At 37.5% G+C, this 288,358-nt stretch overlaps 1 protein-coding gene across 1 annotated transcript; it reads left to right on the top strand.

Moving 5' to 3' along the window:
- The first annotated feature begins 16,065 nt into the window (after positions 1–16,065).
- LOC131077287 (inner membrane protein PPF-1, chloroplastic) lies at positions 16,066–238,171 on the top strand. The gene is made up of 11 exons (XM_058014751.2): positions 16,066–16,614; positions 54,548–54,658; positions 133,933–134,007; positions 150,211–150,271; positions 167,902–167,975; positions 168,138–168,242; positions 198,826–198,933; positions 199,109–199,212; positions 226,972–227,139; positions 227,284–227,440; positions 237,785–238,171. The coding sequence occupies exons 1-11, from the start codon at positions 16,252–16,254 to the stop codon at positions 237,881–237,883; spliced, it is 1,425 nt and encodes a 474-aa protein (XP_057870734.2). The 5' UTR covers positions 16,066–16,251; the 3' UTR covers positions 237,884–238,171.
- The last annotated feature ends 50,187 nt before the right edge of the window (positions 238,172–288,358 follow it).

Genomic DNA, 288,358 nt, shown 5'->3' on the forward strand with positions numbered 1-288,358 from the left:
AGAAATCAAACACACTTCTTCAGTAGCTAACCTTCTTCTAGTCATCACACCTTTATTTTTATCAGCAATAATCTGATTTTCTGAGTGATTCAATCTTACATAACTCAAGGTCTTCTAATTGTTCTGATTTTCAGGTTCCTGCTCATCTTCACCTACAGTAGCAACATCTGGATTAACAGTCTCTACCAGATCATTCTGCTTTGGCTCTTCAGTCTTAATAAGGTTTAAAACAATACGTTGACGATCATTATATCTACATGCTCTGATCTCTTTCCCAAGGTTCTCATCCACCTTCACATTTGTACTTTCTTCTATCTTTCTCAGTCTCTTATTGTAGCACCGGTAGGATTTTCTCTTTGTTGAATATCCTAAGAAAATTCCTTCATCACTTCTAGCATCAAACTTTCCTATGTCCTCATCTCTCTTGATATAACATTTGCTACCAAATACTTTGAAATATCTCATAGTAGGAACACAATCAAACCATAACTCATAAGGAGTCTTAGTGGTATCACCTTTAATACGAACTCTATTGAATGTGTAAACAACAGTGCTAATATCTTCTCTCCAGTAGATCTTCAGAACATTCCCTTCAATCAACATAGTCCTTGCAACATCCAAGACAATTTGTTCTTCCTTTCAACAACTCCATTCTGCTGAGGGGTTCTAGGAGTAGATAGTTGCCTTCTATTCCCATGCTTGTCAAAAAATGAATTAAATTCACCAGAACAAAATTCTCCACCTCTGTCAGATCTCAAACATTTCACCTTCAATCCAGACTCGGTCTCAACCTTTGCTTTGAATATTTTGAATTTTTCCAATGCTTCTGATTTCTCCTTCAAAAAGACAACCCACATTATCCTAGAATAATCATCAATTAGCAACATAAATTATATGTCACCCTGCACACTTCTAACATTTGTAAGTCCACACAGATCTATATGCACAAGGTCTAGCAATCCATCAAATATATATTGTTTTCTCTTGAAATAAATTCTTGTTTGCTTACCCAACTGACGTTCTTTACATACTAGATTAGCAAGCTTAACAATCTTAGGCATATCTCTAACAACTTGTGTATAACTGATCTTAATCATTGAATCAAAATTTGCATGACACGTTCTCCTATGCCACAACCAAATTTCATCAATCTAAGCAATCAAACAACTTTTCTCACCAGCATTCAAGTGAAAAATGTTACCTTCAGTCTTAGTTCCAGATGCAATTTCTATACTAGAGGCATTTGAGATTTTGCATTTTCCATTTTTGAATTGTAGATCATAACATTTATCAACCATCTGTCCTACACTCAAAAGATTATGCTTCAAACCTTCAACATACAAGACATCATCAGTGTTATGCTTACCATCAAAGGATATAGAACCTCTCCCACAGATCACACAGGCTTTGTCATCTCCAAATCTTACTATTCCACCATCATACCTTTTTATGCTCACAAATTTGCTTTTATCACCAACCATATGATGCGAACAACCGCTATCAATCACCCATTCATCTCTTTCTTCAACTTTAGTAGCTAAAGCTTTCTCCTCAACAGTACAGCTAGTGGAATCAAAAGGTATCGGTCCATCTTCCTTAATGGCAAGAAATACAACTTCATCTCCTTTTGATTCTTCATCTGTAACACCTTCATCAACAACATAATAACAACTCTTTTGATCTTCCTATACTTCCGGTTATACTTGTAAGGCTTATCATACTTCTTATGCTTCTCATATCTATCATTCTCATCATGCTTATCAAAGTTATCATGCCTGTCAGATTTAGCCATTCTCTTTGGGTATCTAGAAGTAAAATGTCCTATCTTATTACAAGAGAAACATTTCAGAGGCAATTTTCCATCATACTTACCAACTCCTTTAGGCAATTTCCAGGCAATCAATGCTTCAAGCTCATCCAACTCTCTTTATTTCTCTTCCATCTCTCTTCTCTATTTTTCATATTTGGATATTCTTCACTCATCAGGATCATACTTCTGCTTTTCGGATATAGATGTTGATGCTCTAAATGTTGTCTCAGACTTTCCATGTGATTATCCAAACTTGCTCAACTCAAAAGCAACAATCTTTCTAACCAGCATATCTCTTGTCACTATAGTCACACTTTTGATCTCATCAATAACAACTACCTTAGGTTTGTAAGGAGGCAATGATCTCAACACCTTAGCAACAATTTCATCTTCTTCAAGGGTTCCACCAGCACATCCAATACCTAGGACAAGGTCATTCACCTTAGCCATGAACTAGTGTATGTTCTCATCTTCCCCCATCTTCAGCATCTCATGCTTTCCTTTCAAACTCTGCAACTTAGCAACTTTCACCTGTTTGTCTCCTTCATGTAGGGTCTCAATATTCTCCCAGATCTCATGTGCGGCCTGAAGTCCCAAAACATTTGTCATTTTTGAATCAGTCAAGGCACTAAGCAATGCTTTCTTCTCTCTGATGTTACTTTCAACATCCTTGATTTCAACAGCAGTAACCGGTCCATTATGAGGAACAAAATAGACATCCTTTGTAACCTTTCAATGATGTTCTCCAAGACATCTCAAGTGCACCTCCATCTGGTTCTTCCATATAGCATAGTTACTTCCATCAAATCTCGAACTATCCTTCTTAAAGATAGTTGTCATCTCGGATCTCCTCAAGTGGTTAAGCTTCTTCTGGAGGATCTAGCTCTGATACCAATTGTTGGCAACAATAATGAAGGAAGACTAAGAGGGGGTTTGAATCAGTCTTCACCGGATCTACAAACTTAATCACAAATATAGGTCTGATAAACTGCAGCAATAACAAAGATAATCAAATTGAAAGCACAACACACAACACCAATATTTTTGACGTGGAAAATCTGGTTAAGGGAAAAACCATGGTTGGAACCCACCCACAGTAAGATGATACTCTGTAGTACTATGTGAAAATATTATCATGGGGAATGCACATGCATTTAGGTACATTGCCTAGAGTTCACTGCTCAAAAGATAATGAATCAGAAGGCTACAACCCTCAAGGAAGTCTCATTGACTTACAACAAGATTCAGACTACAATATAGAAGAAATGAACTGCAATAATAGCATCTCCAAATGCCTAATGACAGTTCTAGTTAAGCACAAGTCTGCTCTGCTACACCAATCTCTGCTCAATCGCAATGTCGAAGGATGAATCCCTTGCTCGCACATACACTACTCTTTGATAATGCAGACACAACCTTGATCACTATATTACATGAATATATCACCTATATATGCAATTCATCAACCTTGACAACAAGGTTGGCTAAACCCTCAACTAACAATTATAAAATTACATCACATGATACAAAGATCGACCACCAGACCAATATAATGATTTACATGACATAACATGGACCTAATCGAAATTCCCAAATGCTTAACTCCACTGGAAATCGAGCCAAGATCAACAACAACATGCCACACCACCAGAAATACCGCATAACACGAAAAATCATCATTGGTTCATGAAAACCACCATTAACTTGCACAACAATCAATGCAGATCATAAAAAATAGGAAACGATTAGGAAACACCAGCAAGCACATTAGAATCATCAGTAACGGCTACACCAACACCACTTATCAAATCTTCATCGATCAACATCTAAAACTCAAGAATACAACCAATCAACAACTGTCACAAAGAAAGATAACTTGCGGAGCACAAAAAAATGATTCATCTAAAATGAAGATACACAAGACCATACCAAACAATATCCCAAAAACTCAGCTCAAGATCTGATCATAACATAATATACCAGAGGAAATACCAAACTCTGCAAAGCACCAACACAACAAAACAAAACTCCAAAACCGGATCATAAGAACTTCCCAATCTACAATCACCAAAGCAAATCACAAGAATATGTTGACATCAATGACAACAACATATCCTAGCAGCAACAATGCCCAACAAACTCCCCAATATCCAACATTCTCCTCCCCACTAGCTCGCACTTGATTTTCAAAAAGTTTCATTAGAAAAGATTTGGACATTAACAACAAGTGCTTGTGTCTCCAAGACTAGGGTGTATATAGCTATGGTTTAGGTGTTTTGACATAAAGTTTGACCAAAAGTTGATTTGGAGGCTCTTGAAACTAGTTTGACCCCTATTCTATACTCGAACACTACTAAGACTAGGACACCTATCCACAACTTGTCTAGCCATTTTAAGCTCAGATTTCAAACATAGATTCCTCTCTGCATCTCATTTATAGTTCTATACATCTTAGTTGATTCTCAAATTTGCATTTGCTTGTTTATGTTGGTTATTGACAAATTAATATCTTTAGACCTTATTCTTGCATTTTAAATCTTTAACAATGTCCAATCAATCACAATAAAAATCATTATCAAAAGAGAACAAGGAGTCATTATGTCCAACTCTCCCAAGAGTTTGAAGTTGGGCCTATCGATTGTTCTCTAATGCAATTGATGGTATTGGGTTTGATTCCTATTTTGCATGTTTAGACTAGCAAAATCCATTCAACTAAATTGCATCAAGAAACTATAGATCAATTTTGTAAGTCCTTCAATGCTAGATGCTAAAGGAAATAACTCAATAAGTCAAACAAAGGATCCAAGAAGGTTTGATAGAAGAAATCAAAAGGACAAAGAGTAGTGAAATCCATGGTGGCTCAGACTGCATTAGATGCATAGAAGGAGAAGAATTTATAGATCATTCATAACAGATGTTCAAGTCACATGACTAGAGACAAGAGTAAGTTCATGCACTTCAAGAAGTTTGACTGGGGAGCAAAGACTCTTGGTAATAACTCAGTTGCCAATATTATCAACAAGGGTAATTTAAGTCTTAATGGTGGAGAGACAATAAAATTTGATGTTATGTATGAAAAAGATCTAAAACATAAAACCTAAGTGTAAGTTAGATGTGTGATAATCTCATAATCTCTTATTCAATGCCAAGGATTGTGAAATTAGGAAGACTGATACCAAAGAGGTCATTGTAGAATGAAGTAGGATAGTCAGTGATGTGTATCATCTTAATGAGGTCAATGGGCATAATTAGTTTTCCATACAAAGGGAAGAGAGCTAGATCTGGCACAAAAGGACATATCAATTTTGGTGATCTTGTGAGGATTAGCTCAAAAGGAATGGTAAGAGGCATGCCTAAGATCAAGAATCCTACATCTCCGAGTTGTAAATCATGTCATGAAGGGAAGAAAACAAAGACCACATTTCCTACCAAAGATTATTCAACCAGAAAGAGATTCTATTTGATTCATACATATCTATGAGGACTTATGAGGACAGGAAGCATTCAAGATGACATGTATTTTATGATGCTTATTGATGATTATTCTAGAATGACGTGGATTACTTTTTTGAAAGAGAAATCAAAATCTTTTGAGAAATGCAAAGCATTTAAGGCAGTGGTTAGAAATAAAACCCAAAAGAACAATCAAGGTATTAAGGTTAGATAGAGGTGGAGAGTTCACTTCTAACATATATGAAGAATTATGTGAGAAGAATTGGATCCCAAGACAATATTATGCTCCTAGGACTCCTAAAAAAATAGAGTTGTTGAGAGAAAGAATCAGATTGTTCAAGTGATGACTAGAATTAGATTGTTCAAGATATGAATAGAACAATGTTAAATCAAGCAAATTTTCCATGTATGTATTGGAGAGAAGTGTTTGAAAAAATAGTATATATTTTGAATATAGCTCATAGTAGACCAAGGACTACTAAGACACCATCTGAGCTATGGAAAGGAAGACTGACTTCTCTTAGTCATCACAAAATATTTGGAAGCAAGTGTTCCATCAAGAAGGATGAAGAAAATTTGGGTAAGTTTGATTTCATATTTTAAGAAGGTATTTTTCTTTGTTATTCTATGATAAGCAAGGCTTATAAATGTTATAAGAAAATATTGAAAAGGATTATAGAAAGTGTCAATGTAAATATTGATGAGACAATACAGTCATCTGAGGTTCCAGATAAAGATGACAATGATGATTTAGTTTGTAGTGTAGATGAAACTACAAAGAATGAGTTAGAGAACACAATTGCTAAGAATAAGACAAATTATGTTGAGAATAATCATTTTGAAGATCAAATCTAAAGAAGAATTGAGAAAGAAAATAAACAAGTACATTTTGCTTTACTGTAAAAAATTGAACCAAGTTCTTATACAGAGGCAAGAAAAGAAAAATGATGGTTAGAAACTATGGAGGAAGAGTTATCTCAAATTGTAAAAAATGAAACTTGGAAGTTGCTTCCAAGACCTAAAGACAAAAATGTTATTGGTATGAAATGGGTCTTTAGAAATATGTTGAATAAAGAAGGAAAAGTGATCTAGAATAAGGTTATACTTGTGTGTAAAGGATATGCTCAAGCTGAAGGAGTTGATTTTGAGGAGACATTTGCTCTCATTGCAAGGTTAGAGACAATCAAAATGTTTCTAGCATTATCTAGATTGAATAATTTCAAGGTGTATTGAATGGATGTCAAATTTTCATTTCTAAATGTAGAGTTGGAAGAAGACATATACATTGAACAATTGAAAGGGTTTAAATGTTCATGCAAGTTGAATTTTGTGTGTAAGCTAGAAAAGGATCTTTATGGACTCAAGTATCCCCTAGAGCATGGCATTCCAACTTGGATAAATATTTGCAACAACAAGGTTTCAAGAGAGGTAGCACATAGACAACAATTTGTACATAAAATCAAAAGGTGATCAATCGTTGTTGTTTATGTTGATGACATTATTTTTGGAGGCAACAGTGATGCAATGTGTAAAGAGTTCTGGTATGCAATATGAAAAGAGTTTGAAATGTCAATGATTGGTGAATTGTTATTCTTTATTGGTTTACAATTTTCTCAATTAGAAAATGGTATATTCATTTTTTAGACCAAGTACATAAACGAGATATTAAGTAAGTTTAAGATGGAAGATGCAAATTGGTACATACACCTATGGTTACTGGGTGTAAATTAAGCAAGGATGATGAATCTACTCTTGCAAATCAAACCTTGTATAGGCCGATGATTGGTAGCTTGTTGTATGCAACTGCATCTAAACTAGATATCATTCAGGCAATTGATATGGTTGCTAGGTTCTAGGTAATGCCTAAGGAAACTCATGTCAAGGGAGTGAAGAGGATATTTAGATATCTAAAGGAAACAATGGAGTTTGGTTTGTGGTATCCCAAGAGTGAGAATTTCAATATGACTGCATATACAAATGTAGATTGGGTCGAAAGTGTAGATAACCAAAAGAGTACAACTAGTGGAGTTTTCTTTATAAACGATACTTTTGTGTCTTGGTTGAGAAAAAAGAAAGACTTGGTGTTCCTATCTACAACATACATAGTACATTGCAGTTCAATTTCTTGTTGCACTCAAGTTTTATAAATGAAGCAAAATTTGAAGGAGATGGGAATATAGATTGATGAACCCATTTCCATTCTTTGTGATGATACAAGTGCAATAAATATTTCAAAGAATTAGGTAATGCATTCAAGGACAAAACATATTGCAATTAAGTATCATTTTCAAAGAGAGAAGTTGAAAACAAAGAGGTGAAGTTGGATTGTATTGAGACAAAGCAACAAATTGTAAACATTTTCATAAAACCTTTTCCAAATCAGAATTTTGAGTATCTTTGGCAGAAATTGGGAGTTGTTGCTCCTTCCTCTTGAATCAAGATGAAATACTGGCTGAGGGGGAGTGTTGACTCCCTACCGCAAGCAAACTTGGTGGTCTTGTAGAGTGTTTCAAAGCATAGTTTGGGTAGAAACAAAAAGAGGACATGAGTTGATGGAGTGTTGAGGTCAAGATGAAAGGGGAGCGTATCTAGAATTCTGTATCTCTCAAATGAGCTAGAACCATAACGGTGAGAAAAGAACCTAAAATGCTTCAAATGCTCAAAAGTTTCAGTTGTATTGCATAGGGGGAGTTTTAGATGGGTTTGGTTTGTGTTGATGTGATAACAACATGTTGTTGTTTGCCATCAATGACAAAGGGGGAGGTTGTTGAACATATGTTGTCATTGATGTTAAAGGTGTGTCAAAAGGATGACATATGAATCAACAAAATTAAATGCAATTATATGTGATGTCAAAGGAGCTCACTATAGGGTCAAATAAGCATGTAATTTTATAGCCATAACTATCATAATTCCTGTCATGAATATGGTTGAGTATTGAGTTCTAGAAGGACTATGACAATCTATAATTAAAATGACAAGCTATGTTGGTGAATTAAACTATAGTATGCTTGTAATATCATCTTGCATCTATTCTAGTTGTTGAAGGTGATTTGAAAGCATTTGTGGTATGTTACTGAGGTTTGTTCCTCATACATCATGTGATTACATTGACAACTTATTTTGTTCCTCATTTTAGCGCACTTGAGAGTTATGACCCACATTTTGGAAGGAGAGTATGTCTGCACATGTTGTGTAAGATTCCAGAGTTTTCAGAGTTAAGATTTTGCGAGAATATAGTTAGAAGTGACATAATGGCCACTATGCTTGTTGATCGATTGTGTTGCTATTTTGGATTGATGTGCTAGAGGATTGCAACGTGGGCTCACTAAAGATAGTGTATGGATGACCATTGGGACCAGATAAGGCTACATTGGATAATGCAGATTGTATCCTTTCTTCTAAAGTAATGTGTAGACTTTGTTGTCATCGATTTCAACGGGAATGAATTCATGAGACAACCCTATGAAACTTGTCTGTTTCGTATCTCACATACTCCAAGATTGGCCAACTTACCTCGTAAGTCATGTCATTTTTGCATCTTAGTTATGCGCCTTTTCTTTTTCTAGAGTTAGCTTTTATTTTATCTTTTTCCAAGTGCAGGTCGGGTTTTAAAACCCAAACTGCATGTTTGAGTCCTTTGTCTTGCACATCGGGTTTTAAAACCTGATGTGCAAGTTCCTTTCTTTTATCTGGCAGATCGGGTTTTATAACCTGACCTGCTCATTGGTCAAAGATGCATGTCGGACTTTAAAGTCCGACGTGTGACGTGCGATGTGTAGATTGCATTTTTGTTAGTGCAGATCAGAGTAAACTCTGATTTGCATGTTATAGGCAATTGCAGGTCGGGTTTAAAACCCCGACATGTAGTTTGTCTTGCTTTGTTTAAAGCAGGTTAGAGTTTAAACTCTGACCTACGGGTCATTTTTCCTACAAGTTGGTTTTTAAAACCCGACCTACACGATGCACTTAGTGCATTTAATGCACTTCTAATTAGCTTTTACACTCTTTTTTGGCATTTTTATTTGTCATTTTATTGGTAGTTAATCTTTCTGGAGTTCTGCGAGTGCGTTTTGGGTGGAAGAAGCTCGATTTCACCTAATTTGCTCGTGATCTTTGGGTTCTTGGTGATTTTAGGTATTTATTTGCCTTTGCATTTTTTTTTGTTTCTTTGTCATAGAATAGGGTTAGGTTATGGCGTCTTGTTCTTTTTGTTTTTCCCCCTAGTCACCATTTTTGGTTTTGTTTTACCCTAGCAACATGTCAAGTTCTTAAAACTTGACATACTATTTCCCTCACACAGTCACCTTTAGGTTTTTCAAATCCCACTGTGCGATTTGAAACATGCCCAGGGTTGCACATCGGGGTTTCAAACTCTGACATGCATATTTGTCTTCCCCTACAAGCAGGTCAGGTTTTAAATATCGACCTACGAGTGTTTGTTTCACCACGGTGTTGGTTGGACTTTAAAACTTGACCTGCCTTGTTTCTCTGGCACAATCGTTTGATGCCCTTTGGCGTAGGTCGGGTTTTAAACTCCGACCTACAGGTCTTGTCCTACCCAAATAGCATGTCGGGGTTTAAACCCCAACATGCGAAGCATAATTTATCCAACCTACATGTTGGAATTTAAACCCTGACATGCATGTGTCTTTGCACTCCTTGACACATCGGGTTTTAAAACCTGATGTGTCAGTTTGCTTTGTTCCAAGTGCAGGTCGGGTTTTAAAATTCGATCTGCAGTTTTTGTCCCTTCTTTGACACATTGGGTTTTAAAACCCGACATGTCAACCCCCTTGTGATAGATTGCATATCGGGCTTTAAAACCTGATATGCTAGTTTTGACATTCCAAGTGCAGTTTAGGTTTTAAAACTCGACATGTTGTTTCTTCTAAGTCAGTTTTTGTCTTCCAAATATGGTTCTGATCTGTAAGGACATGATTTTTATGATGCTGACTCTTCATGCACTATTCTCTGGTGTTGAAATGCATTCTGTTGGCAAATGTCTGAGCCCTCTCCCAGTAAATCAACAGGGAAGAAGATGAAGTACAAGTACAATAAGTACTTGAATATGTTCCCGGAGAGCTCCGTCAAGTCTAATGTGGAGCAAATCCGAGACACTGAAATAGGACATTGCCAATATGAAGGGATTTATGAAATGGGTTGAGAAGGCTCCCTTAAGGATGATTCATCTCATAGCAAGTGAGCTACACAAATATGTGTCCTTTCCAGTGGCAGTGCATGATCCCAATGTTGTACTAGCAGTAGCAGAACACTTTGACCCTAACACAAGACAAGTCAAAGATGCAAACGAAAATGTGGTCATCCGTCTAGACAGTGAGTACTTCAATAGTGTTCTCAAGGGTTCCTACACAGAGGAAGTTGTGGACATTACTCCTACTAGTGCAAAAAAGTATTATGAGGAGAATGAGGACAAGTGTAAGAAAACAATCAACAGTGTCTTCTTTTAAAATGCTCGAAACTCTACAACATCTCGATGGCCAAAGTTCTTTCATTGAAGTGATTTCAATGAGGAATATAATGACATGGTCACCTTGTTGTCATAAATAAAGGGGCTTCCATATTCTCATTATTTTCAGACATGGATGTGGTGGTACATGAACATCATTAGAAAAGGGAATGATAGGATAGACTGGGGTGAGAAAATCAATGATGCAATTTGTGAACAACTAAAGGAAGTTAGAACTACCTTGAAATTCTACATGACTTCCTACCTAGTGTATGTAGTTGCCTCCATGAGGCAATTTCCAAGACTGTCTACAAAGGGTGACAGAAGGCAAACCCTAGTATGGGACTATTACTGTTAGCTGACTATCGTTAATTGGAGAAGTCATTTCAGAAGGGTCTGATGCTTTCTATGCTATATGGAAGTTCTTATTTGATAAGGTTTTGCAGAAAAAGAGTCTTTCAGACACAACATATAATAAAGTTTGTGAGTATGGATGTGTTTTCTTGCAATTTCCTACATTCACTTACATCCGTGTAGGTTGCTTCACTAGTGAACCCTTTATGCTTCCAAGGTATCCATCTGACAAGATCATTGTAATGGAGCTATGCTGCCAATTGGTATATGTACATGAGAGACAATCTTCTTCACATAAGACTGGTCTCAAGTCTTCTCAGTCCATTGGCAGATATTCAATGTCAACTACCCCCAAAGCCAAGAATATGGAAGAAGAAAAGCAATGGGTTACAATGAAAAAGATTCAAAGCCCACAATAACTTTGATTTCTGTGGAATGAAGAATAAAATCCATATGAATTATGTACATGTGCACCGACCAGAAGATGTCTGGGCAGATTCTAGGGATGATGAGGATGTGAGGAGACTCAATTTTAGTCGTCTCACACTCGAGCAGATTGAAAATATAAATTTGGCCAAGATTCTAGATACATGGGAAGACACTACTAATGATATTATGGATCCCATCTACTACAATAACAATATTTCTAATACCCCCCTTCCTCCTATTCAGTGGTCGTAGAAAGAAAACAAGTCTATTTCTGCGAGATTTGCCCCCATCATGGTGAATACCAATGCACGGTTGTTGAAGAAAAGTATAATAATGAAGCAAATCCTTGCAAGTTCTGGTGATGAGGAGGGCGATGAAGGTCCTATGGGCAAGAATTCAGAAATGAGAACCTAGAATAAATAGGACTCACAGGAGCCACCACCAATTTCATCTCCCAAGCCTAAAGGGAAAGGGCCAAAGTAAAGATTTACTGTTAAAGGGCCAAAGACATGAGAATCTTCTCAAGCTGCACAAGAAGCTGTTTATAAGGAACCAACATCAAAAGAACCAGAAAAAAGGTCAGGAGGAGGGAGAAATACCAAAAGAAGAAGAAATGCAAGATGCAGGGGAATCAATTCCACTGTTAGTTTCTAACACTTCCGCAACAACACAGGTTCCTGCTTCAACTCAGGTAACCATTCATTCTATTGAGTCTAACTTAGATGAGGAAGATGAAGAACATGATGATGAAGGATTAGACATTGTCGTGTCACAAGGAGAAGATGATCAAGAGTTTGTGACATTATCAAGCTTTCCTAGTTTTGATGATGTACCCGCGTCTATGATTGAATCTTCAATCTTAGACTTCACAGAAGCAATGGCGCAAATTTATCAAGAACAACAAACAGTGACACTTCCTTCAACTGTTGTTACTATAGAAGCTTCGCCATTTGTTTCAACTGCTGTTGTTACTGAGATCCTGCCTCTTGTTACCACCACTATTGTTACTACTGCTCTTGCACAAACATCTCAGGTTGCCGAGATTGCATCAACTAGTCAAGGTATCTTGCAAGTACCCGTGTCTACTCAAGTAGAAACCACAACTCCACCACCACGATCAGATCTTCCCTCGTGGTTGGATATTGTGGCTCCAAAGAGGAAAAAGCAAGCAATTTCTCCTGATGAATTTGACTTTGGACAGTTGGCTCTTGCTAAATCAAAGGTCGCCAAGAAGCCCAAGACTGTGTCTAGGATATTAGTGTACCCTGTTAGTAAAAGGAAATATGCTGAGGTCCTAGTACCTCCTTCAGATAAAAACAAGGATCAAGTTGAACCTTCAGACTAGATATAGTACAAACTTTGGAGTTAGGTACATAAACACACGAGAGTGTTAAACAAGACTCTCAATCTGCATTGAATTCACTCATGCGCAAACTGGATGAAGAGAGGGCTAAAAAATAGAGTGGAAACAAAAATGCGACAATCGACTGGTGCACTTCTTAAAGTAACTTAGTCATCACAGGAAGTGGAGTCCATAGTTTTTTCTGTAGATGGAGCAACGCTCAATAAAGCAGAGGAAGTAGGCATCAAGGGCGGGGTGGTAGAGGAATGGATTGATCACTTGAAATCAGAAGGGTCACATCTCCTTAATTCTGTGGTCAAGCTCTTGCTGGATTTTGAAAGTGCACAAGTTCAGGTGCAGGATGTACAATCATTATTATCCCAGGAGATAGAAGAGTTTGAAAACGATCTGGCACTATGGGATAAAATGACAGAATACAGGGTAGACATCCTTGTTGAAAATAATGTGGTACCGACTCAAGGTGAGTATATTCAAACTCGAGCAATGCTAGCACACAAGAATGAATTGACAAAGGTACTAGTGAAGGATTTAGATCAAGACAGGAAAGCATGTGCTGATGGAGTTGTTGATATTTCATCAAGGATAACTGAGTTGCCTTGCCAGTTATATGATAAGGATCAAAAGGTTTTACCCAGTGATACTATTGAAAAGGAATTTTTTGCTATGATAAGCTAGTTAGTCAATGATGAATTTTCTTTGTCATCATTCAACAAGTTAATTGAAATCCAAGTTAACTTGGATGATTTTGCATCCATATTGAAGAAAGCTAAAAGAGAATATGTGAACGTCGGAGATTCAATTTCCCGCATTCACGCCATCTCCAGTTCAACAACAATGCAAGATAAATGCAAGATGCAAGCTACGCTGGCTAGATTCAAAGAATTCCAAAAGACCAACGAGGGGGAGAATGAAGAATAAAGTGTCATTGACACTAAGTAGAATTCATGTAATTGCATCTTTTCTTACAACAAATTTTCTTGCAGTTGCATTTTTATTTTATGCAGTAGTTGTAGTCAAGTGAGACTCTGTAGTTGAATTAGTCAACTGTGCTCACATTTTTCTCAACTCCTTTCCTATAAAAGGAGGAAGCTCCTTTGTAAATATTTATCTTTTATATGCTTAGCAAAACTCTACCGAATTGTTGCCTCAAGTGAGACTTTGAGCTCTTTTGTTGTGAGAATTAATCAAGCAAATAAAGAAGACAATTCTCTTTGTTTCCAAACTTTGAGTTGGGCAAGAAATTGTGTATATGAGTGAATGTTCTTTCATTCATTGTTTATATATATGTTCTTTAATTCCTTGATGGTATTGGTGTTTGGCTTATGTTATTAGAGGAGCATTATAATTGTGATTATAGACTTTGAGCTATCTTTCATATTTGGAAAATCTTATTGTGTTACGGTGATTAAGCGAGAGGCTTTGTACTATTGTTGACTACTTTTGGTTAATGGAAGTTTCACCTATATCTTGAAGACTTTGAGCTGCAAGTTATAATAGTTATTAGATTGGAAATTGGATCGTACTCACAAAAGACTTTGTGCTTATAGTGATTTAGGGATATATTTTAATCATTGTGAGCAAGTGTAGTTAGTTTGTAAGAAGTTTTATCAAGTGAAGGGATATATGTTAATTCTGAAAAAGGAGAATTATACACCTTGATCTTACCCCCCCCCCGAATTTACTTTCAAGTTGTTGAAATACCAATATTCTACTAGGGACAAATATATTTTGTCATTGGTATGCTGGTGACAAAATATTCACCCAACAGACTTTTGGACTTGGCCTATTACACATTTGGTGAAGGTTTATGTTTATGGCTGACTTGCAAATGTATTAATCTTTTATTAGGCCAACATGTGAACGTAATAATCATTGTAACTCATATATATTGGTGTTTTGGATTATTCCTTGTGTGTGTGTGTGCGGTGTGCGTGTGCCCATTAGTGTAATATTTGATGTGTGTGCATTGAATGATTGATGTGTAGTACAAGGGTGATGCTATTTGAGTTGCATCCCAATCATTGTAAGGTTTCATTAGAAGATCATATATACTAAGAGAGAGTGTTTTGAAGGTTGTTTAGATCGGAAGCAACTTGCGTATTTAGTTTGAAGGTCCACAATTCCTAACTTTCGCATTTTGGTGGGATTGGTGTCTCACTTGCTGAGTTGGTGCTCAGATCTTGGAGTAGGGGATTGGCGTCTCCTATAGGTTGGTGCCTACTTCATATTGTAAGTGATCTTTTATTTTTGTGAGGCTGGATTTGGGCAATAGATCCAAGCAACTATTCTCACCATGTTTTTTCCCTATTAAGTTTTCACGTATATCTAGTGTTCTTATGTGTTGATGTGTGAATGTGTTTACTATTTGCTTAGTTGCTCTAATGATAAAATAAGTTTAAGTAATTATTGTAACGATTTGGATGTGAGTTTGGTCATGCTACTCGAAGAAGTTATTAATGGTTATTAATGTTGAATGAGTTTGAAATTGGCATATACTAATTCACCCCAGCATCCCTTATAGCCAAAGAAGAATGTGAAATGAGAACATGCTTATTTTGCAACAAGTGGGTTGGGGAGACAAAGTGACACTTTATTGTAGAACGTGTAGACTAAAATAACATATGCATCAACTACAAAGACAACCTAATTGTATTATTTGAGGAAGCAAAGTTAGACAAGTCAGCAAGATTTTTGATCAAGATCCACACTAATAATCTAACATCAAAATAAGATTGAAAATATATTAGAGCTGCAACTCCCACCCCATAAATTGCTTGATCACATAAAAATTATTAAAATTATTTATATTATTTTATTTCGACTCATTTGTTGATTCTATGCTTGGTCATACTTCCTATTTTTTAATGAGGTATTACTAAAGTGATTGTCAAATCTCTCAATGATGTCATTGAATATTTTTAATTATAAAATATATATTATATAAAAACAACTTTAAACATGTGAAAAAAAATTGTGCGTTGTATTACTGTGGTACGAAAGGACCTGTGTTTAAACAAAGTCCAATAAAAAGAAAAATACATTAAATATCACTGAGATTAAGACATAAGAACTCCATAATCACATTTACAGTCCAGTGATTATCTCGTGGAAAGATTTGATTGAACAAGGTTAAATAAATCTTAAAATGCATTTGTGGTTGTGTACGAGCAACAATCAAAGAGAAGAACGGGGCCACGATTGAAATAGACGATTTTAAAAAACAAAAAACTGATTGAAAGTTTTAGCGGCACTAGCCGCTTCAACAAACAATAAATGGATAATTTCCATAGTTTCGATTGAACGGTCCAAGTAACACCTCCCTTCACCCTCTGCAAATTGGCCGAGACTTCAATATTATTAGCAATAATAATAATGGCAACTGGAAGCATTTCACCTTGTTTGTCACTGCTGCACCAGAAAGCCTTCTTTCCCTCTTCCTTCAGAATAAAAGGAATTCCCCATAGAAATAACAATTATAGCAGCAGAATCAGTCCTCTGTTAAAATCTGGCCGGGTGAAGGTGAAGGTGAGGTTCAGCTTGGAGCAGATGGCGGACCCCGGCCAGCTGGACGCTTACATGGATAGCATTCAAGGGGTTGTGAGTAAGGCGGAGGGGCTTCTTTATACCCTGGCTGATGCTGCCGTAGTAACCACGGACACAGCTGGCACTGCCACTGCTCAGAAGGGTGGAGGCTGGTTCGGTTTTGTTGCTGATGGATTAGAAGGCTTCTTGAAGGTAATCCTTTCTTTCTCAAATTTGCCTTTTCTTACTTTTAACGTTTATTGTAAGTTTGAACTTGTGAATTCTTGAACAACATTAAATTATCCAATTTTATTCTATATTGACTCGTGCTCGAGAATTTGTAGAACATATCTTCAATTTCCAACCTCCACAACTACAATCGCTATAAGTATCCCCTGCCTCTCTCTAGAACATATCTTCAATTTCCAACCTCTACAACTACAACCGATAAGTATCTCCTGCCCCCCCTTTTTCTCTCTACCTACTTATCTATCCATATGCATATATATATGTATAAATCTGTGTATGAATGTGCGTATTGTATCTATGCATGTATGTATGGGGTAACTGAATGTTTATGTATATGTGCATTTATATACCTGTCTGTATATATGTCTGTGTACATACATGGCTAAATATGGATAACAAGTTATAAATGTAGAAGAGCTTGCTTTTAATCCATTCTGATATACAGAGAAATTGTTTTTGACTTCCTGTTTTGTAAACTGTGGTAGGGATTCCACAGAAGAGTCATCAACTTACGAATTTCTTTTTGCAAGCCTGCAAAACACCCTTCAAACACTATTTGTCCGCTTCCATTGGTTAAACTAATAGCGTAAGGTGTTAATTTATGTTTAAATATCTCACATATAAGCATAGAAAAACATGACAATGCAAGTATAAGCACACACAGACTGTAGACATAGAGATTCACGCGGAGAAACCCCCAAATGGGGAGAAAACTCGAGTCTCCAGATGAGTGAGCTTATGCTCCACATGCCACTATCTCACAGTCGATTTCAAGTACTACAATACCTCTTTGGCAACAACAGAGCTCTACAATGGACTACCACCAGCTCCATCACCAGCAACTATCTCTGCACCATCACAACCTTGCTCTTCTGTATGTGACAGTCATGAAAACAACAACATTAGAGCTTATTATGAGAGCGAACCATTTCCATATTGTTGATAATAAATATATGCTTTTTCTTAGTTCTATAGCCTTCCCAACTGCAAAATGGAAGATCAAATATCAAATCTCTTCGTATTCCAGAATCCATACCCTCCTTCCACAGTGACAAATTTGCCACTTCTGCTAGGAGGTGATTTCAAAATTGAAGCAGTTCAATGATAAAAAATGCCATCTGCACAAACCAGCAATTCTGCTTACTTTGGTTTTCCGGATAGTTTGAAGCATAGTTTAACTACTCGCCAAGGACTCGCCAAGACTTGCGAGACTGTGACGAGTTGTGGGCCGAGTCGACTTGCCACGGATTCGCGAGCCAAGTCCGGGAGAGTCCATCGCCAAGACTCTCGAGTTTTTGCTCGGGACTTGTGCGAGTCTGCTATTGGGACTTGCGAGTCTGATATCAGGATGCTCGGCATTTGTTGGAAACACCCAGTCACACTTAAAACATATATTTTTTTTTTTGATAGGTAATGGGCTGAAGCCGATAAGGTGTACATACCCTACCCCCTTTGTGGGATTTGAACTTGTGACCTCTATTTCAAGAGGACAAGTTCTTTACCACTAGGCCAACTCAGGTTGTACAAAAACATGATTTTTTTTTCACTTTCCCTCATTCAGTCATTTGTTATTGCTCAAAACAGGTCTGTAGGGTTTGAAGAAGGTGAGGAAACAAGATCAAAGTGGCAAAAGAGATCTAGGTAAAGGATTTTTTTTTTTTTTTTTCATTTCCATCAATTGAAAATAAAAAAAATCTTGAAAAATAGGGGGATATGGTGGAATTTTTTTTTTTTCCATTTCCCTTCCTAACTTATTTCCTTGTATTTTTATCTTGTTTTTGAATAGTATTTTTTACAAACTAGGGTTTTATTTTTGTTTTTTTGTAAAACTACGGTTTTCTTTTTTGCTGTGTCCTTGCCGAGTCCTTTCCTGAGTTTTTGCCGAGTCCGAGTCCGAGTCCATTTTTTGGGCTGCCAAGTCCGCAACGAGTCTGAGTTTTCCAACTATGGCTTGAAGACCTGCACTTCTATTTCATATATGTAATGTCCCTCCTTTGAAATAGAATTTAATAATAAATAACAATAATAAAATTAAAATATTAAAAATTAAAATATAATATAAAGATTATAATTAATTAAAATTTAATTAAGTTAATTAATGGTTAAAAGACATGGAAGGAAAAGTTGTGACTCCTTCAACAATAAGATATAAAAGGGAGAAGAGAACCTCATTTGGGAGGGGGATAACTTGGAAATCAGAAGTGCAGATCTGATTTAAATAAGAAGTGCAGGTCTGATTGTGAAAGGTTGTGTCCCTTTCAAAGGGCAGAAATAATGAAGAGTTGCACACTTTCAAAGAGTGTTAATGGTGAAAGGGTGTGTCCCTTGCCAAAGGGCATACATGATGAAGAGGTATGACCTCTCCCTCACATTGAGAGATATAAAGAAAAAGGAATCAAAGCATCCAGTTACATCACCATGGATCAGATCAGATCAGAACTGTTATTAAGTTACAGGCAGTAACATCCTTGTTCTTGGTGGTATGCATGGGATGTTTTTAATAAGTATGCTTAATTTATGAAGCCCAATAATCTTCTTATGCAGAATTGATAGTAATATTAATATGGACTGCAATATGTATGACAGTCATATGCAATTTCACATATATATTCATAATACATAAGAAATATTTATACTTATAGTCTAAATCATGTTATTACTGTCCGTATTTAAGAAGATGGGAATGAGATGTTCCAAAGAGGGGCAGTCTAAATCCAAGCAATAGGTTAAATCCCAAGATAGGGTGGGGATCAGCGACCCATAAGCCTTGAGGGTATAGACCCAAGATAGGTAAGGGCTTGGATCTGTAAACTTTGAGGGAACCTATTGTAGTTGGTCTCTAAGCGCTCTGGTAACATACGTAAATCCTTCTTTCTTAAAACTGAAGTAGTAGCAAGGTCTGATAGCTATATTAAGAACTATGAATGATGAAATTAATCATCTAATGAGGAAAATAGATAAGCACTTGATAATAACTAATTGAAGAATATCAATCAATTTTAATATATTGAAATAGATCAGGTAGGGGACATTACAAAGGAATCCAGAGAGAGATTCATAGGGAATCTCTTAGAGACAATAGATATATATATATTGTAGAGGTTAACCATATGCATATGTTAGAGATAGAGAAGCTTGAGCAGGGGTGGGATCTCTGCCAAGCTTTGAGAACATTAATGATTTCACTCATTAATAGAGATCCCAAATAGAGACCTTAGGAGGATGACATCCTGGGTTGCTCCTAACTGAGAAATATTTCTCAATTGAGGGTTGGGTCAATCCAGGTAAGGTCCAACTGAGTATTGTATCCTTTTTTATAGATAACAATAAATTAGTTAACATTATTTGTTAAATATGTAGAATAACGTACAACATTCTTTCTTATATAATTGTACAAATAAATATATATGTTTAATTATCTTCATATTGTTTGTATAATAACGTTTGTTTGCAGGACTTGAACGCCAAATAATCCAATCCCCAACTGGGAACATTACAATATAATCTCTATGCTGCTCCAGATCATCTCATTATTAAGACAAATACAATCCTTTCTATAGTGTAGCGCCTTGACTGATGACAAACTTCTAGTCACAAGGCTTTAGGCAACCTCTTTTGAGTTTGACTGAAGTGGCAACACTTGATGCTAATGGTCCAACTTTTCTGATCCATTTTTCAGATCACTTTGTTGGAAGATGTTGCTTTGAATGCCTTAGTTGCTGGGTTTGCCAGCTGCCTAGCCCGATCCAAGTCTGGTTCGCTCCTGGTTCGGGGTACCGGTCTGGTTCACGTACGGGTTCGGCAATCTGATATCCGTCAAATTTTCTGCAAGGGAAATGTTTTTCTTGTATTTTGTAGGAGAATCCGTCACCGAGAACCCCCGAAGTGGAGTTGGGTGGAGACGAGTCGGGTGGAGCAGAAATAATTTTAGAAGAATAAAGTTTTAATTTTTCAAAATATTTAGTTTAGATATTTTAAATTAATATATTTTAGTATCTATAATATTTATGTTATTTTTTAATATATTTGTATTCTAATATTTTATAATTTATATAAGGTGAATTTATATTGATATATACAAATAAGCATAAATAAATATATATATAAATAAGCATAAATATATACATACATATACATATATATATAAATAAGCATAAATATATACATACATATACATATATATACAAATATATATATATATACATACATATATATATATATACATATGTATATATATACATATATATATGTATATACAAATAAATATATACATATATATATACAAATAAATATATATAAATAAGCATAAATATATATATACATATATATGTATATATATATGTGTATACACACATATATATACATATATAGATGTATATATATATTTATATATATATGTATATATATTTACACATATACATATATATATACATATATAAATGTATATATATATTTATATATACATATATGTATATATATGTATATATATGCATATATATGTATATACATCTATATATGTATATATATGTATATATATATATTTTTTGTCGAACCGGCAAATCGGGTTCTCGAACCTCAACCGGAACCTGAACCGGTGCCTGAACCTGAATTGAGAACTTAGTTTAATGCATTTCACTACACACTTGAACTGTTTTTTCCTTCATTAAGCTTAGAAGCAAGGTCTAAGGGCTATCTCTTCTGTCAAAGTCAGTTGGGACTCATACTCAATCTCATCTCTCATTTCTGTCCTTCAAGGAATTCTAGGTGGCTCTCTATATGGCCTTGTCATCTATCTAGTATCTATATTTTAATGTTTTAGGTTCTAGCTAGCCAACATGCTTATTTAGCAAACGGTACACCCCTTGTGAGAGTATCTTGATGAAACACTAAAGTAATTTGCGGCTTGCTAATGGTCTACAATATTGTATATTTGTCTTCTCAAGCATTTTTTCTGATTATCTTTTTAGAGCAACTTCAACAATTGTGTGGGCAAATATAACACATGTAGTTGTCTTTTCAAATCATGAGTATTATCATCAGCCCATCTTTTCTATTTTTTAGAATTAAAATAATGATCAAGAATATGACACAAAATGCAAACCAAGATTAGAAAACCTTACTCAAAAATAGCCCAGTTTTTTATATAAAATATATACAATGCTATTAGTTTTTCTAAATGCACATATGCTTCTTATTGTTGAAGTGGAAAGATTTGTCATTATTATATAAACATAAGTGTATTCATGCTTTAGACAATTTATGCCAGAGATTTGATTACTTGCTTGCACACATTTTCCAAAAATTTCAAATCTTTGTTTTTGTAGATGATGTAAAGCTTAATTACACAAGTTCAAGGTATGTTTTGCCAACGTCCAACATTAGATAGGTTTCTTAACTTATGAGAAATATCCTCCAATACAGAGAAATGTAGCATGCTATTGTTATTCGCCCATGTGATTTCTATTTGTTTCTTCAAGGGAGGAGTGGGCCACAGATGGGAGAGTAAATTACACATTTGCCATATATCAATAGAAATATAATCGACACTACTAGGTCACCCTGATTAAGTATGACTAGAGGTGATGCGACCAATTTTACTGTATGTTAAGGCTGGCCACTAGATTATGACAAATCCTGGCCGTGCTCTTATGAAGATGGGGGATCCGAGTTTAGGGTGTCGGTTATCATAAGATGGCATTCAATTCACTTATGTAGAAACAGTTTCTCCCATTTCCACCTCTTCAGGGTTAATGATTACATAAAATTCAACCAAAAGAACATAAGGTCCAGATGCCGATATTGGGAAGCCAATTTGGATAATTTGATAAAATCTTGTTTGGAATGCCTTTGCAAAAACAGTTATATCTCTCAAGATGAGACTTGTTTAAATTTTGGGGCTTGGGTATTTACTCTTTACACTTTAATAGTAATATTGCATTTGTAGACAAGAGTCATGTAAACTAGGATCACAATGTATGTTGATTTTGAGAATACCTTCAGATATTGGGATTGCAATGTGCTTATGGTTATCTTTCCAAGAATCGCACTAAAGCTCTTGCCACACGACGTAAATCAAATACAATCAGTGTTCCTTAGCAGAAACAAATCTCATATGTTTCTAAGGAACAACAATTTACTGTGCATATTACTGCCTTAGATGTTGTCACAGATACTAAGTTGTTTGGACACTTGATGTTGAAGATAAAGTTTCCAGGGAGGAATCGTTAAACTTGATTCAAGGGGAGATTGATGCCAATTTATCTCAAAAATAGACTCCAACTTGATCATGCAAACAACATTTGAGGCTTCTGAGAACATGGATGGTGTTGAAGTTGTTAATAGCAAGGCCCGTGATTGTGCATAGCCCACCAATAATATGTCATACTTTGCTTTGACCAATTTTCAAACTTGACTAAAATGGAGAATATGCTAAGCCATTTTAAAAATGGATAACAACATGATTATGCAAACAACATTTGGGGCTTTTTAGAATGTGGATGGTGTTGAAGCTGCTAATAACAACACTTCCGACTGACACTCTATAGCCCAAGAATGTAATGTCTCCAATTTTTAGGTTCTCTAGCAAAGCTTTAGTAGCTGACATTCTGGGTTTACATCAGCTTGTTTAGATAAGTAATTTGATGTTTTTGATGAGCTCAGTTGGTTTAGTGGAGTTATACGCCACTTTTTGAAGTGATTTCTAGCCTTTGGATGGGTCTCCAAGAATCTTGGAGAAGCCGTCTATTTTCAGTAAGTTGCTCAATTGGCCTTGTTATTATTCGTCATCAGGATCACTCTGGTGCGATCAAAACTCGATTTTGATGTGTTTTGATAGTTTTTGCAAATTTGGTGCATTAATGAGTATTTTAATTATTTTACTAAGGTTGCTTAAATTTAATTAAAATATTTGATTCCAACCTTAGTGTTATAGCTCGTTGGAATCGGGGCGAAAGGTTTTAAATCTTGGGCGCATAAAACAGTGACCTTAAGTGTCAAAATATTATTATATTATTGAAAGGGTTATTTTCCGAGGAAAAAGGGAGTTTAAATTAATAAAGTGACTATTGAATTAAAGTATATTTATAAAGTCACTTTATTTTTACAAGGTACATTTTATTCACTTAAGTGAGAAGTGATATTTTTAAAGGAAGTTATTTATCCCACATTCACAGGGCGGATGAGCAACTTCTAAGATGAAGCTATAAAATGAAGTTGAGAGCTTTCTTACAGGCAGGCTTGGTTGATTGATGTAATGTTACTCTGATGGTTTCTAGTGAAACTGGTTAATTATTTGGTCTGTGAGGACGAAATCTCTCATAAGCAACATTCTCTTCGCTGTTGGAAGATACAGTCAGGAGGATTCAATGGTGTTCTCATTTAGGGAGCACACTTGAGCCCATTTTGAAGGTATTCTTGAGTTGTCTTAAGCATTTCCAGATTTCATTGTGTTACACTTTGATAAGTAGGGTAGTGTTAAGAAGGTTAGAGAACTGTACCTCTTGTAACAAGATTGTTGTTAGCTGTTGGGAGGTTTTTGATGCTGGCCGTACACCCTGGCTGGGCCATACTAGCAAGATGAGAGTTACGCCAATCATTCTCTGATCTCATTTCTCAACGTTTGGTGTCTATCATCCAAGTTTGCTGGCCGAACCTAATCATACTCATCTATATGTCTGTTTGGACTTCCGTACACTGTCTGGGTCTGTTTCAGGAGTGCCGTACTGTCTCTTAAACTAGTCAAGGGGCCGTACAATGTTGAAGATTGCTTACTGGGTTCGTACTATAAGTGGCGTTTGCATTTGGGCCAAAGATACCATTCTTCATGGAGAGAACAGGGGTTGAGCATTATGTTGTAGCTGGACAATACCAGGCTGAACGCATTATAAAGTCTGATCATTATTCGTTGTTGCTGGCTGCAATATCCCCACAATTTTTTTTTGAAATTTAACAGTTTACAACACAACAAGGACTCGTTAGGGTTAGCAATGAAAATACAATATTTCTGAAAACTGCAACCCTTCCACTTTCTGATCACCAAGTGCTCAATCTGGGAAGGTGAGAGCATACAGTGTTGAGGGGATCGTTAGTTGCAAAATACTGAAAATTATTACAATACTTGGGCAGCAGGTCAGCCCCTTCCGCTTATACAGCGGGTGATGGAAATTCAGAAACTTCCTGGCAGTAAACCAGCTAGGGACAAACCAAACAATTGAAATAACAATCACTCTACTGCTTATGTAGCGGGAGGACTGGAAATGAAGATTGCTATCAACTCCACCGCTTATTCAGCGGGAGGACGACATTACAATCAACTCAACCGCTTATGCAGCGGGAGGACAACATTACAAACAAAGATAGGCGGCATGGCCAGCCTCTTCCACTTATGCAGTGGGGGATACAAGTAAACTGCAGCAAAGGGATTGATCAGTACTACTGAAACAATCTTATAATAATGAATCCTACAACTATTGTCAGAACAAGAGAATTATCAACTCTAATAGAAGGAAAGATCTATTGGAGATTACAATGGGTAACACTGAAATTACAACCCAATACACACTTAATCAAAACTGAAATGAAACTATCAGCAACACCAAAACGAACCAGCAACAATGAAATGCACACAACTCACTCAAAACTCCACCAAACAGCTCCAAACTGACGGCAAATGAATGCTAGAGGATAGGCGATCAGACCCCCATCTCAACAACCCCATCAAATTACCACTAAAAATGCTGCACGCTGCCCTAGGGTTGGCTAGAAATGTATGGCCAACAGGGAAGTTCGATCAGCAAGAGAAAAATGCACACCAAACCACTTGACATGAGCCTCCAGATAATGAATCCTCCTGCAGAGAGGCTTCCAATGAGCTATTACCCAAAACAAACAGTCACTTGAGTAGGAAGATATGACTGAAAATCACCTATAGCCACTCAAAAAACCAGCAAACTGGAAACACACCCAACACACCCAAACTAAAAATCTCTCAATCTCTTCGATCATTCATCAAGCATATCCAAATGAGAGCTCAACACTCTTATTTATAGATTTTGGAGGCTTAAATTCAATTTCCAATTCCACTTACATGGCGCCCAAATTCAATTAGCACTTCATTTCACCTCCTTAGCATAATTTGCCGAACTCACATCCACCCTTAATCGCCACTTTTGATAGATATAATGCTTATAAAATAACATTGATGAAATTGCACTTTGGCGTCTCAATATGGTGGTGGAATATTTTGCCAAATTGACTTAGGATAAAAATAATATTTCCCTTCTCTAAGTCGTCCAAGATCATAACGGGGTCATCTTATTAGAATTGCCAATAATGTGTAAAGTGAGTGCTCAACAATGACTTTTTTTAAAATAATAATATAACCTAGGCAATCTTACTTAGAAAATCGTCCACTTGCCTTAAGTTATAATTTAATTAAAAAACACCATCTCGACCCCTTGAACTCATAACACTAGTTACGCCTTGGCCATGAGGAATAATAAAGTATATAAAAAATACTTTTGCTTCCAAATACTAATACTGCCAAAATGAGCCGAGGCCAAGGTACGAAATTGCATTGCAGAAAATAGTCATCTGAGTTCGAACACAGGATCCTGCCAAAAATAATATTGTCATAAATAGCCACTGAGCTGAGCTGCAGAATCCCTGCCAAAAATAGCATTGCTAAAAATAGTACTTACTATAAATAGCATACCACTAAAAATGGTAAGTGTTTTCAAAGTGATTTTAACCCCAATCTGAGCAGTTGCCGTACTTACTAAAAATAGTAAGTCCAGAAAAGGTCTTCAGATTGATTTGCATGTTATACCATCGCGAAGCTCTCAGAAAACCCAAAAAAACCTAGAGAATTTAGCTGCTTCTGCCACCACTTATTAAAAATAGTAAGTCGGTCAAACTCCATTGCTTGCTATGCATGTACCCTCATTGCAAAGCTTTCTGAAAATCCAGAAGGAATCCCGAATCAGAACTATAAAATTCCAACATGCAAGCCACTAAATCTGCCAAAGCATCCTCCTAGAAAATAGGAAACCCTAATTTCTGCCTCTGATTGACCAACGGGTCTCGGAATTGGCCAACAGTCCCCAAAACCAACTAGAGTGGAAAAGGGGACATTACATGGGCGTATCACCTTGAGTGCTGCAGGTTGAAGACTTGTCTCCCAGTTGCCAAGCTAGGATTGGTTGCTGCTGCGTGGTCACTACTTAGATAGCTGGGATAATGTGGACAACGTCTAGGCTGTAGCAGCCATATCTCCAGACCAACCACTCCAAGAAACATTCAGGTCTGAAGTATTTGCGTGGAATGTAATGCTATCTTGTTAATGCAATATGCAGTTATGAATGGTTACAACTAGTATGTGGTAATTGCAAGTTTGTATTGTTTTAACCTTGCTATTGGATGTGTTATTTGTCCTTTCAATCTGCTATATTCAAACTGATCAGAATAGTAATAGAGTGGTGTATCACTTCAATACTCTTTCCATCATTCAAAGCATTTAAGGTACGGAGATTAGCATTGCAAACAAAGTGTTTGATGGAATGCCATAACTATTTGCTAAAGATAAGTACTGGGAAAAGAGTTGTATGTTTGCCAATTGTTTGTTAAAATTACTGTGAGTTAATGATATGTAATACTTTGCTTCCAAGAATCTATAAAGACTTTAGAGATTAGACCCTCTTCACATCAAACACAATGATGAAATAAGTCATGTAGGCATTAGGAAGAAGGGGCAGGAGATCAGAGAACCAATCCTTTGAATTAACTTCAGCTGTAAAATCAAAGTCCTGGCTGCATTAGTCTTGGGCAATGTTCCTGATATTGATGTGCATTCTAGATGCATAGGAAATTAGTATGACAATTAGTCTTCTCTCTATCATGTAATTGTACACAGTACACAGGTTATGTGCTCTTGCTAGAGCATAGGTGCATGTTATTGTAATCCTGCCTTGTTGGGCCTTGTTCATGATTGTATTTTGATGGACCCAACTATTTACAAGCTTTAGGTACCTTGGGATTAATACTATTAGACCTTAAATCATGCCTGTGGCTGTATAGAAGGATGCTGACATGAATAACCTTCCAAGGACCAAGAGGATATTGCCCTATCTATCATATTCAAATGCTGAGTTGATATTTGGTACATTCCTTGTACCAGCCATCCCTCGCGGGTTTGTCTTTTCTATTGTATGCTTATGAAGTGAATACTATAGAGTCCTAATTGAGTAGATTATTTATTGCATCTAATCACAAGAGTCTTGAAAAGAATTAACTAGATCTTAAGGACAAAATAGAATCTATTATGACATTTTAGGGCTCTTTTTTGGATTCAAAGCATTTATATTTGGCACACCCCTTTTACAATCCACATCTTGTGGGTGTGTCTACTATTGAAGTTTTTGTGTATGCTTATGAAGTGAATAGTGTGGAGTTCCAATTGAGTAAATTATTTGTTGCATCTAATCACAAGAGTCTTGAAAAGAATTATCTATATTTTGATACATTTGATATGTTTTCTTTTGCACCAATTATGCTTTTGGTATTAAAGGAATTTTAAGTGCACATATCTCCAGTGGTACTCCTTTTAAATCTTTATATGTCTAGGCAAGCACGTTGTTTTAGTGCATAAATATTTTGAATGCTGCAGCTTTCAATACTAGGTCCTAGTCATCTCCAACCACAATCATAATAGTATCTACTTCTTGTCCCAAATTTACCTTCACCATAGGGGGCTCCTTGCATTAGACATCCTTGATGCTACTGAATTGACATGCGAGTTTCTCAACTACCTTAGCATTACCCACTTTGTATTTTTCAAACTTTGGAGGACAAGTTAGATGCATGAACGATGGTCCTACTATGCTTGACATGACATATATTTCTCGATCATCTCCTTCTTTCCCTTCACCTTGTTCAATTTCCTTGATTTTCATGAAGTTACAACTTGGCTGGAACACTCCATAATCTTCCATTTGCCGATGGAAAAGCCTTTTGAGGGAATTGATTTTGTCCTTAGAACATGATTGTAACTCCAAAACCCATTGATGTTTTGGCTCATAGTACCTTGGTTTCCACTTTTTGAGGGTTATTCTTTAGAGTTTGAATCTAATTGTTGTGAAAATGTGAGCCCACAAGATCATATAATATTGCACCACAAATTAGTTGTGAAGAAATAAAAGAAAAGAAAAAACAAAATAATAGAATAACATTCAACAAGACATGGATTTATGTGGTAAAGCCTTGACAATACACCAAGGAAACATTCACCGGGCAAATTATCTGTATTCTTATTGCTTAGAGGAAAAACTAATATCTTCACGCAATTGCTGCTGTTACAAATTAATTTTTTATTTCAAGGCTCCATAGATATATATAATGTCTTCCATATAATAGCCATTGCCAATCTTAGAAAAACTAGATTTTTCTCTTAGGAAGTTTTAGATTGTCTCTTAAGAACAAAATAGTTTTTTTGGATAAGATAAGATTTTTGCTTTATTGTTGTCATAATACAACAATCTTTGCCTTGACAACAATTTACCTAATAACTGCCCATGCCCATTCATCACCTTTTTTGTAAGCTAAGAGAAGCCAAACTCCACCTCAACTTCTCTAATAGTATTGGTTTTGTAAACATGTCTGCACAATTTTCTGGTGTATGAACTTTCTTAAGAGCTACTCCACCTCCATCAATAGCCCTTCTTACAAAATGGCATTTAATTGCAATATACTTGGTCCTATTGTGATAAGTTGGACTTTTAACCAAATGGATAACACTTTGACTATCACAAAATACATACACCTTGTCCTACACATTTCCAAACTCACCCAATAGACCCTTTAACCAAATTGACTCTTTGCATGCATGTGAGACATGAAATGCTAATTCGTTATATATTAAATACAAAGGAGATGAAGGCTCCTTAAATAGAGATTACAAGATGATCCTTCCACAATGGAAATGATCGAGAATAGAAACACGAAATACAGAAAGGAAACTAAACAACTAACTAAGACAACCATTATAGAAACTTTACATTATTATTTTAATACCCTTCCTTTATGGTCTTCCTACTAACTACCACCTAACTACCCTATAGAACATGTGACATAATCTGTAGGTCATTTGGCCATGGATGCATAGAAGGCTACCACCTTCTCCTCAAAAGGCTCTACAACATGAGCTTGCTGAGACCCTCCTTGTTCTACAAAGCTTCTAGATATGACTAAGTTTACCACAATCCTTCCAACGTAATGTTGGGTAACAAAGCCTTCCCTCTTGCTATCTAGAGACATGAAAACCGAGATCAACTTCTCAAAAAATTCACAGTTCTGAAAAACCATGATTTGCCAAAAATTGTCAGAAGCAGAACACCCACGATTTTGTGAATTTTTTTTTCAAAAACTTTTGTAGAAGAGCATTGTTTGCCCTCGAAACCTTAGGTGTGAGCCAAAACAAGCTACAAGAAACCACGATTTAATCCAAAAATTGTCAGAAAGAGCACCATGATTTTGTGGAAATCGCCAAACCCTCGATGTGATGTTGAGATCACACATGATTGTTGGATTATTGTCATTGATGTCAAAGGCTGAATTGAGGTTGTTTATGAATATTGGTTGAGCTGTCTTCTTGTGTGCCTAGTTGAGCAGCTTGAGCTGCTTGGTTAAACTGGTTGGTTGTGTGCTTCAGCTGTCTACTTGCTTGCTTCGGCTACTTGGTCACCTACCTGCTTGAGGTGCTTGGTTGCCTGCCTGTTTGAGCTGTGTGCTTGCTTGTTTCTTGTCAACAGCTAAATTAGATGTTATGCCATGTCAGAACTTCTTGCCAAGTCATATTGTTTGAAGTCAATACTCTTCTACGTCCTATGGTGGCTATAGGTGAAGTTTTTTTAAGGCTATCTTCAGCATAATTTATTTTGTTTAAAGTCGACCTTTGTGGGAATTTTTTAATGGGGAGTGTTGTTGGCTTAGAAAAATTAAAGGCCTTCAATAAAGAATAATGTATCACCCAGAAATCGTGAGGAGCTAAACATAGCATTCCGTTTCCTTCTGTCAGGGACAATTGTGTTGAATTTTCTAAAAGTTGTTTTTTTAAACATTATGATATGCTTGCGAGTGGGAGCTGGGAATTAAAGTCTTTTTCCTTGCCAAGAAATTAATACGACTTCGTGCATGCAAGAAGGGAGGTCATGATATGTGAAGTCGACGTTTTTGGAATAAAATAGGGAGCTTTTGAAACCTGGGTGTTAATAAGGTAGTTGTGGTAAATTTTCTAAACAGTGGAGTTCGTTTTGCATGGTATCACATCTTTTAGGAGTGCGTTGAAGTCCTCAATACCAAGTTATATTTGGCATCGCCTTTCTTATTCTATAAAAACAAAGAGTTGCGGTAAAAATATATACAGTGGTGTGCCGTTGTGGAGCTTAAAAAGGAAGATAGAGTAGTTATTGAAAAACGTTGACAGTGAGTGGTGTCGAAAAATCTTTCAACGTAGCAGAGCTCATGTAAAAGAAAAGCTGTTCAAAACACGTTATAGACTAATACGTTTTTTCTTTGAAGAAAAATAGGCGTTAAAAGGGAGAGAAAAAGTTCGATTTTTGTTTTTTGAAAGATTTGAGCTGAGTTTTTGGGCAGATACGTTATAAGAATATTGATTTGGTGTTGACGTGGGAGTAGCCTTTTTGCTTTTGGTGTATATGTTGGGTTGTAGATATAGAAAATACGAACTGGGAAGATTTTTGTGCGTGAATTTTCAACATGTTGGGAAAAAGACGAACATAGTATGTAATGAGCCCACGGTGAAGATATGAATGTTATTCTTGCTGCAGGTGAATTATAAAGGAGAGTTGACAGAAGATATTTAAATAAAGCTAGACTCAGATTTGTTTAAGTTCGTTGGGGAGTGTCTTTGATTTGTACAAGAAATTAAAATACAGTCTTGTGTGAGATATGTATGCAGAATGGATCTTTGCTTCTCTTGTGAAGGCTGTAGATTGTGCTAAACACTACTGTGCTTTGTGACTTTTAGCATTTCAGTTTTAACAAACTTTTGAATTGGTGCTTTGGTTGAGGTTGGTGCCTCAGTTGTCTTGAGTTGGCGCTCTTTGTGTGAGTTGTAGCTCACTTGTGTCATCAGGGTTGAAGCCCATTGGGTTGGTGCCCATTCATGTTAATGGAAGCTTTTTAATGCTTTGGTTTTTTACTCGAAAGGGTTTTCCATGAGAATTCTTGTGTACTTGTGTTATTGATCTTTCCATTAATCTTTTGGTGTCATCTTGAAAATTTGTGTAAAAATTTGGCCCCCCCCCCTAGTGCTTCCTGTGTGCTTCTCAATGATTTTGTGAAAAAATCGGCAAAAACCATCGTTTTGTGGAAAAAACGAACAAACCCCATGACCACGATTTTTAGGGAAAATTTATGCAAAAACCCTCCTTGATTTTTATGGAAAAAGTCATACAAAATCCTTCCATGATTTTTTGTGAAAAAGATCAGAAAACCCTCCAGTAGATAAAGAACCCATGATTTTTTATGAGAAAAAATCACACTAAAAACCAAAAATTGTGCAAACCCTAGCTTGTTCAAAAACTTTGAAAACTCTAGGTGCACACTAGACACCAGTAATGCCCAAAAAACCCGTGAATAGGCCAAAACCCACAAACACCACAAACCCTTGTGTTCAAAAAACATTAGAAGAGGCTGCAAAAAAAAGCTCAAACTTGTCGCTATTTGTTTGGAAACTTGTCACACACAACACAGGTGTTCAAAAAGAAGCAATTTGCACATGATCTGGACCAAACACGACGCGACGTGACCTCAAAAACCCTTTTATCCTGCACGAAAAATTTGAAATCCGATGTTGAGAAAAGCCTTGCGTCGCGAGAAACTACCGTTGCAGAAATTGTAGAAGATGACGAAAAGACACGGGTTGCAAAGCCCTCGCGACCTCTACCAAAAACTCTCTAGATAATCGTTGCACAAGAAAATGCATCCCTTCAAGTGATCTACAGAGACCCGTAAATACCTGTCGCGCCGAGAGGAGAGACAGAAGCGCGAAAAAATAGATGGAAAAAAACCCATGATTCAACAAAATGCTCTACAATTTTTTTGAATAAACTTGCGAACTTGAAGGACGTCACAATCTCGCAGACGGAGACCCACAATTTGCATGTACAAACTTGCGATTTTCAGAAACCTTTTCTGTGATTTCAAAACAAAAAGAAATCCTTTGATTTGCATCTATGATTTTTTTTATGAAAAATTCGATTCAAAAAAATTTCTAGAAATAAATTCCACGTAGAAGCCACATATTTTATAACAAAAAAAATTTCAATTTTTTTTAACTTGCTCTAATACCATGAAATGATAATTCGTTATATATTAAATACAAAGGAGACGAAGGATCCTTAAATAGAGATTACAATATGATCTTTCCATAACGGAAACAATCGAGAATAGAAACTAAACAACTAAGTAAGATGGCCATTTTAGAAACATTACATTATTATTTTAACAAGACAGATATATGTTGGCAACAATGCAACAAACTGAGGGGGGGGGGGTGAATTAGTTTGCACAAAAACTCACAGCAATTTAAACCACAAATTAGATCCGATAATTAACAATTAAAGCATGAAACAACACCATATCAATAACACACATAACACCAAGATTTTTGACGTGGAAAACCCGGTTAAGGGAAAAACCATGGTGGGAACGTACCCACAATGAGATAATACCTTGTTAGGAGTAAATGAAGTATTACAAAGGGGAATGCACATGCATTCAGGCACACTGCCTAGAGCTCACTGCTCAAAGTAAAGAACCCAGAAAGGCTACAACCTTTAGGGAAGGCTCACTGCCTTATAGGAAGTCTCACTGACTTACAGAAGCATTCAGACAACAATCCAGATCACATGAACTGTGAAAATAGCAACTCCATATGCTTGAGTATAGTTCCAGTTAAGCACACAGTTTGCTTTGCAACGCTTCTCTTCTTCTTCACACTCCGAAAGATCAAATCACTTGTTTGCACATGCTACTCGATCATACACTCTCAAAGATCGCAGACACTCGCAGACATACATCTTACATGATTATTACATTTATTTATACAAACCCTCAACCTATATTTCAAGGTCGGCCAAACCCTTAATACAAATTACAAAATAATAACCTCACATGCTACAACAATACATGTAGACCAAAATGATGTCGATTAAGACATAGTCTGGACCCAAATCAATACCGCAAACACGCAACACCTTCAACAATTACACCTAGATCATCTGCAACATGCTACAACCACAAAGAATGTTGCATAACACGAAGAACATCACCGGACAAGGAAAATCTTCAATAACGTGCACAATAATCAATGCAGACCACCAATACGCATAGAATACGATTGAGAGATATTCACAAGCAACGTGAATTACACCACAATAACTGCAACAACTCAGATTATCATCATCTCTCTACCAGAGCTCGAGACTACCATCATAACTGACTGTCAACTTGAAAGATTTGCTCGTGGATTTCCAAATCATGAACCAATCGAACCGAAGACACACATCAACGTCCAAAACACATCCCACACATCCACAACTAAAGATATAGCAATTTCAGAGCAACACGGAGCACAAACTAGAATACCAAATAATACGAACAATTGAATAACATTCTCAATACCGGATCTGATAACTCGATCACAAAATCATGCAGACCTCTGCAAATGGGAATGAACCATCTACAGACAACATACCAGAAACCCTTTAAACCGCATCAACTCATCTGCAACACACAGGCTAAACCAATTCATTCCATCAAACTGCAACATTGGAATACACAGAAGAATATGTTGACATCCATGACAACACATCATTCCAACAATCTTCTCAGCAACATCCAACAATCTCCCCATATGTTGACATCAATGACAACATATCAGCCAATGTCCAACAATATATACTCTGCCTTAGTAGTGGATAAAGCAACTGTTCCTTGAAGCTTTGACATTCAACAAATAGGTCCTCTTTCAAGAGTAAAGACATAACTTGAAGTAGATCTCCTTTTGTCCACACCACTTGCAAAATCTAAATCAACATCACCACAAACTAAATCAATGCATCACTATAGGTGATAAAATAATCACTTGTGCCACTAAGATAGTGAAGCATCCATTTCACTATTGCACAATGCTCTCTACTTGGATTTTCCATGTATCTATGAACAACACCAATCACATGTGAAATATCTTGTCTTGTACATACCGTTGCATACATTAAACTTCCTATTGCACTAGCATACAGTACATGAGACATGTAATCCCTTTCTTCTTTATTACTAGGATATAAACTTGAAGAAAGCTTAAAATGGGAAGCCAAAGGGATACTTATTGATTTGAGATTTCATCTTTTGCATACTGAATCTTATGAGGATCATCTCCACATACTTTTGCCGTGATAACCAAAGCTTACCATGTCCCTTGTCTTTGTGTATATCCATGCCCAAAATTTGTTTTGCTGCTCCTAGATCCTTCATATCAAACATCCTAGTCAATTGAGCCTTTGACTAGCTAATTTCAACCATGCTTTTGCTTGCTACAAGCACATTGTCAACATATAACACCAAGATAATGAATAAACCATTTTTAAATAAACACAATGGTTCACCATGAAGGAATCAAACTTCTTGTACTATTGCCTAGGTGACTACTTCAAGCATAAAATGACTTACTAAGTTTCTTTTGCGATCATGAACAAATCTTTTTGGCTGTTCCATATAAATCTCCCCATCTAAATTGCCATGCAAAAATATTGTTTTAACATCTAACTTATCTAACTCAAGATCAAGTAAAGCAAGTAGTATTAATACTGCCTGAATAGAAACAAGTTTAACAATTGGTGAATTTTTTAATTTAAATCAATACCTTCCTTTTCAGAATACCCTCTTGCTACCAATCTTCCTTTGTACCTTTCAACTTTATCATCAACGCTTTTCTTCTGTTTGTAGACCTATTTGCAACCAACAACTTTCCTACCCTTTGGGAGTTCTAGCAGGTCCCCTATTTTATTCTTCTCCGAGGCATTTATTTCTTCTTTCATTGCTAATTTCCATTCACTTCCTGATAATAACTAGTTTCCCTATCATTAATAGATAAACTATAATTTTCTTACATCTCAGAAGGATTTCTGAGTCTCCTTAGAGTTGGTTGTGGTGTTTCCACATTTTCCTATATATTTTTGGCATCCTCATTTTCTTCTTGTTCCCTATTTTCTATAGATGGATGAGTTCCAATTGAATTTGCTAATATTGTGGTACTTGTTCCTATTTCATTTCAACTTTTACTATGTCTGATTTTATGAGAGGAGATTCATCAAATGCTACATCTTTGCTAATGATGATTTTGTGGGGAGCAGATCCAACAATCTTTCCCTCAACTCCATCACCGTAACCAACAAAAAAAAATATACTTTTTTGATTTGGGGTCCAACTTACAATGTTGATCTTTAGAAATAAGAGCATATGCATCACAATAATTTTTTTTCAGATTCAAGTAATCACAAGAATGAGTTGTCCATAACTCTTCAAGAATCTTACAATCCATTGCATCTGATGACGACCAATTTACCAGATAGCAAGCTTTAGAGACTGCTTCTATCTAGAGCTCTTGCTGCAACATAGCATTACTGAGTATGCCCCGTGCTCTATCTAGAAGAGTCTTGTTCATGTATTCAACAACATCATTTTGCTGAGGAGGGTAAATTGTGGTTTTATGCCTTTTGATACCAACTTCTTGCAATAATTTTCAAATTCCAAAGATGTGAACTCTCACCCCATTATTTTTTCTTGAACACTTGATACTCTTTTCAACCAAAACTCTATATGGCTTAAAAATACTAAACACACCAGCTTCAATTATAAGAATATGGACCTACACCTTTGTAGACTAATTGTCTATAAATGTCACAAAGTGTGATGATCCTCCAAAGAAATTGTAGACGATGGCCCCCAAATGCCTAGAATACTCATGTATAACTACCAGTTTTAAACTTTTGTCTACATTGCTTCCAAAAGAGACAATACTTGCAAACATTCAAATTCAAAGATTTTAAATTTGGAAGTAACTTATGGTTTTTTAGTACCTTTAGCCCTTCTTCACTATATGACCCAATTGCTGATGCCTTAAACAAGTAGGTTCATTTGCTTCCTTAGATGCTTTATTTATTTTAGTACTCCCTTCTTAGCTTCTAAAGATTCCAATCTTTGTAGCCTTCATGACCACCAAAATTGTAATGCCCCCTTTTCCGCTCTAGTTTGTTTTGGGGACTGTTGGCCAATCTCGAGACCCGTTGGTCAGTCAGAGGCAGAATTCGGGTTTCCTATTTTTCTAGGAGGATGTTTTGGCAATTTTGGTGGCTTGCATGCTGGAGTTTACAGTTTTGATTCTAGATTTCTTCTGGGTTTTCAGAAAGCTTTGCAATGATGGTACATGCGTAGCAATCAGTGGAGTTTGGTATACTTACTATTTTAGTATGTGCGGGTGAGGACAACTTATTTTTCTGGGTTTTTAGAGAGCTACGCAATGGTATGACATGCAATTGAATTTGAAGACTTTTCCGGACTTACTATTTTTAGTAAGTTGCGACAGCTGCTCAAAATGTGGTTATATTCACTTTGTAGACACTATTTTTAGTAGTATGCTATTTATAGTAAGTACTATTTTTGGCAGGTTTCAATGGTCCAGTTCAGAGGCTATTTCTGTCAGTGCAGTTTTCAATACTTTTGGCCTTCAGTTCACTATGGCAGTTGTTCAACACATGGGAAAAGTATTTTTTAATATTTTTTAATGCTCCCCTTGGCCTAGGCGTATGACTTATGTATTTCTGGTTATGACTTAAGGGGTTGACTTGAGGTGATAAAGTATTATTTTATGTCATAAGGTTGGGCGATTTATTGTTGAGGAAAAATATTTTATAAAGTGAAATATTAATAAGGCAAGATGGACGCCTTATGGGAAATAAGTTAATTATATAATATATTTCACTTATCTACCTTGGACGCCACATTATTATTATTGTCATTTTTTATAAAGTACATTTGCTTCCATGTGAAGGTCGACTTGGAAAGGAGGGGAAATGAAATGCAAATTTCAAATTAAGGTGAAATTAGTGTGCATTTGGGTTTGGCATCCATTTGGAGGGAATGTGAATTTGAATTTGGAGACACAAAGTCTATAAATAAGAGTGCTGGGCTCTTGTTTTGGCATCCATGAATATTATGTAAGGAAGTGTTGCCGAATTTGTGCTAGATTTGTGCTTCGAAGTTGAGAGCTTCCTAGCTTGTGTCAGTTTCGTGCTCGAGAGATAGCACCTAGCTGATTGGAGAGATCATTTTTCATCCAGAGGAATAGATTGAGCTATATTGAGATGGATTTTAGTGAGATTTTTTTAGTTTTCTGATATTTTGGGGTGTTTGTGAGCTTCCAGGTTACTGGTTATTGTGGAGTTGAAAGTGAAATTCGATCATAAGTCTTCGAGAGGGTCTTTGTTGCTTCTGGGTATTCTCTCTATGTTTTCCTTTGGCCTAGGCGATCCTTTTTGCAAATTTTCAAAGGTTTTAATGCAGATTTGAATTTTATAGTGAAGTTCGCCCTCTCTCCTAGGCCGCACCATGCCTGTGGTTGCATTGGGAAGTGTGCAATATATCTTAAGTGAGATTTGTTGCTTCTTAGGGGTTTGGGTTTTGGCATCTCCTCTCTAGCCCTCTTCAGTATTTGATTTCAAGCCTATCTGTTGAGTTTTGGAGGAGTTATGAGCATTTTAGTGAGTTTTTATGTTGTTGGTTTGTTTTTTCAGTTTGCCGGTTATGTATATCAGATTTAGTGTTTGGAGTTTGGGGGGTTGTTTCTTTGGTGGAGAGTCTCTTGAAACTTGAGAATAACATTGGACATCATTTGCAGCTGTTGGATAGCAATACCTCTTGATTTGCAATTCATGTTACTTATTGTAATGTTGATTAGCAGTACTAACAACAACTTTATTATGAATTGTTCCTTAATGCCCACTGAATAAGTGGAAGAGGCTGGCTTTGCCGCCTATCTCTATTTCATATTGTACTCTGGTCCTCCTGCTGAATAATTAGTTGAGTGATAGTTTGGTTATAGAGGCTAGCTATGCCACCTATCTCTATTTTATATTGTACTCCTATACTCCTGTTGAATAAGTGGTTGAGTGATAGTTTTGTTATTCCTAGTCCTCATGTTGAAAAGTGGTTGAGTGATTGTCATTTGCTTAATTCAGTCCTCCCGCTGAACAAGTGGTTGAGTGATTGCTTTACTTTTAGAATTTCCTTTCAGTGCAAGTTTTTGATTATCCTAACCTTAATGGGTGAATCTTGTTGTGTTAAAAAAACAGAAAAACTAAGGGGGGCATTTCAAAAATGCCCTCGGACACTTTCAGTACTCCACCTTGACTTGAAAATTTGTAACCTCCATAATCTAAAATTCCCAAGGAAATTAAATTCTCTTTGACTTTTGGTACGTCTTACCTTTGTCAATGTCCTTATAATACCATCGAACATTTTAATCTTAACTCTTTCAATCCCAATAATCTTACAAGAAGCATTGTTTCCCATAAGAACAACATTGCCATTAAAAGTCTGGTAAGAAGAAAACCAATTTGCATGTAGACATGTGATGTGAAGCATCATAATCTAATAACCATTTCTCATGATATTGTGAACAATTACAAATAGATTTCTATACTTGATTTTCTCTGCACCTCCTCAGACAACAAGGTTTTCATAATAGAATCATAATCGAGAGTTTCTGTTGTGCTAAAGCTAATGGAAGTGACTAAGTGATTCTAGGATTTAGGCAATGAATACAATAACGTGACAGCCTTGTCTTCATCTTCAATTTGTACGTCCATAGTAGTTAATTGACACATAAAGAGTATTGAAAACATTTAAATGATCAATAATTTTGGTACCTTTCTTCATTTGCAAATTGTACAACTACCTCTTCAAGTAGATTCAGTCTATCAAGGATTCTGTCATATAAAGACTCTTCATTCTACTCCATAAGCCTGTTGCTGTTTCATCTCCAACAATATTGAAAACAACATCATTTGCTAAACACAACCTAATTGTGCCAAGAACTCTTGTATCTAGATCTTCCCAATTCTCATTAGTCATATTCTTAGGTTTCTTTGACTTACCTACCAATGCCTTCTGCAGCCCTGTGTGCACCAACAAATCACACATCAGCTCATAGTTTTTTTTTCCCATTGAACTTTTCCACCTTGAAGCTAGCATTCAGAGCCTTCATTATTTGATGCTACAAAATAAACACCAAATCCTAACATAGTTGCTGCAAAAATAAAGGCTCAGTTACTGCTTTTTGCGAAAATGTAAGTCCACAAGATCATATAATATTGCAGCACAAATTAGTTGTGAAGAAATTGTAACAAGCCACTAATATCACACTTGAAGAAAACGAGTTTACTATTTATTACAAAATAAAATTCTGAGCTTTCAAATTAACTTTAACTACTTCAGCTGAAAATGAAAATTAACTAACTAACTAACTGTTAGTCATCATATTAAGAATTTAATTTATTCATTGAAAGGAAGTTAATCTTCTAATGAAGAACAACATGGAGCATATCTCATTATGCTATTCAATATGAAAAAGAATTTCAATATGATAACTTTCATTTCAAAAGAAGAGATAAAAGTTTAGAAATTACAATTCATTTAGCTTTCCAACTGGAACTTTCTGTTACAAGTCTCGGCATGGTTTGGAAGAGGGGGAGCATCATCAAGGGCTATACCTCCAGGCTCCAACCATAGATCTGGCAGTCCCTTGCTCACCTTCCAACTGGAAGTGGCCCTACCCTTCGTGAGAATGCAAACTAAGGACTAGATCTATTTGCCATCTTGCCATCTGATCCTGGTGTTTAGAACCTACACAAATCTAGTCAGTTACACACTATAGGTTCCCCCTAACTAGTATGACCTTTTGACTAGTAGGTGTATTTGGTTCATGTGAACTGATGGTCACATGCATAGAGAAATGCCACCTTGGCCAAGGTTTCAATTTCAAACACGATAGACGTGTTGTCAATATTCACCACCCTTACTCGACTTGTTCATACTGGAGTTCAACTGACTCACTATTTACATAACATCTAGGTATTCACAACTGTATGATGTCTACTAACATATGATGGTCAATAACGACCTACATGGGAAAGTGACATTCAGGACAAGCTAATCGCTTTCTATCCCTTGACCCAAACAGTCTCAACCACCCACCCCGGGTGAAATATCTTTAGTTTTCCCAACTTTTCAGCTTAACTCAAATATATTTCTAAGGCCTGACTGTAAATTCTGTTCTTAATTTTCTCATTTAACATTAATCAGATGCATGCCAAAAGAGACATAAATACTAGATATAGTTAACTCTTCTTTCTGGTCCTTCATCTCCAAGGTTAAATGATAATAGGAATCCATGATTTGGACCAGTATTAATAAATGAGATGCACAGATAGAATGCCAACACTCAGATTTATTTTTCTTTATCAGAACATTATGATCAATCTCTTGTCTTGCTCTGAGATTTCTTCTTGCAGTTAATATTCTAGAGAAAATATACACAAGTACAATGACCCACAATCGGAATCTTATGCACAAATGTAATTAATTGATAAAGAACTAATTTTATTTTAACTTTTTTTATGAATAGATACTTTCTGATAATATTCAGATTCATTATCTTTTAATAGCAAGCATTACAATCCACGATTGTATGCAATAAGCTATGACAATATTATCTTTGCTATAAATGTTAAATAGAATGAAAGAACATGCCTCTAAGTTGGCGGTGTCTGATAATGAAATACTTCAGCGTATGGCACAATCCACAACAATACTCCTTGTGAACGCCCAGATGTATTATGGTGCAGAGTATACTTAATGGCTGAGAACAAATGCAATGGTCACTCGTGAACCCCAACAATATGCAATGATACGCTTAGCAGAGTATGTGGATGTCTTTCTGCTAAGAAAGCAAGTATTGTAATAATGAGTGGAAATGAGAGCCATAGGGGAAAAGAAGCAGCCCCTTCAAAAAATAAAACTCCCCTATAAGATACGATGGAGCAAAAGAAAACCCCCTACAAAAAAAGGCGACAACCATCTTGAACAATGGTTACATGCAAGAAAGACTCATGAGGTGGTGGGGAGAGAGTAATGCTTCTCACCTCTATTACAATTAATATGCAATGCTTCGGTTCACTCAGCCAAAAACATAATTCCCTTAAATAGGCATTAAAAATAATATATAAACATATACCCAATTATGAGATATATATATATATATATATATATATATTGTTCAATAATAATTCCGAATGTAGGTATACATACACGTATATGTATATATATATACCCTCATATCTGGGTATATATTTATATATTAAATTAGTGAGATTAAATTATTGAAGATTAATTATGATCCAATTTATATCTTTTATTAAAATTATAAGATTACTCAAAATTCCAAAGACGATAAAAGGAAAAGACCAATCGCCTATTGATTGACAGGATGTGATGACCGCCCAAAGTACCAAGGTGACGACCAACTTCTAAGACAACTTATCTCAAGACTTAAGGCTTTGATGGCAAGTCTGATCTCTTTCGAAGTCTGCATTCCTCTCCTTGATGATACTCTCCCTCCCTTCTAAGGGTGTTGCTAATTTTGCATCCACTTGGTTACATGAAAATGGTTAGACTAATCTTATCTTCTCATTATTAAAAAATATATGAAATAAACATTGTCAATATTAATCATACATGTCCATAAACCAGCTCATTAAAGATTACTCATCCATATATGAAGTAATAAAATATCGGTGATACACCAATCACAATCGCATTATCCAAAATAAAACCATTATTGAAAAGAGTGGTGTAATGGAAAAAAAGAACAAATAAAATAAAATAACAGAATAATATTGAAGAAGACACAGATTTATGTGGTAAAACCTTGACAATGTGGAAGGAAACATCCACGGAGCAAAGTATTGGTATTCTTATTGCAGACTACAATCTTCATGTAGGTATTGCTATTACAAATTTATTTGTCTATAAAGGCTGCAAAGATAAATATAGTATCTTCCATGTAATTGCCATTATCAATCTTCGAAAAATCTAGATTTTTCTCTTAAGAAAATTGTAGATTATCTCTTAAGAAAAAATAGTTTTTTAAGATAAGGTTTTTGCTTTATTGTTGTCATATTCCAACTCTAATGACCCTTTAGATGAGCTAACTCATTGCTCACTGCTTTGTTCTTCAAATCTATTATGTACTTCTAGTCTTTATTTTTAATAAACAACAAATTCTTTTTCTAGTTGTGGTCAATTTTGGCTACTATTGGTCAGCTTCAACCCAATGATGCATCATAGGCTTTCTTCTTTCAAAAGGTGACTACAAAATTCAAAATAAAGGGTTGGGTGCAAGTGATTACCTTTTGCACCATGAGAACTCTCAACACCTTTGTACTATATTGATCTATTACTACCAACTAGAACATTGGTAGCTAGACAGGGGGCTTTCTTGGCTCCTCTGAGTCTCTTTGGGAAGCATGTTTATGCTAGTTTTGCTGTTGATAATGGTATTTCTAAGTTTACTCCCCAATGTTTCCACATGCTTGATTGTAGCTATCGGGCTAGGTTCATCATTAATAGCATAGGGTTAGTCACTTGATCACCTAACAAAGGAGGCTCAACTATTGGCTCCTTATTAATACAGATGCAAAAGCATATGGATTTCAAAGAATCGATATTGTTCAATTAATCAAGGAGACAAAGCTCCTTTAAATAGAGTTACAAATATGATGTTTCTAAAAGAAAAAATCGTTAACTAGAGGCGAAGTTAGAAACAACTTAAATGACCATTAATAACACAGAGAGAAAGATATTATTCTAATACCCTCCCTTAATGGTCATTGTTCTAACTACCAAGAGAAATAACAGAGAAGGTTGCCCCCTTCTTCTCAGAACACACCGCAACAGAAGACACGAGCCTGCCACTGACTCTGCTACTTGAGATGAGTCTGCTACCGACCCTCCCAGAAACTGCAAAACTTCTGGAGATACCCAAAACAACACCAACCGTCCAACCTGATGTTGGAGAATTGTCCCTCCTTGTAACCAGAGACACATCAAGAACAACTGTCACGATTTTGAGGAAAAAATCGGCAAACCCTCCAAACTATTGCTGATGAGCAAGATGCCCGAAAATAGACTGCAAACAAGAGACTGGTGCAAATGTTCGCACAACAACTCTTGGTGTGACTAAAAACAGACTGCAACAAAGTACAATTTTTGAGAAAAAAATCATAAACCCTCCCATGATTTTTTTCAGGGACAAAATATTTAAAAACCCACAGATAATTTTTGAGGACAAAATTATTAAAACCCACATGTTTTTTTAAGGGAAAAAAATATTAAAACCCATTAGAATATTTTTGAGCTAAAAAAATATTAAAAACCGACACAAACATCGATGCCCAAAAGCCATCTTCACACTTTTCGAGGCACGAAAAATGAGGTACTGAGAAGATGTTGAATGCATGAAACCTGAGGTACGAAGTTCAATGCATTGAGACAAGTACATGCACAAATTCCAAGACAAATTCGCTGGCACAAAAACGAGGCACCCAGAAAAATTTGAGACCAACCCAAAAAAGCTCTTGAAAAACCCACCAAGAATCTGCAATCAAAATAAAATTTCGACTTGAACTGAAGGGTCAAAAACCCTAGCCGAAAATCGCAAAAGCCCTAGGTGGCCATGAATGAACTGTAGAAGTCAGAGATTACAGAGAGGGGCCGTCACAAACAAAAAACCCCCGTTGCGAAAATAGACACAAAGATCCATCACGAAAAAACCCGACGAAAATGCATATGTCGTGCTCAGAGACCACACGAAAGAAAAACCCAGGTCGCGCGGTAAATAGAGGCTGCGAAAAAATGCAGTTCGAGAGCGATAGACAGGAGCCCAAGGAACAATTTTGAAAAACAAAAAAAAATTTCCAAAGAAAACCTGAAAAAAATTCTCTTCTTATTTTTATTGAAATTTTTTTCGGAAAAAATCTTTTGGCTCTGATACAATAATACAAATGCAAAAGCATATGGATTTCAAAGAATCGATGTTGTTCAATTAATCAAGGAGACAAAGCTCCTTTAAATAGAGTTACAAAGACGATGTTTCTAAAAGAAACAATCGTTAACTAGAGGCGAAGTTAGAAACATCTCAAATGACCATTAATAACACAAAGAGAAAGATATTATTCTAATACTTATTTTGCTTCATATTCTCTCCCCATTTGATACTATGTGTGCATGTGTACTCCATACCTAGGGCAAAGTTCTCCACATTAGTAGCGATAACATTTTCCAAATTTCAAATGCCATGCAACAAATCTGTTACCTTTATAAGTATGGTGGATTGCTAAACTTGCTTTGTAATAGCCTCATTGGAAGTAAGCTTGTTTTTGCTACATTCATGTGTGGTTCTCACCTTTCTTCAGTCATTTCTCTCCTAGCTTATACTCTTGCTTTGACCAATCTTTGTTTCTCTATGGGTTAGTTTACGCATTCAACTCTTTATGTGGGATCTAGTAATTGCAATTACCTTATCTGCAACCATGTTAGTTGTATTGATGTTGGCTTGTTTTGGACAATTACCATTGCCACACTAGGTTCACACCATTGACATTTAATTCGTGTTTTACTTTGATTAATCAGGTAACCTCTTGCAAAGTGACCCCACTTATTACACTTTTGACATTGTATAGTTGGTCAACCTTGGCCATCATATTGGATCCAACTTTGGCTTCCAACCATGTGCTAGTGTCTATTCTATCTTTGGTTTCAACACCTAACAAATGATGCACTTATAAACATGCTACTAGATGCAACTTTATTCTTTTGTTGCTTTATTGAGTTGGTAGGTGGTGTTTATGACCCTCCTTGTGTGAAAAGTACTTGGGTCCTCATATTCTTCAAGTTGCAAGAGTATTCCTTGACCATGTTGCCTGTGACATGACATTTCACAAAACATATGTTTCAGACAATTGACCTTGGTATGACTTTTTTGTTTGGTAACATATACACCAAAGATCACTTCCCTCTCTTGTGCTCTATATCTATTTCATAATCCTAAGCATGTCTCTCTGAAGAGCTTGAACAATTCCTTTTAGAATGTGAGGATGTTTTTTTTTCATTTTCAATATCCATTGCATGGTTATATGGATCTTCATTTTTATGTGTAATGAGGTATGACCATTCTATGAACCATGACTTCTTCAAACCATCGACTGGTTACTTCTCAAGTTTGCAGAATAGATCTTTTAATCTCCTATTGCAGGCTTCCGCATTCTTTTGTTTACCCTAATGGGTTTTATAGATCTTTGTGACAATCTCATTGTTTTTCCTTTGGAGGCTGAATTCTTTTTTTAAATGCCTTCCTCAATCTCTCACGTGGCTTTCTCAGGATCTAGGATATCAATATAACAATATACCACGTGTTGCTAGGAAGCATCTCATTCAGTGTTGCTGGTTTGTTTGTTCATTGGTAGTTTAGATGGTAATGCAAATCTTACAATGTTGAATAGGATCTTCCAATCCATGGTCAATAAATTTGGCAACAATTTGCTTATCAAGGGATGGAGTAGATGGGTTAACCATGGGATTTGTTTGATGTGACCTTCCAAATACGATCCTCCTATAAGTCTATATTGGATGCTCCTCACAATTGTTAGACACATAGAAATGGGACTCGGACTCAGCTTGGAGTCGGTGAGGCTGACTCGACTCGAGACTCAGACTCGGTTAAAAAAAAAACTCAGCTTAGACTCGGCTGAACTTGGCAAAGTGAAAAACTCAAGAAATTTAGAGATTTTTAAAGATTTAAAACTTGTTTCATGCACCCTTTATTAAATACACCTTAAAGACACAATAACATCATCAAATAAAAGCTAATTTGATTACTTACACAAGTATACATCAATCAATAACAAACACACACACACACACACACACACACATATATATATATATATATATATTGTCAAATGTATACAATATTACAAAATTCATGGAATAAAAAATCCATGTCATCATATGATCAAATGTTCCATACAAATATCAAAAGTAAAAACAATTACAAGCCTATGGCTCAGAGGAGCTTGCATCCCTCCCATGAAGGCGTCTAAGGTAGGTCTTGGATGATTCGGCAGCCATAGCCTCTGCTTGTGACACCATGCCACCCTCACCAACATCAGGTATATGAATATCTATGTCTGCCTCTGGCTCTGCTGTCTCTGCTCGTGCTCTCTGCTCCTCCTCTGCCATGGCTGCAACCTCAGCCTCTCTATCTGCCTGGTCGACCCAATCAATGTCGTCATCGCTAAAGATAGGTTCTGTAGCCTCAGTGGTCCACTTGGCTTCAGGATCAACCTCCTCTAGAATGATAGGGGAGATGTCATTTTGTGCACTTTGTTTCTGTTTGAGGCGGAGGTTGTAGTGAACAAAGACAAGATTGTTCAACTTCTCCATAGATAATCTATTGCACCTCTTGGAGTGTATGTGCTCAAACATACTCCAATGGGCTCACAGCTAGATGCGCTGCATGGTTGGCTCAAAATGTGAATGGCCAACTTCTGAATATTTGGTGTTTTTGGGCAAAAAAAGTTCCACCAATTATCTGAAATGAGAAAAATAAAAATAAAACAGTCTCACTTTCGACTCTCATTTAACAATATATAATAAAATTAAAATTATACCTTAGAATGTATTTTTACTTGGCATCATAGTTGTCCTACTTTCTTTGTAGATAGGACGAGAGAAGTTCTCCCCTTGAGCACTAGAAAACAACTGTATCTCTCGCATAATTTCGGTATTACAACCAGAAGGTGCCATCCGCTCTATGACTGAGTATAGCCCACTAAGAACTTCCTCATCCGCCTTGAAAGTAGGGCGGAAATGGAATGCCGGATTAAAATAATATGCTGCTGCATGGATGGGCCTGTGAAGCTGGTTATGCCATCTCTTATCAATGATATCCCAAATGGGACGATACCTACTCTCATCTCCTCCATACACGGATCTGATGCCCTCCTTGGCCCTATCCATGCCCTCATATATGTAGCCCATTGGGGGCTTTTCCCCATCCGCAACTCGCAGGAAAACCACCAAGGGCTTAACAAATTGCAAAATTGCAAATATTGTGTAATTAATAAAAATGAGCAAATAAGAGAAAATGATGAATAAATTATAAAACAAAAACTTAAATTGTAGAATTTATAAAAAAATTACCTTCACAATCTCAGCACAAGGGGTCCAAAAGCCTCCCTCATCAAAAATGCAATTTGCCATATCTATCCCTGCAGCGACATGGGATGAGGAAGCCCACTCCTCACTAGCAATCATATGTCTCAAAGCCGCCTTACATTGAAGCATGGACTGTAATGTAATGAAGTTAGTGGCAAATTTGGTGATTCTAGGACGAGCTAACTCCCTTTGCTTCGTGTATGGCCTCATAAGAGCTAACACCCATGAATGATTATATACAAATTTGCAAACATTTTTTGCCCTTTCTACACATCTCTTAATCCACGAGAGTTTCCCAGTATCCTCCAACATGAGGTCAATGCAATGGGCGACACATGGAGACCAAAATATAGATGGGTGCCTCTCCATCAAAAGTCTACCTGCAACAACACAATCTGCTGCATTATTGGTGACTACTTGCACCATGTTCTCCTCACCCATGTCATGTATCACCTCCTCTATTGCCTCACATAGGAATGTGGCATTTTTGCAGTTTGTGGAGGCATCAATAGACTTGATGAAAACAGTGTCCCTTGAAATTAAAAATAAAGCAAGATCAATGATCATTCAACAAATCATTAAATAAAAATTCCATAAAAATTAATGACTAAATGAAATTAAAATTAATCAATCACCTGTGGAAGAAACAAGAAAATTAAGGAGAGTTATATTTCTTCTATTTACCCAACCATCAATCATGATGGCGCAACCTGTCCTACTCCATATCTGGCATTGATCCTGTAATTCACCCTTCACATCACACACTATATTTGACAAAAATGGTCCCCTTAAATTAGATTCAGAAGGGCCTTTGAACCCCGCCCCGCATATGGTAATGGCATCAACCATTTCCTGCCAATAAGGAGCCCTGTCACAAATAAATTAAATGAGATAAGTATGTACTATGTACAACAAAAAATCAAACAAAGAATCAAACTATAAATATTAAAAGAATCAAACAAAAAATATCCACTTGGCTGCAAAGAATGAAATAGTGCAGTAGTACCAAAACTTGTCGACTGCCAATCTAGCGGCGTCATGGACCTCCTTGTTCCAACCCATGCTCTCAAGCGATGGTTGGGAGCCAGGAGTAGTGCGAGGCTCAAAGTAGGAATCCAATCCAGATTTACGAATTTTAGGACCAATACTAACACTCCCACTACCACTGGCAGTGCCATGACCATGAGCACTAGCAGAAGCAGAAGCACTAGCACTGGGACGATATGGAGGCATTGAAGAAGGCCCTCCAACACAACCAATGCCCGCCAAATCCTCCTTTTGCTTCTTCACCATCTCCTTCTTTTCTTTAAGTGCTTCAAGTTGCACATAGCACTCACGTGTAGCCTCAACAGTTGCTAACGTGCATGGTTCGGCATCATGGCCACGTATGCCGACAAGATGGTATTTTAATCTATATATTCCTCCATGGAATATTGTTTTACAAAATTTACTCTGTCTGTCCTTTTTTTTGCCTGTGAAAATCTTCATGATATTTCCAAGCGGGGTCCTTTCTAATTGGGAGTTTAGAAGTAGACATCGTATGATTGTAATGTGAAAATTGAGGCAAATGAAAAAGTTAAGGTTGCTGCAATAAGACATTATTACAAATACAAAAAAAAATAATATTTGAGAATTTGTGCATTGTCATAAATTAATATAAAAAAAATTGTACATTTTTTTCAAAAAACTAGTGTAGGTACTAAGGTAGGGTTTGTAAATTTTTTTAAAAAGAAATGTAGGGTTTGATCAAAATTTCAAACCCTACTTTTTTTTAAAAGAAATTTACAAACCCTGTGGCTTACCTACATTAGATTTTGGAAGAAAATGAAAAAATTTCAAATGAAATGAATAGAAAATTAATCAAACAAATTACAATGAAATTTTTGCTTACAAGAAACAAAAAAAAACTCAAAAAGTCAGTCTTACCTCTTTACAACAAGCTTGAAATGAGATGCAAACTCTTCCTTTCCAACTCTTGATGCACCAAATGAAAGTATAATGCAGCCCCAATGTGATTTATGGACAAAATCTTGAGCTTCCTCTTTGCTGTTTTTCCTTCAATGAACCCTTGTTTCTCCTCACAACTCACCTTTCTCCTATTTTGCCAAATGAATGAAATGAAGTTCACTTTTAGGCTAAAAGCATAATATAAACAAAAAAAAATCAATTGAAAACATATTGTAATTTGCCTTTTTTTAAACTTAAAATGTCATTGCCGCTGGCCGAGTCTGGGAGTCGGGACTTGCTAGACTCGGCAAGTCTGGGCAAGTCTGGGCAAGTCTGAGTCTAGGTGAGTCCGGACCACAAACTCGGTCAAGTCCGAGTCTGAGCTCCCTGGGCTCACTGAGACTCACTTGACTCAGGACTCGTTGAGTCCAGGCGATTTTGGGCGATTTTCGCTTCTTTGGTTAGATATGTCCCTGTAGTCGACACTTACTTCAGCATTGATATGTATGGTGTCTTGGTTGACCTCAGATTCCTTGTTTGTAATGTCCCCTTCTCAGTAAGGAGTAATCAGTGGTCCATTGGCCTATTCCAGAGACCCGTATGTTGATTGGAGTGAGGAATTAGGGTTTCCTATTTTCTAGGAGGATTCTTCGTAGTTTTCAGGGATGTTCTGATTGGAGTTTGGTAGAATGAATCAAAGTTTCCTTCTGGGTTTTCTGTAAGCTTCGCAGTGGTATGTCATGCAATCAGTTCAGGGGAGTTTGCAGAACTTACTATTTTTAGTAAGTTGATGTCAATTGCCATGATTATTGGGTTTTTTCTGGGTTTCTCGAGCTGAGCTACAAGGTTCGAAGAACAGTCTTTTTGGAGTTGTTTTCAGGACTTACTATTTTTAGTAAGTGTCATTTCAGGCAGTTCTATTTTTAGCAGTTCAGTTATGAGTTTAGGCCCAGCTCAGTTTGATGGTTTTCAACATTTCAGTCCATAGCTCAATTTGGTACTGATCAGTATTTGTTTTGCTAGTGATTTATTAAATATTAATACTTTACTCTAAAGTTTAATATTTAATTATAGTGCTGGACGACTTAGGAAATGAAAGGAGCATTTTATTCAAAATTTATTTATTCTCCTAAGTTAGGCGCCCAAGGATGGAATATATGCCCATGTATAATGTTCTTTTATGTTGCAAGTTTAGACCAAGGAAAAGTTCGAATTTTGTGCCTAGGAAAGGGGGACGCCAAGGCAAAGTCATGTTTGAAATGAAATGCAAATGAGGAAGTATAATTTGGACGCCATTTGGAGGTGAATTTGGGGTCTCAGAATCTATAAATATGAGAGCTTGGTCTCTCATTTGTCATTTTTGAACATTTTCATAACGAAGTGGTGCCAAAATCGTGCCAGACCTTTGCTTCGAAGTTGCGTGCTTCCTAGCTTGTTCTAGTTTCGTGCTTGGGAGATAGCACCTAGCTGTGAGAGAGCCTATTTCTCATTCAAAGGAGTAGATTGAGCTTCAAAGTGATGGAGTTTGCTATTACATTTTCAGTTTTCTGATTGCTGCTGTGTTTTTGGTGTGTGTTGGGCGTATAGTGGCTGAAACAATATTTTGATCGTACCTCCTTGTCTGCTGAGTGTGTTAATATGGGTATTGGCTTTGATTTTCTCTATCCCATAGGTGATGATGTCCTCCAAAGGGGAGATGACAGTTCGCTGATTTGAATTTTATATTGCTGATCGAATTTTTTTGTTGGGGCGCCCCTTCCCTAGCTGCCTTGGGATGCGTGCAGCTGGTCGCAGACTTCGGAGTTGCAGGTTTGTGGTTCTGAAATGGTCGCTTATGCCATATTAGTCATTTGCTTTTGATTTGGTGTGATTTCAAGTAGATTTGAGTTAGTTATGAGCATTTTGGTGTTTCCGGTAGTGGCTGGTCTGCGTGTTATTCACTTTCAGAATTAAGAACAGCAATAGTTGCTTAATGTTTGAGTTGGTTTTAGAGGTAGCTATCATTTGTGATCACATTGTTCTTCTATTCTCTAATCATTTCTCTCTATATTGTAAGGTTGAATAGTAGTACTATCAACCACTTCTGGACTGTAAAGCATAACCTGATAAAAAGTGGAAGAGGCTGGCTTGCCGCCTACATTTGATATTTGCAATTCTGTCCTCTCGCTGCATAAGCAGTAGAGTGATATTTTGTTTGTAATGGTCCTCTTGCTGTATAAGCGGTCGAGTGATTTTTGTTTGTAATGGTCCTCCCGCTGCATAAGCGGTTGAGTTGAGCTTTGTTGTAAGTGTTCAGTCCTCTCGCTGAAATATAGCGGTAGAGTGATTCGTGCTTGGTTTTGTTCTTGTTCTCTTTGGCTGGTTTACCACCAAGCTTTCTAGTTTTCTATTCCTGCTGGAAAGTGGAAGGGGCTGGCTTGCCGTCCATTATTGTAATCAGTACTTTCAGCAGTTTACATCTAATGATCCCCTGCTACCGTATGATCTCACCCTCGCAGCTTGGGCTCTCGGTGATCAAAAGGTGTAGGGTTCCTTTCAGCTGGTTTAGTTTTCTTATTCTAATCCCTAACGGGTGTTGGTGTGATTGTAATCTTGCTTAAAAATAAAAATAAAATTGTGGGGATATTACATTGTTTGTGTTACGACCTTGTACTAGTGGTTCAACCTACCTTGGCGTTACTGGTGTTAGATCTTCAATTAAAAGTTCCTCTATTCATCATATATTTGTTTCATAAACAACTTATTCTTTTGTGAAGAAATCAATGTTAAACTTTGCTCCAATTTTAGGATTTTCCTTTGAAAAGAAGGGCTTCCTTGAGTCTTTTCTGGAGTTTGTAGACATTTCTTGGCTTGCCAACCATTCTCGATTGACAAGATCAACGCTTCCTTCATCTTGAAGGTGTAATTGTGATGAAAAAGCTCGTTTGATCTGAATGACATTATCTTTACAGTTTTCTATTACCAAGTATCTCTTCAACTCACTAATAATGAACCCACTTTTCTGATGAATGGGGTAATTGGACTTTAGAGGAAGGTATTGGTAAACATTGATAGGTATTGATAACATATGGTGTTGAAGATTCTGGAGGAAAGAAAACATGGCTTCTTGAAGGACACAATATCCAAAATATTAACCTCAGTTTCTGAAACACAAGTAATTATCTTGATCTCAGGATACAGAATAGGCTGTAAACTCTCTTCAGAACCATGCCAAATGCTAAATGCCAAATGCATCATCAATTTAGTGCCACTAAATTCCACATTACCAGATAATAGCAATTAAAATTATATAAGAAGTAACCATAACACAATGAACATAGAATATCAGAACTTTCATATATAGGTAGTGGTGTAATCTCTTGTGATTTGGTTGTTGGCTGTTTTGTGGCCAGTACCAATATATATATATATATATATAAAATCAGAACATTCATATATACATAACGCTGTAATCACTTGTGATTTGGTTGTTGGCAGTTGTGTGGCCAATAACCATAAGTTTTGACATTCATGTAGCAAGTCTTAGGATATATATAGTGTTGATGCAATTGTTCAGCGAAGGGAGGACCCAAATAACATCACTCTTCCCCTATCATAAGACTTGCTAATTGAATGTCAAGACTTATGGTTACTGGCCACATTTCTGCCAACAACTGAATCGCAAGTGATTACACCAGTACCTAATTCTGACAAAGATTAACATAGCAAGTCAGGTTAAAAACAACATTATTTATTCCAACTGTTTACATATTCTAGCACAGTCTTCATGTTATTCTGTATATCACTTTTTACATGGGATCATGATTGGTTGCTGTGCCCCTTTTTTAGATTTGTGGATCAAACATGTCATGACTGTAGTCCACTTAATCAGGGAGTTGTTGTCCACAAGTAACAATTGGTGCAAGATGAGCACATCTGATGGTTTTACTTGTGACAACACCATTTTACTTGATGATATTTTCTTTCTTTTTATTGGGTAGGACATTACAACATTTTATGCTTTATTCCACTAAAAGCATGCTCTGTTTTTTGCATATAGATTGGAGAAGCCTTAGAAACTTGAGATATGGCGCATAACTGCTTGATGTTCAGATTTGTTCTTTGGTGGTTTTTGGACATTAGTACAACGTCTTTCTTTCTATATCCATGTGTATATACCATCTCTATGTCTAAAAAGCATTTAGCTGACTTGTCCTACTCCCATAAATATTAGTTTGATGGTTGTTTAAATTTTTAGTAAATAATATCAGGCTGATTTGTTTGTATAACTATAAATTATTTTGTAAGTAATAATTTTCAGACAAGCAGAGAATTCGGTGGCAAGACTCTTATGAGACTTGACATCAAATCTTAAGGGAATGAAGAAGTGTATTTTATTTTTGAGCTTCTTAATGCCAGCCAGTCGTATATCTCAATCCTCAATTGGCCATAGCATTAGAGGCTAAATTTTCATATAATTATTTATTAGCTGTATGCTGACTAAGGATGTTGGACTTGTAAAAGCTTTTTGTCACCTTATCTTTGTTTTCATTATTTGTAGGTCTTGAAGGATGGCCTTACAACAGTGCACGTTCCGTATGCATATGGTTTTGCGATTATCATGCTCACGGTTCTTGTAAAACTAGCTACTTTCCCTTTAACCCAAAAACAGGTATATGCCATTCTATTTCTATGATGTATATTCTGTAAGATAATTAAGCAGTGCTTTGACTTACTTCAAATGAGATAAATGTCTTCTTTGTAGGCTACGATGACTTAGGCTCAAACATGTTGGTTATCACCTGGAATTAAGGCATAAGCTTTCAGATAAAATTTTCTCTGCAGGCTTTGAGAATAATACATATGTTAAAATATAGTCTCAGTCGTAACACACAGAAAACTAATTCTGTTCTCTAATTGTCTCAGCACACAGAATAATAATTCTGTTATTTGCGATTTAATTAAGATTGGAATTTAGTTAAGAATTAAACTAACAAATTTGTTATGCAACGTCTTTAGCTGATTAAGGTAATAGCCAGTGTAGAAGGATCGTGGCTCCAGACAGGGGTCACGACCCTATGTGGAACCACTTGGTTCCCCTGTGGAGGCACGATCCCATGGAAAATAAACGATATACATACGCCACCCTCCCTGATGAACATGGTGAAAGATACACAGCGACCAGTGGTAGATATATTCAGTTGCTTTTTGTATCTATAGAGGCAAATCGATAAAAGAGACAAATCGGTTTTACATTCCTTCAATCATATGCTAACATTCTAAACTTGACGTCACAGCAAATCAGATTGCTCAGTAAATCTATAATAGTCTATTTACATTTACATGGTATCATAGCCTATCTACTTAAGATCAGAATAGACTAAAAGCGAAGTTTACAAAATTGAAGAGTTCTAAAATGGCGAACACAATCAGATTCGAGGACAGACTCGAAGGAGCAGCAAATTTTGTGGCTTGGAAAGTTAGAATTATGATAGTGTTAAAAGAGAACAAAGTAATCAAATTCATAAAAGAAGACAAGCCCGAACCTGAAGACGAACCTGAGAAAACTGTATGGAATGAGGGAAATGATAAAGCTGTAAAAATCATGATAGATGCAGTAAGGGATCACATAATACCACTTATATTAAAATATGACAACACATATGAAATGTTCAAAACCCTTGAAAGGATGTATGAAATAAACAATCCGAGCAAAACCCTAGCTCTAAAAAGACATTTGAACCACATAAGTATAAATAAAGGTGAAACAATAAACTCATACTTCATGAGGATAGGTTCACTCAGAGATCAACTGCAAAAACTTGATTATCATGTTGAGAAGCAAGAACTATCAATGATTACCCTAGACGGATTATCTGAATCCTGGGAATCATTCAAACAAGGCATAAATGCAAGGGATAAATTCACAGAATTTGATCGACTAAGGGATGACTGTCTCCTTGAAGAATCAAGGCAAATGAAAGGGGGAAATCACAAAACTAAAGATGAGGACCTCCACATTCTGAATACCGACTCCCGTAAGAAAGGCAAGAAGAGAAACTTCAAGAAGAGAAAATCCCATCATGGGAAAAGCTTTCATAAGAAAGACATGTCAAAAATCCAATGTCATAGATGTGATCAGTACGGACATATGTCATTTAATTGTCCTGACAAAGTAAAACAGCAGGCATCATTCGCCAAAGTAGAGAGGAACACAGAACTTGAATCTGAGAAGTTTGTATTATATTCAGCACTATCAAGTCAAGCTTCAAACAAGTCTAACACTTGGGTGATAGACAGTGGATTGTCAAGACATGTCACCGGATTCAGAGAATTTCTAGACTCAATGGAAAAGGGATTAAATGAAGAGGTAACAATAGGGGATGACTCTGCACATCCTGTAAAAGGTGTCGGGACATGTACAATTAGACTGAAGTTTGGAATCTCAATCCAACTCATTGGGGTACTATTTGTACCAGGCATAAAAAGGAACTTAGTCTCTATCTCTGCACTTGAGGACGACGGATATAGAGTCTCATTCATAGAAGGAAAGGTAATGACATGGCCAAAAACAGCCACCTCCAAAAGAGCACAAGTGATTGGTTACAGACAAGGGCACCTATATGAATTGTGTAATGAGCCAAATCAAACCTTACTTCATGAAGTCATAGATCAAGCAGAAATTTGGCATAGAAGACTAGGGCACTTACATTTTCGTGCTCTACCCTCTATGGAGAAATTAGTCACAGGACTACCTAAACTAAAGCCAATTCATTCAGATGTCTGTAAAGGATGTGCACTAGGGAAAAACACTAAAAGCTCTTTTCCCTGCAGTTCTAGAAAAACTAAAGGAGTACTAGAACTAGTTCACTCTGACTTATGTGGGTCTATGTCTGAACCATCACTAGGAAACGCATTATACTATGTAATCTTTGTAGACGATTTTTCTAGGAAAACTTGGATTTATTTCCTTAAAAGTAAAGAATCTGAAGATATTCTTAGGAAATTTAAAGAGTTCAAATCTATTACAGAAAATCACTCTGGTAGGAAAATCAAAACTCTTAGGACTGACAACGGTAGGGAATACACATCAGAAGTATTTAAAGAGTTTTGTAAAGATGCTGGGATTAAGAGGGAGTTCACTGCACCCTACAATCCTCAACAAAACGGGGTTGCTGAAAGAAAAAATAGAACAACAGTAGAAGCTGCAAGAGCTATGTTGTTAGATCAAAACCTAGAAACTGCACTTTGGGGAGAAGCCACTAATACCACTGTATACATTCAAAACAGATGTCCTCACTCTCATATTGGTGACAAAACTCGTGAAGAAGTCTTTACTGGAATTAAACCTGATATTAGCCATCTCAAAATATCTGGATGTCCTGTTTATATTCATATACCTAAGGAGAAAAGAACTAAATTAGAACCTACTGGACAGAAAGGGATTTTTGTAGGATATAGTGAAACATCTAAAGCCTACCGAATATTCATCCCTGGTCAAAGACAAATAGAATTAAGCAGAGATGTCATATTTGAGGAAGATATAGCTATTAACAAAACAAGGAGTTCCATCACACCTGAAATCCCAACTAATTCCATTAATTTGGAAGAAGATTCTCTTTCTGAAACTCAGAGGGAGCATCCTGAGGATAACACCTTGGAACTTGAGAACACTACAACAGAGAATCCCAGGAAGAGACCACTATGGGCCACTAAAACAGTACAGGAAGCAGAATCCTTTGCATCACCTAGAGGAATAGTTAGAGAAAGCAAAAGACCTTCAAAGTTTTCTAGCTATGTTACTCTAATGACGGACCTCATAAATGCTGAACCTTCAAGTGCTAGAGAGGCTCTTAAACAACAAGTATGGAAGGATGCCATGATAGAGGGATATCAATCTATCTTAAAGAATGATGTGTGGAAAATTGTGCCTCGACCTAAAGGAAAATCAGTTGTATCTTCTAAATGGCTCTTTAAAATTAAGCATGCTGCTGATGGCAATATAGAAAAACATAAGGCAAAATTTGTTGCTCGAGGCTTCTCTCAGAAGGAAGGAATTGATTATGAAGAAACATTTGCACCTGTTGCATGATACACTTCTGTCAGAACAATTCTGGCTATAGCAGCATCTAAAGGATGGAAAGTTCATCAAATGGATGTCAAAACTGCATTTTTGAATGGAACAATTGAAGAAGAAGTATATCTAGAACAACCTGAGGGATTTGAGGTAAATAATGCTAAAACACATGTATGCAAGTTAGAGAAAGCACTGTATGGATTAAAACAAACTCCCAAAGCATGGTACGAAAGAATTGACAGTTACTTATTAGAGATAGGTTTCTCTAAAAACATTGTTGATCCAAATCTGTATTTCAAAATAATCAAAGGTGAAATGTTGATACTCATATGATATGTAGATGACTTATTAATTACAGGCGAAGATGATCTCATTGCAAAATGCAAACAAGAACTAGCTTTAGAGTTTGAGATGAAGGATTTAGGTCTACTCCATTATTTCCTTAGATTAGAAGTATGGCAAAAACCAGATGGTATTTATCTAAATCAAGGTAAATACACCATTGACATTCTGAAGAGATTTGGAATGATGAATTGTAAGCTAATGTCATCTCCTATGGAAACAAACCTACATAAACTAAAAGAAGCTATAGCAGATTCCAAATTTGCAGACCCAACATTATACAGACAGATTATTGGATCATTAATGTACCTAGTCAATACCAGACCTGATATATGTTATGCAGTAAATGCACTCAGCCAACACATGGTTGAACCCAAAGAAATACATTTGGTTGCAGTAAAGCTTATATTGAGATATCTACAAGGTACCTTGGACTATGGACTGCATTATGAACACACTGCATTGAACCTACATGGATACTCTGATTCAGACTGGGCTAGAAGCGTGATAGATAGGAAGAGCACTTCAGGATGCTGTTTCAGCTTAGGGTTAGCTATGGTATCTTGGATTTGCAGAAAAAAATCTTCCGTAGCTCAGAGCTCCACAGAGGCTGAATGTATAGCTGCATCCATGGCAGCTAAGGAAGCCGTATGGTTGAGGAAATCGATAGTAGGACTGTTTGGTGAAAGTCTGAAGCCTACTATCATTCATTGTGACAATCAGAGCTGCATTAAACTTTCAGTGAATCCAGTTTTTCATGATAGATCCAAGCAGATTGAGATCCCATATCACTATGTAAGAGACATGACAGAGAGAAAGGTAATAAGACTGGAATATGTCAATACAGGAGATCAGACAGCTGACATTCTCACCAAACCCCTAGCAAGAGTGAAAATTGATCACTTCAGGAGGTATCTTGGTATGGTTAAAATGTAATTGATGTCTAAAATTTATGTAAACTTTTTAGTCATATATTTGAGTATATGAAGTATGTAACCTTTCCCTGTGTTCACTCCTAAAGGATGACGATTCTTTAGTTAATGAACACTTGTATTTTAACATTGTAAGGTGACGATCTTATAAATGTTTGGAAGATCATTTAAACTGAAAATTAGACAACTTGAATATCAGTAATATGATAAGTTATAGTAGACATTATATAAGCGGATTAATGTCAGTGCACATACTATAACAGGGATATCAAAGTGAGTATATCCTTAGTATCACAGGCTGATACTTAAACTTGGATATCAAAGTGAGTATATCCTTAGTTTCCCCTAGGTGATGTGATTCTCATGAGCTCAGTTAAGTTTTAGGTCTATACTCCTAAGACTAAGAGGGAGTGTTAAAATATAGTCTTAGTCGTAACACACAGAAAACTAATTCTGTTCTCTAATTGTCTCAGCACACAGAATAATAACTTTGTTATTTGCGATTTAATTAAGATTGGAATTTAGTTAAGAATTAAACTAACAAATTTGTTATGCAACGTCTTTAGCTGATTAAGGTAATAGCTGGTGTAGAAGGATCGTGGCTCCACAGAGGGGTCACGACCCTATGTGGAACCATGTGGTTCCACATAGGATCGTGACCCCCTGTGGAGGCACGATCCCATGGAAAATAAACGATATATATACGTGGTTCCACATAGGGTCGTGACCCCCTGTGGAGGCACGATCCCATGGAAAATAAACGATATATATACGCGGTTCCACATAGGGTCATGACCCCCTGTGGAGGCACGATCCCATGGAAAATAAACGATATATATACGCCACCCTCCCTGATGAACATGGTGAAAGATACACAGCTATCAGTGGTAGATATATTCAGTTGCTTTTCGTATCTACAGAGGCAAATCGATAAAAGACACAAATCGGTTTTACATTCCTTCAATCATATGCTAACATTCTAAACTTGACGTCACAGCAAATCAGATTGCTCAGTAAATCTATAATAGTCTATTTACATTTACAACATAAGTCAAACAAAAATTGAAACATGTAAGTTGTGATATTTTAGTATATTCAGTAATTCAACTGAAATAATTCATGCACTCTGTCCACTTGGAAAAACCTTTGAGAAAGTTCTCTATATACATATTGATATATTGTATCTAACAATGTTGAATCCTATTCGAAGGATTACCGTTGAATTTTTCAATGTGGAAACATATTTGAAATGTATCTAGTTTTTGTAAAATTTCCAGTTTCTATTGTTTCTAAATTTAATTTATAACTTAATATTGAATGTCTATAGCTCCCTTATTATTAATTGACTTCAGTTCCTATTTCCAACCATATTTTGTATGATCATTTGGCACTTGTTATTTGCATTTCTGTAGAGATTTGTTTTCAGTATTTTTTGAAAGGCCGATCCCAAAGCATGGGCTATAACAACATCAATCAAAAGCATTAAGATAAGAACTTTTTTTTAAAACTTATGATTTATCTATAATAAAGCTAGTATAAAAAAATGTTGGCACAAATTGTCATCTAAAGTTTAGAAAGCAAGAGCTTACAGTGAAAAAACCATAAAAGACTTGTTTGATTGAATCCTTTATTGCCAAACAGACTGATCCGTATCTTTCAAAGACATCCTAGTTACAAGAATATCTTTCCTTCCAGTTTAACTTGGTTTATAATCACCCCTGATTGCCTTTTATTTTTATATATATTTGAAAATTAAATTGGACCAATAATACACTTTAAAAGTTGAGAATAGTTTGGTTGATAAAACAGTAAAGAATTTCAGGAAACCATGTCCTTGACAAAAAAAAAAAGTCTGATATAAAGTACAAGATGATTGAATAACAATTCAACGTTTAAATATTTTATGAAGTTGCTATAATGAACCTCTTTTGAAGGTACTATTGCTTTGGCCAAATGTATTGAAAGCAGTCATTCAAATTGTTTTGATAGAATCTTGAATAGGTTGCATCTGTCAAGGTGTTTTTTTGGCTGGCTGTACTTGAATATGTATTTGAGAATTTTTTTTTTCTAATGGGTGATTTTTTGGTAGCCATTCTTATAGTGTTTTGACATTTGATTTATGGTGGAGATAAAATGCAATTCTCTATGGATTTAGCCAACATGGTTTATCTTTTATTAAATTTGAATAGTTTAAGAGCATAGTTGTTTTGTTTGTCATAGCAAAGAAACAAACATAATTTAGTTTCTTTTTGTCAAAAGTACCTTTGCATATTGTTCCTTTCAGTAAATACTGGAACGGTAAAGGTTTTGTTTTGGGATATTTGTTAAACTCAAGATAGTAGTGAATAAACGGGCAAATATTTATGTTTCTAGTCATGTTGGGTACTAGATAGAGAATATTATATAGATTTTGTTTTAGAAGTTTCTCATGTATTATATAGTTAAATTTTTTTATTAGGGTGTTAATGATCAATTAATTTCATTGGTTGTGTACAGTTTAAATTTTGATCTATAGAAGGGAAAGAAGGTTTAACACAAGGTAAATAGATCTAGTGCATGCTTTAGTCATAATATCTCACTTTCCTTGTAATGCACGTGTACAACGTTAGGCTTCAGAATCTTGGAAAGAGAAGACTCCATGTGATAGATTTTGGCAAGAGAAGACTCCATGCAAGAGATTCCAGCAAAGTTAAAGTGTGAGATTGTCAAATGTGACTGTAATCTATTGCCCCAAATGGCAAGGCAATTACACATACTTTGGCTTGGTCCCTTCTCTTGCTGGATGTGGTAGAGAGGCTTTATTTTGATAATAAATATAATTCTGTCTCTTCTTTGTGTCTCTCGGTATTTTCCTTTTGTATTTTTTCTGTCTTTAAAAGCCAACTCTTCCCCTATGTGCCTATCTTCTAAATGTTAACCCTATGGATTTGAAGGCTAACCTTTTAGGGCTTGGATTAAGGTGGTTCTATGATTATAAATATCGATTGCTTCTCTGCAATTCCAATTAACTTTTTGACCTCAATCAGTCTTGTTAGTCCATTGATGAATTTCTTGCATTTTCTCTGATTTTACTTAATACTTTTTCAGTGTTGGAATGTGGCATTTCTCTTGTAAGACTGAGAAAGCCATTCTATATTTATCTGATTCCTTTATTTTGATTCACCAAAATCTAGATTTACAATTAAACTTAGAAAATATCTGGTACTTTGTTACTTGGATATTAGGTCAAAATTGAAAGGAATAGGATAATTGAATGGGAGTTTGATATCATTAAGAGGCTTATAATTTATGCAAAATCTCTTTTTATGCCTTATCTGCTCTGCTCTTTTGTTTACCAAAAAGGTTGGGCATGCAAATGGACTCTTGCTTGGATGTATAAAACCTAAATCTAATGATTCTTATAAATGCACATTATTTCTTTGACTTCAATAGGACTTAGCAGATAAGTCGGTTCATGAGGAATCACATGGCTACATTTTGGTCTGATGTGGATTTCACATTCCTCTTGCTCCTTTGTCCAGAAATGCAAAGGATTTATACTGCAACATTTTTTGGTGAATCTTTTCTTTATTTGTCCAATTCTGTTGTCTTTCATGAGCTTGGCTATGCTTTCTTGGAATTCCTTCTATCTTAGAGCCTCTCTTTCTTTACACTTTGATGATGCTTTTTTATTTCTTTGGACCATTCAATTTGTTCTAGCTTATGTTCAACAAACTTGAGAATGGGGATTTTTACCCAATTTCCATTGTTTCTTAAAGATATTTACGTCTTTCTAAGTATAAATGGTTCATATTTTGTCAAAAATGTGCCCTAATTAATTATCACTATCCATACTTTAAATTCTATGAGATTAGTAATGAACATTTCTCCTTGAATACGAATGTGAAAATCTTGAGCAATTGCCAATCTTCAATGGTTATCCTATAATTTAATGACCTTTAGCTACTTTCAGATTTTCCTGTCAATATTTCTCAGAAATAACTTTAGTCTTGGCTAATGATCTGGTTGAACCACAATGTTAAAAAATCATCTAATCAAATAGGTTTGTAATATGAAAAATATAAACTGATTCTAATGTATGTATAGTTATTCACAAAATATGTTGCAGAAGTTGATTTTGAATTTTCTTGAGGTTTAGGCTTTTGATTTTTATTAAATAATATTTGTTCAATAGTAACTGATCTTTTGCCAAAATAATTCATCTTCTTTTTTTCATCTAGAGCCAATCTGACTGTTGCAGTTTTTGCAGTTTTTTCTTTGATTATATCTAATCTCTTGAGGGTCATATTTATGTCACAGTCTAAAATTGCTTTTCTTGAATTTTTCCTAGTTGAGTTCATTGTCAGGGATGTCTTCATCTTCTGATGCAAAGTATTTTGCTTTACCTTTTTTCGTCCTCCATGCAGGCTCTTTAAAGTCATGGTTAGCTCTCTGGTGTTGCCTTAGTTCTTCATTTAGCTAATTTTATTCTTGCTTCATATTTCTAATTAGCTTCATCTGCTGCTTTTTAACTTTTATTATCTCTTCTCTTGTGAAGGTGTTTTTATAGACATCTTTACTTTATGCAGAAATAATTTTTGCTTCCAGTTTCTATCTTTTCATAGATTAGTTTTTCAATTATGTCTTCTTCCTTTTCATCTCTTTCTGATTCTGAAGATTTTTCTACTGAAGATTGTTTTCTGTATTTCAACATTCTTTCTTGAGTGATCTTATCTTTGATCATGCATAGTTTTTTGAGATTTCTACTAACTCATAGTATTGATCTGTAAGGCCTGTTCTGTTGTTAGAATATTCCACCATGCTTGCATGTCAAGGAATTGGTAAAAAGGCTTTTGTGGGAAACCATAGTTTTTTTCTGAACGATCAATGGCATAGTCTGGGCCTTTACAAATGTAACAACAGACATGAGAAGGAACATGATTAGGCATAGATCTCTTTTTCAGAACATGGGAAGGTGGCTTGTAGCCTGATTTTTTGAATTGCTTCTAATGTATAGGGATTGCTTTATACTTATGAATTTGTTTTTGTGGTATGAATGGTTTGTGTTCTTTATACCTAGCATTCTTGACATCTTTACAAGCAGAATCCAATTTGTGCATTGGTATTGTCTGATGCTTATGACTATTGTTTTTGTAAGAGTAGCCAATTTTTGTCAAACCACAATTTTTAGTCGTATGAGATGTTTTGTAGTAAACTCTCATTATAGGAAGCATTATACTCATTGATGTTATCTATAAGCAAGGTTTGCAATGTTGCATACATTGTCTCTTAAGCTTTTGTCGAATTATGTTTTTTAGCTATGCAAATGAATAATTTGTGGCAGGTACACTGGGTTTAGCTAAAAATTCCTTTTCCCACTCTCTTAACTTACAAGGCAGGGTTGTTAGGAAATGTCTTTGTGATTGGATTGTAACGTTCTTGGGCCTTATAAGCACATCTCTCATATTATAGACAATACTTATTAAATTTTGCCGACTTGCATAACTTCATGGAGTATACCATGGCTCTAGTTGATTCTAGCTGACTCAAAATCAAATTAAATGAATTTAAATGCTTTGCAATAGAGTCTTCATCCTTCATTTTTAAAGAATAAAATTTCTTCTTAAAAGAAAGTTTATTTACTAGACTCTTTGTTAACTATCACCAATCCTTTTCCATAGGAGATGTGTAGAGGCTTTCTTAGAGACATTCCATAGGACAAAATCTGTAAGACAACTAGATTATCCCTTGTGCCATTTTATCTAGTTTCTTCTAATTATCATCTGACACGCTTTTTGATTTTTGACTACTTGTAGTAGCTCTTCATTGACTTAATAGCTCTCCATTGACCTCCCTCTTCAAGAAAGTCTTCCATTTTAACTTCCCAAAGCTTATAATTGGATCCATTAAATTTTTCAATCTCCAATTGAGATGTACTTGCCATAGCTTCCAATACACACATAGATTTGTAGATGCACAAAGAAAGATGCTTCGACTGCAACACAAAAAACTCACAATACTTCTAGAAAGGCACACCCCGCTGATCAAAACCAAGGCTTTGACACCAAGTTTTGAAAACAAAATGTAATATTGCAGAAATAACACCAAACTATGTAAATGGAAATGAGGAAGGCATAAAATTAGGAAACCACAATATTCTATCACATAACACTACATGATTGTGGAGAAACCTGTTGTGCGTTGCACACGCTCCCTGTCGCCGACAGGGTCCCCCTCGTTTCTTTTCCAGTTGTCGTCTTGCTCGGTGGGATTTTGATTTTTTTTTTATCCGCCATTTTGAGGTCCGGTAGGTAGTAGTGAAGTAATGATCCTGAGAGGATTGAATCAGCCCATGTAGGAGGTGGGGCGTCAGTAAGTTTTGAGTCGCAAGGCCAGGGGGTCAATTTGCAGAGTCGGGCAATCTGAAGTGTTCAAGATTTCTTCCAAGGGAGACTTGTTTTAGCGTAACCTTGAAAATTGACTCAATAGGCATGAATGTCAGTTGTCCATGGGTTTGCAAAATCACTTTTTAGGCCGAATTTGGCGTTGAACTCAGACTTTTCAAAATTGCCTCCTAGCCCGAAATTGCAAACATAAAAGGCGTTTCATTTTTTTAAGTTTTCAAACTCCCTGTTTACCTCGAAAATCGCCTAATAGGGAGAGAAAGTTAAAGCTTAAAAAGCTTGCAAAAGTGCTTTCCAGGCCGAAAATGGAGAAGATGTAGTAGAATGCTTAATTTAAAAACTTTTCAAAAGGGCCTTCTAGCTCGAAATTCCAAAGTGAAGTAAGGCGTTGAACTAAAACTTTTCAAAAGGCCTCTTTAGGCTGAACTTCAAGCACGAAGGGGAATTCTAAAATTTAAAACTTTTTAAAATTCCCTTATGCCCCGAAAATCGCCTAAAGGGGTTAAAACGTAAGACTTTAAAAAGTTTTCAAAAAGTCTTCCTAGCCCGAAAAACGCAAAACGGTGAAAATCGCGCAATATACAAAAGGCGTTAAATATAAAAACTTTTTAAAAATAGACCTTTTACCCCGGAAATGCATCATAGGCGAAGAGCGTTTAAGTTTAAGACATTTGCAAAAGGCATTATCGGCCCGAAAATGGGCAGGCGGAGTTAAAACGCGAACTTTTTAAAAAGACCTTTTACCCGAAAATGACAAGTGAAAAGCGTAACTTTGCAAAGGCCTCTCATGGCCGAAAATCTCAAGTTAGAAGAAAGGCTTTGATTTTTTGAAGAGTTTGCAAAAGTTGCCCTCAGCCTGAAAACGGGCAAATCCCTAAAAAAAGAAAAACGCGGAGTTAAGTAAAATCATAAAGTTTGCAAAGCGGCCTTTAGCCCGAAAATCGAAAGGAGAGGAATCATTAACTTAAAAAATTTGCAGAATCCCTCCTTCCGCTGAAAATCGAGAAATAGGGATAAGCGTCATAAGTTTTTAAGTTTGCATTTTGTCTTTTCATCCCGAAAATCGTAGAGCACAGGAAATCACGAGGTTCACATTTCATCTTTTGGGCCCAAAAGTGGGCGAAGGAGTAAATCGTGAGGCTTGCATTTTATGGTATTGGTCCGTAAACTGGGAGAATATTGCGTGAGTTATAAAGGGGCGTTTTTTTACCAAGTTTGCAAAGTGCAGGTTTACATTTCATCCTTTCAGCCCGAAAATAGGCAAGCAGAAAATCGCGGAGCTTTAAAATTTTTTTTTCAAAACCCTCTTGAGCGAAATACGCGAGTTGGGGAAAAGTAGGAAGGCACAACTTTTTGCAAAACCGCCTAAATCTTAGAAGTTCATCCTACATTGGGCAATTCGCTAGGTAAGATTCAACTCTCTCCTTTAGATCATTAATTTATGCAGATTTAGTTATAATATTTAAGCAGTTGATGGAGAATTAATCAGATGGTGAAATTTTGTAGATCATAATTTTTTTTTAAAAAGGGATATCAAGCAAAGCATTAAACATAGCGCAAAAGCAAAACCTGCTAGGAAAAGTTAACCTTGAAATGTAAAATTCAGACTTAGGGAAATTTTGAACATTTTGAAAAAAAAAAAGTGAACTTAGGCAAACTCTTCTCCGAGTACGAAAATTGGCAATCGTTAAAACACCTGAACCCTCAGCTGCAAAATTGAACATTTGTCCATACCATCGTAATTAGTCGGAAGTGGTACTTTTTGGAGCTCGCTCCAAATAGCAGATTTAAACAATCTAGCTTAATTTCCTATTTCATAGCATTTCGCTTCCAGATAAACAAGCTCTTTTATTGAAACGTCGTACTTTCTTCAAATTCGGTTTTCCCATTGATCATTATGTGCTAGCATTATCCTTTGTTTTGACTGACACATTTGCTTACTTCATCTCGTCTTGTAATCCATGTCCGGTTGTGCAGGATAAATGCCTAGATCAGCGGTAGAATCCTCTAAGACACCTGGTGCAACCGGAACATCTCGGGTCTCCAAATCTGACATTCCCCGTAGAGGTGAGACAATGAAGTACCAATACCAAAAGGGAGGAGTTAGAGAGTCGAAAGTCCTGAGCATATGGGAAAACGTAGGTGATATTGATTTGGCCCACAAACATTCAGGATTTCAGAAATAGGGTATATTCTCCTAACGCCTATGGCAAGCCCAGGTGGATGATGGATAGTGGTATTGCTCAGGCAGCAGGTTTCCCTCCATCTGTGCAAAATTATGAACTAGTAGTTGAGGTTGCCAGACATTATCAGCCAGAGACCAGATTAGTGGTCCTAGAAAATATGGTGCTAGCTGATTTCACACCTGAGGCCATTGGGGAGGCATTTGACATCCCATTTCCCGATAATCCTGTTGCTACAACTATAGATGAGGCGCAGATTGCTTATGACATTAACCCTGCTAAATGCAGGACATTCATAAACGAAGAATGGTATAAAGAGAGAAGGCCTCCGAGCATTAGGATCAGTAAAAAGACCCCCAGAAGTGACTTTCATAACGAGTATGGTGATATGGTCACCTTACTTTGTGATGTCCTCGATGTAATTAAATAATAAATTTAATTACTTTATTGTAAGGCCCCAAATTTAATAACAATCTTTCGGGCCCTTTTATTTAATTAGATTAGACAAGTCTTGGTTGGTCGTGTTGGCCCGTTTGTAACCCTTCGGGAAGTTCCCGGAGCCCATGTATATGGCCGAGTTAGTCTTTGTCTTAGGTATGCGAATTTTGGTATTTACTCTTGTTTGTGCGAATTCCAGTTGGAGTTCAGCTTGTCTGTCATTTCGGAGGTGAGAGATCCTCCCTACTTGGCATCCGCAGTTTCGGTGGGAGTTCTCCTCACCCTATTGTGCTTCTGTTCCGAGTCTGTGTAATCTACTGTGAGATCATTATTAATATATTTTCCTGTGCCTGTGTGAATATTCATTATCTACACTTAAGTCTCTTGTGTCTGGAATAATAATAATTCATTCCACTACGCTATACAACTTCAGATGGTGGAACTTGGCGAGCATTCACCCACCGTACTACTCACTACCGTACACTCCCATCAACACCCACTGTACACCTCCATCCAATACCCACCGTACGACCCACTACCATACGTCTCCTTCCAGCACCCATCGTATGGCTCACTACCGTACAACCTCCACTCCATCGTACAAACATCTGCACCGTATGACCCCTCCCATACCACCGTACGACCACTCCTCTCACCACCATACGACCTATCTACTGTACGAACCTTTCCCTTGCCAGTCATATGCCCTTGCCAATTGCACCGTACGGTCAGGGAACTTTATAGTGGTATCAGAGCCTGTGATCTTGCCAACTTTTCATGTAGTGGATGCAAGTGTACACTAGAAGGAGGTACCGTTCGGTCGATCGAATGGGGGAACCACAGGATACTGCAAGAGAAGTCATGGCACTATTAAGGGAGCTAACTAGAAGCCAAGCTCAGCTCAACGACACCATAACCAGAGGGGAGCAATGACAACAAATCATGGAGGAAACCTTACGACAATTGGCCTTGGGAAAGACGAATGGGGAACAAAATGGGCATGGCGATGACTCGGTCATTGGAAGGTCAAACGTCCAACACTCACATTCACGGCCGCTGATGCTGACTTTTCTTTAGAAATCAGAAGCGCCACGCAGGGAACATGAACCCACCTTTCAGGAGTTGCAAGCACAGTTGAACCAAGATTGGAGGGATGCAAATCTCGAGGGTGACATATCCTTCAAGGATTATGCTGAGCTCCAGATGAAATACTCGGGTGGCAGAATTCGGGGCTATTATGGACACTATAACAATGACATTAAGCGGAAGGTTGGCAAGATCAACCTGTCATCCTTTGATGGGACTTGAGTAACCTCGGCACGAGCTTGGGTTCAAAAAGCAGATACCTACTTCCAACTCAACCCCATGCTCGAAGATGAAGCTATCCAGTTTGCGGCACTTCACTTGGAAGGAGTCGTGCATGAATGGTGGCATCATGGAATGGTCGCTCTCGGCCATGACCAGATAACTTCCTATGTTGACTTCACGGAGAAGCTCATAGATCGGTTTGACGGGAAGGATCCAGAACTCAATTTCAAGGAGCTGGCACAATTAAATCAATTGGGACCGGTGTATGGTCACATCACAGAGTTCCAGAGACTATCCGCGTTGGTAACAGACATCTCAGAGCGGAGATTGGTAGTCTTGTTCATGGATGGATTGATGGAACCTCTGAAAGGTTGGGTAAAAGGGTTCAACCCCAGCACGCTCACTGAAGCAATAAAAAAAAGCCCGTGACATGGTAACATCTTCCTCTTCTAGAAATTTTGCACATACCAAACCACCTTTCATTCCGAAGGAGAAGGATAATAAATCCTTTCCGAAGAGATCATTTCTTGATGAAGCCACAAAACAAGAACTTAGAAGGAAGAAGCTTTGTTTCACCTGCAAGGGGCCATGGGAACCAGGACACCGATGTTTGGGCAAAGGAAAGATTCACTATATTGAAGTAATGTCCAATGGAGAAGAGGAGCCTAAGGAAAATGAACCACCAAGGGAAGGATCTGTCGAGGAGACCAGCCTGGTGGAGAGAATCTCCACATTGGTACGGAGGGGAGGGGTCATTGCCACACTGGCGAGTACCGCAAGGCGCAGTGTATTTAGGGTACGTGGTACACTCAAAGGGCAACGAGTCTTGGTTATGCTCGACAGTGGGGCATCACTCAACTTCATAAACTCATCACTTGTCACCCGAAGGGGTTTGTGTACAAAGGAGCATGAAGGGTTCGATGTCAAGGTGGGTGGAGGCAATCTCCTATCATGCACTCACTTGGTTCCGCAAGTGAGCATCACCATGGGAAATTACACGGTGACCAACAATTTCTTTGTAGTAGATCTGGATGACACGGATGTCATATTGGGCATTCAATGGATGGAGACCCTCGACCAGTACACACAAAGCTTCAAAAGGATGGAGTTCTCATTCGAGGTAGATGGCAGGAAGTTGGTTCTTAGAGGAATGTCGAATGGCGGCTTGAGGGAGATTTTCGCGAAACGGATGGAAGCCATCTTCCGGCACGATGAAATAGTCTGGGCAGCACATTGCTTAATCTCGACAAAACCTGTGAAAGAGCATCCGACTTACTACCAGGATGAAGAACTTCAGTCGGTTTTGGATAAGCATAGTTTGGTCTTCGCTGACATTGCACCTGGTATACCTCCACACCGAGGGTTCGAGCACACCATCGAGTTGGAGGAAGGAGCAAAACCCGTTATCACCACACCCTACCGCCACCCAAAAAAGTTCAAAGAAGAGATAGAGAAAACCATTCAGGAACTCCTTGATAAAGGATGGATCCGGCCCCAGCTCTAGCCCCTTTGCGTCCTCGGTGGTACTGGTGAAGAAGAAGGATGAAACTCTCAAAATGTGTGTTGACTACCTGTTGACGTGTATTTTGTACACGATCATACACAGAATAAAATACCATTAGGCATCTTATCCTCTCTTGAGAAAATAGTCTCTAACTGCTGAAGATCTGCAAAAAGGATCAGTTAGGTGGACTCCAAGGTTCTTTTAGTGGGGTCTCCACGTGTGGACAAGCTTTTTTAGTGGTATGATGTGATTTGCTGTTTCCTTCAAGGCGTCTTACGGATTCAATAGCTCGAAGATTTCACTAATCTAAAAAGAACTTTCAAAAAAAATGGAAAAGATAGGGCTTAAGAGGTCTAATCTAGCCTAACCCTATGAACGACTTAGCATGAATGAGATTTGGCAAGACTCAACCAATTTCAATTTTGCCATGAGACAACAACTCAACTGAAATTAGTGCGATCTTCTAAGGTAATAATGATGTTCAATGCATCAAAGATCAAGGACACTACTACGAAGGTACATATCCTAGATACGAAAATGCTTGAAGGTTAAGGACTCAAGGTGTTTTCCAGTCGACCACGCAAGGCGTTCTTACAATCAGCAAGAAGCTAGTGGTTTGGATTGCGAATCCTACCAAATATCAAATCTCACACTTAGTCTTTCTAATTAACAAACTACTTTGATTGAGCGTGATTCAAGTACATCCAACGACCATGAAGATAACTCAAGGAACTTGCAACAAAACACCATAACTTCAATATTTTATTGATTTCCAAGTCATCATATACAACAATTGCTTGAACTTCTCTCTTCAAGACTCAATCTTGCTACAAAATAAAAATTGCTTACAATTCTAATCTCTCTATTTTGCTCTTAACTCTATTCTCTATTAACTGACTATTACAAATGAAATGAAAATGGGGGTATAAATAGCATCCCCAATTACAATGAAAGGTCCAGATCGAAAGCAAATCAACGGACAAGATCATGACACCTAAACCCTAATTAGGGTTTATTACAAATGACCTCCTTTTTACTGAACAATATTAAATACATAGCCAAATATTAAATTTGGCACGAAAATCTAGGAGGTATCAACCAATGAGAAATAAGATGTCATGTCATCTGTAACAACCTTTCATCTAGAATCTTATTCCCTTTCCAATTTTCCTTCTTAGCATATGCAATGAATTTTGTCACAATTCCTTCGATTTCTGTGATTGGAATCTCGGGAAGATTCTTGATACTCTCTTCTAAGTGGATAACTTGATCAAATGCATCTAGAAGAGCTGTGTCCCAAGTAGGTTCAAGTTCCTTTGTTCTATCAATCAGGAGCATGGTGGCATACATCTGATCATACTGCTCATCTGTAACATCTGCGTCCTTGCGAAAGATGATAGTGATTCTATCCTCAAACTCTTGTAAATCCACATCTGTCTCGACCTCGATCCTCCTGCCAAGAATGGTACGAAGTACCTCAAATACTCTGTCCTGGATCGGATTGATCACCTCCTCAACTTGACCACATCTAACGCTGATGTCCTCAAAGAGAACACTCTTTATATGGAGTAAGGTTGACCACTGAAACAAACTGTGAGAATCACCTTCTAAGATCCTCTCTTGTGCTAAAATTTTTCTAGATGTATGTCTTATAACTCTCAAGACAGGGATGACAACGTCCTTGGTATGGGCAAATGCAGCTACTGTTGCCATCAATCTGTGGATTATCTCAAGAACTTGGATAGCCTGATGGGTGATCTTCGACATCCTTGTAATAAACTCAATGGCCACCGTGTGAGATCTATCCATCCAATTACATGTACGCTGAACCATATTCCTGAATCTTTCTGCTTCGTTGATTGATTGAAGGGGCAATGCCTGCAATGGTGATCTAACTGGATCCTGACGTCCCAAAGGTTCATTGATGTGACTGAAATATGTTCTCCATGCACCGACCTCTCTCTCAAGCTTTCTATTCTTTTCTACTTCTTCCCTAAACTTATCCTTCAATGCCTCAAATGTGTCGGTGGCATCATCTAAAGTCTGCTCTGCTGTGGATGGTCCTAACTCAATAGTCTGTATATGATAGTCCTCTGCTAGGATCTCACCCTCATATTTGTCTGCTGCCGGTGTAGCTATCTGCAGTTTTCTAGATCCAGTCTCATCTCGAATCATCTTGGACATCTTTGTAGCCTTCTTCTTCTCCGTTGTCATATGTGAGCGTCCAACAAGGCTCTCTAGATCGATTGCACTGTCCTCGTCCTCAATTACGATCACCTTAGTCAATCTCTCCTTCAACCAGTCTGGGATATTTGACCTTGTCTCTTGAACTTGAATTTCTTTGTGTACTACTTCTTCTTGTCTGGGAGGAGATGTTACTTCATTATCATTATCTAAATCATAGTCTTGGAGAGATCCATCGGATGAAACATGCTGTGCCTGTTCTTCCTCCTGTCTATCATTCTGTACCATCGATTCCATGGATTCTTCCACTCGAACTGTTCTATCTTCTGGCCTGGAAGAAGTACCTGGTGTTTGATCTTTGTTAGCACCTTGCTTTTTCTTGGAAGGCTCTTTCTTTTCTGATCTTTCCTTTCTCTTTGAACCTCTCGGATGGAGATTGCCCTCACTGGCACATCGAAGGTTACCTTCACCTGAATTCCTAGGATTAGGATTGCCTTCACTAACACTGGCTCCACCTTCGGCTGGCTTTTCTTCCAAAGTAAAAGACATGGCTATGCCTTGTTCTCTCAACTTCTGATGTTGAATGTCTACCCATCTGCGAGTACAAGACAAGACTGGTGCCATCAAATCATCTAAATCCACGGCCTCGGGCTCATTCCAATTCAAACTAATTGTTTTACTTTCTCTATCATATGAAGATTGGATGTGCCTGCCGTTGTCCTGAGCTTGGTCGGCTACTCTGTAAATCTTACATTTCCTGATGAAATCCAAAGGCAATCTAGAATGTATCTTGCGTTTCACTTCAAGATCATCTAGGAGATTCATCATAAAATCTTCAATTTGGTATTCATGTCTAAATCTTCTACCGACTGTCTCTTCTAAATGTCCATGAGGATCAAAACTATTCCTCCAAGCAAAAGATGAAAAAGGATACAAGGCTAACTCCTTCTCTGCGTCATCCATGGCTGAGACATTGGGACATACCTCAACTGAGTTACCCAAAATAATAGGTACCTGAACTCCATTCTGATGTCTGTGTCTGAATGCCTTCACATATGCTGCCAACTGCCTTGTTACTTCAAGTAACACAATTCTATCTGTCGGGTACCTCGGCAGCATATATGGAGGTAAAGGACATCCATACACTCTAATGTAAGTGAACTTGGGAAACTGAATGAACCAAGCACCGTACCTCTTGATTAACTCCTGGGCATCCTGAGATAATCTGTTGTGAATCCCTCCTTGCAACGTCCTGGTGATGTTCATCGTGAAAGTATCATTGATTAACTTGTAGTTCTTCCCTGGTGGATGATGCAAGTAGGTATAGGATTCACAAACTCTGACCTCGCCGGGTCCTCTTCCAATCACTCCTCTGTGAGGTAGTCCTGCGTACTCAACGCTCCTGATTAAGGCATAAATGACGTATGAACTCATGTGGAAGGACTTAGTAGCCCTGAGTCTTCTCAACTGTACGTCTAAGCAATGGCTAATTATCCTAGCCCAATGTATTGTACCCTTCCCTTGAACAATCACCTGGATGAAATAAAACATCCATTTCTCAAAATAGAAGGCATGAGGTGCTCCTGTAACTCTGTTGAGCATGGTGATCAAATCTCTGTACTCCTCTTGGAAATCGATCCGGTGTGGTGTGTTCGGTACTTTGCTCAGACGGGGACGACTCTTGAGTAGCCAGTTCTTGTTGATTATGCTTAGACAAGCATCTGGATCATCATCGTACACTGATCTGGCTCCTTCAATGCTCTTGTATATCATGTCCCTGTGCTCTGGAAGATGAAAGGCTTCACTTATGGCCTCCTCTGAAAGGTACGCCAAAATGTTTCCCTCATTGGACACAATTGTCCTGGACTGTGGATTGTAATGACGGGCACACTCGATCATCAACTCGTGGCACTGAATAGCTGGAGGAAAACCGGCCGCCTTGATAATGCCACTCTCTATTATTCTCCGGGCGACAGGTGATGGCTTGCCGATGTAAGGGACCTCTCGGAACTTCTTCGTGCTAAAGTTCCCCAAGTTTGTATCTCCAATGTTGCTCCACTTGGACACGATCTTGGTCTCCACCTCTTCAGTCTTCTGATCTTCTTTCATGAGAGCCGAGCGACTGGTGGATGCTCCCGCCTTTGGGGTCGCCATACCTACACAACATTTCATTATAAGAAATAGATTTTGCAATAAATAACGTAGATAAGAGAGATAGATTTTAGGAAACCTCATGATAAGTCCCTAGAGTTATCATTTCCTAAAATACAACGATTGAGCTAAGAGATTTTCAAGGATCAAAATTTGAAATATGACGATGAACGAATAAAACAATAACAATAAAATCGCCATACCTCGATAGAGAGAGCTAACTCTAGAATGCAAAAACAAAATTTGCCTAGGCAAAATTGAGGTATAAATAATCTTCAATATGATCCCCTCAAGATTGACTTCGCCACCTCTGGATAGAATGTGATCTTCACTTATCGCCTTGGACGTGGTCTCAAATGAATCTTCAAATTCGCACAAATAAATCTCCAAGTCTTTAACAAATTCGCCTTAGGCGTGATCTTCAAATTCGCACCACCTTTGGTTTGGAATCGCACCACCTTTGATAGCTAAGCGCGCCACCCTTGGATGAATGAAACTCGCACCACCTTCGCACTATCCTTAAACACACTTAACACTTTCCTTTGTCTTCCTTGATTCGCATGTAGAGAGGTAAAAATGATTATGTGAAAACGAACATTTCACTCCCCTTATAAATAGCGCTCATACCCTTTCACCCCTTAGGCCGACTTGACAAATAAAACCATTTTTTAAATGATTTGCAATAAAATAACAAGGCCGACTTGCCTAATTGGGCGCTTCAAATCGATTTTTATATTAATTAAATAATTAATTATTAATGCCTTGCGCTTTTTTTAAATGAGAATTTCGATTTTTAATAAAGGCAAAAAATAATTAATAAAAGATAACGCCATATTAAATGCTAAATAAAAATGGATTTTCAATTTTTTAATCGATTTAGCATTTAAGGAAATTTAAATTTGTTTGTTTGGCGCCAAAATTGGAAAACAAAGGGACGTACCTCATCGCTCTGGTCCCTTGGAGGGGGACAGGAGCGATTCACCATTTTGTCTTGACTTTTGCATTTCTTACGTCCAACTCCTTCATCTCCACGTTAAAAATCGATCACCTTGATGGTCCTTCGAATTTGATCGCCTTGTGTGCGCATGTGGGTGTCTTTTAAGTGCACATCGCCCTGGTCCTTGTCCAAAGGACAGGAGCGATCCTCTTGTTTTCATGTCTATCTTGCATCTTTTAACTTCGATTTTTTATTGTGGGCGAATAGCATCCTTTGTTCGTGTCTTTTGCGCTTATTCCATTTGCTCGCATGAAGTTTTGAGTGTATTAAAGGGATCATCGCCCTTGTCCCTTGGAGAGGGACAGGAGCGATCCATGTCCTTTCCTTGACCTTGTCAACTTTGCACTTCGATCTTCATTGTAATGCCCTTCAAACGTCGTCCTTCTCCTTACCTAACCTTGCTTCGCTTTGATCTTTGAAGGAACGTGCGTGCTTTTGATGATATCGCCCTGGTCCTTGTCCAAAGGACAGGAGCGATGTGAGGCTTTTACATTATTTGGCAATGTTTGGACGTTCAACACTTTTGCAAATTATCTTCAAACGATGCCTTGGACCATATGCTATCTTAAGACGTCTTGACTTAGCTTGATCTTGAAGCAAAACAAGGAATCCAAAGCAAATCGCCCTGGTCCCTTGGAGAGGGACAGGAGCGATATAGTCTCCATGCTCAAAATAATGATCATTTCACGTTCAAAACTCTCGTTTATCATCCTTTTACCATACCATGAACCCTCTAAAACATTGCAATGTCTTGTCCTTACGTAAATTTTGCATGAAATGGCCAATGCATCTAACATCGCCTTGGTCCCTTCCCAAGGGACAGGAGCGATCTATGTTATAGGGTGTCAATTTCTTCATTTTAACGTCCTTTGAGTGTTTGCGCATGATGAAGACGCCTTGAAATGTCCCTCGCCACCTTGTCTTGACTTGTGTCGACCTTGAACTTCGGAGGAACGACCTTGAACTTGCGTAGGGAGTATTATCATCAATGTATCGCCCTGGTCCCTTGGAGAGGGACAGGAGCGATCCTTCCCTTGTGGCCACTACCTCACTTTGCCAGGTTCCAAGTTTATATTCAACGGATTCGTCCCTCTTCACCCCATTCGTCCATGCCTTGACATTGTTTGGAATTTTGCAAAAAGAGGTAATTATATCAAAAATCGCTCTGGTCCCTTCCTGAGGGACAGGAGCGAACTAGGCATTTAGCACTGTTATGGGCGTCCCAAAAATCTTCAATTTATATTCAATGCGTTCATCTCATGTTCTCCTTCGTTTTTGAACGTAAACTTGCCTCGACCCTTGTCTGGATTTTGCAAAATGGAGGAAATCGCTCTGGTCCCTGGGAGAGGGACGAGAGCTACAAGGTACCTCGCCCTGGTCCCTTCCTGAGGGACAGGAGCGATTTAGTCAATATAGGTCATTTTCCTTCATTTTTTGCATCTCAAATTATATTCATTTGGCAAAGTATCTTCCTTCGGACGTCCTCCAATTGCTGAGTCATCAAAATCTTGCATGGACATGGCGAAATTTGAATTGTAGCTCCGGTCCTTCACTGAGGGACAGGAGCGATTTTCTTCCTGGAGGCCTTTCTGTGCTCATGAAAATCTTCAATTTATATTCAATGGAAAGACCTTGTCGTTCTCCATCACTTCAAACGTAAACTTCGTCTGGACTCTGCAAGGACAATGAGATATTTGAAATTGAGCTCCCGTCCTTCACTGAGGGACAGGAGCGATTTTGCTCCTACAGGCCAAAATAACAAGATTTTTCACATTTTAACACTTCACGAGGCGAAAACAAATCAATTCCAATGCCCAGGATCAAACTTCAAAAAAGTCAAAATTTGGTCAAAATATTCAATCAGACAAAAATTCACATTGACGGTCATCATTTAGACAAGTTTAAGTTCTGCATGAACATTCCAATTGAAAATTAGACCATTTTGGCGAAATCATTGCATTCAAAATTTGCATTCTAAAAAAGAAAGCTCAAAAGCTCTCAAAAATGACTGGATTTTGGCTTGAAAAGGCAAGATTTAAAACCCTAAGGCTTAGCCCTAAATCCAGACAACTAACGGACTAACAAAACCCTAAAAACGAAAGCGAACACGAACAAAAAAACAAGCAAAAAGAGGGGGTCCCCATTTGCGATGGGGCGATGTGTGAAATGGTCACAACATCTGGCGACACCACTGAGAAATGTTGCAAAACATTTGGGAATCAATCTTTCTAAAGGAAAACTCAGAAAACCTCCCTCAACAAATCCAGGAGTTAAGAAACACTTACAAGAAGAGACCATCATATTGAGACAAAGTATTAAGTCCACAGTTACCCATGTGTGTGCAAATGCGTTAATTCCCCTCAACAAGACAATCATGATCTCCAAGTTCCCCTGTGATAAGCTACATAGTTCGTCTAAACTCCAAAAGCATCCTGGATAGAGCCTCGCTGCCAGTCAGACGTCCATAGTCCCGACGAGGTTATCGCCGCAAGCTCACGAACATTGCTCCATTGCCAGTCAGGCGTCTATAGCCCCGATGGAGTTACTCGCATATTCCCTTTAGCCAATTTGATATTTCCTTTTAGCTCATTTCTTTTCTTTTGATTTTTTCTCATCTTTTCAACTTTTCTTTTGATACTGCTTTTCAGTTCTGTCAATTCTTTGGCTTGTGAGTAACGAAACTCACTAGGGTTTGAGGATTGCGGTGGCGCTGAAGCTAGACTTTAGATTTTTCACTGATCACAGCTTCGCCTGTAAACCATAATGACTCGGAGATTATAAGTGTGTGAAATATAATAACTGGAGGACAAAAATACGTGAGTTCAATAAGCTAATCTACTTCAATGCAAATATGTCCTGACTCAAAGCTTCATTAAAAGAAACTCCCTCAGTAATTCCAAAAGACCTCATGATTTTCCAAATGCATCCAACAATCCAGCAGGAAGTCAGAGCGTTATATAACAAAATCACCCAACGTCAAATGTATACCCCTCAGGACAAAAACAACTAACCTAAAAAAAACAAAAGCACCTAAACTAAGAAAAACAAAAGGCAAACCAACGCGAGAAAAACAAACAAACGGAAAACGACGAAAGCAAACTAAACTAGCTATGTACAAGGGAAGGCCTTGGCATTTTAGGATTGGAAATAGTGTTTGAGATATCTCCCATTGACAGGCAACGGAATGTCCTCTCCAGTTAAAGTCTGCAACCTAAATGCATTTTCTCCCAATATCTCTGAAATTTGATAAGGACCTTTCCAAAGCTTATCAAACTTATCATGTTCTCCTCTTTTCTCATGCGCTTTGTCCCAATACAGGACGAGATCCGAAATTCGGAACGCCTTGACTCTTGCTTGTCGATCAAACCATCTCTTCACCACTCCTTGATGTTTAGCGAAGTTATCTAGTGCTTGATCTCTTTTCTCTTCTAGGTTCATCAATTGTGTCAACCTGGCTTGTACCGCATCAGTGTCTTCCATGTACTCCTGAATAAATCTCAAGGTTGGAATCCTGAGTTGCATAGGGAAGACTGGGTCTTGGCCATAGACTAGGAAATAAGGCGAAATGCCTAATGCGTTCTTTGTTCTGATTCTGTCTGCCCATAAAGCAAATCTCAGCTGGGTGTGCCATTCTCTGGGGCTTCTCTCTAATAATTTCTTGATAACACTGAGCAAATTTTTGTTTGTGGATTCTGCTAATCCATTACCCTGAGGATAATAATTTGATGAAAACTTGAGGGTTATCCCGTACTCAAAAGCCCAATTTGAGAATCTCAATGATGTGAATGCCGATCCATTGTCGCAAACCAACGCATAGGGACATCCAAACCTCGTGATTATGTTCTCCTCTAGAAACTTGATTACAACTTCAGTAGAACAAACCTTAAGTGCCTGTGCCTCTGACCATCTGGTACAATAATCTGTAGCTGTAATGATGTACTTGTGTTGTGCTGAGGATGCGGGGTTGATAACACCAATAAAGTCCATTCCCCATTTCGCAAATGGTCTGGCTTCAATCACGGGATTCAGTGGCATGGCAGGATTTCTCTCTCTTATAGCTGCGACTTGACATGTGTGGCAAGTCTTAATGTGATTGAATGTATCTTTAAAAAGCGTAGGCCAGTAATATCCTGCTCTTAGGATCTGGTGAGCTGTGGCGAGGTTGGCTCCATGTCCGGTTCCAAACTTGGAATGGAAATGTTCAATTATCTGCTTTGCTTCGTCTTTGCCAACACACCTCAGGTATACTCCTTCATAATTTTTCCGGTATAGAACAGATCCTTGAAGCACGTAATGTTGACACTTTAACCTTAATGCTCTCTTTTGTGTAGGTGTCATCTGAGCAGGACATCTGTGATTAAGCAAATATGTCACAATGTCTTTGTACCATTCATCAGGTGTGACATCTTCTAATTCGTAAATTTGTTGGACTAATCCTGGCCCATCTATCGCTAATGTCTGTGCCAAAGCTTGTCCTCGGACAAGTTTCATGGGTTGTATCTCAATATCAAATTCTTGGATGATGGCGACCCACTTTCCTCTTCTCTCTCCTAATTCATTTTGCATGAGAAGAGTCTTGATTGCCGCATCAGGTACTATTGCATAAATCTTGGCTCTCAGGAGGTAATGTCTGAATTTTTTAACTGCCTTTACTAATGCGTATGCTTGCTTTTCAACATTTGGATACCTCAATTCTGCATCTTTCAACGGGGTGCTCATGAAAGCAATCGGGTTTTCATCCCTCTCTTCACTTCTTTGGGTGAGAATGGCGGCACAAGTGTATTCGGAAGCGAAGGAATATAAATAAAATGGTTTGAGATAATCAGGACTAATCAAGACTGGCGCCTCCATGATGGCGGTCTTTATTTCTTCAAATGCCCTTCTGGCTTGTGGAGTCCACTCAACCTTTGCATCTTTCTTTAACATTTCATTCAATGGTCTGACAATCTCGGCAAATCCGGTAATGAATTTTCGGACGAAGTTGATTTTGCCGAAAAATGATTTGAGCTCTTTCTTGCTTGCTGGCAAATTGATAGTAGATATGGCCCTCACCCTTTCAGGATCAATAGATATTCCTTTCTCTGAGATGACATGTCCTAAAAGCTTTCCTTCTGTGACTCCAAATATGCATTTCTTCGGATTAAGGGAGACACCGTATCTTCTACATCTTTGGAAGACTCTTCTCAAATCGTCCACATGATCTTCTCTCTGCCTAGAGAAAACTGTGATATCATCCATATATATAATAATGCTTTTACCAATTAAATCTCTGAAAGCGATATCCATAGCTCTCTGGAATGTGGCCCCGGCGTTTATGAGTCCAAAAGGCATTCTCTTATAGGCAAATGTTCCCCATTTGGTGGTGAAAGCAGTCTTTATTCGATCTTCAGGTTCGACTAGGACTTGATTGTATCCTGAATATCCGTCTAGGAAGGACATCATCTGCGATCCATTGACGATCTGCAGTACTTCATCTAATGATGGGAGCGGATAGTTATCTTTCTCTGACGCTCTATTAAGATTTCTGAAATCCACACACAATCTGATCTCTCCATTTTTCTTTCTAACAGGTACCAGGTTGGCGACCCACGTCGAGTGTCTTACTGGGAAGATGATTTTAGCTGTGAGTAACTTCTTCACTTCTTGGTATATCAGCGGTTCTAACAAAGGATTGACGGGTCTTTGTCTTTGCCTGAATGGCTTGCTTCCTGGCTTCAACGGGATTGTGTGAGTGATAATCGCAGTGTCGTAGGTCTTGAGATCTTCATAGCTCCATGCAATGACATCTGGGAAGTCCCTCATGTTTTTTAGGATTCCATCTTTTTCAGTCGCTGTGCAGGACTTTCCAATGAAAACATTCTTAACTTGTGTCTCGTCACCTAGATTGATCGCGTCGCACATATTGCCTTCTATACTGTGATTCTTCTTTTCTTTCAACTTGTCAGGATCGAAAATCCTTTCTAATTCAACCATTCCTTTCGGAATAGTGTTTGTCTTTAAGTTCAGGACTCCTTCGGCATCGAACTCAGCTTCACCCACTTCATCTTCATCTATGATCTGTGTTAAGAAAACGTCTGTGCTGGTTAGGAAGTCTAGAATGTGCTTGTCGTCTTCGAAAACTTGGAAATTGGTAATGTTATCTGGGACTGAAGGGACTGATATTAACTCGATGGTAAACTTCTTTAACCCTTCCATCGCTAATGGAATCAATGAGCTCGCAGCCTGTGCAAGTGAATTGGCCACTTGATTTTGATGTCTATAAATTGAATTGATATTGAAAGCTTCAAAACTTTCAATCAGATCCCAGACTCGATTTCTATACTTAGTTAGCCTTTTGTCATGGCAGACATATTGCTTCCTGATTTGTCTTATTGCGATTTCTGAGTCTCCGTATACTTGCAGTATCTTTGCCCCCTTTTGGATGGCTAACAGTAATCCATGAACCAAAGATTCATACTCTGCTACGTTGTTGGTGCAAGGGAACTGTAATCTGTGAGCGGCAAGGTATGTTTCTCCTTTAGGACTAATTAATTCATATCCGGCTCCGGATCCTTGTTTGGACTTAGATCCGTCGAACCTTAGTGTCCATATCTGATTTTCTTGATTGTCTGTTTCTGGACTTTCATGACTTTCATCTGTTGTATCGGACGAAACTTCGTCTTCTACAGAACTTTCGGTGTCTGTAGAGCTTTCATTCTCTGAATCTTGAGCTTCCTCTACAATTAGTGTCTGCGGGATTCTTTTGTTTACTTGCTCCAATGCGGTCTGGCATAAAGCACAAGATAATTCCGAGTGGACGGCATTGTGAATTCTACACCAATTCGGAAGGAGCAACTCTCGAACAGATGCTCTATTGCCAAGTTGTACACTTTGCTGGATGTTTCTTTGTACAAACCTTCTGAAGTTTTCAAACATCCCTTCGTCCTCTTGGTCGGATCCTTGATCGCTTTCAATGACGATCTCAGTTGACTCCATGACCTCTTGTTGGGTATCTTCATCTTGTATGTCTTGTATCATTAAGATCTCTTCTACTTTTGGTTTATATGTTCCTAGGTCGGATTCTAAAAATAGAACTTCGTTGTCCTCTCCATATTCAGTTATCATCAATCTCAACCTTGGGGTGCTATCAATTTTAATCTGGTTCGGGACTCCTCTCCATGGTAGCCACATGTGTGCGAAATCGGTCGATACATATCCATTCAATTTTCGGGACCAATCTCGACTCAGGAGCATTCCATATGAATCTGGAATATCCACTACTGATATATCTATAAAATTCTGGATCCTTGGATCTGCGGCCAATTGCATGTGAATGTTGTTCAATTCTCCCATGACTGGAACTTCTGTCTTGTCAAGCTGAGTGACTTTTCTCTTGGTAGGTGCGGGAGTTATTCCCAGTCTTTGACAAACGGCTAAAGGCATGACATTGCTTGAGGCTCCGGAATCATAAAGGCAATTGTGTAATAGCTTTCCAAATATTCTGACTGATAACAGGAACGGGGCTGGTTCGTCCTTTCCTTGAGAAGGCACTGAATTTCCTTCACTTGATTCTTGATGTTTAACTTGATTAATCTTCGAGTAATCTTCCTTCGCTGGGCTCTCCTCTTTCGAGTGACTGGCTTGGTTTGCAGATTTTCCTTTTTTAACCACATCTTTCTTGATTGCGACCTCCTTTTCGGGAAGAACCAAGTTAGTAGTGAGGTTCTCTTTGACTGTAGGCTGAGCTTTCTTTGCTTCGCCTCTTTTGAGTAATACTTTTCCTTCCAACATATCTTCCTTTTTAGCTGGGAAGGTTATAGTTTGAACCATGCACTCATTTTGCTCGTGTTGTTCTTGAGAATCGGCTTCCTCTTGAGTCACATTGATAGTGGCTTGAATATTTGACCTTGTTGCACTAGGTTCACTCAAACTATTGATCACTGCCTCTTTAATTTCAGACACTTTGAGCAACTCGTAGAGTGGTAAACTTACTTTGACTTTCTTGAGTTCATCTAACACCAAGGCGGCCAATCTTTTCATTTCATTTCCCGCAGGAGGTGAAATATTTCTTCTTTGTCTGTATTCTTGAGTGTTTTGTGGATATTCAGGGACGTTGCTAGCTTGGGGATCCGGTGGAGTTGAAAAATTGTTTGGAGGAATCGATGTTGTCAATGGTTCGGGATTTCTCTGATTCCTGTGATAAACTCTTTGGTTTGCACCTCCTGACGATTGGTGGAATACTTCCTTGATTCCTTCTACTAAAACACTGTCGTTCAATGGTGGGAAATAGTATTCTGAATCCTCTACAGGTCCATTTGCAGATGCTGGCGGAAACTGAGATCCTGGTGGTAACATCGGTCCATTGGCCGATTCTGGAGGAAATCTCCCATTTTGTTCTTGACTAATTTCTTCTTGTGAATATCTGCAGGTTTCAACGATCATGGCTTGACCATACTGCGTGGTTGGAACAATTTCATACCCTGTGGTGGGAGGATTTTCAGGTGGATTGGTGGTACGCATCTCTTGTTGGAAAATATCGGCCGCAGTTTTAAACTCAGGACATTGCAACTCGGAATGTTGGTTCGTGTTGTGGAGTCTACACCAACTAGACAAGGCTGCTTCGGCTAAAAACACTTTGCTCGAAGAGGGGTTCTCTTGACTTTGCGCGTTTGGTGGATTGTCCAAGGGCGTCACCACATTTCCATTGTTGGGAGCTGTATTCCATGGTCTTCTTTGGAAACCTTGATTGTTATTTCCTTGATAATTGTTTCTGAATCCTGGATTATTATTCCCTTGGAAATTCTGATTGTTCGCGTGTTGGCCATGGTTGGCCCTCTGCATGCTCTGGAGTTGATTATTCTGGTTCCTCAAATGGGTGACCTCAGTTGATAACTTCTTGACTTGCTCAATCAGCTCTTTCATTTCATCTTTCTCTTCTTGTGTCCTTGACGAATTTGTAGCATTTTGCAGGTACACAGGTTGAGCGGGTGGGGCTTGAGAAATTGGAGCTCCTGGGTGAAGGACCAACTGATTCGCTGGCTGTACGTTGGGATATGTCGCTTGCGGAATTGGATTCATGACTGGAGTTTGGTTGGCCAAAGCCGTGCCAACTGCTTGCATCTGGTTAGGTGCTGCGACGGGTCCCATATGTAGTAGTGGTCCAGTGATGTTTTGTCCCATGTGCTTACTCACTTCAATGGCTCTTGTATAGGCCGCATTTAGATCATTTGGAGTCGGATGTGTCCTTACGAACATAGCTGTGAGATGATCTAAGGCTCCATAGTAAATTTCCCTTGGATCTGCAATAAGATAAGGAGGACGTAGCATTGTGTAGGCTCGGTGAAATCTGTCATTGAAGGAAGTAATAGGTTCATGCTCTCTCCTTCGAACCTCAACAAACTGTCTATATAACTCCGCTGGTGTAGTTGGGATGCCAAATTTAGCAATGAATGCATCTTTCATCGCGTCCCAAGTCCTGATGGACCCTGTAGGCAAATGAATAAACCAAAAGTATGCCTCTTCTCCCAATGAGTAGGGAAAAAGCCTACATGCCACATCTCCATATTCAATTTGTCTGTTTCGAAGAAGGTCCTCGAACATCTTGATGTGATCTTCTGCTGTGCGATGGAAATCACTAACATTAAACTTGGAACAAAAGTGTTCTGGATTCTTCGGCATATCATGATAAACTGCAAATTCCAACGGTGATGGATTGTTGACTAGCCACGTCGCACCATTGAGTACATGAGGAGGAGGAGGTGGTGGTGGAGCACGATGAGCCATTGTATTCCTTGAACTTGAACTTGATGAACTAGCTTGGCTCTTTGTTTGTGAAATTGCTTGGATACTAGATTGGATCGCCGCTTGGACTTGTTCTTGGAGAACTTGTGATGACTCAGGAGATCCTTCCAATCTTAGTTCGAACTCTTTGGGAGTGTCCTCTCTTTTAACTCGCTTTGCTTTGGAAGTAAACTGAAGTTCACTTAGATCCTTGATGCCTGGTGTGGACCTCAACAATCTTTGATGTTTCTCGGGCGAGAAAGAACCAATGCGATCCAGCGTGAAGTCTTGCAAGGATTATTGTGGATTCCTCTGATTGCGAAGATTCCTAGCTATGACCCTTTGATGTTCTTCGGCTATATCTTCCTCTTGCTCTAAGATGATTCTAACTCTGTTATATTCGACTTGGCTTCTCCTTGCGTTCCAAGCTACTTGATTCAATTGGGAAATGATGTCTTCCTGGGTATTGCCTATTTGCAAATTGGGTTGCACCACCTGATTCAGTCCTTCATCTGGCAACACCATCGTACTTCATGATCATGTTCGCAATGTTTTTCTCTTTTCAAAATCTTCGGACTTCGAACTTTGAAACTAAAGAAGCCCTCCTTCTAGCGCCAATTCTGTTGACGTGTATTTTGTACACGATCATACACAGAATAAAATACCATTAGGCATCTTATCCTCTCTTGAGAAAATAGTCTCTAACTGCTGAAGATCTGCAAAAAGGATCAGTTAGGTGGACTCCAAGGTTCTTTTAGTGGGGTCTCCACGTGTGGACAAGCTTTTTTAGTGGTATGATGTGATTTGCTGTTTCCTTCAAGGCGTCTTACGGATTCAATAGCTCGAAGATTTCACTAATCTAAAAAGAACTTTCAAAAAAAATGGAAAAGATAGGGCTTAAGAGGTCTAATCTAGCCTAACCCTATGAACGACTTAGCATGAATGAGATTTGGCAAGACTCAACCAATTTCAATTTTGCCATGAGACAACAACTCAACTGAAATTAGTGCGATCTTCTAAGGTAATAATGATGTTCAATGCATCAAATATCAAGGACACTACTACGAAGGTACATATCCTAGATACGAAAATGCTTGAAGGTTAAGGACTCAAGGTGTTTTCCAGTCGACCACGCAAGGCGTTCTTACAATCAGCAAGAAGCTAGTGGTTTGGATTGCGAATCCTACCAAATATCAAATCTCACACTTAGTCTTTCTAATTAACAAACTACTTTGATTGAGCGTGATTCAAGTACATCCAACGACCATGAAGATAACTCAAGGAACTTGCAACAAAACACCATAACTTCAATATTTTATTGATTTCCAAGTCATCATATACAACAATTGCTTGAACTTCTCTCTTCAAGACTCAATCTTGCTACAAAATAAAAATTGCTTACAATTCTAATCTCTCTATTTTGCTCTTAACTCTATTCTCTATTAACTGACTATTACAAATGAAATGAAAATGGGGGTATAAATAGCATCCCCAATTACAATGAAAGGTCCAGATCGAAAGCAAATCAACGGACAAGATCATGACACCTAAACCCTAATTAGGGTTTATTACAAATGACCTCCTTTTTACTGAACAATATTAAATACATAGCCAAATATTAAATTTGGCACGAAAATCTAGGAGGTATCAACCAATGAGAAATAAGATGTCATGTCATCTGTAACAACCTTTCATCTAGAATCTTATTCCCTTTCCAATTTTCCTTCTTAGCATATGCAATGAATTTTGTCACAATTCCTTCGATTTCTGTGATTGGAATCTCGGGAAGATTCTTGATACTCTCTTCTAAGTGGATAACTTGATCAAATGCATCTAGAAGAGCTGTGTCCCAAGTAGGTTCAAGTTCCTTTGTTCTATCAATCAGGAGCATGGTGGCATACATCTGATCATACTGCTCATCTGTAACATCTGCGTCCTTGCGAAAGATGATAGTGATTCTATCCTCAAACTCTTGTAAATCCACATCTGTCTCGACCTCGATCCTCCTGCCAAGAATGGTACGAAGTACCTCAAATACTCTGTCCTGGATCGGATTGATCACCTCCTCAACTTGACCACATCTAACGCTGATGTCCTCAAAGAGAACACTCTTTATATGGAGTAAGGTTGACCACTGAAACAAACTGTGAGAATCACCTTCTAAGATCCTCTCTTGTGCTAAAATTTTTCTAGATGTATGTCTTATAACTCTCAAGACAGGGATGACAACGTCCTTGGTATGGGCAAATGCAGCTACTGTTGCCATCAATCTGTGGATTATCTCAAGAACTTGGATAGCCTGATGGGTGATCTTCGACATCCTTGTAATAAACTCAATGGCCACCGTGTGAGATCTATCCATCCAATTACATGTACGCTGAACCATATTCCTGAATCTTTCTGCTTCGTTGATTGATTGAAGGGGCAATGCCTGCAATGGTGATCTAACTGGATCCTGACGTCCCAAAGGTTCATTGATGTGACTGAAATATGTTCTCCATGCACCGACCTCTCTCTCAAGCTTTCTATTCTTTTCTACTTCTTCCCTAAACTTATCCTTCAATGCCTCAAATGTGTCGGTGGCATCATCTAAAGTCTGCTCTGCTGTGGATGGTCCTAACTCAATAGTCTGTATATGATAGTCCTCTGCTAGGATCTCACCCTCATATTTGTCTGCTGCCGGTGTAGCTATCTGCAGTTTTCTAGATCCAGTCTCATCTCGAATCATCTTGGACATCTTTGTAGCCTTCTTCTTCTCCGTTGTCATATGTGAGCGTCCAACAAGGCTCTCTAGATCGATTGCACTGTCCTCGTCCTCAATTACGATCACCTTAGTCAATCTCTCCTTCAACCAGTCTGGGATATTTGACCTTGTCTCTTGAACTTGAATTTCTTTGTGTACTACTTCTTCTTGTCTGGGAGGAGATGTTACTTCATTATCATTATCTAAATCATAGTCTTGGAGAGATCCATCGGATGAAACATGCTGTGCCTGTTCTTCCTCCTGTCTATCATTCTGTACCATCGATTCCATGGATTCTTCCACTCGAACTGTTCTATCTTCTGGCCTGGAAGAAGTACCTGGTGTTTGATCTTTGTTAGCACCTTGCTTTTTCTTGGAAGGCTCTTTCTTTTCTGATCTTTCCTTTCTCTTTGAACCTCTCGGATGGAGATTGCCCTCACTGGCACATCGAAGGTTACCTTCACCTGAATTCCTAGGATTAGGATTGCCTTCACTAACACTGGCTCCACCTTCGGCTGGCTTTTCTTCCAAAGTAAAAGACATGGCTATGCCTTGTTCTCTCAACTTCTGATGTTGAATGTCTACCCATCTGCGAGTACAAGACAAGACTGGTGCCATCAAATCATCTAAATCCACGGCCTCGGGCTCATTCCAATTCAAACTAATTGTTTTACTTTCTCTATCATATGAAGATTGGATGTGCCTGCCGTTGTCCTGAGCTTGGTCGGCTACTCTGTAAATCTTACATTTCCTGATGAAATCCAAAGGCAATCTAGAATGTATCTTGCGTTTCACTTCAAGATCATCTAGGAGATTCATCATAAAATCTTCAATTTGGTATTCATGTCTAAATCTTCTACCGACTGTCTCTTCTAAATGTCCATGAGGATCAAAACTATTCCTCCAAGCAAAAGATGAAAAAGGATACAAGGCTAACTCCTTCTCTGCGTCATCCATGGCTGAGACATTGGGACATACCTCAACTGAGTTACCCAAAATAATAGGTACCTGAACTCCATTCTGATGTCTGTGTCTGAATGCCTTCACATATGCTGCCAACTGCCTTGTTACTTCAAGTAACACAATTCTATCTGTCGGGTACCTCGGCAGCATATATGGAGGTAAAGGACATCCATACACTCTAATGTAAGTGAACTTGGGAAACTGAATGAACCAAGCACCGTACCTCTTGATTAACTCCTGGGCATCCTGAGATAATCTGTTGTGAATCCCTCCTTGCAACGTCCTGGTGATGTTCATCGTGAAAGTATCATTGATTAACTTGTAGTTCTTCCCTGGTGGATGATGCAAGTAGGTATAGGATTCACAAACTCTGACCTCGCCGGGTCCTCTTCCAATCACTCCTCTGTGAGGTAGTCCTGCGTACTCAACGCTCCTGATTAAGGCATAAATGACGTATGAACTCATGTGGAAGGACTTAGTAGCCCTGAGTCTTCTCAACTGTACGTCTAAGCAATGGCTAATTATCCTAGCCCAATGTATTGTACCCTTCCCTTGAACAATCACCTGGATGAAATAAAACATCCATTTCTCAAAATAGAAGGCATGAGGTGCTCCTGTAACTCTGTTGAGCATGGTGATCAAATCTCTGTACTCCTCTTGGAAATCGATCCGGTGTGGTGTGTTCGGTACTTTGCTCAGACGGGGACGACTCTTGAGTAGCCAGTTCTTGTTGATTATGCTTAGACAAGCATCTGGATCATCATCGTACACTGATCTGGCTCCTTCAATGCTCTTGTATATCATGTCCCTGTGCTCTGGAAGATGAAAGGCTTCACTTATGGCCTCCTCTGAAAGGTACGCCAAAATGTTTCCCTCATTGGACACAATTGTCCTGGACTGTGGATTGTAATGACGGGCACACTCGATCATCAACTCGTGGCACTGAATAGCTGGAGGAAAACCGGCCGCCTTGATAATGCCACTCTCTATTATTCTCCGGGCGACAGGTGATGGCTTGCCGATGTAAGGGACCTCTCGGAACTTCTTCGTGCTAAAGTTCCCCAAGTTTGTATCTCCAATGTTGCTCCACTTGGACACGATCTTGGTCTCCACCTCTTCAGTCTTCTGATCTTCTTTCATGAGAGCCGAGCGACTGGTGGATGCTCCCGCCTTTGGGGTCGCCATACCTACACAACATTTCATTATAAGAAATAGATTTTGCAATAAATAACGTAGATAAGAGAGATAGATTTTAGGAAACCTCATGATAAGTCCCTAGAGTTATCATTTCCTAAAATACAACGATTGAGCTAAGAGATTTTCAAGGATCAAAATTTGAAATATGACGATGAACGAATAAAACAATAACAATAAAATCGCCATACCTCGATAGAGAGAGCTAACTCTAGAATGCAAAAACAAAATTTGCCTAGGCAAAATTGAGGTATAAATAATCTTCAATATGATCCCCTCAAGATTGACTTCGCCACCTCTGGATAGAATGTGATCTTCACTTATCGCCTTGGACGTGGTCTCAAATGAATCTTCAAATTCGCACAAATAAATCTCCAAGTCTTTAACAAATTCGCCTTAGGCGTGATCTTCAAATTCGCACCACCTTTGGTTTGGAATCGCACCACCTTTGATAGCTAAGCGCGCCACCCTTGGATGAATGAAACTCGCACCACCTTCGCACTATCCTTAAACACACTTAACACTTTCCTTTGTCTTCCTTGATTCGCATGTAGAGAGGTAAAAATGATTATGTGAAAACGAACATTTCACTCCCCTTATAAATAGCGCTCATACCCTTTCACCCCTTAGGCCGACTTGACAAATAAAACCATTTTTTAAATGATTTGCAATAAAATAACAAGGCCGACTTGCCTAATTGGGCGCTTCAAATCGATTTTTATATTAATTAAATAATTAATTATTAATGCCTTGCGCTTTTTTTAAATGAGAATTTCGATTTTTAATAAAGGCAAAAAATAATTAATAAAAGATAACGCCATATTAAATGCTAAATAAAAATGGATTTTCAATTTTTTAATCGATTTAGCATTTAAGGAAATTTAAATTTGTTTGTTTGGCGCCAAAATTGGAAAACAAAGGGACGTACCTCATCGCTCTGGTCCCTTGGAGGGGGACAGGAGCGATTCACCATTTTGTCTTGACTTTTGCATTTCTTACGTCCAACTCCTTCATCTCCACGTTAAAAATCGATCACCTTGATGGTCCTTCGAATTTGATCGCCTTGTGTGCGCATGTGGGTGTCTTTTAAGTGCACATCGCCCTGGTCCTTGTCCAAAGGACAGGAGCGATCCTCTTGTTTTCATGTCTATCTTGCATCTTTTAACTTCGATTTTTTATTGTGGGCGAATAGCATCCTTTGTTCGTGTCTTTTGCGCTTATTCCATTTGCTCGCATGAAGTTTTGAGTGTATTAAAGGGATCATCGCCCTTGTCCCTTGGAGAGGGACAGGAGCGATCCATGTCCTTTCCTTGACCTTGTCAACTTTGCACTTCGATCTTCATTGTAATGCCCTTCAAACGTCGTCCTTCTCCTTACCTAACCTTGCTTCGCTTTGATCTTTGAAGGAACGTGCGTGCTTTTGATGATATCGCCCTGGTCCTTGTCCAAAGGACAGGAGCGATGTGAGGCTTTTACATTATTTGGCAATGTTTGGACGTTCAACACTTTTGCAAATTATCTTCAAACGATGCCTTGGACCATATGCTATCTTAAGACGTCTTGACTTAGCTTGATCTTGAAGCAAAACAAGGAATCCAAAGCAAATCGCCCTGGTCCCTTGGAGAGGGACAGGAGCGATATAGTCTCCATGCTCAAAATAATGATCATTTCACGTTCAAAACTCTCGTTTATCATCCTTTTACCATACCATGAACCCTCTAAAACATTGCAATGTCTTGTCCTTACGTAAATTTTGCATGAAATGGCCAATGCATCTAACATCGCCTTGGTCCCTTCCCAAGGGACAGGAGCGATCTATGTTATAGGGTGTCAATTTCTTCATTTTAACGTCCTTTGAGTGTTTGCGCATGATGAAGACGCCTTGAAATGTCCCTCGCCACCTTGTCTTGACTTGTGTCGACCTTGAACTTCGGAGGAACGACCTTGAACTTGCGTAGGGAGTATTATCATCAATGTATCGCCCTGGTCCCTTGGAGAGGGACAGGAGCGATCCTTCCCTTGTGGCCACTACCTCACTTTGCCAGGTTCCAAGTTTATATTCAACGGATTCGTCCCTCTTCACCCCATTCGTCCATGCCTTGACATTGTTTGGAATTTTGCAAAAAGAGGTAATTATATCAAAAATCGCTCTGGTCCCTTCCTGAGGGACAGGAGCGAACTAGGCATTTAGCACTGTTATGGGCGTCCCAAAAATCTTCAATTTATATTCAATGCGTTCATCTCATGTTCTCCTTCGTTTTTGAACGTAAACTTGCCTCGACCCTTGTCTGGATTTTGCAAAATGGAGGAAATCGCTCTGGTCCCTGGGAGAGGGACGAGAGCTACAAGGTACCTCGCCCTGGTCCCTTCCTGAGGGACAGGAGCGATTTAGTCAATATAGGTCATTTTCCTTCATTTTTTGCATCTCAAATTATATTCATTTGGCAAAGTATCTTCCTTCGGACGTCCTCCAATTGCTGAGTCATCAAAATCTTGCATGGACATGGCGAAATTTGAATTGTAGCTCCGGTCCTTCACTGAGGGACAGGAGCGATTTTCTTCCTGGAGGCCTTTCTGTGCTCATGAAAATCTTCAATTTATATTCAATGGAAAGACCTTGTCGTTCTCCATCACTTCAAACGTAAACTTCGTCTGGACTCTGCAAGGACAATGAGATATTTGAAATTGAGCTCCCGTCCTTCACTGAGGGACAGGAGCGATTTTGCTCCTACAGGCCAAAATAACAAGATTTTTCACATTTTAACACTTCACGAGGCGAAAACAAATCAATTCCAATGCCCAGGATCAAACTTCAAAAAAGTCAAAATTTGGTCAAAATATTCAATCAGACAAAAATTCACATTGACGGTCATCATTTAGACAAGTTTAAGTTCTGCATGAACATTCCAATTGAAAATTAGACCATTTTGGCGAAATCATTGCATTCAAAATTTGCATTCTAAAAAAGAAAGCTCAAAAGCTCTCAAAAATGACTGGATTTTGGCTTGAAAAGGCAAGATTTAAAACCCTAAGGCTTAGCCCTAAATCCAGACAACTAACGGACTAACAAAACCCTAAAAACGAAAGCGAACACGAACAAAAAAACAAGCAAAAAGAGGGGGTCCCCATTTGCGATGGGGCGATGTGTGAAATGGTCACAACACTACCGTGCACTGAACAAGAAGACTATCAAGAACAGATACTCCATTCCCAGGATCGATGAGCTGTTAGATGAACTACATGGCGCAGTCTATTTCTCCAAAATCGATCTCCGCTCCGGGTACCATCAGATCCGTATGAGGGAACAAGATGTGGAAAAGACAACTTTTTGCTGCCATTACGAACACTATGAGTTCTTGGTCATGCCTTTTGGATTAACCAATGCTCCGACCACTTTTCTGTCCTGCATGAACCACATCTTCAACAAGCAACTATGTAATTTCCTACTGGTATTTTTTCGATGACATACTCATCTACAGCAAGACCTAGGAGGAACATCTGGTACATTTGGATGAAGTATTGGGGATTATGAAATCGCAATCATTATATGCTAAAAGGTTCAAATGTGAATTTGGAATGACTGAGGTCCTGTACTTGGGTCACGTCATTAGTGCCCAGGGGGTACAAGTTCACCAGGAGAAAATTCAGGCAATTTTGGATTGGCCTCCACCCAAGACTCTCTCAGAGCTGTGTGGATTTTTTGGATTGTGCAGTTATTATAGGAGGTTTGTGAAAGGATTTTCACAACTTGGTGCACCATTGACATATCTGACAAAGAAAGGATCCTTCCATTGGAATGTGCAGGCGCAACAAACCTTCGACAAATTAAAAGAAGTTATGAGTACGTGTTCGGTTCTGGCACTACCAGACTTCACTCGCCCTTTCATCCTAGAGTGTGATGCCTCAGGAGAAGGCATTGGAGCGGTGTTGATGCAAGACCATCACCCCATTGCGTTCGAGAGTCAAAATCTCTCAAGAGTTGAGCGGTTGTACTCCATCTACGACAAGGAGACGCTCGCCATCATGTACGCACTGACGAAGTTTCGACAGTACCTCATCGGGGCAAATTTTGTTGTGCGGACAGACCGCAACAACTTGCGATATTTCTTGGAGTAGAGGGATCCGAATGAACGACAACAAAAGTGGGTGAGCATAGTCCAGGCATTTGATTTCGACATTGAATATGTGAAGGGGAAGAATAACATGGTAGCTGATGCCTTGTCAAGAAGGCCTGCCATATGTTCTTTATCCCAAATTTCGGTGGATTGGAAGGAACACCTGTTGGTTGAATACTCCAAGAATACTTTTTCCTGCGAACTGATGGATGATCAAGTGCAGGATGGATACAAGGTGGTTGACGACATCATTTACTACAAGGACAAAATTTATTTGGTACCCGAGTCCAAGATGAAGGAAAAGATTCTGAAGGAAATGCACGACTCTCCCTTGGTTGGACACCTGGGATACTTGAAAACCTATAGACAGATCCGAGAAAGGTTTTCCTAGAAGGGGCTTAAGAACGATGTCCTGCAGTATGTGCGGGAATGTTCCACCTGTCAGCAGAACAAATATGAGCATACCCTATCGGCCGGACTGCTGCAACCACTGCCAATCCCCGATCAGAAATGGGATAGCATCTCGATGGATTTCATTACTGGGCTCCCTAGAGTGCAAGGAAAGGATTGCATTTTTGTCGTAGTTGATCGCTTGACCAAGTATGCACATTTTTTTGCCATCCCCACAGAATACCAAGCAGTTCAAGTGGCCGAGTTGTTCTTCTGTGAGGTATTCCGCTTACATGGTCTACCGCGAAACATCGTCAGTGACAGGGATAGCCGTTTTCTGAGTACCTTCTGGATGGAGTTATTTTGGTTGGCAGGAATCGAGTTGTCGCCCAGCATGAGCTACCATCTGCAGACAGACGGACAGACCAAGGTTGTGAACAAATCGCTGGAGGGTTATCTTAGGAACTACGTTTCAGATCCACCTCCACTCCACCGTACAAACATCTGCTCCGTACGGTCAGGGAACTTTACATACTTAGCCGGGTTATGGGACTCCCTCAGTCTAATCATTTTGAAGAGTGGATGTTCTACTTTACAGAGCAGGCCTTTGCTGGGAAGTCCAAGTTCGACTGGGCTCAGATCATCAACGATAATATAAATACACAGCTGGTCGAGCTTGAAGAAAAGAAGTACTTCGCCATGACTTCCTACCTGATTTACATGTTTGCCCGACACCAGCCACTGATAGGGTTAATCAAGAAAGGTGAGATTGGGAACGGGCCCAATTAGGTAAAGGTGTATGAATACTACCCTCAACTGCATTACTATGACATAACTCAAAGAGAAAATAACAACATTGCTTCCGCAATTGGTCAGTATGAGTGTGTCAATGATGCCTTTACAATGTGCCTAGTCAGGTTAATGCAAGGAGGATTGCACATAAGGCTTTCAGAGCAGGCTACCATTTTGATACTAAAGTATGGCGCATGGTTTATCCAATTCCCTAGGTTCACCTATATCAGGATAGCAGGCTTTGAGGGAGCGCCATTCTGACTTCTATGCTATTCGACAGACAAAATAATCCTTATGGAAGTCGCAAGACAGGCACACCTAGTAGGCAGCCTACTCAGAGATAAGAAACAATCCGGATTCACCTTCCCCATGATCTTGGGAGACCTCGATGTGCATTTCAAGAATTCAGTGCAAGTTGATGAGTCACTTGCTGAATTAACATCCTATGGCCTACAAGAACATTTCCCAAGGAAGTGTTTTGATCATGACAATTTGGCAAAGAGAGCCTATGGCAGGCGCTACAAAGCGAAGGCATCAATTGAGGATTTTGGAGCAATTGTTTCGATGACTATGAGGTCCGACGACATGAGTATTCTAGGCTAAGTGTGTAGCAAATGTGGCTTTATGAGTATCGTCAAGTCCCAGATCAAGTAATAGATTAGGGCAATTGCTTGCAAGTCCAAGAGTTTGAGGCAGTTAAGTACCTCTTGCCAGGCATTGATTGGTCTCAGGATCCAATTACTGATTTTGAGGCAGTTATGGAAGCTCTAGGGAGGTATACTGATCTCTGGTTATCCCAACAAATCAAGAAACTGACCCATGAAGGGATTCAATTTACATACAATATGATGGGCAGTCTCGATTCTCAGTCTTTAGAAGATGAGGGAACCTCAAGCACACCAAAGGAAGAGGTTGAGAAACCCCGAAAGAAGAGGAAGAAAGCCAGAGCCAATAGAGGGAGTCGGACATCAAAAAGAACTAGAAGGGAAAAGATTCCTGTCAGGAGGCCGGAAGTCAGTTCGTCATCCAAAGACCCCAGTTCGGAGGATGATGTAGTTGAACTTGACTATATACCTGCTTCGCCTTCCTAGAGTGATGTTGATGCATTCGAGGCTAATAATCCTCCGGCACAAGGTGAGCCAGATGTAGAGGTCGGGATCGTCGACTCCTATAAACCTGAGAACCAAGTTGAGGAGGGAGAAATTCCACCTAATCAAGAGGCTGGTAAGCATGAGCTCACACGGGGAAGTCAGCATGAATTACAATTGAATAGCGTCGGCAAAGATGACACCACTTTTGAGGGAGAACAAAAGGGGGATGAGACCCAAGAGCCCGATAAAACTGAAGAGCAACCATCACAAGGGTACCCGACAGTTGTTCAGTGAGGTAGGGGAAAACTCAGCCATAAGTAAGGGATTGGATACTGCGTCTGTTCCTTCTATGACTGATCAATTACAGATAGGCAGTAAGCCAACTGAAACTTCCAAGGAACAAGGTGGGAATTTGGCAATAACATCCGGACAGACCATCCCTCAAGACTGGTTAATTGCTCATGCACAGCGGAAAGCAACTGTGAAGCCACCTATCAACTTGGAGGATATCTTCTCTCGCATAGGAGAGATAAAATCCAAAGGTAAGAAAAAGCCCAAGACCTACTCCAGGATAACTAAAGATGAGCAGAGGAACCGCACCATTCATATTGCTACCCTACCTATAGATAAGCCAACTGATTAGATTGCATTGGCCGATTATAGCATTACAACCATCCCGATAGGGCGAGCCACCAAAGAGCAAGAAAGGGAACAGTTCAAGGATTCCGTGCAGAATATGCTTAGACAACTCTACGAAATGACTGCTGAGAGAGACATGTACCGAGTTCGTGTTGAGCAAGCTGAGGGATACATTGATCACCTGCTGAGGCCGCTGCAACATGCCACCGAATCCCATGATCCCCCTTTAGCATTAACACAAAAAGCCACAGCTGAATTTGACGGAGTGCGTGATACCGCCAAAGCCGTCACAGAATGGATTCAAGGCATTAAGGAAAAGGGAGAACAAATCTTCAAAGATCTACGGGAAATGGCTCTCCATAGGGAATCCACTCTTATCAAAATGTGTAAGCCAAGGAAAGAATGTTATAACACTCTTGAGGTGATTGCCACGACATTACCCCTCATAAGGGCTCTATTTTGGACCTGCTCTCAAATCCCCACAATTGATATTATCCTGGATCCTTATAATGTCAATACCTTCAAGGAATGGTATTGGATTCTCAGCATGAAGAACGACATGAAGGATAATATCAACAAAATGCAAGATAAGTTTGATGACGCTTTGTCAAATGTGAAGGATCTTGGTGAAAAGATTCTCAGATCAATGGTTCCTAGTTGGAAAGGTAGTATGATAGATAATGAGGCGCAACCACAGTGGGAGGATAGGCTTAAAACCAGGGTCACTTAGTCCATGGAGGACCTAGATTTTGCTAATAGGCTACAGGTAGATATATCGTGCTTTGAAAATCATAGATCATACTGGAGAGAAGAGCTGGAGAATGTAGATAGCCTCCTAGAGGGTATTCATTATAAAATATTTAATCCTCCTATGCCTCCTACAACTGAACTGTTCCAGCTATGCCTAAGATTCCAAGATTACGTTCGGGTAGAGTGTGCAGCCGATTAGGATATCTGGGGAGAATACTTGCGCGATGAGGTCGAATTTATTGAAAAGGAGTCCACAGTAGGAAAAGAGAAAGTGCTTTCCTAAAAGTGCAAGTTTCTTTTTAAATCTTAAAAAGCACTTTTTAGACATAAAGTTCATTTCTAACTACCAAAATAGTTGTAAACCTTGAGCTCTGTGCATGTGCACTTTTTGGAGCAGCTTTTTGGGTAGTTATTAATTACCTTTTTGGTAGTTATTGTTTCTCCTTTTGTTGTTGTTGATATTTTGCCTCCCATTTATGGGTATGGGCAGTTTTGATAAAGGATGAATCTGGCCCCCTTGTTTAAATTTAAATTCTTGGCCATTCATCCATTTTTGGGAATTCTATATAAAGGGGTTAGCTCCTCCTTTGTAAGGGCAGAAAACAAAGATTGTTGCAAAAACTTTGGCGAAATATATACAGGATTTAATGGATATTAAAGCTGTGCTTGTTTTACTGTGAGTGCATGGTCCTCTTCATTTATTTCATATTTCTGCAATTGCATTTACTTTCAGACAATTATTTATGCATGTATTTGATGGAAAATCTTGGTTCATACCATTAGAAAATAGTTGATTATTGTTTCCTTTGCATGGTTAGTCTGAGCCCCTTTTGTGCTAAGTTCGGTTATTAGATTTGGATGAATGGGTGTAAGAGTCTATCATTCATATCTAAATGACTTGAAAATTCAAAATCCTTAGATGATTGCACTGGTTTTTACTTAGTTGTGCTAATTAGCTGGCAAAGTAATTTCTAGTTATTTTAAGACTTTCGTCTGTGTTGAAATATGCTGTCTTAGTTAAATTAGTTAGCTGTTCTTATTCACTCTTTATCCTTATCCCTCCTTTTTTCTTCTTTTTCCATTAGAGAAACCCTCCAGTCGAGCTGAAATGACATCAATTAGAAGCAAATCAGATGATATAGGACTGTAAAACTTTAGGGAACCTGTATGAAACCAATTCCGTCTAACCGTAAGTCCCCTTTGTGTTTCCAGCAAAACACATCAACTACTAAGCTATCCTATAGTCAAGCCTTGACAACCGAAACATTGAGGTCATCCCCATTGATCAAATTAGCACAACATTAGGGATTTCCTTATCTCAAGAGAGGATAGGATTCTTAGCATTTCTATTTTGCGTTGGTCGGATGAAGTCGTAGTTCCTCGATTTTAGACACGTCAACAAAACCCTTTTGGGGAAAAGCATAAATTTAGTAAATAATAATATTCTATCACACAACACTAGATGTATGTGAGAAAACCTTTTTGGGAAAAAACTCTATCAAATATAGGCTTAAGCATGTTTTTAATCTTCAATAAACACGAGTACGTAAACAACACATTTCTCTTTTCAATCTGATAGCATTCCAACAACACTTTTGAATGTATAAAACAACCCATGAAACTACGATATCATGACTCCAGTTTATAGAGCAATGAGAGAGAAAAATAAAAAATGGTTTCCCAAAACAATGTATAACTAAAACCATAGTTCCATGCAAAAACCGTTGCCCTACATGAAGAGCATATTTTGAGAATAGTAAATCTCAATAATGGACAACATCTTTAACTCTTAACTACCCCACATGGGCACACCTCTCAAGAATGGTCTCTAACTGTAATATACACTCTGGTTTCTTTTTTTTTGTTTTGAATTGTTTAATAGAAGAAGACGAAGATGCAGAAGTGGTATAACAATATATATTTATTTCAGCAATTGAACAAGTGAAATAGCTTGCATATACAATATTTATAAACTACCCACAACCATTAATAAACTGAAAGTCCAATATGGTAACAAAACTAAAGATACCCAGATGATGAAATCTCAGTACAATGCATTATCAAACATACCCATTTGCTGCAAATGCAAAGTGAATGCAATATCGAGAGTAACCAGCAAACTGTACCCAAATATGTAATCAAACAGTGAATAATCAGCTACATATTATACAATAATGAATAGCAACTGTAAGAAGCCCTAGTCGCCTCAAATAATGACTTCCAAAAATCTCCAAAACCCTAACACCCAGCTACAAGTCTCACACCTCCCAAGGAAAAGTACGACCAATAAGGGATAAGGTATGGCCAACTAGGAGGATGAAATCTGCTCTTAAAATTTGCTGCAAACTCTGTGAATCTGCTCCAAACAATCTCCTTTCAATCTGCCTTGATTTTTCTGTAAATCAAACTGAAGATATCAAATCAACAATGAAGCCCAACTGTGAACTTTGAATGAAACCACCATTAAATCTTCTAGATTATATACTTCAACAACGCTGAAGATGTTCCTTGCAAGGGTTTTCGTCCTTACAAAGCCACAAGATGATCAAGTTCAACCAACAAACGTATTCTTGAAACATCAAAATCCAAGCATAAGAAATGAGCTCTGAAAACTCACTTTTACAGCCCTCCAAATCCCACGCCCAGCCAAGAGGTCACTTTATAATTTTATTAAAACTCCTTATGTCTTGGTGCACACCCCAATAAAGTTATTTTATTTAATATTTGGCACTTAAACACTTTTAATTTTAACTTTGGGCACCATATAGTCAATATTTAAATAAATTAAAGAAAAATAAAGTTAAATATTTAATTTAACTTTATAACTTATCATTTGTAATGTCCCCTTTTCGTTCATGTCTGTCCAGTGGTCCATTAGCCTATTCCTGACACCCGTAGGCTATGTGGAATGAAGAATGAGGGTCCAACATTGATGAGGCGAGAACTTACTATTTTTAGTAAGTCAGGGGCCGTTTTGGCGATACTGTCCTACTGAGCTCTCCATGCTCTGTCACTGGGTGCGAAGATCCTGCTTTTCGGAGCAGTAGTTCATGACTTACTATTTTTAGTAAGTGGCAGTATGGCATATTTCTATTTTTGGCAGTGGACAGGGTCCTGATCCTGCAGTAGTTCAGTGGTCTTCCTTGCTCAGCTTCATCCTGGTTTTGGCAATAATCAGTATTGGAGTAATAAGTGATATAATTAAATATTATTTCCTTATCCTAAGGTTTAATATTTAATTAATTTGATTACTTTTACTAGTGATTAATGACTATGGAAATTGCGCATAATGTCTCCTAAGTGCTAGGCGAATTATTATGTCTAGAAAGGGATGCCAATTTTATAATGGGAGATATTATTTTATTCACCACAAATGTTTGCTAAGTCAAAATCGTGGTCTTGTGCTTACTTGGTGTAATTCCTTGACTTATGGTTTGGGCGCTATCCTTGGGTCCACTTGGTAAAAGAAATGCAAATGGAAAAGTTGAATTTGGGCGAATTTGTGAGCATTTGCATTTAGTTTTGGGGAGTTTGAAGTTATAAATAAGAGCCTTGGGCTCCCATTTTAATCATCATATGAATTTGTATCGTTATGCTACCGAATTGGCGATTGAAAAATCTTAGCTTCGAAGTGTGGCTTCCTAGCTAAGTCTCAGTTTCGTACTTGCAAGATAGTACCTAGCTGTGTCCATGTATTTCTAGTGCTGTTGGTGAGTGAGTTGCAGGTTGTGGAGTGTTTTGTGTGAGATTGGAGTGTTTTCTGGTTGCTGGTCGCGGAACTGCTGAAACTGTATTTTGCTCATACCTCTTGGCCAGGCGAATCCATCATTCTGGGTACCGGCTCATCCATCTTTCCTTCCATTGGCGATGCATCTTGTAAGTTTTTAGCACCTCATGTTGAGTGTGGAATTTTATAATGAAAATCGAACTTCCTAGGTTAGGCATTGGGTTTAGTGAGTGCATTGGGAAGCGTGCAAAATAAATATGGGTGTTTTGATAGCTTCCTTTGGGTTTGTTTTCATTGTGGCTGGTGTAGCATTGGTTTAGAACTGATTTTGGGTGAATTGGGTGAGTAATGAGAGAGTTGTGAGTGTTTTAGAGAATCCATAGGTTGCTGGTTTTGCATTTCCAGCCTGTAGATTTGATGTTAGCAGAAATTTCATGCTTATCATTTTGTTCAACATTACTCTTCTTCTCTCACTATCTTGATTATTGTAAGGTTAAGTAGTAGTACTACTAACCAATTCTGGTTTGTAAACTCTCATCCTGCTGAAAAGTGAAAGAGGCTGGCTTGCCGCCTATTTCAATTGAATTGTAATTCAGTCCTCTTGCTGCATAAGTGGTCGAGTGATGATTGATTTTAATGGTCCTCCTGCTAGATAAGCGGTTGAGTTGAGTTTGTTTGTAATTTTAGTCCTCCCGTTGAAATATCGCGGTCGAGTGATTTGTGTCTTTGTGTGTTTCTCTTGGCTGGTTCACCGCCAAGTTTCTTGCTTTCTCGTTGGATAAGCGGAAGGGGCTGGCTTGCCACCCAGTATTGTATTCCACTTCATCTTTCAGCAAATTTGAGATCTAATGATCCCCTATTCACCGTATCCTCTCACGTTTCCACATTGGGCACTTGGTGATCAGAAAGTGGAAGGGTTGCATTTTTCATCAAATCTTCAGTTTATGCTTTCTAACCTTTGTGGGTTATCTGTTTGTGGATGATTATTATTGGTCTAAAAACAAAAAAAAAATATCTGGGATATTACATCATTATTTAAATTAAATGCACTAGACCATATCAAATACCAAGATATCAACATTAACAACATCCATTGACAATCCTAAAAATAGTAATATTGACAAGTGACTTAGTCCGTGCCTTGGCTGACTTATTTAAAATAGTATGGGAAAACTATCCAAAACCACTCCAAAAAAGTGCATTATGCAAAATTCAACCACTTGAGCCCATATAAACACTTGTTATTGCCAAAAGCTAGATCAAACTGTCATCATAACTTCCCTAACCCTACTCATTAGCCAATGGGATCCCACTAAATAGGCTAACAGTCCACCATGCTGAGTGCTTACAAATTTTTCACTCTAGATGTTGTGAGATTTGCTCACTTCCCATGTTTCATCCTCTACCAACAAATTTTTCCATTTGACCAAGTATTCTTTTATGACTCTCTTTTGTAGAGTTCACTCCCTGAAATCTATAATGGCCTATGGAATCAAGATTAACTTCCCCTTGTCATCCAATGTTAGCGACTTTGATGAGGGGACCACATTATGCCCGAGTGCCGTTTGAGCCTAGACACATTAAACACCTTGTGCAGTCTACTGCTAGCCGGTAACTCTAGCTCATAGGCTATTTCAATCTTGTTGGAGACTTTGAAAGGACCATAGAACCTGGGTTTAAGTCTCTTTGACCCACTCTTCTTGAAAGTGGGCTATCTATATGGCTGGAGCCTCAAATAAACCATGTCACCCACCTTGAAATTGTGCTCTATACGATGTTGATCAGCATATAACTCTTTCTGATTCTGTGCCTGCTGCAAATTTTCCTTCAATGATTTCATAAAATCTTGGCTCTTTTGCAACAAATCCTTTGCTTAGGCACTGTACTATCCCCAAAGAGAAAATCAACAAAGTTGGGTCCTTCATACACATACAATGCCATGAATGGTGACATCCTAATAGACATGTGATAGGTAGAATTATAACAGTAATCTCTGAGGTGCAGCATTTCACCCAGGCTCTCGACTGTTAAGAAGTGTAATTCTTGAGATTCCTCTCCACCCATTTGTTCACTATCTTTGTCTGCCTGTTTATCTGTAGGTAGTAAGTAGCTTTTGCTAAGAGTGAGCTCAGTCTCACTCGATCTGAAAAGTTCATGCTAAAAGAGGCTTGGGAACTTGCTGCTTTGTCATTTACTATGCTCCTTGGCATCCCATGTGATTAAAATATATCCTTGAAGAATAAATCAGCTAGCTGTGCTTTAGTATATGTTACAGAAATAGAAAAGAAGTGTGCAAAGTTGGTCAACCTGCCTGCTACAACATATATATAGTCCTTTCCTGGTACCTTAGGTAGCCTAATGATGAAATCCATGGAGATACATTGTCATTTTTGATTAGGAATGGGCAAGGGCTGAAGCGAGCTAGCTAGATAAGTGTGCTCATTTTTATTTTGTTGACATGTGGGGCACTCTCTGACATACTCAAGGACTTCATTTTTAGGCCCTTTCCATGTGAGCCTCTCTCAGATCTGCTTATAAGTCTTGAAGAATACCAGGCGACCAGCCATAGGTGCATCATGAAAAGTCGTAAGTATTTTCTCCTTAAGGTGTGAGTTAGGCATCAAATAGATCATCTCCTTGTAAATAATCAGTTCATTGAGCACGGTGTACTTGTCATCATGAATAGTGCCCTCAATGATTCTTGCTGTCCAAGAATCCTTTGCATACTTCGCTGAAATAATCTCTCCAATCAGCAGTGATCTCAACCAATGAACACAAATGAGACCTCTTGGAAAGTGCCTCAACAATTATATTCTTCTTCCCCTTAACATATGCAATGCCAAAATCATAGGCCTATAGTTTACTCACCCACTTCGGTTGCCTATTGTTGAGATCTTTCTAGTTCATAAAAGATTTGATGCTATTGTGATCCATTTTGATGATGAACTTGCCCCCTACTAGATATAATTTGAACGTGGCTAAAGCATGCATAATGGTCAACATCTCTCGGTTATATATGGAGTAGCTCTTCTTCATACCTCTCAACTTCCTACTCTTGAAGGCTATGGGATGCTTCTACTGCATCAAAACAACACCAATCCCCTCTCTTGGAGCGTTGCACTCCAACTCAAAAGGTTTGGAGAAATTTAGAACTGCCATTATTAGGCATGTAGATAACACCTGTTTGAAGTGATCAAAACACTTCTGTGCTGCATCAGACCACTTGAAGGATCTCATCTTTGTCAAATCTGTAAGTGGAGTTGCAGTTTGTGAAAAACCCTTAACAAATGTCTTGTATAAACCACACAGACCAAAGAATCCCAGCCACTCAACTATAGCCTTGATCTTTTCTGGATCAACTCTCACTCCCTTTGAATTGATAATGTGACCTAGATAGAGCAGTACAGTCATGCCAAAGTCACACTTGGAGTCCTTAGCATACAAGGACTCATTCTGCTATATACTCAAAACCTCCTCAAGATGCCTCATATGTTCTTCCCAAGTTTTGCTGAAAATTAGGATATCATAAAAAAATATTAGCACAAACTTGCTTAATTGCTTCTTGAATACGCGATTCATGCAAGTTTGGAAATTGGTTGGTTCATTAGTGAACCCGAAAGGCATCACCAAAAACTCAAAGTGTCCAAAGTGGAATTGGCAAGATTTCTTCTCTATATCCTCCTTCCTCATCTTGATTTTGATGGTACTGTGACCTCAAATCAATCTTCAAAAAATAGCAAGCACCATGTAGCTCATCAATCAACTCATCAATACTAGGAATAGGATTCCTATTTTTTATGGTCCTTTTGTTCAAAGCCTTGTAGTCAATGCACATCCGCATTGTGCCATCCTTTTTGTTCACCAAAACCACTACTGAAGTAAAAAGGCTCTTGCTGGGTCTAATATGTCTCATCTCCAATAACTCCTTAATAGCCTTTTGTATTAAATCCTTATGCCTCTTCGGATGCCTATAGGGAGTAGTAATCATTGGATTTGAACTCAACTAAGAAGTGATCTTATCATGACGTATAATGATCATCCCATGGTGCCACCATGCATGGGCAATCCCATCTAAGTGAATAGTTGCAATTTTTATTGGTTTGTCCTCAAGCATGAGATTTAGCTGAAAACAAGTGTCGACCTTTTGTATCCAAGCTCTAACTGAAGTCTTTCTTGATCCATCGTAATAAGGGTGGGTTTGTTTCCCAACCTTTTTCTGCAAGTCATTTATGTGTTCTTCCACTAGCATAGGGTCTATGCATCATTTTGAGGTCAATATAGTCCCTAAGTGACATGGCAGCTTGAAAGTCTAGATCTCCACTCATCCGATCCTATATGAACTGATTTCGCATTTGTAACTTGGGGTTCATTCTCAACCTGTGGTTGAACCCTTGGTGGAAAAGCTGGCATAAGGGGTCTAGAATTAACTATCCTAGCTCACTGATTTGCATTTCTGTTGTTAACTGAATTGTCTCCTTGACCATTGTTACCATTGTTTCTAGTTTGATGTCCAATGTTTCCTCCATTATTTGCACCCACATTGTTGTCATTGTTATTAACCCCCATTTGGTGAGCCATCAACTCAACAAACTGTCTAAGATGCTGATTTGTCTCCACTACTCTCTGATTTGGAGCCTATTGCCCTCTAAGAATAGTATCTAACATGCTCAGGAAAGGTTCTTTTTCTGGATCCCTATCACCCTTATTTTCAATTCTTTGTTCTTCTTCTGCTAAGTTAGGATTAGATCTATTTCTATGGATGCTGTAGTGATGTGTAGAAGGGGGTTGCTCTAACCCTGACATGTCATTGTTGTATCATTCTGAACCCTTTAGGATGGTAGGATACACTGCTCTGATAGCGGTGTAATATACAACTTTGTTTTTGTTTGTTTTGTTTTTTATTTTGAAGTGTTAAATAGAAGAATACGGAGATGTGAAAGTGGTATAACAATATATATTTATTGCAGCAATAAAACAACTGAAATAGCTTTCAAATACAATATTTTCAAAGTACCCACAACTATTAATAAATTGTAAGTACGATATAGTATAAAAAATAAAGATACCCAGATTGTAATGTCCCCTACTAGGAGGCTGCCAATTTCCCAATAATTAACACACATCATTATATATTACTAAGCCTTAAATCAGTTCTTTAAGCTAGAGAACCATTAATTTTCATAATACAATCAATAGTTACTATATTTAAGCCTCAATCCTTACTTCTTCCTAATCATCAACCATAACTACGGATGGAGAATTACTTGTTAGGGTGCTAGGAAACCACCTCCACAAATAGGCCCAAAGGTTTTAGGAACACCTATCCATACCACCTCTTGGAATCCCTAATGGTTTCAGGAACACCTATCCATACCACCTCTTAAGGCTCACCTATTTTGGGATGGACTTACACCGCCTTTCCCTCAACAAAATCAACCTATCCCATGAGGGGTAATAGAGAATGTTTAAGGATTAGATTATGCATATATTAATACCTTATGTATTATGAATATACATACATATATAGATAGAATACAACATAACCAGTATATAAATCTGACTCTTCTACTGTTAACTAATATACCTGCTACAGCATATGTATTAGAGCATATATTGGCCCTTTTATTCTTAATAGAAATCAGATGTAACATTCTGTTCAGTATTAATTCATGATTAAGTTACAGCATACCCAAATGGCAGGCACACAATGCTTGCCAGAAAATATTACTTGTTTCCTTGTTGAGCACAGCTGATGTATATACACGCTTATGATCTCTTCGATGCTCCTCTCCTTGGGATGGGTGTCCCTTTATATCCTTTGTCTTTGTTGAAAGAACATGCCTCTTCATCATTAAGTGCCCTGTACCACGGGATATGTTCCTTGGTTCGTGGCTGTTTACCATCGTGGGAGTTTAGTTATGCTTAATCATTCCTTAATGCAACTGATAACAATTAAAGGTTCTCTTCTCTTGTAATCAAATGCTAATCCCAGCCTCAACAAATGTTACTAATAGATATAATTGATCCGATTTCATTATCAATTGCGTATGGCCTTAATATCCATTTGACACTTGAAACCAATCAGGGTGAATTAATCCATCGACTAGCATAAGTCCATTTCTGGTATTGTTGCTTTGATAGTGATTTGTAGGTGAAATCATGAGGTCATACTTTGTAAGACGATTTCACTTACAGGCTTATTATTGAGGAAAGATCGGGGGTATGGCAGTCCGCCCTTCCCAAATTTGCTTATCCTCGAGCAATGATACTTTAACCGAGTCCTTTTAATGGGTGGATCCCTAAACTAACTTTTTAATCCTCCATTTATATGTCACTAAATCTAATTTACTGTAGGTTGTCTCGACTAATGAATTGAAATTTGCATGATTTATAATCTTAAGACAAGTTTTCTCTCATCAATTGTAATTGTAAGAATTGTTCTAGTTGTTCCTATGAATATCTCTTTGAGACAAAACAAAGGCGAACTTTCTATATATTGGTTAGACGCATGACACACATCTACAACCTTAAACGTAAAGTTCTCTTCTAGATAAACTCATGTTCTTTTGATTCTTTTAGTTGTCAAGCATTAGTCTTAGGCACACATAAAAACACATCAAGTATAAACCAACACGGAGCATACATGTAAAAACATGGAGCATACACATGGATATATGCAAACACGGAGTATACATGCGAATACACATATTGTTAGATTCCTTTTCAGTGACTAGAATGATTCATTGATTCATTTTTACCCCGCAATGTCTAATGAAGAGGTTGTTCCTTTACTTGACAAGGACACCTTGGAGTCTTATGAAAATATTTCAAGTTGACATATTACAATTTTATACTGTGGAGATTCCCTTTCTAGATCTTAAGTATAGGAGGGTGCCATGATTACTAGTTTTGTTCCTCCATAAAGCTCCATCTGTTCTTCGTCTCTTTTTCTTTTGATTGTATGCTCCTAAGATCTGCTTCTTCATACCTTGTTTTCTCGCTAGGTGTTGTCCTCATTTTTGTTTTAAAAAATGAAGGACCATTACATAAATTTTTTGTGAAAAAATGAAAATTTTACTCAATGGCACACTTCCTGAGGCAAAATTTCGACTAATGATTTCCATTGTTTTGGTCTTTGTAGGGAAATTTTTAGCTTATTACATGTGCACTTTATTGAAAAATAAAACTTGTAATTTGCTTTTTATTTCCCCCTTGTTGTTTTTTGGCTTTTTCTGTTAAAATAGGGATTTTTTGGTTAAGTTACAAGTAAACTTGTAATTCTTTTCTAAAACCTCTACTTTAATGGTTTTTACATGTAATAGGGATTTTAAACCCCTATTACATGTGTGCAAGTGAAATATAACTTGTTGTAGGGATTTTATTTTCCCTTTGCAAGTGATTTTAAACTTGCACATCTCTGTCCAAAACCTGATTTTGCCTTGGAATGAAAAAGTGACATTTTAAACTATCTATTTGTTCCCCAAAACCCGATTTTCACAAGTGCATGCAAAATCGAACTTGCACTTCTCTTCTAAAAACCCGACCAAGTATTTTTCCTCTCCTAAACCGATTTTGCCACAAATTCTTCCCGATTTTTATGGAGAAATTCATGGATCAAGGAGGCGAAATGATTGCAAGGCGTTTTTTGTGAGTTTGGAAACACGTTGCATTTGATTTGGTAAACGGTTTACACTACATTTACTGTGTTTTACTTCTTCAAAACCGTTTTCCACGTGATTCTTCCAAGCCACATCTTGGGGTTTTGGTGCCACGTTTTCTCTCCGTCCTTGGGCATTTGGTTTTGAGACTCTCCTACATGGTATTTCCTTAGCGATTTGGCTCCATTTTCTTGCATCTTTAACCACGTTTTTGCTGCTAAAGACGTTTTTCAAAAACGTGGCAAGGGTTTGGATTGCGGTTTGTGTTTATTTATTGGATTGTCTTCTTTATTCCAAAGATTGATTGCATCTTTTGGAGAGGCATTTTCAGTTTGAAGCAAGGTATGTTTTCTTTTCTTTCCTTCTTTCTTTTTCTTATTTTCTTGTTTTCTTAGTTTTCCTTTCTAGTTGTAATTTTGTAAATATATTGTTCTTCCCCCAAAAATCGGTTTTGTGAGAGAGATTTTCCCCTTGATATGCAATTTTTGGATTGCATTGTTCTTCCCCATTTTCCCTTTTTACTTGTATTCGGGATTTTAGATCCCGATTACATGTGATGTCCCCGTCAAATTAAGATTAATTTGGTATTAATAAAGTGAACTTTCCTTATTTTATATCAGTTCTAATATTGGCGTGATATATTATAATAAGAGTTCTTTTCAATAAAGATGAACGCTAAATATAAGTTGCCTAACTATTATTTAATTTGTGGGAGTTGGTTCCCTACGGGAATTTTACCCATTTTTGTCCTTTAAATAAGATTGGCAAATAAAGAGGATCATCAGATTTTATAACACAATTTCCTGGAAAGAGAAAGGATTCCAATTCTTGTGTGTGCGTGTTATTGCTCACTCGTAGATATCAACCTTTTGTCAGTAATTAACTGGCCTATTGGTGATTGTTTTTGAAGTTACTACAGACAAGCAAGTGTGATGCTAACGTTAATATCATTAAGTGCGTGCCGGATTCCAGCAAATCTTGTGGTGCAAGTTTCAGGAGGTATTGCAACACGCAGGTTCGGAAATAGTAACTATCGCATGAGATGGTGCTGTAAATCCAAACCATACTCTAAACGGGAGTTCGCAACCTTCACCGTGTTCTCGGGTGTTCGTGAATATCATCCAATGAGTGAGACAGTGCTGTAAAGTCATTCCGCATTCTAACGGAGATTGCTACCTTCATCGTGATCCCTAACCCGATATCGGGTAGCAAGATGACATTCGCAGTAAACGCAGTAATGTAGATATGGTGGCCTGGAACAGAGGATCTAGTGCATTCGTAAGGCAGCGGGGAATCATCGCAAAGGAGAGTCTGAACGATATTTGCTAGTCACCTCACAGGCCGCGAGGAAACCACATGACAAGGTAACGTAATTGGAACCTGGTGACGCGATGGAGGAGAGTTTGCTGCACCGGAAATAGCAAATGCGGGTCTCTGCATAAGGAGGACATTGAATAATTCATTTTGCACGTACTTACACTACGGGAAGTCCATCAATGATTGTCGCATTTCTCAATCAGAACACTCGGTATCCGCGGACTATGAGAAAGCCAGCAGCCAATTGAATGGGCACAAACAGTTTCAGCAAAATCAACAGGTTCTTCGTGAAACACTCTTTTGAATGTTGTATTAAGTCTGTCAATAAATGTTATGATTATCAATAAATTTGGAATTGCATGGCTATATTATTAAATAAACTTATCAACCGGCTAAGTTTAGAGCTATATTTATGTATAATCTGGGCAAACACATCTATTTGTAGTCAGTCTTAGTAAGGAATTTTACATTACAAGTTGGCTGGAAATCTTTGTTATTCCCTTACGGTTAAAGAATTTAACCATTTTTGGTTAAAATTCCAAGTTGAAAAAGTGTGAAATACGCTTCCTTTCAAAATTGGGTTTTAAGAACCTGATTACATGTTGAAAAGTTCTTCCCATTTTCATGAAAATGACATTCCCGGATTTTCCCATTTTTATCCAATCATGTCACCCATATCCGTACTTTCCATTTTCGTCATTTTCCGCAAGTCTAATTCTCATTTCCATCCATTTCTCCATTTGCAAATTTACAAGTGTACTTGCATTCGGGTTTTAAAAATCCAATTGCATGTATGCCCTTTCCAACTTGTATACTTGCGAAAATTTCCCCTAGATCCGAAATTGCTCAAAGTCAAGATTCCCCCCCATTTCCATTTATTTTCCCTCTTTCTCTCACACAATCGTGAAGTTCAAGAGTCGAAGTTTTTCCCATTTGAAGAAGGAAAAATGTTATTTGCAGCTGAATATGATGTTGCCTTAACGCTTTTAAGTCTTCATCACAGTATTCCAGGGTGTCCGTCAATGTCAGATTTGCCGTCATCTCCAATTCCAAAAAAGATGAAGTACAAATATGACAAGTACCAAAATGAAGTTGTGCCTTCCCAAGTTTCCTCTCCTTTGGATCGTATCAGAGATACAGAGATAGGGCAAGTAGACATGACAAAATTTGTCAAGAGGGTTGAGGATCCACAAGATAGCAATATGCAGCGGTTGTTGGACAACCATATCCATCACGCATCTTCTTTCTCGGTGGCTGCCCTAGAACCTGAATTTGTTCTCGCTTGCGCCCATCACTTTGACAAGGAGACAAGAATCATTAAAAATGATGATGGCGGAGCAATAATCCGCTTTGATGCAGACACAATTGAGAAGGTCTTCAGAATACCTCCCGCACCTGTTTACATGAAATCTCCAAAGAGAGTGCAGCTGAGTATTATGTAAGAAGAGAAAAAGATTGTAAACGACATATCAACAGGTGGATCCAAGGGCCACGAGCTGCCTTCTCAAGGTGGGCTAAGTTGGACCGCTGTGACTTCAAATGGGAAATAGGAGACATCATAACCCTCCTCAGCAGGATAATGGGCCTTGAACATTCTAATGTTTTTGAGCCTTGGATGTACCAGTTCATCATGTTCATAAGGCAGTCCCATCATATATCATGGGGAGAAGTCATTAGCGATGCCTTGTGTGAACAACTTGCAGCAGTCCCTTCCACCATGACTTTCTATATGAATTCATATTTGGTGTACTTGGCAGCATCACTTAGACATTTTCTAGGTCTTTCTACCAAGGGTGATCACTCGCTTATACCAGTTTGGGAATATTATGATCAGTTTGCCTTTAAGACCCAACAAATTGCATTTCAGAAGAGTCCAGGATGCATTCTTCGGTTACTTCATGTGTCAGTTTGACATAACTTTGAAGAACAAAAGGGTATCGAATGAGGCTGTAATGTCTTCACTTTGAAATAAAATTTAATAATAAATGATAATAATAAAATTAAAATATAAAATAATATAATTAAATATGATTAATTAAAAATTAATTAAGTTAATGAAAAGTCAAAAGACATGAAAGGAAAAGTTGTGACTCCCTCAACAATGAGATATAAAAGGGAGAAGAGACCCTCATATGAGAGGGGGGATAATTTGGAAATGAGAAGTGCAGATCTAATTTAAATAAAAAGTGCAGATCTGATTATGAGAGATTGTGCCCCTTTCAAAGGGCAGAAATAATGAAGAGTTGCACTCTATCAAAGGGAATGGTGAAAGGGTGTGTCTCTTGGCAAAGGGCATACATGATGAAGAGGTGTGACCTCTCCCTCACATTGAGAGATATAAAGGAAAGGAATCAAAAGCATCTAGTAAGAGCACCATGGATCAGATTAGATCAGAACTGTTATTAAGTTACAGGCAGTAACATCCTTGTTCTTGGTGGTATGCATGGGGATGTGTTTAATAAGTATCCTTAATATATGAAGCCCAATATTGTTCTTATGCAGAATTAATAGTAATACTAATATGGACTGCAATATGTATGATACTCATACTTAATTTCATATACGTATTCATAATACATAAGAAATATATATACTTGTAGTCTAAATCATGTTATTACTTTCCGTATTTAAGAAGTTGGGATTGAGATGTTCCAAAGAGGGGCAATCTAAATCCAAGCAATAGGTTAAGTCCCAAGATAGGGTGGGGATCAGTGACCAATAAGCCTTGAGGGTATAGACCCAAGATAGGTAAGGGCTTGGATCTGTAAACTTTGAGGGAACCTATTGTAGTTGGTCTCTAAGCGCTTTGGTAACATATGTAAACCCTTCTCCCTTAAAACTGAAGTAGTAGCAGGGTTTGATATCTATATTAAGAACTATGAATAATGAAATTAATCAGCTAATGAGGAAAATAGACAAGCACTTGTTAATAACTTATTGAAGAAAATCTATCAATTTTAGTATATTTAAATAGATCAGGTAGGGGACATTACAGAGGCATGGGAAAGGGTGAGTGAGTATGGATGCTTGTTTCTACAGTTCCCGACCTTCACCTATATGAGAATCAAATGCTATAGTGGGCAGCCATACATGCTCCCTAGATACCCAACTGATAAGATCATTCTTATGGAGTTGGGAAGACAAATCATGGCTGTCCACACTCATTAGTCTGCCAAACACAATGTTGGAATGGGGATCTCTTGTCACATCCGTTAAAGCCAAGGCCATGGAGACCGAAATGTAGGAAATTAAGCTCAAAAGGTTTAAGTCCAGAGCTGATTTTGATTACCGGGGTATGAAGCAAAAGATCAAGAAATCCTTTGTGTACGTGCATCGCATTGAGGATATCTGGGTAGATCTCCGCACAGAGGTCGAGATTCTGAAGGTGGATTACTGTACGCTCATTGTTGAGCAGGTTGTTGATTTGAACTTGGTGGACATTCCACAAGGGATGATTGATGATGGGCACGTACTTGATCCTGAATATATTTCACGAAGGGTTGAGGAAGCTCCACTTCCTTTAATTCAATGGTCACACAAGAGTGCATATCCATTCTTGAGAGATTTCAGCCTATCTTGGCTAACACCAATGCTTGGCTAAAAAGTAATGTTGTTAGACTCATAAAAATCAAGATTGGAAAAGATGATTCTACTGGGCCTCTTGGATGTAAGTCTGAGATTCAGATTGACAACAAGGAAGGTGCATCATCTTCGGGCACAAGGATCAAATTGCGAGTTAGTCTGGCAGTAGTGCTTCCTCCTGAGGAGGTGACAGTTTGTGGAAAGGAAAAGTCACGATTTCATGTTAAGGTGATCAATCTGGATAATCCAAAAGAAGGGCAACAATCTGATGATGCTCCCAAGTCTCCAGCATCTGACTCGCCTCATGAGATTATTCCTCTTGTTTCCATTGAGACGCCCCTTTCTCCTCCTGACTTGCTTGTTGATGAATCTCCTCAGAATGCCATTCCTATTTCGGCATACGAGCCACCTCTTGATCATCAACAAGAGAATGTGTAGGAAGTTCTTGAAGATACTCTTGCTTGTGCCCAACTGTCAGAAATTGATACCTCCACTTCTGGTTTTGAAGAATTCATGAGGCAATCTTCATGCCCATTGGTTACTGAGCAAATCGTGGTCGCCATCCAAACAAATATTCCTCCTAGGATGATCGCGGTTATTCAAACAGAAATCGCTTCTCCTTTGCGTACAACTGCTACAAAAGGAGAGTTGATGACTTTACCTCCATGGCTTAGTTCTTTTACTCCAAAGAGGAAGAAGCAAGAAATCTCACATGATGCCTTTGATTATCAGCAACTAAAACAGTCTAGATCCAAGGTTGCTAAAAAGGCCAAGACTATCTCTAGAGTAACTGTTGACAACAACAAAATGAAGGTAGCTGAAATTGTTGAACCCATTGCAAATAAGCCACTTGAAGAAATGTCAGCTGCTGATTACAAAGTTACAAGGATAGAATTGGGTAAGCAAACGCATGAGGGGATTAAACATGATGCTCAGTTTTCTATGGCTTCATTGGTACAACGGTGTGATGAACTTCTAGCAAAGAAAGATAAGCTAGAAGAGGAAAATCGACAACTTATGGCAGTTGTTCATAAAATCACAAAACTTGCTGCTGAAGGGAGTAACTCCATAGGTTCTTCCGGTTCCCAAGAATCAATTCGTGGAGTGGAAAGGGCTGCTGAGAAGGTACAAGCATTGGATTCCTGGGTTGATCAGCTCCATGATCTATGTGCACAAGTAATGAAGGACATTTTTCAGATGATGTCTAAGTTGGAAACCATTGAAGAGAAACTGGATCAGACTTCCGATACTTTCAAAAAGAATCTGGAAAGTGTTGAAGATGGTTTGACAATCTGGCGTACCATGCCCCAACAATAGTTGAGTGTTCTACAGGAGCATGCCATCATCTCTTCCAGGGTCATGTTCTTGGAATTTGAAGAGCTTCTGGAAAATAAGGCCCTTGTTCTTAAATCCCTCATTGAGGAGATTGGTGATACAATGAGATTACGGGGTGAAGTTTTTCGAGATATTGTCTCTCATTGTGAAAAGGCCTCTTGCAACATACTAAGTTAGGATGGAGAGTTGATTCCAGAAGAAGAAGTTCTTGTTGATTTACAGATGAGGATACATAATGAATGGAGGAGCGAACAATTCTCGGCCGCTTCAATTCAAATGTTTATGAAACACCAAATCTTTTTGCATGAAATCCTGTCCATCCTAGATAAAAACAGCTCTACGCTCCTCCGATGCCATGATACCATTGTGAAGACCATGGTTGTTGCCAAGAACACTCATGCCGGATCCTGATGAACTGCAAATGATCATTCAGAAGTTTGAAGGATTCGTGTCTTCACGTGCTGCAACTTAAGTGTTTTTCAACACTTAGTTGTATTTTTCCGCATTTGTAATCTTTAGTTGTAGTTTTTCTTTTGACAAGTTACATGTAAAAGTCTTTTTGTAAAACGCAAGTTAACTCATTACTTGCACTTTTGTAATTACATGTAAAGCAACTACAAGTTGTGTTCAATTAGGACTGTAGTTGGAATAAGTCTTAGTTAGTTATTGAAGTCTTAGTTAGTTATTGAATAAGTCTTGGTGGTTGAGAGAATCGCTCAAGTTAGTTAGGATCCTCCCACCTTTTTCTCAAGGCTCCTCTTCTATAAATACTTGAGGGGTCTATTGTAATCTTTATCTTTTGGAAAGCAAGCAAAAACTTTGCCAAATTTACAGCAAAGAAGTTTTTGAGCTTTCATGTGTGAATTCAGGAATTGAAAGGAATAGAAGGAAATTGCTCAAGTTTTGAGTCTTTGTGCTACATACTTGAGTTTGTGTTCTATATTATCTTTCTTGCAAGTGTTTCTTAAAGAGATTAATCACATCTGATTTGTAGTCTTTGTGCTGCAAGTAGTTGAGGTTAATATAGATTAAAATAAATATTTTGTTAAGAGAAGCTGCAAGTCTTTGCGCTTTCACTTGTTCTTAAGAGAATTTAGGAATAGATTTTGTGAGAAATAGCTGTAACTCTTTGAGCTTATACTACTTCCCATTGTTTTAAGTAGAAAAGAATAAGATATTCCAGTCTTTGAGCTGTTATAATTTGTTCTTTATAGCATTAATATAGAAAAGGGTAGATAGGACTTCACATACTCAAGTCTTTGAGCTTGATATTGTTGTCCCGTCCTGAAGGAAGTGACGGAAGTCTTTGCGCTTTCAGGAAACTTCATTTCCTTTCTCTCATTTCATTTTGAAAGTGGTTACTGCTGTTTATATCAAATTGCTATCCTTTTCTGTGAAGAGAAAAGGATATTGTCTTTCTTGAAAGAAGAAGAAAGATTGCAGTCCCATCCTATTTTATTTTCAAAGTTGTAGTTAGATAGGGGGAGCCTTCCCTTAATTAGGAGAGTTTTACTCACACGCTGTGGTTGAAACCACAATTTTGTATATTTCCCCAAGTGTACAAAATTTTCAACCAACACTAGGATTCTATTCGATCTCTTCATCGGTGGTTGCTTTCTATCTTTTGAGCTCGACCTCTCCTTTCACATCAATGCCCTTTGTTCCCATTTCTCCTTACATTTGTAGCATAAGTTTTCCTTTTTAAGTTCCCCTTTATGACAAATGTGCCCATGTTCCCAAAGTTCCTTGCATTTGTAGCATAGGTTCTTTTTCTTAAGTTCATCTCTTAAAGGGAAGACTTTGTGGAATATATCTTCCTTGTGGAAAGTTTTTGTATGCTCGTTTAAGGGTTTGTTACTTGTAGATGATGCTTGTAGTGTCAAAGCCTTTTCAATGGCATCATCTAGAGTTATTGGATTAAGGGCACATACCAATCCCCGGAGTGAATCTTTCAATCCTTCAACAAATAGATAAGTTAACTTATCTTCATCAACTCTTGAAACTCTGACTCATTCTTTGGAATTCAGCTATATAATCTTGCACTGCCCCTTGCTGTTTTAACTAAGTCAGTTCTTTAAATTTTTTTTTGGGATGTTTATGGTCAAATCTTTTGATCAGTTTTTGTGAGAATTCATCATAGGAAGTTACATGTTTACTACTATATCTGATAAATTAAATATAGGAAATAATAATACAAATAACAATGCATACCAAATATAGGAGTAAAATAACTATATCTAATGAAATGCAGATCAGTTTATTGACTATCGTGGGTGAGGGATGGGTGGTGAATAAAAATGAACATTACTAATAATGAGCATTAATAAATATGAACATTAATATATTGATCATTAATGAAATGAACATTAATAAATATGAATATTAATAATAATGAATATTAAAAATAAGATCAGTAATAAACATGAATATTAATAATAAGCATTAATAATCAATGATATTAATAATAAACAAAGATGTTAATAATAAATAATAATAGGCAAGGGTATTAATAATAAATTGTGGATAATTCTTTAATATTGACTTGGGAATAATAATAATCGTTTTAGTAATAATAATGTACTGAAATGATTAAAGTAGTCATAAAATGAACAAATATATATCTCTAAAAAGTAAAATATATAAATGAAAATAATATAAGGGATATTACACATTAATACCCTTTTGCTTCGGGCAGTTGGTGTCTTCATGATTCCTCGATCCACACCCTTTGCATGATAATTGTATGTTGTCTTTCTTATTCTAGCAATCTTTTGCAAAGTGTCCCCATTCACTACATTGTCGGCACTGTATGATGGGACGTCCTCTGGAGTTGTATTGTATTTGATTTTGCCCTTGTTGGTTTTGATAACCAGCTGATGATGCATTCTGTGGTTTTGATGGAGTGGACTCTCCCTATGTGAACAACACTTGTGTACTTCTCATTTTCAAATTGTATGGGCACTCCTTGATTGAATGACCCGGTACTTTGCAAATCTTACAAAACATTTTTTTAGGACAATTATTTTTCGCGTGCTCCTCACTTTTGCATTCAGTACATCATAGCTCATTACTTTCTTTATTGGTTCCTTTCTCTGCCTTCAATTCTTTCATCATTCTCATCTAATGCCGTTGTAGGGCTTGAACCATTTTAGATTCTTCGTCGTTACTTCTTTTGGTGCTCTCGTCATCGTTAGCCTTCTTCTTCCCTTAGGAGGATGTTTTGTTTTCACTCTCGATGTCCATCGCCTGATTGTAAGCATTGGCGTACGAGGATGGAGGCACTACTTTCATCTTCTTGCATGGCGAGGGGATCAGTCCCTCAATGAACCCCCTCATCTTCAACCCGTCGGCTGCCTAGTTCTCCATCTTACTTAGCAACTCGTTGATCCTATGATTGTATGCCCGTTCGCTCTCATGCTTCCCTTGTTTGGTATTGTAGATTTTGCAACAATTTCATTGTCGTCTCTCAATAGTTTAAACTCTTCTTGAAATGCCTTCTTTAGTTTGTTCCATGTCACCTTGTGTTGATTCGCTAGGTCTGTATACCAGTCGATGGTGATTCCTTGTAGCGTGGTGGGAAATGCCTTCAACCAGTAATCATGGTTGTCCTGACCATTCACCTCCCATATTGTTATGCAAGTCTTGCAATGGCGTACATGATCCTCTTATCTATCCCCTATGAACTTTGTTGTTTTTGCACATTCGGACTTATCGGAGGAGTTACCATCTTTCTCGCCTGCTTACTTCCTTGTGTGTCGGACTTGGGTGGACTGTTTCGATCGCTACATTCTGATGCTTTCCCTGCACTCTCGGCCACGCGCGTGTCCTTTCCATGTCCACCTCTAGTGTCCCCAACACTTTGGGTACTTCCAGGCTTTGACTCATCCTTGTGCTCCCTCCGACCAAGGGTTGGCAGTTTGGATCCTCCAAATCTCTGTTCCTCTAAGATGGATAGATGGCGGAATATGTCTCTGATTTCAGGATTTCCCTCTTCATACTCCTCGTTTGACGTTGACTGTACGGACATATGGTCTAATCGTCCGATTGGATTTTCCTCAAATGTTTCTCATTATCTTCTTCTTCATTCTCTTTGTTCTACAATCCTTAAAGATCGCCTAATCGCTTGGTCTTGACCACCTTGTGGCCTCTTCTTACCTTTATTGGGGTCTAAGGGCATGAATCACTCAAGTTTGACCTGATTTATTTTAAGGCAACAATGCCAAATGTTTACAATTTTATCTAATAAATTAAATATAGGAAATAATAATACAAATAACAATACATACCAAATACAAGAGTAAAATATTTTTTTATTCACACATGAAATTATTACAAAGAAGAAGACTAGAGATGGTTGGCCAAGGATTACAATTCATCCGATTATATCCTACTACCTTCCTTGGCGGTGCACAACATATTTAAAGGACCCGACGGTTGCCAAGAGGAACACAACCGTCAACCAACTGACACATTAACTACCCGAGAGTGACAACAAACTTAATTTGGACAATTAATATATTGTCGGATAACCAATATTATCAAACATAACAATAGACATTTTATGCTGACTACATTACATTTTGGTGCCCTTTGGTGTGGACTCCATGGTGCTACTGTTCATGGGCCAATCCATCCAAATGTAGGATAGAAAATTGGACTGCATCCTCTTTTGTCATTGGGCTGAGGGTAAAATAGGTGTTCAACTTTTGTAACCATGCATGGGCTGTTATTTTATTAGATCCATCGAAGTTTGGAAGTTACTTTATTTACCTTATGTCTCAAGTCTTTGCTTGGATGTCTCTTTTCTTTTCTAGGTGCTTCATGTTTCTTTGCTTCACAAAATCCCCTAAATGATATAGTTTTTCACACCTTAGGGTCTAAATTTGTGTGGGCTACAACAGTTTCCTTGATGCTATTTGTGGTTGGATTAATTTTTTCTTCCCCCATTGGTATATCATCCCTTGGTAGGAAACAGGGTTTTGGTATCCTAGATGTAGAGGATCCATTATTATTTTCTGAATGTTTTGAACTTATGTCTCTCCCATTTGAGGAATTGGTCTTAATATCATTGATTGAATTTCCCATGTTTTGTAAGGCCTGCAAAAGCACTTGGGTTGTTCTCTTGTTTTGATCCATTAGTGCTTTGGTTGTCATCTCCATGAATGTTTTCAACTCATCGTCCATGTTATTGTTTTGATTGGGGTTTGTGTTTGCTGCTAGTTTTTGTCTTTCCCATTCTAAGGCTATTTGTGCCCTTCGGCTATTTTGCATTAACCTATCTTTCATAGAATAGTGGGATAAAAGCTTTGATACCAGTTGTAATGTCCCCTACTAGGAGGCTGCCAATTTCCCAATAATTAACACACATTAATATATATTACTAAGCCTTAAATCAGTTCATTGAGTAGAGAACTATTAGTCTTCATAATACAATTGATAGTTATTATATGTAAGCCCCAATCCTTTCTTCTTCCTAATCTTCAACCCTAACTTAGGATGAGGAACTGCTTGTTAGGGTGCTAGGAAACCACCTCCACAAATAGGCCCAAGGGTTTCAGGAACACCCGTCCATACCACCTCTTGGAATCCCTAATGGTTTCAAGAACACCCATCCAAACCACCTTTTAAGGCTGACCTATTTTGGGATGGAATTACTCCGCCTTTCCCTCAACAAAACCAACCTATCCCGTGAGGGGTAATAGAGAATGTTTAAGGATTAGGCTATGAATATATTAATACCTTATATACATACATATATAGATAGATTACAACATAACTAGTATATAAATCTCACTCTTCTATTGGTAACTAATATAACTGCTACAACATATGTATTAGACCCTATATTGGCCCTTTTATTCTTAATAGAAATCAGATATAACATTTTGTAAATCAGTATTAATTCATGAGTAAGTTATAGCATACCCAAATGGCTGCCACATGATGCTTGCTAGAAAATATTACTTCTTTCCTTGTTGAACACAACTGATGTATATACACACTTATGATCTCTTCAATTCTTCTCTCCTTAGAATGGGGGTGCCTTTATATCCCTTGGCTCCGTTGAAAGCATAGTTACAAGACTCAGACTCGGCAAGCTGATTTTTGACTCAAACTCGGTAAATTGAAAAACCCAAGCAATGCAAAGATTTTTAACAATTTTAAACTTGTTTCATGCATTTTTTAATAAATAAACTTCAAAGACACAATAATCTCATCAAATAGAAGCTACTTGGAACACATACACAAGTTTACATTCATCACATAAGTCTCTCAATATAATTATAAATTTTTTAAAAAGGGTTGTGGTTTGTTAAAGATAATGTATTGTCTGAATTGTCAGGTTTTAAATCTTGTCTGTCTTAGGAATTAGAGTTTTTGCTAAATAGTTTTTTACACATTTAGTCTTTAATTTAAAAATAGATTAAATAATAATAAACAAATAAAATAAAAAATAAAGATAATCAGAAATAGATACATAATATAGAAAATTGTGTGGTTCATCATTAAAGATTACATACATGAAAAAGAAGGGCAATATCTTTATTCATTGTTTATTTGATGCATGATACATAATCTGCTCATCCTTTTATATGAATGTTTAACTCTTCAAATATGAAGAAACAGATAAAAAAAATAAAAAATGAAGAGATAAAAGAAAAGAATACATTGAACTTCACATTTTTAACATTTAGAATCATAATTTGCTAATTATTTAGCTTATTGTAGGGTTTTAAGGTTTTTTCTGAAGACTTGTCATCCTTTTGAAAGTTTATGAAACATGGTATTTGTTATTGCTGGTTGTATGTCTGATAGTGTTTGGATTGAGGTCCTATGATTGAAACTCAATATTAAAGTCAAAACTTTCCCCAAAAAAACTTCGCTTGCCTTTAAGACGTACAAAATTAAAGAGTCTATTTTTAGTCTTTCTCATAATAGAGAGCTTTTAAGGATAAGAGCAAGTCTACCATAGAGATAGGGGCCTTTTGTATCCTGTGAATCAATTGCCTCTGACATTTTAGACAAATAATACTTTCCAACAAGAAGACGAAACCCCCATGAAGTTGTCACTCAGGTAGAGTCCGGGGCTCGAGACTTGGTGAGTCTGCCAAGTCTGACAGACTCAGCCAAACTTGGCTGAGTCTAGGGTCCTCTGGGCTCGGCAGAGGTGACTTGCCTTTGGACTCGTCGAGTCTAGGCTAGACTCTGTGAGTCTTGTAGCTCTGGTTGAAAGAACATGCCTCTTCATCGTTAAGTGCCTTGTCCCATGAGATATGTTCCTTGGTTCGTGGCTCTTTACCATTGTGGGAGTTTAGTTATGCTTAATCATTTTTTAATGCAACCGATAACAATTAAAGGTTCTCTTCTCTTGTAATCCAATGCTAATCCCAGTCTCTGTAATGTCCCCTTTTCTAGGTGACATGAGATGAGCAGGGTTTGACCTACCATTTGAGTTCCCGTAGGTCAATGACATGCTTAGGGGACTCATTCTGAGGGTCATGGAGCTTTGCAGGGGCTCTGTGAGCCATTTTGGACCTTCAGACGACAGTTCCTATTTTTTAGGGAGAACTGGCAGTTGACTGAATGACCACCTGGGGGACCAAGGAGTAGAGCAGGATCCTTTTGAGTAGTTACAGGTGTTTGCAGAGAGGTTCCTACTTTTTAGGAGGTTGTGGCAGTTTCCATATTTGAGGTTCCACGGGACCATACCATGGTTTCAGTTTCAGGAAGATTGGGTGTGTTTCCTAGTTTCTAGGAGTATCCCTAGATTTTAGGGATGGGACTGCCAGTTGGCCCATCTTGTCCGGCATCAGTCACAGACAGGTGACAAAGTCAGATTCATGTTTGGTTGGTTATTTTGGGCTATTATTGGATCTATGGAAATATTTTAATATATTTAAATATTTCCTAAGTTAGTGATTAAATAAATTAAAATAAGGCTATGTATATAGCCATTTCGGAGTAATAAGGGGTTTTTGGCTTCATTTTGTTTGATATGCCTATGTGTTATAGCTCGTTGGAAAGGTCTTGAACTTTGCTACATGATTCTCACCTCCCAGAGTCTTTTTGGATGCTTGAAGCTATTTATTCGCAATAAAGTGATATTTTTCTATAGTTTGACACCATTATTGGGAAAGTGTCACTTTAATTATAAAGCACAAGCTTTATTATTCTTTAGGGTTCGACTTGCAAAGGGAAAGGAGTTATAAGGAGATGAAAACCTAATTGATAGCATCTTTGATCATTTTGAAACTTGCGAATTTGGGAATTGCTCTGGAAGAGTGATTTTGGTCTGGGACGTAAACCCCAGGTCTGAACTTGCTGGGACGTAGCCCCTCAGCAGGAGTTGATAGTGGATTTATCCAGGATTGCACAGAGATTGCCAGTGGTAGAAGACACATCTTCTTGGCCTGAAGATTCAGCATGCATATTGGGGGTTTCAACAGGGCGGCTGGTCTATTTCAGCTGGCACGTGATTTGCAGCAGCTTCCATGCCTCCTTTGCAACCACGCCTTGTTTGTATGTTGGCGTGAAGGGTTGTATTCAGCTTATTTGGTCTTCCTTGTTCGTTGCTAGTAATATTCCTCCATCTGGCATCAATCCAAATTGAGAACAGCTCCAAATAAATGTATGGATTCTTGCTGAATACAAAACTAGGTTATTTGCCTGGTATGATTTGCAGTATTTTCAGATTGCTTAAGTGTTCTTACATATGAACATTGTTTACTGTTTTATTTCACAGTTGTTGCTATTTATCAATTACTTTACTTATAACATCAAAACCCAAAAAGAAACAATCCCTTTCTGCAACTTCTGTCTATTCTATAAGATCACCGGAAAATTACAAAAATATAGTATGTTTAATTAAGAATTTACAGCAGCAACAGCAAAAGGATCCATTTGGGATCTTTCAGTCTCAACAAATATTACTAACAGATATAATTGATTTGATTTCATTATCAACTGCTTATGGCCTTAATAATATCCAATTGACTCTTGAAACTGATCAAGGTGAATTGATCCATTGACTAGCATTAGTCCATTTTTGGCATTGTTGCTTTGATAGCTATTTGTAGGAGAAATCACGAGGTCTTACTTTGTAAGACAATTTCACTTACAGGCTTATTATTGCGGAAAGATTGGGGGCATGATATAGATGATGAAATCTCATTACAATACATTATCAAACAAACCTGTTTGCTTTAAATGAAATTTTGAGAGTAACCAGCAAATTGGTGCCCAAATATGGAGTCCAAATAGTGAATAACAGCTACAGATCACACAATAGTGAATAGCAACTATAAGGAGCCCTAGTCGCCTCAAATATTGGCCTCCAAAAAACTCCAAAACCCTAATGCCCAGCCAAAAGTCTCTTGCTTGCCGAGGAAAGTATGACCAACAAGTGAAGGTATGGCCAACCTAGAGGATGAAATCTGTTCTCAAAATCTGCTGCAAACTCTCATAATCTGCTCCAAACAATCTCCTTTCAATTTTCCTTGAGTTCTTTATGAATCAAACTGAAGATATCAAACCAACAACGAAGCCCAATTGTGATGTCTGAATGAAACTACCATTAAATCTTCCAGATTGGATCTTTCACCAACGTGGAAGATGTTCCTTGCAAGGGTTTTTTTCCTCACAAAGCCACAGGCTGATCAAGTTCAACTAGAAGGTGTATTCTCCAAATATCAAAATCCAACGATAAGAAATGAGTTCCAAAAACTCACTTTGATAACCCTCCAAATCCCATGCCCAGCCAAGAGGTCCCTTTATAATTTTATTAAAACTCCTTATGTCTCCCATAAGTTGGCACCCACCCTAATAAAGTTATTTGTTTAATATTTGGCACTTAACACTACTAATTTTAATTGGGCATCATATAGTTAATATTTAAATAAATTAAATAACGATAAAGTTAATTATTTAATTTAACTTTATATCTTATTGTTATTTAAATTACATGCACTGGACCATATCAAATACCAAGATATCAACATTAACTTCATCCACCAACAATTCTAAAAATAGTAATACTGACAACTGACTTAGTTAGTGCCTTGGACGACTTACTAAAAACTTACTAAAAATAGTATGGTAAAATTGTCCAAAACCACTCCAAAAAAGGGTGGTATGCAAAATTTAGCTGCTTGAGCTCATATAAACACCTGTCATTGCCAAAAGCTGGATCAAAGTATTTTGAGTTGATTGAATCTAATTGATTGTGGCCCTCCCAACTGGTTTTCAAAGGTCATATTGTCAGCAACTTTTCATCTAACATCTTTTTTAGGCACAAAGAGAAATGATCATCGACAAGTCCAATAAAACAAATGATGGCATTTGAAGGACATGCTTGAGTAGGAAATGATGTAGTTCTTGATCAGTGGTAGATATGGCCAAGGCATGGAATTGGAAGCTTCAAATCATGGCAAGGCGTTGGTTATTTCCATTTAGACTTGAATTGTGGCAATCGCCTTAGTGAAACACACCAAGGATGAAAGAGAATAACAAGAATAAGTGAGGCACACTTTTGGAATGGCAAAGCCATTCAAGAGTTTTGCCAACCAGTCTTAAAAGTAGTAAGGTATTAGTGATCCATGCCTAAGAGGCATGAAGGCATCGAACCATATTGTGGCACACTTTTGGAATGGCAATGTGAGATAAAAGCTCCATGAAACTTTTCAAAGTACCAAAGATTCAAGAAATATGCACCAAGTCCAAGTCAAGTGACAAGGACATTATGAATGTGTGCCTAATTGAAAAGAAGAAATAATCAATGAGGTTGATGCTATTTTGTGGTAGTAGTGCCAAGGAAAAGTTATTCTTAGGTTCCATGTGTGGCAAATGCCTTATGAAATCATGCTAGCAATTTATAAAAGATTTAGTCATAAAAAGTGCCCAATGGTGGCAAATCCATGATAAAAGCATGGGATGGATAAATCAGCTAAGTGTGGCACTATTCCATGTTGGCAAAACCAAGTCTAATCTTTGCCAATGTCAAGAGAGGTGGCAAAGTGAGGAGGAAAATGTGCCAAGTTATGAAGGGTTTTAATTGTCAAGGTTTGGACGCCTTTTCTAAGTGGCAAGGCTGCTATCAAGTTTCACTCAAGGTTGCAATAGGTTTATAAAACCATGCCAAGTTTTAAAGTGGCAAATGATTCATGAAACTATGCCTAAACATAAAACAAATGGTAGGTACTTAAGTGATCAGCATCGATACGCAAAAAGTGGTAGAAGGGACATACAAACCATGCCATCTTGAGGGGTATATTCTAAACATAAGTCAGCCACACTTTTGTTGCAAGGTGTGCCCCCTTGGTCTCCTTGTGTCGTGCATCGCAGTGCTCGGGTTTGTGACATGGCTTAATCGCCTCCTGTGGATTCTATAAGTCTAGTGGTTGTATTGGGCATTAACAAGTCGATCTTTTGGTGTAACGGCAACCACACTTATAACAAGTGGTATCAGAGCTTGGTCACAGGTTCAAACCCCTCGCTTGCGCTGGGGGGGGGATTGTTGCAAGGTGTGTGCCCTTGGTCTCCTTGTGTCATGCAGCACAGCGCTCGGGTTTGTGACATGGCTTAACCGCCTCCTGTGGATTCTATAAGTCTAGTGGTTGTATCGGCCCTTGAGCATTAGCAAGTCGATCTTTTGGTGTAATGACAACCACACTTATAACAACTTTTTGTGTGGCCTAGCCACTTAAAAGTTTTGTCCAAAGTTATAAAAGAGGGTAAAGTGTCTGTAAAGTTTTGCAAATGTCATAAAACAGGACAAATGTGTTATGAAACTCCCCCTCAAGCAAATAAACCAAACAACTAAGTCGATCACACTTCATGAAGACCTTGCCACTGAATTTCCTCTAAGTGGCAAAGCGATTGGAAAAAATTGCCATGTCTGTGGAAGATGGCACGACCTCAATCAATTAAACTTTCACTGCTTGTGTTTGAAGTAAAGCAAAAAAATTGAGTTTTAAAGCATGCAAGTGATGTATGACACCTTCATAAGTGGGCTGTTTTTCATTCAAAGCACAATGCAATTAACAAAAGCAAGCTTGTTTGTAGAGGGTTTCTAGCACCATAGCTGATGATTTCCAATGAATATCACCAAATTTAAGTCTTGTATGAAAGGTTTCAAAATGGCGGGGCCTAGTGCTTGTAGCTTTTTGTATCAAGTCGCATCATCATATCACTGTACAAGTAGTCATTAACAGCGTATATGTCAGATCTCATAATGGTTTCCAGCATATCAAAGATTCATCAAAATCAACATTTTGTTGGGCTGGAGAATTCATTGTGATAAAAGATATTTATGCTACATATCTCATTCAAACCCTAAGGCAAGTTTGTTGACTCTTTTCATGTTCATCATGGTGCCCAAGTAGAAGATTTAATCAAATTTTTATTGAGGTTGAATGTTTAATTTTAGAGTGTCAAGGGTGACATAAGAGGAGCATTTTTTTGTTGGCTCAAAAAATAAATTCACCAAGTTTAGAGGATTCAATATTGTTTGCTAGTCAAAGTCATTTTTAGTTTTCAAAGGTTACCTAAGTGACAAGTTTCTATTTTTCTAGCACCACTGCATCTTGTAACTGCCATTGTCAATGACAGCTATTTTGGGGAGATAGATTTGAGCCTATTATTAGGCCTTTACTTTATTGATTATTTTAAAATTAATTTACTTTAAGAGTGTTTTTTCCCCCTTTTTGTAGATAGGGATAGAATTGCTTTGTAGTGGTGATTTTTTGGGAATATTTTGTTGTTATTGTATCTCGTAAAACTACCTCCTGAGAGGCTTATCAATAAGTGTTTTGTAATGTCCCCTTCCTAGGTGACAGGCATTTGAGTAGGGATTGGCCTATCATCGGGTTCTGTAGGCTACTGGAGTGGAGAGGGGATCCATTCTGAGGCTTGTGGAGTTGCGCAGGGGCTTTATAAGCAATCGTGGATGTTTAGAGGCAGTTCCTATTTTTAGGGAATGATTGAGAGTTGGTTCAGGGGTGTCTACGGACAATTTGAGACCATCTCCTATTTTTTAGGGCGGACTACCAGTTGACTAGTTGACCACTCAGAGGACTGGAGAGCAGAGAAGGAGCCCTTACGTGCATTTTTCAGTTGATTGGAGACAGTCTCCTAACTTTTAGGAGAATCCCTATTTCTTAGGAAGACACTGCTAGTCGACCTACTATATTTGGACATCACCAGGATGGCACACGCATCATCAATTTTCAGTTTGGGGGAGGCCAGTGATGGAATTTGAATAAATTAAATATTACAATTTGATTTTAATATTTAATAAAAGAAATAAAGTTAAGTGATTATAATATCACTAAATAATGATTTAATAAAGTATCTTAATATTATAATAAAAGGGACCACCTTGGGCCATGATGGCTAGGGAACATAACTTAAGTTGTTTTTAAACAACTTAAATAATTAAATGAAGCCTAGGAGAGAAGGTACGGTCAGCCTAGAGGCGGAAATAATATGATTAAACATCAAATGAAGACTTTATTAAAGAATGATAATAATGGAAAGACAACCCTAAAATCAAATTAGGGCTTTGAGACAATAAAAGAACATTGGAGGTAGCCATTTGATTATCTTGGAATCATTTTTACAATCAGTTTTTTGGGAATTGAGATTTGCAACTCATTTCAGCAGCTTTGAGGAATGAAAACTCCTTGAGGATGGGTGGATTTGGACGATACCCCAATTCACAGTATGGAGGGATTCATTTCGAATTTCTAATTGTGCTTCAATTCAGACTTGTATCAGCAGTTTCAGAGAATCATTTGCAGATTGGAGATGGTTTGGAGACTTTAGAAGGCAGCCATACCTTCATTTGCAGTAGCCGTACAACTTCCACAGGCAGCCTACCGTTTGCAACCCCCCAGATTGCTACACTTGTTCGATTTAGCGTATTGAGGGTTTAGATTTTATGGATATCTGATCAGCAGTACTACATACCAGTATATCAATCAATTCAGCAGGCGACATGAGCACATTTATCATTCATTTATTGATTTTGCTTGGAGATGGAATGATCCTGCCTGGGAGCCAGGCATGGAGTTCAGTAAGTCTCCAAGAATTGTTTTTGGTAATTATTGTTGGGTCAAATAAAGCTCATTGGAGTCACTTCCGGCATTTGGGGATCCTTAGATTGTATTTTGCTTTAGTTTCTTTAATAAAACGTATTCCAAGCATGGCGTGGGACTCTTGGTATGCAATTCTATTGTCCTGGTGAAATAGGTTTCTTAATTCTGAAATTATCATTTTGTTGCTCCAAAATTCAGAATTCTGAGTTTATTTATCAGTCAATTATATTTCAGTGTTTTAAGTTGAAAATTATCATTAGATTGGCATTCTTGCATGATCAAACCTCCATACAACTATTGGTATCAAAACCAAACTGAAACCAAAAAAAAAATCTATCATAAACCACCAAACAGTAAGCAACCAGCAATCATAGAAATCAGAAAATATTTAGAAAATCTTGGCTTGGGATCTTTCATGTTTATAGCACATGATTTGTAATGAGAGTTGAGGATGGACTTATATTGTAGAATTTTCTTTTGAAATTTCAAATCCAAGTTATGGTGTCTTTATGTAGTGAGTGAATGTGAGTTAATGTTAAGCCTATGCTGCAGAAGCTTCTGTTGAGGATATTGATCTTGTATTTGTAATTCGATTAGTTAAATTGAACTGAGTAATTTTGTCAAGATTTGCATTGATGCTCCCAATTTAAAATAATAATTATGTATAGCATTTAGCAATTTATTTTTTGAAATTTTCTGATGTTCATCTATTTGATTCTTTCCTGTTGTTGTGGATTTACTGATCTCTAATTGAGTGAGTAATCAACATTTTTCTCCGTTTTTCCTTAAAATTTATATTTATAGTCGTATATGGGTCTTTGTTTTATCCAGTGGGAAGTTGAGTTTTATTCTTCATGATTTTACCCTCTAAATTTGAAAATCTCACAATAGGGCTTGACTATTAGTAGTCTAAGACTCCAATGCATACATTTGGGGCAAAAAAATACTTACTTAGAAATTTAAATTTGAACCCATTGAAATCTCGCATAATGTGTATACTTGTAAATTCTATCAATAGCTTTAGGTTTAGGTTTAATTAGATCTTAGGGAGCTTGTAATTTGCAGAATGGTTCTATTATTTGTGCTATTCTGTTTTGTGTTGTCTGGCAATAGAAAAATTAAAAACAAACATTTGTCTGTTCTCCTTTCAAATCTTGTTGTAACTGAGTACTGGACTTTTGTTTAACCAATAGGAAGTTGAGTTTTATTGTTTATCCTCCTTGATAACTGAAAATCTTTCTGCAATGCTTGACTATCAACAGTTCAATGTTTGTATCCAGGGCAAAACATTGCCAATTAGTAATTTACATTTATCCAAACCCCCCATGGAAATCTTGTATAGTGTGCATACTTGTAAATTTTGTTTAGAGTTTTTGTCTAGGACTTTTTACGTTTAATTAGATTACAGGGAGCTTTTGCTTACAATTTGAAGAATGGCGCTACCACAATGCTGTTTTGTTTTGTGTTGTTTGTCAACAAACAAATTAAAATGCTTACATAAAGGTTATTAGAAAGGGCTTGGCGTATTCTGGAGTTGTACTTTGGAGAATCTTTTTGTATCAATGTGATTAAAAATAGAATTATTTTATTTGATGAAAATGATTGACCTTAGACAAATAGACACACCACATATTTTTCTAAATCTGAGTTTATTAATACAATAACAAGATGAATCAAAAGGGCAAAAAGTAGCTCAACAAAATGTCAAAGTAAATTTCCATCACTAGTTAATCAGGGCCCTAACAAATTCTTTAATTGAAAAAATTGCTCATTTTTAAATCGTTTTTAATGTTGGTGTGTTTTATGCCACACGTTTTAAACTTCTGAGGAAATAATCTACTAATTGAGCAGTGACCCTAGTCTATTAAGCTTAAATAGTTAATATTTTATCTATGGGAAAACTTCTAACTCTAACTATATTGAGGCTACTGATATTTCCTAGAAATATTGGCATGCTTTAGCTTTATTTTCATTTTTACAGCGATAAATTAAACAGGAGTCATTAACTGCTTGGTATACAAAAAGGAATTCAGTTTTACATGAACAATTCATTTCTAAGCAGTATTTAGTTTGGCTTTAAGTATGTAGTCATCCTCTGCTCAATTTGCTTCCATTATTTTCTATCCAAATTCTTCTCACAGCGTACTTTTATAACTTTCCTTTTTGTTTGCAAGTTATTGGCTTGCTAGCCTCTAGCTTTAGGTATTGGAACATCCTTATATTTACAGTGAACCATAAATATGAAATAAGATATAGTTTCTGTCAATACAACATTCACAAAATCTTATAATTTGCAAAATATGAAAGCTTATGTAAAATACATATATTTAGATCATGCTTATGTGACTCTTCAAGTCAGTCCTCAAACTTGCAGGACCAGGGGGTGAGCAGTCCAAAGCAAGTGCAGATGGATCGTCTCTATAAATGTTCTTGGACCAAGAAAGGGAACTTAAGTTGATTAATTCACTTCTTTGTTTAGATGAATCTTTACTTTCTGGTTGTGATCTGTTCAATATTCACTAGATCCCATATTTTCTTCTACTGAAGTGATTCTGATATGGAACCATGTTTTGCCTTGGTTATGTCCTGTTCATCCAGCACTATCTGTGCAGAGGCTTGTTTCATTCATTTCAAATCTTAATAATGTGGGAGCTGAAACCATTGGATTTTTAAGGGTTGAGGGATGGGGCAACTCATTAGCATCCCTCTATCTCAATTCTGTTTGTGTATGTTGGGCAGTTTTATAAGGCATTTACCTATGGTACTCCAGTCGTGTATGTTATTTTAACTATCTTTTCTCGTGAATTATTCCCAAACTTCATTTCAGCCTATAGTTTGTTTCTTTTTTTTTTCTTTCAATATTTACTATAATTATGATTGCTTCAGGATTTCCTTTTAATGGTAATGCCATGGGGGATCCTATGATTTTGAATTGTAGCTCTAGTTTCTTGTGGGAAATACAAAGCAACATTGTAATATTTGTTTGTAAAAAATTATGAAACATAATCATCTTTGGGTGATGAACACAGAACAAAAAATAAAACTAAGGTGGAATTTAGATCAACAAATTATGAAATATAATCATCATTGGTTGCTATTTCATGGCTAAATGTTTTTCAAAGGTGATATGAACTTGAAAGTGTTGTGTAAACTTGTGTTCTGCTTGCGTCTATTTTTTTTCAAGTTATTCTGATACATTTTTTATTTATGTGCATATTTTACAAGTGATAAAGAGGATTTATTTTTGTGTGCTCCAAAGTTCCAAACTAATGAGTCTCATTCCAAATTCAACGATATAGGTGGAGTCAACACTGGCAATGCAGAACCTTCAACCTAAAATAAAGGCCATTCGGGAGCGATATGAAGGTGATCAGGTTTGTTGTAAATAGACTTCTGACTCATTGTATCTTTCTGTAGCTTGTTTGGTATTATTAGTGGAGCTATATAGGGGAAGCTGAGTTTGTTTTGAATCTGATGCCAGTGCTATATTTTGTATATATTTCTAGACTGTAGAAATGCCTTAGATGAAAATATTCTTATCTCTAAAGAACAACTATAGGTATGATGGAAGGGCATTCTATATAAGACTAGTGAATTTTTTTGAAGTTGCTTCCTTCAAAATATGCTAATTTTAGAGAGATAAAAATATGAATGTAGGATAAAGAAAAAAACTTCTATCTATGACAGTATTTATTGTCAGGAAATTAAATTTAGAAAATTTGTAAATTCTATTTAGGAAGATGGTGAATAGTTGTTTGGGCAGACAAAAGTAGTGTAACTTGAAATTTAAGGAAGGAAAATTTATGGATGTATACTGTCCCATGAGATCTTTGAAGATGTGTATCTATTTTATTGTTGTTTTATGTTATTATTTACAATCTTGGTGGTTGTCAAAGGGGGCAATTTGATTGTTTTTGACAACAAAAAAGATTAAGTTTTGCTGGAATTTAAATGGCAAAAGAAGAAAGATGTCTGTTAAAAAAATGGAGACACTGTAATCCAAGAAACCCAGTATTTCAAAGAATCAGGTAACGTGGTTTGAAAAACACCGTATAAGTTGCAGATTATTATTTTATAAAAGTCTCCAAGTCTGGAAGTTAGGTCCTTGAACATAGATATAGTGTATCTGCTGTTTATTCACTGCAGATCATCGACTACTCTCTCTCACATATTCCATGAGATCTTAATAGATATGCATTATCTGCATCCTCTCCATTTCTAGACCATTGCAGAGCATGCATATCTAGAGAGTTTCTAGAAGACATTCTTTGTTGTTCCACAAAATTGCCCTGCCAGACCCACCTAGTCCAAGTCATTCTCCTATGGACATTAACAGATCTCACATTGGATCTTCCATGGTGGTTGATGAGGATGTAGGTCCCGTTGATGTGTTTTTTATGACACTATGCAACACAAAATAAAATACCAAGTATTCCATTCTCTCTTGAACAAAGACCTCTTAGATGCTAAACTATGTGATCAAACGAGATGACTCCAAGGTTCCGATAGTCAGGTCTTGACTTTATATGTGGATAGACTTAGTGTATAGATGTGATATTGTTGTAGTCACAAGGGGAAATTACGTTTATACTTAAGCTCTTATTAGAACTCTTTCAATGTGACTGAAACATGATCATTTGATATTGCAATATTGTGATGCTTTTCTCCTAACTTGAACTCAAATTAAAGGATAAAAGGAGAAAGGGTTTAGAGAGACTAATCTATTCATAGAATGTAAGAGACTATGAATGACTTAGTGAAACTCTACTAGACTCTGCTTTGCCATGCAAAGAACAACGCCACAAAGCTAGTGTGATCTTCTAAGGTAAGCAAATGATGTTCAAATCACCATCAACAACATAGACACCATCAATGCGATGCATATCAATGGGTGTGGCAATTGAAGTTATTCTTATGTAAAGAGTTTAGTTGACCATGCAAAGTATTTAGCAATCAGCAAAATGCAAGTAGTATGAACATGCAAATTTCACCATTAATCATCCACAATAACATCCATCCATCTAATCAACATTAAAACAAATGAGAAGTAGAGACCATGCAAATTGTTGAATTAACACTTGACATTCACCATATCTTCATTGAAAATAATATGCTTCTTACAACAAAGTCTTGGAAACAATTTCCTTTTCTCCTACCCTACTCTAGCTATTTGCCATCTCCTTACTAACTATTAACCTTTACAATGAGAGATTTGAGCCTTTTATAGTGCTCTCAGTACAATTCAATGGCCTAGATTGTTTCTTAAATCAATGGCCAAGATTACATAATAAAACCCTAATTAGGGTTTGTTACAACAAACTCCACTCCACCCAATGAGAAAATTACATTATTTTGGGAATCATGTCCAACTTTGAATGTGAACCAATGAGAATTGAGGGTAGGTAGATAAAATAGTATCTGATGAAGTGCCTATAATGTCCCCTAATAGGTTTAAGCCTGTTTTAACCATAATTAATCTATTTCTATGCATTTTGACTTAAAACTAACTTGAGTAGGAGACAAATCTATCTTAACGTTAATCAAATTAGTGTTATCATAATCTTCTTCCTGATATTGAATTGATAATTCAATCTGATTTATAGTGTCAGACTTATTTGTTCATTCAAATTACTATTTCTATATATATGTGTATGTATATAATCTTATTGATATTACATCATCATTATATATATAATTCCTATTCTGATTTGAACCTATAAATAAACAAATAAATGAATTATATTATATAATAAATCTTTTATATATTTATCAGTTACCTATTTATTAATTACCTATTATATGGTTTATTATATATTACTGAGGAGCAGTTTTCAGAAATTATTATATTATTATTTTTTTTATAGATAAGTGTTATCCAAGGGGGATAACTCCTGTACATTTCTCATACATCTAGAATTCATAATTGTAAAACTAACCAAACTACGCTAAAACAGACATTAAGACAGTGCCTTATACATGATGCCTAATTTCCAATGTGTTGGAGTATCACAGCCATGTTCTCTCTAATCTCCATTATTTTGACAGCGGCAGATGCCGAGAGCCAATTATCATCAGAATTGAGCAGCCTGTGGAAGGGATCCAGGTTCCCATTCCTGACCCCCACCCAAAACACCTCCCATGCCTCCTGAATGAAGTTCTTTCTCCTCTACTATGCTGCCCTTTTTTTGGTAGTTTCCTCATCTTCACTATTTGACTCCTCCGATTCAGAGATGTAGTTGGTGTAGTTGAAGTAAATGCCGAGGGTGCTTACCCAACAATCATAATCCAAATCCAGGATGGCATTTGCCAAGGCTTGTCCGTCAGACGGGCAGACAAAGCCATTGATCTTTTGTATGCTCACTTCCTTTGAGTCAAATATATCAATCATAGGGCAAATAACGGCCTCATACACAAACCTATCACACCAATGTCGATCGCCACCCAAGATACCATTAGCCACCTTCCAAACAGCGTTCCAAGCCACATCGTTTGATTGAAATAACCGATTGCATTGAGCCTGGATCGATTCCTCTCTACACAAGCAGCTGAGACCAAAATGATGCACCATCGAACCAGATTGACACTTCCAAGCATAAAGCTGCCTTCTGAGCCATTCCTTATATAGAGTTGCGATCTTTCTAGAGAAGTCTAGAGGCCAGAACAGGCCCGACTTCCAAACTAGCTTCGCCCGAGAAAGTATGATTCTCAAATATTTACTATACTGGGAACATGTCAGGTCGTAGGTCATACCTTTGGTAATCGGCAGGATAACCATAGGAACTCTGCCATAGCACTTGATAAAACAAAAGTACCCAGTTTGTCCTTCCACGAAAGCATGGCCTACCTCTAGCTAAATCGAAGATCCCTTGGACGACCCACATACTCCATCTTCCAATGCACAACTTCAGAGAGCTCGGGATCCGCATTGGTTATGTCTGTACCCTGGACTGTCAAATTACCCATTGTTTAAAAAGACTCCATGATGGCCCAGGTACCATTCCTGCGTTCTTATCCGATCCCTGACTTGACTTTGCAGACGTATTTAGCAAAATTGTCCTTTGCAATCTGTTTTAGCTCATTCTGCCAGTCATCAGTAGAGATTTTCTTGGTACCTTTTTCCATTGAAACACCAACATTAGCTAAATAATCAGCTGCTTTGTTTGCCTCACGGAAAGCATGGGAAATTCTATAATTAAGTACTCATATCATGCATACCACCCAGAACAAGGATTTTACTGCCTGTAACTTAATAACAATTCTGATCTGATCTGATCGATGGCTGCTAAATATTTTCCATTTCTCTAAATCCATCACTATCTTTCATCCCCTTAAAAATGATTTTAATCTCTTTATATACGACATAACCTTTCATGTAAAGGTTGTATCTTTTTATTGGCTTTAGTTGATATAGAAAAATCACGTCTTTTCAAGTTAGATCGTCTATTTTGCATTTAAACACACATTCTTTCACGTTATTTATTTTTGTGATTGTAGCCTTAAAAATCATAGTATTATTGTTGTGTTTACAGCTGCTTCTTTCATTAGTCTTTGCAAGCACTGCTTTCTTCAAACAAATCGTTACCTTTGGATCTTGATTACCATGAGTTGATATTCCTCAATAGAATGATTATGTTATAATATTCTGAATGATATTGCAAGACAAGTAATCACGCGGCACTTAGAATTTAGGAGATCACACCCTTAGAATTTAGGAGATCACACCCTTTCATATCCACTAGTCGCTGCCTTAAGGGTGGGTTTGATGATTAGTAATTGCTGTCCCTTATATGGATTATTGACAATAATATATGGTTCTGTTTAGGCAATGTTTAGGGTGATTACTGATTGACTTAACCAATCAGTAATTATTATTATTTTTAGATATATTAAATAAATAATCAACTACCAAAACATCACCATATCAATTGATACGGGGGCATGACAAATTGTAATATTTGTTTATAATTTATGTAATATAATATTAATTTGAATATTTCAAGAATATTATTATTTATATATAAATACTAACTAAAAAATAAATTTTTAATAATTTCAAATATTATTTGTTGATAAATATTATATTATTAAATAAATAATAATTGCTTCATTTAGGTTATATATAACAATCAAGGAGGGGACATGACAGTCCGCCCTTCCCATATATAGACATGAAGTGTCGTGTCCCCTTTCTAGAGTGGACATCAAAGACGGAGGAGTTGGCCTATCATTGGAGTCTCGTAGGCTAGCAGAGGTTGATTGGGACTCATTCAGTGCATATAGTGATTGGATTTTGGCTTTACAGGCAGTTTTAAGCCAGTTTGGAGCAGTTCCTAGATTTTAGGGGATATCCCTAAATTTTAGGAGGTCGTGACAGTTGCCAGTCGTGAGGTTATTCATGACCTTTCAGATGGTTTCAATTTCAGGAGATTTGGGTGTGTTTCCTAGTTTCTAGGAGCATCCCTAGATTTTAGGGATGAGACTGCCAGTTGATCCATGATTTCCGACATCAGTCACAGACAGGTGACAGGTTCAGTTTCAGGCTTTTGGTGTGTTTCGAGCTTTTTGTAGCTATTTGGGTTATATTTTTAATATATTTAAATATTTCCTAAGTTAGCGTTTTAATATTTTAAGTAAGGCTATGTCTATAGCCATTTCAGAGTAATAAGGGGTTTTTGGCTTCATCTGGATTCGTATGCCCATGTGTTATAGCTCGTTGGAAAGGTCTTGAACTTTTCTAAGTGATTTTCACTTGCCAGGGTCCTTTTGGCGCTTGGAGTTATTTTATATTGAAAAAGTGGTGTTTTTTCTATATTTGGGCGCCCAATATTGGGAAATATGACTTTATATTAAAGCGCACTTGTCATATATCTTTAGGGTTCGATTTGGAAGGAAAGAGATATAAGGAGAAGGAAACCTAATTTCTCATTATCTTTTACATATTGAAAACTTGTTTGGTGCGTTATTGCTCTGGTAGAGCAATTCTTCAATCTGGGACGCAAACCCCATGATTGGTATTGGCTGGGACGTAGCCCTCAGCTATTGATTGGCAGTGGATTCTTTTGGCATTGGCATTATTGGTCAGAGTGTATGCGCTATTCCTTGTGGAGATTCAGATTGCTTGGTGAGGGTTTCAGCAGGGTGGTTGAATTTCCCAGCTGGGGCGCGATTGTTTCAGCTTGATGCCACCATTACAGCAGGTACACTTTACGCTGTAAGTGGTGAAGACTTTCATTCAGCCATAGCTGGTGTTCATCATCTACCCTTCAATTGGCGCCATTATTGAATGTAAGCACATCCCCAGTGCGTAGGGAATAATTTGGATATTATAAATCAGAAATCTGCCTGGTACGATTTGTATCAATTCTGATTTAATTGAATGTTCTTGTTTCAGCTTCCTTCCTTATTTGCTGTTCTTTATTCATTACTTGCTTAGATATTAAAAAAAATACAAAAGAAACCAAACATTCTGCAACTTCTCTCTATTCTGTAAGACCATCAGCAAAATCACAGGAAAATATAGTTTATTATTTTAAAAATTACAGCAGATCAGCAAGGGGATCCATCAGGTATCTTTCACGAAGCATACATGAAGTATACACACAATACATGTAAGGTAATGAGGCATGAAGCCTGAATACATTTAGTACACATGAAGCATGAGACATTAAGAGTATGTAAGACATGGATGACATGAAGTAATACGCACGAAGTCATTTAAACATATGCAAGTATTGAAGTATACATGGAAGTCTTGAAGCATACACAAAAGTAATACTTGTAGCAATATTCACAAATACACGCAAGATATGAAGTGTACACGACACATGGAGGTGCAAAGCATGTATATGAAACACACACAGAGTAAACACTCTATGTACAAACCCAATACATCAAGCATACACATGAATACATAAGTCATGAGTCATACAAACGAATACACATAAGGTGTAAATCCAAAGCATATAAGGCAAGAAGCATCTACATAAAATATGGAGTATACACATGACTATACACAAGGTGTGAAGCATATGTGTAATATAAGTAAATATAATTAAGGAATGCAACATACATGTGAAACACATGCAATACATAAAGTATGGAGTATACATTTGAATTCATTTAAGTTAAATAACATGAAGTTCACACATGAATTCACTTAAGTTATAGAGCATAGAAAGCACGAAATACATACATAAGCACACATATGAATCATATATGGAAATATATGTGAATCATCCACAAGAATACACTTAAGGCATGAATCATTCATGTAATATACCCAACAATTTTTTTTGTTTGATTTTAACAGATTTACAAGCACACCAACACCTGTTAGGGTTAGATTAATGAAATCTAAATCAGCTGAAAGGAACCCTACACCTTTTGATCACTGAGAGCCCAAGCTGGGAGGGTGAGAGCATACGATGGCAGGGGATTGTTAGATGCAATCTTCTAAAAAAGCTTATTACAATAATGGGTGGCAAGCTAGCCCCTTCCACTTTCTAGTGGGTAAAACAAGGAAACTTGGCAGTAAACCAGCCAAGTAAACAAAAACACACTCAAGCACAAATCACTGTACCGCGATATTTCAACGGGAGGACTTATTACTAAATAAACTCAACTCAACCGCTTATGCAGCGCGAGGACACCACAAAGAAATTACAAATCAACTCTACCACTTATGCAGCGGGAGGACATGAATAAAAATTACAATCACTCTATTGCTTGTGCAGCGTGAGGACAATATTACAGAGACAAATGTAGGCGGCAAGCTAGCCTCTTCCACTTTTCAGCGGGGGTTTGCTTTACAATCCAGAAATGGCTGTTAGTACTACTATCTTGCCTTACAATAAACAGATACAATGCATAGAAAAGAGAGATTATACTGTCCAATACTAATGAATTCCTCCAAGCTTAACACAATTAGCAAACTCAAACACACCCATAAAGAAATAACACACCACTGATCACTAAACTGAAAATACAATCTGTTGTTCGCATAACACGTAGAAAACAACCACTACCAAATTCACTATTATGCTCATAACTCGCCTAAAACTTCACGGAATGACACAAAAATAGAAGCAAATGAAAGCTAAGATTGAGGTGATGCAATCAGAACTTCAAACCTGCACTGCGAACACCACCAACAACTTGCACACAACCCAAGAAAGCTCCAAGAAAAGTACGGCCAGCAAGGAAGTACGATTTGCTGCCAAAAATCAGAATGTACACCAACACCAACTAAAAGGAACCCTACACCTTTTGATTGCCGAGAGCCCAAGTTGGGAGGGTGAGAGCATATGGTGGTAGGGGATCATTAGATGCAAACTTTTGAAAAATGCTTATTACAATAATGGGCGACAAGCCAGCCCCTTCCACTTTCTAATGGGTAAAACAAGGAAACTTGGTGGTAAACCAGCCAAGTAAACAAAAACACACTCAAGCACAAATCACTCTACCGTGATATTTCAGCGGGAGGACTTATTACTAAACAAACTCAACTCAACCGCTTATGCAGCCGGAGGACAACACAAAGAAATTACAAATCAACTCTACCACTTATGTAGCGCGAGGACATGAATAAAAAATACAATCACTCTACCCCTTGTGCAGCGGGAGGACAGTATTACAGAGGCAAATGTATGCGGCAAGCCAGCCTCTTCCACTTTTCAGCCGGGGTTTTCTTTACAATCCAGAAATGGTTGTTAGTACTACTATCCAGCCTTTTACAATAAACAGATACAATGTATAGAAAAGAGAGATTATACTGCCCAATATTGATGAATTCCTCCAAGCTTAACACAATTAGCAAACTCAAACACACCCATAAAGAAATAACACACCACTGATCACTAAACTGAAAATACAATCTGTTGTTCGCATAACACGCAGAAAACAACCACTACCAAATAAACTATTATGCTCATAACTCGCCTAAAAATTCACGGAATGACACAAAAATAGAAGCAAATGAAAGCTAAGACTGAGGCGATGCAACCAAAACCTCAAACCTGCACCGTGAACACCACCAAGACTTGCACGCAACCCAAGAAAGCTCTAGGAAAAGTATGACCAGCAAGGAAGTACAATTTGCTGCGAAAAATCAGCATGCACACCAAAAGAAGCGCCAAGGTAGAAGAATAATCGCCCTCCAAATATGCTTTCAATGGGGCTAATACCAAGAATGATCGATTGCACAGGCAGGGAGATATGAGCCAATCTTTGCTTCAGCCACACCAAAACCAGCAACATAGGAAAACCACACCACACACTGATAAACTGAAAATGCACACTGAAAACTTCACCAATATTCCACCACTCAGCTAGGTACTATGTCTCATGTACGAAACTGGCAAAACTAGGGAGCCACAACTCCTAAGCTCAAGTTCACTCACCATTCCGGCAGCAAAATGATATGATTTTTCAAGATAGTTGAATGAGGAGCCCATCCCTTGTATATATAGATTTTTGAATCTCAAATTCACATGAAATGGCGCCCAAATTTCCTTTCATTCATTTGCATTTGATTTCATATCCCCCCTCCAAGTATGGCGTCCACTTCCAATCTCCCTTAGGCCTATTTTTCCAAAAGAAATCGCCATGTTATAATGTTAACATTTACAAGGCATAAAACACATTCATTTTTTATGCCATCAACTTCGGGAAATAGAAATGTGTCTTAGGATAAATAATATAATATTCTCTTTCCTAAGTCATTCCTCCAAAATAATCAGTGAAATAATGAAATATTAAACTTTAGAATAAAGTGATAATATTTAATTAATCAATTATAAATCGCCCACTGATCATTGCCAAATCAACCATATGAACTGGAGCATAGAAAATACTAATTCTGGACTGGATTGGAACTCTACTCAAGACTGCCACAAATAGCTCTCCCTGAATTGATACTTACTAAAAATAGTTAGTCATGAAAACATCTTCGAAAGACATGCTTGTCGAACGTTGTGAGAGAGCTCGGAAAACCTAGAAAAACCTCAAAATCCAGTCAGTTGCTACCAACTTACTAAAAATAGTAAGTTCGAAAATCACTCCAGAACAAAATGCATGTTAAACCATCATGAAGCTCTCGAAAAACTCAGAAGGAATCCTCAGTTCTTTCTGCCAAACTCCAACCAGAACATCCTTGAAAATTGTGAAGAATCCTTCTAGAAAATAGGAAACCCTAATTCCTCATTCCAGTCAGCCTACGGGTTTCCAGAATAGGCTAATGGACCATTGATTACCTCCTACTGAGAAGGGGACATTACAATTCATAAGGCATGCAGACATATAGATGCACACAAAGCATGAAGTGTACACGTCTGGTGTGAAGCAATAAATACATGGAAGACAAGTAATCATGAAGCAATACACTTAAATACATATCAGACATGTAGTGCATGAAAAATATGAAGTATACACAAAGTATGAAATCGAATGCATGTAAACATGAAGTAGTATGCATAAGGCATTGGAGTGTAGAGGGAGCATTCATGTAAAGCACAAAGTAATATACCAATACATCGAGGCATGAAGTATGCACATAGGACATGTAAGGCCTGAAGCAATACACATATATATTTAGGGTACAAAGCATATATAAGAAAGGTGCTCATGGAGTGAACATGCTTAAGACACACCAGTTATGAGGCACACATAAAGACACAAGGCATACATACTGAAAAATTTATCAAACATGGGACAATCACACAAATTCATGTAGCATATAAGCAAAGAGCACACAAAGCATACATTAGGAAGGGGCAAGATGTAATCATGCCAAAAACATGACATCATTACACAATCTCATAATCATTTATACAAGACATACATGTATATAATGGAGCAATCAGGTTGAAGATACATGAGGTATATAGCAAACATGTAGATATATGCAAGCTGTGAGTATATACTTGAGAAAAATATACATGAGGCACATGAATACACTTAAAGCATGGAGTATACACTTAAGGCAATAAGTACACACGTAAAACATAAAGTAGAGGGTACACATGAAAACACTTACGACTTAATCATATATAAGAATACACATAAAGCATATATACAAATATCACACTTTCTTAACTACCAAGAAGGTTTAGAGAGAGAGAATGTTCTTATCTTTCTGAAATAAATAACGTGCAATACGGGTTAGAAAATAGATTTGTAATTACAACATATAAATGATTACTAGTCATGAAGGATAAATGAAAGAGGAAAGAAAAGAAACTAACTATGATTGAAAGAATTGCAAGTAAAGAATTACTATAATAGAATTTGGTTAGTTATGGAAATAAAAGGTTCTGATCTATAATTAAAAGAACTCCATTTGCTTTGATAGGGTGTCTTATCATATGGTTCTCCCAGGTCAAGGCATACAGTGAGGGTGTCTTAGTGACGGTTCTCCCTTAAGAAAGACCATGAGGGTGTCTTAGTGACGGTTCTCCCTCAAGAAACACAGTGAGGGTGTCTTAGAGACCATTCTCCCTCAAGAAAGATCATGCGGGTGTCTTAGTGACAGTTCTCCCTCAGGAAACATAGTGAGGCTGTCTTAGAGATGGTTCTCCCTCAAGAAAGACCATGAGGGTGTCTTAGTGACGATTCTCCCTCAGGAAACACAGTGAGGGTGTCTTGGAGATGGTTCTCCCTCTGACTGTAATCAGCATTTTGAATTCTTTATCAGCACTTTAATTTACTGTATGTACTCAAATTATTATTAATTATCCGTTACCATTCATTAGTCATGTAGTTCTACTATCATTACTTGTCAATCTGGATGTTAACTAGATTCCAGTACACATTGATCCATTATTATCAAATGTGTGTTATTCATTAATTTACTGCAGATTTTCCAGTTCATTATTATTTGTCAGTTAGAGTGTTTTATATTTTCAGTGTACAGTAATTATTAGTGGATTTATTCAAATGGTCATATATTTCAGAATGAATTGATTACTGTTCTTCAGAATTAATGTAATTACTACAGATTTATTTGTATTGGTATTCACAACATCGTAGGATACCTTTGGCGTGGTGTTGGGCATATCTTCCAATTCTCCTTAGGTTGGCAGGAACATGCTCTAATACCACTTGTAATGTCCCCTAATAGGTTTAGGCCTGTTTTAACCATAATTAATCTATTTCTATGCATTTGACTCAAAACTAACTTGAGTAAGAGACAAATCTATCTTAACATGAATCAAATTAGTGTTATCATAATCTTCTTCCTGATATTGAATTGATAATTTAATCTGATTTATAGTCTCAGACTTATTTGTTCATTCAAATTCCTATATATGTGTGTGTTTGTGTGTGTGTGAGAGAGAGAATGAGTGTATGTGTATGTATATAATCTTATTGATATCACATCATTTTTATATATATAATCCCTATTCTGATTTGAACCTATAAATAAACAAATATTTGAATTATATTATATTATAAATCTTTTATATATTTATTAGTTACCTATTTACTAATTACCTATTATATGGTTTATTATATATTACTGAGGAGCAGTTTCCAGAAATTATTATAATAATTATAATTATTATTATATTATTAATATTTATATAATTATTAAAATTCTGCATAAGAATATTATCGGGCTTCATATATTAAGTACTCATATCATGCATACCACCCAAAACAAGGATGTTACTGCCTGTAACTTAATAACAATTCTGATCTGATCTGATCGATGGCTGCTAAATATTCTCTATTTCCCTAAATTCATCACTATCTTTCATCCCCCTAAAAAATGATTTTAATCTCTTTATATACGTTACACATAACCTTTCATGGAAAGGTTGTATCTTTTTATTGGCTTTAGTCAATATAGACAAATCACGTCTTTTCAAGTTAGATTGTCTATTTTGCATTTAAACACACATTCTTTCATGTTATTTATTTTTGTGATTGTAGCCTTAAAAATCATAGTATTATTGTTGTGTTTACAGCTGCTTCTTTCTTTAGTCTTTGCAAGCACCACTTTCTTCAAACAAATCGTTACCTTTGGAACTTGATTACCATGAGTCGATATTCCTCAACAGAATGATTATGTTATAATATTCTGAATGATATTACAACACAAGTAATCACGGGACACTTAGAATTTAGGAGATCGCACCCTTTCATATCCACTAGTCGCTGCCTTAAGGGTGGGTTTGATGATTAGTGATTGCTGTCCCTTATATGGATTATTGGCAATAATATATGGTTCTGTTTAGGCAATGTTTTGGGCGATTACTGATTGACTTAACCAATCAGTAATTATTATTATTTTTAGATATATTAAATAAATAATCAACTACCAAAACATCACCATACCAATTGATACGGGGGCATGACAAATTGTAATATTTGTTTATAATTTATGTATAATATTAATTTGAATATTTCAAGAATATTATTATTTATATATAAATACTAACTAAAAAATAAATATTTAATAATCTCAAATAATCATTCATTGATAAATATTATATTAATTAATAAATAATAATTGCTTCATTTAGGTTATATACAACAATCAAGGATGGGACATGACAGTGCCATGTGTCACCTTCTCCACTCTTGAATGAATCAGGCTCGATGAACTTAGACATACTGATTCAGAGGAACTGGATTGGTTGGTGATGAATAGGATGCCACATTAGCTACATCATCACAAAGTGCTTGAGGTTGAGCAATATCTTTTGATACTCAACATTATACAACTTGCTCAACATGATGAAGGTAATGGGACATATTGCCAAATTGTATCATCTAAGCATGGTCAAGTGAACTTTCTAACTTTGAATAGCTCTAAAATTGTTTCCTCTTGATTATCTTGCTTGCCTTGATCTTTCTTTCTTTCATATTTCATCATCATCCTTCTTATACCTTGGATATAGTTGATCTTGACCTTTGAATTTCTAAAGGAAATCCAAGGTCGTTGTAGTTGTAGCTTTGAATTGCACTATCTTCCTTCCTCATCAACTTGAACATGTTGATCTTTGCACTTGCATTGCTGAGTTCTTTCACTAAATTCTTTGCTTTACACATGCTAATGAGCATTTATATTGAATTCCTTCTTGTCATGATGTTGTCATTGCAAAGCTTCTCCATAATATGAAGTCTCTCTCCTCATTGAAACTTTTTCATGTTGTTGATGTTGACGGAGAGCATCCCTTTCACCATGATGAAGACCTTAATGTTAACCTTGCATAAGTATCTTGTGCTTGTTTGATGAAGTCCTCTTGCACTTGAATTCTTGCTTTACCTCTTTATGCTTCCCTTTGTATCCACTTGCAATCAGACCTGCAAAAGAAAATTAATTTGAATTAAAAATTATGAATCAAAGAAATATTCACTGAATGAATCACAAATTTAAGTGTAAAATGTATGTCGCCTTCAGGCCTAGGTCTGATTTCAATCTCACACGCCTCATTTAGGTCTAGCCCTATGTTTAATCCTCTGTATGTTTTCATTAAGATATGCACGTTTCAATTAGGATCCTCATGCCACATGCTTTGGGTTCACATATTTTGGTTTGGGACCATACATTTCAGCTCTTCATCTAAATGTTTTTCCTTGTATTCACTTGCTTTAAGCAAGGCTACAGGTTTCAGTTTAGGCCAGGAGTTAATCTTTATTAAGATCCACTTTTACCCTTAATAAAAAAATAATATAGGGCACATAGATAAAATCAAATGTTATAAATTATAAAATTATTGATTATTAAAATTTGTATGGGACTTTAAAAAAATTGATTTTATCTCACCTAAGAGAGTTCATATAAAAAGCCTACATTTGGTGTTAAAACATTAGGCTGTTATGTCATGAAATATGACCAACTTTTTGTAGGGGGAAATGCTATCTTTTTTACTTGCTTTCATTATTGTATAAATTAAAAGAAATTCCTTATTGTGGTTTAAAATTTAACTTCTAAAAGAGATCTATTCAAAATTTCAAACCAAAAATATTAATTCTTTCTTTGCTCTATATTTTTGTGTAAGTGTAAAAATGAGCCAAAAGAGATAGTCAAAACCACTTTTTAAAAACTTGTGAAAATGTCTAGAAATGGCATGGCAAATATGGCAGGTCATGATTACTTGGGGTCAATCACATGTTTTTCAAGTGCAATTCTACTATGGTTCCATGCTTTGCTCCTTATGCTGGTTTAAATCTTTGATGGCATATCATCATCTCCAAAATTATAAATATGCACAAAAATTCATGGTGTCCTCATCTCTTCAAGAAATATCCTCATTGAAAGGGACCAGGAATGCCTGGAAACAAGAGCCAAGTTGACTAACAATAGTTGCCATAGAAATCTGCTCAAGAATATGAAGAATTGGTTGAAGTTTCAAGGAGATGACTCATACGCTTATCCATTATTCTTGTGAGGGCAAATGCACCTTCAAATAAAACATAAAGCAATGAAGTGAATAAAAATGTCTTTTTCCCCTGATAATTACAGTGTTAGATAAAGAAAATATATGGCTAGCCAATTTTTTCTACACTTCTTTATTGAATAAAATATTCAGTTATCAAAAGTCAACCAGTCAGCAAAACATCACAAGAAAATAACGACTAATCAGTGGCTAGAATATTTATATAATGTTTGGTAGTTCTGGTTAGCATCTCTAAGAACACAAACAAATCCATTTAGTTGATCGTGTATTCTAGGACTAAAAGGAAGACCATGCACAATGTGACATCTAATATTAGCATGGGTCACATTTGGAGGAACATACTATTCAAGCCATGGTTCGCAATGTGGAATTTTCACAGTTGTACATTCAAAACACCAAATACCCAACATCCGAAGAAATTTAAAATATTTCATTTTATAAAAAAGGGTGGTACCTAGTTTACAAAGTAGGGTGCATTGTGGCCACAACATTTAGCAACTAATGCACCAGTAATAGAGATTGAGTTTATAACAAGGAAAATGGAGTGTAAACTCTCTTGCTGAGATTCACCAGCTTTGCAGTATAATCCATATCCTTTTTCTTAATGATTTAATAGTAGCAGGTTCTGAAATAGTTCATGGCATTTCAGATAATTTACTTCATAACCTATTGGTAACAAATTGTCTCTATAGATAATGTCCAAATTCTTACACATATAAGAAAGTTACTTTATGTGCTTTAGAGCTACTTTTAATTTTATTGTTGTGCATGTTGTTGGGGTGAGAGCTGTTGGATGAAAGCTGAAAGAATTACATTTCAGTTGTGTTAAGTTATTGCGGCACCTTAATACTTTCTGTTCGGCTAGATGTGCATGTCTTTTATTAATGATCCCTTGTAAAATATCTCTTAGAATGTTAGATTCTCTCATTAAAAATAAATCTATGGCTTGATATCCATCTCTCTATTTATTTATACTTGATTCATTTGCTATTTGCCTCGTCACGAATTGTTTTTGAGTTGAAGGTGAAGATGAGGGTAAACAAAAAATTATTTAATTAAAATTTATTTGCATTGTTCTTATTTGATCATTTATTTAGAGGTTTAATTTTGTTTCATATTCGATTTTAGTGCTGGTTGGGATTTGTCCAATGTTATTAACTTATTGTTGTACAGGAAAGGATACAACTTGAGACGGCTCGCTTGTATAAGCAAGCTGGAGTGAATCCATTAGCAGGTGATGAATTACTGATTGATAAGTTGTTGGATATTTATTTTTAGTCAATAACAATTACAAACTTCATATTATTAATAAGCATGTAATTGTTTATTACCTTTCAAATATTTTGACAGACAATTAAAAGTATATATTTGTCTTTATAACACAGGCCTGGAGAGGAAATCAGTAGCATGTATGGCATTTTTTATGAGACTTAAGCTTTTGTTTTTGATAATAAAATTCATTTAGCTTTATTTAATTTTAGCTGAGGATCTTTTTTTCAATTTGCTCAATTTCGGTGCATGTGCATAGTTGTTTAGAACTTAATGCATTTTCTTCTTCTTCTTTCTTCTTCATGAACTTACCAGAACAGCTGTTTGTTTCTCTTATCTTATGCTCTTTAATCTTAGATGCTGAATGAAACTTTCCTGTATGGTATCTAATATATCTATTATCTTAGAATTTATTGTGCTTCAACACCTGTTCAATGGACAGATAGTTAGACAGTGTTTGTCAACATATTTATCCTTGTTTGGACTCATGGTTTGATCCAAAGCAAGTTATGTACAAAGGTTACCTACACTGTCAGAGGAAAAACTATATTTTTTCTTGCTAAATATTGGGCTTATTTCTGTCGTCAAGGACATAGCCAACCTTTTTTAGTTCATTCCTATAATAAAAATCCACTTGTCACTTACATACTGTTGATGTGTTTGTTATGGCACCTCGAACGCAGAATAAAATACCAAGTAGTCTATCCTCTCTTGAACAAGCAAACCTCAAATGCTAAATAATGTGATGAAATAAGGCAACCCCTAGATTTACAATGTGTACAATGCAAATTTATGTCGGATAGATTCAGTTAAAATAAGTGATTTGTTGATAACACAAAGGGACTTACGCTTTGCTGGAACTTGGAATTCTTAACTAACTTGGAAAATAAAAGACAAAAGGGACTAGGGTTTAGAGAATCTAATCTAAAATCCTAAAAATGCAAGAAATGGTTGCTGACTTAGTGAAACCAATCCAAGCTTTGCTTTGCCATGAGTAAACAACTACTGAAAGATTGCACAACCACTAAAGTTACGAAAAATATTAAAACAGCCCAAAATATGAATTTTGACCGCACCACCAATACCTTGAATGCATAAGATATTAGTTTGTATGAACGTTGGTACTCTCCCAAGATGGATTTATCCAAGAAGTGTGGAGTGCTTCTAGAATGTTGGATCTGCACATAGAAACTGCCATTATACTCATCTTGGCTCTAGGAACTCTTTGCTAGTTTCAGAATACCTTTGCAATAAAGCTAGCACTCTCCAAGAAGTTTCCAAGGATGTTGGAATGGATCAAAAAAGGGAATATTATAGAACAACACTTTATATGACTAGTATAATTTTTTGATGATTGTACAAATACTATATATGATTGATGTGATTGTCCAAAATGTTAGAACCATAGTTAAAAAACTTGGACTTGGCAATAACTTGGTAGATCCAAAAAATTTAAAAACTCGAGACCCAGCAAAAACTCGAGGAAAAACTCAGCAATAACTTGTCAATTTCATTGAACATTTAAAATAAATAAAATTGAAAAATATTCTTCAAAAGACTACATATTACTAGATTTGTTGAACATATTACTAATTTCCATCATATATAAATCAAAATTAGAGTTTAATGCATATCATAGACCAAAAAAAAAGTTCAACCTCTAAACGAGTTACAGTGCCACTTCCACTAGACATGTCATATGTAGAAGTTGCCCCATTTAAAGAGATTTTTGGCAAGTTGTGTAATAATAAATTCTAAATAAGCACACGCCAGAGTTATATCCCAATTCCTCTTCACCCCCTCATTGTAGTCAAATTTCTTGTTTGATAGATCTAATAACTAGGGGAGAGGGACCAGTAGTCGTTAGGGCTAACTTCGTCAGCATGTAGCCGTCACATGGAATATTGTAAGACCTCCGTTTTTTTTTAAATGTAATATGGACACTTAACTATCTACAACTAAGGTTTGAAGGTGTGACTCATCATGGAAGTCGTCAAAATAACACGTCTAGTGTGAAGTGTCCAAAAAATGACTTTTTAAAGATTTGACCAAAACTTAATCTAAAAATCTCTAGTTGTTGAATAAAAAAATATCATTTGTTGTTAGTAAAATTTCATATTATTATTTAAAATATAACTTATATGCAACATAGATGGACCAAATACGTATTAGTAACCTTAAATCTTTGTTATTTCTAATTTGTAAATCCAACATAAATGGATCAATAGTTGAACACAAATTTTTTTTGTTGTTATAGAAAAAACACATTATTATATAAAATACAACTTATATCGAACACAAATGGACCAATAGTCGAACATTAAAACTTGTTGAAAATCCTTCTCATTTAATGGAAAAATACAAGGTATTTTTTGTACTCACCTATTATATTTGTGATAAGACAAATTATTAATATGAAATACTCCAATGAATGTACATTGCTACCCAAATAGTTGTACACATAGGAATACTATTTTTTCACTATGACAACAATACTTGTTTAAATAAGTATCTTATTTTATTAAATGAGCATCTTATTTTATAAATGACACACTTATAGTGGATAGTTATGATATTTTATTTTAAACAAAAAATTATTTTTATTATTTGTTAATGAATGTATATATGTACTTTTTATATAACAATTACAGGTTCTTATGTGTTCAAGTATAGGTCTATTTTGACCAACATTTGGTTATTTTTTAATTTACATGTGGACTATTTATTTATAATATATAGTATAAATTTGTGTTAAGATTGGATATTATAAGTGCAATTGCTATAACGACTATTGGACCTTGTACAACTATTGACCCCTCTCCCCTAATGAGGATTTGGGAGTGGAGATCCCAATGGGGTTGAGGTGAGGTCAAGTGGTAGCGCCCCTTGTGGGGGTTTGTGTGCAATGCCCCCAACAGCCCCCACCACCAAGCCCAAATTAAGGCTTTTGAAAACTTCATCACCAATGAAAATCATGTTTTTTTAACTAAAGCAAGAAAAACTAAATTATATGAATTTGGACGAGTTTTTCAAGCAAAAATCACTGTGAGTTTTACAAGAACTTGTTGGTGAGTTATTGGGTGAGTAAGTCACTTGGCAAATTGGCTCATGAGTACTTGCGAGTTTTTTGAGTATTTGGTGAATTTTGCAAGCTTGGTTGTAACACCATATATGACTGATATAACCTTTTGATGATTGAAACAAAATCTTATATGATTGATGTAACATTAAGGATAATTGTTGGTGGCTGGGATTGATGTAAACCGACGACTATATAATTGATCTTAGGGCTGGGATTTACTAGTTTTACTCCTCCAAAGATAGTGTTCAGCTAGGGCTGACTGGTAATGCCATGAACAATTCAGATGCAACACTTTTTGATGCACCATAACTCTTCAAAGTCTTGAAAATCGACGTAGAAACTCTCAAATATGATGAGCAACACTTTAGCAGCAACATATAACTTTCTAGAGGATGACATCTTCAAGAAATCATTATAACATCATCGTAGCAGCAACATGCAAACTTAAAAAATGCCTTCAAATCCTCAATGAATCAGGTCATTTATGATCCCCAATTGGAATTTCAATTAACTAAAATGGGAAACAAGGCTTTTCTTCTTTGATCTCAAATGTGAAATCCAAGAGGGTTTTCATTTTGTCAAACCCCAATCAAACCAAGGGGTTTTTTGTCTTTGGATGCCACAATCAAATGCCAAAATGAAATCAAGATACCAAATGAGGCTAGGTGTGTCATGTCCCCTCCTTGATCATTATATATAGCATAAATGAAACAATTATTATTATCAATTAATATAATATTTATCAACGAATGATTATTTGAAATTATTAAATATTATTATTTAATTAAATTTAATATTTATTTATCAACAATAATATTCTCGAAATATTTAAATTAATATTCTATTACATAAATAATAAACAAATATTGCAATGCCATGTCACCCGTATAAAATTGATATAATAATACTAACAATGATATATATTTATTTATTTCATTATTAATCTAGTAATCTAATTATCCTAAGTAGATCGATTTCTAAACTAATGCTAAGCTAATGATTACTAAGAGGCACGATATTAAGATAAAGTAGAGGCATGTTTTAAGACTTGTCTCTAAAAGAGACACGACTACTTGGATTGGGAAATACATATAAGTATAGCTTCATACAAGGAATAGGAGGATACAAAGGTTTGGGGGAGAGAAAAGAGTCTATATGGATAGCAAAACTGGTACGTATACTACCAGTTAAGAATTATATATATATATATATATATATATAGAGAGAGAGAGAGAGAGAGAGAGAGAGAGAGAGAGAGAGAGAGAGAGAGAGAGATCGTTGATTAGACAAATAAATATTAGAATATGTATATACATGTATAAATAAACATAAATATAAATATATGTATACAAATAATTAATATTAGAATATAAATAAGATAGAATTCTTAAGTTAATATCAGAAAGAAGAATGTTTTTCTGTTACTTCTTCAGTATTTAAGAAGTTGGGAAATGAGATGTTTCCAAAGAGGGGTAGTCTAAATCCAATCAATAGGATGATTCCCAAGTGAGGGTGGGGATTAGCGACCCATAAACCTTGAGGGTATAGACTGTAATATCCCCTTTTTAGTAGACATGGATTTTTGGATGATTAGCCTATCATTCTAACCCTCATAGGCTAATGAGTGTGGACAGAGGGTCTTCTTCAGTTGGCATTTTCATCTTGGATCCAGTATGCTTCGGTTTGGCTTTCGTTTGGCATTATTTGGACTTCTTTTTCTATACTTACTATTTTTAGCAGGAGCATATGGTCACATGTGGAATAGCAGGGTAGGCTCCCATTTCAGACGACATAGCAAAAAGTATTTTGGGAGATATTAATGTTTAATGGGCCTAAATAATAATTATTTACTAAAAGGTTATATATAACTTAATAATTGAGGGTCAAGGCATCATTGAAAGGGGACCATTAATACAATTAATTATGGGGTCCATTATTAATGAGAAATTAAAAGATTTCCTAAGTCTAAATGAAAATAACATTTTAAATGTTATTTAAATTGCTTTATTGGAAATCGAACCATGTGGAGAATATGAGTCTTCAAGCTAAACCGAATTCATTATGTGATTGTTATTTCTTTCAACTTGATATTGGAGAGTATTGGGATTTGGAGAGATCAAGGGTTTCTGCAAGTTTTCAGAGCTTTTTGGCATTGGAGTGCGTAGCCACTTTGTTGTGACAGCTACCTGAGGTGGTGAAATATCTTCCAAGGGTTGCTTTTGAGTTGGTTGTAACCAGCAGTCAAATTTGTGCAAATTGGAGAAAGATCGATCAAGGTATTTCAACAGATTTTTTGTGAAGTGCATAATAATTATGGGGCTGTGTTAATTCAACGCTGGGCACAGTAAGCCGTACTCTTTTATGCCCTAGCCGTACTCTTCTAGAGGTGAAGCGAATATTTCTGAAGGTGGAGAAGTTAATTACTGCAGCAGGTTGGAATCTAAATCAGACCCAGCAGTGGTTGCCAACAATCGGGTTTTAATTTAATGAACTTCATCCTCTGTTTGGTTGTAAGAATTGTTGAACAAGTTCAATGAAGGAAGGAGAGGTTGCATGATAAATGTTTGATATAATGCCTATGGTTATAATCTTCATAGATAGCATAACAATTTGCATGCCAACTGTTTGAGTTAATGTCTAGTTGCTGTAGGTGCATATTTACATTGTGTGGGTCATCTATTTGCATTCAAAAAAGACAAAGAATAGCATTTAGATCTTACTTATTCAATTTAATGATCATTGCAAGCCTTCAAACTTCATTTACATGCATCAAAAGTAATTGCAAACCAAACTGAAGTTAAAACAACAAGTACAAATATTGTATGCAAAGTGTTTGAGAATATTACTTGGAGTTCAAATAAGCAAAAATAGGGTCAGATTAGCCAAGGGATATTACATAGACCCAAGATAGGGAAGGGTTTGGATCTGTAAACTTTGAGGGAACCTATTGTATTTTGGTCTCTAAGCACTTTGGTAACATACAAATCCTCTTCTTCGTTAAAATTGAGGTAGAAACAAAGGTTGACATTTGCATTAAGAATTATGAATGATATAGAGTTAATTATCTATTGTGGTAGATGAACAATTTACTTAGTAGCAAATTGATCGATTGAACTATGGAATATCACCGATTTGATTCATGTTAAGATAGATTTGTTTCCTAATCAACTTAGTTTAAGTCATAAGTATATTGAAATAACTTAATTATGGTTAAAACAAGCCTGTACTTAGTAGGGGACATTACAAGTGGTATGAGAGCATGTTCCTACCAGCCTGAGGGAAATTAATTAATGCAATTAAGTCAACGAGCTTTAGGTGCCATCGAAAGAGAAATGAAGAAAGCCAATTACATAATATAGAGGTAAGGTTCGGCGGTGAAACAAAAGGAAATCCAAGTAAGAAAACAAGGCATGATGAGGAAGATCTTAAAAACATCCAAGCAAGAGAAGAAGGGTGTTTGCCCTCTCGGGTGAATAACTTAAGACATAAAGAACATAACGCAGAATAATGCTGTAAATACCAGACAAAGTATATCAGATGTTCTATTCATAATAAGTGTATGTTACAAGTTACATTCCGAAGTATAAAAGGGTACGGAGGGGGTGCGAGCGCCAACCGTCGCACCGCAACTTCCACCCCTCGGTTGCCAACTAACCAAAACAATTACACATAATTAACTAATGTTATTCCCGTGTACAATAATGCCGCCAACATCATCCCCCCCAAAAAGAAAAGTCGTCTCCAGGCGACTTACAAAAATGGAGATAATGCAACCTATACAATATATCTAAAAGACTAGGGAGGGGGCTGAGAAAGCGTCCCTGAAGCAGAAGTGTGAGATGTCGGTGTTTGGGTCGCCAAGCGGGCACGAAGCTCATACACCTGCTAAGTACGTGCAGCCACATCCCGTTCCGCCACCAGTACCTTCTCTAAAGCTGTCTTCACCATGTGTGCGGCTTCCAGCAACTCCTTCTCTTTTGTATCCACTGCCTCCGTCGCGCAGACCAACTGTGTCTGCTCGGCTGCCAGACGGGTCTCTACCTCGGCCTTCGCTGTCCGGATCTCAGCCGTCTCTGTGCGGGCCATCTCTAGCTGGGCCAACAATTGCGCCCTCTCGGCTGCCCATGAGGCCTGCTGACTGGCCACCTCCCTCTCCAACGCTACACGGGCGGCCTCCCTGACTGCAGACTCCTGCTGTGTACGCCTCAATGTATAATAGGCATCCCGGTAGACCTGCTCGATCTCGCGGACAACTGCCGTCACCCGACTCTCCACAACGGGCTGATGCAGCCTCCAAGCCTGGAGCATCTACTCTGTCTCCGCAGTCGGCCACCCCTGAGACTCAAAGCAGGTAGCAAAGGCTGTCGGGCAGCCCACTCGCATAAACTATAAGACCTGCTCTAGCTCCACCACCACCTGCTGCAATGCTTGCGTCTGGGCGGCGGCCACCACCCGCCTACCCCTCGTCACCATATCAGCCATGTCAGCGAGATAAGTCTCAACATCCTCCCTCGTCTGTGCCGAAGACTGGGAAATCCCTGGTGGAACGGGCACTACTGTATCCTGCTGTGAAGGTACTGCCTCCGCCACCGAAGGTGCACCATCTCCTGGTGCCTGCCCAGCAGAGGCAACCTCCCCTGCCTCGTTCCCAACTGTGAGTCCATGTGCCTCCCCTGACGAGTCATCCAAGTCGACTACCTCCGCTCTAGTCTCTCGACACGGTGAGAATACAACAGCTCCCTCCGGCTGTGCCAGTGTCATCTGAAACCGCTGTGTGAGCCAGCTCTGCATAGCCTCGAGGTTAGCCCGCATCTCCGTGACCGAGGGATGGTTCGCTGTCGTCGGCTCCTCCAACAACGAAGCAGAAACAGTCACCATAGCGTCACTACCCAGACGTCCAACCGCACGTGAGGCTCGGTCTCCTCCACCTCCGTCGGCCCCTGCTCCTCAACGCCCACTATCTGATGCGGTGACTCCTCCGTCCTTGACTCTGCCATGTCCTCGGTAAGTGCCGTTGTGGTTGGGCCCGACGGTGCTCCTTGGTGCTCGTGCTGGAGGGGACCAAGTGTAACAGGCGTATGGCTCTGCCCGAAGGCCGGAATACAGGTGCCGCCTACTCCAGATGCTGGCACAGTCGTGCCCATTGGTAACAGAGGTGGGGCAAACCGGACTCGTACAGGCTCCTCCGTTGCCTGATTGCTATCGTCCTCCTCATCTTCCTCCTCCGACTCCTCCGTGCTGCTGGACTCCCTCCCGCTGTCAGGCTCCCCTGAGGCCGAGGCCCTATCCACCGCCCGTTTCCGCTTCGCGGAAGAGTGCCCAATGTCCAAGTGCCTCCAATACATTATTGGAGGTTCTCCTGCTGTCAACGGTCCCTGCGGCCGTACCTCCAACTCGTCCTCCGGCACTACTTCCCGCGTGGCCTCCAGGAATAACCCTATAGCGTAATGAGGCATATAGAATGTGCGATGCTGGAGCGTCAAAAACTCATACATACGCTCTGCAAGTAACGCTGCCCAGTCATATACGATGCCATTCATCAGCCCATTCATCAGCATAATCTGAGGGAGGGCAATGTCCGACGCCCTACCCGACCCTGTCAATCTGCTCTTGATGACATATATAATGCATCTCCAGTGGCCCTCCGCAACAAAAGTCTTACGGATTCCGCGACTCTTCGTGGCTCTAGCCACGCTGTCTAACTCCGCTGTGGTCAAATTCCGGGAGAGTAATTTAATCCACTGCTCCTTCTCCTCCTGTGTCATCTTTTTGGCCTTCAAGTCTATTTTCTTGCCCTGGCTGCCCGGAATGCCGAATACCCTCGTGAAATCCCCTGCTTTGAAGGATATAGTGACATCCCTCCGGAGGTATTCAAACGTGCTGGTGCATGTATGCTTATCGAAGGTGTCCACCATGAAGCGTAGGGCACCCTCGTACTCCCTGATAGGGAACACGGGCATCCGAATAGCCCACTCTACTTGTGCCTTCCGGAGGTTTTGCTTTACCAGGTCATTATTGGGGGTGTCCTGCCACCATTTTTGGCATTCCAATCCATTCAGGCCTTCAAAAGTAACATTCTGTGGCGTCACTGTGTTTTTCGCACTTGCGGCAGCCTGTGGTGCTTTCTGTTTTTGTTTTTGTCGGGCGCTGGCATCCATGGTGCCGCCTGCAACACGTACTCCTGAAGCTAATATCCTGATATTGCTACCCCTATCCCTCTGGCTGCTACTGGAAGAAGCGTGCAACTGTTTCTTCCAACTCCTCTTCCTTGCTGAATCCATCAATCTCCCTGTAACTGATTTGTTTAGAAAAATCTACCCTTCGTAACGGCCCTCTTTTTTTTGGCTGTCGCCGTGCGGCTGCTTCCTCTTTTTCTCCCCTGTGCGTGGCCTGCGTGGTGTCTTTCGGCGTGGCTGCGTGGGGTTGTGCGGGCTTGGTCTGGCCGTGCGGTGCCTGGTGGTCGGCCCGTGCGCCGTGGTTTAACGGCAAACGACAATGGTTGTGTTGTGTATGGGCAATGGTTCGAACTCAGCCACAACAAGGCTTCAAGAAACATCAAAGGCGGTACTTGCTAGTATCTTGTGCTTTACCCTTCGCGTCGCGTGGTGGACTTGCTGTCTGGTGACTGTTCTGTCCTTGTGTGGCCATTTCCTTTGTGATCTCGTCTCTGGCCTCCCGCACTCTCTCGGTCTCCGTGTGGGGATTGGGTAGGCAATCTTTTTAGCTTGTGCCCTTGTGATTGCCAATACTTCTGCCTTCGTAGGTTCTATGTTTAGAAGGTGTACACCAGGCTTCGGACAATTTGCGTCCTCATGATCGCCTGGCCCGCACCATCAGCAGAGGTGCTGAGGGTTGGCTTCCTTCGTGCAATCGCGGGCGAAGTGTCCCCACTGATTGCAGGCCCTACATTGAATCATCGGCCGGCCCTTGGCATCGTACTGGATCCGGTTTTTGTTGTTGTTATTGTTATTATTTCTTCCGCCGCTGCGTCTATTATCCCGGTATCCTCCAGATGATGCCGTTGTATTAGTCTGTTGGCCCGTACCTGGTGGTGCGGATGTTGTGGCCTGCTCCGTGAACAACACCTGGTTCGTGCTTCGGGTTTTCATATTGTATGGGCACTCCTTGGTGGAGTGTCCCATCATTTGGCAAATCTCACAGAATGCCTTCTTCAGGCAAGTATCCTTTGTGTGTCCGTCACTCCTACAGTCTGTACACCACACTTCATTTTCTTCCATCTTACTTGTACTCCCTTTCATGGCCTTGAATTCTCTCAACATTCGTTCCATGTCCTTCTGGAGTGCGTGTACCTTTTTACTCGATTCGCCACTGCTACTGCTCTCTTCGTCAGAATCTTCATCATCGTCAGATGAATATTTATTACTTTTCTTCTTCCTTGATGTTTTGTATTCGCTTTCTAGATCCATCGCCCTGTTATAGGCGTCGTCATATGACGTCGGGGGTACAATCTTCATTTTTTTCCGTAGGGAGGATTTCAATCCTTCCACAAACCGTCGTTTTTTTAAGCCCTCAGCCGGCTGACTCTCCATTTTACCCAAGAGTTCTTTCAGCCTCCGACTATATGCCCGTACTGTCTCCTTAGTACCTTGCTTGGTACTGTATATCTCTGTTACAATTTCGTTGTCATCACGGAGCAACCAAAACTCCTCCATGAATTCCTTCTGTAGGGTAGCCCATGTGGCCACTTTTTGCTTATCTACATCGGAATACCAATCTATGGCGACTCCACGTAACGTGGCTGGAAACTGCTGTACCCAGTCATCCTGGTCTGTTACTCCGTTGGCAGACCAAATGGTTTCACATGTACGACAGTGCCGTAAGGGGTCTTCCTTGCCGTCCCCTGTGAACTTTGGTAATTTTTGTTTGCTCGCCATCCCTGGTCGTCTTCCTGGAGGCGGTTGTGTCTGTGTCTGCGGCCCTGCGCTGCTACCTCCGGTAGTGTTGGTGGTGTCTCCTGGAGGTACAGTGTTTTGCCTGTCGCGTGTGGCACCTACACCCGTACTGTTGCCCTCCCCTTCATTCTGACACGCTCCTACTCCTGCTTCCCGTTGGTGATCTTCACTCCGTGGCGTAAGGGATAAGTTCCTAAACTGATCTCGAGTCTCCTCGACTAGATTTCGCCGTAACCTTGTTTCTTCTAGAAATTCTTCGTGGCTCCGCATCCTACGATGATCTGGCGACGCGTAGAAATTTCCGTCGGCCTCTGCACCTTCCGTGACACCTCCTTGGTTCCCCTCGGGCCCCCCTTCGGCAGGTCGTCCTTCGGCAAGTTGCCTCAGCCTCTGTCTACGTTCTACTTGCTGCTCCAGAATCAAAGCCCTCTGCGCGGCCTCCCACTCGTTCGTTTCCGGTTTTCTATTCCTATCTTTATTCAATAGGTTTGGCATTAATTGTCGCACATTTCCATAACTCTCAATTCTTAAATCAAAACATGTCTTTATTAATTCATCTGCTCAAGTACAACTCGTGTCAATGACACTTTTATTTGAAAATAAGAAGTTCACAGTTCAATTCCCTCCTGGCCTGGCGCCATCTCTTTCCGTGTCCCGTCGGCTGTTCTCTTCGTAGCGTTGCAGGATTTGTTGTCGTCGCTCTTCCTGGGCAATCTCCTCCAGGTGGGCATGCTGTGCCAGTGATGCCTGTGCAAGCAGCCGGGGGAGGTGGTTCATTAACCGGTTTACTGCCGGGCTAACCTCTAGCGCTGTCCACACGGCACTTGGTGGGATTTTTGCCTCTGCTGCTTCTCGTCGAATGTATGTCTGAATGGCTACCTGGAGCAAAATCGAAAATTCTCGCGTTGCCGTGTCTTCTCCTGTGTAAAGTTCTGTCTGCGCGTCGTCGGCCTCTGGGTTTACTTCACCAACGGGTAGGCCCATTGTGTCTGTGCGCCATCCGTGTCTTCCGTTCCCGAGTTCGTCTAGGCAGCGGCGCCAAATGTTTGCCCTCTCGGGTGAATAACTTAAGACATAAAGAACATAACGCAGAATAATGCCGTAAATACCAGACAAAGTATATCAGATGTTCTATTCATAATAAGTGTATGTTACAAGTTACATTCCGAAGTATAAAAGGGTACCGAGGGGGTGCGAGCGCCAACCGTCGCACCGCAACTTCCACCCCTCGGTTGCCAACTAACCAAAACAATTACACATAATTAACTAATGTTATTCCCGTGTACAATAATGCCGCCAACAAAGGGACAATAAACAAATGGAGTTTTGTGGAGGAGCCAATCTAGTAATTATGGTGCCCTTACGTCCTCAAGATCTATGGGACATATTAAGCAAATGTTTGAAGCGTATTGGAGAAAGTTTACAACACATCAATGAGTATACACGAATAGAAAAATTGGGGTTAGGCCCACTTTCTGACTTGAAATAGATTAGGAGCAGAAGGATTGAGATTAGGCCCACTTTCTGACTCAAAATGGATTAGGAGTAGAAGGATTGGGGTTAGGCTCACTTTCTGACTCGAAATGGATTAGGAGCAGACGGATTGGGGTTAGGCCCACTTTCAGACTCGAAATGGATTGGGAGTAGAAGGATTGGGGTTAGGCCCACTTTCTAGCTCAGAATGGATTGGGAGCAGACGGATTGGGGATAGGCCCACTTTCTGGCTCAAATTGGAATAGGAGCAAAAAGATTGGGGTTAGGCCCACTTTCTGGCTCAAATTGGAATAGGAGCAAAAAGATTGGGGTTAGGCCCACTTTCTGGCTCGAGGAAAGATTGGGGTTAGGCCCACTTTCTAGCTCAAGAGGAAAGATGGGGTTAGGCCCACTTTCTAGCTCAAGAAAAACAAGGAGGATCTAACAACGTGTATTTGCTTGTATACTCCGTGACTGCATATATTAATGTGTATGCTCCGTGTTTGCATATATTCATGTGTATACTTTGTGTTTTTATGTGTATGCTCTGTGTTTGGTTCATACTTGAAATGGATTAGATATGTGAATAACTAGAAAGATATATGTTGCTTGTGAGGTCATAGATGTGTGTCATGCTTCAAATCCTCATCTCAATACATGTTAAGATCACCCAAGCTTTAACACGAAGAGATATCCATAGTATGGTGCAAGCGTTGGGTCAACCAAATTAAAGAAGAAATACAAATCTCCAAGGGTTGATTTATTTAGTTCTTAGAAAACTACATTGCTTGAGGACAATCAATTTTGGGAAGGGCGGACTGTAATGTCCCCTTGTTGAAATAAGATTTATTAATAAATACTAATAATAAACTAAAATATAAAGAATAAATATAAAAATTAATATAATTAAAATTTAGTTAAGTTTAATGAATGGTCATAAGGCATGAAATGAAAAGTTGTGACTCCCTCAAACATGGCATATAAAATGGAGAGAAGAGAACTTCGTTAGGAAAAAAAAGGGGAAAAAGGAAGAAAGAAGGGATCAAAGGAATTAAAGAAGATTAATGGGAAGAAGATAAGGAAGTTACTCTTTCAAAGGGGCAGCAATGATGAAAGGTTGTGACCGTTTCAAAGGGTGGTAATTGTGAAAGGTTGTGACCATTAAGAAGAGGTGTGAGTCTCCCTCACATTGGAGGATATAAAGTGGAGAAGTTTTCATTTGAGAAGGTAGGATCCATGGAATAGAACAAAATATCTGAAGTGTTAAAAGCAGATTTAGGAGCAGACCTAAATCATAATTATAAGAAAATCTGCAAGAATGATATGAACATTTATCAAAGAGATCAGAACACAAATACAAATCTGCAAACAATAATAAAGCAGGCATTGAAGGAAAAGAAGAGGAAACATTAAATCAGTAACCAGAGAATCAGACTTGATGGAATAGAAAGGATTCTCATACACACATATATACATCTGAGTATAGGTAGCAGATCAGATTGATATAAACAGCAGACCTGTGCATTTAAAGAGCGAAATAACATTTAATTGAATCTATCCAAATTACTACAGCGGACTGAATATACATAACCGCAATAATTACAAGTATATTGGGCAAGATTTAGTGTCCTCCCAAAAGGGGACATTACAAGGTGCCCTCTTTTTATACTTCCAATTTGGGCCGTTGATTAAATTTCCATCCAATTAGTATTTAAGAATATTCTTAGTCTTATTTTTAGTAATTGAAAATACTTTTTATTTTAATGTGTTTAAAAATACTTTTTATTTGAATAGTATTATTTAAGTTGCCCCCTTAAATTAAAATTGCTAGCCCAATTTCAAATAATACTAAAATTTATTTCCCTTGCTTTGCCCTTTAGCCTACAGGAAAGAAACAAGCTAAAGGTATTCTTCTGTTCCACTATTTCCAAAAAGGGTTTATGACACAGCTCCCTCATTTCCCAGAATTTTTTGATTATTTTACATTTATCTTTTGTACACATTATGACTTCTAAAACAGATGGATCTCCAACCCTTTTGAAAGTGCATTACGTTCTTTATTGCATGTTTTTAGTCTCCTATATCTTGTTCTCAAGTTTGTGATTTGGCCTCAAATCATATTCCAATTGTCACAAAGCTGTATATAAACTTACCTTTGATAGCTCCAGTCATGCTGATTCGGGATATGATGGTTTTGGAATTTATTAGGCATCCCCAGTCTGTTATCATTTTTCTTCTAATTTTGTCTCACTTTGTGTTTTTGGAATCCTTGTGATTAATTGTCATTCACAATTTTGGTGACATCACTATTTTTTTTTCAATCAAAAACTGTTTCTTTTAGATATTCTATTTTCTTCTCCAAGAAATCAAACTTAAGATGCAAGCATTGTATACCTCTAGTGTAAGGGCTTCCATTAAAAATTAAAATCTTCTTTAAATTGAACTCTTTTCTTTTTATTGCTATGTTATTTTCTTAAATTTTTCCATTTTGGCTTAAATTACAGCCAAGACTTTGTCCTCTTGCAGTGGGTAACCATGTCAAAATTTACATAGAGATTTTTCACCAGCTTCATGAAAACTGCAGAAAGCATCAGTCAGATTATAGGGCTTGAAAAATCACACAGTCCATAGAAAGCATTGTTTATTGTATGAATAATTCATGAGGTCATACTGATAATCAATTGAGTCAATACCTGACATTAACATAGCATTCATGTTGTTGAAGAGATCATAGTGTTGCAACGTCATGACTAGTAAATGTTCTCATAGTCTTATCCTTTACTTGTCCAAGAAGGTATGGCATCGGAAATATTATTTAGAAGTTCTGAAGTTCTTTTCCAGCGGTTTTGAAATTACCCCACATACCATTCATTTTAGCATAGCTCAGATTGTAATACAAATTGTAGATTCTCTGAAGTATTAGTCCATTGGGAACCTCCAGGTAGCACAATTTTTAATGTCATTAGTTGGCTCCTGTTGGTTGTGATTGGCTAACTTACAAATGCACTGGCCTAAGTTTGATTCATTAAAGACAGCTGGATAACTCTCTCTCAAACCTGGAATGATGACAAAATTTTCTGCGATGATCACTGACTCCCCCCCTTGCCCAGCCCCCCCAAACATAAAACAGGCAGGGAATATGTACTTGAAAAGAACACTAGTCAATGGTCTAAATAGGACAAAAATTCTCTTATATACTTCAGCATTGCAGAAATTCATCTTAATTCCAACAGACACTGATCTTTATTTTTTTTGTGTGGTTCATTTCCAGTTGTAATGCTTAAAATCATAGTTGAACTACTCGCCAAAACCAAAAACTCACCAAGGCCCGAAAAAAAAACTTGGTCAATACTCGGCAAAAAACTCGGGAACTTAAAAAATTGCTTAAATTTAATTAGAATTGCATTTGTTTTGCAAAATTCAATGAGAAGATGCATCCCATGAGTCAATAAATGAGAAAACAAAAGAAACAAGCTGAGTCTAGATATATTTAAATGCAAAGTGGGTACAAAATCGCATCCTCACGAGGAATGCTGATGGCTGGAAGCAAAATAGTAAATAGTGTTTGTAGAACTAAAAGTAAATAAATCAATAAAATTACATCTTCCTCTTCCCAGCTCTAGTAAAAACTAGGGGAGAGGTAGAACTAGAGGGTCTAGTCCTAGAAGTCTGTTGTAGGCGTGATTGTGCCTCCTTGCTCGCTATGACTGGCTCAGGCTATGGCTCATCCTCCATCTTGGATGTAGCTCTGCCTCTAGCTGCACCTAGCACTGGCAATGACTCCTCATCATCCTCATCCTCCTCAATGTCATCCAGTGTGAAACCAAATCCACCCCCTTCCTCCTCCGTAGCTTGCCTCGCCAAATCATTGATGTTCATCCTCTGTAAACAATGGAGGTTTCTCCTGCAATGTCCAATCACTGTAAGGATCTGTATCATCCAAATCAATTGGACCAATTGGTGCTTCCTCTACCTTCCTTATGCGCAACCGAAGATTATATTGCACAAAGATAAGGTCATTGAGGCGTTTTTGAGTTAACTTGCTCCTCTTCTTCGTGTGGATGGCCTCAAACAAGCTCCAATTGCATTCACAACTAGATGAACTACAAGGCTGACATAAGATTCTGCGGGCAATATTTTTTGAGATTTGGGGTATTTCCACCCCAACTTTGCCACCAAGCATCTACAAAATAAAATTAGGTTGAGGACAGTACCCCTCACGAGGGTCTGAGGGTGAGAAAGAGAGGGGTAGAGAGATAGGTCTAGATCTTAGGGGAGAGAGGAGAGAGTGAGATGGAGAGTGGTAGAGAGGGGGATAAAGGAAGAGTGATAGGGAGATAGGTCTAAAATTCGGGGTAGATAAAATGAGTGAGATAGAGAGAGTGAGAGAATACTAATTGCTAAAATTGACTGTCTGAAAATTTAAAAGATCTTCTAAAACCTAGAATTTGCATTATAACTCCTAGAGATCTGAAACCACTCTCAAACATCCTGCCAATATATACATGAAATATAACTTAAAGTGTAAGTCTTTTTCCTTTTTTATACTTAAATGTTATATTTCATGTATATATTCTAATGAAGAGAATGAGACGGACTTGAAAAAAAGAAAAAAATAATTTATTGACATGTTTGGGCCTTTTTTTTAATGCCACTGAGTTTTTGTGAAAAACTCGCCAAAAACTGGGCGAGTTTCTTTTGCGAGTCAATGGCATTACTACTTGCTGGCCAGAAAAGCGCGCGAGTTTTTAGAAACTCGTCGAGTTTTCGGCAAGTAATCCAACTATGCTAAAATTTTCTGGTTTATGTTCCCTTTTTATTTAGTTCTCATTGGTATTTTAACTGTATTTGTCCATGTGTCTATGATTACATTTTCAGTAATTTTAAGATACAGAATATCCCTGGACTTTTCTATAGTAGGCTTGTGATTTGAAGAAAACATTTTCATTATTGATGAGAATTCATAGTATGACAGTGTGCCTGTCCTGCCAAGATGAAAAATGTTGAGAAGTTTGTAACATTGTGGCAATTAAAAAACTCTCATTCACTTGTGGTATGTCTCTGATTTTATCTTCAAAATTTTATCTAACAAAATTTTTCTTTCTTTCCATTTTGATACATCAACAGGATGTCTTCCCACACTTGCTACAATGCCTGTTTGGATTGGACTATATCAGGCTCTTTCCAATGTAGCCAATGAGGTAATAATGTAGATTTTATCAGCAAAACCTGCAAGGGATTTGTCTTCTCAACATGGTTTCTTATATTCAAAGCTAAATCTTGGTTTCAACTTTTGACACAATCTTGTGATCTTAGTTATTCATACTTTCTTACCCTGTTTCTATTATCTTATCTGTTTGAAGGGTCTCTTGACAGAAGGTTTCTTTTGGATTCCCTCTTTGGCCGGACCGACTACAATTGCCGCTCGACAAAATGGAACTGCCATTTCATGGCTTTTCCCATTTGTGGTAATGAGATTGCTCAGTATAGATGCAGTATCTAAATCTGGTGTAATGTAGTTTCATAGATATTAGTAAGATCTAGTATGTTTTTTCAATGAGTATAATATCTTGTCTCTTCTTTTTATTGTCATGTGGCTAAGAAAAAAGGTATCATTGGGTCAGAAATATTACAACTAAATCATGCAAGTAATGGATGTAATAATTGAAATAATAAATGTTGCTTTCAAATTTCATAGCTATATAAAAAAAATAGTTAAAAGAAAATGCAATCCAATCGAGGTACCCTCCTGTTTTGTGTTGATGTTAAAGCTTTGTTCAAATTACATGAGGGTAATCTTGAAGCTAATTTTTCTTGGTCACTGTGATTAAGATGTGCCATTGCAAATGTTTTGTCAGTGTATGCTGTCTATGTAGAAGTATTACATGGTGAGGAGTAGACTTAGCTATCAGAATTCGACATTGATATGTTTCTTAGAGTACATGTTAGAATATATAATATTCTTTTTATCACCTGATGATGTGTCCAGAAACTGGGCTCAAAATGTTAAGATCTACATATCTGAACTTGGTGGATCCAGAAGTTTTCATTAGAATGATTAATCATCAGGAAAACTCAAACATATAATGCACCAGGGCATGGTCTTGAATACCCATTGGTGACCTTTCCCTATAACAATTCCATAAAATTCTCCTGAAATTCCTTTTTCTTCTACAAATCTGGGATGCACATGTTTGTGTGTGAGTATTAGGATCAAGAGTAATTATATTCAAACATTCAATCCGGATGAGAAATGTTACAACCATGATTTATCAGATTGGGAGTTTCTCATCTCATCTTATTCTTGTTCTCGTTCACTTTGTATGTCTGTTTCTGATTCGTCTTTGTTTATATCATATATGTCATGAATTTACATTCTCGATATTTCTATGGTTTCATCAAGCTTTAATATTTGGTAAAACATTGTTGTTAGCTGAGAATGGCAACCTTGTAGTAACTACTGAGACTATATCATCCACAATTCGAACTTAGTGGTGAATAATAGGAGTTCTGAATAAGAAATGAAATTTAGACCTAAAACAGTCATGTTAATTTAGAATTTTAAAAGTGCTGAACAAAGATGCTGGAGAGATAACTATTATGCTGTCTGCAACGTAGTGAATCCAAGCAAGGGAATGTATTGATGCTTAAGAAGCCAAGGGGTATTGGGCCTTGGCATGGCTATGTATTGGTACCTATATAGGTCAACCTACAAAACTTTGCCTATAGTCAGTTCTTTCTATTCATGTTGTCAATTTCAACTGAGTTTCTCCCTTGTCAAGTTGCAAAATATTTGTCTTGGTTTAGTTTTTCAATTAACATCCTTGCAGATAGTTTGAGGTTACACTGTGCCTAGCAAAAGATGGAGAAATTCCTGACTATGTAAGATTCAAGTATAAAATGAGAGGTGACGAAGTTCTTTGACTGATAATTTGCTCAAGAATTGAGAATAAAAGGGGGACTGGTCAAAGACTTGGACCATGATACCTGATCGGCAAGATGGCTAACTCAACTCCATTCAAGCAATATGTCAGCTTAAGGTAAGGTCAGTTGAAATGGTAATAAGGAGAAAATGCATTCAACTAATTGAGAAAGTTGCACTTTATAGATGGTGATGTTAGTGTAAAACTCTGATTCAATTGACAGAGACAAGAACAAATTCTGAGAAGGAAAACACTTAAGTCAAACTAGCATTCATGAATCAATTTCATTAGAAAAGCATGATCACTAGGCCTGAAAAAAAAGATTAGTGAAATTTCAAATTAGTGAAATTTCAAACTTTTTGAGTGGATGAGCCAGTTAAGAAGGGTGACCAAAGTGGCCATCATGTTATAAAACAACACCAATCACTTAAGCGAAGGAAAAATTCTTTTTAGGTGCACTTTTTCTATGGCAATGCTAGCTTAGAAGCACAACAAAGGTAGTGAATGCCTCATAGAAGTATACCAAACATGAGAGGGATTTTTAATTAATAAGAAAATTGCACTTTTGGAGTGAATGCCACTCAAAAGTTCCCAACAAGAGGTTATAAAAGTGGCAAGCATGTTAGGGATCCATGGTAACCAAAAGAAAGATCAAACTTAAGTGAAAATCGCATTCTTTCAAGTGACCTTAGCATAACAAACCTATGACAATGAAGTAGCAACAAAATGATGAAACCACAACATTGAGGAAGATGAATCAAGCTAAGTTTGAATGTTGCACATTTTTGAGTGGTATTGCCAGCATAAAAGCATCACAAGGGTGATAGAGCCAAGTAAAAAAATGACAAGTGTGCAAGTGACAAAAAAAAAGAAATCACAATTTTTAGTGGCATTATTGGCACAAAAGCTCAACAAACATTTGAAGGGAAGTAAACATAAAGTGAATCACACTTTTTGGTTTTCATTGCAACCCAAAAGTTCCTACAATGGCAAAGCAACCCAAAAGTTACCACAATTGCACTTTAAGTTGGCTTTGCCTCGACAAAACTCCTCCAAGCATAGGAAAATCTAAATTTGAGTGCTAGGAATAATCTCATGGTTAGGGTTTTTGAAATAAATCCATTCATTCACTAAGATAAATTGTTCAAGGAAAAGGGCATCAATCAAAGGCATAAGGACGTTTCATACGCTATCGCTGTCCAAGGAACCAATACGATCTGAAGTTAATTCACTAACCAATAACATTGTTAGTAACAAGGAGGCACAATTTGGTACATAACTAATTCAGTTTGTTTGCAAGGGTTATGGATATGGAGATACAACTTCTCACATCATGCCCCTTCATTACATATTAAGGGAGGATCGCGAACTCATCAAAAGGCAGGCAGATTTGTTTTTATATACTTATTTCATATTTGAAGCACTCAAAGAGCATTAGAACAGCTGACTGAAGGTGGTGTTTACCCATCCGTTTGCAAGGCCAAGGATGTATGTGTAGAAAGTAAACTCAGTAGAAAAGGCATCAAGATATCACATGGTTGTAAGGAGATAACGGAGGAAGAATGATTAGAATATTAGAATCAGATCTGTGGTTGGCCAAATCGCATAATCATAAACATAGTATTCAGGAACAGCGATCAGACCTGTATGAGTAGTAGGAGCAGATCCGTAACCTCTTAATCTGTATGCAGACACATATTTAGATCAGAAACTCAATCATATTAACTTCATGAATATTCATAGCACTTGTAATAATACATTGATTCACTAAATTTTATATACTTTGGCAGATATCATATATCAGTTAGTACTTTCTTTGCATTTAAGAAATTGATTCACACATCTAAGAAGGATGATTGTTGGTTAAGTTCGTGGATGATAGAAATTGTATGAATTGTTCTTTACTTATATCGTTCCAATTCAAGACCTTAACATATTGTAGCTTCCTAAAATTGCGACACTTGCAATTTCGACTGCATTTGGGTCTTCACGATGGCGATGCAACACTGAACCTGAATGGAGACCCCGAAACTTGTTCATGACATCAAAAACTGCATTTCTCAGCACCCTGGCCTGATCCTCCTTGCACCTTGCTGTCTCGGGAGGTGGGACCATGGCGCCCAGCGCCCTGGTCCCTGGCCCTATTTTGGGCCCGGTCTCCTATGGGACTTCGGGCCTTTTTGTTTGCAAATTGGAAAAATAACATTTCCTGGTCGGCCTAAGGTCGGGAAAATCAGTCTATCAACCCTAATTGGCAAGTATATAAACTACTTTTCCTCTCTCATTTTGGGGATGAGGAGAAAAAGGCGTGGAAACGATATTCAAACATTCAAGCATTCCTTCAAGCAATTGATCATTCTAAGTCTCCATTCAAGGCTAGGTGTTGCATTCAAGACAAGGATTCAACCATTGAAGAGGAGATCACATGCTACAACATACAACATACAACAAACAACAACATCTATACCTTCGCATATAAGGATACAAACATCCTTACAACAAGGTACTAGTACTTGTTTTACATTACAGTCATTTACATTTACAACATTTCTCATTTCTTGGTTAATTCCAAAACCGGGGTTTGACCTAAGGGCAAACCCCTAATCCCTAACCCCCCAATCGTCTTCGCTTTTCTGTGTGTAGGTTGCAGGTACGCGGCTGAAATTAAAGATTTGGAATCCTTGTGCAGAGACGAACAGATCCCCCTTCGTTTCGCGGATTTTTCGGAGGACCGTGTGCACGCCGGGCGCCATCGTCCCGTCAACTTTTGCTCAAATTTGCAGGACAGCGCCGTCTCGACATTTTACTGCTAATTCCAGGTCCGCAGCTTCATATCATATCACTATCTCTATTTATAAGTGAATCTTTCTTGCTTCTACATGCATTCCTAGTTCAATCTTTCTATCTACATTCTTTACAAAAGAGGGTATCCTTGCTATCACAACCCTTGAAACTCATATAGAATCCAATCTTGCATTGCATGGGATTGGATCTTGTGGGTTTCAACCCCTCTTTTGAATGTAAAGTCCCTCCTAAGTGAAAACCATCAACCCTAGTGACTCTCCCTTCTCTCTCCTTGGAGTTGGGGAGGGGAGAACGACTAGGGTTCGATTTTTCTGCTTTACATTTTGGTGAACCCGACGTGAACATCCTTTCTGATTATTCATAGTTAGATCTGAAAATTGGATTCCTTGATTACATTTCCATGTTTGATCTTTTGCAAAATTTTAGAGGTTAATTGCATAAAAACCCTAAATTTTCTTTTTAAGTAATTAAACTTGTGAAATGTTTAATTGTTAATGCTTGTTTCAGATCTACCCTTCTATTACAAATTATCAATTCATATTTGTGCGTTAATTTTGAAAATTAAGTGGTTAAGTGTCAAAACCCTAATTTTTGAAACCCTCTTGATTCAACCTTTGTCCGACAATTTCACTGATCAAAACATCTCCAAATCAGCTGTAACTTTGGATTCCGCAATAAAATCACAATATCTTTCATCCCTGAAAATTTGGAAAAAAGTTGCGAGGACCGTGTGCACCCCGAGCGCCATTGTCCCCGACATTTTTTCCGAAATTTCGGGAGCTAGATCTTACTGTATTTTTCTGCTAAAATCCAGAATTTTGGCTGATTTTATCAATTTTAACACCTTCAAAATTACAGTCAAAGTTGGTCTAGCGATTGCTTGGATTGAGGCTTCTAATCATTCAAAAATTGTTGAAATTGAAATTTGTGTCAAAATTGTGTTTCTTACAGTCCTAAATCTGAAAAGTGTGTTATCATTCATTCGAAATTTCAGTGATTTATTCAAATTTTTGCAATTTGTGACTTTTGAAATTAAGTGCTTAATTACAACAACTTTGATTTCCGCTTTCAAAATTGAATTTTGCGTGAAATTGAGTCAACTTTCAAATTTCAAAACTTGCATTGCTTTTGGTATTCCCTCTAAAATCATAAAATTCAAAATTTCAGTTTCCCTCTCTTTTTCAAAATTCAAATTTTGCATTTTTCGACAATCTTGGTAGGGTTCAATTTTGAGATTGCAACTTTAATTTGGCCTATCTACAGATCGTAAAATCACTCAATTTTTTCAGGTTAGCTGTAAAATCATCATAACTTTCATCCCTGCAAATTTCGAAAAAAGTTGCGAGGACCGTGTGCACCCCGAGCGCCACGGTCCCGAACATTTTTTCTGAAATTTCGGGAGATTGTCCTGATTGTATTTAACAGCTTAAATCTAGAAGATTGGCTGGTTTTACTGAAATTCGCTACCTCTAAAATTCAAAATCTTCTCTCTCTCTTTAGTGCATGAGTTTTACAACAATAAGCCCTACTTACACTATTCCCGTTAGACGAAGCCTTAGAATTAAGTCCTTCCAAGGTTTAATTACTGAGGAGATGGAACCTAATTTGAATGGTCTTTTTAATGAGGACATGGGTAATTCCTCTAATCCTTTTAATGATGAAGAAGCTCTCCATGAGGTTTCTGTAGAACAACTTTCAAAATTGGATAACCAATTTGACGATTTTCGACAGTGGATGTCTCAAGAATACCCTGATAGTCAAGCTCTTCCTTTAATTGAGGGTCTAAAACGTATGCTTCAAAGTTATAAGAATGGAATTGATATTTTGCGTGGTATTGCACACATTGTGGATTCAAATGTGATGCCTATGAAGAGTTGTGCCGAAACCTTAGGTTATACACAACCTCCTACTCAAGACAATCATTCTATTCCTTTGACAACTCCTATTGCTAGTATACCTACTTTTACATCAAACATAATGACTACTTCAACACAAGACATTCCTCCTATGATCACTAGTCATGGGGGCAATCCTTCTTCTTCAATTAACCCTCTTCCTTCATTCAATCCAACTTCATCATTCATTCCTTCAATGAGTGTTCCTCTTATATCTCCACAAATGAACATGACGCAAGGGGGCAATTCGTTTTCCATTCCTCCTTGTAGTGTTCCTCCTGTCCAATCATCTCCTATGACTAACTATCATAGTGTCCCACCACCTTACTCTCTACCTTCTTTCAATAACATAACACCTCCATCACAATCTAACACGTCTAATATGAACTCTTCGACTGAAGCGACCATTAACAATCTTGCACAAACTGTCTCTTCTTTACAGCAACAAATTGCCTCTATGAATCAATCTAAGTTTAGTGTGCCCACATTTGATGTTGCGAGCCCACTTTCTCTTGATATTGTTCGAGCTATTCCCCCTAAACATGTTGAAATTCCGCATTTGGAGCTTTATAATGGTAAGGGTGATCCTCTAACACATGTTAAGACCTTTCAAACAATATGTACTGATTTTGCTTATGACCAAAGGTTGCTTGCAAAACTGTTTACTAGAACATTAAGAGATAAAGCCCTACAATGGTATTGCTCGTTGCCTTCTTATTGTATTTCTTCTTTCGAACAACTTGCAAATGCTTTCATTCAACAATTTCAAAACAATATAAGCCCTAAAGTTACTTTGATTGATTTAATGCATTGTAAACAAGGTGTTAAAGAAAAAGTGATTGATTTCATTGGTAGATATAAGCATTTGTATGCTCAAATTTCCTTTCCAGTGCCTGACAATGATATTCAAAGAATCTTTATTTCTAATTTACAAAAAGATATTAGAGAAAAACTCCTGTTTTCTGAGTTTACTTCTTTCCAACAGTTGTGCGCAACTCTTCACAATTATCAACTGACTGTGAGTCAAATGGAACAAGCAAATCCTATGACTCCGAGTGATAAGGGTGATAGTAGTCAACAACCATTTGGGAAGTTTAAACCGAACAGAGAGTCCATTAAATTCAATGAAAACATCATCAACAACAATGTGAATGTAGCATCAGGTGTGCCTCCTATTTCTAAATTTTTCAAGAAAGAAAGAAAGTTTACTCCTTTGAATGAATCATTGCATAGTATTATGAATAAGTTATTGGAACAAAATGTGCTTACTCTTCTCCTATAAGGCAAATAGATCCTGCAAAGATTAATTCGCCCTATTTTGATAACAAATCTTTTTGTCAATTTCATCGTCATCCTGGGCATGATACTGAAAAATGTTTTGCTTTAAAAGGTAAAATTCAAGATTTGATTGATAATAATACTATTTCTGTTTCTGGAGTGAATGATAAAGGCAACACATCTGTAGCTCCTCCTAACCAAAATCTTAAGATTTTCACTGATCCATTGCCTTCTCATACCTCTAATGCGATTGATACTACTGATTCCTCTGTCTCACCTGATGATCTTGTGTCTATGACTCCGAATGTGATTAACTTTGTAGAGCAGCAGAAAATCCCTAAAGAACCTTCCATTACCTTTGATTCTAGTGAAACTATCAGGGCTCCTGATGGTCCTTTATATATAGTTGCAAAAGTCAAGAATACACCTTGCCGTGGAGTGCTTATTGATCCTTCTTGTATGGTTAATATCATTACTGAAGAATTTCTTTTTACTTTGCAATTGAATCAAGTGACCTATGATGAAACAAATGTGGTTGTGAAACTATTTGATGCATTTTCTTCTCCTGCAATTGGTTCTATTACATTACCTATTGAGGTCCATAACAAATCCCTTGATGTGGACTTTGCTATTATTCCATCATCCGAACAATTTCGTGTGAAGCTAGGCTATCCTTGGCTATCTTCCATGAAAGCTATTGCTTCTTCTATTCACAAGTGTTTGAAATTTCCCCATAATGGTGAAGTTGTTACTATCAATCATAGTCTCTTTAAACTAGTTGAAAGAATTCCTAGTGTTCCTATTGATTATTTTTGGCCTAAACAATTCCAATCTCTTCCTCCGCGAAGTGATCATCTTTTCAAATCTTATCAAAAGTGGAAAAAAGATATGATCCTATCTCTAAGTGAACCTAGAACACCCAAACTTGACATTCCTATCGTTCTTGAGAAGGAAGTTCTTCCTTTGAAAGATAAAACTAATGTCTTTCCTCAAGAAGATTCCCAACCCATCCCTATGGATGTGACTATGCCTATGATTAATAAACTCCCTAAAAGTAGACCTATACCTCCTCGTCATGATGGGCTTGGTCTCCTTCCTAAACCAAATATTCCTCCCTTATATGGAGCAGTTCCTCCTCCTTCCTCTTATGGAGAGAAGAGACCTTCCTCTTCTCCTATTGTTCAGCCTAAGAGACCACAACCTAAACACCCAAGTGATAAGGATGAGAACATTCCTCCTCCTCAATCTTCGCAACTTCCTACTAAGACTAGACGAAATCGTTCTGCACGTGAACGCCGACGAAAGCGTCGTCTTAGAGCTCAGGCAGCTGCTTCTCAGACTTTACAATCCCCCAAAACACCTTCAGCTAGTATTATTCCATTTTCTCCTCAGCCGACGATTGAGCCAAAATCTCCTAAACATAAGATGCATGATGGTCTTGACCCTGTGCGAGTTAAAGATCCTATTTTTATAAATCTTGATGATGATATAGATGAAAATGTTATTCATGATGAAAATGTTACTCCTGTTCATTCTGATAGTGAATATGAATATGTTGATGTTGATAACCATTTATCTAACGAATTTTCTAAAGCACTTATCCTAGCTCCTAGACAAGAACACCGCGGCTTGGGATATGAACATAGCCCTTGTTTGGATCTTGTGATAGCTCCATCTGTTGTGTTGGATGTTCCTCCTCTAGCGTGTTTCCTACCTTCTCGAAATATTGATTGGCAAGATCGGGGGGTAGATGACGTGCTAGACTAGTTTCATTAGCATAGCAGATTCTCTCCTCCTCTCTTTTGTTACTTCTTCTATGTGTTATTCTCATTCTTCTATTTGTTGTCTACTTGAGGACGATGCAAAACATTGAGATCTCTTTTGGTCTCTCTCATGTTGACTCAAAAGACACATGTGTTCTCTTCTTCTAGGTGACCTTCCTTGATTGGGGAATGAAGAACAATTATGCATACATACATATGATATACATGAATTATCATACAGCATACTGACCCCGAGGAAAGCGAAGTTACCTTGTGCTTTGTGTTTTGTGTTTATTATCCTTGGGCTTATCTCACACTTGGGGGCTAAATCCTTGTGATAACGTGCTCCTTTCTCATTTCTTATATGTATCACTACCTTAAAGCAATCACCCCCGGTGAGGCGTGTGCGATCGCTTTAACGTAGGGGGGCATACATCCCGTTCATATCTTTTCAAGATACTTGAAAATTTCTTGGCAAATTTAGCCTTGCCTTGAAAATTTTTGATATCTTTCTTGCATGACTCATAGTGAGGGAACCTTACTATTGACAGTCATGGTTCTCCCTCGTGATCTTCCCTTTTACTTTGTCAATTGAAGTCGTAAGATCCTTAGTCCACTGGGGGCTTGGTGTATCTTGCCTCCTTGACGTGGTGAAAGTTTTTCAATATTGTTTCCTTGTACTTTACCGGAAGTATGAGCATATGCTTATACTCCCGCTAAAGTGGGGGCTAAATGTAGCGTCCTAAAATTGCGACACTTGCAATTTCGACTGCATTTGGGTCTTCACGATGGCAATGCAACACTGAACCTGAATGGAGACCCCGAAACTTGTTCATGACATCAAAAACTGCATTTCTCAGCACCCTGGCCTGATCCTCCTTGCACCCTGCTGTCTCGGGAGGTGGGACCATGGCGCCCAGCGCCCTGGTCCCTGGCCCTATTTTGGGCCCGGTCTCCTATGGGACTTCGGGCCTTTTTGTTTGCAAATTGGAAAAATAACATTTCCTGGTCGGCCTAAGGTCGGGAAAATCAGTCTATCAACCCTAATTGGCAAGTATATAAACTACTTTTCCTCTCTCATTTTGGGGATGAGGAGAAAAAGGCGTGGAAACGATATTCAAACATTCAAGCATTCCTTCAAGCAATTGATCATTCTAAGTCTCCATTCAAGGCTAGGTGTTGCATTCAAGACAAGGATTCAACCATTGAAGAGGAGATCACATGCTACAACATTGTTGACGTGTATTTTGTACACAATCATACACAGAATAAAATACCGACAGGCATCTTATCCTCTCTTGAGAAAATAGTCTCTAACTGCTGAAGATCTGCAAAAAGGATCAGTTAGATGGACTCCAAGGTTCTTTTAGTGGGGTCTCCACGTGTGGACAAGCTTTTTTAGTGGTATGATGTGATTTGCTGTTTCCTTCAAGGCGTCTTACGGATTCAAAGGCTCGAAGATTTTACTAATCTAAAAAGGAACTTTCAAAAAAAATGGCAAAAGGATAGGGTTTAAGTAAGTCTAATCTAGCCTAACCCTATGAACGACTTAGCATGAATGAGATTTGGCAAGACTCAACCAACTTCAATTTTGCCATAAGATAACAACTCAACTGAAATTAGTGCGATCTTCTAAGGTAATAATGGTGTTCAATGCATCAAAGACCAAGGACACTACTACGAAGGTAGATATCCTAGATGCGAAAATGCTTGAAGGTTAAGGACTCAAAATGTTTTCCAGTCGACCACGCAAAGCGTTCCTACAATCAGCAAGAAGCTAGTGGTTTGGATTGCGAATCCTACCAAATATCAAATCTCACACTTAGTCTTTCAAATTAACAAACTACTTTGATTGAGCGTGATTCAAGTACATCCAACAACCATGAAGATAACTTAAGAAATTTGCAACAAAACACCATAACTTCAATATTTTATTGATTTCCAAGTCATCATATACAACAATTGCTTGAATTTCTCTCTTCAAGACTCAATCTTGCTACAAAATAAAATTTGCTTCTAACTCTAATCTCTCTATTACATCAACTATTATCTCTCACACTTATTCACTATTTTTCTATTATCAAATGAAATGAAAAATGGGGGTATAAATAGCATCCCCAATTACAATGAAAGGTCCAGATTGAAAGTAAATCAATGGACAAGATCATGACACCTAAACCCTAATTAGGGTTTGTTACAAATGACCTCTTTTTTACTGAACAACATTAAATACATAGCCAAATATTAAATTTGGCACAAAAATCTAGGAGGTATCAACCAATGAAAAATAAGATGTCATGTCATCTGTAACAACCTTTCATCTAGAATCTTATTCCCTTTCCAATTCTCTTTCTTAGCATATGCAATGAATTTTGTCACGATTCCTTCGATTTCTATGCTTGGAATCTCGAGAAGATTCTTGATACTCTCTTCTAAGTGGATAACCTGATCAAATGCATCTAGAAGAGCTGTGTCCCAAGTAGGTTCAAGTTCCTTTGTTCTATCAATCAGGAGCATGGTGGCATACATCTGATCATACTGCTCATCTGTAACATCTGCGTCCTTGCGAAAGATGATCTTGATTCTATCCTCAAATTCTTGTAAATCCACATCTGTCTCGACCTCGATCCTTCTGCCAAGAATGGTACGAAGTACCTCAAATACTCTGTCCTGGATCGGATTGATCACCTCCTCAACTTGACCACATCTAACACTGATATCCTCAAAGAGAACACACTTTATATGGAGTAAGGTTGACCACTGAAACAAACTGTGAGAACCACCTTCTAAGATCTTCTCTTGTGCTAAAATTCTTCTGGATGTGTGTCTTATGACTTTCAAGACAGGGATGACAACGTCCTTGGTATGGGCAAATGCAGCTACTGTTGCCATCAATCTGTGAATAATCTCAAGAACTTGGATAGCCTGATGGGTGATCTTCGACATCCTTGTAACAAACTCAATGGCCACCGTGTGAGATCTATCCATCCAACCACATGTACGCTGGACCAGGTTCCTGAATCTTTCTGCTTCATTGATTGATTGAAGGGGTAATGCCTGCAATGGTGATCTAACTGGATCCTGACGTCCCAAAGGTCCATTGATGTGACTGAAATATGTCCTCCATGCACCGACCTCTCTCTCAAGCTTTCTATTCTTTTCCACTTCTTCTCTAAGCTTGTCCTTCAATGCCTCAAATGTGTCGGTGGCATCATCTAAAGTCTGCTCTGCTGTGGAAGGTCCTAACTCAATAGTCTGTATATGGTAGTCTTCTGCTAGGATCTCACCCTCATATTTGTCTGCTGCCGGTGTAGCTATCTGCAGTTTTCTAGATCCAGTCTCATCTCGAATCATCTTGGACATCTTTGTATCCTTCTTCTTCTCTGTTGTCATATGTGAACGTCCAACGAGGCTCTCTAAATCAATTGCACTGTCCTCGTCCTCAATTACGATCACCTTAGTCAATCTTTCCTTCAACCAATCTGGGATATTTGATCTTGTCTCTTGAACTTGAATCTCTTTATGTACTATTTCTTCTTGTCTGGGAGGAGATGTTACTTCATTATCATTATCTAAATCATAATCTTGGAGAGATCCATCGGATGAAGCATGCAGTGCCTGTTCTTCCTCCTGTCTGTCATTCTGTACCATCGATTCCATGGACTCTTCCACTCGAACTGTTCTATCCTCTGGCCTGGAAGAAGTACCTGGTGTCTGATCTTTGTTGGCACCTTGCTTTTTCTTGGAAGGCTCTTTCTTTTCTGATCTTTCTTTTCTCTTCGAACCTCTCGAATGGAGATTGCCCTCACTGGCACATCGAAGGTTACCTTCACCTGAATTCCTAGGTTTAGGATTGCCTTCACTAACACTGGCTCCACCTTCGGTTGGCTTTTCTTCCAAAGTAAAAGACATAGCTATGCCTTGTTCTCTCAACTTCTGATGCTGAACGTCTACCCATCTGCGAGTACAAGACAAGACTGGTGCCATCAAATCATCTAAATCCACGGCCTCGGGCTCATTCCAATTCAAACTTATTGTTTTGCTTTCTCTATCATATGAAGATTGGATGTGCCTGCCGTTGTCCTGAGCTTGGTCGGCTACTCTGTAAATCTTACATTTCCTGATGAAATCCAAAGGCAATCTAGAATGTATCTTTCGTTTCACTTCGAGATCATCTAGGAGATTCATCATAAAATCTTCAATCTGGTACTCATGTCTAAATCTTCTACCGACCGTCTCCTCTAAATGTCCATGTGGATCAAAACTATTCCTCTAAGCAAAAGATGAAAAAGGATACAAGGCTAACTCCTTCTCTGCGTCATCCATGGCTAAGACATTAGGACATACCTCAACTGAATTACCCAAAATAATAGGTACCTGAACTCCATTCTGATGTCTGTGTCTGAATGCCTTCACATATGCTGCCAACTGCCTTGTTACTTCAAGTAACACAATTCTGTCTGTCGGGTACCTCGGCAACATGTATGGAGGTAAAGGACATCCATGCACTCTAATGTAAGTGAACTTGGGAAACTGAATGAACCAAGCACCGTACCTCTTGATTAACTCCTGGGCATCCTGAGATAATCTGTTGTGAATCCCTCCTTGCAACGTCCTTGTGATGTTCATCGTGAAAGTATCATTGATTAACTTGTAGTTCTTCCCTGGTGGATGATGCAAGTAGGTATAGGATTCACAAACTCTGACCTCGCCGGGTCCTCTTCCAATCACTCCTCTGTGAGGTAGTCCTGCGTACTCAACGCTCCTGATTAAGGCATAGATGACGTATGAACTCATGTGGAAGGACTTAGTAGCCCTGAGTCTTCTCAACTGTACGTCTAAGCAATGGCTAATTATCCTAGCCCAATGTATTGTACCCTTTCCTTGAACAATCACCTGGATGAAGTAAAACATCCATTTCTCAAAATAGAAGGCATGAGGTGCTCCTGTAACTCTGTTGAGCATGGTAATCAAATCTCTGTACTCCTCTTGGAAATCAATCCTGTGTGGTGTGTTCGGTACTTTGCTCAGACGGGGACGACTCTTGAGTAGCCAGTTCTTGTTGATTATGCTTAGGCAAGCATCTGGATCATCATCGTACATTGATCTGGCTCCTTCAATGCTCTTGTATATCATGTCCCTATGCTCTGGAAGATGGAAGGCTTCACTTATAGCTTCCTCTGAAAGGTACGCCAAAGTGTTTCCCTCATTGGACACAATTGTCCTGGACTGCGGATTGTAGTGACGGGCACACTCGATCATCAACTCGTGGCACTGAATGGCTGGAGGAAAACCGGCCGCCTTGATGATGCCACTCTCTATTATTCTCCGGGCGACAGGTGATGGCTTGCCGATGTAAGGGACCTCTCGGAACTTCTTCGTGCTAAAGTTCCCCAAGTTTGTATCTCCAATGTTGCTCCACTTAGACACGATCTTGGTCTCCACTTCTTCGGTCTTCTGATCTTCTTTCATGAGAGCCGAGCGACTGGTGGATGCTCCCGCCTTTGGGGTCGCCATACCTACACAACATTTCATTATAAGAAATAGATTTTGCAATAAATAACGTAAATAAGGGAGATAAATTTTAGGAAACCTCATGATAAGTCTCTAGAGTTATTACTTCCTAAAATACAACGATTGAGCCAAGAGATTTAAAATTCAAAATTTCAAAACTTGAAATATGACGATGAATGAATAAAGCAATAACAATAAATCGCCATACCTCGATAGAGAGCTAACTCTAGAATGCAAAAAACAAAATTTGCCTAGGCAAAATTGAGGTATAAAGTAATCTTCAATATGATCTCCTCAAAATTGACTTCGCCACCTCTGGAGAGAACGTGATCTTCAATTATCGCCTTGGACGTGGTCTCAAATGGATCTTCAAATTCGCACCTTGTGTGGTCTCCAAGTGGATCTTCAAATTCGCCTTGGTGTGGTCTCCAAATTCGCACTTTATACTTGATGATATTAGCGCCACCTTTGGTTTGAAATCGCACCACCTTTGATAGCTAAGCGCGCCACCCTTGGATGAATGAAACTCGCACCACCTTTGATAGCTAAGCGCGCACCTCGCACTATATTCGCACTATCTTCGAACACACTTAACACTTTCCTTCGTCTTCCTTAATTCGCTTGTAGAGAGGTAAAATAATGATGTAGAAATGATAGTTTCTACCCCCCTTTATATAGCGCTCTCATCCTTCACCCCTTTGGCCGACTTGGAGATAAAAAACACTTTTAAAAATAATTTTAAATGATTTGCAATAAAATAAGAAGGCCGACCTCCTTAAATGAGCGCTTGAAATCGATTTTTTTATTAATTAAATAATTAATTATTAATGCCTTGCGTTTTTTAATTTGCAAATTTCGATTTTAATAAAGGCAAAATAATTAATAAATGTTTAACGCCATATTAAATGCCAATTTAAATAGGATTTTCAATTTTTAAATCGATTTAGCATTCAAGGAAATTTGAATTGTTTAATTTGGCGCCAAAAATATGAAAATAAAGGGACGTACCTCATCGCTCTGGTCCCTTGGAGAGGGATAGGAGCGATTCACCATCTTTGGCATGATTCTTGCGTTTTCAACGTTCAACTCCTTCATCTCCATGTTGATTTTGCGATGTTTGTTGGGTCCTTCAAATTTGAATTTCATTCCTGTGCGAGCAAGTGCACCTCATGGCCATTATCGCCCTGGTCCCTTGGAGAGGGACAGGAGCGATCCTAAGTTTTTTGCTTGAAATTCTCCATTTTGGTACGATCCTTTCCTTGTATCATCTTCCAAATGCCATTTAAAACCTTGTGCGTCCTTGTCTTAACGTGATTTTCAAAGAATATCATGTGTTTTGCCTAACATCGCCCTTGTCCCTTGGAGAGGGACAGGAGCGATCTCCATGTCTTCACGTTCATCTTGTATCTTTAACCTTCGTACCTCCATTGTAAGGCGAATAATATCATTGCTTGTGTCCTTTGCGCTTATTCTATTTGTCTTCATTATGTGTTTGGACGCATTAAAGGGACCATCGCCCTTGTCCCTTGGAGAGGGACAGGAGCGATCTATGATTTCTCCTTGATCTTGGCGACTTTCAAACTTCGATCTCCTTTGCGATGTCCTTCAAACGTCGTCCTTCGCACTTCCTAACCTTGCTTCGCCTTGATCTTTGAAGGAACGTGAGTGTTTTGATAGTATCGCCTTGGTCCTTGTCCAAAGGACAGGAGCGATATGGGTCTTAGAGTGCACATTCCTTCCATGTGATGACCTTTACAACCTTGCGCTTGATGGAAATGCCCTAAAATGTCTTCGCCACCCTTCGTCTTGACTTGGACCGGTTTAAACTTGAACAAGAAGTAATACAACCATTGTATCGCCCTGGTCCCTTGGAGAGGGACAGGAGCGAACTTGCTCTTGTGGCCTTCATTTCACTTTGTCACCTTCCAAATTTATATTCAATGGATTTGTCATGCTCTACTCCATTCATCCATGCCCTGACATCATCTGCGACCTTGCAAGAAAAGCAATTATATCAAAAATCGCTCTGGTCCCTTCCTGAGGGACAGGAGCGAACTAGGCATTTAACACTGGTATGGACGTCCCAAAAATCTTCAATTTATATTCAATGCGTTCATCTCATGTTCTCCTTTGTTTTTGAACGTAAACTTGCCTTGACCCTTGTCTGGATTTTGCAAAATGAAGGAAATCGCTCTGGTCCCTGGGAGAGGGACGAGAGCTACAAGGTACCTCGCCCTGGTCCCTTGGAGAGGGACAGGAGCGATTTAGTCAATATAGGTCATTTTCCTTCGTTTTTGCATCTCAAATTATATTCATTTGGCAAAGTATCTTCCTTTGGACGTCCTCAAATTGCTAAGTCATCAAAATCTTGCAAGGACAAGGCGAAATTTGATTTGTAGCTCCGGTCCTTCACTGAGGGACAGGAGCGATTTTCCTCCTGGAGGCATTTCTGTGCTCATAAAAATCTTCAATTTATATTCAATGGAAAGATCCCGTCGTTCTCCATCACTTCAAACGTAAAATTTGTCTGGACTCTGCAAGGATGATGAGATATTTGAAAATGAGCTCCCGTCCTTCACTGAGGGACAGGAGCGATTTTGCTCCTACAGGCCAAAATAACAAGATTTTTCACATTTTAACACTTCACGAGGCGAAAACAAATCAATTCCAATGCCCAGGATCAAAATTCAAAAAAGTCAAAATTTGGTCAAAATATTCAATCAGACAAAAATTCACATTGACAGTCAACACTTAGACAAATTTAAGCTCTGCATGAACATTCCAATTGAAAATTAGACCATTTTGGCGAATTTATTGCATTCAAAATTTGCATTCTAGAAAAGAAGCTTAAAAGCTCTCAAAAAACAACTGGATTTTGGCTTGAAAAGGCAGAATTTAAAACCCTAAGGCTTGGCCCTAAATCCAGACAACTAACTGACTAACAAAACCCTAAAAACAAAAGCGAAAACGAGCGAAAAACAAGCAAAAAGAGGGGGTCCCCATTTGCGATGGGGCGATGTGTGAAATGGTCACAACAAACATACAACATACAACAAACAACAACATCTATACCTTCGCATATAAGGATACAAACATCCTTACAACAAGGTACTAGTACTTGTTTTACATTACAGTCATTTACATTTACAGCATTTCTCATTTCTTGGTTAATTCCAAAACCGGGGTTTGACCTAAGGGCAAACCCCTAATCCCTAACCCCCCAATCGTCTTCGCTTTTCTGTGTGTAGGTTGCAGGTACGCGGCTGAAATTGAAGATCTGGAATCCTTGTGCAGAGACGAACAGATCCCCCTTCGTTTCGCGGATTTTTCGGAGGACCGTGTGCACGCCAGGCACCATCTCCCCGTCAACTTTTGCTCAAATTTGCAGGACAGCGCCGTCTCGACATATTACTGCTAATTCCAGGTCCGCAGCTTCATATCATATCACTATCTCTATTTATAAGTGAATCTTTCTTGCTTCTACATGCATTCCTAGTTCAATCTTTCTATCTACATTCTTTACAAAAGAGGGTATCCTTGCTATCACAACCCTTGAAACTCATATAGAATCCAATCTTGCATTGCATGGGATTGGATCTTGTGGGTTTCAACCCCTCTTTTGAATGTAAAGTCCCTCCTAAGTGAAAACCATCAACCCTAGTGACTCTCCCTTCTCTCTCCTTGGAGTTGGGGAGGGGAAAACGACTAGGGTTCGATTTTTCCACTTTACACATTAATCACAATTGACCTTGTGCATGCAATTTGACAGTATAACTTGAACAATGAAAAGCAAATATCCTTAGAGAGCTATCTAGGGTCATTACAGTGGTATCAGAGCTGGTAAATCTGCCAGCCTATGAAGGTTTATGAGTGAGAGGGAGAGAAGATATTATAACAGGGAGATAAGAAGATAGTGGAAGCCTGCCCAAGTTCTGGAGGGTGAGACAACTTCCAATATCTTGGGTATCCACCAATAGACCTAACAGTCCTGAATTTTCTTCAAGAAATAGTGAGCAAAGAGGCATAAGCATGGGGGATAGAGGAGATCTTATAGACCGTATAGATCAATTTATGGCAGAACAAAGAACCACTCAACAGCAGATGGCACAATTGTTGGACATGTTGACTCAAACCATGATAAATACTAATAACAATCACAATAACAATAATAATAATAACCAGGGTGGCAATAATGGAGGCAACAATGGAAATGAAGACAATTAAATCAACAATAGAACTCCAAATCATCATATTCCTACAACCAATTCTATACCCGTGATACCTATTTTCCCACTTAGAGTGAAACATCGAGAAGGCAATGAACCTCATTGGTAGATTTACAAGATTAAATCCACCAATATTGGATAGATGGAGGATTGCAAATAGATATGTCCCTTAGAGACTATATGGACCTAAGAATGAGGCACTTGCCCAACAGGGGTAATAGAGACAATCACTATGATCTAAGGAGGAAAATTGGTAAGCTTAATTTACCATACTTTGATGGTTTGGGAAAAACCACAACACGTGCTTGGGTTCAAAAGGTCGACACATACCTTAAACTTAATCCAATGCCAGAGGACGAAGCAATCAAATATGCTGCCCAACATCTCGACGGGGTGGCTCATGAATTTCCATGAACAAATTACTTCATATGTGGAATTCATGGAGAAGCTAATAGAAAGGTTTGACAACAAGGATCTTGAGCTCCACTTTAAAGAATTGCTACAACTTAAGTAATGGGGAACCATTGATGAACATATTGCAGACTTCCAAAGACTTTCCGTATTGGTTATTGACGTTTCCAAAAGGAGGTTGGTTGTTCTACTTATGGATGGCCTAATGGACCCTCTAAGGGGTTGGGTCAAAGCTCTCAACCCTAGTACACTTCAAGAAGCAGTTAAGAAGGCTAGGGATATGGACTCCGCTACGACAAAGAACAAAATTCCATCAAAGGCGTCATCAATTTACGAGGACAAATCAAAACAACCTTTCCAAAAGGAATGGCCAAAGAGAAATAGAATGGATGAAGAAACTAGACAAGAGCTAAGGAGGAAGAAACTTTTCTTTAATTGCGAAGAACCCTGGTAACAAGGACATAAATGCCTCAACAAGGGAAAAGTCTATTATATTGAGGTTGTGTCAGTTAACGATGAAGAAGACAAATTTGATCAAATTATTGAGCAAGATGAAACAAATGAAGAACCATGGATGGTAAAGGACCCTCCACCTAAAGAAAAGAAGGGTGGTGTAATTGTCGCTATGAACAAAACTCCAAGATTTATTTTCTTTAAGGTTTGTGGTGTATTGTAAGGACAAAAGATAACGGTGCTAATTTATAGTGGAGCTATTCATAACTCTATTGATTCAGCATTGGTCATCAAAGAGGGACTTCAAACAGTTGAGCATGAAGGGTTTAGTGTGATAGTGTCAGGTGGCTATCAAATTTCTTGCTCAACAAAAGAACCAAAATTGAAAATTACAATCGATGACTATAGAGTCACCAATGATTTTTTATGTTGTGGAGTTGGGTGATACCAATGCTATACTTGGTATCCAATGGATGATGTATAGTGGTAAGTACTCACAATTTTTTCAAATAATGGAATTTAAATTCAAGGTAGATGGCAGGAAAATGGTATTTAAGGGACTATCCAATAGAGCTACTCAATTTGTATCAATCAAGAGGATGGAGGGCATATTTAGGCATGGAGATGTTGCTTGGGCTGCACAATATCTTGTTTCCTCCAAATATCTGAGCAACAAGCTTAAGTATATTCATGATGACTTACAGCCAATTTTGGATAGGCATAGTATAGTTTTTGGGGACATACCACTAGGGAGGCCTCCAAACAAAGGATTTGAAAACACTATCGAGTTAGAAGAGGGTGCAAAACCTGTCATCACAACATCATATTGGCACCTCGAGAAGTTCAAGGATGAAATTGAGAAATCCATCAAGGAGTTACTTGAAATGGAACATATAAGGCCTAGCTCAAGATCATTGGCATCTTCCGTGGTGTTCGTAAAGAAAAAGGATGGAACTCTTGGAAAGTGCATTGACTACCGAGCCTTCAATGAAAAAAATAAATCTAAGGTTGCTTGTGGGCAAGCAATTCCAAGGAGGGGAGACTGAAATAACCCCATTCATTCACTAAGACAAAGCGTTCAAGGAAAAGGGCATCGATCAAAGGCATAAGGACATTCCATACACTATCGCTGTCCAAGGAAGGAACCAATACGATCTGAAGTTAATTCACTCACTAATGACATCGCTAGTAACAAGGAAGCACGATTTGGTACATAACTAATTCAGTTTGTTTGCAAGGGTTATGGATGTGGAGATAGAACTTCTCACATCATGCCCCTTTGCTGCATATTAAGGGAGGATCATGAACTCATCAAAATGCAGGCAGATTTGTTTTTATATACTTCATATTTGAAGTGCTCAAAGAGCATTAGAACTGCCGAGTGAAGGTGGTGTTTACCCATCTGTTTGCAGGGCTAAGGATGCATGTGTAGAAAGTAAATTAAGAAGAAAAGGCATCAAAATATCGCATGGTTGCAAGGAGATAATGCATGAAGAGCGATCATAATATAAGAATCAGAATATTCTGAGTATTTCTAGCCATGATAGAGAGAGAGAGGATTGCAAGTTGGGGAAGGGTGTTGGGGTTACCTTCTAGGCATGCCACCTCATGGTATAAGACCAAGGAGTTCCATGAGGCCAAAGGGTGCTGCCTTCGGGCCTATGAAGGATAGACTTTATAAGCACTCTGTTGTGATGGCCCTCATGCTTTCTATCATGGTGAATGAATGCCTTAATCATGAGACATAGGATAGGGGTAACAAGGTTAAGGAAAACGGTGATAGGATCCCTCACTAGGTATTCCACCTCATATGGTATGGGCCACATGAGGCCAAGGGTGAATGAGATCTGCCCTTGGGCCTAGGGTAGAGGGTCTCTAGGGCACTGTATCTAGTCACCCTCTTCTGTACCCTCTATGATTGAACTCTCAAGCATAATTTAATATTGTATTTAGAACTATATCTTACATATGTATGATTAGTGTTTCCTAATTAATAGATCTATTTAATGAAATATGATTATTGTATATTTTCTAACTTGTAGAGTTTTCAGTCAAAGTAACAGGTATCTCTAACCCATATTCCCCTTCAATTAGGGCAAAAATTGGGTAACTCTAATTTGGGGACATTACATTATGTTCGTGGATTATAGAAATTTTGTGACTTGTTCTTTACTTATATTGTTCCAATTCAAGACCTTAACATAATAATCACAATTGACCTTCTTGTGTATACAAGTTGACACTATAACTTGAACAACAAAAGGCAAAAACCCCTAGAGAGCTATCTAGAGTCATTAGAGTTTTAGCTTTAGTAGAAAATCCATCAAATTTTTGAAACAATTATATTTTTAAAAATTGTTATTTTAGTAGGTATGCTTTATTGGAATGGCGAGGATCAAAAATCCAAATTTCTAATTTTAGAATGTTACTTTTTTAGAGACACTCATCAATTTCATATCCATGGATAGGGTTTTGACAATTTTCATAGTCTATAGAAAACATTTGTCATATTTTAGAGACCTTAGAAGATTTGGCGAAATTGCAAGTCAAATTCTAGATTTTCAAAAATGAATTAAGTGGCAACTTTTTGCTTTTCTTGAGGGAACAAAGATGAGCCTATTTTTGGGCCTTCGTACTTAATTATTTGTTTTGGGATTAGAATTTTATATTGCTTCAAGAGTTGTTTTATTTCCTTCAAATCAGTAATCGAGTTACTTTGGAAAGAGCTAGTACCATGCACCAGATAATTCAGGTACATGATTCTACCTCTGCCTCCAGTTTATCTATTCAAAAATGTGTTGTGAAGGACCCTGCTAAGTTAGCATTCACTCTCTCTAGCTCCACCAGCTAAATTGTGACTGCCTTACCAATACATCTCCTGTGTGCTACAAACCATTTCAATGGAAACATATGATTCAGTTCTCCCTTTTTCCTACTCCATTTATCTTTGGTAAATAAGGTTGGGGGGCTCGAATGCTAGTCCCAACTATCTAAAAAACCATTGCCCTCTTTTAAGGCTAGTGTACAAACCTATAGAAGTAAGAAATCTTATCTACATATATTATTGGCCAATATTAATGATTCCTTGCAGAGGCTCTTGGCGCCTGTGGCATTTAAGACACGAAGAAGCACTCAATTCAGCAGCTGACCTCTGTTTTGGTATCTTATATCTAGGAACACAAGATCAACCAGCATTGATGCAAGTACCTTGTGAAATAGTTTGGGTTGCTAGACCTAATGAGGAAAAACATTATTGGCCTTCAAACTTGGTTGGAGGCCATCAAAGAAATTCTCACCAATGAACGACAAAGGATTCAATTGCTGGATGTGATGTCATGGAACTGCCAACAATTCACAACTCATTTTGCCACAAATGGTATGAGGATTCACTACATTCCAGATTACCTAGGGTGTCCCATGGTTCCTCAACTCCCAACAAATGAAGGAACAACCAGCAAGGGTGGATCCATCAAGATTATAATGCCCACAACATTGGAGTGCAACACAGCAAGAGGCAGAGATTGCACCACATTCATGGACTGGTATGAAGATACTTATAACTTTCTTGTGCATATTTCAGAGATACTAGTTCAGTGCCTTGCTTGTAATTTTATAACTAAAGTTACAAGGCTCAGAGTCATCTCGAACTCAACAAGCTGATTTTTGACTCAGACTCAGACTTGGGGCCTAGACTTGGCAAATTGAAAACCTCAAGAAATTCAGAGATTTTTAAGGATTTAAACTTCTTTCATGCATCCTTTAATACACAAATCATAAAGACAATAACCTCATCAAATAGAGGCTACTTTATCACATACCTAAGTATACATTGATTACATAACTATAAGTGCAAAGATAGGTCCTGGATGATGATGTAGCCATGATATTTGCTTGTGTCCCAGTGATTGGTGTGTATATTCAAGTGAGGAATTTATTATTAAAGTTTTATTTGAAGCGTTCAAGACTGCATGTTTTATTGTCAAACTTAATAACAAATAGGAATGGCTATGTAAAAAGATAAATGGTTATGTTCTAGTTTGATCGTAGCTAGGATAGTAATAGATGGGATTCTTTTATGAGTTGTCCATGCATTGTGCAGGGCATGATTGATATATTTTTGCATTATGAAAATGGCATTTCTAGCCAACTATGAATTAACTTGTATTTAGTAGTACAATGATTGTAGCTTGCCAACTTTGCCTAAGGTTGTCCTTGTATACTAGACAAGTTGTCCAATTTATGAAACAAGATAATTCTTGATTGTGGGTTTGACTGTGAAGATGTAGAGATTTGGATTAGAGGATATGTATTTTGTAAATTTGATGATCATGATTCATCATATGCCTATTACTTGCTTAGAATTATACTTTGATGGGTGTTTGGGGGCAACACCTCAAAGGGGTTGACGGGCGGAGCCCCCACCACCAAGCCCAAATGAAGACCTTCAAAACCACATAGACCTTCATGGCACATGCCATTTTCATATTTTTTTTGTAAATTTGTAATATTCCCACAATTTTTTTTGAATAATTTCTAGTTACAGCACAACAAGAACCTGTTAAGGTTAGGAAATTAAAATACAATATTGCTGAAATTGTAACCCTTCCACTTTCTGATCACCAAGTGCCCAATATGGGAAGGTGAGAGCATATGGTGTTGAGGGGATCGTTAGCTTCAAATAATTGAAATATTACAATGCTTGGGCGGCAAGCCAACCCTTCTGCTTATACAACGGCTGGCAAAAAACTGAAGAAATCACCTGACGGTAAACTAGCCATGGACAAGCCAAGAAACTGAAATAACAATCACTCAACCACTTATCCAGCGGGAGGACTGTGAATGAAATTAACAATCAACTCTACCGCTTAAGCAGTGGGAGGACTATATTACAAAATTCAGATATAGGCGGCTAGCCAACCTCTTCCACTTCTTCAGTGGGAAATGAAGAGCAATTCCAAATATTACTTGCTGATAGTACTACTATTCAACATTACAATAATTATCATGTCTGCAATAAAGGGAATTCACTGAACATAGCTGCACATATAGCTCAATCAGCTCCACCAGGACAAGGGACTCTCCACACAAGAAAAAACACTCCAAACTCAGAAATTTCTAAATCTGATATACTCTCAGCACGCTGAAAACACACAGACCAGCAACACCAAATCCCACTAAAACACTCACAACTCTCTCAATTCTTAACCGAATTACATGAGACTGAAAGCATATGACTCCTAGGAGGTAGGCGATCAAGCCTAGAACAAAAAACTACAACAAACTGACCCAAATACAATATGCACGCATCCCAAAGCACTCAGCCACATGGTACGACCAGCTATGGGGGTGATTTGCTAAAATAAAATCCAAGACACCATTTTAAGCTCTATAAACTCACAAAATGAATCGCCCAAACCAAATAGAGAGATAGATGAAATACCCAGAACGAAGAGAATAACACACTGAGACTAGCGACCAATAATCCACTAAAGCACACTTCGCGACCAGCAACATGAACACTCAAAAAACACTCCAAACACCTGGAACTGATACATAAATTTGCAACATTGTTCTTCAATCCACTCCTCTAAATGAAGAGAGGTCACAAGCTCGACTAGTTGCTATATTGCAAGCAAGAATCAAGTGGTAGCTAGGAGGTATGCATTCCCCGAAGCTTCATTTCAAATTTTGGCAACACTTTGTTATAATTTCTTCATGGATGACAAATGAGAAGCCCAACACTCATATTTATAGATTCAAGAGGCTCAAATTCAAATTCACATGGCGCCCAAATCCTCTTTTTTTCATTTGATTTTCATTTCATGGCACTCCAAGACTTGGCGTCCCCTCCTTAAGTCCTCTAGTTGAACTTTTTCCTTGGTCAACATGTTACAACATAAAAAACATTATAAACATGAAATACTTTTCATCCTTGGTGCCACCTGACTTGGGGAATAAAATTGAGACCTAGGATAAAAAATATAGTTCTCCCCTTCCTAAGTTGTCCCACCAGTTAAATCAAATATTAAAACCTTAGCTAAGGTATTAATATAAAATAAATCATCTTTAATTCAAAACTGATTAACGCCAAACTGAGCCGGGAACTGAAGTGCTAAAAACCATCAAAACTTAACTGGGTTGGAGCTCTGTACTGAATTGGTAAAAATAGTATTGCCTGAAATAGCACTTACTAAAAATAGTAAGTTCTGAAAACAACTCCAAAAAGATTGCTCTTCGAACCTTGTGGATGAGCTCAAAAAACCTAGAAAAACCTAGAAACCTTGACGGCTGCCATCAACTTACTAAAAATAGTAAGTTTTGAAAACTTCCCTAAACTGAATGCATGTCACACCTTTGCGAAGCTCTTAGAAAACCTAGAAGGAATCCATAGTTTGAATTGTAGAATTCCAACTAGTCAATCATCAAATGGCTCACGCAAACCTCTACAAAAGTTGGAAACCCTAATTTATGCTTCCAATTAGCCTACGGGTCTCCCGAATAGGCTAATGGCCAATTGAACTTCTCACCATTGAGAAGGGGACATTACAAAATCCTAGGTGAGCATGTTATAAACCAAACAAACATTGAAAAGTTGCAAGTTTTTTTTAAAAATTAATTGAAATGGTGAGTCTACTCTGCTAGACTTGCCTAGACTCGGCAAGTTTAGCGAGTCCCCTATATTGGTGATTCTGGCAAGTACGTTGTAACCGAGTCCCCTAGACTCGATGAGGGTCACTCGCCTCGAGACTTGCCGAGTCTTGGCGAGTATTTTAACTCTGGTTATAACTAATGTTTATATATTCTAGTTTTTTAGGGTATCAATCTGGTTACTGTTGCATACGTTATAGCTTATGAAATCTGTCTTTTGTCTTAATCTTCTCTATTTTTATTTTATAATGAAGTTTTAGACATGTGGGAAACTAAATTCTCCAATGTAACAGATCTGTTCGTATGCTGTTCTATGGTATAGTCACCGAGAAACTCTACTTTTGAGAAGAGGACCACATCCCTGGCCCTGTATCCATATCTTCTTGTGACATTTTTTAATATAAATTTAGGTATACCATCATTCATTTACTCTAATCCCTTGGTTTGAAAAGATGTCACTGCCCCTTAATTCATACACACATCTCTAGGTTACAGTTCTATAGTATTAAATATCTTTTAATTTTTTTAGCTCTCCTGCACTTCTGCTAATTGAGGCCCTTCTCCCCTTTTCTGTCATTGTAGATCCTTCTTTCTAGCCTTTGGAACATCTCCGTTGATGACTTTTTTGTCATTAATTTTTGGATATTGTTTGAAAATATTATGCCTTTTGTAGTGCATATCTTTTGGGAAAAGAAAAATATAAATTTAAGAGCTTCTACAATAACAATAAAAGTGGAGGAAAAGGTATATCAAAGTATACTCTATGTTCCCAATCAGGTCAATTGAGTCATGTAGGAACAAGTCATGAAAAATTGATGGAGGTGAGTTTGGGTGAGATTGTCATGCATTTATGCATCTTTTCTAATTAATTAATATAATAATTGTGTTCGAGGTGGTGCTAAATTTATTCAATTGTCTTCTAGTACAGGCCCTGAAATCTTATATGATTGGGCTTCTAAAACCCTTCAATTTGATTCTCAGAACTTTTGGTTTCGCCACAAATTGTGTGGCTTCATTTGGCTCCTTTCATTCTATTATATGCACTTCCAAAGATCATTAGAACATTTCAGTGCAGACTTGATACTTACCAATTGCCATTTAACTGTAATACTAAAAAGTAAAATGTAATGCCTACTGTGCATTGCCAGAGGTAGTTTTCCAACGAATAATTATTTTATTTATCAAGTTTAACACTCAAAAAATTTCTTTGAGCTAAGCAGTAGCTTAGTGACAGGGTAACCTGGGGAAGGAGAATTATGCCTCTATGCTATATTGTGGATGCCCTAACCCTTGTAAATTGGTATTTGGTATATTAAGAATGTCACTATGTAAATTAATTTTCAATAAGATTATACGGATTGCTAAGGCTGTAAGGTGTACAAATGAATCTTCCAGCTGGTAGTATATGGCTAAAGACATTGTGTATTATGGCTGTATGGCACACATTATTATTAGAGATTATCTCTTAATGGCATTGGACCATGATATTAATATGGTCCCATTACCTTGTCCTTCAAAATCAGTAACTTTCTTTGAATTGGTTAAGGTTCTTACTCGTCTATCAAGTTTGGTCTAGATTATACAATTTTCTAACCAAATATTTTCTTGTTATTGTTAGATCCATTTAAGCCCAATATTCTCCAAGCATTTGCCTTTCTAAAGCATTTTGCTCTTGAAGATATTTTTAAAATATTAATACAGATATGTAATTTATAATTATACTGATAATTGAACTTATTTTTTGATCTATAAATGAAGAAAAACTACTTATTAGTTCTCTAAATTCTGTTTTATGCATGCTTATTTTACATATTTATGTGTTTCTTAATGTTTGGAATTTTATCAAGTCCTTTTTCTGAGTGAAATTTAGGAATGTTGGGTTATTACGAAGTTTGATGTTTAAACTGTAGAAAAGAGACACAAGTATAAGCAATTTAGGAATAAAAGTAGGCATCTATTGTTTTCTTCAAATTATTTTTGGGCAGATAAAAATGCCTTGACATTTCTTAACTTTGCAAGCCAATGCAGATTGGGCTTATGCTGTTACTTATTCATTGTGTAGTAGTAAGAAAATTTGTTCAAATTTATTGATTATATAATTCTCTGAGTTTCCTCTATGTTTGAGCTCTCTGCTATTTGCGAATGTTTATTGAAGAGCTAATATCTGTAACTGGTAATTTAATCTATTTGTGGATCGGTGTTGCTTAAAGATGAAGTAACAACTCTGAATTTAAATTTTCAGAGGATTGTAGTAAATTTCGACTTATGCCTTTTTTGTTGTGAATTGTTATTTTATTGTAGAAGCTGAAAATGTCCTTCAATACTTTGGAAATCATTCTGTTTCAATCAAAGTTACCCCGAGTTTCCGGGACGGGGACGGCAGGGGACGGCGGGACGCGTTTCCGGGACGGCAAATTTTTTTGCCAAATTTGGGGACGGCGGGGGACGGCAAAGGGGACGGCTATTAAAATATAGGAAATATTTAAAATATATAGGAAAATTTCAAAATTCTAAATGTTCATATGAAAACATGGATAAAGCATGCATACATACATTATATTCATATGAAAACAATAAAACATGGAAATGGCATGTGTATGATACTATGAAAAGTTGAAGACATTTTAGAATGTAAATTCTGAACATACAACATTGTTAATACTCAATAGACAGTATGCAATTATGCATTCATAAATCAGAATTTCAATTCATTCACATTGTCAATATGCATATCATAATAGATATTAAAGAAATAACATACAAAATGTCAAAACAAAGAGGTTAAATTTTCCCTACTTCTATCGATGCGGTTTCCCCCCATATTTTTCAACGGGGGTTTGGGGGCAGCGCCCCCAAGGTGGGGTCAAGGGGCAGCGCCCCTTGCGCGCTCCCTGTCACGATACAGGGCGGGGTCGAGGGGCAGCGCCCCGCGAGGCCAAAAAAACTTATTCTTTCATAAAGGTGTTGGGTGTTATTTTTCTATTAACTCGCCGAGTTTGGCGATTTTCTAATCTCTGTGTCAAAATGCCCAAAGGCTACACTGCTGCCATATAGTTTCATTGTCAAAATTATGAATTAAATTAATGTTATCTTTTAATTTTTTTATTTTTACTAACAATTTGAATTAATAAGGGGCCTATATTAGAAAATTTTTTAAAAAATTTGAAAATACAACTTTTTTTAGTTTTTTAATATTTATTAATGGCCTTAGATAAGGGGGATGTCTAGCCGTCCCCGGGACGTACGGACGTCCCCCAAGGCTAGGGCAGGCGTCCCCCCGTTTCGGGGACGTCCCCTAAAAATATAGGGCAATTTGGGGACGGGGGGAAACGTCCCCTGGCTGTCCCCAAGTCCCCGAAACGTCCCCGAGACGGGGACAGGGGTTTTCAGGTCGGGGACGCGTCCCCGGGTAACTCTGGTTTCAATGTATATCTGTGTTCTCTTCTCCTATTGTTTTCTTCTTAGTTTATTTTATTTCCCTACACTTAGAGTAGTTTTAGTTTTTTTTTTACAATCTTAGCATAGGTGAACTGTACTAAGATAGAATTTTCATTAAAGCAGGAGGGTGTACGACCCATAACTATTATAATATTATTTGCAAAATTTACCTTGTCAATAGCAAGTTATAATATTATAATATTACATCCCTACCTTGAGACGCCCAACAATCAGGCTCTGACTGACTTTGTCTTCAATTTCACTAGATATACAGCTCTAGGATATTGTAATTGTTTAGATAATCTTATTGGTTTTTAATATATTGTTTCTTTCAATGTCCTATTTTGACTTTCTCTCCGTGTTGTGGGATTCTATATATGAATCTTTTTATATGGTCTTTTACCTTAAGATTCTGAGAATGTTGAAAAGCAATAAGATATTAACAATTATTGACTTAACTAATGACCATACCCATTTTAAAAATGTCCTTGGTTACATATATTTTAATAGTGTGTGTGATTCACCTAATGTGACGTTTTCCAAATCTGGTGCTAGTATCACCATGGAAAAAGCTCAAGGAACTAAAAAAATTGATCGCTTGTATATGTGGGTAATCTGTGTTTTTGTGTACAAAGTAAAGTGGGAAATATTTAATGAATTTTTCCTCTGATTCAGAGATTTTATTTTGTCCTTGCAGGATGGTCATCCACCTTTGGGTTGGTTAGATACATTTGCTTATCTTGTTTTGCCAGTTTTGCTTGTTGCTTCTCAGTATGTATCAATGCAGATCATGCAGACACCTCAGGTGTGTATTGTCAATACTAGATACTGTTTTGATAAATATCAATTGAGATCATAAATAATGCCAAGAAAGTGATTTTAGCCAAGGGGATTCCTGTCATGTTCTGTTATTCAGTAAATAATCAATATGCAATGTCACCATTAAATTTGATGTGATTTTATCTTGAGTAATATTGCAGGCTGATGATCCAAGTCAAAAGAACACACAAATCATACTAAAGTTTCTTCCTCTTATGATTGGTTATTTCTCTCTTTCTGTACCATCGGGATTGAGCATTTACTGGTTGGTATCAAAGATTTATTGAAAAAATATAAAATTTTGTTTTTGATCAATTCTTCCATTATAATCAAGATAAAAAGTGTGAGATGCAATGCTTAAAGTACATTAGTCTGATGTTAGTTGTAATGATTCTTAGGTAGACAAGGATCCCTCAATAAATTCAAAACGAAGAAAAGGGATTAATTCATGTGTTTTTCAGCTCTTTTGCTTTGTAGACATTACAATAGAATAATATTTTAGTAGTTAAAACATGCAGTATTAGCTTTTAAGTCTCACCAGTGTGAATGAGTATTCTATTTTCTAGATTTTTAATTTGCATTTAATAATGAAATTTAAATATATTGAAACTTTTCTAGCTTGGGATTATCTTTTTGAATTTTTTTCCGGTAATGACTTAATAGCTTTAGATATAGACAAGCATGATGAGTAGCATAATTTATCACTTTTGCTGACTTAGAGATTTTCCTTGATAATTGTTGTATAAAATTTGTCACTTTTTCAAATGAGTAACAATTTAATATTGCACATACAATCTCTAGAGCCTTGTAGCGAGTTATCCTAATATATTTTTTGGTAAATTCCACTACTGATAATTGTTTCAACAAATACAATACATGCAATAGTCCAGTTCTGTTGGGTTGTTTTGATTGGTATTGGGATTTAAATGGTTTCATTTGACTTTCATTTCATATTGAATAACTTCATAATTTAAACATCAAAAATAATGACAAGCTAACAATAATGATCAAACATTTCAGACTGAATATCTGCTGTCATAACAGTAACAATCTTCATCAAAATGACAACTAGGAAGCAAGCCACAAACTAACTTACAGGTATGATTCAGCACCATAAACTTCTGGAAGAAAATATAGCATCATGTTTGATGGAATGAGATAATATCTCTCAGGAATCTTCAGGAGACCAGCAACATCTCTGCTACTTCCAAATCCACTAATCCATGCTCATGGTGGCTAGTTAACTGGAAAATTTGCAGCAATCAGTCATGAGAAAGAGACTGTCAAATAGCCCTGAGCCTGAACATTTGCAAATAGTAGCAACAAAAAGCTTAATTCCATGCCAATAACAAGTTGTCATAAACAGTGAAATATAACTGAGTTTTCTCCAGTGACAGGATGTAATAATCATCCCTAATTTGCCAATGAATCTTTTGCACCTTCTCTTCTTTGGAACACTCAGGAATTATATCAAAACAGTTGGCATGCAATTATATCAAACAGTTGGCTTACAAACTCACATCAATCCAATCATAGGTATTAAGTCATTGTATTCACTAACTTACTAAATCAATGATAGTTTTAACAAACTGATTTTAAGAACTCAGTATATTTTCTGAATAACAAGCAGATTCACATTACTTTCAATGCTGATGATAATGCCAATAGACTGTAATTTTTGTATGTTCAGCCCAGATTACATAAACATTGCTCAATAACACTCAACTATGATGTCACATGTAAACACATACCACAAAACGCTGCCCAGTCAGAGTTTCAGACCTGGTATGTCTTCTATCAGTCTTGTATGGCACTCTTCAGCTGCAGCATAACAAATGCAGCTCCTTCAAAACACCCCAAGACTGGTACGGCTCAGTAATATCGAGTTTCCAGACTGCTATGGCAACTTTCAGAATTATTATTGACTGTTCCAGCTCCTTCCTAGGCATGTACGGCCTGCCCTAAGTCTATGTGAATGACTCCAGCAAGATGGCACCTATCACTGGGGGTTTCTAACTCATACTGTAGCTTAATACTCAAAATGAATGATCATATAAGTCTTCAGCAACAGCAGATCGATTACCAAACTGCAATCTCCATTTCTAGCACAAACTAACAAATTTCGAATCCTTCCTAGCAACTGTAGCACTGACACTGTAGCGCGGGTACTGTTCACGACACTGTAGCAGCAGTTCGTACAGCATGGAAAGAATCCCTTTTGCCCCTCAAAATTCGAACCCTAGCTGTTTGCAAACACTATAGATTTGAATGGTAAATTTCACAAATAACTTATTACCTTGAATGTAATAGAAACCCTGACTAGTCACTATAATTTTCTTTCTTTCCCTGTCACTGTAATTTTATCAAACAGTTTGTTTGCAAGCTGATAACTATTTTCTCTATGTTTGTCTTGAAGTATGTAGTAATGGCAATGGGTATCAAATCTGATTCAATGCATGAATATATCAAGTGCAACTTGCTAAAGAACAACAGCAATAATATTGGGCCCAACTTGCATTAACATTCATTCATAGTTCTAAATCAATAGTTCTGGAAGCTATAACAGCAGTACTTTCATGAAGTTCTCAGTCAATGTTGACAGAACAACATTGCAGACCTGGAAGTTTGTGATACAGAGTTATATTGCGGACAAAGTGTGTATTGGTGTTTGTAATGTCCCATTTTCCGCTCTAGTTTGTTTTGGGGACCGTTAACCTATTTCGGAGACCCGTAGGCTAGTCAGAAGCAAAAATTAGGGTTTCCTACCTCTGGGAGGATGTTTCTACATTTTTTGAAGGCTTGCATGTTGGAATTTGTCAGCTTGGGTTCTGGATTCCTTCTGGGTTTTCAGAAAGCTTCGCAGTGAGGGTACATGCATAGCAAGCTATGGCGTTTGTTTGACTTACTATTTTTAGTAAGTGGAGGTAGAAGCAATTGAGTTCTCTAGGTTTTTTGTGAGCTCTACGATGGTATAGCATGCAAACCAAGCTGAGGACCTTTTCAGGACTTACTATTTTTAGTAAATTTGGCAGCTGCTTAGAATGTGGTAAAAATCACTTTGGAAACACTTACTATTTTTAGCAGTATGCTATTTATAGTAAGTACTATTTTTGGTAGTGTTATTTTTGGCAGGGGTTCTGCAGCTCAGCTCAATGGCTATTTCTGGCAAGATCCTGTGTTCACTCAGATGACTATTTTTAGCAGTTCAGTTCTGAGCTCCGATTCAGTTCAGTTTTAGTGATTTCCAGCATTTCAGTCCCCAACTCAATTTGGCAATAATGAGAAGGTATTTTTAATATACTAATACCTTAGGCATAAGGTTTTGATATTTGATTATTTTATGGATGGAAGACTTAGGAAAAAGGAGAAAATAATATTTTTATCCTAAGTCTATTTGGCGAAATGTTTTTACCTTCATAATGGGGTGCCAAAATGCAGTTTAATTTTATAACTTATGGTTGGACGCCTTTGGAGGAAATTCTCATTAAAAAAGGTTTATACTTGGTGTTATTTTAGCATTGGCTAAAGTTGGCGTCCACTTGAGGGAATAATGTATTTGTTGCCAAATAAAATATTACTATTCCTTGGGTGATTTATTGTTGAGGAAAAATACTTTATAAAGTGAAATATTAATAAGGCAAGATGGATGCCTTATGGAGAAATAAGTTAATTTTATAATATATTTTACCTATCTACCTTGGATGCCACATTATGATTTTATTGTCATTTTTATAAAGTCTATTTGCTTCTATGAGAAGGTCGACTTGGAGAAAGGAGAAATGAAATGTAATTTCAAAATAATGTGAAGTGAATGTGCGTTTGAGTTTGGCATTCATTTGGAGGGAATGCAAATTTGAATTTGGAGACACTAAATCTATAAATAAGAGTGTTGGGCTCTTGTTTTTGGTATCGATGAATATTTGTAACGAAGTGCTGCCGAAATGGTGCCAGAGTTGAACTTCGAAGTTGAGAGCTTCCTAGCAACCATCAGTTTTGTACTTGAAAGACAGTGCCTAGCTGATTATTTGTGACTATCTTTCATCTAGAGAGATAGATTGTGCTGATCAAAGTGATTGGGAGATTTTCAGTTTTTGGTGTGTTGGGTGTGTTTCCAGTTTGCTGGTTTATGGAGTGGCTGTAGGTGATTTTCAGTCATATCTTCCTGCTCGAGTGTCTGTTTGTTCTGGGTATTTTCTCATTCATTTCCTATGTCATGAGCGATTCATCTTGTAAGTTTTCGTTGGTTTTCTTGGAGTATTGAATTTTATTATGCAAGTCGAAGTTTTCTGTTGTAAACGCTTTATGCTCGGAGTGCTTTGGATTGCGTGCCATGGGTTTGGGCATTGTTAGTTGATGTCTTTCATTTCCATCCTTATCACCATCATTGTAACTCTCATTTGCATCTGTTTGGAGGTGATTCTGATGAGTGTGGAAAGAGTTATGAGTAAATTAGTGAGTTCTTAGCTTGCTGGTCTGTGTGTTTTCAGCGTGTTGGGAGTATATCAGATTTAGAGATTTTCCGTTTTGGAGTGTCTTCTCGTGTGGAGCTGGTTATTGGGTGTGTGGGTTCTTTTGTGTGGAGAGAAAGTGATCTTGGTAATTGTTTGCAATTGTTGGTTCTTCATTCTTATCTTCTATGATTCATATTGTAATGTTGGTAGTAGTACTAACAACAATTTATTTGATCTCTCCTAGTCCCATTGCATAAGTGAAAGAGGCTGGCCTTGCCGCCTAGTTTGGACAGTGATTCTAGTAATTTCATAATCCATGTTTGCATTGTAAAGCTGATTAGTAGTTCTAACAGCTATATACATGGATTGTTGTTCTTTGGCCCACTGCATAAGTGGAAGAGGCTAGCTTGCCGCCTTCTTATCTATTGTAACTCTATCCTCCCGCTGAATAAGCGGTGGAGTTGATTGCTATTTCATTTCTAGTTCTCCCGCTACATAAGCGGTAGAGTCATTGTTCTTTAGTTTCTTGCATCATCTTTGGCTGGTTTACCAGCAAGTGATTTTTAATATTCTCCATATCCCGCTGAAAAGTGGAAGGGGTTGGCTTGCCTCCCAAGCATTGTATTATTTTCAGTTATTTGAAGCTAACGATCCCCTCAACATTGTATGCTCTCACCTTCCCATATTGGGCACTTGGTGATCAGAAAATGGAAGGGTTACAATTTCAGCATTATTGTATCTTGATTTCCTAACCTTAACGGGTTCTTGTTGTGATTGTAACTAGAAATAAATTGAAAAACAATTGTGGGGATATTACAGTGTCAACCAAAGAACAACTCCAACACTCTGTCTATCTCAACAACCACCACACCCAGATTTGTTGTCTAAGACCCCCTAGGAAGCGCAGGTGTAAACTTCTGACTGGGATGGTGTCTGCAACATTATTACCAGAAATTGGCACCTCCTAAGTTGCAGATATAATCTCCCTCCAAACCCACGCACAACACCAACAGTCACTTCCACGCAGCTCTTGATAAAGCATCTGTCTGTACTTAGTTTTCCCATCATGGGATGGTCTTAGGGTACAAGAAGATATTCATAAATTGCCCCACGTATGCCCAACAGTCTCATAGTGTGGTCAACAAGCAATGTGACTGGCAAACAACTCCTAAATTGTTCTGAACACTTCACCCACAAGTCAGGAATATGACTCGAACTCTCTACCCACAATGAGCCCTTGATGATAGTTGAATACTACTGTGGCTGCGTCACTGTAGCACGACACTATAGTAGCTAGATATCTTCCTTGAAACTTGATTCAATTCCTCCTGGCTGTGTCTTTCAACAACAAGGAGAATGCTAGCATAGAGGGATTTCGTCCTCCAGGCCCAATAAGCAGATTTCCAAGAAACCTACATCATAACATTAATCTCATCCAAGCATGCTAAGAAATGAGTCCTTCAATCCTTTTATAACTTTATCCCAGAGGTTGCTCAACCGTCTCACCAATGTGGGATAAATAAACACTTCTTTTAAAATAATATTTTCCATTTAGGTAATTATGTAAAAAGGGAACTTTTAAAATTTAAGTCACATTACTTTAATGTTCCCAAAGTATTTAATAATGATAAAGTTAAATATTCAAGTGAACTTTAATACTTTATCGTTAAATAATAAATACCTTTGATTAATCAATAATTTACCAGTCACCATTAAATATTAATTACTGACATCCAGGCCAACCAAGAATTCATAGAAAAAACTGTCAGTGCCAATGATGCTGACTTACTATAAATACTATGTTCCTCATAAACTAGTCAAAACAACTCGGAATGGCCTGAAAACTGGAAATGCCTAGGCCAAATATCCTCAGGATCCCTCCTATGTCCAAGTTAGCCCACGAGACCATGCCGAAACGAGCTAACGGCCAATTATCTGATGACTAGCTAGAAAGGGGATAGTACAGTCCGCCCCTCTTGAAATTTCTTGTCCTCAAGCAATCCCAATGTAATCCCAAGGTTACTAGGCTAGACCACACTGAAACTGAGTATAATCCCAAGGTCCCAAATCAACTCGGATTATATGTTGCACCATCTTCTCCAAGCTCTATCCTGCTGATCGCATGTACCAAAAACGTCTTGCCAACCTCCATCAAAAGAAGTAATCAAAAACTGCATAAACTGAGTCATCTCCCCAGGATTTCGCTCTAAGAAAGTATCAAACTGAAAAACCATGGGAGTGAGTTTTGGTATGTCAACATAGGTTGTCACATTCCTCTCAACTCTTGAGTTGCTGACCATAGTGTTCGCAATGTCCTGAATCAAACTCTGAACGGAACCACCATGCTTATATTGTGCCACTTTGATCATGATTGGTAAACCATCATACTCAAATTGCACTCATCCCTTGGAACCTCATATAGGAAACATTATCAAAACTAGAACTGAAATTCCTGAGAGAGCAAAAATCATTCCCATGAGATATACCTTGCCAAGGAAACTCAGGAATGTCCATATCAACAAACTCACTATCAATCACGATCTCGGGCAATCGAAAAACACCCTACTCATCCACCATAAAAAGTCAACCCAAGCATCTCTCCCAATAACATCTTGAAATTGAAGAAGATTAATCACTGTCACAACTCTACAAAGTGCCCACCAAGGAATGTTTCTATTGTCACCCACTGGAATCATACCACTGACACCTAATCTCCGCATGTCAAGGTAAGGATCTCAAGTGCACCAATATTCCAATCTCATTACTCTCAACCAATTTTCGTCTTGTAGCAAATGCACTCACATTATGAAGTGTCTGCAGTGGCTCAACCCCTCCCATGTGGAAGTGGGGGATAACTGTACTATGCCCCAAGGGTCTCCTACAATTGACTGCATAGACGTTTGTGAGTGCTCAAATTTGTAATTATACAAGTCTAAAACTTCAAACTGCAACCTCAACTCGATGAGAAACCAAATCTTAATCATAATTTCCCTCCAATCCACATGCAACAGCTGTAATGGTCTCCTATATATTCTGAAATAGGGGGTAGGAGCAACGACACTACCACACAGTGAGTCCTTGACACAAGGAGTAAGTCCACCACGTTGATGTTGCACTACTCTGATAACCTCTATAGTCCAATCGAATCAAATCTCAAACACCTGCTTCTGTAGGCAACTAGTGGTAGAGAACAAAGTGAGAGACTTGCCAAACTTGGATTCGTCACCTGTCAACATAAATATGTCATTCCAGAGTGGACTTGAACACCCCTTTTTCAATCCAACTTTCTGTGCCATCAGTGACATAGTCAAATCCTGTGTATGTGGGCTAAAGGTAAACTGATGAACACACCTCAGTATGCAGTCGAGGTGTAACACTCCTGCCTGCACCAATGGAATACTAGAGTGGTCATGTGTTTTCCACTCCGCACTGGCAACATCAGAAGATGACTCACCACTCAATGCAGAGAGAACAACTTCATCAACATTAGCATCATGAGTGCCATCCATTGCCTGGATAGTGGCCGGAATAGTACTAAGGTCCAACGTACTAAGGTATCATTTCCTCTTGACTAGCTTGCCCAATGATAATCTCAATAGAACCCATGTAAGACCTTGTGCCCAATTCTTCGATGATGCCTGAGCCTGTGACCAAGTCCAATGTGTCTGAGTCATCAACAATCCAATCCACCCAGAGTGGTCTCCTGTAGATATGAATGATGCCCAACATAGGTGCATAAAAACAAATACCAACCCCTGTCAAACTGCTGGCATAGATCATAACAACACCATGTAACCAGTAAACCAAATCCAAGATGGAGTAAAAGGTATCTCTACCGCCCAAGGAGGGCAAGAACTCATCATGTCCCCATCCTCTAACTCCAAAGTGACAATCCCAATCTCTCTCATCCATATCAATGCCGTTACCCTCGAAGTGAAATCTGACAGGAATTCTGATCAGCAACGTAGGACAGCCATCAATCAATGAAGTAGGAGGTAAAACCATGAGGAAGGCGCTAGGATACTACAGCCAACATGCTTCTCTCCATACCGTAAATTGAGATCAATCGGGAAGGTGCTGAAGTCATAATGCGACATCTCATACTTTTGGATTTCATCAATCCCCTCAATGATTTGTTTGACCTCCAAGGTTCTTGCATCATACTCATGGATCACTGATGGACCTGCAATGAAATTCCCCTCTTTGTGTAAGGAAATGTGAGCCATGCTCAATTGTAAACAGAGTTCATCAATTTCTTCCTCTTTCCTTCTCAAGGCATCTGAATAGATTTCAACTAGGTTGAGAAGGTGACCACGATCTGAAAGAAGGTGCAAATGGTTTGTCTTCATTGTTCCTATACCTTCTTTGATCTTCTGCAAGCTATCAAGAGAAGACTCTGCTTCAGTTCCCTTTTGTCTTCTCTCTAACTGAATCATCCAAAGGTAATTTTCAACCAACTTGTGCATCTCATCATGATGAGATAATGCTGCCACAATCCCATCCTCATTCACCTTCAACTGATTCCTCAAACTATGCAGACTATGGGGTGTATGAACAACTTCTCCTTCACATGAAGAAGCATCTGATTGTGTTTGAAATTCTTCTTCTGCAAAGTCCTGTATGCACACAGTATGCTTTGGAATTAGGTCAACGCTAATTCCACTTGTAGAAATATCCTCAATGCCCTGATTAAGTGTCTCGGTACAAGGGGGTTCAGTTTACCCCATGCACTCATCATCCCACTTAGCTGATTCGCTGGAAGATGGCATGCTCTCTTCATGAAGTTCTATTGGAGCAGTATTGTGATCATAAGTGGATTCATCAAGGAAGTTCTTCTCTTCTCTTGTTTTATCAATGATAATCTGCAAATCACCAATGAAGAGTTTTGAATACCCCTCACCTGTAGTGATTGACTCTACCTCCCTAATATCCTCCCTAACTGAATGGAAGTCATTATTCTGTTTACTTTCATCAGGCATAGTCATAGATGTATTCAAAGCTGTAGCTTTAACAATTTCATTGCACTAATCTTCAGTATGTCTAGGTGCATGCACATCTATGGAAACATTGTGGAAATTAGTCAAATTGTTATCTTGAAACAAGCTATTCTTCTCAACATTTGAATTGATTCTCTCTTGAAGAGAAGGTGAAACCTGTAAACCCAAAGAGATCAATTCTTTTGTAGTCAGCTGTTCCTTAAACTTCTCAATCTTCTGCTCAATCAAACTTCTTGAGCGGTTGTAGGCTGCAGTTGAAACATGCAGATCTTTTCTCCAAATTTCTAACAAATCAGACAGCAACTGCTTACAAACATCATTATTTTCATCTAGGATCATGGAAAAGATGTTGAACATATCTGTCTTCACCTTGTCTGGATGGCGTTTCTTGATTATGGCAATGAAACAATGAAACATTTGAAGAATCAACTTATCACATTGGAAATCCAACATAATGACAAATGATCCGGTCCTTGCCATAATTTCTAAAATTCTAGCGCTCTTACCAAAAGTAGGGGCTTTGACTTCTTGTAACCCATGTAGACTCTCCACAATCAGCTGTAGTACCTCCTTTAGTATGTCATCATTATACGGAACTTTATGAGCTATAAACCTCATAATTTCACTTATGCAAGTGACAACTGCTAGTCTTATCTCCTCATCTTGATGTCTCGTCAACTTTGGCTTGACCAATGAATGCACCAATGTGGGATAAACTTTCAGAGGCAACTTTCAGCTTTCTCCAAAATGTTGAGGAGAGTAGCTTTAGCTTGAGGTAAGAGTTTGAATTTTTCACCTACCAACTTAAGTCCCTCTTGAAGAACTTCAGTAGCCTCTTGTTCTTTGTTTCATTTGTCCAATTTTTTAAACATTAAAATCTGATGTTGCTAAATTGATTCCAACCTAGACAACTGCTGTGTTCCCACAAAGCTTCCATTGATTTGCTAAAGTAGCCAACTGAAATTCCGATCTGCAAATGAATAGTGGAAACAAACCAATCTATCCAACAGCCTGGCAGAATTCTTGGCTCTGATACCACTGTAATAGACACCCTGACTAGTCACTATAATTTTCTTTCTTTCCCCCTCACTGTAATTTTATCAAACAGTTTGCTTACAAGATGATAACTATTTTCTCTATGTTTGTCTTGAAGAATGTAGTAATGGCAATGGGTACAAATCTGATTCAATGCATGAATATATCAAGTGCAACTTGCTAAAGAACAACAGCAATAATATTGGGCCCAACTTGCATTAACATTCATTCATAGTTCTAAATCAATAGTTCTGGAAGCTATAACAGCAGTACTTTCATTAAATTCTCAGTCAATATTGACAGAACAACATCGCAGGCCTGGAAGTTTGTGATACACAGTTATATTGCAGACCAAGTGTGTATTGGTGTCAACCAAAGAACAACCCCAACACTCTGTCTATCTCAGCAACCACCACGCCCAGATTTGGTGTCTAAGACCCCCAAGGAAGCGCAGATGTAAACTTCTGATTGGGACATTGTCTGCAGCAGTATTACCAGAAATTGGCGCCTCCTAAGTTGCAGATATAATCTCCTTCCAAACCCACACACAGCACGAGCAGTCACTTCCACGCAGCTCCTGATAAAGCAGCAGTCTGTACTTAGTTTTCCCAGCATGGGATGGTCTCAGGGTACAAGAAGATATTCATAAACTGCCCCACGTATGCCCAGTAGTCTCACAGTGTTCCCAGCAAGCAATGTGACTGGCAAACAGCTCCTAAATTGTTCTAAACACTTCACCCACAATTCTGGAATATGACTCGAACTCTCTACCCAATTTGAGCCCTTGATGATAGTTGAATACTACTTTAGCTGTGTCACTGTAGCACGGTACTGTAGCAGCAAGATATCTTCCTTGAAACTTGATTCAAATCCTCCTGACTATGTCTTTCAACTCCTAAAGTGTTCTAAACACTTCACCCACAAGTCTGGAATATGACTCACACTCTCTACCCACAATGAGCCCTTGATGATAGTTGAATACTACTGTGGCCGCGTCACTGTAGCACGACACTGTAGCAGAAAGATATCTTCCTTGAAACTTGATTCAAATCCTCCTGACTGTGTCTTTCAACAGCAAGGAGAATGCTAGCATAGAGGGATTTCGTCCTCCAGGCCCAATAAGCAGATTTCCAAGAAACCTATAGCATAATATTAATCTCATCCAAGCATGCTAAGAAATGAGTCCTTCAATCCTTTTATAACTTTATCCCAGAGGTTACTCATCCATCTCACCAATGTGGGATAAATAAACACTTATTTTAAAATAATATTTCCCACTTAGGTAACTATGTAAAAAGGGAACTTTTAATATTTAAGTCACATTACTTTAATGTTCCCAAAGTATTTAATAATGATAAAGTTAAATATTTAATTGAACTTTAATACTTTATCGTTAAATAATAAATACCTCTGGTTAATCAATAATTTACTAGTCACCATTAAATATTAATTACTGACATCCAAGCCAACCAGGAATTTATAGAAAAAAATGTCACTATCATAGATGTTGACTTACTATAAATAGGAAGTCCCTAATAAACTGGTCAAAACAACTCGGAATGGCCTGAAACTGGAAATGCCTAGGCCAAATATTCTCAGGATCCCTCCTATGTCTAAGTTAGCTCATGGGACCATGGCAAAACGGGCTAATAACCAATCATCTGATGTCTAGCTAGAAAGGGGACATTACATTGAAGCTCTCTTATTCTCTTGACCGTGTCTCTCAACAAGGAGGAAAATGTCAGCTGAGAGGGATTTCTTCCTCCAAACCCAAAAATCAGACTTCCAAGAAATCCAAAAGCATAATATTAATCTCATTCCCAACATGCATAACCAGCTCTCACAACCCTTATTTATTCTTGTCTCCAAGAGGTCTATTCATCTCATAGGCAATGCGGGATATTAGAAAACACCTTTAATTTTAATATTATATTCCCCACATTAAGTTGCTCATGTACTTTTAACTAAAGGGGACATTTAATATTTAAACACTTATCTTTAAAGTCCCACTTTATAACGATAAAGTTAAATATTTAATTTAACTTTATAATTTAAACTTAATCGTTAAATAATAAATAACTCAGGATTGAATTGAAATCTTTAGTCGGTGTTCAACAATTACCACCGACACTGATGTCATCCAAAAATGCACTGAATGCTATTTTTCCGCCCATGTGTAATGTCCCCTCTTTTCTAGTCTCCATCTAGGAAGGGTAGATTTGCCTGTTAGCCGTTTCCGCAGGCAAATGATGGGGTTAGGAGATGTTTGGCTCACTAGGGGGAGCTAGACTTAGTCTAGAATAAAGTTTATAATAAAAGCTTATAAGAGTTTATAAGTTAACTTTTTTCTATTAATAGAAAATTTTAATAAAAGTAACTTTATAAAGTTATAATTCATTTTCACCCCCTTGGCTCGATTTCCTAGGCAAGTTAATATTTTAAAAAGTGGTAATTGTATCATGATGAGGCCCCCCTCAAGTTGGCACCACATTATGGGAGGATATGATTCCAAGGAATCTTCGAATGATGCCAAAGAGGTTCAATTTAGGGTTGAGAAGAATAAAAGAGCTTTGTACGTACAACTTGGGCATTGGAGATTATTGTTTTGTGAGCCATCTTTGCATTTGCAATCTGCAATGTATCTTGCAGGGGTCTGAACTGAATTTGGAGACGGAAACCTTCAGATTTGGGGTGAATGGATGAAATCCCCCTCATCTTTAAGCACATCGTTTGCTTGGAAAGTTCATATCTTGCCAAAAAGGGCCAAAAATCAGAGTTTGACAGCAACCACAGCAGGGTTACAATCTGATTTTCAGATCTGAGTAGATATTTGGAGATATTTCAGAGTTTTGTAGCAATTTGGGGTCAGCCATTCATACCCTAGCTGAATCGTACCACTTGGGACAGCCTGGGACTTCAAAAAAAATAAATACAAGGGTTTTAACTAGATTCTTTGGTACAAAAATTATTGTTAGCAGCAAATAAGAAGAATTCCAACGGTTATTTGGTGAAATTGGTTCATACTGGAGCTACAGGAGCAAATCAGTGGGTAGAAAGCACACCAAATTGGAGCCTCTCCTGGGAGAAGTTTAGGAATTGCATTGGATTCGGGATTTCTTCACATATTTGTTTTAGATAATTATTCCTTAGGTGAATAAAGCTCATTGGAGTCATTAATTGCAGCTGGAGGTGCTTCATTCAATCTTTCCACTTATTCAGGCCAATAAATCACCTTCAATCCCAACGCTAGACTTCTGGTAAGCCATTATTTGGCTTGAGTTGTTGAAAAATAATCATTTATTTCCATTTGTTCATTGCTGATAAATAAAATCAGAAGTCTGAGATTCATTTTCAGTCAATTATTTTATGCATTGCATTTGTTATTCATTTTGCATTGTCAAATTCCAAAGCATAAACCTCAAAAAACTCAAAAAAACACAAAACTCCTTCAAAACTTCAAAACATTAATACGCTGGTCAAAGATTAATACTGAAACAAGCAAATCAGAATTGAGCCATCTCCTAGTCGGCATCTTTCACCATGTTGGTTGACATACTAAAAATAGTAAATTTTTAAAACCATATCAAATAAACTCGGATTGGCTTGAAACTGGAAATGCCTAGGCCAAATATCCCCTGGATCCCTTCTATGCCTTGGTTAGCCTACTAGACCATGGGAAAATAGGCTAACGGCAAATCATAAATTATCCTACTAGAAAGGGGACATTACACATGACAACTGTTCAATATTGATATCTAAGATCAAAATAAAACTGTGTAAACTTCCAATTCCAACAATACAGCTCCAGCCAATGATTCTTTCAAAAATGAATGCAATAGCCGTGTGCAATTACTAAATACTGTGAAAACACTTCACAAAAATGCACGAGTGGTAGTCAAAGGGTAGTCCAATATCACTTCTACACCAGAATTTGTGATGAACCCAATATTTTTCTGTTTCTTTAATTAAATAAATAAGTTTAAATTATAAATAAATGACAATTATTGTTAATTTCAATAAAATCCCTTTAAAGGTTGACCTATTCTTTTGTGTCGGTTTTCCTTAGTGGCCGACTTAGCTTTAGGTAGGTATATATGGTAGTATGTTTGATTGTTCCAGGCATTGATCAGTTTATCATTCCTGAGTGCATTAAACCAGTGCCTCTCCCTCTTGGACGAATCGCAAGAGTTCCTTGGGCAGGTAGGAGAAAATCCCTACTTGATTCAACATCGCAATTTTAATCTCTTTTCCACTATGCATGACTTATTCAACATAGCCATTGCTGATTATTGGCAATAACATTGGGGAACAGGGGACGAGTTCATCTTTGTTGTGCATCCAAGATGACATGAGGAGTATAGGAGTCAGTTTAGCATTCAAACATAGAGTAGTTTTCACATCACATATTGAAGGAGATCCCTAAGCTCAATCCAATCAACACAAGGGCATGATCCTAATTGCTACATTGTGAGGGGTAGCTGGCAAGTATAGATGCAGGATCAGATTGGAGTCGCGGAATTTGTAGCATATCATAAATCTCAAAGATTGTAAGGTGCTTGCGCCTTAGAACACAAGCTGCCAGTGATATCGACTCACCCAGATAGGACTGTGGATCGGCGTCCCATCCAACAAACAATATGCTATTCATGTCGTATTCCCATTGTATGAATTTATTCCTCATATACCCTAGGGTGATGATAGGGGGTAATCATAACTGGTTTTGCCCCTTCCTCAAGCTCAATTATATGCTAGAATCCTTTATCCAGTGGTAGTCCAGGAGGAATATCTTGGAAAACTTGCTATGATTATCTAAAATAGATTGAATCTCTACATTGTAAGATCTCCCATCCTTTGAAGGATGTGTGTTTGTAATCAAACATTTAGCTGCCCATGTAACTTGGTCTTTGCGAAACATTCGCTCCATCCTTCTTAGTTGGAATTGTCATGGGTCCACCATTAGAAAGACCATGTAGAACTACCCTCTCTCCGTTATGTAGGAATGGTAACTCCATAGTGTGGTAACTTTATTCATGCTTGTCAATCCAATGTAACCATTGCATTCCTAAAACCAATTCTGTATCTCTCATGTTGATCATATAAAATTATCTTTCATTCTATACTTCCCATAGTCAACTCCATTTGTGGAATCTTCTTATTACAAGGAAGAATCGTCCCACTAGCAACTATAATATTAAATTCTTCAAAATCTTCCATCTTCAATCCCAACCTATTCACTAGCCCTTCATCAATGTAATTATGAGTAGCCTTACTATCAATGAGAACCGTTACTTTTTGTCCACTCAAGACTTCTCTAACACGGAAAACATGTAATGGGCACCCCCTGTTCGGCACTAAATTTATGTCCTTTTTACTTAGTGTAATTTTGTCAAACAGGTGGCTTGCAAGCTGACTACTGGATTTTTTTTGGTTCTTGATTTGCAATAGGATAAATTGGATAAATTGATATTTATTGTAAAGCTTTCAAAGTTTATTCAATATAAAAACAACCAGACATATCAAATACCAAAAACAAGAAGAACAATGCTGATGGTATTTATTTAATTCCAACCCCAAGCATACAAATCAGATCTGAAGAATATTACAGACCATATGATAATAAACAAATTCAAACCTGAACTCCACAAGTATAGAACCTGCTGAAAACACTGTTCACACATTGTAGCTGCACTATTCACGGCATTGTTCACATTACTATTCACGGCACTGTTCACGTCACTGTTCACGCATTGTTCACGGCACTGTTCACGCATTGCTCACAGCAACTCATATATCTTCACTATCACCTTCAAACTGCTCCAAAATCTTCTTAAATCTGCCCTGTGAAAATCTAATGAATCCAGTGTGTTTCCTAAATGAAAACACCATAAATTCCCCTAACTGTATCTCACAACAGCGAGAAGAATGTTGACCAAGAGGGATTTCGTCCTCCAAGCCCAACGAATCAGATTTCTTAAGAAATCCAACAACAAGATATTAAATCTTCTCCAAGCATACCCCAAAGAGAGCTCTCAACCTCAATTTATATCTTCTTCCTGGATGCAAACACTTCATTTCCTAAATGTGGGATAATACATTTTAGAATAAAATATTATTTCCCACAATGTACACATTAAAGGGAACTTTTAATATTTTAAACATTACTTTATATTCCCAACCTTATAATATAACGATAAAGTTAAATATTTAATTTAACTTTACACTTTATCGTTAAATATTAAAACATTGTTGATAATCCCTTTAAATCATTGTCGCCTTCAAATATTTTTTTACTAATAATTATGCCAACCAGGGAAACACTAGAAATTTCAAGTCACTGCTTGGAGACTAACTTACTATAAATAGTGTCTAGAAACCCTGTCAGAGCAGCATTGATTGGCCTGAAATTGAAAACACCTAGGCCAAAACACTTCAGGATCCCACCAATGTCCTTGTTAGCCTTTGGGACCATGTCAGAATAGGCTAACGACACCCCATATCATGTTGCGCTAAAAAGGGGACATTACAGTCCGCCCCCCTTGAAATTGCTTGTCCTCAAGCAAATTCGGTCCTGAATGTTGCAATACTTGCTCATTCTCCCATGTAGCATCCTCATCTGGCAGGTCTCTCCATTTCACCAAGTCTTCCTTAACGATTCTATTCCTAAGTGTCCTTTCCCTGACATCCAGAATAGCTGCAGGGATCAGCACTAGTCTCCCTTCCTCGTATAACGGAGGTAAATCTGCTGAAGGCACTACACCCTGACCAATGGCTTTCTTAAGCCTCGATACATGGAACACATTGTGCACACGGCTACCCTCTGGAAGCTCTATCTCGTAGGCAACCTCACCTACCCTGCGAATGACTCTATAGGGGCCATAAAACCGGGGTCTCAACTTCTCTGCTCCGCTCTTCTTGAGCGATGACTGTCTATATGGTTGTAGCCTCAAATACACCATGTCACCAACCTCAAAATTGCGCTCCACCCTGTGTTGATCGGCATACAACTTTTGCTGGTTCTGTGCTTGCTGTATATTCTCCTTGAGCGCCCTCAGGATGTCCTGACTATCCTGCAATGAGTCTCGGGCTTTGGGTACTCTGCTATCCCCCAAGACTATGTCAACAAAGCTCGGCGCCTCGTAGCCATAAAGTGCCATGAAGGGTGTCATCCTGATAGACATATGATATGTCGTGTTGTAACAATATTCCCCCATGTGTAACCATCTCACCTAGGCCCTCTGTTGTGCAGTCACATAATTTCGTAGATAACCCTCAACCCACTTATTCACAATCTCTGTCTGACCATCCGTCTGTGGATGATAACTAGTGCTGGGTGTGAGCTCCGTACCACACAACCGAAAGAGCTCCTGCCAAAAAGCACTCAAAAATCTGCTATCTCGATCACTCACTATAAACCTGGGCAACCCATGCAATCTGAATATCTCCTTGTAAAAGAGGTCTGCCACTTGCGCTGCTGTGTAAGTAGATGGTATAGCGAAGAAATGGGCAAACTTTGTCAAGCGGTCTACCACAACATATATACAATCTCGCCCTTGCACTTTAGGTAGTCCGGTGATGAAGTCCATGGATATGCTTTCCCACTTCCTATCTGGAATGGGCAAAGGCTGAAGCAACCCTGCAGGGAAAGTGTGCTCTCCCTTATTCTGCTGACATACTGCACACTCCTTCACATATCTCTGCACATCATTCTTGAGTCCCCTCCAAGTAAACCTTTCACGGATCTGCCTGTAAGTTTTGAAGATCCCAGGATGTCCAGCTGTAGGTGCATCATGGAACGCCCTTAAAATTTCCCCCTTGAACAGTGATGTAGGAATCAAATAAATCCTATCTTGAAATCTGATCAACCCATCCAACACCATATTCCTATCATCCTGTATGGTACCTGCAACTATCCCAGAAGCCCAAGTATCCCCTGCATACTCTACTATAATCCGATGTCTCCAATCCCCTGAAATCTCAACTAGAGCGCAAACATGCGGTCTCCTGGATAAAGCATCGGCCACCACATTCTTCTTCCCTTTGACAAACTCTATGTCAAAATCATAAGCCTGCAATTTAGTGATCCATTTTTGCTGCCTGTCATTAAGATCACGCTGGCTCATGAAATATTTTATGCTATTGTGATCAGTTTTGATCACAAACCGTCCACCTACTAAGTATGATCGGAATTTGACCAATGCATGCATTATGGCCAACATCTCCTTGTCATAGATAGAATAGCTCCTCTCAACACCTTGGAGCTTCCTACTCTCGAATGCAATGGGATGTTTCTCCTGCATCAATACTGCCCCTATCCCATCACCTGAAGCATCACACTGAAGTTCAAATGGCTTCGTGAAATCTGGTAGAGCTAAAACCGAACAAGATGACATCACTTGTTTGAAGTGGTCAAAACATCGTTGCGTTGCTTTTGTCCATACGAAGGCTCCCTTTTTAGTGAGGTCTGTCAAAGGTGCTGCAGTCTGTGAAAACCCCTTAACAAACCTCCTGTAAAACCCGCATAAACCAAAGAACCCCTTAAGTTGTGTGAGGTTCGTGGGAGTAGGCCAATCTACTATAGCTCTAATCTTTTCGGGATCAACCCGAACACCATCTGTACTAATGATATGCCCAAGGTAGAGAAGCTCGGTCATGCCAAACTCGCATTTCGATTCCTTGGCATACAATGACTCCCTCTCTAGAATGAACAACACCTCCTCAAGATGCTGCAGATGCTCTTCCCAAGTCCTACTGAAGATCAAGATGTCATCAAAGAAAATCAAGACAAATCTTCTCAATTGTCCCCGGAATGCCTGATTCATACAACTCTGAAAAGTAGCAGGTGCATTGGTTAGCCCAAATGGCATAACCAGAAACTCAAAGTGACCATAATGACACCGGAAAGTAGTTTTCTCAATGTCTTCTGCCCTCATCCTGATCTGATGGTATCCAGACCGTAAGTCTATTTTGGTGAAAAAGCATGCTCCATGCAATTCATCAATCAACTCATCAATCCGAGAAAATGGGATATCTATTTTTTATTGTTTTCTTATTCAATGCCCTATAATCGATGCACATGCGCATTGTCCCATCCTTCTTCTTTACCAGAACTACAGCTGAAGCAAAGGGGCTTTTGCTAGGCCTGATGTGCCCCATTTCCAACAACTCCTTAATTGCCTTCTCTATCTCATCTTTATGTTTCTTAGGATGATGATAGGGAGTGATCATCACTGGTTTGGCTCCCTCCTCGAGCTCAATAACATGCTCTGCACCCCTGTCAGGAGGAACCCCGTGAGGAATATCACTGAATACCTTGGCATGTCTGTCAAGAATCTCCTGTATATTTGGTGGATGACTCTTCACCCGAGGCTCTGGTGAAGTTGGCATAACTAAGCACTCCGTTGCCCACTCTATGTCATTATGTCGAAAAAGTCTCTCCATTCTCCTCAAAGAGACTACCCTGCAACTCCCATCTGAAAGTCCCCTGAGAACAACAGTCCTACCCTCATGCTGAAACCTCATTTCCAACTTCGCTAGGTTGAAAGTGAACTCAACCAGCGATGCCATCCATGTCCACAACATAGAAATCATCCTCCAACTCATAGCCATCTCCAAATCTAATGTGAAGATTTGAAACCTTCTGAGTACATAATAGCTTTTGGCCATTAGCCACCATGACCCTAAAACCATCATGCTCCTCTGTCTGTAAACCTCTCCTGGCTATCGTGTATCTATAAAGTTATGTGTAGCCCCAGTGTCAATGAGAGATATCACTTTCTGCCCCTGGATAGTACCCCTGACCTTAAATGTGATTGCCTTTTGGGCCCCTGTCAAGCGTGCCAACGATCTATCATCCTTAGGAATGCTGCTCTCCTCTATCGTGTTACCCTCATCTGAATTGAAGTGCTGATCCTCCCCCTCTGACTTTGAGTCCTCTACTGAAAAATACTCCATTTGATTTGCCTTAGCCTTGAGAGGGCATTTATGAGATAAGTCCCAAGGCTCTCTACATTGGAAGCACAGTTTCTTCTTTCGAAGTTCATTCAAGGTTTCACTGTCTAGTCCTTTTGATCCTTCTTTGGGTTTGTTATACTCTTTCTGAAATGTGTTTTTGTCTTTGTCCTTGCGATAGGAAGAATCTGTTGAATGGTATTTTCCTTTGTATACCGAAGGGGCTAAATCTCGTGCCTTTTTAGTTGCTTCTGCTAAGGTGAGTGGATCACGTCCCTTCACCCAACCACGTAATGGATTAGCAAGCCCATCACAAAATAACACCACCAATCTCCTAGGAGAGATATCAGTAACAAGTACAGACAAACGCTGAAACTCGGCGATGTAAGCATCCACAGATACTGACTATTTTAACTGTGCTAGCTCCTTGAAATGTAACTCGGGATCCCTAGTGTCAAATCTCTCAATCAATCTTTCTGTGAATTCCTCATAGGATGTAATCTGATTATGCCCCAGAGTCACCATGCCATGATGCCACCATTCATGCGCAATGCCGTCCAAATGCATAGCCGCATACTTGATAGCCTCCTCCTCAGGCATAGGATTAAGCTGCAAGTATGTATCTACCTTCTGCACCCAAGCTCGTGCGGTCATCTTCCCTGAAGCATCATAATAAGGCAAGGAAAGTTTTCCAACTTTCTTTCTCAGCTCGAAATTCTGATTCCTCCCTCCTGCTCTAGGCATGTGTCTCATCCTCAAGTCCATATAATCTTTGAGGGAAATATCTGCCTGAAACTCGGGTCCACTGGCCTACCAGTTCCTCTTGAACTGACCCTGTAACTCAATAATCTGCGGTTCGTTCACTGGTTGAACTGGATCCCTAGGTGGAAAGGTGGGTAGAAGAGGTCTCGAGCTCGCTGTTCGAGCTGGGCGTGCAACGTGTCTAAAGTTATCCGCCTCATTCCCATTGTTGCCATGTCCATTATTACCATTAATGTTATTCACAGGGCCATTGTTGTTGCCTCGGCCTCCATTATTATCATTGCCCCTATTGTTATCGTTTCCCCCATCGTTATTGTTTCCATTGTTGGCATCACCTGGATTAATATTGACGCCCATCTATCTAGCCATAGCTGCAACATCATGTCCATTCGCCTATTCTACTCCTACTGCATACGCTGCCCTTGCTCTAACGTACCCAGTAACTATCTGAACATTACCTCCCCTTGATCTGGAACGGTATTCCTATCATCTCGGTCACCCATACTGCTGTCCTGATCAAAGAATATTTCCTCTATGTCTGTATGACTGGATTCTATGTCCACCTGCACGGATGAACTAGACTGCTCGCTCTGTGAGTTCAAATTTCTGTTTTGTCTTGCTTTGGTATGGCGGAAGTTATAAGGCCCCTGTTGCATGCTTAAACATACATGCTTAGCATGTTTTTTAATTCATTAATTTCTGATTTTAGTGTTTTGATATTTCGTCAAACACTTTTCCCTCTATCCGGCTGTTCCAAAGTCTCTGTAAGACCTCCACAGGATGGCAGGACTTATAGCTCTGCTACCACTGGAATGGGCACCCCCTGTTCAGCACTAAATTTATGTCCTTTTTACTTAGTGTAATTTTGTCAAACAGTTGGCTTGCAAGCTGACTACTGGATTTTTTTTGGTTCTTGATTTGCAATAGGATAAATTGGATAAATTGATATTTATTGTAAAGCTTTCAAAGTTTATTCAATGTAAAAACAACTAGACATATCAAATACCAAAAACAAGAAGAATAATGCTGATGGTATTTATTTAATTCCAACCCCAAGCATACAAATCAGATCTGAAGAATATTACAGACCATATGATAATAAACAAATTCAAACCTGAACTCCACAAGTATAGAACCTGCTGAAAACACTATTCACACACTATAGCTGCACTATTCACGGCACTGTTCACATTACTGTTCATGGCACTGTTCACGCACTATTCATGCACTGTTCACGACACTGTTCACGGCTCTGTTCACGCACTGCTCACAGCAACTCATATATCTTCACTATCACCTTCAAACTGCTCTAAAATCTTCTTAAATCTGCCCTGTGAAAATCTAATGAACCCAGTGTGTTTCTTAAATGAAAACACCATAAATTCCCCTGACTGTATCTCACAACAGCGAGAAGAATGTTGACCAAGAGGGATTTCGTCCTCCAAGCCCAACGAATCAGATTTCTCAAGAAATCCAACAACAAGATATTAAATCTTCTCCAAGCATACCCCAAAGAGAGCTCTCAACCTCAATTTATATCTTCTTCCTGGATGCAAACACTTCATTTCCTAAATGTGGGATAATACATTTTAGAATAAAATATTATTTCCCACAATGTACATATTAAAGGGAACTTTTAATATTTTAAACATTACTTTATATTCCCAACCTTATAATATAACGATAAAGTTAAATATTTAATTTAACTTTACACTTTATCGTTAAATATTAAAACATTGTTGATAATCCCTTTAAATCATTGTCGCCTTTAAATATTTTTTTACTGATAATTATGCCAACCAGGGAAACACTAGAAATTTCAAGTCACTGCTTGGAGACTAACTTACTATAAATAGTAAGTGTCTAGAAACCCTGTAAGAGCAGCACCGATTGGCCTGAAACTGAAAACACCTAGGCCAAAACACCTCAGGATCCCACCAATGTCCTTGTTAGCCTTCGGGACCGTGTCAGAATAGGCTAACAACACCCCATATCATGTTGCGCTAAAAAGGGGACATTACAAAACATTATATCGTGGTGTCACTAAAAGTGCAGCAAGTTACCTCTTGAATGCTCTCTTGGTGCTCATACTCAACTTCCTCCATGTAATGAATCTGTCCTTTTCCCAAACATCTATGTGTTGGTTGCGAAGGATCTCAGCATGTGAAGCATAGCTTCTTCATTCGTAGTTCATTCTTGGATACCTCCATTTGATTTGGCTTAGGAGATGATATCTTGGGAGGTGGTTTGTTATTTTAAAATGGTTTCTTAGGAAGCATTGGAGCCTCTTTCTTGGAATAGAATCTGTCTCTAGCCACTAAACCTTCTAAGTTAAGAGCTCTCTTGATGGCTTCTTGAAATGAACTTGGATCAAATGCCCTTACCAAACCTTTGAGGGGTTCAGCTAGGCCCTCTACAAATAACACTATGAGTCTCCTTTCCGTCACATTTGGAATCATCACTGCAAGCCTCTTAATTCTGCAACATAGTCCTCCACCATGCCTTCTTGCTTCAACTGTGCTAACTCGTTGAAATGAATTTCTGGGTCCCCTCTATCAAATCTCTCCATCAATCTTTGGTTGAAATCTTCCAAGGTGGTTATGGAATCATGCCCTTGAGTTATCATGCCATGATACCACAGCCCACCATTCAGAGCTATCCTTTCAAGATGTAAGGTAGCAAATTTGGTGGTTTCTTCTTCAAACATTGGATTGAATGAAAAGTACGTTTCTAGTTTTTGCAACCAAGCCCTTGCTGATGAGCTACCAGATTCATCAAAAGATGGGATGGTGATCTTTCCCAAACAGTGTTGAATATCCTTCCTCTCCTCCTACGTTCTCCTCATATGCCCACTCCTTGTTTTCATCTCACAAGGAATTCAGTAAAGGTCATGTCTCTACGTGTGGGAATGCTTAAAGCATTGTAATCATCTTAAATTGTATACATTTCATTTTCTTGATCAGGTTGCCCTTCCTCTCTGTTTTTTTTTGGATAATCCACAGCCGAAGTGGTAATTTAGCTTTTGCCTGGAGCTAACAACCAGTCGAGTAGACTTGAACCCAAGACCTCCCATGTAGGAGGCTCGCAGCTAACCGCTGTGTTGTGGGGTCATCCCCAGCCCTTTCTCTCTGTTAGCTGCTTCTTTTTCTAGAAATTTAGCCTTGAATGTTCTTGTAGTAGCTGAAGCTTTCTCACCACCCAAACTGCTCCCTTCAACCCCATTTTGTGCAGGCCTACTAACACTTGGTTGCTGATTTAATTCCCTTAGAAGCTGGACCATTTCTCTCATGGACTCCTTTATGCTATTCTGAAATCCTTTGGTTTCTTTGACAAATTCTTGGGCATTATCATCCTCCTTATCACCTTTGGCAGTCCCCTTCTTTTTCTCATGTAGCCGATAACAGTGGTTCCTCTCACTCATCAATCACCCTTATGCTGGTGGGATGCCAAGCTCTGATACCATTGAATACAGGTTTTCAGCATATAATTGAGCTTGAGTTAGGGGCAAAACTAGTCATGACTACCCCCTATCATCATCCTAGGGTATACAAGGAAGAGATTGAGAAAGCAATGAAGGATCTATTGGATATGGGGCATATAAGGCCAAGCTCTAGCCCATCGGCATCTTCTATAGTTTTGGTCAAGAAGAAGGATGGGACTATGAGGATGTGTATCGATTATATAGTATTTAACAAAAGGACAGTCAAGAACCATTATTCCATACCTAGGATTCATGTAAAGTTATTTCAATTTCAATTAAAGAACAAGTTATGAACTATGTATGCTATAAATGTATATGAGGAATTATGTTGATGTCTAATAATTCTGATTTTATCTGCAGGTCTGAAAGAGAGAGATCATTTTATGTTTTCTATATCTCCTCCAAATGAATTCAATTGGTATATATATCATTTAGGCAACCGGTCAATTGGTGTATTGACCTGTCATGCCTTTTAGGCATGACCGATCAATGCACCCATTGATCGGTGCCTTTGTAATTATACCATTAACACAAGGCTCTTTATCGGTTCAAAACCTCGATAGCATATTGTAATATAATATAATGATTGATTTTAGGCATGACCGGTCAATACACCAATTGATCGGTGCCTTTGTAATTATACCATTAACACAAGGCTGTTTATCGATTCAAAACCTCAATAGCATATTGTAATATAATATAATGATTGATCAAGATAATGAATCGGTTCATGTAAACACCGATGATTCAAAATGCACGATGTATGTAATCCAACCGGTGCAGTTGTTAACCACTGTTAATTCCAAATGAAGCGGTGTATGTAGTAAGCCCGATAACAAATATGCCCGATGATTAAGCCCGATAACAGATGTGGATCGGTGCCAATAGTTATGCACCCGATAGCAAGTATGTATCGGCTAATAACCCGATAACTTATAGCATTTAATATGCTAAGCAATGTTTGTAAAATCCGATAATCATATGCAATATAAGTTTAGACATGAAGCATGTAAATAACAGAACAAGGAAGGTTAGAAATATCTTATCTTGCATTTCTCTCATGGTTGCTGATTTAATTCCCTTAGAAGCTGGACCATTTCTCTCATGGACTCCTTTATGCTATTCTGAAATTCTTTGGTTTCTTTGACAAATTCTTGGGCATTATCATCCTCCTTATCACCTTTGGCAGTCCCCTTCTTTTTCTCATGTAGCCGATAACAGTGGTTCCTCTCACTCATCAATCACCCTTATGCTGGTGGGATGCCAAGCTCTGATACCATTGAATACAGGTTTTCAGCATATAATTGAGCTTGAGTTAGGGGCAAAACTAGTCATGACTACCCCCTATCATCATCCTAGGGTATACAAGGAAGAGATTGAGAAAGCAATGAAGGATCTATTGGATATGGGGCATATAAGGCCAAGCTCTAGCCCATCGGCATCTTCTATAGTTTTGGTCAAGAAGAAGGATGGGACTATGAGGATGTGTATCGATTATATAGTATTTAACAAAAGGACAGTCAAGAACCATTATTCCATACCTAGGATTCATGAGTTGGTTGATGAGATTCATGGAGCCAAGTATTTTTCCAAGATTGATTCGTGTTTGAGGTACCATCAAATCAAGGTAAGAGATGTGGCTGTGCACAAAACAACTTTTAGATGTCACTAAGGACATTTTGAGCTCTTGGTCATGCCATTTGGCTTAATCAATGTGCCCGCAACCTTCCAATCTTGCATGAACCAGGTATTCATTCTTCAATTGATGAAGTTTGCATTGGTTTTCTTTGATGACATTTTGATTTATAGCAAGACGTGGGGGTATCATTTGAAGCATTTAGATGAGGTGCTTGGCATACTTGAGCAGCATTCCTTTTATGCTAAAATATCCAAATGTGAGTTTGGATTGACTGAAATTTTATATTTGGGATTCAAGATTAGTGCCCAAGCTGTTAGTGTGGATGTGGAGAAGTTCAAGGCAACCTAGGATTAGCCTAGGCCAAGGACTTTGTGATATCTAAGAGCATTTGTGGGACTTTGCAGCTGTTATAGGAGATTTGTGAAAGGGTTTCAACAACTTGCAATTCCTTTGACAAATTTGACTAAGAAAAGAGCATTCCCATGGAGTCCAACAGCCCAAAATGGTTTCTGTTTATGCTTCAATGCCTTTTTCCCCTCTTTGTTTGAGCTTGCAGTTGAAATGAATGCCATATTGAAGTGTTGTAGGTGCCTTTTAGTGTTTTAGGTTTGATTTTCTGTTTCTCTGGTAATTTTTCCATGTGAAGCCTTATTGTTGGGACTTCACAAGTCCTGTTAGTCTAATCAGAATTGCTAAGAGTTGTGTCCTACTCCTTGGACTCTTTTGGCTCATCTCACCACGGGACTTGGTAAATTTGCTAGGTACTCAATAAGTCTTGTAACATTGCTCTATAGTGACTCTAACCAGATCTGCTAGGACTCAAACCCAAGCCCCTTGAACTCTTTTGGGTAGGCTCACTTTGGGATTTGGTGAGCTTGCCGAGTACTTGACGAGTCATATACCATTGCTCTGTATTATATGTTGTCAAATCATTTTACACTAGTGACCTAAGGGATGTGTGTCTAGTGACACATTTATATCTATGATATGCTGAATTCTGGGATACTCAAGGTTTGTGTTTGTTGGCTCTCAAGAATTACAGTGGAAGTCCTCAATATATTCTTAAGTGATGATAAGCAAACAAAACCCTCATAGCCTAATCTTTATTGAGCTAACCATAAATCAAAACCTTGTGTGTATAATATTTGATATGGATTTATTTATGGTAGTGTTCAGTATGCTGCTGGTTGAGATTTGCAGATCTGAGTATAAATCTTTTAAACAAGTCATATGCAACATATTTGCTGTATATTAAGCATTACAAAGTGGCTTTCATCTAGATGCCTGACACACAGTTTTCTCCATGTAACATTCAAATGTTATGGAGCTTCAGATGCAGTACTTTTAAACATAATATCCAATAGCAATCTCAATGGTTTTATACCATAATGGAAAAAAATATTGTGGTTCAGTCACAGTAGCTCTATAAGAAGTTGTGATGTTTGCTATGACGATGAATATTGTTAGTACTTTTGTCATGGTCTGTACTAAAAAAGCATTAGGATGAACATTTGTAGGCACTTGCAGTTATGCCCTGTAAATTAAAAGTTGTTTTAAACACCTTGTTCTGTTAAAACTTATTTAAAAAAAAATAATTAGCTGGTCTTTGCAATATACTTAGCTTTAGCAAATCAAATTAGATTGTATGATTGTTATTAATTTGTAATTGTATGTGGGTTTTATATGAGGTCCATTTTTCACTTTATTATAGGTTTACAAATAATGTTCTAAGCACGGCACAGCAAGTGTGGCTTCGGAAGTTAGGGGGTGCTAAACCTGTTGTTGGTGAAGATGGGAATGGAATAATATCTGCAGGACAGGCAAAACGTTCAACATCAAAGGCTATCACTGATGTAAAAGAATCTCGTCGTGGTTCAAGGTGTATATTTTAATTCTTTTTAATCGTTTATTAAAATATTTAAAAAAAAAATTAATACTTGAATTTCAATGCTTCTTTGTGCAAATATATAATTACTATGTAAGATCCATTTCTAATCATGGCATTTGTCACTGAAAATGATAGGTTTAGGCAGAGGAAGGCAGAGGAAGCACTAAAGAAAGCTGATGCACAACAAGAAATGGCAATAGATATCAAAGGGAAAGATGCATATCAAGTTGTTGGTCCATCATCTGAAAATGAAGAAGAATATGTCCAAACAAATAGTTTATCTCCAGAAAAGGTAGTTACCTCAACAGAATTTTTTGCTGAGTATTACTGAAAAGACACTCAAAAATTTAACCTGAACGTGGGATAGAGACTATCATCTCATGTTTGTGCTTTTCAATGTTACTTTTAGATTGTAATTTTTTTTTTTTTATGCTATATATTTTTATGTTGGAGACGTGAAATAGTATTTCTTAGATCAATTGTTTTTCTTGCCTCCATATGGCAGAAACTACCCATGAGTTAATGAAAGTGGCCTGTGGGAAGAGTTTGACATGTTCAGAAGAAAATGAACAAAAATGCTTATCCCATTTAAGGACATGTCTACAGTTGTGTTAGCCGCATTATTGTATACGGGAATAAGACTAGTTAATTAAGTCATAATTGGGTTTGTTAGTTGGCAGCCGAGGGGTGGTAGTTGCGGTGCGACGGTTGGCACTCACACCCCCTCGGTATCTTTATATACTTCAGAATATAACTTGCAACACACGAATTATGAATGGAATAACATATCTGATACTTGTCTGATATCTATGGCATTATTCTGCATTACGTACTTTATGCTTTAAGTATTCACCCGAGAGGGCAAACATTTGGTGCCGTTGCCTAGACGTACTCGAGAACGGAAGACGCGGATGGCGCACGGACATGATGGGCCTACCCGTTGGTGAAATAAACCCAGAGGCCGACGACGTGCGAACAGAACTTTACACAGGAGAAGATACGGCAACAAGAGAATTTTCAATTTTGCTCCAGGTAGCCATCCAAACCTACGTCCGACGAGAGGCGGTGGAGGCGGAAATCCCACCCAGTGCCGTGTGGACAGCGTTGGAGGTGAGCCCGACAGTAAATCGGCTGATGAACCATCTTCCCCGGTTACTTGCACAAGCATCGCTGGCACAACAAGCTCGCCTGGAGGAGACTGCCCAGAAAGAGCGACGCCAACAAATCCTGCAACAGTACGAAGACAGCAACTAACGGGAAGCGGAACGGGATGGTGCCAGGCCAGGAGGGAATTGAAACTTGAACTTTATATATTTAAATAAAAGTGTCATCGACACAAGATTGTATCCGACAAATGAATTAATAAAGACGTAATTTTGTTTATGTATTGCGAAGTATGGAAATGTATGGCAATTAATGCCCAACCTTTTGAATAAAGATAGAAATAAGAAAGCAGAAATGGACGAGTGGGAGGCCGCGCAGAGGGCCTTGATTCTGGAGCAACATGTAGAACGTAGATGGAGGCTGAGGCAACTTGCCGAAGGACGATCTGCCGAGGGGAACCAAGGAGGTGTCACGGAGGGTGCAGAAGCCGACGGAAATTTCTACGCATCGCTAGATCATCGTAGGACGCGGAGCCACGAAGAGTTTTTGGAAGAAACAAGGTTACGGCGAAATCTAGTCGAAGAGACTCGGGATCAATTTAGAAACTTATCCCTTACACCACGGAGTGAAGATCACCAACGGGAACCAGGAGTGGGCGCGGGTGAGAGCGAAGAGGAGGACGGAGCAGGTGTATGAGCTCCATGGGCGCTTGGCATCCACTGCTACACCACCACCGACGCCTTCTTCATCAGGGACGCCTTCTGCACTTCTTTAGTTTTTTTTCTTCTGGATTTTTGCAAGCTCCATGTATTTGTTGTGCGAATCGCACACCCATCCCTGTCTTGGACAGGGACCCCCAGTTTGTGCCTTTCTGTCCTGATCCTGAAATTTGGCTAAGTCTGGAATTCCCTGATCCTGAAATTTGGCTAACTCTGAAAAACTGAGGAAACCTCCAAAAACTAGAATTTGCAATATAACTCCTGGAGGGCTGAAACCACTCTCAAACATCCTGAAAGTATATATGGAATATAACTTAAAGTATAAGACTTATACTTAAATGTTATATTCCATATGCTCATTTTCGGACCCAGAAGCCAAAAGCTAAAAGTTGCCAAACGACCCTCAAGACCCGAGATTCCCTTTAAACATCATTTTCGGACCCTGGGGCCGAAATTTCTAAATATGACGAAATCGCAAAAAGTGTTTCAAGGTCCAAAAAACACTTTAAGTGTCCATTTTCGGACCCTAGGGGCGAAATGTTAAAAAATGCGATTTTGCAAAAGCGCCTCCAGGTCCGAAATCACTTAAGTCCCTCTTTTCGGACCCTTGGAAGAAAATAAAGAAAGCGCGTAGTTTTAAAACGGACGCTTCAGGTCCGAAAACCCGAAATATCCATTTTCGGACCCCTGGGTTTAAAAGCGCGAAATATAAAAGGACGCACTAGGTCCGAAAACTGGCGAAAGCGCTTCAAGCCCCGAAAAACACTTAAACGCCCAATTTCGGACCCTACCTCCGAAGTTCACATTAAAATCGCGAAATTTCCAAACGCGTTTTTAGGTCCGAAATTCTTTTAAAATTGCGAAATATGCCTTATGGTCCGAAATCTGGGTAAATTCGCCAAAAGGCGTTGAGCGTCCGAAGTTTGCCTTAGACACCCATTTTGGACCCCAGCCCCGAAATTTTAAAACCCACCAAAATTGCAAAGGGTGGTTTAGCTCCGAAAATGATAGAGTTCGCCAAGAAAACACGTGAAAAGCTCTGAAAATACACTTAAGTGTCCATTTTCGGACCCTGGGGCGAAAAGTTTGAAAATCGCAATTTGCAAAATATGTGTAAGCTCCGAAATTTGCCAAACATGTCATAAGGTCCGAATTTGCCTTTAAAATTTGCGAAATATATGCAAGCGTCGAAAGTTGCAAAACTCCCCATGTTCCGAAAATATCTCCAGTTCAAAATGTCTAAGTTCTCCAAAATTCACCAGAAAAGCATGAGAGTTAGAGTTTTAGAATCTGCAGAAGCTCTTCAAACCTCCAGAATCGTGCCATAAACCCATTTGAAACGTCCAAGACTCCGAAGGTAAAATACGCAGAAGTAAAAGACCAAGGATTAGATTTCACAATCGAAGAAAAAGAGAAGCATTTTCAAGATACATCTCGCAAAGAGCTTCTCAAGCCAGACGTCGTAATTAAATTTAATGTTTGTTAAATTAAATTATTTAATTGTTCAAATTGATTTAATTAAGTGAAATTGGTTGATCGCAGGACGTCATCGAAGAACCAGGAGAAAGACTTGAAATGCAAATCGAGGAAGGATCGCAATTCAAGGCCAGGCGCTAAAGATTGAAAAAGAAAGATGCAGGAGCGCAAGAGCAACCGAGCATTGGGAACCGTGCTGTTGAACATAGATGAAGTCCACCGGCGAAATTGGAGGCAAAAGGCAAAAGAACACTCTGAATGCTGCAAGTTTATGCATTCTCAAAGAAGCACACAGCTGGATTTAAGTCCAGAAATTCAGTTTTAAAGCTGAAATTGCTTTATTGTAAACTGCCTATGGGTCCCGTGCAAGATATTTTTGTGGATAACTATTCCCAACCACCAAGAAGACCAGATAGACCTGAATTAAAGCCAAATAGTGGCAGGTAGTTGAGATATTTGTTGGTTGGATAACTGAGAATTAATTCGGCATGGGTCAAAGCTGTCAGCTTCTGGAAGGCAGATCAGGACCCTTGGATGCAGTCCATCCTGGCCTCTGATTCAAAATTGGAATATCTATAAAAGGCAGAGGCCTTTCTTTTGTAAAGGTTAGATAGTTAGATTGTTAGAGATTGAGAGATTGTTAGAGATTGAGAAATTGCTAGATAGTTAGATTTTAGAGTTAGAATAGGTTAGATCTTAGCGGTAGCATAGAGATGCTGCAGAAATTGTTGTAATAGGCAGTTGAGATCAATATATGAACATTGATTTGGTGTTTATTGTCTTGTTTTCATCCTGTTTGCATGGTTTCTTTCAGCATTTTAGATAGATCTTTCTATTTTGGGTGTGCAGGTATTTGATAGATTCGGGCTCATACCACTGAGGATATTCTGATTGTGTATCCTTTTGTGTGGTTAACTTGAGCCTTCGATTGTGCTTAGTTCAATTGCAGGTGTCCGTTTGAGCTACGCCAGAATTGGGTGCTTAGCCGTGCGTCTCCAATCTGAAAATCTTCCAAGTTCCTTTGAAGATTGCACCGTTCCTGCAAGGTTGTGAGCCATTCTGGCCAAGTAGGAATTGGTTATGTGGAATCCGTCTACCCGCATACCCGTGTTGTTAGTTTTAGATCTCCTAACCCTTTCCTTTTGCTCTTTATTGCATAATTCGAGAATCACAGCAGACTAGCTTGTTGCCAGTTAAACGTAAGTCCCCCTTGTGTTTCCAGCATAAACACATCAAGCCACTGAGAGATCCCGCAGTCAAGACCTGACAAAAGAAACCTTGAGGTAGTCTCCTTTGATCAAACTTAGAAAACAGCATTAGAGACTTCCTTATCTCAAGAGAGAGTAGGATAATCAGTCGGCTATTCTATTCTGCGTTGGCCGTATGGAGTTTGCAGCAATGCGATTTCGTCCACGTCAACAGTATTCTCCATTTTGTTGTAAGTCGCCTGGAGACGACTTTTCTTTTTGGGGGGGATGATGTTAGCCGCATTATTGTATACGGAAATAAGACTAGTTAATTAAGTCGTAATTGGGTTTGTTAGTTGGCAGCCAAGGGGTGGTAGTTGCGGTGCGACAGTTGGCTCTCGCACGATGATGGGTATAAATACCCTTAGATTTTAACAAATTCTATGGAACAAATTCACGGGAAAGTCAAATTAAAAACAGGCTGAAAACAAACTATTGACAAGTACACAAACAAACAATAACAAATTAAAACAGACAATACCTAGGATAATGATGGAATAATCCAACAAGTTCTTTGGCTCTGATCATGGAACATTCTTTTGATGAAGGTCTGAACCCTGGCATTTTCCCACAATCCTGGTGTTTTGAATCTGAGAAATTTTTTCGTCTGCATAAATACCTAACTCAAATCTGCAACCTTAATGTTCTAAACCGTAGAGCGCGTGAAAATATGCCTCTTCAAGCGCACAACGTGATGATTACATGCATGCTGATATCTTGTTTTTGGTCAGAACAAGTCTTGTTGAAACCATGACAAAATCCTAACAACAATCTAAAAATGATTACCAGATGGTGGATTTATCATATTTTCATATTTGGATCTCAGCAGCTGGGAAGAATGGAAGTTGTTTAAATTTGAGGAAAATTAATACTGTTATAACTTATAAGAAATTGTCTTATGATAATTGATAAGAAATTAGCTTGAATTGATCATCCAGCCAATTAGTCATTCAATTTAATGGAAAGCCTTGTACAGACAACTGAAAAGTTGCCTTTAAAACCTTGAAATAGTTACAACCTCTGCTGATAAGATGGAAACTTTTGTTGAATGATGTAACCTTGCTGCTATGAAAGTTGTTGCTCTCCTGCTTATGAAAGGATGAAGATCAAGGGATTCTTTGCTTGGGGTTTCAAGACTCTTTAGAAAATCCTTCATATTTCTGAACAAGGACTCATAAGAATCACTGAGAGGATGTGCTGCACATTAGGATGCTTTTTTCAATAGTTGCTTTGTTGGAGGTCCTATTTTTGGAGGGTGTATGAAGGCCTATTTTTAGGTGTTTTAGTTTGCTTTTATTTCAGCTTTCTTTATGATAGTTTTATGCTTTAAAGTGCTTTCTTTCTTGTTTTTTCAATAGCTCTAGGTATTTTTCTTTAAAAACATTTTTTTTCAGATAAGTTGATTAGCATCCTTGTAATGCCTCTTTCTTGGATCACCTTATATTTTACCCTAAATTAACAAATCCAAAATGAAACAAAGAGTATAATATAGTTAGAGATATAATTCTCACCCAACAATAAGATAAGTCTGTTTTGGAAACCTGCAATCTACTTATATAACAATGAAGATATAATTCATGAGGTGCATCCATTTCTAGGATTAAAAAGAGAACATATATTTATAACAATAACAAATCTAAACTATTATGTGGGGTTCAATCATAACGAGGGTTGAGATAAGGAGACATGATAAGGTGCCCAAAATATCCTCTACCCTAGGCCCAAGAGTGGAAACTCTGACCCCCTAGGCCTCATGTGGCCTTTTGACATTTCCATGAGGTGGTGTACCTAGTGAGGCCTACATAGCTGTTCCCCTTCATCATGCCATCCTTCTTACCCTCTTATGATTGAGGGTCCCTTGAGTTCATCCCAACAATTGATAAATGTAGGGTTTGTAAGGGAAATTGAAATAGGATGCCCTAAAATGAACCTCCATAGGGAGATTTGGAATGATGGATTGTAGATCCATGACCACACCTATGGAGACAAATCTGCACAAGCTAAAGGAAGTAGCTGCAGAATCAGAGTTTGCAAATCCTACCCTCTGCAGACAGATTATTGGATCTCTGATGTATTTGGTAAACACAAGACCTGATATATGTTATGTTGTTAATACACTAAGTCAGTTCATGTGTGAACCTAGGGAAATACATCTTGTTGCTACAAAGCATATTCTGAAATATCTTCGAGGAACTATTGGTTTTGGTCTGAAATATAAACATGTAGACCTTGACTTACATGGATTCACTGATTCTGATGGGGCTGGAAGCGTAGTTGACAGGAAAAGCACATCAGGATGTTGCTTCAGTTTAGGATCAGGAATGATCTCATGGATATGTAGAAAATAGTCTTCAGTTGCTCAGAGTTCTACAGAAGCTGAATACTTTGCAGCCTCCATGGGAGCAAGAGAAGCAGTATGGCTCCGGAAATCGCTTGTAGGACTGTTTGATCAGCCCTTAAATCCTACTGTCATCTATTGTGACAATCAAAGTTGCATCAAACTTTCAATGAATCCAGTATTTCATGACAGGTCTAAACACATTGAGATTCCTTATCACTATGTTTGAGATATGGTGGAAAGGAATGTGATCCGACTGAATTATATTAGTACAGGTGATCAGATTGCAGACATTCTTACCAAGCCTCTCTCCAGGATCAAGATTGAACACTTTAGAGATAAACTTGGTATGGTTGAAAATGTTATTTAATTTTGAGATAGAGTCTCATTTATTCTGATATACTAATATATTTAAGATGTTTCATGTGTAAACTCTTTCATTTGTCATGTGTGTGACTCCATGACTTCATGGGCCCCTTGTGAACATTATTGAAGGGTGACGACTTTTCAATAATGAATACTTGTTTCAAATTGATATTGTAAGGTGATGATTTTACAATTATCAATTTATCTATCTTGATGGATATCATGTGACTTGATATCTGTGGACATGTCATGATAGTATATATCTTTGAGACATTATGGTAGATATCAGTTGGTTGGTATCATTAAATAAACCATAATTATGATAGAGATCTTCATGGTGAATATTATGGACATAATAATCGTGGACATGCCATGAATCATTATTAGTATGGTAGGCATCATGTGACTTGATGCTAGTGCACATACCTTACTTGATAACTATGAGTTATGGTGAGTATCATAAGAGTTGATATTCATTGTTGAACCATATCTCTGAATATCACTATGGTGTGATATCTCTTCTCTTCACAATCAATGGATGAATTGTGATGTTTTCTCTAACATGAAATATGTCCTCCCTAGCTAAGAGGGAGTGTTAATTTTGGTGACATCGGTCGTACAATTTCAAAATTCCGATGCTTACATGTTAACATATTAGTTTATACGATAAACAATAAATGTTATCTTATGCCACCGGTTACACCCCTTCATGTTATCGGGCTGGGAATGTTATCTTATGCCACCAGTTACACCCCTTCATGTTAACGGGCTGGGGTTAAACGATTTATAATAAATCGCGATTAGTAAAGCAAGCAAATTGTTTGTTAACGAGCGGTGATATTAGGAGTGGTACGTAGGGAAGAGGTGTCTTCCCACGTGGGAAGACATATCTCTTCTCTACGAACCCTCTCATTCACTTATATAACATGCATACAATGGGAGGAGGACTATACCGAAATTGATAAGTGTTGTCCGTCCATTCCATTCACACTACTGCAGTTCGAAGTAAATTCCAGACTATATCTTCATCTGTTCTAGCCTCTTGATCACAGAATTTAGATAAACTTAACAACTATATGTATAGCAGGGTCTCCATTTTGTCATCTGGAGACATTTTTGGGGGTTTTCTGTTCTATTAGTTAGGGTAGAAGCAGATTGCTCTTATGGCCAGATGGTATAAGATATTGATTGGTTGGGAAGGTAATGATGTTCTAGTTTCCAGTGTTTGGCAAAATATGTAATGCTTTTTTTATATAAATATATGGGTGCAGCCCCTAGCTACTATTAATTGATCAAAAAAGAAAAAAAAGTATTGTAATTAAAGAATTGAAAAGGTATGTTGGTTGATCAACTCCCTCAAAAATCTATATATTTATTTTAAACCTGGATATTTGGTATGATGGAATCTCTTGTAGATAGATCAAGAAAGGTGGTGGGCATTGGAGGAGTGTGCAAAGAATATCCAACCAAGGATATAGGGCATACCTTGAAAGTTCCTGGCTAGGGCTGTGGTGAATGAGCATACGATATTGTTGTCCTCATATAGTGTGGCCATTGCCTTAAGACCTTGCATCTCATCACTATGAGAATGAAATCCAAATAATTTAACATATATGAAGTTGATCCTTTGTAATTCCATTGGATATTTCAAATGCTTCATTTGATTGGTTCCTCCATTTTATTCTTGTAATAAATGATTAAAACTACATTTGATATAATCTGGAAATGAGCTCATTACAAATCTCCGACTTGAGATTATCCATCACTTTGACGTGTCTAGGGCCAATGGGTCTAGACTACACAATCTTAGATGGAACTAGGGTATTTTTTAGGAACCTATCCTAACACCCATAGGAGATGAATGTTTGGTGGTAGAGAAGAAACTGGTAATGTATGCTGACCTTGTGATTTTGGTTGCGCCTGGGGGTCTAAAAGGCACTTGATGCTGAAATGAAGCAAATCCACAATATGTAGGATAAGTGTGAGGGGGTTGAAGATTGGTCACTCTACACATGTAAGAACTCATAAAATTGATGACCTCTCAAAGGTAAAAGGCCATATAAATCTAACTGAGCCAGTGTAAAAAGGTTGATAGAGAACCTTAGTCTCTAGACAGACAATAGTATATCCCTTGAATCTCATAGTAAAAAGAACACTTGAATTTAATTTTTTGTGTCTCCATTCTTGGGAGGGATTATAGATTAGAAATCTTCAAACCATGAGGAATGTAGTAATCTCAATTCATAATTGGTGCGTGGACACATTGAATTGCCTAAGTGGCATTCTCAAGCAATGTGAGTACTGATGCCAGAGATAACTAGGGAGAACACTAGTGCCATTCACAGTTTGTAAAAAAATTATTGCATAGAGGCTTAACTTTGCATTTAGAAGCCATGGGGACAAGTCCAGGCGATTGAATGTACAATCGGTACATGTAATCTTTGACAACTCTATTAATTAACAACTTCAAGGGAAGAAGTTACATAGGGATATCTGAGGGGGAAGCTGACCAATAGAAATGCTGATAGATTGAAGAGAAAACCGATCTTAACATACTGATTAGATCAATGCCAAATGAGGCTTGAGAAGGAAACCATAGTAGAACCATAAAGTGTCAAATATGTTTTTCTCTCACAATTGGTAGTTGAATCACCCTAGGGATCCAAGTTTATGAATAAAGATAGTAAGGCTAAAGACACTTCTGAGGCAAAGGTACTCAGCAGCGAACTCAGCTTGGATGATAATAGAGAACCAACAGTTTGAAATGGATCTGCTGAAGCATGATATTCTGCTTCTTCTGCATGTATATTCCTTCACTATGATACCATATTACCAAATTCTACCTAACCCTTGCACTTTTGAACATTGATGTTGAGATACTTTGGATTCACATCATAGTTATTGAGCTGGTTATTCCTTAATGAGTTTTACCTAGTAACAAGCCCTCATAAAAACAGTGGTTATACGTAAGTATAGATATATTAATTAATATGGTATATATTAATAGATAAGTAGACTGGTAGATTTACCCTTCCACGTATGCGTGCGTGTCTGTGTAGACATTGATATGATCAAATCCCACATAGGATATGCGTCTATAGCCCTGCTCTTGGTAACTTATCTAGGATACAATTTGGATTACTTTCACAAGTGTGCTTCAGTAGTATATATTCCCTAGTTTTTTCATAGTTTTTTGTTTGAAAAAAGCAAAATTCTAATTCAGTTCTGAATTCGTCTATTAAATTGTGTAATCAGTTTAGATTAAAATTTTATTTTATTTGTTGAGATCGATGGTTTTTTTGACCTTGACAAGCTATTTCCTAAGGTCATTAAAAGATGACCTTGGGCTTAAATATCTGTATTAACATACTACATACATGTTGCAGGAACCATTAGAAGAGGTGTATGCTGCTAGTGTTAATAGCACTACTAATAATCCTGGACCCAAGAGAAGTAAAAGATCAAAAAGAAGACGTGCAATGTAAGGTTTCTGAAAGGATTCATACTCAATCGAGTTTGGATTCGGCAAATTTTGTGTTCTTCAATTTGAAATTGTTGGTTGTATAGAACGTTGTAGTTAATTAGGGGGGTTTCCCCAACTGCAATTTATGTGAAAAAAGAAGAAAAAACAAAGAAAGCGCTAAATTTTAATTTTAGCTGCTAATTTGTAGCTTGCCTGTGCGGTTATTCTTTATGTATACCATATTCTGTAAAATATGCCATTTTGCATCCAGATTTGAAGTTTCTTATCCTTCTAGGTTGCATATTCGTCATATCTTTTCATATTCTGCCTCTCTAATCTTCTCTCTTATTATTCCCCTGCCTCCACATTTGTCCTCGCGCTCACCTTCTATTCTAGTTTCTTCGTCCTGAGTACGTTACCTCCAGATTGCTTTCTTCATCATCCATCATATGATTTTCTAATTTATTATCTGCTATTGATTGTCTTTTACTTTATATTTGGTTATCTGCTATTTTATCATCATCATCTTTTACAGCGTTATTATCTTCTAAATTACCTGCTGCCAGGCCTGGAATTTGACGGTCACCCCTACCTGTCATATGAATTTTTTATGATGGTTTAGTCATTTCAATGCCTTTCATTTGGCATTTTAAGAAAAATATTAACTGTCAAAAAATATAAAAGTAGAAGATTGAATCCAAAATCATTGTCTTAATGAAAAAATAATGATGAATTAGTAATATATGCAAAAATCTTAAATTTACTAAATAAGTTTCTAAATTAATACACTAATATATATTAAATGATAATCAATTAATAATTACTAATTTAGTAATAAGAAACATTAAAATTTTAAAATTATATATGTTATGACAAGTTTCTATAATAATCTTATTAAATATATTTAAAAAATTAAATTGATTAAGTTTCTAAATTGATATATAAAAAAATAGAATATATTGTAAAAAATCATATTAAAATGTTTTATCAATTATATTCTATCATTTCAATTATGACAAGTTTCTAAATTCATATGAACAAATAGAACTATTCTAAAAAATCATATTAAAATATTATAAAATTAGAAACAACTACATCCTTCCATATTCTAAATCATTCCATTTCAAAATATTCTAAATAAATTTGTATTTTTATAATAAACATTCTAAACTAATATATATATTACCTACTATATTTTTTACGGTTTATTTATAATTTGAAGTGTCATCTATATGGTTTTAGAAAAAAATAGCATGTCAATGCATACGTTCTACTAATTTTTTAAGCTGTCAAATACGGTTCAAAAGTGAAAAACAACCATTTTGCCTATCAAATTGTTGCTTCATTCTTTTTATCTGCTAGCTCTTCTCCCATCTCTTTATTTAGCTGAATGGCTTACCTCTTGGTCCCATCCAATATCTTATTCATAATTAACGTTATTATTATTTTTTTTTAAACTGCACTGATTTTATAATTGTTTATTTATAGAGATTATATTTGAGGATTGTGTAAATGAAAAAAAAAATTAGTATGCATTTTTTTTAATCGATGTTTTGAATTATATCATATCAATGTTTTTTATCACTAAAATGAAGAAAAAAAAGGAGATAATTGCATAATTAAGCTCATAAAAGAGCATAAAGAAAAGAAAAACCCATAAAAAATATTAATAAAAAAATGAAAATATAAATCTATTTAAAAATCAAGAACCTTTTTTTAATTAATTTAAGAAAATTATATTAAATAATATAAAAATGATTTAGAGTTGCATTTATTTTTAAAATATGAATATCCTAATTTTTAAATAAATAAAATGTTTGATGAATAAAAAAGTTTTATAATAAAATAAAGTATAAACAGCAAATTTTTAATTATATGTATTTAAGATGTCTAAATTAATATAATATAATTGTTATACATATAAATTTATTAATATTACAATTACAATAATTTAAATAATAGTATAACTAGCATACTTATATTTTAAAAATCTAAGTAAAGTATGTTAAGATATATCAATTTTGAAGATGAGGGATATTTATATAATCAATGATAAAGTATGATGTGTAATTAAATTCAATGATAGATGATGTTTTTAATTAATTTGCAGGTTAACTTTTAATTATTGACAATTAAATGAGATGAAGGCAATATCATACTTTTTAGAGGTATAATAACAACATTTGTAAAATATTTTGCAAATTAAAAATTTGGAATCATTTATCAAAATGATATTTTAAAAAGGTAAAAAGAATCTCTTTGCTAATTATTCACGAAGTAGTAATAACTATTAAACAACATCTATACTATATTATAAGCATTGAATTTAGTCATAGATATAATGTGTAAATAGGTTTTCCAAATTTGTAGTAAATTTTTACTTTGTCAGCCATTTATGCGTTGATAATATCTCTTCATTTTCAATATCATGAAGAAGAGTTTGAACTTTGATTGTTATGTTGGACTTTACAACATATAATGTAGGTATCTCATAGTGAGCATGTAACAACTTGAATGATGGCATGACTTGATGCACTATGAATTTGATTGAATAATTAAACTTAAAGAGTAGCAAACAACCATTCTTCAAGTGGTCCTGTGTGAAAACTAATTCGTGATTGTCCCTTAAGAAATCTCATGAGTTTCATACTGAGTTGTTTAGATAGGTTGTGTTTTTTCATTGTCATTATTGACCTAATAATAACCTTCTAGATACATCCAGCTAGGTAAAGGTCTCGAAACTCATTGTACTGTGATTGGCCAATCACATAAATCTATAATCTCAATTTATAGATTATAAATTTTTTACATCTAAGTTCATTATTGAATTTTCTTTGACTATTTTTTGGTCCATTTTTGTCAATTCTATTGATCATTTTTTCTCTCAACCAATAGTGGACATTTAATTCCTCTATATGAAGGATGACATTGAATGGAAGACAATAGTGGTACTTTTTCAACCAATTGGACACCTATGCACATGTATTACATGATATCTTGCTCACCTAGAATGAAATTATTTGCAACTTTTAAATCGATATTGAATAGTAGAAGATAAATATTTTAAACTTTAAAACAAAATATGTTAAGGTGAGTTAATTAAATAAATTTATAAAAATATTCTTCATTTGAAGTAAATGTATGTTGCTAAATAGGAAATAAAGTAGAGCAACATATATCTAGCATTTCTCTTATCATAACAAAAAAAATGATGCAAAGCTACATGATGTATATTTAGAAAATGCTACATATTTCTAAATTATTTTTAGTTTTTAAATCAATATTGAATAGTAGAAGATAAATATTTTAAACTTAAAGGCAATATATGTTAAGGTGAGTTAATTAGATAACTTTATAGAATTTTTCTTTCATTTGAAGTAAATGTATGTAGTTAAATAGGAAATAGAATAGAACAACATATATGTAGCATTTTTATTTATCATAACTAAAAAAATGATATTCTAATATTAAATTATTATTAAGATATTAATTGTATTGTATATATTAAATCAATATCAAATTATTATTGAGATATTACTATATTTTTGTATTTTTATATTTTTATTTCTATTAAAATCTTCACCATAGAAAAAAAAATACAAATAAAGAAGCAATTTTATTTTAATGTAAGATTTAATTTATTTAGTTTAATTTAAATTATTTAATTTATTTCAATTTAATTTTAATCATTTCAAATTTAATTTAATTTAATTTAAATTCACTTGAAATAAAATCTAGTATATATATATATATATAGAGTAATATAATTAAAATTTTAAATATTTAATTTTAGAAGGCTTATTATAACTAGTTAGCCGAAGTAACATTATTTAAATTAATTTAAATTGTTTAAATTGATTTATTATTTTATTTAATTTTGTTTACATTAATTTGAAATAAATCTAGTAAATATTTTATTGATTTCTATTATATAGAGAGTAATTTAATAAAAAATTTAAATATTTAATTTGAGATCTCTTATCATAAGTAATTGACGGGATTAAAATTATTAAAGTTATTTTTATTTAAGTAATAGTAAAACTAATTGTAATTATGACGATTGTTAATTTTAATCATAGGGGGTTTTTAATCGCGGATATCTATCAATCCATTATGTGAGTATAAGACGCCTCTTGACGTAATAATAATTATAATGTTTTTAATTAGGTAAGCAAGGATTTTGAAAGGGTCTTGATCCCTTGTACAAAGAGAAAGATGGAGCATTGAGCCTAACAGAACAACAAACAACAAAACAAAATGATGATAGATGAAGAAAACAACAAGAGGCATAATAAACGAAAGCAAACACAAACCATCCTAAAATCAAGGTGTTTTAAAAAATTGGTCCAAAGCTCTTTGATTCAGCACAATAGAAGGATCCTTCTCTCTAAATCGCATTAACTTGAAACAAGGAGGAGACATAATATCATTGGCACATCCATCATTAGACCTTGAAACATTATCTATCTGTGAACAATCCAAAAGGGAACTCCCTTGATGAGAATCGGTATTTTGAACCTCCTAGGAAACTAGAAAAGTCTCATCCTTATTTGTCTCCTTTTTCCAAACGAAGTGCCATATCTTATTATTTAAGCAAGAGTTGTATCCATGACCCACCCTATTGCATGCATAACAAATAACTAGGGAGTGCTTAAACTCAAACTATTGCACCCATTTTCCAAATTTAGGGGATAGGGTAATATGGGTAGGGACAACTTAATTTTTCTTCATAAGCGCACAAAATCTAGTAAATAATAAGCACTTCTTAAACTTTGTAATCTTATTTATAGCACTATACTGCTAAAAGAATTGGAAATTATCTTGAAAATATTTTCATTCCAAAACTCCAATGGTAGCCGAAGCAATCGAACCCAAACAGGAAATAACATTTTTTCCTTCCACGGGATGAAACTAGGACACTAATTTTGAAGGCAAAGACCATTTGAACCCAAAAATCATGGGCCTTCATAAAGAATCCTAGAATTTTCCTCTTGGGAAGAAATGGAAAAAAGTAAATACCTATTCAAAATAGTAGAATCATTTACCTCACTTGAAATTTTTTAAACTTGATGGATCCATTTTCTAACTGTATCAATATTGGGTTGATTCACACAAAACCTCCCAACAAGAGAACTCTTGAGCCAAGAAATTGAATCAACAATAAGGGAGTTAGGAACATCAAAGTAGACTTGAGCATCCTCCATAACCATCGGGTTGTTGCCCCAAGCAAAACAACCAACTAGAACCTCATCAAGAAAGGCTACAAGGATGGGATAGAGCAACAACTGTAGGCTCAAAATTAACACCCGAAGAAGCAACATTAGAAAAAAAAGAGATAGAAACAAATTTCAAACTCTTCAAAGGGATATCCTCCTCAGAAGGCTTATCAATACCATTTCTCACCTTCTCAATTGGAATCAAAACATTCTCTGAACCCTTCTAATCTAGAGTAGACTCTTCAATATTCTTTACATTGGCATTTTTCTCCAACTCAATAGGAGAAAAAAACTTAATATCTTATGCAGGATTAAGGTGTTTTGGAAGATCAATCACTTTTTGAGACAACCAACTAGGATAAGGGGAAATAAACCCTCTTATCAGACCAAAAACCTAGTCACCATCCTTGGCTTCCATCATCAACACCTCAACCATCTTGTTACCTTTTGAACTAGCCTCTAATAACATATTCATGAGGAACACATCCTCATCATTTGGGTCTTTTCCAACAAAAGGAGAGAAAAAGAGGTCTTCGTCCTCCTTGGAATTAATAACTTCCTTGCTGAAAGAAGATTGCCATAGGGCCTCCAAATCCTCATAAACCACCCCCAAAAAAGCAGAGCCAACTACCATATTTGTAACAACAAATCCCTCAGTAGCCCCCTCCATAGAAACATCCTCGTTAGCGTCATCACCATTAGAAACAACACCATTGCTAACTAAACCTCCAATGGCTCCACCAGGTTCTTTAAGGTCTCTACCAATAGTTGTAGTAGAGGACCCCCTCAAAGTAGTATCCACCACTAGGAGCTTAATGACTTTGCATCCGTCTGAAGAGGGGCAAAGAACCACAAAGTCCTACATGAGCACATAAGGGTGGGTTGATTTCCTTCGGGAGAAGCAAAGGACCCTTTCTCCCCAGCAACCCAAATGGAGAGGGATCCATCATGATCTGGATCACTATCTCCGCTAGGGTCACCATCGTCTGAACCATATGTGTTGCTACAAGCCCTAGCCATATTTAGTCACTTCCCTCACGTATGCCTCTTTCCTTGCATCTGAGCCTTGGTAGTATCATAATTATAATGCTATTATCATATTCTAATAGAATAATTAGCAATCTAATTAAAAAATATTGTAGTGATATAGAATATAAGAAAATTATATCAAAATATATAATAAATTGTTACTATTACAATATTAATATAAAAGTATTATATCTAAAAGAGTTTTTCAAGATGTCATTTTTGAGAACTTGTATTGGTATGTTTTATTGCAATGATTTCCCTTATGTAGGGGTTGATTCTGCCACGTGGCTATTGGGGATAATGGTAATACTACTATTGGTTCGATTTTGGGTGCTCTACGACAAGTTAGTGGCTTTTTGCACTTTCTTTGCCTTACCTGGGGATCCATCTAGGATTTACAACCTATTTTTTCACAACACTTTTGCAAGGACCATGATTATGGTGGGTAATTGGTCTCATGTAAAAATTGTAAAGGAGATTGCAAGGCTTTTCCTATGACCACTACAACAGGGACAATCCTGGAACTAGGTATGTAAAAAACTATTTAGCAAGTTATATAAGGGGCACATCTCCTTATGCACCTTTTTCCCCTTATATACCTTGCTAAATAGTTTGTTGGATAGCCAATTCCGACAATCCCAAACCCTCGATGGGACAATAAATTTTATTGGGAACTCAACAATGAAATTGTTTATTCGAGTTGGGTAACCCCATCAAGCTAATTTTTAATGATGTAAAGATTAAATAGTTAAAAATGAATATTTCTTTGCAAAGCACATTTTAATCTAGAGGTTTAAACATTTATGGCCATGTCTCCTAGACTTATATAAGTGCACTATTGAAACATGGCAGCTTGTATTGAAAGGAAAGCTAAAAATATGAATGTGATATTTGATTGTGTGGAGGATCAAAATATTGTCCTTTGTAATTTGTGGGCTTGGAGTCAACATTTTCTATTTACTAAGCCATGAAACCCACATTCAACCCTTCGTTTGAATATTTTATTGTTAAGCTTGTTTGTGTTTGCCTTCCTAACCAACCACGATAGTTCTAGAGTAAATCTTGCTTTGAGCAATTGGTGATTCCTTGGGCAACCATTTGGCTATTTATAATCAATCTTCTAATTTCAGACATACAACCATTACATTCATATTGGTAGATTTGGACACTTAACAAATCTCCTAGTAGAAATAATTCTTAAATTCAATGGTCAAAGTTGGCTTCAATCATTGGATTATGATGGATTTGCCTTTTCATTGTTAAAGATGTTATAGTAATTGCAACTTTGTTGTAGATTGCCCCATATCTAAAACAAATTCAAAGCAATATGTTACACAGTGGAAATATAGTACCCCTCACCACTATATTGTGGACAACTTGATAGGAGTTCAATAAACGTTTCTCATGCCTGTACAAAATGGGGACAATATTAAGTACAAGGAATTAAATAATGACCACAAAAAATCTATCTTGGATCTTGCTCCTCATCACCACATTGTTAAGAGATTTGTGGATAAACATGAGACTTCACAAGTCTCAACATGACCTGAGCAATGTTATGGCACAACAATTTTCATCTCAAGCCAAAGAAAAAGTCAATAGAAAAGGCTCCATTCATGTTTACAATGTTTTAGTGGCTATATACAAGGGGGTGTGGGAAATCCTCGATGACTTTTGTTACATTTTCAATATATCATCTTAGTAAAGAAGGTTGCAACAAATTTTGGGAAGTGATGGAAAAAAAAAGCTTTCAACAAAGGCAATAATGCTTTCCACAACATGCATTTTCACTCTCATTCAAAAAATAGTGTTAATATGTCTAAATTGGATTAGAATGTTTTAGAGATATTGAAATTTAGGATCCTTTAAGATGTTATTGTGCATCATTGTTTGCGAGCTAATGTATTTTTTCTATGACCCTTGTGATGCCCCACTAACGACCCACAAGAGATTAACCAAGAAAAGTACACATAATTAGAAAAAAAAAACCACAAAGCACAACAGTGATGACATTAGTGTGCCATTATGTGCAGGATAGCCTTGACCATGATGACATTGTTACCAAGTGATGTTTCACAAGTGAAAGAATTCTACTCAACCAAGCATACCCTACATCCAAGGGATGGAATAAACATAATGAGGGTGACAAACACAAGTTTTCAATTCTCACAAGACTCCATAGTACTAGGAGAATGCACTTCCAAAGCCAAGGTGTGACAAAGGGACACCTTCATGTGAGGATACATACCCCAAGACAAAAGATATTGTAACTCCTCAACAAAGACACTTATGAACGTGATAAAAAAATTAAGAAACTCACAAGACCATGGGGAACAACTTTCAATCACAAATTTTTCCCATACAAGGCTAAAAAATACTCGTTTAATGTATGGAGGGAAAATAGCCTTTTAGGACTCCAATACCTAGATGGGACACTAGCACCAAGTTGGACACTAGCACCTAGGTGAGACACTAGCGCTAGGTTGGAAACTAGCACCTAGGAAGGACACTAGTGCAAGTGCCTTGTTTTGGTGTTAGAGTCTTCAACTAGTGTTGTAGTCCTTCCTAGGTGTTGTAGATTTTTTTGGCATTGGAGTATTTTTTGGCGAGCAATCCCAAGGTAGGGATTTGTTCTCAAGACATGCCAAACACCTAGGAGAGCCTACAATAAAATTTGGACCCTATAATGTCAAAAATGGCTTAGGTCAATTAGAGATCCTAACTCCCTAATCATAAGACACCTAAGATGTGTGTAGGAGAAGGTTCCCATGGGTATGATGACATCCACAAAGCTCTAATATGTTGTGCTAAGAAGGTTGGTAAATGGGGAGGTAGATACCAAAATTCTTGTCCACTACAAGAGAATATAAGGGACCCATACAATCCCAAGCCAAGTCAATTCATTAAGGAGCACTTAAGGAATTACAAGACCACACTCAATCATTTCTTAAATACATGTTCATTTTAAAACTTAATTGAAGATTCCTAGACTCATTTTAGATCCAAAACACAACATATAAGACATACAAGATAACATACGAGCTTGACTTTAATGTTGAGACAAATAAACATGATACAATAAGAGTACCACTAATGTGGCAAATTACAATCCATCCCAAAAGGGAGGTCCAGTGATTCCAAATGTGATATGTAATTGAAGACTCAAATGTTCTTTTATAATAATTTACAACAATTAATGAAAAGGAAGTAAAACATGAGTCTTTACCAAACTTGGTACCACCTTCGAACCCTATGCATGATCCTTCAATCCTAACGATGGTTTCCCTGCCACCCAATCACGTGAAATTGTGAGGTTCACTCCATTGTGTTAGGAAATGGTCATAAAGGCCTAAACACACACACACGATACACAAGGGGGTTAGGTTTGCACTCGCATCAAACACAAAGAATACACATGGCAATGAAAGCATATGAGATAATCAATGACATCATAAAAAGGAAGTACACAGTCTCTTATGTACTACTCAAAATAAACAAGGGTTAGATCCTAGAGAGTGAATAGGGGGTTCCATCGCTATAACCTTAGGTATCAACTAAGTAGAATTGTGTACACCTTGCACAAGAAACAAGGATACTTGATCATAAAAGACCTAACACTCCCTAACTAGGCATTTCTTCCACACTCATCTTGAGTCTATATGAGCACTCTACACATGATGTACTAAGTTTCAAATAAGGAGAGATATAAGGGCGAAGAGAGATGGAGAGCTAAAAAGAGGGAGAAAAACTGAAGGACAAGGATGGATAGAAAGAGGTAGACATATCTAGAGATTGAAAAGGAGAGAGGGAGATAGAGATAAAAATGAAGATAAAGGGAGATAGAGATGAATATATATAGAGAAAGAGAGAGGTAAAGACAAGATAAGTATATAAAGAGAGATAAAAATGGATAGAGAGGGGTAAAGAGAGTGAGATAAAAAAAGGAAGAGATAGAGAGATATAAAGGAAGAGGAACATCTATAGATAGAGAGATGTAGATAGTGAAAGAGAGTGAAAGAGAGTGACAATGAGAGATAGATATTATAGAGAGGGATAGATATATAAAGGCACTATAGAGAAGGATGGGGGGAGAGAGCCAGAGATATATAAAGAGGGAGTAAATAAAGAGATAAAAGTAGTGAAAGGGAAAGATACTTAGAGAGGGCGATAGAGGAAGAGAGGGAGAGGTAGTTTAATCATGTATAGAGGAAGATATATAAAGATAGAGGAACATATAGAAAGAGAGATTGATAGGGAAAGAGATAGAGATGTGAAGATGGAGATAGAGATAGATACAGATAGAAAGAGATAGAGAGAGTAAGACAAATGGAGAGATGGAGTGAATAAGTGAGATTTAGAGATAATGAGATATAAATATACATGAAGATAGATCTATAGGGATATAGAGATAGAGGGGACAAGATAGGGAGAGAAGGAGGTGATAGAGACAAGTAATAGATAAGTATAGGTAGGCTAAGGTAGAGGAGGGAGATAAATAGAGAGAAGAGAGATTATTAGAGAGATATAGAAATAAGGAATGACAATGATGGAGTGGGAGAGGGAGAGATAGGAATAGAAAGATGGAGATATATGCAGAGATGCATATAACTTGGGAATTTATTTATCTAGATGGGATGAGAAAAGAAGTGACATAAGCAGAGAAGAAAGATATACAAAATATATTTATATAAGTATATATAGACAAGTGATAGATAAAGGAGGTGATAGGAAAAAAGGAGACTTTGTATGCAAAATTTGTGAGTATTTAAAGTTTTAAAAATGAAGGATTAAATTCAAATTAGGACACAATATGACCCCTAACGATACCATATGGTCTCCTAAGGGGTCATATGGTGTCCTAAGGGGTCATAGAACACCATATGACCCCTTAAGACAAAATAAGACCCATAACGACACCATATGGTGTCCTAAGGGATCATAAGACACCATATGACCCCTTAGGACACCATACGACCCCTAATGACACAATGTTGCATCCTAAGGGGTCATATGGTGTCGTAAGGGGTCATAGGACACCATATGATTCGTTAGGACATAATACAACCCCTGATGATACCTAAGGGGTCATATGGTATCTTAAGGGGTGATAGGACACCATATGACCCCTTAGGACACCATACAACACCTAATGACACCATATGGTGTCCCAAGGGGTCATATGGAATCCTAAGGGGTCATAGAACACTCTATGACCCCTTAGAAAACCATAAGACCCATAACGACACCATATGGTTTTCGAAGGGGTCACGGGACACCATATGAACCCTTAGGACACAATATGAGCCCTAATGACACCTAAGGGGTTATAAGGTGTTGTAAGGGGTAATAAATGATGTCCCATGACCCCTTAGGACACAATATGACCCCTTAGCACACCATATAGCCCCTAAAAACATCATATGTTGTCCTAAGGGGTCATAGGACACCATATGACCCATTAGGACACAATATGACCCTTAATGACACCTAAGGGGTCATATGGTGTCCTAAGGGGTCATACGACACCATATGACCCATTAGGACACAATATGACCCTTAATGACACCTAAGGGGTCATATGGTGTCTTAAGAGGTCATAGGACACTATATGACCCCATAGGACACCATATGGCCCCTAACAACATCATATGGTGTTATAAGGGGTCATATGGTGTCCTAAGGGGTCATAGGACACCATATGACCCATTAAGACACAATGTGACACTTAATGACACCTAAGGGGTTATATGGTGTTCTAAGGGGTTGTAGGACACCATATGACCCCTTAGCGATCATACAACCCCTATCGACACCATATAGTATCCTAAGGGGTCATATAACCCTATATGACCCCTTTGGAGACCATACGACCCATAAAGACACCATATGGTGTCCTAAGGGGTTATATGGTGTCCTAAGGGGCAATAAGATGCCATATGACCCCTCAGGACACCAAATGACCCATAACGACACCATATGGTGTTCTAAGGGGTCATATGGTGTCCTAAGGGGTCATAGAGCACCATATGACCCCTTAGGACACAATATGACCTCTAACGACATCATATATTGTCCTAAGGGGACATATGGTGTCCTAAGGGGTCATAGAACACCATATGACCCTTTAAGACACAATAAGACACCTATCGACACCATATGACCCCTAACGACACAATATGGTGTCTAAAGGAGTCATATGGTATCCTAAGGGGTCAAAGGACACCATATGACCCCTTAGGACACCATATGAACCTAGGGGTCATATCATGTCCTAAGGGGTCATAGGACACCATATGACCAGTTACGACACAATACAACCCATAATGACACCTAAGGAGTCATATGATGTCGTTAGGGGTCATATGATATCATATGACCCCTTAGGACACTATACGACCCCTAACGACACCATATGGTATCCTAAGGGGTCATATAACACCATATGGCCCCTTAGGACAACATAAGACTCATAACGACACAATATGGTGTCCTAAGGGTTCATATGGTGTCCTAAAGGGTCACGAGACACCATATGACCCTTAATGATACCTAAGGGGTCATATGATGTCCCATTACCCTTTAGGACACAATATGACCCCTTAGCACACCATATAACCCCTAATGACACCATATGGTGTCTTAAGGGGTCATAGGACACCATATGACCTGTTAGGACACAATATGACCCCTAACGACACCTAATGGGTCATAGGACATCATATGATCTCATAGGACACCATATGACCCCTAATGACACTGTATGTTGTCCTAAGGGGTCATAGGACACCATATCCCCTTAAGACACCATATGACCCCTAAGGACACCTAAGGGGTCATATGGTGTCTTCAGGGGTCATAAGACACCATATGACCCCTTAGCACACCATACAACACCATATGGTGTCCTAAGGGGTCATAGAACACCATATGACCCCTTAGGACAGCATACGCCACATAACAACACCATCTGGTGTCCTAAGGGGTCATATGGTGTCATATGACCCCTTAGGAGACTATATGACCCATAACACCATATGGTGTCGTAAGGGGTCATAGAACACCATATGACTCCTTAGAACAACATACGACCCATAACAATACCATATGGTGTCCCAAGGGGTCATAAGACACTATATGACCCCTAACGAGGTGATATAGTGTCCTAAGGGGTCATAGGACACCATATGACCCCATAGGACATAATATGACCCCTAGCGATGTCATATAATGTCCTAAGGGGTCATATAGTGTCCTAAGGGGTCATAGGACACCATATGACCCCTTAGGACATAAAATGAACCCTAACAGAACCTAAGGGGTTATATGGTGTCCTAAGGGGTCAAAGAACACATATGAGCCCTTAGGACACCATACGACACATAACGACACCAAATGGTGTCCTAAGGAGTTATAGGACACCATATGACCCCTTAGGAGACCATACGACCCATAACAACACCATATGGTGTCCTTAGGGGTCATAAAACACCATATGACTCCTTATGACACCATATGACCCATAATAATACCATATGGTGTCCAAAGGGATCATAAGACACCATATGACCCCTTAGGACACAATATGACCCCTAACAACATCATATAGTGTCCTAAGGGCTCATATGGTTTCCTAAGGGGTCATATAACACCATATGACCCCTTAGGATACCATACTACCCATAACAACACCATATGACCCCTTAAGACACCATATTGTGTCGTTAGGGGTCGTATGGTGTCCTAAGGGGTCATATGGTGTCTTATGACCCCTTAGGACACCATATGATGTCATTAGGGGTCAAATTGTGTCCTAAGGGGCCATATGGTGTCTTAAGAGGTCATGGGACACCATATGACCCCTTAGGACACAATTTGACCCCTAATGACATCATATGGTGTCCTTAGGGGTCATAAGACACCATATGACCCCTTAGGACACCATACGACCCCTAACGACACAATATGGTGTCTTAAGGGGTCATATGGTGTCCTAAGGGGTCATAGGACACCATATGACCCCTTAGGACACCATACAACACCTAACGATACCATATTGTGTCCTAAGGGGTCATAAGGAGTCATAGGACACCATATGACCCATTAGGACTACGACCCCTAATGACACCTAAGGGGTCATAGGGTGTCGTTATGGGTCATATGGTGTCATTATGGGTCATATAGTGTCCTAAGGGGTCATAAGATACCATATGACCCCTTAGGACACCATACAACCCCTAACGACACCATATGGTGTCCTAAGGGGTCATAGAACACCATATGACCCCTTAGGACACCATAAGACCCATAACGACACAATATGATGTCCTAATGGGTCACAAGACACCATGTGACCCTGTAGGACACAATATGACCCCTAACAACACCTGAGGGGTCATATGGTTTTCTAAGGGGTCATATGATGTCATCTGACCCTTTAGGACACAATATGACCCCTTAGCACACCATATAACCCTTAACGACACCATATGGTGTCTTAAGTGGTTATAGGACACCATATGACTCATAGGACACAATATGACCCCTAATGACGTTGTCATATGGTGTCCTTAGGAGTCATATGGTGTCTTAAGGGGTCATAGGATACCGTATGAACCCTTAGGACACAATATAACCCCTAATGACACCTAATGGGTCATATGGTGTCCTAAGTGGTCATATGATGTCGTTTGACCCCTTAGCACACCATACGACCCCTAACGACACCATATGGTGTCCTAAGGGGTTATTAGACACCATATGACTCGTTAGGATACAATATGACCCCAAACAACACCTAAGGGATCATATGTTGTCCTAAGGGGTCATATGGTGTCCTAAGGGGTCACACGACACCATGTGACCCCTTAGGACACAATATGATCCCTAAGGACACCTAAGGGGTCATATGGTGTCCTAAGTGGTCATATGATGTCCTATGACCCCTTAGGACACAAGATGACCCCTTAGCACACCATACAAACCCTAACATTACCATATGGTGTCCTAAGGGGTAATAGGACACCATATGACCCCTTAGGACACCATAACGACACCATATGGTGTTTTAAGGGGTCATAGGACACCATATGACCCTTTAAGACATAATATGACCCCTTAGCGCACCATATGATCCCTAAGGACATCATATGGTGTCTTAAGGGTTCATAGGACATCATATGATCTGTTAGGACACAATATGACCCCTAACGACACCTAAGGGGTCATATGGTAAAGTTAGAGGTGAGGATTAGTGTGAGAGAGATGGTATTTGGCGAAGAGAGAATTAGAGAGAGCTGGGGGTAATTAGGGGTTGGGAGGAGAGGGGGCATGGGAAAGTATCAACAAAGGGAGAGAGGATGAGATGATGAGAGAGGGTCAAAGAGAGAGGTCTAGAGAGAAGGTAATTAGGGGAAGGGAGGAGGGAGAGAGAGGGAGGAGGGAGAGAAAGGAAGAGGGGGGAGAGATGGGGAGAGAGCCCCCTGATTACCCTCTCTCTCCATCTTTTTGTTAATACTTCCCTCTCCCCCTCTGCTTCCCCTAATTATCCTCTCTCTATTACTCTCTTCACCTCTCTCCACATCTCTCCCTCTCTCCACATCTCTCCCTCTCTCCTTTTGTTGATACTTACTATTCTCCCTATGTTCTTATCCACTAATTACACCCAACTCTCTCTCACATTATTTATTTCCCTCAATTACCCTCTCTCACCTCTCCTCCTATGGGTTTATAGATACTTCCCTCTCCCCCTCTCTCCACCCCCTAATTACTATCTCTCTCTTTCTTCACCTCTGTCCCATCTCAAGCAATCTCCTTCCGTTTCCTATGCAATCTAAATCAAATCCCACACTTTTTCATTCCAAATTGAGCCCACAATTCAAATTTAAAATTTTACTTGGAGAGGGGTTTTAGAGAGCAAAATCCAAGCAAAACAACAATGAATTAAAATAGCTAAGTCGATTTCCCTTTTGAGCCCTTTCTCCTTTTCCAATATTTTTCAATTTAAATTTTGTTTTAATCTATTTAACCCAACTGCACCCTTTACTAGTTAAAAATTCATTTAAGTATTCTATCTCATTCAATTGACATTGAATTAATGATTAGATTATGCATATATATGCAACTCAGAATCATTTTACAGAAAATATGAAACTCAAGAAATAATTCCAACAATGCATTCACTAGAATATTACAACATATATGGTTTTTAGAATTACTTCTAATCTGGATCTCAGTCAACATAGGTTAAACACAACTTAAATTGCACTCAAGTTGATTATGACTAAATATGGCATGAAGAGATGGCCTAATGTGACATCTCCCATATAACCATTGTTAGTGATATATCAGAGCTAAAAATTAGGTGGAGAAATGTGTTGTACTTGCACTCTCAATACCTATATCAAGCATACCTACAACATGTATATGATAGCCAAAGCCCAATATAACTTCTCAAGTGGGGTATAACATCATAAAGTATAAAAGAAAACATCCATACATACATATGTGCACAAACCATTGAAATTATAAAAGGAATAGTCCAAGCATAAACATGAGCATTGTAATAACATAAACATCTCACAATATCCACCCATATCTTGGTGCCAATACAAAATAATCTCAAATCAAAATAATCATGTCTCAGTATTTGAATGTCCAAAACAAGAGTATTAGAATGTGACACAGTCAAGGCAGGGAGATCCAATGAAGGACAACCCAACCTTATAGCTAAACACATAAATCATGCAAAACATATTGATAACCGGTAACAAGATGCCAGAAACAATAGAAAGAACCACCGGTAACAACATAGAACACACTACCGGTAAATAACTTGAATAAATATTATTACAATCTGAAGTGTTACACATGCCACATGCTGGATAACTGTCCAGGATACAAATAATTCTTACAACACAATTACAAGATCTGCAGATCATCCACATATCATATCGACTTCTGGGAATAGTCTGTCAGTTCTACCCTAATCCAGACCTCAACCTTCCGGCCTCAGTCCAACCCGATCAATACCTCTCCCGATCTACATCTTCACTCGATCTCATAACTCTGTCTTCTATCTTCTAACTTCTGTCTCCTCAAATGATTCACAAGCTTCCATTTATACCATCCACAAACAATTACAACTTAATCAAGTCGGCCTTAACACCAACTAGTTCATGAAACACACAACGGTAACCTGCCGGCTCAAATCACTAAGAACACACACAAAAACATAAAATGATGCGCGGACCTCCAGGAATACCGGCCAAGGCCCAAAGAAACATCTCCAATGATCCACAAGTCACAGAGGTCAACCACAACCCGATCCAATTTCACTCAACACACTGCCAGATTAATCGGTAAGAACATGTCAATCGGGCCAATACCAGAATTGATAACTCACCGAGAACAAAGCCAAATGCCATGAAACTCGAACACGACAAAGATCATGAACACAAGGGAATAAAACCAAAACCACAACGCTAAACACTCAAACAAGAAGAAATGTCACACTCTCAAGCAATTCCACTGAAAAACTGCCCAACCAGTAAGAACTAGATTGGTGCTCCCACATCAGATTCTCGGGGTTAATTGAAAAATGAGTCCCATCACTTGATCTCGTTCGACGACCAGTAAATATGTACTTACAACTTCCTTAGGGGGTTCGACGATCTGACTACAGCTTCTGGTTGCCTCTCCACAACGATCTACCAGTCCAAACTACGACCTGCCTCAATCAGTGATCTGTTCAAGTCTTCACCCACTAACTGCCTCAATCTCAAGCTCTAGGATTGATGGTCTACCTGCAAACCTTTCTCTTCCTCACGTTTGGCGATCTGAACAAGTCCACAAGTTGCCTCAATTTTCTCTCCAACCACCCAGTGCACAAACAACACTCTGTCCAACAACAGGTTCACAAAAAAGCTCTGATACCATTTGATGCAGTCAAGGCAGGGAGATCCAATCAAGGACAACCCAACCTTGTAGCTAAACACATAAATCATGCAAAACATATCGGTAACCGATAAAAAGATGCTAGAAACAACAAAATGAACAACCGATAACAACATAGACCACAAAACCGGTAAATAACTTGAATAAATCTTATTACAATCTGAAGAGTTACACATGCCACATGCTGGATCGTAGTCCAAGATACAAATAATGCTTACAACACAATTACACGATCTGCAGATCATCCACATATCATATCGGCTTTCGGGAGCAGTCTACCGATTCTACCCTAATCCGGACCTCAACCTTCTGGCCTCAGTCCAATTAGATCAGAACCTCATCGGATCTACATCTTCGCTCGATCTCATAACTCTGTCTTCTATCTTCTAACTTTTGTCTCCTCAAATGATTCACAAGCTTCCATTTATACCGTCCACAAATAATTACAACTCAATCAAGTTGACCCAAACACAAACCGGTTCATGAAACATGCAATGGTAACTTGTCGACTCAAATCACTACGAACAAACACAAAAACATAAAACGGTACGCGAACCTCTGGGAATACTGTCCAAGGCCCAAAGCAACATATCCAACGATCTGCAACTCACGGAGGTCAACCGCAACCCGATCCAATTTCGCTCAACACATTGCCACACTAACCGGTAAGAATATATCAACCGAGCCAATAGCAGAATCGGTAACTGACAGGGAACAAAGCCAAATGCCATGAAACTCGAACACGACAAAGATCACGAACACAAGGGAATAAAACCAAAACCACAATGCTAAACACTCAAACAAGAAGAAATGCCACGCTCTCAAGAAATTACACTGAAAATTGCCCAACTGGTAAGAACTAGACTGGTGCTTCTGCATCAAAATGCAAACATGAGAGCTATTACAACCCTCCATTTTGGAGCAGCCCAAATCTTGTTATTTTAATTCTTATTTTATGGGTGTCTGTCAAAATCAATGATAAAAAATAATATTATTAAAATAAGTATTATTTGTACTTGTCATAGGCAATACTACTGCATTCACTTAAGTTTAATTAATCAATTGTTTGCATTAATCAAAAGTGATTATTATTTTTGTTTTCAAAATAAACTTTATTTTTATAAAGTTAAGATCTATATTTTTAAACTAGAAAATATTTATATACAATATGATTGGATGAAAAAAATTGGTGTAAGAGTAGCAAATTTATAGGAATGATAGATTTAATAGGTTTTCTTTTAAATTTCTTTATATTTAAAATTTAATTGACTTTTTTCATTTTTGATAATCTTGCGAATAAAGTGATATTTTAGTATATATATACATTTTAATATTTTTTTATTTTTTTATTTTTGAAAGTATAGGTAGTAAAATTGATTAACTATTGTATAGAGATTTGATTCACACCATTTAAATTAAATAAAACAAAAATTTAAATAAATAATTAAACTATTTCATTAGAAGCATTATACAACAAATATTTCTATAAAAAAAAACCAAATCTGTATCTTTTATAATTATAATTTTGTATAATTTTTTTTTGAGATCATTCTATTTTTCATTATTACTTTTTGAAAACCATAATTTTCCTTTTAATCATTTTAATATATAAAATATAATTTTATAATTATTAATAGTTATTCTATTAAGATCAATTATAATTAGTATTACAAAAATATAATTAAAATAATAGATAATCTTAAACAAATAATTAATAATTAAGTTTAATAATTATAAAATATAATTAAAATAATATAACTGTAAAATAAAAATCATTCAAAATTATAATAAATATTTTATTACAATACTATAAAAATAAGTATTCCCACTACGTGACACTTGTTAATATTATGACATTGTAGTGTAATGTTTCTAATTTTAAAAACTTTTGTTAAATTTTTTATTTTTATATGGTTTTTATTTTTCTAAAAAAATATGAATTAAAATAGCAAATCAAATGGAAATAGATGATTGGAAGCTAAATATTAAACCCACAAGTGTAGATACATACTTTAATGACAATTTTGAATCAAAAATTAGCAATTATAATTGTTGATATAAGCCTTAGATTGATTGACAACAATTAGACGTGAAATGGAAAAGTAATTCCAACAAAATTGTTGAAAATGAATATAAATTGAAAATGAAACTTTTAGAAGTTCTATGAATGTCAAATAACTCAAAACAATAATGATGGAACATGAAAAAAATGAAAAAATATGAAAAATATGACTAAGATGGTATTCCACAAATCCAATGCATAAGATGCTCAATTTTGATAAATTAATGATTGGAAGTGGATGAAAACATGCATTAAATATTTGCACATAATCTTAAACCTGCCTAAATTTGATATGGTGATCTCTTATGATCACAAACAATGAAAAATGCTAAAATAATAAAACTAAGAATTGAAGTTAACTTAAAATCCAATATGTTTTGATGTGCACACAAACCTTAGTTAGAGGATTTATAATAATCTCTTGACATTGATGTTCATTGCTGATTTTTATTGTATTTACTTGCTCAATTGAATTCGTGATTGCAAAAGATGCAAAAGATGATCTTTCATTAATAGATTTTGTGGATGAAGATGAGGATGGGGTGGAGTAGATAAGAATGAAATATCTATTATTAGTGAATTTTTTATTTTAATGATTTTATTTATTTATTTTATCGATTATTTGATTTGTTTTATTTTTTAAGATTTTTTTTTTTTTTTTTGGACAGTTGATTATTTTGATTTTATGATTTACTAAATTAATTTATGTATAATGATAGATTAATTGATATTAATTAAAATTTTAAAAAAATTACATATAATAGAAATATTTAAATATGTAAAATAACATATCAAACATAAATAGTTTAGACATGCAAAGCGGGTAGAAAAGAAAAAAAGAGAGGACAAGATGAAGTTGTAGACGTGCTCTATAAAAAATTCTATTGTAAAAAATCAATACACGTAATAATGTAGGCCATTAGAGAGTGCTTCACCAAATAGACAAAGGCTAGGAGGGCAATGTCATTCTATATGCTTTTGCAAGCTCCTAGTGAGAAGTGCTTATATAGTCCATTGAGATCCCTCATCAATTGAATCCTAAGCTTCCATTCTCATTTTTTTTCCTTAGATTTTCTTCCTCATCGCTTACTAAGAAAATAAAGTTTGGCTTCAAAATCTTACTGTTCGAGTGATGTTTATGATATCTGTGTAGACTAGATCATCTTCATGCTTTGGGAAATCTTTAAGGCTAAGATCGTGCTCCTTTGTGGAGGCATGAAGAAGAAGATCCATATCATCAGTAGATTGAAAGTTATGCTATTGAGAATCAACCCTTCCATTGAAGATATTCTATCAATCTCAAGGAGCCACTAGAGGATTTAGAGTTGTCCCTCTAGTTGAATCTACATGTTATAAATTGAAAGCAATCACACCACAAGGTGAGGGTTGTGGGAGATAATCCAAGAAACTCCCATGATTATACCACACAAAATCAACATCATGGGTGCCTTTTTTTAAACCCATTGTTTGAAATTAAGAGTTCAGAATCCAAAAATAGATTTGACATTACAACTTGAAACTTTGTTGTCTATTTGGTTGCATTAGAAGCATTGCTCAAGTAGGCCCTCATAACTGATGTATTGCATCCATGAACCAAGAGAGGAGTTGATTCTAACAATGTGCCCAATAGGCTTATATATATCAATCATCACACAAATTTTGGTGAATATTCTTGAATTGTTGAGTGGTCCTTCCTCCAATTTGATAAATGTACCAACTTGATTAACAAAGGTTTCAGTGAGCCCAAAATTCCTCATTACTGGAGGAAGATTATATAGATGTAACCAAATAGAAATGGTGGTGATTATCACATTGGCAAGTTCAAAGAAGGGAGACCAAGAAGCAACAAAAAACCTGATTTACCATAAAACCAAGGGCCATGATATTGGACAAAGCTACAATCATTAAACAAATAGAGGGAAACCAAAAGGAAGCCATGATCTAGAAAATGTTCCATAGAAGGACATTTCCCCATGCATCTAAAAACAAGATATGTGGAGCTAAGGTTCTTTGAGATGTCATGGATATAATCATTTCTAATGTGAAGCTCAAGAGGCTCAATGTAATGTCCTCTTACTGGTTTTTACATCAGATTTGATATTCCTTTTTATTTTTAATGCAATACAATAAAATTTCCACCAAATGAAGATTTCTTTGAAAACCGCCAAATCGGGTATACTCGAAACAATGCCAAAAGTAACACAACTTTAGATATTCTTCATAAATCTGAGAATAAAAATTTCCAGCAAAATTTCAGCAGCATAATGGCCTATAAAATGACACTTCCAGATCTGCAAAATATTTTTACAAAATATCTCCAAAAATGGAGTTCAATACAAAGCTCAATGGGCTCCAAAACAACACAAAAATAGCCCAGAAACACCAAAATCACTATCAAACTCACACAGCAAAAGAATCATGACCCAACACACTTATTCCACTCTATTTTAATAGATAAATGGCTGCAATACAACAGCAAACTAAACCGATACATAAAACTTAATTGAAAACACAAACCCTTGTTGAAACACACTTGCGAACACACCCAAAACACACACAAATCTGCACTGTTTGGCACAAAGGCAAACTCTGCATGAGCTTGCACATGGAAGAGCCTCAAAATCCCATCCATAGCCTTCCTGGAAACCTGCAAACTCCCATCTTTGGGTCTCCTTCTCCATAGGTTTAGCAGCCTCTGAAGAACAACAAAGCAATGAGCAAAAATCAAGTCCCAGAATGAGCCCAAAATGTTTCCAAAAAGAGTGCATAACCCTAACTAACAACCAAGAGGGTAGAATAATTATATTTTCAATGATATTTAATTCCTCTCATCCCATTGGTTGCCAAAAATTAGACACTTTTCCCAAAAATTTATTTAAAACACCTGACCGCCATAGGAAAAGTTGTTAATTTGAATTGTTTTAAAAAGGGGACATGACAAGTCCTCCCTCCCAAATATTGCTTGTCCTCAAGCAATGAAGGTTGGGATGTTCAAGAATCTCTACTCCTTCCCAAGTTGCATCCTCTAATGGTAATCCCTTCCATTTGAGTAGATGCTTTGTGATGTTTCTATTTCTCAATCTTCTTTCCCTTGTATCCAACACCTCCTCTGGTATTAAAACTAATTTCCCTTCATCATCAAGAGGTGGTAACTCTATAGATACCATGACCTGCTGTCCAATAACCTTCTTTAAGCAAGAAACATGAAAAACATTATGTATTTTGCTATTAGGTGGAAGCTCCAATTCATAAGCTACTTCTCCTATCTTTCTGATGATCTTATAGGGCCCATAAAACCTTGGCTTGAGCTTCTCTACCCCACTCCTCTTCAAGGTACTTTTCTTATATGGCTGCAACCTAACAAATACCAATTCTCCTATCTCAAAAACTCTTTCTGTTCTCTTTCTATCTGCATACAATTTTTGCTGATTTTGTGCATGTTGTAGATTATCCTTGAGAGACCCGAGTATGTTTTGGCTTTGCTCAATAAAATCATGTGTTGCAGGTACTCTACTATCTGAAAGTAATAGATCAACAAAGGAAAGGGCATCATAACCATAGAGAGCATGGAAAGGAGGCATACCAATAGACATATGGTGAGAGGTATTGTAACAATACTCCCCTAGATGCAACCATTTTACCCAAGCATGCTGCTGATTTGAAACATAGTTCCTCAAGTATCCCTCAATCCATTTATTAACTATTTCTATTTGTCCATCTATTTGAGGATGATAGCTGGTACTAGGAGTGAGTTCTATCCCTATCAAATGAAAGAGTTCCTTCGAAAAAGAGTTGAGAAATCTACTATCTCTATGACTGACAATGTTCTTAGGCAAGCCATGTAATCTGAAAATTTCTTTGAAGAACAATTCTGCCACTTGTGATGCCTTGAAATCAGATGCAATAGGAAAGAAATGTGCATACTTGGTTAGCCTATCTACTACCACGTATATGCAATCCTTACCTTGAGCCTTAGGCAAACTAGTAATGAATTCCATGGAAATACTTTCCCATTTTTGTTCAGGAAGGGGAAGTGGTTGCAATAACCCAGCTGGAAAAATTTTCTCACTCTTGTTTTGTTGGCATACCATGCATTCCTTAATGTGTTTGAGAACATCCTCCTTCATACCCTTCCACACAAAATGCTCTCAGATCTTCCTATATGTTTTGAAATATCCTTGATGACCAGCCAATGGTGTGTCATGAAAGGCCCTCAATATCTTTTCCTTAATCTTTGATCCTGGCACCAAAAATATCTATTCTTGTAATAGATCAACTCATGAATAACTTTGTATCTATTATCATCCACTAACTCATGCAATATACTAGTGGCAAAGGAATCTTTAGCATACTCTAAAATTATGGAAACCTTCCAATCAACAGAAATAGATGTTAAAGAACATAGAGTGGGCTTCCTTAAAAGGGCATCAACAACTACATTTTTCTTTCCTTTTACATACTCAATCTCAAAATCATAGGCTTGCCATTTACTCACCCATTTTTGTTGACAGTCATTCAAATCCCTTTGGTTTAAAAAGAACTTGAGGCTATTATGATCTGTCTTCACAACAAATCTCCCACATACCAAATATTGTCTGAATTTGTCAAGTGCATACATGATAGCTATCATTTCCTTGTCATAGATGGAATACCCTCTTTCTAGTTGATTCAATTTTCTGCTCTCAAATGCTATTGGATGTCCCTTTTGAGTTAGGAAAACTCCTATACCTTCTCCAAAAGCATCACATTCAACAACAAAAGGTAAGGAGAAATCTGGAATTGCAAGTACGGGGCATGCACTCATCACCTCCTTAAGTTTATCAAATATTTTCTGTGCCATTTCTGTCCATACAAAGGCTCCTTTCTTAGTCAAATCAGTCAAAGGGTCAGAAAGTTGAGAAAATCCTTTGACAAACCTTCTATAGTAGCTACACAACCCAAAGAACCCCCTCAACTGTGTAAGACTGGTGGGTGGTGGCCAATCCAAAATTGCTTGAATCTTTTGTTGATCAACCTGTACTCCCTTGCAGCTTATAACATGCCCCAAGTATAGAATCTCAGTCAAACCAAACTCACATTTGGATAATTTAGCATAGAAGGATTGCTGCTCCAAGATGCCTAAAATAGTATCTATATGCTCTAGATGCTCTTTCCATGTTTTACTATAAATCAAAATATCATCAAAGAACACCAAAACAAATTTTTGAAGATGCTTGTTGATTACCTTATTCATACAAGATTGGAATGTTGCTGGTGCATTCGTAAGACCGAAGGGCATAACAAGAAATTCAAAGTGCCCATAGTGACATCTAAAAGAAGACTTTTCCACATCTTCCTTCCTCATGCGAATCTGATGGTAACCTGATCTCAAGTCAATTTTTGAAAAGTATAACGCACCATGTAACTCATCAATGAGATCATCTATACAAGGTATGGGATACCTATTTTTAATGGTCTTCTTGTTTAGGGCCCTATAATCTATACACATTCTCATTGTACCATCCTTTTTCTTCACAAGTACCACAGAAGATGCAAATGGGTTAGAGCTAGGCCTTATGAATCCCATGTCCAGGAGTTCGTTAATAGTCTTTTCTATTTCCTCTTTATAACCCCTTGGATGGCAGTATGGAGTAGTTATAACAGGTTTTGCACCTTGTTCTAATTCTATAACATGCTCAAATCCCCTATCTGGTGGTAATCCTGGGGGCAAATAATTGAAAACTAGACTATGCTTATCAAGAATTTTTTGAATTTCAAAATGGAAATTACCTTTTCCCTTGGAAGAGTTCGTGGGATGGATTATGATTCATTCTACCCACGCTACTTGTCCTCTTCAAAAGGTCCTCTCTATCCTCTTTGCAGTGACCACCCTGGGTGCTCCATTTGATAAGCCCCTTAATAGGACTTCTTTCCCATTGGACTAGAACTTGAACTCCATTGTTTGATGGTTCATGGAATAGCCCCCAATAGAGTGTAACCATTGAACACCCAATAAAATATCCGTTTCTCCAATTCCCACAACATAGAAGTCATCACAAAGCTCATAGTCTCCCAAAGTCATCTTGAGTTGCTTTACACGTGTACAAGGCATAGTGAATCCATCGGCTATAGTGACATTGAACCCTTCAAAATCTTCTGCTTTAAGTCCTCTTTTTATGACAAACCCCTCATCTATAAAATTGTGAGTTGCCCCACTATCTAGTAGGATTGTCATCCTCTGCCCTGCTAATACCCCTCAGATGCGGAAAGGATGATATCTCGGGACTCCTGATAATGCTACCAAAGTGTCACCCTTGCTGATTTCTTTTTCTTTCTCTTCTTCTTCTACTTCCTTAGTGTCATGAAATTCCTCATTCTCATTTGAATAAGATTCTGAAGCAACCTCAATATAGTGCACTTGACCTTTTCCCAAACACCTATGTCCCGGAACCCATGGCTCCCTACAAGTGAAACAAAGCTTTTTCCTTTGAAGTTCACTCTTAGTCTCTTCATCTACCTTCTTGTTTGCTGTATTTGTCACATTCTTTGATGGTTGTGGTGGAAAAGTCTTTTTCTGAAAATTTCCCTTATGTTGCCAAAGATTTGGAGGCTTTTGATTTGTCACTGGTTTCTTAGGCATGGAAGTTTCAAGATGCAAACTTCTTTTGATAGCTTCCTGTAAAGTTGAGGGTGAGAAAGCCTTAACCAAGCCCTTAATTGAATCTTCAAGACCATGAAGGAAAAGATAAATGATTCTCTTTTTAGATATATTAGGTACCATAACAACCACCTTTTGAAATTCTTTACATACTCATTAACTGATTTGGTTTGTCTCAACTTTGACAATTCTTTAAAATACTCTTCCTCATCCTTGAGATCAAGCCTATCTATCACTCTTTGACTAGACTCATCAAAAGTAGCTACCTGACCATGGCCTTGAGTAGTCATTCCATGATACCACCAATCGTAAGCTACATCTTCCAAGTGTAGTGTTGCAAACTGAACAACATCATGCTCCTTCATAGGATTAAGAGTGAAGAAGGTTTGTAACTTTTGTAACCATGCTCTAGCAGAAATTTTGCTTGTTCCATCAAAGGTAGGGGCTACGAATTTGCTTATTTTATTTTTTATTTATCTTCCACTTATGTCCTGCTCTCTCCTATACTCTTTCTTGGGCAACAAAGTATTCATCATGTCCACATATTCTCTGAAAGGAATTGAACCCTTAAAGTCGTCATCCAAGCCATTATAAGTGGCCCTCAATGCAACCATATTTTCGGCAACCTCTTCCATAGGATTAATAGTTGCATTTGATGCTGGTGTCTCATCTGCAGGTAAGAATATACTTTTTTCTGATATAGAGGGTGTAGGTTTCAAACCTTTTGGCCCTTCTGAAGTGCTTCCTCTCTCATTAGTAGACCCTAATCCTTGAAGTTTTTCTATCAATAACTGCAGGGCTTCTTTAATCTTAGCCAAACTATCTGTAGTTTTCTTTTCGTTATTCTAGAGTTCTAAGAAATTTTTTTTATGCATCTCCTCTAGGTCAGCCATTATTACCTTTTCTTTAGATTTTATATTGTTATCCTCAACCAAAGAGCTGTACAAAATCTCCTTGTTCTTCTGTCGCTGCAAATACCTTTTTTCTCGTTCACTTGGTTACATGCAAAATGGTATAAACGCTTAGGTTGGCAAGATATTGATAGTTTTCATACTTAATATAAGTACAGATCCAATAGCCAACAAGATGAGAGGGGGGGGGGGTGAATCATACAAACTTAATCATCCCTAAAAACATCAGAGTCAACCTCGGTAACATGTATATCAATATTATAACCAAAACTGTCAAACATGCAAACTCAAAAGCATATGAACATCATAAACCTCATAACACCAGATCTAACGTGGAAACCCAAATAGGGAAAAACCACTTTGGGATTTCGGAGCCACTAAGAAATATACTCTTCTAGAGTATGCTTGGTTAAAAGCACATCCTGTTAAAGATTACAAACACATTGCTAGATGTGACCCGGTTAAGGGATTTCCCTCAGATCTGTTAGGATCTTCACTTTGTTAGAAGTGACCTTGTTAAAGGATTTCAAACATTCAATCAGAATGTCACCTTGCTAGAGGGTTTTACAAATAAGATTGTTAAGTCCACTCGGTTAAGAGATTTTCTGTCACTTTCACAAAATAACAGTAATAAAATCTATCTGCAACTTCACATCTAGAATGCTAAAGTAGATTCCTATTTGTTCAATACAATCTAGACATAGAACTAATCTTGTCTATCTGTTGGGCTTCTATACTCTATTATTCTTACAGGTCTTGAAGCTTCTTTCAAACTTTCATCATATTTGAAATTTCATCATTCATACTCATAGTTTCAAACTTTCAACTCTAAAATGTATAATACCAGGATTTCTTCAATGCTAATTATGTTGTTATATGGAACCTAATCAAACTCGGAGGTTAAATTTTCCCTACTTCCATTAGCGCAATTTCCCCCTATATTTTTCGACGGGGGTTTGGGGGCAGGGCCCCCAAGTTGGGGTCAAGGGGCATCGCCAAAGGATCTTGAAATTTGACTAAGTCTCGAAAATTGAAGAATCCTCCAAAAACTGGATTTTGCATTATAACTCCTGGAGGTCTGAAACCACTCTCAAACATCCTGACAGTATATATGGAATATAACTTAAAGTATAAGTTCTTATACTTAAATGTTATATTCCATATATGAATCTTAACGGACATACCAAAAAACTCGGTGATTACTTGAGGGCATAGTGGGCTCTCAGGGTGGCCCTTCCAAGTGAGTTTCCCCCTTCTCAGCCCAAAACCATATAGAAAAACAAAAAATGCATGTATTTTTGGCCGTTTTCTGTTGTTATGCTAACCCAGGTGAGTTTTTCTTTAAAACTCGCCGAGTTTTTGACAAAAACTCGCCAAAAACTTGGTGAGTTTTTGGCAAAAACTTGGCAAGTTTTCCTGGCGAGTAGAAGTCATTACTACTCGCCAGGTCCAAAAACTCGGTGAGTTTTCGGCGAGTGTGCCATCTATGCCCGAAACAATGCCAAAAGTAACACAACTTTAGATATTCTTCATAAATCTGAGAATAAACATTTCTAGCAAAATTTCAGTAGCATAACAGCCTATAAAATGACACTTCCAGATCTACAAAAGAGTTTTACAAAATATCTCCAAAAATGGAGTTCAATACAAAGCTCAACGGGCTCCAAAACAACACAAAAATAGCCCAGAAACACCAAAATCACTATCAAACTCACACAACAAAAGAATCACGACCCAACACACTTATTCCACTCTATTTTAATAGATAAATGGCTGCAATACAACAGCAAACTAAACCGATACATAAAACTTAATTGAAAACACAAACCCTTGTTGAAACACACTTGCGAACACACCCAAAACACACACAAATCTGCACTGTTTGGCACAAAGGCAAACTCTGCATGAGCTTGCACATGGAAGAGCCTCAAACTCCCATCCATAGCCTTCCTAGAAACCTGCAAACTCCCATCTTTGGGTCTCCTTCTCCATAGGTTTAGCAGCCTCTGAAGAACAACAAAGCAATGAGCAAAAATCAAGTCCCAGAATGAGCCCAAAATGTTTCCAAAAAGAGTGCATAACCCTAACTCACAACCAAGAGGGTAGAATAATTATATTTTCAATGATATTTAATTCCTCTCATCCCATTGGTTGCCAAAAATTAGACACTTTTCCCAAAAATTTATTTAAAACACCTGACCGCCATAGGAAAAGTTGTTAATTTGAATTGTTTTAAAAAGGGGACATGACAAGTCCTCCCTCCCAAATATTGCTTCTCCTCAAGCAATGAAGGTTGGGATGTTCAAGAATCTCTACTCCTTCCCAAGTGCATGCATGATAGCTAGCATTTCCTTGTCATAGATGGAATACCCTCTTTCTAGTTGATTCAATTTTCTGCTCTCAAATGCTATTGGATGTCCCTTTTGAGTTAGGAAAACTCCTATACCTTCTCCAAAAGCATCACATTCAACAACAAAAGGTAAGGAGAAATCTGGAATTGCAAGTACGGGGCATGCACTCATCACCTCCTTAAGTTTATCAAATATTTTCTGTGCCATTTCTGTCCATACAAAGGCTCCTTTCTTAGTCAAATCAGTCAAAGGGTCAGAAAGTTGAGAAAATCCTTTGACAAACCTTCTATAGTAGCTACACAACCCAAAGAACCCCCTCAACTGTGTAAGACTGGTGGGTGGTGGCCAATCCAAAATTGCTTGAATCTTTTGTTGATCAACCTGTACTCCCTTGCAGCTTATAACATGCCCCAAGTATAGAATCTCAGTCAAACCAAACTCACATTTGGATAATTTAGCATAGAAGGATTGCTGCTCCAAGAATCCCAAAATAGTATCTATATGCTCTTTCCATGTTTTACTATAAATCAAAATATCATCAAAGAACACCAAAACAAATTTTTGAAGATGCTTGTTGAATACCTTATTCATACAAGATTGGAATGTTGTTGATGCATTAGTAAGACCGAAGGGCATAACAAGAAATTCAAAGTGCCCATAGTGACATCTAAAAGCAGTCTTTTCCACATCTTCCTTCCTCATGCGAAGCTGATGGTAACTCATCAAGGAGCTCATCTATACAAGGTATGGGATACCTATTTTTAATGGTCTTCTTGTTTAGGGCCCTGTAATCTATACACATTCTCATTTTACCATCCTTTTTCTTCACAAGTACCACAAAAGATGCAAATGGGGCTAGAGCTAGGCCTTATGAATTCCATGTCCAAGAGTTCCTTAATAGTATTTTCTATTTCCTCTTTATAACCCCTTGGATGGCAGTATGGAGTAGTTATAATAGGTTTTGCACCTTGTTCTAATTCTATAACATGCTCAAATCCCCTATCTGGTGGTAATCTTGGGGGCAAATAATTGAAAACTAGACTATGCTTATCAAGAATTTTCTGAATTTCAAAATGGAAATTACCTTGTCCCTTGGAAGAGTTCGTGGGATGGATTATGATTCCTGCTGCCCATGCTACTTGTCCTCTTCAAAAGGTCCTCTCTATCCTCTTTGCAGTGACCACCCTGGGTGCTCCATTTGATAAGCCCCTTAATAGGACTTCTTTCCCATTGGACTAAAACTTGAACTCCATTGTTTGATGGTTCATGGAATAGCCCCCAATAGAGTGTAACCATTGAACACCCAATACAATATTTGTTTCTCCAATTCCAACAACATAGAAGTCATCACAAAGCTCATAGTTTCCCAAAGTCATCTTGAGTTGCTTTACTACACATGTGCAAGGCATAGTGAATCCATCAGCTACAGTGACATTGAACCCTTCAAAATCTTCTGCTTTAAGTCCTCTTTTTATGACAAATCCCTCATCTATAAGATTGCAACTTGCCCCACTATCTAGTAGGATTGTCATCCTCTGTCCTGCTAATACCCCTCGGATACGGAAAGGATGATATCTCAGGACTCCTGATAATGCTGCCAAAGTGCCACCCTTGCTGATTTCTTTTTCTTTCTCTTCTTCTTCTACTTCCTTAGTGTCATGAAATTCCTCATTCTCATCTGAATCAGATTCTAAAGCAACCTCAATATAGTGCACTTGACCTTTTCCCAAACACCTATGTCCCGGAACCCATGGCTCCCTACAAGTGAAACAAAGTTTTTTCCTTCGAAGTTCACTCTTAGTCTCTTCATCTACCTTCTTGTTTGCTGTATTTGTCACATTCTTTGATGGTGGTGGTGGAAAAGTCTTTTTCTGAAAATTTCCCTTATGTTGCCAAAGATTTGGAGGCTTTTGATTTGTCACCAGTTTCTTAGGCATGGAAGTTTCAAGATGCAAACTTCTTTTGATAACTTCTTATAAAGTTGAGGGTGAGAAAGCCTTAACCAAGCCCTTAATTGGATCTTCAAGACTATCAAGGAAAAGATAAATGATTATCTTTTCAGATGTATCAGGTACATTAACAACCACCTTTTGGAATTCTTCTACATACTCATTAACTAATTTGGTTTGTCTCAACTTTGACAATTCTTTAAAATACTCTACCTCATCCTTGAGATCAAACCTATCTATCACTCTTTGACTAAACTCATCAAAAGTAGTTACTTGACCATGGCCTTGAGTAGTCATTCCATGATACCACCAATCATAGGCTGCATCTTCTAAGTGTAGTGTTGCAAACTGAACAACATCATGCTCCTTCATAGGATTAAGAGTGAAGAAGGTCTGTAACTTTTGTAACCATGCTCTAGCAGAAATTTTGCTTGTTCCATCAAAGGTAGGGGCTGCGAATTTGCTTATTTTATTTTTGAGTTATCTTGCACTTATGTCCTGCTCTCTCCTATACTCTTTCTTGGGCAACAAAGTATTCATCATGTCCACATATTTTCTGAAAGGAACTGAACCCTTAAAGTCATCATCCAAGCCATTATAAGTGGCCCTCAATGCAACCAGATTTTCGGTAACCTCTTCCATAGGATTAATATTTGCATTTGATGTTGGTGTCTCATCTGCAGGTAAGAATATACTTTTTTTTGATTTAGAGGGTGTAGGTTTCAAACCTTTTGGCCCCTCTAAAGTTTTTCCTCTCTCATTAGTAGACCCTACTCCTTGAAGTTTTCCTGTCAATAACTGCAGGGCTTCTCTAGTCTCAGCCAAACTATCTTTAGTTTTCTTTTGGTTATTCTGGAGTTCTAAGAAATTTTTTTTATGCATCTCCTCTAGGTCAGCCATTATTACCTTTTCATTAGATTTTATATTTTTATCCTCAACCAAAGAGCTGTACAAAATCTCCTTGTTCTTCTGTTGCTGCAAATACCTTTTTTCTCTTTCACTTGGTTGCATGCAAAATGGTATAAACCCTCAGGTTGGCAAGATATTGATAGTTCTGATACTTAATATAAGTACAGATCCAATAGCCAACAAGATGAGAGGGGGGGGTGAATCATACAAATTTAATCATCCCTAAAAACATCAGATTCAACCTCGGTAACATGTATATCAATAATATAACCAAAACTGTCAAACATGCAAACTCAAAAGCATATGAACATCAGAAACCTCATAACAATAGATTTAACATGGAAACCCAAATAGGGAAAAACCTCTGTGGGATTTCAGACCCACTAAGAAATATACTCTTCTAGAGTATGCTCAGTTAAAAGCAAATCCTGTTAAAGATTACAAACACATTGCTAGATGTGACCTGGTTAAGGGATTTCCCTCAGATCTGTTAGGATCTTCACTTTGTTAGAAGTGACCTTGTTAAAGGATTTCAAACATTCAATCAGAATGTCACCTTGCTAGAGGGTTTTACAAATAAGACTGTTAAGTCCACTTGGTTAAGAGATTTTCTGTCACTTTCACAGAATAATAGTAATAAAATCTATCTGCAACTTCACATCTAAAATGCTAAAGTAGATTCCTATTTGTTCAATACAATCTAGACATAGAACTAATCTTGTCTATCTGCTGGGCTTCTCTACTCTGTTATTCTAACAGGGCTTCAAGCTTATGTGCTCGGTAATCACTATGTAGCATCCCTGTGCATCCTCTTGCCCGCATACATTGTTTATCAACAGTTTCCTATTTATAAACAATTAGGTAACCGCTTAATTTCCTTGATCACATTTCCCATGATCAGTCATAGCCATCAGATCTTCAATCTTGTCCAGGTTCAATGCATCTTTCGATCTGAAAATGTTTTACCCCACCTTGGAACTTGCATATTAGTCTTGGAACTTGTGCCAGGGTATTGCGGTTCAATCTGAGCTGTAGATCTTCATGCCAACTTTTCATTGCCTTAGATTTGTTAACAAACTTCATTCACGACTCACCAATCATTGATCAGTTCCAGCTCATCAGCTTCCTTCATTAAATACCACATGTAAACATTTAATGCATTCTGTTATATCTCGGTTACAACTTGGGAACAACTCAGTGAATACTAAACTTCACTCGGTAGACATTCCATCTTCATTAACCGATAGCGATAACGTTAGGGTTACCGACTAGGTTCTTTGCTTGATAACATAGTATAGTATTAACCTTTACATTTTACAACATATGTATGATGTTAAAACAATCTAAAACATCATGATCTCATCATTGTCTGACTTGGTACTAGTTGTCCATTTAATACGTTATTCTTCTCAAGATATGGCAACATCATACTGAATTAGAAAATCAATTTCTTGACATCAATGAAAAAATAATAATATCAAGACAGTAAACATCTTTAATCAGTTATATCCATAATCATCAATAACCTTTTCAATATCCTTATTGAAATGCCAACAATCTTTCATTGTCTGTTATAAAGCTATGTTACCAACAATCTCCCCCTTTGGCATTGATGGAAAAACCAATTGATTTGATCTTAAAAGATTCGGATTGTCGTGATTCTAAAATGCTGAAATGCTCTCCCCCATACATTAGACTTATCCTAGTTTGAGTCTTCTTTCTAATCTATAGTCTTCTCAGTTTTCTTTTAGTCTTCTCCCCTGATAGGTCTTCTTCCTCTATATTAGTCTTCTCCCCTTTATAGTAGTCTTCTTCCCCTTTGACAACAATGCCAAAAAGTAAAGAACTAAAACATAATTACTTTCTGTAAGAAGTTATTTCTTGTTGTTGTGTATCAACCGAGTCTCGGTTAGAGCATTTGTCTTCAATTCTTGTTCCCTGTAATATTTCCTGTATTATTTCCTGTATACCTTTAGAAAACATCCTAAAGTGTATAAATCAGCATCAACTCCCAAAAGATATTCATTAGAGTCATTGGATTGATGCTTTCACCGAACACGGTTAGTGAGTAGAAGATAGGGGTAGGACCCCTAACTTACTTCTGAGATATTCAAAAGTGTCCCTTGGTAGTGGCTTGGTGAAGATATCTGCTATTTGTTCCTTTGTGCTAACATACTCCAACACCACTTTCTTCTCTTGAGCTTCTTCTCTAAGATAATGATATTTGATAGATATGTGCTTTGTCTTAGAGTGCATAACAAGATTCTTTGAAATGTTAATGGCACTAGTATTGTCATAGAATATAGTTACTAGCTCGGTAACTTTCTCATTTATACCTTCCAAAAGTTGTTTGATCCATGCAATGTTGGTACAATTCAATGCTGTAGCAACGTATTCAGCTTCTGTTGTTGACTGTGAAACACATCCTTGTTTCTTGCTAAGCCAACTCACTAGTCTTTCTCCTTAAAAGAAAGCTCCCCCACTTGTGCTTTTTCTGTCATCAATGTTGCCTGCCCAATCAGCATCAGTATAAACTTTTAAACCAAAATCATTTCCTTTCTGATATACTAAGCCATAATCCTTTGTGCCTTTCAAGTATCTAAAAATTCTTTTAATTGCTGTCATGTGTGTTTCCTTAGGATATGTAGAGAATCTTGCAACTATACCTACTGCATGTGCTATGTCTGGTCTATTGTGAACAACATATTGTAGCTTTCCAATCATGGATCAGTAAAGTGTCTCATCAAAAGATGGAGATTCATCATTCTTTGATAATTTACAATTGGTAGTCATAGGAGTACTTACTGGTTTTGAATCCTCCATTCCAAATTTCTTCAAGATTTCCTTTATGTACTTGGATTGAGTAATGAAAATCTCATTTTTTAGTTGCAGTATCTGTAAACCTATAAAATACTTTATCTCACCGATTAATGACATCTCAAATTCTTTGCTCATTTCATTTCCAAAGTTCTTGCATAAAGAGTCATTTCCACAAAATATAATATCATCAACAAATATGGCTGAGATCAGTATTCCATTTCATCATTCTTCATGTACATGTTGTTGTTCTCACTTGTCCTTATAAAACCAATCTTAATCAAATAAGAGTACAATCTTTCATACCATGCTCTTGGTGCTTGTTTCAAACCATATAAAGCTTTGTTCAATTTACATACCTGATCTTTATTATTGTCTTCAAAAAATCCTTCAGGCTGTTCAATGAAAACTTCTTCTTCTAATATTCCATTTAGAAATGCAGATTTGACATCCATTTGATATACCTTGAAATTTTTGAAAGTAGCATAGGCCAACAATGTTCTTACTCCTTCAAGTCTAGCAACAGGTGCAAAAGTTTCACCATAATCAATTCCTTCTTCTTGAGCATAACCTTTGCAAACTAGTCTTGCTTTGTTCCGAATGACCTCTCCTTTTTCATTTAGCTTGTTTATGAAAATCCACTTTGTACCAATTACATTTTTGTCCTTTGGTCTTGGGATTAGTGTCCATGTGTCATTCTTCTTGATTTGATCAATCTCTTCTGTCATAGCATTTATCCAATTTTTACTGTTAAATGCCTCTTTCACTATTCTTGGTTCAAATTCAGATATCAAACATGTGTTCTATCTCAGTTTGTTCCTTGTCATCACTGGATCATCCTTATCTCCTATAATTTGACTTGGTGCATGATGTCTTCTGACATACTTGGCTAATACAGGCTCAGTAGGCTCTGTATGATCTTCTTCATCACTCGGTAACTGGATATTCTCTTCATTTTCTTCAACAGTCTTCTCGGTAGGACTTCTAGGTTGAACATAGACAAATTCATCATAGTCTTTTGCTTCCTTGGAATTTCCTTCATCATTTATTTCTGCAAATTCATCAATTTTCACATTTGCACTTTCAACTATTTTGTTAGATGATTTGATCAGATATTTAAATGCTTTGCTTTTAGAAGAATAACCTAGAAACGTTCCTTCTTCACTTTTCTGATCAAATTTGCCATTTCTATCATCTTTATGAACATAGCATCTACTTCCAAAGATTTTAAAATAACAAACATTAGGTTTCTTATCGTACCAGATTTCATATGGTGTCTTCAAAGTAGCTTTCTTCAATTGAACTCGGTTCAGGGTGTAAACTGCTATGCTTATTGCTTCTCTCCAAAATGTTTGTGGCACCTTCTTTTCAATCATTAGTGTTCTAACACAATCCACAATAGATCTATTTCTTCTCTCAGCTATTCCATTCTATTGTGGAGTTCTTGGTGCAGAGACTTGTCTTTTAATACCATGATCATTGCAAAATATGTTGAACTCATCAGATGTGAACTCTCCTCCTCTATCCGATCTAAGACATTTCAGTTGTCTTCTTGTTTCATTTTCAACTCTTGCCTTGTACCATTTAAACATTTGAAAAGCTTCTGATTTTTCTTTTAAAAACATTACTGACATCATCCTTTAATAGTCATCCACAAATAATATGAAATATTTATCACCATAATAACTTTGAACTTTCATAGGACCACAAAGATCAGTGTGCACTAGATCTAAAATTCCCTTAGAAGTGTAAGACTTACTTGTAAAGCTTGATCTTGTCATCTTACCCATCTAGCATCCTCAGCACATAGCATTCTTAGGTTTTTCAAGACTCGGTAGACCTCTTACTCTGTGCTTCTTACTTATTTTGATCAGATTATCAAAATTGACATGACAAAACCTTTTATGCCATAACCAGGTATCGTCTAACTTTGCATGCAAACACTTATTCTAAATTGAGTCAAGGTGAAATGTATTACCTTTTGTTTGTGTCCCAGTAGCAGCTAACTTTCCATTCTTGTCATGAACTTTGGCAATTCCCTTCTGAAATTCTATTCGGTAACCTGTGTTGTTTAGCTGTGCTACACTCAACAAATTATATTTCAAACCTTCAACCCAATAAACATCATTGCATCTTGCATTATCAAGAAGTGTTATAGATCCTTTACCTCTCACTGGACATGGTGCATCATTACCAAATCTAACATATCCTCCATCATAATCTTCTAACATAACAGATTTGTGTTTATCTCCTGTCATATGATGTGAGCATCCACTATCTATAATCCAAGAATCATTAGTGTTTATGTGAGATATTAGGGCTTTTTCTTCATACCTTTCTTCATCTGATCCATCCTTGATAGCCACATAAACTACTTCCTCTGTATCAACATCATCTGATTTATCATCATTGGATTCCTCATCAGCTATTAGGCATGTCTTTCTATCTCTTCTTCTGAAGTCTCAGTGTCCTCTGTGATAGTTATCTTTTTGTCTGTCATCTCGGTAATCTCTCTTTTCAGTAGAATCTTTTTCAGGACAGTTAGAAGCCATATGTCCTATCTTATCACAATTGAAACATTTCAAAGGTAGTTTTCCTTTATACTTACCTTTGCCTCTCGGTAACCTTTTGGCTAATAGTGCTTCAAACTCTTCTTGCTTTCTGATTTCCTCATACAGTTTGTGTACTGCCTCCATGTTCTTACGAAATCTTTCACTTGCTCCACTATGATCTCCTTCAGAGTACTTATACTTTCTTTCATTGAAATCATTAGATTCATCAAGATGAAAAGAACTAAATGCAGATTCAACTTTATTTACCGAAGATCCACTATTATCAAAATTACTTAACTCAAATGCATGTAGCTTACCAATAGTAGCATCTAAAGAAACTGACATATTAGGTACAAACCTCAATTCATTGATTGCAGAGACTCAGATTGCATAAGCTAGTAGAAGGGTTCTTAACAACTTACTTGTTATATCCTTTTCTTCAATAGTTCCACCTGCTCCTTTGATTTGATTGACAATCTCCTTTAGTCTTGTACTGTATTGAGTTATGTTCTCACCTTCATTCATCCTCATAGATTCAAGTTGTCCTCTTAGACTATCTACCTTTTCTCTTTGAACATGTTCATCTCCTCCATATACTGATATGAGCTTATCCCACATTGCCTTTACATCATTGCAGCCTTCTAGATCATTAAACTCTGAATCAGTCAATGCAGATGTTATTTCAATCATTACTTGAATATGTTCTTGCTTTACCTTTATCTCTTCCATAGTCAATGGATAGGTGCTCGGTGTGACAAAATCATTCTCCGGATAGTATACAACATATTCTCCAACTCCTGATAGATGTAGCTTCATCATTTTCTGCCATGTAGAGAAACTTGACTTGTTCAGCTTAGGTGCATCCCTCTTATACATCTTTGGATCTTTAACTCAAGTGCCTTTAAAATTTCCTTCTGGAGTCTAGAGCTTTGATACCAATTGATAGTTCTGATACTTAATATAAGTAAAGATCCAGTAGCCAACAAGATGAGAGGGAGGGGTGAATCATACAAACTTAATCATCCCTAAAAACATCAGATTCAACCTCGGTAACATGTATATCAGTAATATAACCAAAACTATCAAACATGCAAACTCAAAAGCATATGAACATCATAAACCTCATAACACCAGATTTAACGTGGAAACCCAAATAGGAAAAAACCACTGTGGGATTTCGGACCCACTAAGAAATATACTCTTCTAGAGTATGCTCGGTTAAAAGCAAACCCTATTAAAGATTACAAACACATTGCTAGATGTGACCCGGTTAAGGGATTTCCCTCAGATCTGTTAGGATCTTCACTTTGTTAGAAGTGACCTTGTTAAAGGATTTCAAACATTCAATCAGAATGTCACCTTGCTAGAGGGATTTACAAATAAGATTGTTAAGTCCATTCGGTTAAGAGATTTTCTGTCACTTTCACAAAATAATAGTAATAAAATCTATCTGCAACTTCACATCTAAAATGCTAAAGTAGATTCCTATTTGTTCAATACAATCTAGACATAGAACTAATCTTGTCTATCTGCTGGGCTTCTATACCCTATTATTCTAACAGGTCTTCAAGCTTCTATGCTCGGTAATCACTATGTAGCATCCCTGTGCATACACTTGCCCGCATACATTGTTTATCAACAGTTTCCTATTTATAAACAATTAGGTAACCGCTTAATTTCCTTGATCACATTTCCCATGATCAATCATAGCCATCAGATCTTCAATCTTGTCCAGGTTCAATGCATCTTCCGATCTGAAAACGTTTTACCCCGCCTTGGAACTTGCATATTAGTCTTGGAACTTGTGCCAGGGTATTGCGGTTCAATATGAGCTGTTGATCTTCATGCCAACTTTTCATTGCCTTAGATTCATTAACAAACTTCATTCATAGCTCACCAATCATTGATTAGTTCCAGCTCATCAGCTTCCTTCATTAAATACCGCATGTAAACATTTAATGCATTCTGTTATAGCTCGGTTACAACTCGATAACAACTCGGTGAATACTAAACTTCACTCGATAGACATTCCGTCTTCATTAACCGATAGCGATAACCTTAGGGTTTACCAACTAGGTTCCTTACGGTTTACCGACTAGGTTCTTTGCTTGATAACATAGTATAGTATTAACCTTTACATTTTACAACATATGTATGATGTTAAAACAATCTAAAACATCATGATCTCATCATTGTCTGACTCGGTACTAGTTACCCATTGAATACCTTATTCTTCTCAAGATATGGCAACATCATACTGAATTAGAAAATCAATTTCTTGACATTAATGACAAAATAATAATATCAAGACAGTAAACATCTTTAATAAGTTATATCCATAATCATCAACAACCTTCTCAATATCCTTATTGAAATGCCAACAATCTTTCATTGCCTATTATAAAGCTATGTTGCCAATAGATATTTGCTTTGATACCACTATAATGTCCTCTTACTGGTTTTTACATCAGATTTGATATTCCTTTTTATTTTTAATGCAATACAACAAAAATTCCACCAAATGAATATTTCTTTGAAAACCGCCAAATCGGGTATACCTAAAACAATGCCAAAAGTAACACAACTTTAGATATTCTTCATAAATATGAGAATAAACATTTCCAAAAATTTTTTGGCAGCATAAAGGCCTAGAAAATGACACTTCCAGATCTGCAAAATATTTTTACAAATTATCTCCAAAAATGGAGTTCAATACAAAGCTCAACGGGCTCCAAAACAACACAAAAATAGCTCGGAAACACCAAAATCACTATCAAACTCACACAGAAAAAGAATCATGACCCAACACACTTATTCCACTCTATTTTAATATAAAAATGGCTGCAATACAACAAAAAACCAAACTGATACATAAAACTTAACTGAAAACACAAACCCTTTTTGAAACACACTTGCGAACACACCCAAAACACACACAAATCTGCACTGTTTGGCACAAAGGCAAACTCTGCATGAGCTTGCACATGGAAGAGCCTCAAATTCCTTTCCTTAGCCTTCCTGGAAACTTGCAAACTCCCATCTTTGGGTCACCTTCTCCACAAGTTTAGCAACCTCTGAAGAACAACAAAGCAATGAGCAAAAATCAAGTCCCAGAATGAGCCCAAAATGTTTCCAAACCCTCTAAAAAGAGTGCATAACCCTAACTCACAACCAAGAGGGTAGAATAATTATATTTTCAATGATATTTAATTCCTCTCATCGCATTGGTTGCCAAAAATTAGACACTTTTCCCAAAAATTTATTTAAAACATCTTACCGCCATAGTAAAAGTTGTTAATTTGAATTGTTTTAAAAAGGGGACATGACACTCAAAGGATAATGTGATCTACGTATCCCCAAGAGAAGAAGAAGAAGAAGAGGAATCATGGTCTAGAGAAGGAGGTAGTAGCTTAGGGAAAATGGATATGTTTCCCCCGATCACTTTGGAATGGCTTGCAGCCTTGCCCTTGACATTTAACACTAGGTTTTAGTAATGGAAATACTTGAAATATAGTTCTTGTGAAAATCATTACAACAAGGAATGGGCTGGTTGAGTTCTTACAATCATTGTATGTCCAGAACTTTGACATTGAGGATTCCAATGGAGGAGCCAACACCTTCGCTAAGGGTGACAAATCAAAGCCAAAAGAAATTTTAGTTGAGGACTTTTCAACACGTTTGTTGAGTGGATTGAAGACACCTCCAAATTATATGGATGGTGTTAGCAAAGTTAAAGTGTCTACAAGAATTGAAGGATAAAATATTTTAAATTTTAGTAAATGTCCCAAAATCACCTTCAATTAGCATTAACCATGAATTAAATTTGACTGAGTTGTCCTCCAAGGCTAACACACCCTAATGAAGGTTAGAATAATGACTTACAATGAATAGAAGGGTAGATTTGTGCTCACTAATGTTGGCACTCCTCAGAATGATTGCAAATGTGTTTGCAACAACAAATGAAGTTCAAACTCTTTTTGGAACCTTCCAAAGTACTATTGCTTGCTTTGGGACTGGATAATATACAAGATATGATGTTAATATCCTCAAACAATGATTAAAAAAGTTTGTCATTGCCTTAATTGTCCTCCTACAATGATGAGAACTTGATCTAAAGAAGTCTAGGGGTTCTAGAGTAAGTAGAGACATGGAAAAGATCAAAAATCCATTTTTTGGTATTTTCTATGTTATAGTAAATTGCATTTTTGAAGGCCTTTGGAGCAGATTTTGGGGTTGAAATTGTTGTTGATCCTCAAAACTTGTTACCCAAAGGCAATTATTTTAGGGATTGAAATTAGAGCTCTTGGAGATATTTTTGATAGTGTAAACAAATTCATATTTTGTCTACTAAGTAGAAAGTTATGACCCCACCAAGTTTGATTATCTAAATTCCTATCATTTTTTAACATTATAATTGTTTTGTTATTTTGCAAGCCAATTATTTATTCCAAATTCTCAAGATTATGGATATTGTTGGCATTCCAAATAATTGTGTAAAATTTAGTTTGGATTGGATGAAATTTGACTTTTGAGGCTCACATATCCTTTCATGAGTAATTGCCATATTGTTCATTTTTTATTACAATACTGCATATTTTCACACACTAGGTATTGTTACCTAAATTCCTCATTGAATTTACATCATTGATATTAGAGTGGGTGTGCTCGTATATGTCAAAGTTCACACAATTGGGCTATCGAAGGCTAGGATTGGAAACACATAATCCATTTGAATATCTTCCTTTACATTGTACATAATAAAAAACAACAAAAGAACGAGGTGATAAAATAGACCCTATCAAGTCAATGGTTGAAGAGGCCTTGAAGAAGCAATGAGAAGAGATGATGAAACTATTTGTTAAGTTGTTCCAATACAACCAAAATCGAGGAAATTGACAACCAGGCATGAAAGAAAAACCATTTGGTGGTCACACTCCTTTTAAGGTGCAAGTAAATTTTGATATTCTAAAATTTGGAGGCAAGGTTGATGTAGAAATTGTTGATGATTGGTTGTCAAAATTGGAAAAATACGTCTTTGATGTCAAGAAGATAAACATTTTCTCTCCTCAAAGCTGAAAGTCGTCCGAGGCAATCATGGGAAGGTAAATTGAAATCAAAGAAGAACAATTCCCTCTTATATTTAGAGACAAAAACATATGGAGAGATAGACAATAATCCTACATGGGGAAAAATTATGGAATTTATCAAATAATAATACTTTCTTAAAGATACATACAAATAAATGTATATATGAACCAGAATTGCTTCAATAGAAAATAAATCAATCTGTACAAAAATGCACTAATAAATTTCATACTCTATTTCTAAATCTTGGCATTGAGAATACAAACATTGTGTTTTAAAATATTATAGTGGGTTGCGTCGGTATATCCAAATCGAGATATATTTGAATTTTGAAATATAGGGAATTACCTAGAAATATGCAACCAAAATTGAAGAAAAAATCAAATAGAAAGGAAAAAAGGAGAACAAACCAAAATGAGAAGGCAGTAGTATTTTTTTAAGAAAGTAGATCTCCAATAAATTATTTTCTCAACCATCATCAAGTGCAAGTTCTAAGAAGACATTGAAGGACAATGACATGTGGTGTGAATCCTTAAAAGTTCTCGACACAATGAAGAACACAAATGGACACTGAGAGGGGTGAATTAGTGAATTTTAAAACTTTAATTGTGTGTGTAAGTACTGAAGCTGCAAATTAATTAAGAACGTTCACACACACACAAATCAAACCACAACACTGAATATATGAGGAAAACCCAATGTGGGAAAAACCTCAGTGAGAATAGTTGTTGGAGTTTGCTACTCCAACCCAACCTCATAGTAAATAACATATTACAAAGTTTAGGGCACCAACCCCTAAACTTTAGGGCACCTACTCAAAGGAGCACCTAATCCTAGTTTGAGCACCCACTCAGAGATTTACAATGATTACCAAAGTTTACAATGCAATGATGAAACCTTGTTACAAATGAGTTTTATAACAGTTACAAATTTCTCATATCTTGAGAATGAATATCTCTTCTTGCTGAGATTCTTCCTTTGTTTCTTTTTCTTCCTTTGTCTAGTTGTCTTCTTCTCTCTGCTACAGCTTCACTTTTGAGAATTGTTGACCTATAAAATTACTCTTAAAGGAAAATAGGTTTATGGGAAACTCAGTGATGGGGAACCTGCGCGTTTCTCACTAAGTGACCTCTGGGATTTTAGAAGCTGGCTCTCATACATAGGGGGGAAGAAAAGGGATATAGGAGGAAAAAATTGAAACAAAAATATTCTATAATGATGTGCTCCGATATGACTTAAGCTATAAGCATAAAAAACTTCATACATATGCAGCTTTGAAGCCCATTCAACAATCTACATGCCTAGTAAAATCAAGATCTAAATACAAACAATTTCTTATTAACATAAAGCTATATATGCCATTCATCTATTAGATAACAAGTATGAAAACATAGTTTAATCCACAAAGTCTTACAACATATATCTCATAAGTTAAGCAAAATTACATAAAGGCACATGAAAATACTTTTGCATAATGAAAAGTTGTACTCGTAAAAGTCAGAGGCATAATCTAACTATCACAATTTTTCAGAAATACAAAGACAGATTCAAGGCCAAAAATTCCCTAGCAAGAATAATATATTCTCTAAAAGTTCTGAACCTTTTCAAAAGCAAAAAGAATCCTATATATAAACCCAAGCTAACTGCTCGACGAAGAAAATAGAGAGATCGCCCAAAACTAATAGCATCGCTAGCATCCATCGGGAACCGTGAAAAAACCTCTCAACCAATTGAACAAAAAGATTCAAATTTCATCACAACTGCAATCGAATCTTCTAACCGCGGATCAAAACAAAAGAATCCGCAACCACTATGCCAAAACTATAAACCGTTGGCATCCCAAAAACCACTACCTCTACAATGGTAGAACAAGAATACTCAGAGGTTATCTCAAACACAACGTGGCAACAGGAGGGAGTGTCGTGAAGATGAGATGAAAAACACTTAGTTCCTCGCAAAGAACTACCACGTGGAGAGAACAAAAAAACATTTTAAACGCAAGCTTTGTAGGTGCAGGCCCACTTAAAACAAAAAAAAAAACCAACTATTACATGTCAACACCACTCAGCTTCCTCGCAAAGGCAAAAGAGAAGCTAAACAACATAAGCCATGCTACCACATGGTAGACGTGGAGAGACAAAAAGAAACCTTGGGCGAAAAAGACTTTGGTCAGGGGAAAAAAGAAGCGAACTCCCCAAAAAGGGCAGAGTAGACTAAAAGTCTACAAGAATACTCTGTTCTTGCTCTGTTCTTAATTTCTCCACTTCTATAGATTTCTCTATTTACTCTATTCTTGCTTTGTTCTTACTTTCTCCACTTCTATAGATTTATCTGTTTACTCTTGGCAGCAACACCACACTCTACTCAGTACCACATCTACACAGTCAACTAGTTGAGATATTTCTATTTCTACCTCTATCTCCATCTCAACGGCCACACCTACTAATATCAAATCTCATCACACCTACTACTCTATTCAATCATCTTTGTGCACCACTCACTTTTCTCCAATGCAAGATTTTAATATTTTATTCAAGTTAGTTATCTTGGAGATCTCTACTGCAGGTGATTTTATTCTCTATCCTCAATTTGTTCTCAGATTGCGTACCTGAATTAAATGCATCATGTCTATCTTTAGATCATTCTCTATACTTAGATTACTAAGTTTAGTAATCTTTCTTTGCCCAAAATGATCTAGAATCCTTCCTCGAGCCACACAACCAGCTTGCAAATTGATCGCCATTAATGCATTCTCCATCCTCTGTTGACCAACTCGGACATGATCGATAATGTTGGCATTCTACACTCTTATGAGAATAGTTGATGTTGTCACTGAGGGCAACCATCTGGCAACCAACTGACATTCATCTGGTAAGCCACCAATAGTTACCGGCACCGGCAATAGACTTCTACATACACCAACAGGCACTTCACCAACAACGGCAACAATTCATACCAACACTCCAACCGTCAGGGAATAAACTTTTGTTTATTTTATTTTAATGTAATTATCTTTTGTAAAGCCGACTTGGTATATTGTAAAAGACTCATATATGTATGAGATCTTGTAAAGAGAGATATAGAGTATGGTATGAGAGGATAGATGATATTTTGATAGCAAAGGTTTTGGTTATAGAATGAGCTTAAACTGGTACTGAACCTGGCATAGCTGATACTGATTCAAAGTAGTACATTATATTGGATTTCATAATCCACTTTTGTAGTTAGTGTGACTCTTGTTGAGTAGTGAGCTCTAGGCAGTTGTCCTTCTTGCATGTGCAGGCCCCTCATTGTAAGTAATATTTATTCATTGGCCAGTGAGTGAATATTGTGGGTTACAAATCCCACCGAGGTTTTTCCCACACCGGGTTTCCTCGTTAAACATCTTGTGTTATGGTGTGTTTTCTATGTTGTCTCTATTGTTCATGTTTACTGCAATAATTCTTATTTACCGATACACTCTTTTGAGATGCAAAGTTCTTAATAAGTTTAAATATTTTGTTAACCAGTTAGATATTGATTCACCCCCCCTCTCAGTATCTTTGGGACTGTCATTAATCCTAACAATTGGTATCAGAGCCTAGTCCTCTATTTTCAAAAGCCTAACAGCTTGAGGAAGATTTTGACACCGGTATAGATGGAGAACTTAAGAAAACAATTGGAAGGAGCTCTTGTAGATTATGATGCAGAGAAAGTGAAGAATACCAAACTTGAAGATGATCTGAGGATTGCACATGAATTCATTCAAGGACTTCAGGATAATCTTACTTTAGCTGGAAATAAAAGAAAATAACTTCATGAGAAGATGCAGAATGATAATGATGAAAATGAAAGTCTTAATGAACTTGTGAACAAGTTGAGATTAGAGAACTGTAACATGAAGAATGAAATGCAAGATATGACTATGAGGTTATGTAAAGACATTGAAGACATAAATAAGAATGAAGAAGACTTGAATAGGAGACTCAATGATGCTGGAAATGAAAATCTAAGACTTAGTCATGAAAATGATATGTTGAAGACAGGTCTGATTCACATGCAACATGATAAAATTGAGCTTATGAGAAAAAAGGGATTTCTGGAAAATGAGTTGGCTACTGCAAATCAACACAAAGAGAAATTCAAGAAAAGTTCAGAGGAACTTGATGATATGCTAAAAAGTAAGAAACCTAATGGAGATACAAATGAGCTTGGATTTGAAGTTGGAGAAAGTTTTGGTACTGCAAACAATCTAGATCAGAACAAACCAGTAAGACAACCTAATGCTTACAAGTTTAATGGCAAATGTTTCAATTGCAACAAATATGGTCATAGAGAAAATCAATGTAGATCTAGAAACAATCAAAATATTAATGCACCCACCGGTCAATGTTCCAAATGCAACAAAGTTGGTCATAATTTAGAAAACTGCAAAATGAATGTGAAATGTTATGTTTGTGGAAGATATGGACACTTATCTAATCAATGCAAAACACAAACCGACATAGGATATGGAAAAGCTATTCAGAGGAATAATGTGACTTGTTATGCTTGTAAAAAAATTGGACATATTGCAAAGTTTTGTAGAAGAAAGACTTCATCGGCAAATAATAAAGGATCCAGTTTAAAAGGCAAAGAAAAGGTAGATGAGGTAAAGCAAGAATTTTTAAAATAATGGATTAGGAAGAGAGATCAAAATGTTGATGAGACTATCTGTATACTGATAGAACAGAGTAACCCTCCACCAGAAGGAGATTCTTCATCCAACTGAGAAGTAACCCTTTGGGGGTATTGTAGCAAATTGAATATCATGCAGATTACCCTCGGTTGATGGTGAGAAGATAGATTTCTTCTTTACCGGCAAATGTGTTAAGTTTTCACTTAACCAATGAGCCTTTAATATGGTTGGTAAGAGAAAGGTCATTATAAATCATCGGATTTCCCTCATTTTTTATTCACCAAGCATTCAAATTAGCAGAGAGCACAAAAAAGAGCAAAGACATTCAAGGCGAAGGTGCGAAGTGATCTTTTCAAGCATTTAGAATACTTTAAGGAAGCTAAAGGTATTTTTCAATGGCTTCTTCTTCTGCACCCAATTTTATTGCGAACCCTACTATTGTGGAAAACGTAAAACACCCTAGGCCCAATTTTAAAATCATTCCTGAAGTAGCTAAGCAAGATGATTCCATAGGAGCATTTTCAAAAATTCCTAAAGGTGTAGCTTATGCTGAAGACCCTAGGATGTATATACATTGCAATATAGAAGAACTAGGTTCTGAGGATATGATGAAATTTTTTACCAATGTAATTTGTGATGAACATGGCATGGTTAAACCCAAGCACAAGATAATAGAAACTCTAGGTTTTGTGCAAATACTAAACATTCCCCAATTTTTGGAAGAAGTAGTGAGAATTGTCCTAAGTAGAGCACATGGAGAATTTATATGGTTGGATTCAATTTGCAAAATAACCCAGCAAGCAATTAGGGCAGTAACTGGTTTACCCTCAACCAACAGTAGACCTGACAAAAAAAAGAAAGTTCCTAACAACAAATTAATGACCCTAACTAGAGCAACATTTGACAGTAGATCACTAAGAGTGAATGATATCAAAGACATCAATGTGAGATTCATAAGTATGGTGCTAGGTTACAAGACTACACATGCAAACAGGCTTAATTCAGTTTCTAGTCTTTGCATTAACAATGCTTATGAGATGGTTAAAGACAATGCAATGATAGATGTGTGTGAATGGCTGAAAGATGAACTCATAGATAATTTGAAAAAGATTAAAGGAGATAAGAAAGGGACATTTCGCTTTGGTAATCTTTTAGTATGCTTAATGTTGTATTTCACTAAGAAAATCCCCAATATAGTACCAAAAGACTTTGGATATGACATACGGGTAGAAAACAATTACATGAAGCTTTTACCGGCATGGGAACTGTAAAGGACAACAACATAAATGAATACTTTAAAGATTTTCAAGCTAAAATGAAAACTAGAGAAAGACTATCGCGGAGTGTAGTAGACAAATATGACAAAGAAATTTGTTTTGTCATCAAGAAGGATGAGACATGGATGGAAGCTGTACTCCCTAGGACTGTATGGGTAACTGAAATGGGCTATGAGATAGATCTCAACATTATTGAGACTTATGCAAAAGCTTTGTTAGATGCACCAAGAGAACCAACAGAACAAGTTTTTGGTAGTGCTGAAACTATTGAAAGTGATGTGAAAGTATTGAAGCAAAGGAAGAAAAGAGAAAAATATATTAGGGATGCATCAAAGAAGGTAAAGGAAATCAAAGAAAGTGTAATGAACTTTACTGGGATATTGGCTAGTGAGCTGGAAGGACTGCAATTGGAGGCACACATTTCACCGGTTGACACATCTTCTGATAGTGAGAAACTAGCAGAATTCAAGAGAGTTGAGAGGAAGAGAAAACCTTCCTCGGTACCCTCTCCTTCACCCAAAAGAACAAGGAATTTAAGGAAGAAACAATAGGTAGTAAGGGGACCACCAAAGAAACTAACTCCTAAGAAGAAACAGAAACCGGTAACACCTTCATTGGATAATTTGTTGAATGAAATAACTAATGATGACAATTTGGCTAATGTGAGTAAACTGTATAACACATTCAACAATTTAGACAAGGAAAGCATTGAGAACAATATAATTCTATATCTAGATATATACAAAAAGGTTTTAATTGAAGTAGTGGATGACTTACCCAATAATCTGTATAGGAGATTGGAGGCAAAAAGGATTGCAGTGATGGAATTGGATAAGAAACTAAAAGTTGAAAAACTTCTAGCTGTACATCTAGTAAAGTCAAAAGAGGAAATTGATGAACTAATCTCAGAGGCTAACCAATCTTTTTTTGCCAATGGTCACCGACAAGTAAGTTTAATGGCAAGTAGAATAAAAGATATTGCACATGAAATTGCTGATAGCTGGGATATATTCTTTGTGGAGAAGGAAAAACAAGAGGAAATGAATCAGCCAAAGAAAACATTCAAAGTGTATCAGAAGGATAAGGACAAAGG

This window comes from Cryptomeria japonica, chromosome 8, assembly GCF_030272615.1.
Source record: "Cryptomeria japonica chromosome 8, Sugi_1.0, whole genome shotgun sequence".
Classification (NCBI taxonomy): Eukaryota; Viridiplantae; Streptophyta; class Pinopsida; order Cupressales; family Cupressaceae; genus Cryptomeria; species Cryptomeria japonica.

Bases quoted from the DNA above. Each gene is read 5' to 3' on its own strand.
- LOC131077287 (XM_058014751.2), top strand. From the start codon at position 16,252: ATGGCAACTGGAAGCATTTCACCTTGTTTGTCACTGCTGCACCAGAAA. The intron at 54,659-133,932 runs GTATATGCCATT...TCAACGATATAG, and splicing joins TCCCTTTAACCCAAAAACAG to GTGGAGTCAACACTGGCAAT. The intron at 227,140-227,283 runs GTGTATATTTTA...TGAAAATGATAG, and splicing joins GAATCTCGTCGTGGTTCAAG to GTTTAGGCAGAGGAAGGCAG.